The sequence below is a fragment of the Bacillus rossius genome, chromosome 2 (assembly GCF_032445375.1).
Source record: "Bacillus rossius redtenbacheri isolate Brsri chromosome 2, Brsri_v3, whole genome shotgun sequence".
Lineage (NCBI taxonomy): Eukaryota > Metazoa > Arthropoda > Insecta > Phasmatodea > Bacillidae > Bacillus > Bacillus rossius.
The window spans coordinates 60,006,639-60,294,996 of record NC_086331.1 but is presented as its reverse complement, the minus strand read 5'-3'; the positions used below and the strand labels follow the sequence as shown (position 1 = coordinate 60,294,996).

At 39.3% G+C, this 288,358-nt stretch overlaps 1 protein-coding gene across 3 annotated transcripts; it reads right to left on the bottom strand.

Annotated features, from left to right (window-relative positions):
• Positions 1-73,786: 73,786 nt before the first annotated feature.
• Positions 73,787-207,107, bottom strand: LOC134529313 (ATP-dependent 6-phosphofructokinase). Of its 3 annotated transcripts, none has more exons than XM_063363244.1 (17): positions 206,953-207,107; positions 182,900-183,006; positions 179,568-179,719; positions 160,276-160,465; positions 158,743-158,953; positions 139,828-139,936; positions 124,023-124,211; positions 122,910-123,100; positions 121,037-121,124; positions 112,187-112,333; positions 106,467-106,625; positions 105,020-105,172; positions 99,659-99,758; positions 95,732-95,858; positions 85,116-85,213; positions 78,951-79,173; positions 73,787-77,308 (listed from the first exon to the last, which is right to left on the bottom strand). In XM_063363244.1, the coding sequence occupies exons 2-17, from the start codon at positions 182,991-182,993 to the stop codon at positions 77,167-77,169; spliced, it is 2,373 nt and encodes a 790-aa protein (XP_063219314.1). In that variant the 5' UTR covers positions 182,994-183,006; positions 206,953-207,107; the 3' UTR covers positions 73,787-77,166. The 3 variants fall into 3 exon arrangements, with proteins under 3 accessions (XP_063219314.1, XP_063219315.1, XP_063219316.1); XM_063363245.1 differs by lacking the exon at positions 139,828-139,936 and adding an exon at positions 129,157-129,265; XM_063363246.1 differs by lacking the exon at positions 73,787-77,308 and having other exon boundaries at positions 78,947-79,173.
• Positions 207,108-288,358: the final 81,251 nt, after the last annotated feature.

Sequence of the window (288,358 nt, the reverse complement as noted above, 5' to 3'; positions counted from 1 at the left end):
TCACTCACAATCAGACCCGTATCAAGCTTCTGCGAGGCCCCTGGCATTATCCCGAAAAGAGGCCCCTTTCGCAGGAGTGAACATACCCCAAGCAAAAGACAGGGGTTTCGGGGTCCTTCCCGGTAAAATTTGTATTACAAGGTGTGCAAAATGGTGCTATTATAGGTGTTTTTTAAAACAAAAATATTGAATATACAGTTGGAAGAATTGCAATATTTTCTACTGTTGTTAATTTTTACACGAATAAATAATAACTTGTATTACATTAACTTTGTTCAGTTCCTGTGATACAAAAAAACAATACAATTTCAAAGGTTTTTCAATAAAATATGTTTTAAATTGAAAAAAAATACACTGTAAGTCTTTCACTATATATTTATTTATTTTATTTATACTTATACTTAACAGAACTAAGTATTATTAATGTTTATATCAGATTACATCAAAACATGCAGTAATAATTAACCTATAATTGTTTTTAAATTTTCAATCTGCGACTGATTAATTTCTGAGGTTATATTGAAATCAATTAATGGTCTTTAGGCTACTACTGTAAGCTGTAACAATACCAATTTTTATTTCAATAATGCAAAAAAGTGTTAATGAAAGATTGAACTTCTTCAAAATCAAGTATAACTTCCCCTTTAAGCACTAGCACCAAAGTCTACTTCAAAGTTTTCAACCTCTTGCACAAGATGCATATGCCTATCAATAATTTAAATAGGCTTCTTTCTACATTTTTTGAGGTAAAGTTTAGCGTTCTAATATGTCACATTCGATACTGAGAATGCTCAAACTGTTTAATGTTTCTTGTTGCATAGCACTTCCTTTTATATTTTTAATAATCTTCAAATTTAAAAAAGATCGTTCACCCGAAGCATTTGACACCATCATTGATAAGAACATTCTCAGAGAAATTTCCACATTCGTAAATGCTGGCAACAATCCATTTTCATACAGATGATGATAGATGGCTTGTAAATTCAACTTCTTTGTAGGAGTAGATCGACACCCATCATCACCTTCTTCCAAATTTTCTTCGTACATTACAATATTTCTTTCCCCTTCTGCTTAACCAGAGTTTGCCCAATCGGAACCATTATAATGGTGTAGAAGCTGCAAAATGTCTTTATTTTATGTAAGATAACTTTTTTAATGTAGTCATTATTCAACAAGCTCCAACTAGTTTACATCTTGTTTGTATACAGAAGCAAAATAGTCGCAACAAATTTTCAGTTTGTCTTCTTGAAGATCAATTAAATCCTCCAGAAATCCGAATATCTTCATAACTCTTCTGTATGCTTCTGTGCGTATATTTAGATTTAATACCAATGAGTCTATGATTGGAAGGTAGGTCTCAACTCTAAGTTTATCTCTTCCTTTGAGAATAGTATCTGGGTTGCTGCTGTTGCCGAAAAACGTAAGCCGAGTGCTGCGTCTATTTGTTCTATCCTCAGAATTCTCACTATTTGTGTTTTCAGTTGATGCCAAAGCGGAACTTTCGTAGCTGTCAAAACTGCCTCTTTTCTGTTCAACATATGATTTTAGAGACTCGAGAACTTTAACAGCTACTGACAAAGTAAGAGTAGGTTTTTGCAGGACTGTGTTGATCTTTTTGATTCTTCCCAAGATATCATTCCAAAAGTAAGTGAGAAACACTGTCTCAAATCTTTCCATGCATTTCTTCAAACCCGCAGCTTTTAATTTCGTGTCAGCATACTGCTCGGTGTCATTTCTAATCGCATCCAGTACTGACTTAATCACTTCATATCCTTCGCTCAATGCTAAAACAGCATCTGCCCTAGCTGACCATCTAGTGTTGGAGAGTGGTTTTACCTTTTTACTTGAATCATTCATAGCATATAACAAAATGTTCCATCTGCTAGTTGATGCTGAAAAATGTTGTACAGTGATTGAATGAAGTCAAAATATTTTGTCGCATTTCGGTTGCTTTCTGCTGCTACTACACCAACAAGATTCAAAGAGTGGGAAGAACATGGTATAAATTCTGCTAGTGGGTTTTCTTGTCTGATTCTTGCTTGCAAACCAGTGTATTTGCCACTCACGTTTGATGTATTGTCGTAAGATTGTCCCCGACAATTTTCAAGAAGAATACCACAGTTTCTCAGAAAATCAGTTACTTCTTTGAAGAGTGTTTCGGCTGAATGCCCATTAATGGCAATGAATTTCTAGAACCTTTAAGTTGTTTCACTATTTATTACATACCTAATAATAAATGTAAGATGATCAGTATGTGCTATATCAGGTGTGGAGTCTACACATATCGAGTAATACTTGGCCTCCTTAAGCTCTATAACAATCTGATCAAACATTTTTCTCCCCATCACTTCTATGAATTCATGACATACAAAAGACGACAGGTAAGAAACATTTCCTCGACCTGTATTTCCATATTTCTTTATATGTTCTTTTAAAAATGGAACATATTCACTTATCAACTCAAGTGACCCTAAATAGTTCCCGTTATGTGGATAACCAAATTTCTCTTGATCTCCTCTGAATGGTAGACCTCTTTCAGCTAAAAACCTTACGACAGAGACAACTCTAACCAAAACATTCTGCCAATATTCACATTCCTTATTAATTTCGATCTGGAGTGCTGTATCAATTCTTCCTACTTCTTTGCAGCATCTCAAGTACACTAACATATTATTTCTATGCTCCTTCCCATTTTCGTGGCCAGTTAGAGACTGTGTTGCATGTTTCCAATAGTTGAAGCCTTCTGAACAGAAGGGACTGAAAGAATTAGAACCAAAAAGTTTACAAACAAATCAATATACTCGACCAGATGATGGTGAATACAGTAACCATTCACGCCTGATTTTCTCCCCAGTCTGAAGCTCCCGGAAAAACATGGATGGACACAATGTTCGTGACTCAATTACTTTTTTGCTATCTTGTGAACACTCATATTTACGAACAGAATCAATAAAATTGTGGTTGAAATTTTGACAGCTTGAAGGGCCTTTCCTTATCCAATATTCTTGAAGTTCATTTTTAGAACCTCGAAATAACTTCCATTGTTCTACATCTTTACCTGGTTCCATTTCATCACAACTGCGTATTTCATCTTTTTCATGTGAAACTGAATTCTGAAGGTCAGAAATAGTTGCAGGAGAGCTGTCGGGATAAGCTTCTTGAACATTTACGAGTGGGGAGGATGACGGTGACGGACCAGGAGATGAAATATTGTAATAAACTGGAACTGAATTCTGAAGGTTATAAATAATTGAAGAAGAGCTGTCGGGATAAGCTTCTTTAACATTTACGAGTGGAGAGGATGACGGACCACAAGATGTAGCATTGAGATCAACTGGAAGACGATCTGAAGAACTAAAAGTGAGATCACTAATCAAGCCTAAATTTATTTCAGCACCAGAAACTGTTTTAAGAAATGAAGTCACTTTTGGTAAAGATTCTATAAATAGTTGACATCTTTTAGCCTTTTGTATTTTATGGGCACCACTTTCATAGATACGTTTCATGATTGCGATTAAGGAGCACTTTTAATCTTCTAATAAATTCCCACAGTTACATGGTGGACTGTTCACCTGAAAATAAATTACTTGATTTAATCATACAATCAAAATAAGAAAATTGCAATACATATATAAAGACACACAGACACTATTTGGATCGGAAAACTACATAGGACATTTGTCTATCTGTGCAGATAAATGTATTGTATAAACCAATGGATTTTGGAAATAAACGACTGTCAAATAGCTACATGAAACAATAACACAAGAAAAAAAATTAAAAAATTCGAACAGGCAAACTTAAAACCCAAAACCTTAGATATTCTAGCTGTGAACCTTCACCCTAGCCAACTGTTTTTTTTATGTTAGACTCCTTCGCGAGGTCGAGACAACACCAACGAGTCTAACATTCCCCCCTTTACAACTATTATGTCAAGCCCTGTGACTGTGTGACAGTGACAATACAGACTTGTGTCAAGTGGTGACTCTAACGGACGAACACAAATACCCATGCCTTACCCAGGACTCGAACCCAGAACAGCAACCGCCCGCACCACAGTCAGGCGCGCTACGGAGACCGGCAACTCGGTCACTATGCCACTACTGAAGGATGTGCAAAACTTTAGAAAAATAAGGAAAATACAAATTTCTTAGAATCACGTTTTTAGAAGTTAAGTTTTTATATACTATTAAGTAATTATATGAATTTGTCTTTTAATTACTAAGTAATTATATGACTTTGTCTTACAATTACTTATATACCCCAATCCCAACAGAAAATTAGAACATGTTTTATTATGGTTTCTGTTATATTTTCGGGTAAAGAAACTGTAAAACCCAGAAGCCCGTTATACAATGGCTCGGAAGCGAATTCGTATAATAAAAACACATGTGAAAAAGTGTTCTAATACTGTAAATAATATTTGAATCGTAATCACTAGAAATACCACATTTTGTCACACACTGCATATTTCTCCTCTCTTTTTTCTACTTCTCATTTCTGTTTCATAAATATATATATATATATATATCTACAAACACTAATAGAGGTGATGTACTGATGTACATAAGAAGCTGACGTAGATTCATCATGAATTTATAAACTATATACGACAGAAATGTTTGTTTAATGTTTAGACATGTGTAATATTGTATATTTTATATATATATATATATATATATATATATATATATACACAAACATTAATGGAGGTGATGTACTGATGTACATAAGAAGCTGACGTAGATTCATCATGAATTTATAAACTATATACGACAGAAATGTTTGTTTAATGTTTAGACATGTGTAATATTGTAAATGCATAACCTTTTTCATTTATTTTGTAATCCTTATGACTTGTCCAATATCTTTGTACAATTGGGTATGAAAAATATCTTAAGAATGCAATAATAAAAAAAACTGCGTTTTCAGGTCCGCATCCGAGTTATTTCGCTTCTGCGCCATTGTAGAACGATCTTAAAAACTACTACGGAAGTGGGCCTCATATGAATAAACAGTAGGCTAAATTTCTCATGCTATTGCTAAGCCCAGTGATACAAATCACTTACCATTACTGTACACACATTTTACAAAACGGCAATTTATTTTTAGTAACAACACAGAAAACAAACTTTCGCTTACTCTACTAGCCCAGCGCAAAACTGTTTCTTTACGCAGTAGATCGATTCCTCGATAGGTAAAACGCACATTGTTTAAATGTACTGCCAACAGAATGCGCGCAGTGCACCTGCACGCTGAGAACCATTCGACAGCTAGATGCATGATACGATTCCTTTCGATTAGTTTGTCAGTGTGTAATGTATAAATTATTAAAAACGAAAAAAATATATATGTAAGAAATTATGTATCATCGAATATTTTTTATTCCTCAAACCGGAACAAGAAATATTTTTCTTGCAATTGTGTATTGTCACACACTTGTCACAGACAGAACAATTGTAGTGTGTGTTATCTTTCCCAAACACACTTAGTTTTTAGTTAGGTTAGGAAAATCAAAAAAGAATCTGGGTATTCAGTCGAGAGGAAGGCTTCAAAGGGGAAGGTTGTGTCGCTCGGCTCCGTACAGCGGGTAGGGCGACGCGCGAAAGAAAATCGCCCCTGGCTCTCCTAGCGGTGGAATGGCTAACTGTTTGCAGCAGGTAGTCGCGCCGGCTTGTGGGCCATCCCAGGGGGCTGGGGGAGGAAGTGGCAGACAGCTCAGATCTCACTCCTCGCCGGGTGCAGGGTGTCCGCTGTCGGGTTCGGCGCGTGACGTCAGCAAGGACCGCAGATTTATATTTGCCAGTTTCAAGGCTCGCAGATAATGCCTTACTTTCACAACGAATTATCTGTAGATTCTCTGACGCATCTACATATATAAAAATAACTTGAAAACATTATTTGGCTAAATTCTTGTCTCTTCGCCAGATTTTGAAGCAATGAATATCTTTATTAATTATATTACTGATAAAGTTTTACATTTTGTAGTGGTTACCATGTTGAGAATTCCGGAAAATTGTTACGTTATTTTTTTTCATGACCCTGACATCTCTTAAGCTTTGTCAACTCAAAAGTGTAAACATAAATTTTATTTTTTTCGAATGTAACTTTATAATGGGCATAATACTGCGTAATATTGTACTAATTACTTCCAGTCTGATACATAGAATCTAGTGAAGAAAAATCTCGATCAAATTCGTTAATAGGAGAATTGTACCAAGGGGTTAGAATTGATTGTACATCCTAAGAGTAGTACTTTTGTCTGCAAGGTTTTTTTTATAACAACCACTGTCAGCGCAAGAGGTTGGAACAAATATGGTTTGAAAATCAAAAATATTCATTATTATAACAAAACAATTTAAAAGATTTTTAAACCTAAATATTATCTAAAAATTATGTCTGAAAATATTTGTATATGTTGTAGCTTGCTGCTAAACATGATCCAAATTATTATAACTGCTGTTATCTTTTTTTTGTTTTAACATCAATAGATATAAAATTATATATATTTCACTTGTGGATGCGCAATATGTGAGAATTATCTCCATACTTATAATTTATGTTGGTCTAAAATATATTCCGTTAACGTATGAAAAGAAAATCAAACTATTTGGAATGATATGCGTGTGAATTATATGGCAAATGTATGAGGTAAATAAGACCTCACTAAAACTTCATACATAATTATTAAATTGCACAGACAGCGATAGCGATTGTTTCCTTGTAATTGGCAACCGTTTGCAAGATAATATATTGCAATATGATTTAAACATTCTAAAATATGCTAACACACTTAATGTAGCCTTTTTTCTTCTTCTACAAATGACTGCTCTTATGAAGAAATTAATAGTGGGTAAAATCTTGTACTGTTGGATATTTAAGAGCACACTTTGTTTAGAGCATTGCCCGTATGATATAGTCTTATAACGTTAGAAAGCAAGTTGAAGAATTTTATTTAAAGTGATTACATTAACTTTTAACATTTAATGAAACAAATTCTTCCAAGTAAGAAGATTGATACACACACAGTATGTATGAGGTAAAGAATACCTCACTAAAACTTCGTACCTAATTATTATATTGCACATTAGACAGCGATAAGTAATGTCTGCGCTAGCGATTGTTTCCTTGTAATTGCACAATGAAAGTCCCCCAGAATAAACCCTTCGCATATCAAATCTTTCTCCATGGCTGTGGAAGGACCGGTATGGTTTTTATAGCATACATGATCTGGGATAGTTTTCTGCCTTGATTTGGCCATCGAACATATACTACAGTATTTATTTCTGATGCCCAGGTAAAGTATCTTCTGCGTTTCCAGTCCGATAAGAATGGCCTGCAAAGTAATACAAATGTACTGAAATGGTCTAATTAGTGTTATAAAAAAATTACATTCAAAGAACTATTACAATGTGAGATGATTTGTGTTTTCTTTGTATAACTAAAAACCACATGTTTTTAAAAGAAGTTTATTGTTTTAAGAAACAGGTCTAGGCAGAAACTATCAACAATATCAGTGTATTTCACTTGATAATATGTCATTCTTAGTAAATTGTGATGTCTTTGGCGTTAATATTTAAAAAAAATCAAATCTAATGAAACATTTTTTATAAAAGTTACTTATTTGTTAATAATAATAAAAATTAAAAAGCATTATTTTTCCTTTTAATTTCAATGTAAAACTAGTCTTACAATTTGAGTATTACCGAGGCTAACGGAGCTTCTCATCTCATGACGTAGGCGAGACATCAAAGAATCAAGGGATGAAACATTTTTTTTGTATTCGCGTCAAATGACGGCTTTGGTCTACAAAGCCAATTGGTGTAAGTAAACTCGGAAGGCACCAGACTCTAATCGACAATAAAAACTACAGTGGATTGATTAGTATAGGTTTGTAAACAGCTCTGCATCCCGTGAACGTGTCTACATACACTGGGGTCATTTCTGGAGTGGCATGACCTACGTAGTGCACGGCTCTGACACCTTTGCAATCTAAGCTCCAAGGTTTTAGTAAAGATTCTGTATTTGTTTATGAGAATTACTTTTGACTGTAAAATTTTCTTCTGGAGTCCTTAAAAGATGGTGGAAAATAGCCGAATTAAATTCACCGCCGCGCCCAACTTCTCTTTTATACATTCTGGCCTATTGTAATTTTCTCTTAATTTTTAATAAAAATCTGTATTTCCTTACGCCAAACTTAATGTAAATGAATATAAAATAAGTGTTGTTGTGATCGGGTAATCCAGGGAGAAATTTTGGCATCGTGTAGAGTCAATACAGCCACTGTGCGCCGGCCAAAATAATTTAGTTGGCTGAATTTTTCTACTCCCAATTTGGTTGTCTGTAACTAAGCAATATTGACGTAACCTACGGGACTCTCGTATCAGTCCTTTCTAGTGTAGTATTATGCCGCCACTGGCAGGCGCATATAGTGAACAAGGTTTAAATTTGGCGCCAATTGTAGCGACAATTTACATGCTCGGAACACTAACAAGATACTGATTTAGGTTCGTCGTCACACATGAAAGACTGGTGCAACATTTCAGAGAACTTACAAGCGAATTCTTACACCGGTTTCGTATGCATCCCAATGGTATTATTGGCGCTCATAATCAAAAAATTAATAGGTACTTTCAACGAAGTTAACAGGCCAAGGGAGAAATTTATCATTCAATCACACGTTTTCCATCTCCTCCTCTTAGGGTGCATAACTCCCTCATAAGTCACGATAGGCCCATGTGTTAATGTTTCCCTATTCTTTTGACTTTAAGATTTCTCTCTGCATAGTTAGCATATAAATAACGTCTCATCCTGTACAGCGCCTGAAAACTTTTCCCTCACTTTTTTCAGTATCCCAATGCTTTATAATTTCTTTTACCTCATTCCTTAGTGCGCCGTGAGTTCACTTACCTGTCAGTACATGGCAATGTAAACCATTTTTATTATGTACTGTCATACCAGGTGTGTTATCATGATTGCATTGTCATTAAGAAGTCTGTGTTCATAGGAGCCATAACAAAATCTTAATTAAGAGAATTGAGATTCCCGCAACTCCCAAACTCCTTGGGAGCAATCGCATTCGATATTTTCTATCCCAGATCTATAGCGGCTGCTACTGTGCCTAAATAGTCATATCTCGGATTTCATTGGTACAATTTCGTGTACACTTTCAGAACTGCAATTATGATCATAATCAATTACATGATAGTCACAGTTAAGCCGGTCACAATGATATTCATGGAATCAGAAACCACCACGAATGACGTACATAAACCACGTTTCACTAGTTGTCTGCCTGTTGAATTCTTACAATTTGATTACTATTTTACTGTTTTTATAGGTAACATTGAGATTTTCTACCAATCTGGACATTTGATTAACTATATAAAATTGTTATTTACAGTTTTCATTAATGTTACTTTACTCACAACACCTGTTGATGAATTATAGCCATGTCCATAGGTTATTTTCCCCCATACACCGTCACCTTCTACTGCTATGTAGGGAATGCCATTCAGAAAATGTCCTTTCTGTTCTGCTATTTTCTTTTCTTCGTCTCCTGCTTTTTTTAAATTTAGAAGTCACATGTTTTTCCCACGCCTGAAACATAGTGGAGATTGGTAACATTTAATATACTAAAAAGAAAACAGACTTAATTTACTCTAGTATCGGATAACTTAAAATAAATATAAGTAGTCCTGCAAAAGTTATACCTGCCCGATTTTCTCTTTCTGCATTACAAAATTTTCACAGGACATGCATGGAATATCCATAACTGATAGTAATTCTTCCACTTGGCTGTGACCAATACCAATCGACAAGGCACCCCACACAACGGGATCATTTATTTCTTCAGCCTGAATCTCGTCATGTGAAGTGACAGTTTTGGTTTCATTCACATGCGAATGTCCAGGTTGAATACAGTCCACATCTTTCTGATTTTACAACAAATTTCCCCAATAGTGCACTTATTTCGGTGTCTTTCTATTAAAACTATTTGTTTCATAAAATGCGCAATGTTTACGCATCTATTTCCTGGAATGTCCCAAGGGACATAATCATTATCCTTCTCGATGATAAGATCGGGGAGGTCGCTCCAGTGCCGTATTAACGTATAGGCGCACCCGGCGGCCGCCGGGGGCCTCGCTCCCCAGGGGGCCTCAGTCTGCCTCACATAAATCACCATCGCCAAAGATAACACACACTACAATTGTTCTGTCTGTGACAAGTGTGTGACAATACACAATTGCAAGAAAAATATTTCTTGTTCCGGTTTGAGGAATAAAAAATATTCGATGATACATAATTTCTTACATATATATTTTTTTCGTTTTTAATAATTTATACATTACACACTGACAAACTAATCGAAAGGAATCGTATCATGCATCTAGCTGTCGAATGGTTCTCAGCGTGCAGGTGCACTGCGCGCATTCTGTTGGCAGTACATTTAAACAATGTGCGTTTTACCTATCGAGGAATCGATCTACTGCGTAAAGAAACAGTTTTGCGCTGGGCTAGTAGAGTAAGCGAAAGTTTGTTTTCTGTGTTGTTACTAAAAATAAATTGCCGTTTTGTAAAATGTGTGTACAGTAATGGTAAGTGATTTGTATCACTGGGCTTAGCAATAGCATGAGAAATTTAGCCTACTGTTTATTCATATGAGGCCCACTTCCGTAGTAGTTTTTAAGATCGTTCTACAATGGCGCAGAAGCGAAATAACTCGGATGCGGACCTGAAAACGCAGTTTTTTTTATTATTGCATTCTTAAGATATTTTTCATACCCAATTGTACAAAGATATTGGACAAGTCATAAGGATTACAAAATAAATGAAAAAGGTTATGCATTTACAATATTACACATGTCTAAACATTAAACAAACATTTCTGTCGTATATAGTTTATAAATTCATGATGAATCTACGTCAGCTTCTTATGTACATCAGTACATCACCTCCATTAATGTTTGTGTATATATATATATATATATATATATAAAATATACAATATTACACATGTCTAAACATTAAACAAACATTTCTGTCGTATATAGTTTATAAATTCATGATGAATCTACGTCAGCTTCTTATGTACATCAGTACATCACCTCTATTAGTGTTTGTAGATATATATATATATATATATTTATGAAACAGAAATGAGAAGTAGAAAAAAGAGAGGAGAAATATGCAGTGTGTGACAAAATGTGGTATTTCTAGTGATTACGATTCAAATATTATTTACAGTATTAGAACACTTTTTCACATGTGTTTTTATTATACGAATTCGCTTCCGAGCCATTGTATAACGGGCTTCTGGGTTTTACAGTTTCTTTACCCGAAAATATAACAGAAACCATAATAAAACATGTTCTAATTTTCTGTTGGGATTGGGGTATATAAGTAATTGTAAGACAAAGTCATATAATTACTTAGTAATTAAAAGACAAATTCATATAATTACTTAATAGTATATAAAAACTTAACTTCTAAAAACGTGATTCTAAGAAATTTGTATTTTCCTTATTTTTCTAAAGTTTTGCACATCCTTCAGTAGTGGCATAGTGACCGAGTTGCCGGTCTCCGTAGCGCGCCTGACTGTGGTGCGGGCGGTTGCTGTTCTGGGTTCGAGTCCTGGGTAAGGCATGGGTATTTGTGTTCGTCCGTTAGAGTCACCACTTGACACAAGTCTGTATTGTCACTGTCACACAGTCACAGGGCTTGACATAATAGTTGTAAAGGGGGGAATGTTAGACTCGTTGGTGTTGTCTCGACCTCGCGAAGGAGTCTAACATAAAAAAAACAGTTGGCTAGGGTGAAGGTTCACAGCTAGAATATCTAAGGTTTTGGGTTTTAAGTTTGCCTGTTCGAATTTTTTAATTTTTTTTCTTGTGTTATTGTTTCATGTAGCTATTTGACAGTCGTTTATTTCCAAAATCCATTGGTTTATACAATACATTTATCTGCACAGATAGACAAATGTCCTATGTAGTTTTCCGATCCAAATAGTGTGTGTGTGTCTTTATATATGTATTGCAATTTTCTTATTTTGATTGTATGATTAAATCAAGTAATTTATTTTCAGGTGAACAGTCCACCATGTAACTGTGGGAATTTATTAGAAGATTAAAAGTGCTCCTTAATCGCAATCATGAAACGTATCTATGAAAGTGGTGCCCATAAAATACAAAAGGCTAAAAGATGTCAACTATTTATAGAATCTTTACCAAAAGTGACTTCATTTCTTAAAACAGTTTCTGGTGCTGAAATAAATTTAGGCTTGATTAGTGATCTCACTTTTAGTTCTTCAGATCGTCTTCCAGTTGATCTCAATGCTACATCTTGTGGTCCGTCATCCTCTCCACTCGTAAATGTTAAAGAAGCTTATCCCGACAGCTCTTCTTCAATTATTTATAACCTTCAGAATTCAGTTCCAGTTTATTACAATATTTCATCTCCTGGTCCGTCACCGTCATCCTCCCCACTCGTAAATGTTCAAGAAGCTTATCCCGACAGCTCTCCTGCAACTATTTCTGACCTTCAGAATTCAGTTTCACATGAAAAAGATGAAATACGCAGTTGTGATGAAATGGAACCAGGTAAAGATGTAGAACAATGGAAGTTATTTCGAGGTTCTAAAAATGAACTTCAAGAATATTGGATAAGGAAAGGCCCTTCAAGCTGTCAAAATTTCAACCACAATTTTATTGATTCTGTTCGTAAATATGAGTGTTCACAAGATAGCAAAAAAGTAATTGAGTCACGAACATTGTGTCCATCCATGTTTTTCCGGGAGCTTCAGACTGGGGAGAAAATCAGGCGTGAATGGTTACTGTATTCACCATCATCTGGTCGAGTATATTGATTTGTTTGTAAACTTTTTGGTTCTAATTCTTTCAGTCCCTTCTGTTCAGAAGGCTTCAACTATTGGAAACATGCAACACAGTCTCTAACTGGCCACGAAAATGGGAAGGAGCATAGAAATAATATGTTAGTGTACTTGAGATGCTGCAAAGAAGTAGGAAGAATTGATACAGCACTCCAGATCGAAATTAATAAGGAATGTGAATATTGGCAGAATGTTTTGGTTAGAGTTGTCTCTGTCGTAAGGTTTTTAGCTGAAAGAGGTCTACCATTCAGAGGAGATCAAGAGAAATTTGGTTATCCACATAACGGGAACTATTTAGGGTCACTTGAGTTGATAAGTGAATATGTTCCATTTTTAAAAGAACATATAAAGAAATATGGAAATACAGGTCGAGGAAATGTTTCTTACCTGTCGTCTTTTGTATGTCATGAATTCATAGAAGTGATGGGGAGAAAAATGTTTGATCAGATTGTTATAGAGCTTAAGGAGGCCAAGTATTACTCGATATGTGTAGACTCCACACCTGATATAGCACATACTGATCATCTTACATTTATTATTAGGTATGTAATAAATAGTGAAACAACTTAAAGGTTCTAGAAATTCATTGCCATTAATGGGCATTCAGCCGAAACACTCTTCAAAGAAGTAACTGATTTTCTGAGAAACTGTGGTATTCTTCTTGAAAATTGTCGGGGACAATCTTACGACAATACATCAAACGTGAGTGGCAAATACACTGGTTTGCAAGCAAGAATCAGACAAGAAAACCCACTAGCAGAATTTATACCATGTTCTTCCCACTCTTTGAATCTTGTTGGTGTAGTAGCAGCAGAAAGCAACCGAAATGCGACAAAATATTTTGACTTCATTCAATCACTGTACAACATTTTTCAGCATCAACTAGCAGATGGAACATTTTGTTATATGCTATGAATGATTCAAGTAAAAAGGTAAAACCACTCTCCAACACTAGATGGTCAGCTAGGGCAGATGCTGTTTTAGCATTGAGCGAAGGATATGAAGTGATTAAGTCAGTACTGGATGCGATTAGAAATGACACCGAGCAGTATGCTGACACGAAATTAAAAGCTGCGGGTTTGAAGAAATGCATGGAAAGATTTGAGACAGTGTTTCTCACTTACTTTTGGAATGATATCTTGGGAAGAATCAAAAAGATCAACACAGTCCTGCAAAAACCTACTCTTACTTTGTCAGTAGCTGTTAAAGTTCTCGAGTCTCTAAAATCATATGTTGAACAGAAAAGAGGCAGTTTTGACAGCTACGAAAGTTCCGCTTTGGCATCAACTGAAAACACAAATAGTGAGAATTCTGAGGATAGAACAAATAGACGCAGCACTCGGCTTACGTTTTTCGGCAACAGCAGCAACCCAGATACTATTCTCAAAGGAAGAGATAAACTTAGAGTTGAGACCTACCTTCCAATCATAGACTCATTGGTATTAAATCTAAATATACGCACAGAAGCATACAGAAGAGTTATGAAGATATTCGGATTTCTGGAGGATTTAATTGATCTTCAAGAAGACAAACTGAAAATTTGTTGCGACTATTTTGCTTCTGTATACAAACAAGATGTAAACTAGTTGGAGCTTGTTGAATAATGACTACATTAAAAAAGTTATCTTACATAAAATAAAGACATTTTGCAGCTTCTACACCATTATAATGGTTCCGATTGGGCAAACTCTGGTTAAGCAGAAGGGGAAAGAAATATTGTAATGTACGAAGAAAATTTGGAAGAAGGTGATGATGGGTGTCGATCTACTCCTACAAAGAAGTTGAATTTACAAGCCATCTATCATCATCTGTATGAAAATGGATTGTTGCCAGCATTTACGAATGTGGAAATTTCTCTGAGAATGTTCTTATCAATGATGGTGTCAAATGCTTCGGGTGAACGATCTTTTTTAAATTTGAAGATTATTAAAAATATAAAAGGAAGTGCTATGCAACAAGAAACATTAAACAGTTTGAGCATTCTCAGTATCGAATGTGACATATTAGAACGCTAAACTTTACCTCAAAAAATGTAGAAAGAAGCCTATTTAAATTATTGATAGGCATATGCATCTTGTGCAAAAGGTTGAAAACTTTGAAGTAGACTTTGGTGCTAGTGCTTAAAGGGGAAGTTATACTTGATTTTGAAGAAGTTCAATCTTTCATTAACACTTTTTTGCAGTATTGAAATAAAAATTGGTATTGTTACAGCTTACAGTAGTAGCCTAAAGACCATTAATTGATTTCAATATAACCTCAGAAATTAATCAGTCGCAGATTGAAAATTTAAAAACAATTATAGGTTAATTATTACTGCATGTTTTGATGTAATCTGATATAAACATTAATAATACTTAGTTCTGTTAAGTATAAGTATAAATAAAATAAATAAATATATAGTGAAAGACTTACAGTGTATTTTTTTTCAATTTAAAACATATTTTATTGAAAAACCTTTGAAATTGTATTGTTTTTTTGTATCACAGGAACTGAACAAAGTTAATGTAATACAAGTTATTATTTATTCGTGTAAAAATTAACAACAGTAGAAAATATTGCAATTCTTCCAACTGTATATTCAATATTTTTGTTTTAAAAAACACCTATAATAGCACCATTTTGCACACCTTGTAATACAAATTTTACCGGGAAGGACCCCGAAACCCCTGTCTTTTGCTTGGGGTATGTTCACTCCTGCGAAAGGGGCCTCTTTTCGGGATAATGCCAGGGGCCTCGCAGAAGCTTGATACGGGTCTGCACGAATAGTTTCCTGCACAAAGCGAGCCATGTAGAAGTCTTAGCCGGTCAACCAATATGTTTGGATCTTTCCATGATGTGTAATCAATCTCTTCTACCTCCATTTTACTTGCTTGTTTATTATAAATATTATGATCTCTGGTGTATTCCGTTTTAACACCAACCTCAGGGTAACTTTCATTATCGAGATAGTGATCATCACAAGCTTGATCAGATTTATTTAATATATCTCGACGTTTCCATCGTTTCAGTCTCAGGTCACTGACACAGTCTTCGATCTTGCCCGCTTTAGCTTCTTCATCACAGTCTATGTCTTTGTCAACAGCCTCAGAGTCGCTGTAGCATTCACCGTAGAAGGCATCATCTTCACCCAGATTACCGTAAGAATTCGATGCCGATGATGTCGAAGCGTCTTCATCGTCTTCATGCTTCCTTTTTAGAAGTCCATCATTTTTACAGAGTAGGAAAGATCTACTTGAATTCGGCTGGAATGTATTCTCACTTTTCACGTTAAGGATTCTTTTATTGTCTTCATTCTTCCATAAATCAACATCATCCTTCAATTTAAGTTTTTTGTCGAGATCGGAAGAGCCGCGAACATAATCTCTCCCAAGACAAGGAAAATTATTGTCGTAATGCAAATCGCTCTTCCTTAGCCTAGTAGAGCCATCGTTGTCCTCTAGCTTGTACGCAGGCTTGGCGTTACAAGTTCTGTCATGTCTTTTTAAGCTCTCTCTCCGCGTAAACGACTTGCTACATCTAACACAACTTATCATATTACGTAGTGGATTTTTAACACAGTCATTCTTCTCGTGTTGTCTTCCATTCTTTCTCAAGATAAATTCTTTGCTGCAAAACTTACACCTGTGTCCTTTCAATACAGCAACAGTCATGAATCAGGATTCATATTAGTTACTGAGACTATTGTCAGATGCAAACTGAGTGAATTAAATTAGATACATTACTTAAATAGAATTTTCTAAATATTTCAACAGCAAGAATTAAGTTACCTCATACAAAAGAAATTGTTTCATGTGGTTTCGATTATTAGCATGAGATGTCGCCACGTGTTGTGTTGAGTCATAATTTATTTAGTTATTTTATGTGGTATGCGGGATGCTCACTAACGTTCACAAAACAAGGATGGCTTCGATAGACATCAAGGAGAAGGAAGTTTGTCTTTCATGTTAATGCTTCTCAGCTGTCTCAAAGCATATTATTTGTCTGAGTAAAGTTATTATTTTTTAAATCCACCTGATAAAAATATTGTATGTTCTGATTTATTGACAGAATTTCACTGATTAAATGTAACTCTGAATAGAAATGTCATGACTCAGTAAGTAAAAAATTCTTCATGCAGAGATAGATCTCTTACAAATAATCAGGAGCACTCGGTGAAAATCATCAGATGTCTAGCCAGGAATAATCAGAAACACTTGGAGAAAGCCATCAATATAATATCAAGATTAATCAGAAGCACTCGGAGAAACCCATCAGATGTCTAGTTAGGTATAATCAGAAGCACACGGAGTAAACCGCCATAGTATTGTCAAGAATAATTGGAAGCTCACGGAGAATACCACCATAATATTGTCAAGAATAATCAGGAGCACACGGAGAAAACCACCATAATATTAACAATAATAATCGGAAGCACACGGAGAAAACCAACATAATATTGACAAGAATAATCGGAAGCACACGGAGAAAACCACCACAAGTTTTCTTTGATATCATAAAAATACAGAAAAAAATATTTAATAAATAACAAAAAAAAATAATAAAAAATTTTAAATGACAAAATAAAATACAAAAATACATAAACAGATTCTGCTAGCTTGTGAACTTCTCATTGTTGAGGAAATATATAGTTCTAGTACAAGCCAGAATTTTATGTATTTTTGTATTTTATTTTGTCATTTAAAATTTTTTATTATTTTTTTTTTTGTTATTTATTAAATATTTTTTTCTGTATTTTTATGATATCAAAGAAAACTTGTGGTGGTTTTCTCCGTGTGCTTCCGATTATTCTTGTCAATATTATGTTGGTTTTCTCCGTGTGCTTCCGATTATTATTGTTAATATTATGGTGGTTTTCTCCGTGTGCTCCTGATTATTCTTGACAATATTATGGTGGTATTCTCCGTGAGCTTCCAATTATTCTTGACAATATTATGGCGGTTTACTCCGTGTGCTTCTGATTATACCTAACTAGACATCTGATGGATTTCTCCGAGTGCTTCTGATTAATCTTGATATTATATTGATGGCTTTCTCCAAGTGTTTCTGATTATTCCTGGCTAGACATCTGATGATTTTCACCGAGTGCTCCTGATTATTTGTGAGAGATCTATCTCTGCATGAAGAATTTTTTACTTACTGAGTCATGACATTTCTATTCAGAGTTACATTTAATCAGTGAAATTCTGTCAATAAATCAGAACATACAATATTTTTATCAGGTGGATTTGAAAAATAATAACTTTACTCAGACAAATAATATGCTTTGAGACAGCTGAGAAGCATTGACATGAAAGACAAACTTCCTTCTCCTTGATGTCTATCGAAGCCATCCTTGTTTTGTGAACGTTAGTGAGCATCCCGCATACCACATAAAAGAACTAAATAAAGTATGACTCAACACAACACGTGGTGACATCACATGCTAATAATCGAAACCACATGAAACAATTTCTTTTGTATGAGGTAACTTAATTCTTGCTGTTGAAATATTTAGAAAATTCTATTTAAGTAATGTATCTAATTTAATTCACTCAGTTTGCATCTGACAATAGTCTCAGTAACTAATATGAATCCTGATTCGGTGACTGTTGCTGTATTGAAAGGACACAGTTGTAAGTTTGCAGCAAAGAATTTATCTTGAGAAAGAATGGAAGACAACACGAGAAGAATGACTGTGTTAAAAATCCACTACGTAATATGATAAGTTGTGTTAGATGTAGCAAGTCGTTTACGCGGAGAGAGAGCTTAAAAAGACATGACAGAACTTGTAACGCCAAGCCTGTGTACAAGCTAGAGGACAACGATGGCTCTACTAGGCTAAGGAAGAGCGATTTGCATTACGACAATAATTTTCCTTGTCTTGGGAGAGATTATGTTCGCGGCTCTTCCGATCTTGACAAAAAACTTAAATTGAAGGATGATGTTGATTTATGGAAGAATGAAGACAATGAAAGAATCCTTAACGTGAAAAGTGAGAATACATTCCAGCCGAATTCAAGTAGATCTTTCCTACTCTAAAAAATGATGGACTTCTAAAAAGGAAGCATGAAGACGATGAAGACGCTTCGACATCATCGGCATCGAATTCTTACGGTAATCTGGGTGAAGATGATGCCTTCTACGGTGAATGCTACAGCGACTCTGAGGCTGTTGACAAAGACATAGACTGTGATGAAGAAGCTAAAGCGGGCAAGATCGAAGACTGTGTCAGTGACCTGAGACTGAAACGATGGAAACGTCGAGATATATTAAATAAATCTGATCAAGCTTGTGATGATCACTATCTCGATAATGAAAGTTACCCTGAGGTTGGTGTTAAAACGGAATACACCAGAGATCATAATATTTATAATAAACAAGCAAGTAAAATGGAGGTAGAAGAGATTGATTACACATCATGGAAAGATCCAAACATATTGGTTGACCGGCTAAGACTTCTACATGGCTCGCTTTGTGCAGGAAACTATTCGTGCATCAAAGAAATATCCTTCATACTCAAAGAACTGAGGAAAGCTGGCTACATACAATAATGGCTTTTTTTACTTGCATTTGTATAATGTACAGAAATAAAATAAATAATTTTAATTGTAAAAATTTAATGTTTTTATTTCTCGTATTCTGATTTATAACTAAAACTTAGTTCTCGTAACTTGTGCTTCCAAATGTGCTTCCTTTTCGTCGATGGTGCTGCCTTTTCGATGGCGGTGCTTCCAAATGTGCTGTATTTTCGTTGGCGGTGCTGCCTTTTAGTTGTCGGTGTTTCCAAATGAGCTGCTTTTCGTTGGCGGTGCTGCCTTTTCGTTGTCGGTGCTTCCAAATGAGCAGCTTTTTCGTTGGCGGTGCTGCCTTTTCGTTGGCGGTGCTGCCTTTTCGTTGTCGGTGTTTCCAAATGTGCTTCCTTTTCGTTGGCGGTGCTGCCTTTTCGTTGTCGGTGCTTCCAAATGTGCTGTCTTTTCGTTGGCGGTGCTTCCAAATGTGCTGCCTTTTCGTTGGTGGTGCTGCCTTTTAGTTGTCGGTGCTTCCAAATGTGCTGCTTTTTCGTTGTCGGTGCTGCCTTATAGTTGTCGGTGCTTCCAAATGAGCTGCTTTTTCGTTGGCGGTGCTGCCTTTTCGTTGGCGGTGCTGCCTTTACGATGTCGGTGCTTCCATATGTGCTTCCTTTTCGTTGGCGGTGCTGTCTTTTCGTTGTCTGTGCTTCCAAATGTGCTGCCTTTCCATGACGGTGCTGCCTTTTCGTTGTCGGCGCTTCAAAATGTGCTGTCTTTTCGTTGCCGGTGCTGCCTTTTCGTTGTCGGTGCTTACAAATGTGCTTCCTTTTCGATGCCGGTGCTGCCTTTTCGTTGTCGGTGCTTCCAAATTTGCTGACTTTTCGATGCCGGTGCTGTCTTTTCGTTGTCGGTGCTTCCAAATGTGCTTCCTTTTCGATGCCGGTGCTGCCTTTTCGTTGTCGGTGCTTCCAAATGTGCTTGCTTTTCGTTGTCGGTGCCTCCTTTTCGTTGTCGGTGCTTCCTTTTGTTTTTCCTTTTTTGTAGGTGCTTCCAAATTTGCTTCCTTTTTTGTTGATGGTGCTTTTTTTTTAATGTTGTTTTGACTCTAGTATTTTAGTAAATTGATATTGATTTGACTATCGTATTATTCCATACGGTGCATGTATATAAGCGAGTCCTAGACAGCAGGACGCTCGGTTTGTTACTGACGTCGGTGGTGTAAGGATCGCCTAGTTTGTTTCTTCTGGTGCATAAGTCGCGTAGTTACCTGTTCTTGCGAACCGATATGTGCTGTTCCACCATCAGCTGAAGTTTCATCATCAGCAATGGATTCTTCAATTAATGAAGAGCGTACTTCGCATCAGTGCAAATACTGTGGTGCATCATTTACTATCACCTCAAATGCTCGCAGACATGAAAGAAGCGGTTGTTCTTATAATGATCAAAGAATACAATTTCAGTGCAATAAGTGCAATAAACTAATTTCACGTCTCGATAGCTTACATCGTCATTATAAAAAATGCTCTGAGACATATAATGAACATGGTTATTGATTTGACTCATGTGTTGTACCGGCTAATGAGATAATATAAGTGATATGAACTTCAGTCCGTCTCTGGCTGCGGTGATGACCTGATCGGATAGACATTTAAAGACATGTAAAAGGCTTAGTCCGTACAATAAGAAGACTGTTTGAATCGAGGAATCCAAAAAGGCTTTAGTAATTTGTCAGTGTTTTTTTTATGTACTTGTAGTAGTGTATTGAATTTATGTAATAAATTTTTTTTTAATAGAACTTGTGGTGTTTTTTATTTTCCCAAACCTATCACTTTAGTGGTTCTTTTTAAAATATTAAAGTTTTTTTTATCGGTCAGTGATCGAACCAAGGACCTTAGTCGATCCAATAATCAGTATATAGATTACAAATTTATTGAATGAATTTTTAACTTTTTCCCGAATCTCTAGCATTATAATTACGAATTTCCAATATGGTGGCCTTATGTCTTATAGTATGATGGTAGTAGAGGATTTAGAGTCTCTTTAAGAATGTTGAACGTGGTTTATTGAAATTATTTTTTTTTACATAAAATTAAACATTATTGCATCGATCAAGTATCGAACCGAGGACAGGAATCGGTCGAATCAATATGTAAATTAATGAGTGATTTATTTAATGAATTTTGGAACTTTTCCCGCTTTTCTAGCTACATTATTACATGATTTCAAGATGGCGGCCGAATTTCAAAATGGCGGGTGTCACAGTAATAATAAATGATTACTGCACTCTAGCGGGTAAGAATCAAACTAACATGGCGTCAGCGCACTCTAGCCGCCGATACAATGATGATGGCTTCCAACATCGAAGACAAGATGGCGGTCATGATGTCATACTAGATGATGTTATATGTACATGGTAAAAAGTGGTGGGGGCCAGTCTGCCAGCACCCACCACAGGGGGAAGGATCGGTCACCATTTTTAATTTTTTGACCTCGTCGGGTTCGAACCGAGGACTCCGAGCTCCGTGTTTAAAAAGTATGTTTTTTAAAAAAAATATATTAAAATTTTATTAATTTAATTTTTTTATAATTTTTAAAATTGTTATCATTAAAATCTGATATTAAATAAAAAAGTTAAAGATGGCGGGCGTAACGGAAAATGCAACTGTGACGTCATAATTCAAAATGGCGGAAAACAAAATGGTGGAAAGTTCGAGAGAACAAAATGACGTCATCCAAAATGGCGGATCCAAGATGGCGGATCCAAAATGGCCGCCGGTGTCAAGGTCATGGTCAAAGTCGCGGTACTACTTGTCCCGTTACGCTGTGTCCCGTTACGCTCATCCAAGATGGTCGCTGTGACGTCACAGATAGACGTGACGTCAGAGATGTGGCTCGGCTCTCGGCTCCACGCGCCGGCGTCAGGCGCCGGATAAAGATGGCGGGCGTAACGGAAATTGCAACGGTGACATCATAATCCTATAAATGGCTTAACGCTGGCTTGAGTTAAGGATGCTTAAGCCAGTTTTAGGAATTTTCAGCCGCTGGGATTTTTAAGGAATAAAACGGGAAATTTTCCCTCGAAACGGGAATTTTTCCCTCGAAAACGGGAAATTTTTTCTTAAAACGGGAATTTTTGAGTTATTTTGAGTCAATTTTGAGGAATTTTGAGGAATTTTTTCCGCCGTGATGTCACAAATCCAAGATGGCGGACCGACAATCACAATCCACGCGCTGACGCCAGCCGCAGGTCCGTCATTCCTATACTACTCTAGTATTTTAAATAACATTTTTCCTTCGGTGCTTATTATTCTTCCTAAATTATTTACAAAATTATTATCGTTCACGGCACCTACTCTCTTCTCCATGTGTCTCTTTAAAATATTTTCGTGTATTTTTCAGTTGAACCAGGATATCATAAAACTTGCCTTTCTTACCAAACAATATTGTCTTGTCTCTGATGAGAATCGGTGTCTAAAGAGTAGGTAGGCCTACTTCCGAATAGTGCTCGCAGAGATCCTTTAAGGTGGGTTTACGATTGAAAATTAAGAATTAAGAATTAAGACTTAGTCGTGTACATACCATATGACTCTATGTAAACTAGTGGAATGGTTTATGATTGTCGTGTGTGAATTTTGACGGGTCGTGTACGAACCATATGATGACTTAAGACTTAACAGAAATGGTTATATTTTATATTTTTCGTTAAGACTTAAGGGAAACGACCAATCACAACAAACCGGAACCTTTCAACCGGAAGTTTATGTCTTATTATTGGACCAAGCGAGGCAGTATTTTGGGTTAGAATTCGTATATTTGTCATTTGTAATCATCATCCATTTCGAAAAATAGATATCCCATTTGTCAATAACCTATTTCAAACCTGCTTCTCCGTTTCGAACAATGGCCGACCATGTGTTTTGTGCTGTGATTGGTTAGAATTAACGACTTCTATGTCAATCATAAACTGGAAAATATAGTTTTGACTTAATCGTGTGCTCCATGTTAAGTTATAATTCTTAAGGAAATCAATCGTAAACCCAGCTTTACCCCTCGAGATCTCTGAAAAGGAGGTTTCTGCCATCTCTGATACGTTCCGAAATTCTCTGAAGATGTAGATGCATCCTTTTCGCATGCGCAAATAAATGGTGAGAAACTCGCTTCCTCTATTGCGCCTACAGCATCGCCATTTTTGTTTGGATATATACATAAAATTCATTATAGAAATATATACGTTCATGACTTATCAATTCTGACGATATTTTGCAAGATTAGTTGTCTTATTCAAATAATACAGTTTTATTATTCAAATAAATACGGACCACCTAATTTGTACCATAAACGACAAACTAAAATTGGCATGACACAATGAAAACGTTACAGTACACAACTTCAACGTATTTAATACACATTTCTGAATTTAAAATTATTTGTGTTTTTTAACCCAACTCAGGATTCTCTAGTTACTAATCTATCTGTGGAATTTGTCACATTACATCACACTACAAGAGATTGTTTGCTATGGGCAATAACCATAATTTTTTGTATGTCCATGAGTCCGGGCATGGTGGGAAATTTGCCCGAAGTCGATTGCCCCCCTCAATTGGAAGGGGGTTCAAAACCCCAAAAAATTTTAAATTTCAAAAATAGATTTCAACCTACTTCTAATTGTTACACAGAGATGTGGGCATTATATGACTGTTGGACAAAAAAAAATTGAATTTTTTTTAATATTTAGTTTATTCAATGATAAAAGCTTTTTTTTAGTTTTTTTAATTATAAGTTTATTTTTAAATACCAAAATACTTAAATCCTGATTGTCTGTATTGGCAACTAGTCTTTTGGTGCCATAATTGCATGTTTAAGTCACAGTTGGACATTCGCCAACACCAAATCCCAATTCAAACTAAGCAATTTACTGAATAGATACAGTGCCCAACAAAATGTGCCTCGACAAAAATATATTGCAAATAAATTTACTTCAACATGCAAAGTTTTACAACTAAAGAAATGTACAGAAAATTCACAAATAAAGATACGTTGTCATTCCATGCCTGTCCATGTCGCATATGTCTTTCTGTTTATGTCAATTTTTGTTTTGTAGTTCCCCACAATTGTCAAATTAATAATTTGTAATTCTATCGCACAACTATCAGATCCTTAACAAATGACTTGAATAAATCATAATCACAGACGAGCTGTTAATGTGAAGTGTAGTTTCTCCAAGCAAATGTATGGAAGGTGTTTCCTACATCAAGCACTGCTTACGTGAATGACTACGAGCTAGTACTGCGTGAATCTGGCTGCTGTACCCAAAAGTCATCCGTGTTATTCCAGCTGTCCAGAACAATGGACAATATGAATTAGATAGGTGTGGAGGAATGAATGCAAGGGTAAAATCGGAGTTCCTGAGAAAACACACCAACAAGGTCCGCAATGTTTAAAATGCGAATACATCTTATTTGACTTCGCCGGTAGTCAAAATCACTTTCCAGAGTAAGGAGATTGGCGCGTTGTGCAAATAACAACGTGGACCTCTTATATTTTCTCACTTGTTCACAAGTAATGTATTAATGTCGTTTAGTGCTATTCAGATAATTTATTTGTTACCGTTTCTTTTCATACAGGTCGAATGGAGTACAAGACACAGATGAAAATTACAAATTACAGACAAAAGATGTCCTATTATTGTCGGATGTGTCTTTGTTGCCGGATGATGTCACTTTACTGCCGGCAAATATTCCATCCCTGCGTGAAGATACATTGCTACCAGAGGATGCACCATCATTAACTCAAAGTAATCCTGCTACGAAAGAAAATTTAACCTCTCCTGATGACAACAGCAATGGCAACATTCATTTCTGTTCCGAGGAATCAGAGAGCGACCCAGAACCGTATCAAGCTTCTGCGAGGCCCCTGGCATTATCCCGAAAAGAGGCCCCTTTCGCAGGAGTGAACATACCCCAAGCAAAAGACAGGGGTTTCGGGGTCCTTCCCGGTAAAATTTGTATTACAAGGTGTGCAAAATGGTGCTATTATAGGTGTTTTTTAAAACAAAAATATTGAATATACAGTTGGAAGAATTGCAATATTTTCTACTGTTGTTAATTTTTACACGAATAAATAATAACTTGTATTACATTAACTTTGTTCAGTTCCTGTGATACAAAAAAACAATACAATTTCAAAGGTTTTTCAATAAAATATGTTTTAAATTGAAAAAAAATACACTGTAAGTCTTTCACTATATATTTATTTATTTTATTTATACTTATACTTAACAGAACTAAGTATTATTAATGTTTATATCAGATTACATCAAAACATGCAGTAATAATTAACCTGTAATTGTTTTTAAATTTTCAATCTGCGACTGATTAATTTCTGAGGTTATATTGAAATCAATTAATGGTCTTTAGGCTACTACTGTAAGCTGTAACAATACCAATTTTTATTTCAATAATGCAAAAAAGTGTTAATGAAAGATTGAACTTCTTCAAAATCAAGTATAACTTCCCCTTTAAGCACTAGCACCAAAGTCTACTTCAAAGTTTTCAACCTCTTGCACAAGATGCATATGCCTATCAATAATTTAAATAGGCTTCTTTCTACATTTTTTGAGGTAAAGTTTAGCGTTCTAATATGTCACATTCGATACTGAGAATGCTCAAACTGTTTAATGTTTCTTGTTGCATAGCACTTCCTTTTATATTTTTAATAATCTTCAAATTTAAAAAAGATCGTTCACCCGAAGCATTTGACACCATCATTGATAAGAACATTCTCAGAGAAATTTCCACATTCGTAAATGCTGGCAACAATCCATTTTCATACAGATGATGATAGATGGCTTGTAAATTCAACTTCTTTGTAGGAGTAGATCGACACCCATCATCACCTTCTTCCAAATTTTCTTCGTACATTACAATATTTCTTTCCCCTTCTGCTTAACCAGAGTTTGCCCAATCGGAACCATTATAATGGTGTAGAAGCTGCAAAATGTCTTTATTTTATGTAAGATAACTTTTTTAATGTAGTCATTATTCAACAAGCTCCAACTAGTTTACATCTTGTTTGTATACAGAAGCAAAATAGTCGCAACAAATTTTCAGTTTGTCTTCTTGAAGATCAATTAAATCCTCCAGAAATCCGAATATCTTCATAACTCTTCTGTATGCTTCTGTGCGTATATTTAGATTTAATACCAATGAGTCTATGATTGGAAGGTAGGTCTCAACTCTAAGTTTATCTCTTCCTTTGAGAATAGTATCTGGGTTGCTGCTGTTGCCGAAAAACGTAAGCCGAGTGCTGCGTCTATTTGTTCTATCCTCAGAATTCTCACTATTTGTGTTTTCAGTTGATGCCAAAGCGGAACTTTCGTAGCTGTCAAAACTGCCTCTTTTCTGTTCAACATATGATTTTAGAGACTCGAGAACTTTAACAGCTACTGACAAAGTAAGAGTAGGTTTTTGCAGGACTGTGTTGATCTTTTTGATTCTTCCCAAGATATCATTCCAAAAGTAAGTGAGAAACACTGTCTCAAATCTTTCCATGCATTTCTTCAAACCCGCAGCTTTTAATTTCGTGTCAGCATACTGCTCGGTGTCATTTCTAATCGCATCCAGTACTGACTTAATCACTTCATATCCTTCGCTCAATGCTAAAACAGCATCTGCCCTAGCTGACCATCTAGTGTTGGAGAGTGGTTTTACCTTTTTACTTGAATCATTCATAGCATATAACAAAATGTTCCATCTGCTAGTTGATGCTGAAAAATGTTGTACAGTGATTGAATGAAGTCAAAATATTTTGTCGCATTTCGGTTGCTTTCTGCTGCTACTACACCAACAAGATTCAAAGAGTGGGAAGAACATGGTATAAATTCTGCTAGTGGGTTTTCTTGTCTGATTCTTGCTTGCAAACCAGTGTATTTGCCACTCACGTTTGATGTATTGTCGTAAGATTGTCCCCGACAATTTTCAAGAAGAATACCACAGTTTCTCAGAAAATCAGTTACTTCTTTGAAGAGTGTTTCGGCTGAATGCCCATTAATGGCAATGAATTTCTAGAACCTTTAAGTTGTTTCACTATTTATTACATACCTAATAATAAATGTAAGATGATCAGTATGTGCTATATCAGGTGTGGAGTCTACACATATCGAGTAATACTTGGCCTCCTTAAGCTCTATAACAATCTGATCAAACATTTTTCTCCCCATCACTTCTATGAATTCATGACATACAAAAGACGACAGGTAAGAAACATTTCCTCGACCTGTATTTCCATATTTCTTTATATGTTCTTTTAAAAATGGAACATATTCACTTATCAACTCAAGTGACCCTAAATAGTTCCCGTTATGTGGATAACCAAATTTCTCTTGATCTCCTCTGAATGGTAGACCTCTTTCAGCTAAAAACCTTACGACAGAGACAACTCTAACCAAAACATTCTGCCAATATTCACATTCCTTATTAATTTCGATCTGGAGTGCTGTATCAATTCTTCCTACTTCTTTGCAGCATCTCAAGTACACTAACATATTATTTCTATGCTCCTTCCCATTTTCGTGGCCAGTTAGAGACTGTGTTGCATGTTTCCAATAGTTGAAGCCTTCTGAACAGAAGGGACTGAAAGAATTAGAACCAAAAAGTTTACAAACAAATCAATATACTCGACCAGATGATGGTGAATACAGTAACCATTCACGCCTGATTTTCTCCCCAGTCTGAAGCTCCCGGAAAAACATGGATGGACACAATGTTCGTGACTCAATTACTTTTTTGCTATCTTGTGAACACTCATATTTACGAACAGAATCAATAAAATTGTGGTTGAAATTTTGACAGCTTGAAGGGCCTTTCCTTATCCAATATTCTTGAAGTTCATTTTTAGAACCTCGAAATAACTTCCATTGTTCTACATCTTTACCTGGTTCCATTTCATCACAACTGCGTATTTCATCTTTTTCATGTGAAACTGAATTCTGAAGGTCAGAAATAGTTGCAGGAGAGCTGTCGGGATAAGCTTCTTGAACATTTACGAGTGGGGAGGATGACGGTGACGGACCAGGAGATGAAATATTGTAATAAACTGGAACTGAATTCTGAAGGTTATAAATAATTGAAGAAGAGCTGTCGGGATAAGCTTCTTTAACATTTACGAGTGGAGAGGATGACGGACCACAAGATGTAGCATTGAGATCAACTGGAAGACGATCTGAAGAACTAAAAGTGAGATCACTAATCAAGCCTAAATTTATTTCAGCACCAGAAACTGTTTTAAGAAATGAAGTCACTTTTGGTAAAGATTCTATAAATAGTTGACATCTTTTAGCCTTTTGTATTTTATGGGCACCACTTTCATAGATACGTTTCATGATTGCGATTAAGGAGCACTTTTAATCTTCTAATAAATTCCCACAGTTACATGGTGGACTGTTCACCTGAAAATAAATTACTTGATTTAATCATACAATCAAAATAAGAAAATTGCAATACATATATAAAGACACACACACACTATTTGGATCGGAAAACTACATAGGACATTTGTCTATCTGTGCAGATAAATGTATTGTATAAACCAATGGATTTTGGAAATAAACGACTGTCAAATAGCTACATGAAACAATAACACAAGAAAAAAAATTAAAAAATTCGAACAGGCAAACTTAAAACCCAAAACCTTAGATATTCTAGCTGTGAACCTTCACCCTAGCCAACTGTTTTTTTTATGTTAGACTCCTTCGCGAGGTCGAGACAACACCAACGAGTCTAACATTCCCCCCTTTACAACTATTATGTCAAGCCCTGTGACTGTGTGACAGTGACAATACAGACTTGTGTCAAGTGGTGACTCTAACGGACGAACACAAATACCCATGCCTTACCCAGGACTCGAACCCAGAACAGCAACCGCCCGCACCACAGTCAGGCGCGCTACGGAGACCGGCAACTCGGTCACTATGCCACTACTGAAGGATGTGCAAAACTTTAGAAAAATAAGGAAAATACAAATTTCTTAGAATCACGTTTTTAGAAGTTAAGTTTTTATATACTATTAAGTAATTATATGAATTTGTCTTTTAATTACTAAGTAATTATATGACTTTGTCTTACAATTACTTATATACCCCAATCCCAACAGAAAATTAGAACATGTTTTATTATGGTTTCTGTTATATTTTCGGGTAAAGAAACTGTAAAACCCAGAAGCCCGTTATACAATGGCTCGGAAGCGAATTCGTATAATAAAAACACATGTGAAAAAGTGTTCTAATACTGTAAATAATATTTGAATCGTAATCACTAGAAATACCACATTTTGTCACACACTGCATATTTCTCCTCTCTTTTTTCTACTTCTCATTTCTGTTTCATAAATATATATATATATATATCTACAAACACTAATAGAGGTGATGTACTGATGTACATAAGAAGCTGACGTAGATTCATCATGAATTTATAAACTATATACGACAGAAATGTTTGTTTAATGTTTAGACATGTGTAATATTGTATATTTTATATATATATATATATATATATATATATATATATACACAAACATTAATGGAGGTGATGTACTGATGTACATAAGAAGCTGACGTAGATTCATCATGAATTTATAAACTATATACGACAGAAATGTTTGTTTAATGTTTAGACATGTGTAATATTGTAAATGCATAACCTTTTTCATTTATTTTGTAATCCTTATGACTTGTCCAATATCTTTGTACAATTGGGTATGAAAAATATCTTAAGAATGCAATAATAAAAAAAACTGCGTTTTCAGGTCCGCATCCGAGTTATTTCGCTTCTGCGCCATTGTAGAACGATCTTAAAAACTACTACGGAAGTGGGCCTCATATGAATAAACAGTAGGCTAAATTTCTCATGCTATTGCTAAGCCCAGTGATACAAATCACTTACCATTACTGTACACACATTTTACAAAACGGCAATTTATTTTTAGTAACAACACAGAAAACAAACTTTCGCTTACTCTACTAGCCCAGCGCAAAACTGTTTCTTTACGCAGTAGATCGATTCCTCGATAGGTAAAACGCACATTGTTTAAATGTACTGCCAACAGAATGCGCGCAGTGCACCTGCACGCTGAGAACCATTCGACAGCTAGATGCATGATACGATTCCTTTCGATTAGTTTGTCAGTGTGTAATGTATAAATTATTAAAAACGAAAAAAATATATATGTAAGAAATTATGTATCATCGAATATTTTTTATTCCTCAAACCGGAACAAGAAATATTTTTCTTGCAATTGTGTATTGTCACACACTTGTCACAGACAGAACAATTGTAGTGTGTGTTATCTTTGGCGATGGTGATTTATGTGAGGCAGACTGAGGCCCCCTGGGGAGCGAGGCCCCCGGCGGCCGCCGGGTGCGCCTATACGTTAATACGGCACTGTAATTCGTGCATCAAAGAAATATCCTTCATACTCAAAGAACTGAGGAAAGCTGGCTACATACAATAATGGCATTTTTTACTTGCATTTGTATAATGTACAGAAATAAAATAAATAATTTGAATTGTAAAAATTTAATATTTTTATTTCTTGTATTCTGATTTATAACTAAAACTTAGTTCTCGTAACTTGTGCTTCCAAATGTGCTTCCTTTTCGTCGATGGTGCTGCCTTTTCGATGGCGGTGCTTCCAAATGTGCTGTATTTTCGTTGGCGGTGCTGCCTTTTAGTTGTCGGTGTTTCCAAATGAGCTGCTTTTTCGTTGGCGGTGCTGCGTTTTCGTTGTCGGTGCTTCCAAATGAGCAGCTATTTCGTTGGCGGTGCTGCCTTTTCGTTGGCGGTGCTGCCTTTTCGTTGTCGGTGTTTCCAAATGTGCTTCATTTTCGTTGGCGGTGCTGCCTTTTCGTTGTCGGTGCTTCCAAATGTGCTGTCTTTTCGTTGGCGGTGCTTCCAAATGTGCTGCCTTTTCGTTGGCGGTGCTGCCTTTTAGTTGTTGGTGCATCCAAATGTGCTGCTTTTTCGTTGTCGGTGCTGCCTTATAGTTGTCGGTGCTTCCAAATGAGCTGCTTTTTCGTTGGCGGTGCTGCCTTTTCGTTGGCGGTGCTGCCTTTACGATGTCGGTGCTTTTAAATGTGCTTTCTTTTCGTTGGCGGTGCTGTCTTTTCGTTGTCGGTGCTTCCAAATGTGCTGCCTTTCCATGACGGTGCTGCCTTTTCGTTGTCGGTGCTTCCAAATGTGCTGTCTTTTCGTTGCCGGTGCTGCCTTTTCGTTGTCGGTGCTTACAAATGTGCTTCCTTTTCGATGCCGGTGCTGCCTTTTCGTTGTCGGTGCTTCCAAATTTGCTGACTTTTCGATGCCGGTGCTGTCTATTCGTTGTCGGTGCTTCCAAATGTGCTTCCTTTTCGATGCCGGTGCTGCCTTTTCGTTGTCGGTGCTTCCAAATGTGCTTCCTTTTCGATGCCGGTGCTGCCTTTTCGTTGTCGGTGCTTCCAAATGTGCTGCCTTTTCGATGCCGGTGCTGTCTTTTCGTTGTCGGTGCTTCCAAATGTGCTTCCTTTTCGATGCCGGTGCTGCCTTTTCGTTGTCGGTGCTTCCAAATGTGCTTCCTTTTCGATGCCGGTGCTGCCTTTTCGTTGTCGGTGCTTCCAAATGTGCTTGCTTTTCGTTGTCGGTGCTTCCTTTTCGTTGTCGGTGCTTCCTTTTGTTTTTCCTTTTTTGTAGGTGCTTCCAAATTTGCTTCCTTTTTTGTTGATGGTGCTTCTATTTTTTAATGTTGTTTTGACTCTAGTATTTTAGTTAATTGATATTGATTTAACTATCGTATTATTCCATACGGTGCATGTATATAAGCGAGTCCTAGACAGCAGGACGCTCGGTTTGTTACTGACGTCGGTGGTGTAAGGATCGCCTAGTTTGTTTCTTCTGGTGCATAAGTCGCGTAGTTACCTGTTCTTGCGAACCAATATGTGCTGTTCCACCATCAGCTGAAGTTTCATCATCAGCAATGGATTCTTTAATTAATGAAGAGCGTACTTCGCATCAGTGCAAATACTGTGGTGCATCATTTACTATCACCTCAAATGCTCGCAGACATGAAAGAAGCGGTTGTTCTTATAATGATCAAAGAATACAATTTCAGTGCAATAAGTGCAATAAACTAATTTCACGTCTCGATAGCTTACATCGTCATTATAAAAAATGCTCCGAGACATATAATGAACATGGTTATTGATTTGACTCATGTGTTGTACCGGCTAATGAGATAATATAAGTGATATGAACTTCAGTCCGTCTCTGGCTGCGGTGATGACCTGATCGGATAGACATTCAAAGACGTGTAAAAGGCTTAGTCCGTACAATAAGAAGACTGTTTGAATCGAGGAATCCAAAAAGGCTTTAGTAATTTGACAGTGTTTTTTTTTATGTACTTGTAGTAGTGTATTGAATTTATGTAATAATTTTTTTTTAATAGAACTTGTGGTGTTTTTTTTTTCTCAAACCTGTCACTTTAGTGGTTGTTTTTAAAATATTAAAGTTTTTTTTATCGGTCAGTGATCGAACCAAGGACCTTTGTCGATCAAATCAATCAGTATATAGGTTACAAATTTATTGAATGAATTTTTAACTTTTTCTCGAATCTCTAGCATTATAATTACGAATTTCCAATATGGTGGTCTTTATGTCTGATAGGATGATGGTAGTAGAGGATTTAGAGTCTCTTTAAAAATGTTGAACATGGTTTATTGAAATTATTATTTTTTACATAAAATTAAACATTATTGCATCGATCAAGTATCGAACCGAGGACAGGAATCGGTCGAATCAATATGTAAATTAATGAGTGATTTATTTAATGAATTTTGGAACTTTTCCCGCTTTTCTAGCTACATTATTACATGATTTCAAGATGGCGGCCGAATTTCAAAATGGCGGGTGTCACAGTAATAATAAATGATTACTGCACTCTAGCGGGTAAGAATCAAACTAACATGGCGTCAGCGCACTCTAGCCGCCGATACAATGATGATGGCTTCCAACATCGAAGACAAGATGGCGGTCTTGATGTCATACTAGATGATGTTATATGTACATGGTAAAAAGTGGTGGGGGCCAGTCTGCCAGCACCCACCACAGGGGGAAGGATCGGTCGCCATTTTTAATTTTTGGACCTCGTCGGGTTCGAACCAAGGACTCCGAGCTCCGTGTCTAAAAAGTATGTTTTTTAAAAAAATATATTAAAATTTTATTAATTTAATTTTTTTATAATTTTTAAAATTGTTATCATTAAAATCTGATAATAAATAAAAAAGTTAAAGATGGCGGGCGTAACGGAAAATGCAACTGTGACGTCATAATTCAAAATGGTGGAAAGTTCGAGAAAACAAAATGATGTCATCCAAAATGGCGGATCCAAGATGGCGGATCCAAAATGGCCGCCGGTGTCAAGGTCATGGTCAAAGTCGCGGTACTACTTGTCCCGTTACGCTGTGTCCCGTTACGCTCATCCAAGATGGTCGCCGTGACGTCACAGATAGACGTGATGTCAGAGATGTGGCTCGGCTCTCGGCTCCACGCGCCGGCGTCAGGCGCCGGATAAAGATGGCGGGCGTAACGGAAATTGCAACGGTGACATCATAATCCTATAAATGGCTTAACGTTGGCTTGAGTTAAGGATGCTTAAGCCAGTTTTAGGAATTTTCAGCCGCTGGGATTTTTAAGGAATAAAACGGGAAATTTTCCCTCGAAACGGGAATTTTTCCCTCGAAAACGGGAAATTTTTTCTTAAAACGGGAATTTTTGAGTCATTTTGAGTCAATTTTGAGGAATTTTGAGGAATTTTTGCCGCCGTGACGTCACAAATCCAAGATGGCGGACCGACAATCACAATCCACGCGCCGGCGCCAGCCGCAGGTCCGTCATTCCTATACTACTTACTAGTATTCTATTTTCTTGTGCGTTACGTGTTACTATAATTTTCATAATATGTATATGTGTATTTGACATAGCATAGATAAGTAATGTATGTTCATAGGTACTGAAGTTACGTACATGCATGTGCTTCAAAATGTTAACAGGCTAGCTAATACGAAAATTCTAGGTTCAACTTCCAACGAAAGAAATACCGACAATTGTTCCTCTTTTGTGATATTCGTTGCTGTTTTAACAACAAACATCTGTAAATACGAGATAAAATTCAGGCCATGACTTTCTGGGGACGCGCTGTGCTTGTAATGCAAGTCACGTGCATAGCCTATAACTATCATTGCTGGGGCAAGGTCTTAGCACCATAAACATAATAATTATATATATTTTTTAACCTCGTGACAGAAAATATCAAGTTGGCGCAGCGAATAAATTCAGTAAGCCAACATTCAAAAAACTAACTCGCAGATGTTCATTACAACTTTTTTTCCCGTCGTTTTATGATTTGTGTAATTATTGAGCAAAGAGTAACCTACCGAAAATTTTTCTGAGTCATATATATATATATACATGTAAAAATCGTTAGACGTAGGTACATAAATGCAGTCACAGTGGAACTACGAACTAGGAAGTTTCATGTCTCATACAACCGTTTGCATTACCATATAACGATTTTTTTCTTCTTTAAATAACATTCTAAATCGTAGCACGAAATCGACGAACATTAAATTTAAAAACTTAACTCATACTTAAACTACGAACAAGCTTACAATACTCATAGTTTTAAACTGAAAACAACTATAATTCACTAGTTCTACAAGTGCTGCGGTTTCTCAGTGAGCTAGTTTGTTGTGCCCCGCTGCTACCGGCCCTGCGAGAGATGTAGCTGTGACATTGCGACCCCTTTGATAGGGGCAACGGTGAAAGCCTAGGCGCACTTCTGCCTTCGGAACAAGAGGATTGAGAAGCAAGTACGTTGGCAACACTGCAGCGCTATCAGCTGTCTCTGGAGTCGCCTTACCACCGAGCCGCTCTCGTAAATAAATAATAGTTTAAAAAACTAAAAAAACACGCTTTATATAGAAAACCTAACTAAAAAATAGAAAATAAATTTTAATAAATTTGAATTAAGAATAGTTCAAATTTTTTAAATAAATATAAATTAATAATAGTGTATGTAAGAAAAAAATGTATTTTATTTAAAAAAAACCGTGGGGTGCATGGTGTCAATAGTTATAAATATTTTATTGACATTTATGAGTAGGATTATTATTTCGATAATATCTCAAAAAGCACCCCACGGTTTTTTTTAAAATAAAATACATTTTTTCTTACATACACTATTATTAATTTATATTTATTTAAAAAATTTGAACTATTCTTAATTCAAATTTATTAAAATTTATTTTCTATTTTTTAGTTAGGTTTTCTATATAAAGCGTGAACTAATTTTATTTTGTTTGTAGACTACAACCCTACTTTTTTTCTGTTCAAATGTTAATAATGCTTAATATTGTAGAAATAAATCTCCTTGCTCTAACCAATTGAAAATTTCTGAGAATGATATTGAAAACATTTCAAAACAACTTAACCTAAGTCATTACTAAAAAAAAAAGAAAATTAACTCTAATTGTATGAAATCATTTACGATGTAAAATTTGTAATAAAAATTATAATTACAGCAGTTTTAGTTCCGAAATGTTACTATACATGCACCAAATGCATACTTGTTGCATATGTATGACAAATGCTTATATAACATTGCTTTTAACAACTTGACCGAGTCCCTTGAACGGCCTTAAATGAGTGAGTAAACAAGACACCTAACTCATGAGCCTATTGCATTGCATTTTTAGAACAGGCAGATACTTCGCAACTTTCCCTTATCACCAGATTCACACAATGAGAACCACAATGTACAAATAGTGCTAATGGCTGCCTCGTTTTAATTGCCGATTGCACTCCATTATATATACCGCTCATATTGGCAGCCCCATCATATGTCTGTCCCCGGAGCATACTGACAAGTAGATTAAGTCTAGTTAATATGTCCAATATAGCAAATGCTAGCCCTACCTGTTGTGTCTGTTGTGCTGTAAAGTCCCAGAAAACTTTCATGTAGTTCAAATTCCGCGTCTACCCAACGAATGAAAATACTTAATTGGATAATTGCTCAGTACCACTTATATCGCGGGTACCGTCGCAGATTACGGAAAATATTGGAAGTTCTTGTGAACGAACACTGTTACAAATACACCTAACAATTTTATTTGCTATCATACTAAGCATCTCATTCTGAATTTATCCAGAAGTAAACTTCTCTCTCTGTTTGTTAATCCACCCATTCAGGTCAGGGACATCCTCTGATCGCAAATTTAATAAGCACAGGTTTCCACTGTCTGTCACATGGCCCCTTATTGCCAAACCTTGCCTCCCTAAAAATCTAATAGAGCTCAATATTTTTTGAAGGCATTCTTTAGCTATTTTCTGTTCTTGTTGTTTAACAGAACTTAGTTGCATTTCGATAGGCTGACTTAACTGACGATAAATTAAAACAGCTTGTTTATGATAATCAGATTTTTCGTGAGCTCAAAATCTTTCCAGAGCTTTCTTCCAATTCTTAAAACCGTCCGTTGTTAATGAATTCTCCATTTTCTTCACAAGTATTTTGTCTGGATTTAAATGGCAATATCGATTGCAGTAGAAACAAAAAATACCGTTTACGTTTTGTTCAATACTTAGCCACTTGAAGTCTTTAAACCACGAAATATGAAACTGCAGGGTTCATCCTTTTAGGTTTTGAACAGGAAAGTTCTCTGGCAGTTGAAGTGTTTGATTTGGAAACAAATTCTTATCTGCATCATTTAAAGTAACACTAGAGCCAGCACTTTCAGGAATACGCACTGAAGTTCGTACTTCAACATTACTTTCATATTCATTTAATTGTGTACTTGTCGATTCTTCCTCACATTTACGCTTATCTTAATATATATAAATCTCGTGTCACAATGTTTGTCCTCAATGGACTCCTAAACCACTTAACCGATTATAATAAAATTCGCACACCATGTGCAGTTCGATCCAACTTGAGAGATAGGATAGTTTAAATCTCAAATTATAGTCGCAATTTTAATTTATTGCTAATTATTTGTCTGTTATTATTTGACAGTCACAATTATCTGTTAACTCCAAATGATTCTAACAGATGTCGATACCTTTCGACTGGGTTGAGTAAGTAATCAATAGATGGCGCTGCTATGGTAAATCTACGAACGTGTCATATAAGCTACATTTTAACAGCATAATTACCACGTGTTGTTGACGCTATAAAATTAATTAAATTTATTTTGTAGTAAACGAAATACCGTATAATTCAGCTAATTATTTGTCTGTTATTATTTGACAGTCACAATTATATGTTAACTCCAAATGATTCTAACAGATGTCGATACCTTTCGACTGGGTTGAGTAAGTAATCAATAGATGGCGCTGCTATGGTAAATCTACGAACGTGTCATATAAGCTACATTTTAACAGCATAATTACCACGTGTTGTTGACGCTATAAAATTAATTAAATTTATTTTGTAGTGAACGAAATACCGTAAATATATATTTAGAGATATGGATGGATGATTTGTATATGTGTAACTACTTTAAACATATTACAAAACAATATTGAATGAGGCATTGCAATGCATGCTGAGCATTAGCTAGATAATGGAATAATTTCATTATTAGTAATCTCTTATTTTTAAGTATTTTTCTGTAGTGCTTTATAAAGTCTAGATTACATACAGACCACCAATTTTTCTATATATACCGGTAAATAACTATACACTGGCAGAACAAAGTCTGTCGGGATCTGAAAGTGATATAAATTATTTTGCTTACTTGACATTCAAATTAAGAATACAATATTATTACTAACTACATCTGATTTCGAAAAAGGTCCCCTTCACCCTGTGTTCAGCCCGGGCAACACCGGGTACTGCAGCTAGTTAATTTTAATAAGGAACTTATCCATGTTTTCATTAAAGTAGTATATAATAGCCGGGCCAGGCACTGGGTCCGGGGCGTGGATTGTGATTTCGGTCCGCCATCTTGGATTGTGACGTCATGGCAGCCATATTGGATGGTCGTGACCTTGACCTTTGACACTGACCTTGAATTTGACTTTCAAACTTGTCAAAATTTGCCCAAAATTCCTCACAAATCGTCAAAATTTCCATTTTTTTTGGTAAAAAAACACGCCAAAAAAATCTCACAAATTTTGATACATTAAAAATTTCTCTTTTCGAGGAAAAAAATTCCCGTTTCAAGGGAAAATTTACCGTTTTAAGTCCTTAAAAATTCCAAGGCTAGAAATGTCCATATAGAGGATTAAGCATCAATGTCTACAGCCTCCGATAAGCCTCTGACATCATAATGGAATATGTCATCTAGGATTATGACGTCACCGTTGCAATTTACGTTACGGCCGCCATCTTGAAAATCTTCATTTATCATCCGATTTTAATGAAATTTTTTTATAATTTATAGAAAAATTTAATTAATAAAATATTGATAAAAATTTATAAAAACACGTACACTAACAACATGGAGATCAGAGTCCTCAGTTCGAACCCGGTGAGGGCAAAAAAATTCAAATGGCGACTGATCCTAACCTCACGGTGGCTGCTGGCCGAATGACCCCCGCCACTTATGTCAATGTGTATATATCGTCACCTAGTATGAGATCATGTCCGCCATCTTGAAAATCCGTAATTTTTATGTTAGAAAAATGGGAAAATTTTAAAAATCATTAAAAAATAATTTAATCAAATTGAATAATAAAAATTTAATAAAATATTACATAAAAACCACTGTTGCACTTATCGTTACGGTCGCCATCTTGGATTATATAAATGTTGCATGTTTCGATACGTTTCGCCATCTTGGTTGAGTACGATGCCATCCTTACACTTTATGTTACGACCGCCATATTGGATCCTATTAATGTTGCAATTATCGTTATAGTCACCATTTTTAAAAACTTTATTTATTATCCGATTTTAATGAAAAAAAGTTCAAAATTCACCAAAAAATTAAATTATTAGAATACTGATTGATTAGATCGATTTCCGTCCTTGGTTAGAAACCGGTAAGAGCCAAAAATTAAAAACGACAGATCCTTCCTCTACATAAGCCACCTACAGACTAACCTTTATTATTATATTATAATATTTATTATATTAAATTTACGTCTTGGCTCGTATAAGTGTTAATTGTTACTCATGCTCTATTATTCTTGTTGGTTATAAATACCATAATTATGTATATTCTTATGTTACTCTAAAATCCAGTGCACTGGTTGGTTGATAGTTCGTTTGAGTATTTTTTCTTGGCAGTTGCTTGGCGGCTTCATATCGGTTCACAGCCTGGGTTGGTCCTTCCCTTCCCCCCTCGTCACCCAGGGTGCGCATGCGACCTCGACACTCTTCGCCCCAACTGCTGCGAAGCACCATCAACGAAAAGGCCGTACATTTGGAAGCACCATCAACAAAAAGGAAGCACATTTTGGAAGTACCATCAACAAAAGGAAGCACATTTGGAAGCACCATCAACGAAAAGGCAGCACATTTGGAAGCACCATCAACGAAAAGGCAGCACATTTGGAAGCACAATCAACGGAAAAGCAGCACATTTGGAAGCACCATCAACGAAAAGGCAGCACATTTGGAAGCACCATCAACGAAAAAGGCAGCACATTTTGGAAGCACCATAATCAAAAAGGCAGCACATTTGAAAGCTCAATCATCAAAAAGGAAGCACATTTTGGACGCACCGGCAATCAAAAGGAAGCACATTCTACAAAACGAAAGCTCAATAACGAAAAGGAGGTACATTCTCACGTACATTCAACACGGTAGGATGCAATCGTTAACGTTAAGTTAGGATATAATGTCGCCATCAGTTATTTAATCCATCAGTTTTTAGTTCCATAAGTCATTGGCTCCAATAGTCATTGGCGCCATCAGTCATTGACTCCAACAGTCTTTTGGCTCCAAAAGTCATTGGCTCCAACAGTCATTGTCTCCAACAGTCATTGGCTCCAACTGCCTTTTGCTTCAACAGCTCCAATGATAGTTGGCTAGAATGCTACGAGTCTAAGAGACTATGAGACCACAAGGCTACGAGTCTTAAAGTTAACGAAACTGCGAGGATACAGGACTACAAGTCTACATGAGTAAGTACTTGACCACGATGCTACATGTCTACATGGCTCCCATTACGACATCTGTCTTCGGCTGAATTTTCTCTTTTGCTCCATCTGCTCTACCAGCATTATGTTGACGTCGTCCGGCCGACGACCACCCCAGAGCCCGACCTGCACCCGCCAGTATACGCTCCCGCTAACGGAACACACCCCTGGCCATGGCCCACCCGAGTCAGGCGAGCCGAACAGCGATTAAAGGCAAACCCGCGAAAACCTGAGTAGACAAGAGAAGAACCATACCCATTCCTCCTGGAACATTAAATTAGGATTTTAGCGACAATAAAGTCTCTTCCAGACACACCCATTTAGAGTCTAGCGTAATGAGGTCAAACCTGGCGCAAGAGAGGCCGAGCCTCCCTCGGACGCCATGCCAGTTCGGCAGTTCAGCACAGCTCACGGACCGGGGCGGACCTACGTCCCACGGAGGGGCAACAGCCTTTGTCTTCACCGAAAGTAACGTCCGGTAAATATAGTCACTAATTAACAGAACCTCTTTTTTTTTACTTAACCTCTCCGCGAGTACCCGGTCCCCCTTTTCGGTCCAGGACCTAATCCGACCGCATCAGTTTAAAGACACCCCGCACCACACTTGGTCAGCGGGGTTGATCTTCAGTATACGGCACGGGCCGCCTCCCGCAACTCACAGAACTTTACTTAAGGTCACGCGCACTGCACTGACCACAAACCCGCAAGGGAGCTTGGACAAACTTAATTGCGGTGCGTGTTTCACCACAGTGGGCACAACACCCGCGCAGAGACATTCGTATACGGGATTGGCCGTCTCCAACCGCCCACCCCTTAACTCAGTGTATTTGGTTTCCCGGATTTTGTATTACTAACTTACGTTACCCGAGTAACGAGTGCCACGTAACTTGTGCGCGCCTCCTTAATTTAGTGTATTTTTGTGTCCCGTATTTTGTATTACTAACTTACGTTACCCGAGTAACGAGTGCCACGTAACTTGTGCGCACCCCCTTAATTCAGTGTACTTTTGTGTCCCGCCTTTGTGTTACGAAATTTTGTTACCCGTGTAACCAGTGAGACGTATGAGACGTAACAGCGTCCGAGGCCCACGTAACGCAGTACACAAACAATACGGCGCCACAGAATAACGAGTAAACCCCCCCCCCCCCCCCCGGGGACCTCTGTAGAGTGTTGTATTGTGTACGACTCGCTCCTATGAATAAAAGGTACGACATCGCCACCTCAACTCCACGTCTCTTATTTAAACATCATCTCACGCAACACCGCTGCCGGCCCTAGTGGGCCACGCAGGGGCACATACATCCACGACCCCAAACTCACGACTAGAGCCGAGCTAGTCTGGCGCCCGGACAATACGTATCAAGAGCCGCCTTTTCCCACTAGGAGCCACACCGGGACTCGAGCGCGAGACCCCGGATGACGGCATTTGGCGCCCGCTGCGTGGGGCAGAAAATAACGTGAAAATTTTTTTTTCCCCCCTTCTGGACATTTTCGAGATAAATTCACCAACAGGCGACAGCGGAGACACGAAACGGCCATTTTGGACACAGGAAGGGTCGAAGGCCAGACAGACCGGCGCGACGAGGCGAGCGGACAAAGGACACTCCAACCCCCCACCCCCGCACGTCTTCACGGCGAGGCGAGCAACGGAGCGACGTCACCACCCCCACCCCGCGCGGACCGTTTTCGCCTCCTCTTTGTGCGGCTGTCCGGGCACCTGCCCCCACCTCGTCACCCCTCTTCACGCTCTCGGCTTCGGGCAACCATCCTGACACCCCCACTCGGCACGGACTCTTCGCGCTCCCTTTTGTGCGGCTATCCGGGCACCTGCCCGCCGCCGATCTCAAACCCGCGCGATACAACACGCGCCCGGACTACAAACAGCCCGTCACAAACGGCGAACTTGAACGTACAACATACAGCTCAACATGCAGGCACCACCTACAGACCTCGTGTGCACGCGTTGCCTATTACCAAGGGAAATAGACCTATTGACGGGATCACTGCCGTGGTATAGGACATGCCAATGCGCGAACGCCCGGGACGACGTCACCGAACATACCTGGGGCAAGCCCTGGAGCGAGACGTTACTCGGCGAGCAACACACCCAATTACCGTAGTCATGGGCACCGCTCAAGACGGAGGCACCAGCTAACGTCACACTAGGAGGCATACTACCGACTACGGGCCTCACGAGTGCCCGGACCAATCTGGCACCCAAATACATCCAACCACCAAGCGCAATCACCGGACCAAACACGGGGATGCACACACGCAACCCGTGCTACACAGGGAAGTTAGCACTACCCGAGTTCAGCGGAATAGGGCACGAAGTACCCAGAGACTTCCTAACGCACTGCGAGGTCAGACTGGCGCGGTCCGGAATACTGACCGACGAATGGTCGGAGCGAGCGAGCGAACAGCTGAAGGGGACCGCCCGCCAATGGTGGAGCCTCTGGGGACGCTTCGGCATGCCCTGGGAGGAGTTTGCAACGTCATTCAACCGCCGATTTGACACGGAACATGCACTGGTCCAATGCACTACGCAGTTCTATGGCGAACGCCAACGCGACGGCGAACCCGTTGAACAGTTTCTGGCCAAGAAAATGCAGCTGTTCAACCGAGTAGCACCCGGCGCCGCACCAACCGCCGCGCTCGCAACCATAACCACCCTCCTACACAATGAACTGCAACCGTTCATGCGGTGTTACCGCGCGGAGGAAGTCGAGGACTACGTCCGACAAGCCATAGACACGGAACGGAACATCCGGGGACTGCGGCACTACGACACCACGAACACCGATCGGGGCCTGGTCAGACGCCCAATGGGTCCGAGAATAGCGAGTGTCCAGAACCGGGAAGCAGGGGGCTACCCACCCGACTACCCGCGACGAGCCATCGAGGACGCACCACCACCCGGTAGGCCCGATGGGACATCGACGCAACAGGATCCCCCACTACCGCGATGCCAGTTGGGCTGCCCCGCAGGTACACGCCACTGGCATGCCGACTGCCCTTCACGCCAGCAAACACCACCCGTCACCAACACATCGGGAAACGCCCACCCGGGGGCGCGGCGGTAAAACCCGCGCCTCCGAGCAACCCGAGCCAACCCACACCCGCCGCGGAGGCAGCCACACCGCAGCTAAACCAGCTAGTCCGCCCACGCGACGGCCTACTCCGCATCCCAGTGGAAGTCAACGGACGACCCACGGCAGCCCTAGTAGACACGGGCGCGAGCCACGTGTTCGTGGCCCCCCACCTGGTACCTCCCGGCGCGCTGCAGCCCCACCAAGCCGAATTGCGGTTGGCAACCAGCACACAACCGGGAACGACAGTAGGGCAAGCCGAACTCGAGGTACGCATTCGGGACGATGTCACCACAGTAACCGCCCTGGTGGTAGAGGACTTACACAAAGGGATAGTACTAGGCCAACCATGGTTAGCGAGACAAGATGCGGTAATCGAAATGAAACCCAGACGAGTTTACATTGGCACCCGCGAGCGACTCACGGTGTACGCCATAGGCACTACCCCCGAGAGTCAGGGGGAGAAGGTAACCTTAGACCAGTTCCGCCACAACGTCCCCCACGAACACCGAACAGCAGTTGAACGCGTGTTGGCAGAAAGACAGGACGTCTTCGCGGTAGCCGACCCACTGAAGCGCACCACCATCACCGAACACCACATCCCGACCACCCACGATAACCCAGTACACGAGCCCCCGAGAGGCTACGGGTTCCGGTAGCAGAGGGCCATCCGGGAGCAGGTGGCGGACATGCTTCGCGACGGGGTAGTCGAACCGTCCAACAGTCATTACAACGCTTGCGTCGTGTTAGCCCCAAAGAAAGTTGGTTCGCTACGCTTCTGCGTCGATTTTCGGCCGTTAAACGCAATCACGATTAGCTCACCCCCACCTCAAATCAGCGTCGACGCCGCCGTAGCCGGACTCGGCCGCGCGAAAGTCTTCAGTACGCTCGATTTGAAGGCTGGGTATTGGCAAGTGCCCATACGAGCGGAAGACAGGGGAAAAACCGCGTTCACGATACCAGACGGGCGGAAGTTTCAATTTCGCGCCATGCCTTTTGGGCTAAAGTGCGCACCGGCCACGTTCCAGGGAATGATGACCCGAGTGTTGGAGGGGTACCTGGGCCGGTTCGCGATCGCGTACCTCGACGACGTGATCGTCTTCTCCGAGACGTGGGAGGACCACGCCAGACACCTGGCGCTGGTCCTGGAACGCTTAGCCACACACCATCTAACGGCCGCACACCACAAGTGTCATATAGGGACCCAGGAGGTCGAATTCCTGGGCCACCTAGTAAGCGCGGCTGGCAACCGACCCCAACCCGTTCACTTGCGCAAGATCGCTGAGGCGGCACCACCGCGGACGAGGAAGCAACTCCAACGGTTCATCGGCCTAGTGAACTGGCTCAGGGGGTACATTCCCGACTTCTCCCGTACCATCGCACCACTGACCGACCTCCTGTCACCACGGGGACGGTACCATTGGGGCGAACCCGCGCAACGCGCCTTTGACGAAATAAAAGCCGCCTTCACTCGCTGTCACACCCTCACACGAGTAGACCCCGGACGCTGCCTCTACCTCCAGACCGACGCCAGCGCACTCGGTGTAGGCGCGGTGCTTTTCCACACGGACCTGAACGGGGACCGCGAGGTCGTCGACTACGCTAGCGCAAAGCTCGGACCGGCCGAACGCCGGTATCACAGCAACGAGCAGGAGTGCCTAGCCGTAGTCTGGGCCATGAAAAAGTACCGGCCCCATCTGGAGGGGAAGTGCTTCACACTGAGGACAGACAACCGCTGCCTCACCTGGCTGCGTACGATGCAGGGGCGGAAGGGCAAACTCATACGATGGGCGCTATTCCTCCAGTCGTTCGACTTCGACGTCGAGCACGTTCCCGGCACAGAGAACCAGCTCCCCGACTTACTGTCGCGAACAGAGCTGACGGACGAGGACGACTGGGAAGAGATTCTACCCCCGGACACACCACACGGACACGCATCGCACGACTCGGCATGCGCGCGCATCATGGCCGACGCGGACGGGGACGAAGACCCACCCAACACCGTGGCCGACATCCAGGACCGGGTACGTCGAGCACAGGAAACGTATATAGACGCGGCAAAACGCCGCCAGCAAGCGACCGCCGGACATGAGGCGTGGCGCGTGCGAGACGGCCTGATTCAGACTCACACGCCCGGATACCAGGAGGACTGGAGGACCTACGTCCCGACGGAAGCCTGAGAAGCGGTCCTTCGGTTCTTCCACGACCACGACCTCGCTGGACACCCGGGGACCGATCAGACACGACGAGAAGTCACCCGACACTACCACTGGCCCCGCATCACGTACGACGTACGTACGTGCGCGAATGCGAGATCTGTCAAGCGAGGAAAGCGAGGCAGCGTGACGGCGAGGAGCAACAACAACCCAGGGAACCCACCACCGCCTTCCAAATGATAGCCTTGGACGTGATGGGTCCCTACCCCCGCACGCCGCGCGGTAAACGCTTCCTCCTTGTCGTAACGGACCTCTTCACGCGGTGGACAGAGGCGTATCCATGGGGGAACGTGCGCACAACTACCATCATCAGCCTGCTGACCAGGGAATTCCTGTCACGTTGGGGATACCCCCAGTCGGTGTTGACGGACAACGCCAGTCAGTTCCTGGGGCGACATTGGAAGGGCTGGTGCGACGAACACCAGATCGAGCACCACACGACGCCCGCCTACCATCCGAGAGCGAACCCGACAGAGCGCCGGAACCAGGAACTGAAGGCACAGCTCCGGATCCGGCTGGGGGCGGACCACACGCAGTGGGATCTACACGTGGCTGACGCCCTCTTCTGTGTACGGCGCCGCACCAACGCCGCAACCGGCCGCACACCGGCCGAGATGATACAGGGCCACAACCTGCCCTTACCGGGAGAATGGGCCACACACGGCACTCCACACCCCGACGAGACAACGGAGGAACGCGACCAACGACGGGTGACTCTGCACGACGAGGCAAGACGCAGGCAGGAGAGATACGCCAACCGGATCACCCCAACCACAGATCATCCTCCACCCGCCGTGCAGGTCGGCGATCAGGTGTTCGCGCGACTACACCCGCTTTCAGCCGCACCCCGCAACTATTGCGCGGGACTGGCCCCGCGCTGGGGCGGGCCATAAACGGTACGGCGACGACTAGGCTGGACGACGTACTTAGTCCTCACGGAGGGACGGCGCCTGAAGAAAGTACACAGGGACGACATCCGACTCACCGCCCTACCTGGGGAGAGGAACCCAGACGGAGACGCAGGACCCCCCACTCCGGACGAAAACGGACGCCGTACGCCGGAGAGCGACGCCGTCCACGAAGAAGACGACTTGCCAGAAGTGACCCCTGCTAGAAGCCGACCCGAACCACGCCCATACCGCACCCTGGTGTTCACGAACACCACGTCCAACAGGCCCCAAGACGAACCCGCGGACACGCCCGGGACATCGCCCGCGGAGACCGCATCAGACGACGAGGTGAGGCCACGGCCACGGCTGTGGCGGCGCCCGCCCACGTACCTCGACGATTACGCCCTTAGCATGACCACGGGGGACACCGGGGGCGACCCCGCCCACGACGTGCCAGACGAACCGGAAGAGGTCCACGAGGACGCACCGGAGACGGCAGTGGTACACTGGGAGGGGAGCGGGGTATACGAGAGCCCCCCACCGCAATACTACCCACGGGGCGATGAAGCAGAGACTGTGGAGATCGCCGAGCTGTCGCACAGCATAGGTCAATCCGACGCGGGCAACGACGACGGGCCAACGCCAATCGTCACGCAACCCAGAGAGACCGACCCGGAGATCGCCGCCTCAGCATCAGCCGCCATACCCGAACGGGAACGGAGTCCGTAGAAGTCCACGAACTGTCAACCCCCGCCGAAGGAGGACCTCCGCGGACCGGGACATCGACCGGGGACAAGCGAACCCGCCAGCGAGCCCGCAGAACGACCCCGACGGGCCCACAGACCTCCAGTTCACCTAGCCGACTACGACCTGGGACCAGGGCGCAGAGCCTCTCAGCCGCAAGGCCACCTCGACGAGTCGACCCCCGGATGTGCGGCGTTGGATGACCCGGGACAGGTGCTCGGGCCCTACCAACTGCGGCCACCGCGAGCACCACCCGGGTGGAGCTGTTGCCGGAGCTAGGAGCCGCCACGACGCCGCCCCCGGCACGCCTGCCATGACGGCAACCGGGGCGGCGCGCACGCTGGTCCAGTCAGCCACGATCACCAGGTCCAGTGCGCTGGCCCTACCAGCCGCTGACCCCACACCGGCACCACGACGCCGCCCCCGGCACACCTGAAACGACGGCAACTGGGGCGGCGCGCACGCTGGCCCAGTCAGCCACGATCACCGGGTCCGGTACGCGGAGCCGACCAGCTGCTGAGCCGCGAACCACGCCGGGATGGAGCGTCCGGAGCTAGGGGTGGCCCCATGTTAGCGGGACCATAAGCGGCGCAAGGTCTGGTTTCGCGGGGGGGGGGGGGGCGTTTGACGTCGTCCGGCCGACGACCACCCCAGAGCCCGACCTGCACCCGCCAGTATTCGCTCCCGCTAACGGAACACACCCCTGGCCATGGCCCACCCGAGTCAGGCGAGCCGAACAGCGATTAAAGGCAAACCCGCGAAAACCTGAGTAGACAAGAGAAGAACCATACACATTCCTCCTGGAACATTAAATTAGGATTTTAGCGACAATAAAGTCTCTTCCAGACACACCCATTTAGAGTCTAGCGTAATGAGGTCAAACCTGGCGCAAGAGAGGCCGAGCCTCCCTCGGACGCCATGCCAGTTTGGCAGTTCAGCACAGCTCACGGACCGGGGCGGACCTACGTCCCACGGAGGGGCAACAGCCTTTGTCTTCACCGAAAGTAACGTCCGGTAAATATAGTCACTAATTAACAGAACCCCTTTTTTTTTACTTAACCTCTCCGTGAGTACCCGGTCCCCCTTTTCGGTCCAGGACCTAATGCGACCGCATCAGTTTAAAGACACCCCGCACCACACTTGGTCAGCGGGGTTGATCTTCAGTATACGGCACGGGCCGCCTCCCGCAACTCACAGAACTTTACTTAAGGTCACGCGCACTGCACTGGCCACAAACCCGCAAGGGAGCTTGGACAAACTTAATTGCGGTGCGTGTTTCACCACAGTGGGCACAACACCCGCGCAGAGACATTCGTATATGGGATTGGCCGTCTCCAACCGCCCACCCCTTAACTCAGTGTATTTTGTTTCCCAGATTTTGTATTACTAACTTACGTTACCCGAGTAACGAGTGCCACGTAACTTGTGCGCGCCCCCTTAATTCAGTGTATTTTTGTGTCCCGTATTTTGTATTACTAACTTACGTTACCCGAGTAACGAGTGCCACGTAACTTGTGCGCACCCCCTTAATTCAGTGTACTTTTGTGTCCCGCCTTTGTGTTACGAAATTACGTTACCCGCGTAACCAGTGAGACGTATGAGACGTAACAGCGTCCGAGGCCCACGTAACGCGGAACACAAACAATACGGCGCCACAGAATAACGAGTAAACCCCCCCCCCACCCGGGGACCTCTGTAGAGTGTTGTATTGTGTACGACTCGCTCCTATGAATAAAAGGTACGACACCGCCACCTCAACTCCACGTCTCTTATTTAAACATCATCTCACGCAACACCGCCGCCGGCCCTTGTGGGCCACGCAGGGGCACATACATCCACGACCCCAAACTCACGACTAGAGCCGAGCTAGTCTGGCGCCCACCCGGACAATACGTATCAAGAGCCGCCTTTTCCCACTAGGAGCCACACCGGGACTCAAGCCCGAGACCCCGGACGACGGCATTGTTATAACATAACAAGTCTTCTTGGTTACGTAGCTACAAGTCTACAAGGCTCCAATGGCCGTATCTGTCTTCGGCTGAATTTTCTCTTTGGCTCCATCTGCTCCACCAGCATTATGTTATAACATTACAAGGCTACTTGGTTACGTAGCTACAAGTCTACAAGGCTCCAATTGCCGTATCTGTCTTTGGCTGAATTTTCTCTTTTGCTCCAACTGCTCCACCAGCATTATGTTATAACATTACAAGGCTACTTTGTTACGTAGCTACAAGTCTACAAGGCTCCAATTGACGTATCTGTCTTAGGCTGAATTTTCTCTTTGGCTCCATCTGCTCCACCAGCATTATGTTATAACATTACAAGGCTACTTTGTTACGTAGATACAAGTCTACAAGGCTCCAATTTCCGTATCTGTCTTCGGCTGAATTTTCTCTTTGGCTTTATCTGCTCCACCAACATTAAGCTATAACATTACAAGGCTACTTGGTTACATAGCTACAAGTCTACAAGGCAACAATTGACGTATCTGTCTTCGATGGAATTTTCTCTTTTGCTCCAACTGCTCAAACAGCATTATGTTATAAGATGACAAGGATACTTGGTTACGTAGCTACGAGTCTACGGAGCTCCAAGGCATCATGACTACGTGACTACGAACCATGTGGTTACAAGACTGTGCGATTGCAAGTCAACATGGTTACGTGATCGCGAGGCTACAAGACTACGAAACTTCCAGAACACAAGGTTACGTGATTACGAGGCTACAGGACTACGAAGCTTCCAGAACACATGATTACTAGACTGATAGGCTACAGGACTCTAACTGACTACAATAGCACCATTCAGTGGTGAGAGTTAATTTATCTCATGCAAAATAACCTGTTTAAAGTAGTGTCGATTATTGTCAACAGATGACACCACATGTTACTTACAGGTAAATATTATTTTATTCTTTTATGTAGGATGCGGAATGCTCAATAACGATCGCAAAAGAAGGATGGCTTCGCTAGACACCAAGGAGAAGAAAGTTCGTCTTGTATGTTAGTGCTTCACAGATGTCTCATGGTATATTATTTGACTGAGTATCTGAATAAAATTACTTGTCTTAGCCACCAAGTTCAATGCAGTTTGTCTGAAAGCATGTTATTTAACTGAGTAATTTTTGTTTATTGTTCGAATTTAACCTGGTAAAATAAATTTCAAGTGCTTATTTAGTAGCAGAAATTCACGAATTAAATGTAACTCCAAATAAAATGTCATGTCTCATTAGGTAAAAAAAAATCCTTCATGCAGAGAGCAGTTTCTCAGAATAGACAGAAGCACTTGAAGATTACACAGAATAATCAGGAGCACACGGAGAAAACCATCTTCATATTAACAAGAATAATCAGGAGCAAACGTTTTGACAAGAATAATCGGGAGCACACGGAGAAAACCATCACACCTTTCTTTGATATCTTAAAATAACAGAAAAAATATTTAATAAAAAATCTAAAATGAAAAATAATTACAATAATAAATAAACAGATTCTTCTAGCTTGTGAACTTCTCATTGATGAGCCAAAAGAGAGTTCTAGTAAAAGCCAGAATAATAATTATTTTTGTAATTTTTTTCATTTTAAATTTTTTATTATTTTTATTATCATCCCGCATCCTACATAAAAGAACTAAATAATATTTACCTGTAAAAAACATGTGGTGTCATCTGTTGACAATAATCGACACTACTTTAAACAGGTTATTTTGCATTAGATAAATTAAATCTCACCACTGAATTGTGCTATTGTAGTCAGTTAGAGTCCTGTAGCCTCGCAATGTCGTAATCTTTTGTTCTGGAAGCTTCGTAGTCCTGTAGCCTCGTAATCACGTAACCTTGTGTTCTGGAAGCTTCGTAGTCTTGTAGCCTCGCGATCACGTAACCATGTAGACTTGCAATCGCACAGTCTTGTAACCACATGGTTCGTAGTCACATAGTCATGATGCCTTGGAGCCTCGTAGACTTGTAGCTACGTAACCAAGTAGCCTTGTAATCTTATAACATAATGCTGTTTGAGCAGTTGGAGCAAAAGAGAAAATTCCATCGAAGACAGATACATCAATTGGAGCCTTGTAGACTTGTAGCTACTTTACCAAGTAGCCTTGTAATGTTAAAACATATTGCGGGTGGAGCAGTTGGAGCCAAAGAGAACATTCAGCCGAAGACAGATACGGAAATTGGAGCCTTGTAGACTTGTAGCTACGTAACAAAGTAGCCTTGTAATGTTATAACATAATGCTGATGGAGCAGATGGAGCCAAAGAGAAAATTCAGCCATGACAGATACGTCAATTGGAGCCTTGTAGACTTGTAGCTACGTAACAAAGTAGCCTTGTAATGTTATAACATAATGCTGGTGGAGCAGTTGGAGCAAAAGAGAAAATTCAGCCGAAGACAGATACGGCCATTGGAGCCTTGTAGACTTGTAGCTATGTAACCAAGTAGACTTGTAATGTTAGGTATAACATAATGCTGGTGGAGCAGATGGAGCCAAAGAGAAAATTCTGCCGAAGACAGATGTCGTAATTGGAGCCATGTAGACTTGTAGCATCGTGGTCAAGTACTTACTCATGTAGACTTGTAGTCCTGTATCCTCGCAGTTTCGTTAACTTTAAGACTCGTAGCCTTGTGGCCTCATAGTCTCTTAGACTCGTAACATTCTAGCCAACTATCATTGGAGCTGTTGAAGCAAAAGGCAGTTGGAGCCAATGACTGTTGGAGACAATGACTGTTGGAGCCAATGACTTTTGGAGCCAAAAGACTGTTGGAGTCAATGACTGATGGAGCCAATGACTATTGGAGCCAATGACTTATGGAACTAAAAACTGATGGTTTCATAGACTGATGGCGACATTATATCCTAACTTAACATTAACGATTGCATCCTACCGAGTTGAATGTACGTGAGAATGTACCTCCTTTTCGTTATTGAGCTTTTGTTTTGTAGAATGTGCTTCCTTTTGATTGCCGGTGCGTCCAAAATGTGCTTCCTTTTTGATGATTGAGCTTTCAAATGTGCTGCCTTTTTGATTATGGTGCTTCCAAAATGTGCTGCCTTTTTCGTTGATGGTGCTTCCAAATGTGCTGCCTTTTCGTTGATGGTGCTTCCAAATGTGCTGCTTTTCCGTTGATTGTGCTTCCAAATGTGCTGCCTTTTCATTTATGGTGCTTCCAAATGTGCTGCCTTTTCGTTGATGGTGCTTCCAAATGTGCTTCCTTTTGTTGATGGTACTTCCAAAATGTGCTTCCTTTTTGTTGATGGTGCTTCCAAATGTACTGCCTTTTCGTTGATGGTGCTTCCAAAATGTGCTGCCTTTTTTATTGTGCTTCCAAAATGTGCTGCCTGTTCGTTGATGTGGCTTCCAAATGTGCTGCCTTTTCGTTGATGGTGCTTCCTTTTTGTTGATTGCGCGTAGTAAAATCTGTAGTAACTGAATATTTACTAGTTCAAAACCTCTTGGTGTTACTAAAATATTATTTAAGGTCACTTGGTCCTTTAGTATGTATAAAAATTTCACGATGGTCTTATTGACTGTAATTAGCTAAAGACGAAGAAGGTTATGCGGTCCTGAAATGACTAGCCTATACATCTGATATTGTCATGACTCGGTCTCATGGTCCGGAGACACTTGGCCTGTATGTGCGGCTTTGTACATGAAGGATTTAAGGTTATTCAGATTATCGAAAAATTAGACTTTCATGTAAGGCATAGCGGTACTGTATTTAATTCGTTGGTCAGGTATATTGTCTTGAGTTGTTTTTCGTAGAGTGAATGATTAATAAATTTTACGAAAGTTAATGGAAAATAAAATATTAAATATATTTAATATATAGTTACACCTGTCACTGGTCAAGAATCGAACCGAGGACAGGAATCCATCAATTCAATATGTAAATTAATAATTGATTTATTTAATGAATTTTGGATTTTTTTCCCGAATCTCTAGCTAAATAATTACAAGATTTCAATATGGTGCCCAAATTCCAAGATGGTGGGCACCTTAGTAATAATAAATGATTACTACACTCTAGCGGTTTAGAATAAAACAAGTATGATGGTAATGTACTCTATAAGACGAGTACACACAAGATGGTGTCCTCCAGCAGACGAAAACAAGATGGTGCAATGACCTCTAGCAGGTGGTAGCTCCTGGTAGCATGAACTGAACACAAAATGTCGGATCCATGATGGTCGTCAAGGTCAAAGTCAAATTTCAAGGCCAAAGTAAAAATTTCAAGGTCAAAGTCAAAATTTGAAGGTCAAGGTCAACTTTCAAGGTCAAGGTTCAAATTTCAAGGTCAAGGTTTAAATTTCAAGGTAAAGGTTCAAATTTCAAGGTCAAGGTCAATTTCAAGGTTTAGGTCAATGTCTAAGCTCAAGATCAAGGTTCAAGGTCAATGTCAAAGTTCAAGGTCAATGTCAAAGTTCCATGCCAACAGTTGAGGTCAAATGTATGGTGAACAGAAAATTATACTCTCATGCCGTCAGCACACTCTAGCAGACGAAAACAAGATGGTGGTCTCCAGCAGACAAAGACAAGATGGTGGACATGACGTCATACCAGCTGACGATATATAACTTGGTATAGGTGGTGGTAGGTTAGTCTGTAGGTGGCTTCTGTGGAGGATGGATCTGTAGTTTTTTATTTTTTGCTCTTACCGGTTTCGAACCAAGGACGGGAATCGATCTAATCAATCAGTATTCTAATAATTTAATTTATTTGTGAATTTTGAACTTTTTTCATTAAAATCGGATAATAAATAAAGTTTTAAAAGATGGTGACCATAATGATAATTGCAACATTAATAGGATCCAATATAGCGGTCGTAACATAAAGTGTAAGGATGGCATCGTACTCAACCTAGATGGCGAAACGTATCGAAACATGTAACACTTATATAATCCAAGATGGCGACAGTAACGATAAGTGCAACAGTGGTTTATAAGTAGGGGAACTGTGCCTAATATCGCACCCATTTTGAAAATGCTGATTTATGTGGAGACAAATTTCCTAAAAAAATAATTAACAGCTGTTTAGCATATTAGGGTTATTACTGCAAAACATGTTATGTTGGACATGGTTTTATTTTCATTTATTTGCAATTTATAACAAAGAAAGGGATTTGATGCACTTTCGTCATTTTAAAAACAGTGTTCCTTATATCGCACACTAGTGCGATATTTGGGACACCATTTTTTTAAAACTAATATATCTGGCACATCTTCAATTAAAAAGAATAACTAACAAATGGTTCAGTTTACATCGTTCTTATGCTGGTATGTTGCAAAAAAAAAATTTCTAATTAAAACTAAATTTTAAATATGCATTTTCAAACTAGAACAATGAAATAAATACGAGTCTCATAAATCTTGAAAATATTTGTAGCATTACCCTTCCAAACAAAAATCACATATGAATGAAGTGTAATAATCTGTTCCTGAACACTCTTCATGGCACCAAATGAGACATTTTGTACAGAGAACCATTTTTCCACCTGCCTGTCTTGTGAATACAACTGGTCGCAGTAAGGACACACACACAATCTTCATCATCACTATTTTCTTCATCTGTGGAAACTGTCAGAGGTTCAGCCATCTCTTCTTCACTTGATTCTTAAGACAGTGATATCTTCGTCTTCCGTTTCTTTTGTTTGTTGCTCTTGTTGTCCGCAAGAGATTCCTTCTTGCTTAGAGTTTTACCTGTCTCACAACTTTTTTTCCCTCGTTCAATATTCTTCTTGTAGCCCATCTGTAGCTGTTTTGTCCTACCCTTCATAGATATGTTTTTCACATCATCGGATAGCTTGTTTTTGTAAGGCGAACTTGTCAGTACGGCAGCAGGGCAGGTTGGTCGACCTCTCCCTCTTGATGTTTTTGCTTGGTTGGATTTCAGAGAAGGCACAGGTGAAATGTCAGCAGGACCTCCCTGACACCATGCTGAGATGATGAACAGATGTCACTAGGACTTTTATGAAGCTCTTGTTGGATAGGCCTACTTGCTGTTGATATGCCTAACGACCGAATTCCTTTGTTTTGTAGAGCGGTGTCGTATGAGGTTTGTTTACTTTATCGTTATATAGAGGGCTACTGTTGAGCTCGCTAACAAACTCATGTTGACCGAAAATGTTGCGGTATCAAGGGAACAAGCCAGTTTTCTTGAAACCAGTTGTAGCTGTTTCAACAGTAACTGCCTTGTTGTAAGCTTCTCCCAGAAGTCTTCCAACTTGATAGTGAGTTACCACTCTGCCTTCATTTTGCTTGAGCCAAGTTTCCATTGCTTGAGCATAGTAAGTTTTCAGGGGCAAAATAAATGAAGCATTAAGGGGCTGCATTTTGTTTGTGCAGTGGATGGCGGGGGGGGGGGGGGGGGGCAACACACAATGTGCACACCATTTTCACGAGCAAGCTCCAGTAGTTGAAGATTTCGGTATGGAAATAATGTCCATCAAGCACCAATATGACAGGATCTTCTTTGTTAGGCTTCACAATGGCCAAGAACTGCTGTTGGAACCACTGAAGGAAACTGTCTATTTGTATCCAACCAGATTTATGACACACAGCTATAGAACCATTTGGAGTGCCATCAAGCAGTTCTGGTTTAATGTTGACTCTGGGAAAGACTATAAGTGGTGGGACATAGTGACCCGAGGCATTCATACACGTAACTAGTCACCAAGGAACCTCTTTCGGCAGAAGATACTGCTCCGACCTGACGTTTCCCCTTTACTGAAACCACCCTACTAACTTTGTGCTGCACGACAGTGAGACCTGTTTCATCACAGTTGTAGAGACTATTTGGGGAATGTTTAATAACAACCATCAATGGCTGAATGAATGAACGTAGCCATTTCCATCCCGCTGCTTCTTCTCCCTTAGAAAAAGGATGGCATTTACCATTCTTTTCTGCCAGTTCAAAAGCCATTCGTTTAATGTCTTCAGCTGTTAAGCCATAAAACTTAGCCTCCATTTCCAATGCGTACCTTACCAATGCCTCCTCTATTTCATCATCAAATGCTGGCTTCCTTCCAAGTTTTGTAGAAACTAGTTTATCTACATCTTCCTCACGACTATTAACTTTGTCTTTCAATGAAGATTTAGGAACATCAAACAGTTTCGATGCTCGTGACAATCCCATTTATTTTCCTCTAACTGCTAATACAGCATCTCTCATGTTTTCTTGTGACCACTGTTTGCGCTTTTTTGGCGCCATCTGTAAAGAAAAATGCCAAATATACAAAATTCTTTTGAAATAAACTCTTAAATGCATACGCATAACATTCCCCAAAACAAAACTGTAAGCTACACATCACAAATCATTCACTCAGATAGCATTACAGGCAGCCTGCTTGCATGTGTGTGCATGTGACAATTTCAAACTGTGTTTGTTTTAACCAATGTATCGCCTGCTATTTTCAAACTACGCAAAAGTAATTTCAATAGTTAGGTATTTTTCTACTTATGACATATTTTGTTTTATATACAATGTAAGTAACATGCCACATACAATAATGTATAATATTTGACTGGATAATAATGTAATGTAGGTTGCATTGTATTGTATTAAGCTGCTAGTCGTAGAAAATTTAAGATATTCCTAATATCGCACCATGCGATATTAGGACTACTTCAATGTGCGGTATTCGGCAAATGCAAGCAAAACAAAAGGCGGCCATTTTTACAAAAAACGTAACTTCAATTAAAATAACCACTCCTACTAGCAACACTTTGGTATTATGACACGCTATTTATACAGTCAAATTGTAAAAAACACATACCTTTGTTGTTGAAACAAATCGAAGAAGTGACCCCTTACAAATATTTAGCTCACAGTAAAAAATTCATTCTCTCCTAGCACACGCAAATCTTTGTGAGGACGCTATACTCTCCCACCGACACGATACTTTGCCCGCAGCTACGAGCTGTGCTTATTGCCGCTATGTTGCAGCACATACCGGCCGAGATACCATGGGGTGCGGAATTAGGAAGCGGTGCGTTATTAGGCACAGTTCCCCTAATATTTTATTAATTTTTTATTATTCAATTCGGTTAAATAATTTTTTTAATGATTTTTAAAAATTTTCCCGTTTTTCTAACTTAAAAATTACGGATTTTCAAGATGGCGGACATGACGTCATACTAGGTGACGATATATATATACTTTGACATAAGTGGTGGGGGTCAGTCTGCCAGCAGCGACAGTAGGCTTAGGATCAGTCGCCATTTTAATATTTTTGCTCTCACCGGGTTAGAACTGAGGACTCCGAGCTCCATGTCGTTAGTGTACGTTTTTTATAAATTTTTATAAATATTTTACTACTTAAATTTTTCTATAAATTTTAAATTTTTTAAAATTAAAATCGGATAATAAATAAAGATTTTCAAGATGGCGGCCATAACGGAAATTGCAACGGTGACGTCATAATCCTAGATGACATATTCCATGATAACGTCAGAGGCTTATCGGAGGCTGTAGACATGGATGCTTAAGCCTCTATATTGACATTTCTAGCCTTGGGATTTTTAAGTACTGAAAACGGTAAATTTTCCCTTGAAACGGGAATTTTTTTACCTCGAAAAGAGAAATTTTTAATGTATCAAAATTTTTGAGATTTGTTTGGCGTGTTTTTTTTACCAAAAAAAAATGGAAATTTTGACGATTTGTGAGGTTTTTTGGGCAAAGTTTGGACAATTTTGGCAAATTTTGACAAGTTTTGAAAGGTCAAATTCAAGGTTAAGGTCAAAGGTCAAGGTCACAACCATCCAAGATGGCTACCGTGTCGTCACAATCCAAGATGGCGGACCGACAATCACAATTCATGCCCCGGACCCAGTGCCCGGTCCGGCTATAAGGTATATACTACTCATTAATATGTATAACACCTAAATTCGCGAGTAACTAAAACCACAACCACTCCTACAGTTGGAAGCTTCGGAACTGGCATATTGATGTGTGTGTAGGTGTTTGTGTATGAGCGGATTGAAGGGCTTCGGATCATGTTACTGGAACGTACAGATAACGATAACAGCATCTCATGTTCTTATTGGCTTTCAAAGTGCCGAACATAATACTCCTGAAATACGCAGTTATTCTCCTACATGTAAGGGTTTTTTTTTCGAAGAACGCATTTCTAAGAAGAGAAGGAAAAATGACTTACTTTTTCAATCATATGCTTTGTGTTTCGATATTAGCTACACATGATCTAGGTACTAATTTATCACATTAATGTAATCACACTTATTTTATAAAAATTAAAATACTATAAAACTACTGGTTGTACTTGAAAATGTTGGGGGGGGGGGGGGGGGACGTGTCACCCTGTCCCCCCCGCCTGAGACGCCTGTGGCTTGAATATATTCTCACTTTTCACGGTGTTGTTACTTCCATTAGTTTTAGTCTTCCCAAAGCCATCAGCATCCTTCAATTTATGTTCTTCGTCACGATCGGGTGAGCTAATACCATCACGCTCAGGACCAGGAAAATTATTGTCGTAATGCAGATCACTCTTCTTTAGTCCAGTAGATACATCGATGTCCTCTATGCCGTAAGTAGTCTTGGCTTTACATGTTCTACCATGTCTTTTTAAGCTGTCAATTCGTGTTAACAACCTGCTACACCGATTACAGCTTAACATTTTGCGTGGTGGGTTTTTAACACAATCATTCTTCTCATGACAAAATCCTTGCTATAGTATCTACAGCGGCTGCCTTCCGATTCAGCTGCAGATAATAAACCATGATCCATGGTAACTTCTGTGACTAATGTTGGATGCAAAACTAAGAGTTTTAAATTGAAACCATTACTTAAAAAGAATTTTGAAATTATTTCGACAGCGAGAGTTAATTTATCTCATGCAAAGGTAATTATTGCAAGTAGTTCTGCTTTTCAACAACAGATGACGACACATGTTGCTTGAGGGTAAATAATATTTATTTCTTTTATGCGGAATGCAGGATGTTCACTAACGATCGCAAAGGAAGGATGACTTCGCTAGACTCCAAGGAGAAGGAAGTTCGTCCTTCCTGTTAGTGCTTCTAAGATTTCTCAGAGCTTATTATTATTTGACTGAGTAATAATATTTTTTTTTTATTTCCACGTGATAAAAATATTGCAAGTGTTGATTAAGTAGCAGAAATTCACTAATTAAATGTAAACTTCAATAAAATGACATGTCTCATTAAGTAAAAAAATCCTTCATGCAGCGATAAATTTATCTTCTGTAACCAGAAGCACTCGGAGAAAACCATAAGATGTCTAGTCAGGAATAATCAGAAGCACTAAGAGAAAACCATCAAAAATTATTGTCAAGAATAATCAGGAGCATACGTAGAAAATAACCATAATATTGACAAGAATAATCGTAATCACACGGAGAAAACCACCACAAGTTTTCTTTGATATCATAAAATTACAGAAAAAAAATTAATAACAAATTAAAAATAAAAACAAAAAAAATACATTTTTTTTGCTTGCTTGTGAACTTCTCGTTGTCGTGTACAAGCCAGAATTTTTTTGTATTTTTTTGTTTTTATTTTTAATTTTTTATTAATTTTTTTTTGTAATTTTATGATATCAAAGAAAACTTGTATTGGTTTTCTCCGTGTGATTACAATTATTCTTGTTAATATTATGGTGGTTTTCACTGTGTGCTCCTGATTATTCTTGACAATTTTTTTGATGGTTTTCTCTTAGTGCTTCTGATTATTCCTGACTAGACATTTTATGGTTTTCTCCGAGTGCTTCTGGTTGCAGATGAGAAATTTATCTCTGCAAGAAGGATTTTTTTACTTAATGAGACATGTCATTTTATTGAAGGTTACATTTAATTAGTGAATTTCTGCTACTTAATCAACACATGCAATATTATTATCAGGTGGAAATAAAAAAAAATAATTACTTAGTCAAATAGTAATAAGCTCTAAGAAATCTGAGAAGCACTAACAGGAAGGACGAACTTCCTTCTCCTTGGAGTCTAGCGAAGCCATCCTTCCTTTGCGATAGTTAGTGAGCATCCGCATCCCACATAAAAGTAATAAATATTATTTACCTCCAAGCAACATGTGGCATCATCTGTTGTTGAAAAGCAGAACTACTTGCAACAAGTACCTTTGCATGAGATATATTAACTCTCGCTGATGAAATAATTTAAAAATTCTTTTCAAGTAATGGTTTCAATTTAAAACTTTTGGTTTTGCATCTAACATTAGTCACAGAAGCTACCATGGATCATGGTTTGTTATCTGCAGCTGAATCGGAAGGCAGCCGCTGTAGATACTGTAGCAAGGATTTTGTCATGAGAAGGAATGCTAGACATCATGAGAAGAATGGTTGTGTTAAAAACCCACTACGTAAAATGTTAAGCTGTAATCGGTGTAGCAGGTTGTTAACACGAATTGACAGCTTAAAAAGACATGGTTGAACATGTAAAGCCAAGACTAATTACGGCATAAAGGACGTCGATGGATCTACTAGACTAAAGAAGAGTGATCTGCATTACGACAATAATATTCCTTGTCCTGAGCGTGATGGTATTAGCTCTCCCGATCGGGACGAAGAACATAAATTGAAGGATGCTGATGGCTTTGGGAAGACTAAAACTAATGGCAGTATCAACACCGTGAAAAGTGAGGATACATTCAAGCCCATATTCAGTAGATCCTCCATAGTTTGTAAAAATGATGGACTCCTAAAAAGGAAGCATGAAGACGATGAAGACACTTCGACATCAATAATATCAAATTCTTACGGTAATCTGGGTGAAGACGATGCCATCTACGGTGATTGCTACAGTGACTCTGAAGCTGGTGACGTGAGCGAAGACTGTGCTGTAGCAGCTAAAGCAGGCAAGATCGAAGACTGTGATGGTGTCCTGATATCAAAACGATGTAACGTCGTGATATATTAAATAAATCTGATCAAGCTTGTGATGATCACTGGCTCGATGATGAAAGTTACCCTAAGGTTGGTGTTAAAACGGAAAACAACAGAAATCATAATATTTATTATAAACGTTCAAGGAAGATGGTCGTAGAAGAGATTGATTACACATCATGTAAAGATCCAAACATATTGGTAGACCGGCTAAGACTGTTGGTGGCATCTGTTCGTAGAGGAAACTACTCGCATATGGACGAAGTATCGTCCTTATTTAAAGAACTGAGGAAAGCTGGCTACAAAAAATAATCATTTGTTTAACTGTGACGTCGTCCAAACGAAGGCCACCCTAAAGCCCGACCTGCAACCGCCAGTATCCGACCCCGCTAACGGAACGCGCCCCTAGCCATGGCCTACCCGAGTCAGGCGAGCGCCGCGGAACATAGGCATAATCAACGCCCTTTACTTAATCGGCAAGACAAACCGAGTCACGCACATGGTAAATTTAGTACACATTAAAGAATACACCACTTTAAGTTAACAACACCGTGCAACACAAGTGCGACGTAGGAGTGCCCGGGTCACTCATGTGTGGTTTTTTAGTAAAACAGCTGTGTGTGCTTCCCTTGCGGCCTTAAGCCTGATTTCAATAGCGTAATATGTGACTCAATTAAAACCGCCCCAAATTATCATTTATCATTTGCCACTGGAGCAGTCATCAAGTGACGAACAGTCTTCAGTGTGACTCTGATTATTCAAACTTATTTCATATAAACTTGTTACATCTAATTTCTAAAACACACACACACACACACACACACACACACATATATATATATATATATATATATATATATATATATATATATATATATATATATATAGGGGAAAGTGGCCCATAATGATCCCCCTAAGGTAAAATCACTAAAAAAATTACATACAGACATGCTAGACTTAAAGTAACGATTTGATCATAGTCTTATGTTACTGCAGTACAACATATAATATTAGTAGATATTTAAAATAAATAGAAATATATGAGCCAAGGTATAATACACAAACCTGCAAAATGATCATTTTGCCCCAATTACCTAAATGTTATAAATTTAAAAGCAAGTTCTGGCAACACTTGTGTGTATTAGAGCTTCCTGCGGACATTCCTCATTGCAGTTTTTTCGCTTTTCGTTGCACAAATCACACGTGTAAGTTCCACAGTCATCTTCGACTCCAGCACATTCTTCATGTGCCCACATTCTACAAGCCACACATTGGAGCCATCCATCCCCTGGCAATGAATTAGAAAATAGTTCACCACAATAAATACATATACTAAGTACCTAGTACCTACTCAATATGGCCTATTGACTAGTTCTTCATAATGTCACCATCTATACAAAAGATGGCGCCAGCACCCTTTTCTAAAAGTAACAAGAAGAGCGTGTTTCGTTTACCAGGTGCATAGTATCCATGAGCTGTTGGTGCAACGAGTAAGTGTGATTATTTGTTACAAGGCATTTGTGGATTATAAATTTAATGTTGGAAACTTTTGTTTATAATAATTATATAATAAATTGTATGAAAATTGTTGATGTGTTCTTTGACAGTAAATAGTGTCTAGATTAAAGTAGTGTCATAGCAGTTCGCAACAAAATTAATAACAATGTTTTCTAACCTAAAAATCTTTATGAAGCATTAGGTACCAATATGGCCTAGTAGGCTATATTGAGTATATTTTCGATTTGCATTTCCTCTCCCTCCCTATATAACATTAATTATTTCAAATTTGATATTTTTTATAATGTAAATAATTATACTTTGGCTTCTTGTATGTTTTTGATAAAACTTTCTAAAATTTCATCAGATTTTCGATACAGTGTACAGAATTTGAGATATGTTATGTTAAAATCTGGAAATTTATAAATAACTTATCATCGCTTTGTTGTCTACAATAAATGGTTTCTTAATGAATAAATGAAGAAATGAAGTCGCCATCAAAGAAAAGAGGCAGGATGAGACAGGAGGATCTAGAAAAAGCCTTACAAGCAATTAAGAAGAAATAAATGTCAGATTACAAGGCAGCGGAACATTTTGGTATTCCACGCAGGACCTTGCGGAGATATGTAAAATCTGGCAGAGTTACCAAATCAAAGTTAGGACATAAGTTCGCTTTGTCTGAAGAACAAACTGCAGAAATCTGTTCTCGAATCAAGCGTCTTGCCGAAGTTGGTTATCCTGTTACACCGAAAGTTTTAAGGTTATGTGTGTACAACTACTGTGAGAACAACATCATCAAACATCAGTTTTCTGACATTACGCAAATCGCGAGTTGTAAATGGGCAAGACAATTTCTGATACATAACCCTAGACTTTCGATCAGAAAAGGGCAAAACCTCAATCCTGCTAGAGCACAAAAATTAAACAAATATGTAGTTGAAGACCATTTCAGTAAAATCAAAGCGATTTACGAGGATAACAATATTTTTGGAAGACCACAAAGACTGTTCAACATGGACGAAAAAGGATGCAGACTGAATTTACACAGAGAACCAAAAGTGTTAGCAGAAAAAGGTTTATGTCGAGTCCACATCATTGGCAAAGAGCAAGGGGAAAATGTGACGATTGTCACTTGTGTGAGTGCAACGGGTGTAGCCATTCCCTCAATGATATTATTCAAGGGAAAACGAATTAGGCCAGAATTCGCTGATGATTTGCCAGTAGGATCAGTTTGCAGCATGACTTCGAAGGGTTCCATGACAACAAGCACCTTCATTGAATGGCTGCACCATTTTGGACATCATAAACCAGCAGGTGGTTGTGTTCTTATTTTCGATGGTACCAAGAGCCACCTGGACTACGAAATAGTGGGCACTGCAGAGCGGTATGATATCGTATTATACTGTCTTCCTTCTAATACAACACATGAACTGCAACCTCTTGATAAGGCAGTTTTCCATTCCTTCGAATACCACTGGAATGAAGAGGTAATGTTGTACTGGCATTACCATGGTGAAAGTACCCTATCAAAACAACATTTTGGAAGAATCTTCACAAAAGTGTGGGACAAATCACTCACAATGTCTAACATAAAGTCTGGGTTTAAAGCAACAGGTATGTACCCATATGATCCTAATGCGATTCCTATGATTGCATTTGCACCAAGCACAGCATCTGAATTACCACATCCTGGACCACCACATCTGGAACCACCAAACTTAGGACTATCACAACTGCAGCAACCACAGCCTGGACAATCACAACTGCAGCAACCACAGACTGGATCATATCAACTGCAGAAACTACAGTCCGAACCATCGCAACTACAGCAATCACAGCCCGAACAATCTCAACTGCAGCAACCTCAGACTAAACCATCACAACTGCAGCAACTACAGCCCCAACCATCACATCTACAGCAACCACAGTCCGGACAATCTCAAGTGCAGCAACCTCAGACTGTACCATCACAACTGCAGCAACTACAGCCCGAATCATCACAACTGCAGCAACCACAGCCTGGACCATCATGGTTGCAACCGCAACTGAACCATCTGTGGAGCAACTTCGTAAAGCCTTTTTTGATCCCGATAATGGGAAAAGCAATGCTCATAACAGTTAATTTTCTGATTTACTGCCAATCCCGAAGAAAAAACTCAAACATTTAAGAAGAGAAAACCTTCTATAAACAGCAAAGGTGTTCTCCTGAAGAAATCATTGTTTTCAAAAAATGTGCCCACCATTTCTAAGCCATCATCACAATCAGAAGCCCTTCCAAGCAAACATGCAACGAAGAAGGCCAAGTTGACTTTAGGTAAAACTCAAGATTCTTGGTATTGTAGGGTATGCAACGAAACTTCAGTGAAGGACATGCGTTTGTGCATTAGTTGTGGACAATATCTTCATGAAGAATGTGTCGGACTGACAAAAGATGACAAAGACTATTTCTGTTTTCCATATTGTGAAAATTCAGACTAGAAGTAATTTGTTTCTATGTGAATGTGATTTTTTTAATGCCACTTATGTGTAGGCCATATTGAGTACATTGTGTACCCAACATGGCCGATGTGCACTTTTTTTTAAATACCTTGTTATGTAATTCCCTTCATCTTGATGTTCTCGCCATCTCTCTGGTATGTGTAAATGGTATTCCTTCTTTTCTTTCCAGGTGTCATTATGCATTTCTATGTCATTAAACAATTAAAAACAATATCTGAAGCTTAACTAGGCCATATAGAGTACATGTACCTTATGTAATAAATACTATGTATGTGAAAGAACTTGTGGTGTTTTATTCCTTGAACCTGACACTTTTCTGGCATTTTTAAATAAAATTATTTTTTTGTATCGCCCAGGGATTGAACCAAATTTTGAATCAATCATTTCCTTAATGAGTAAATTTTTTGATCAATTTTGGTTTTTTTCCCGAATTTATAGCATTGAAATTACGTATTTTCAAGATGGCGGCCGTAACGAAAAGTGCAACGGTGTTTTTAAAGATTTTTATTATTTAATTTGATTAATTAATTTTTTAATGATTTTTCTTCCCGATTTTCTAACATACAAATTACGGATTTTCAAGATGGCGGACATGACGTCATACTAGGTGATGATATATATACTTAGACATAAGTGGTGGGGGTCAGTCTGCTAGCAGCCACCGTGAGGGAAGGATCAGACACCATTTTTATTTATTTTTTTGCCCTTACTGGGTTCGAACCGAGGACTCCGAACTCCATGACGTAAATGTATGTTTTTAAATAGTTTTTATTAAAATTTTATTAATTGAATTTTTTATACATTTCAAAATGTTTTTAATTAAAATCAGATAATAACTAAGATTTTCAAGATGGTGGATGTAACGGAAATTGCAATGGTGACGTCATAATCCAAGATGGCTGCCGTGGTATTTTTATTCCTAGAAATGGCTTATCAGAGGTTGTAGACATGGATGCTTAAGCTGTTTTTAGGATTTCGAGTTATTTCTAAGGCAAAATGACTTTTGAGGATTTTTGAAATCCTAATTTCTGATTTGTCATATTTTTTGAAATTTTTTGGGGGATTTTTTTTCCCCAAAAAAATGGCAATTTTGGCGAATTTTGAAGGTAAAATTCAAGGTCAATGTCAAAAGTCAATGTCACGGCCATCCAAGATGGCTGCCGTGATGTCACAATCCAAGATGGTGGACAGACAATCCTAATCCACCGCCTGGAGCCTGTCCCAGTAGCCCCTTTTACATACTACTACTGCAAAAGTCATTGAGAGAATTTTCAAGGGTTTTTGTTTGTGCGAGGAACAGTTATCGTCTTAGCCGGTCACGATTGTGACTATTAAGATTATCATTGTTTGATAATTAGTGTGGATAAGGTTTTTTTTCATCATCTCAACTCTCACAGCTACATTTAAATTTACATAATGTGCAAAAATTTATTGATTGTGATACGGCCAATAAATTTTTACACACCTCTCATATTTTCATTAAAAAAATTAATAACCTCCATCAGTCTCAACATATTCACTTTTTTTTAATCATGTCAGTTTGTTTTCTATTCCAGTCTTAAAAGTTAGTTTGGTTGCTTTTACCTCGAACCCCTTTTGACCTTTCTAAAAACAATTATAATGCAGGACAGCAAATGAAAAATGAAAATTATATTTTAACAGCACCATGGTTTCAAAAATTAGCTACATATCCAAGCAATGAATAAAATAAAAGGAAACATTTATGCCATTTATGGTTTGAAAACATAAAATATTGAATGGTATAAGGATCTGGTGATTATTTAGCATGTTATGAAATACATCATCATACTGTCAACGCTCTGTCTGCCTCCCTGTAGTTAATTGCGAGTCCGTGAGGAAAATGAGTGGGTCTCAGGGTTCGGTATGGCCACGTGATCGGAGGCAGAGGCATGTCGACTGAAGGACTCCCTAGGTTGTTAGGGCTACCCAGGATGCTGTATTAAATGCAATGAAGAATACATGGATAAATGCTAGTATTATCAGCCCTGGCACAAGGTAAATGGTGCTATAGTACTCCTGACCATTTCTGTTATTGGATAGACGTCTCTGCACTAATGCAGCCCCTTTCAGTGGCATCACTGATTACGTTGCTAGTGAAGGTCTCTTCCCGACAGGTGACATGGCGGACGTTTCCATGTTGAACGAAGTCTCTGAAGCTAATACTAAAATACATACATGAAACGCTAACACTTTAATAGACGTTAACAATTTCGTACTGACTGTGCATGTGATGTGCGGCATTATACTACCGCGGCGGATGTTTCCATTTTGAACAAAGTCTCTGAAGCTAATATTAAAATACATACATGAACTACGACACTTAATTAAGGTGTATATGTCGTCGTGTTAACTTCTGTGTGATGTGTCGTACTATACTGGCAACATGGCGGACGTCTCCACTACCAAGTTCGTTTACGCGCGAAAGTCCTGTAGAGGCTACCGACTTCTGTGAGCTCCCGACAGTGACTGACTCGTCTCCCCAGTGCCGTGCCGGAGAGACATGCTAACTCCTGCAAAAGCGCAGAGCGCGGTAAAACAGAAGTGGCCAGTTTTACGGCATAGTGGCACTTTGAACAATTTTTATTTATGAGAAAAGTAATTGAAAGTGGTTACAAGTTTTTGTTTGTCCCTGAAAAGAAATACATAAAACCTTTTGCCTATTTGGCAGAAGAATCTTGCCACAACTGGCAGAGTGATATCGCCAACATGGCCGGTAGCACTGCTATCTTCGTAGTATTCGCGCACTGCTCACATCTGCACAACATTGCGCTCACAGGCGCGTTCGTCGCACACGATACTGGGCAGGTGTTGAAGATGCATAATGGCCTGTGCGACGAGAGTAGCACCGACCATGTGGCGTCAAATGTCCCCCTCCAACGAGGCCGCTATGTGCATCAACACCTCCTTTCACACATGATGTATGGGTGCACCGAGTCGCCGCACTGGGACATCGGGGAAGAGCCTAGGTTGCGGGGCTCAACACTGGGGATCAGTGTGGTGTGACCACCTGAAAACTGGTCTCTCCTGTGTAGCGCTATACTGTTTACTGGGAAGTGGTGTCCACTCAAGGTTGTGTTCCCCCATAGTAACCTAGGCAGTCTAGTGCCCTGTGACCTCCGGTTGTATTCGTTATGGGACCACCGTCTCGGTCCCCTTTGGTACTGTCAGTAGGGTGATAATGCCTAGAAAGTAGTCCTGTAAGCGGGTTGGTGTACGTGTGTACGACTGGGCCGAATCTGCACTTTGACAGGGTCGGTATCAACTGGCCTGCTATCCTGGCGGTTCTGGAAAGTTCTATAGGTGTAGGTTCTACCGAGGATGGTGGGGTAGCTATCCATCGCATAATCTTGCAGGTAGTCACGGGGTCGGTGTACCCATCTCGACCAGGCTATTTTTTGACCAGGTGTGTTTGTGACAGGTATGTTTCCCACTGTTTTTCTGGATGGTTCGTTACTTGGCTCACTCCTGTCTGGATGCTCTCCACATCCCCGTTCCGGTTCCTGTTTACCTGAGCAACACATGTATTTCATCAGTCGCCGCTTCCAGTGCGGGTATCCCCCAATGGTTTACTCCACCTCCCCTTCCGAAACTGGCTCCTCCACTGACATTGAGAATGTGGACTTGCTAAGATCCACATCTAACGGCCACCAGGGTGCATCGGACTCGTTGTGCTTGGGATCCGCGGGCGTCTCCGGCTCCCGTTCTGAAACTGGTTCCTCAACAGTCATTAAAAATGTGGACTCGCGAAGACTCAAATTCGGCGACCATCCGTGAACGACGATCTCGTCGTGCTCGAGAAACGCGGCCTCGGTGTCCGGTTGCCAGGTGACCGGGGTATCCTCCGGGTATTTCTGGTGGGGTTGAGGGAAGATGTGTGAGTTTTTTGCCACAACTGATGCTGGCAAGTGACCATCCCGCCCATTCGTTCTTGGTTAAACAGGTGAGGCGGGAGTGACATCCGCGGGACATAAGCTGGTCGATCGGGATGAGCTGGTTGCACTCCCACTGCTCCATGAGCTGAAAGGTGGGACAAGTATGGAACTTGTTGGTGCAATCGGGGTGGTTAGATGGGGCCCGGGTTTGGCACCCTCTTCCCTGGCTTCCTTGGGGACCTGCTCCAACAATCCCGTGTCGGGTTCCGGTGTATTCTGGCGAGATGTCACTTGGTGCAGGTCGTTCCGGTAGACTTTGGCCGTGTGGCCACTTGGTCTGCATACAGCATAAGTGGATGGGCCGGTTGCCCACAAGAATTGGCATTGTGGTGACCATTTGGGCACTAGACTCGCACAGAAATTCCGGGCCCCCGCCGAGAGGTGGTGCTGTTGCACATACACCCACTGTCCAGGTTCTAAGTGGTCTGGTGGGTGTGTGGTCTGTGGTGATTTTTCTGCGAGGAATTTTGCCTGTCTTAAATGGGCCTGCTCTCGCATGGCGGCGATCTCAGGACGCAACTCGTCCCCCCCATATGACCTCGGTAGCCACAGCCACTACTCTGCACTCTTGGCAGGGCTATATTCTGTCCCAGCAAAAGTTCAGCTGGGGAGTGTCCAGTGACAAAGTTGATGCATCCATGTGAGAAGTATAACAGTTTAGGCAAGTAGACATCCCACTTAGAGTGGTTATCCCCCAGGCAGAGGCGAATTTCAACCTGGTTCCTCTGCTCTGTGGGATTCACACAGGGGTGGTAGGTGGGTGTGGTATGATGAGCGATACCCCATTGACTACAGCCCATTCGCCAGCATCTCCCTGCAAACTGGCAGCCATTGTCATTTATTAGGACCTTTGGGAACCCGTAACGGGTGTACATTTCATTTTCCAGCAGCTTTGTGATGGTGCCAAACCTGACATTTGACACCGGGAATGCCTCCACCCATCTAGTGAACAGGTCGGTAATAACGACCAGGAAGCACTTCCCTCTGGATGTGCGTGGATACTGTAAAGATAGAAAAAAATAACTATATAATATTTGGTTTAACCTTCAATGAAGAGAAGAAACTGCTTGGTTATCGCTTGGCAGTGGAATGTTATTTCAAGGTACAGCCTGTAACTTTGATTATTAATGCTCCGAGGTTTGTATGCTAAGTTAATTCGGTTTATGTGTGTAATAAGTGGTTACATTTACAGTTGGTGAAGAATAATCATTTAGGTATATTTTTAAAATCCAGTATGCTTTAAATATTAATTTCATGACCTGCAAACCCAAAGATCCAAATCTCATGCACAAAAACCGTAGGTAGTGTTTAGATCAAATGAATCGAAAAACTAAAAATCACACACACACACAGGTAGGCTCCACCATACAAGTAATATATAAATTTTTGAAGTGAAACTTCATTGCTGAGAGGGTAACAATTTGAGCATAACGAAAATTATGATTGCAGAAGGAAACATTTCTAGGTATGTGGTGGGGGACCTGACTGAGAAGGGGAATGATTAGGTTTTGGGAAGGGGGGGGGGGGGGGGGGACCGGCAGAGGAGACAGCACGGAACAAACTTTTGCACGTACTTGCAGACTTAAACACTTCTTACATAATGTACAATTTTGCATATTTGTACACTTTTTTTTGTACACTTGCACCCTTTTGCACACGCTTTCGCTCTTGTCCTCTTGCGCACTTGCATATGTGCAGTTGTTGCTTGGGAGTGGTATGTTGAGCGAACTCCACTCTGGGACGTTGGCACTATCGATGATCAGTGGAGCAGCCTTGAGTGGGCTCCCCGTAGTGGGAGGTTGACCTAGCACGATCTCTTTGTGTAAGTTTTCGACGACAAGGGCTGTCACTGTTGTAGAGAAGTCCCAAAGGCTTACCTTAACTTCTGCCTGGCCAACCGTCATGCCTGGTTGGGTGGTGGTTGTGGCATGCCGGGTGGCACTAGACTCGGTGCCACGAAGACGTGGCTCGCGCCTGTGTCCACCAGGGCTGCCGCGAGGTGTCCGTTCACCTCCACTGCGATGCGTAGCAATCCGTCCGGGGGCGAGACAGTTGGTTCAGGGCCGGTGCGGCGTCTTCCTCGTCTCGTGTCTCTCCATTTGCAGTTGTCGGAGGTGCGGATCCTCGGGGATGTGTTTCCCGAAGTGACGGTTGGTGGTGGATGTTGTCGGCGGGGCAGGGTACAGTCAATGTGCCAGTGGCGAACTCCGGTGGGGCATCCCCGTTGACATTGTGGCAGCTGTGCGTCGCTCCGTCGTGGCATATTGCCGTGCTGCTCCCATGTAGCTCGCTCGTAAGACGGGGTCGCGTCCTCAATGGCTCGTTGCCGTGTGGGTGGCTGTTGTCCACTCATTTCTAGTGTATTTGTTGTGGGTGGGCCTCGACCTGGTCCAAAGCTGGTGCGTCCTCTGTCAATGTTTGGTGTGTTCCGACGCCAAAGTCCCTGTAGGTTCCTTTCTGTGACTACGGCCTGTTGGACGTAGTCCTCTACGGAGTTGTGCCGGGAACATTTAAGGAATGGTTGCAGCTTGTCTCGCAGCAGTGCTGTTACAGTGTTCAACGCGACAGTTGGTTCTGCGTCGGGTGACACACGTCTGAACAGTTGCATTATTTGTGCAATGAACTGCTCGACGAATTTGTTGTCCCATTGTCGCTCGCCGTAGAACTTCGAGGTACATTGTACGAGAGCTTGGTCGATGTCAAAATGGCATGTGAGGGCGGCTGCGAATTCTTCTCATGGCATGCCGAACTGTCCCCACAGGTTCCACTATTGGCAGGCCGTGCCCCTCAGCTGTTCTCTAATTTCCAGCAGTAGTAGTGTTGGAGCTAGTAAATTTTTATCATCTACACAAGAACTTACAAGTTACCTTGAGGAACCACTTTGTGCCATTAACACAAGCCCACTTCTGTACTGGAAACATATCCTCACCAATCACTCAAAAAACTTGCTCAGAAATATTTGTCAACACCTTGTGGTAGTGTGGCATCAGAGAGACTGTTTAGTACAAGTGGTGCTCTGTGCACAAACAAAAGGAGCTCAATGATCCCTCAAAAGTTGCGAAAGTTAGTTTTTTTGAACAAAAATTCAAAATATTTATAGTGCTACTTCCTAAAAACTACATTTACTTGGTAGTGTGGCATCTGAGAGGTTCTCTGTGTACAAACATTAAAGTTGTAGTAAACTAGTTGAATATTTTTGTTTTAAAATTAAAACTTCTCTAAACTTTAATTAATATCCCTATTGCTTACTAAAAACTGTGTGTTTCTTGAACTAGGCCTAAGTCATTTTCTCTTCGATGTGAATGCAAACTGTAAGATTTTGTGTGTGTTTGTTATTGTATTATCAATAAATATCTTAAAAACATTATACAGAATGTGCTTTTTGAAGTATGCATCAGTATCGGCATATCAGGTGTATCGGCATATCAGGTGTATCGGCAGGGGATATCGGTTCGTATCGGTATCTGTAAAAAACAGTATCGGCTCAGCACTACATACCTTCAAAATGTATTTTCTGATGGCAGGTTGTACTGGGGCTCCATGGTTGCTTGTAGTTGTTGGAAACCGCAATCTTTAACTATTGCGTAGGGATGGAACCCGTTGCCGACATTTTCCCTACACAATTGCGATTTATTTCGCTTGAACATGACCCTGAGGGAACTTGGTTGGATTCTGGAATGTTTCACCAAGGGTCTTTTGCTTAAAATTGTCTTCATTTCTGTGAAGGACTTCTTGGTAAATAGTCTTCCTTCATTTTCTTGTAGAAGTTAAGTCCAACAGAATGATTTTCCAAATGATGAATCAAACTAGTTGTGGAATGGTTGGAGTCTCATGTTTTGCATCAAAACTACCATGCTATTTATGAAAGTTTCAAATTGCCCAGTTTTTTGAACAGTGAAAACTGAGATGATGTTTCATCAATTTCAACACTGAGGACGCATATATCTTACCACAAAAAACCTAAATTCTAAGTACTTTGTTATGATCTTACTATTTTTAAATGCAAAACATGGCTGTGTGGTAGAAAAAAATTTGTACATTCAAAATATTAAAATACTTTGGCATCAAAACTTTTGTCTGTGTTATAAATCTATGACATACATAAGATTTCTAGAAATGGCATAGATACACACACAAAAAATAGCAGTATTTCTTGCCAAACTTTGTTTTTCCACAAAAATGGTGAAATTTCTATGAAAACTTTAAAAACCACTGAATTTCACCATATTTCAGACTTTGTCATTTTTTTATTGGTACCTAATCATTTTGTATCCACTATAACGAAAACATAGTATTTACAAAATGCAAGCAAATAAATTGAAGAAAAGATTAAAAAAACCACGCTTATATTTGATGATCATTGTGAGGAGAAATTGTTTGGAAGAATATGTATTTTGAGAAATGATGAACAAGGTAGCTAACAGTATAAATTCATAACCACAACTTAAACACAATTTTAAAATAGGCATTAATAAAGGTTTTACAAAGCTTACACTACATGCATTTATTTTCATGAGAGAAAGTTCAATTTCAAGTTAGGTACACACATAAGAACAAGTAATAAATAATGAAAACAATATTAAAATAAATACTTAAAAAGTAAAACTTAAAATTTAATTGTACTTACAACATACATAATACTATTTATATGCAATGATACATTATGAAAATAAATATAACTTAACTTTGTAACCATTAATTTCATAACACAAATTTTCTACACAAAAGTCAGATAACTCTCCATGATTTTTTTATTAATACTAAAGCTTATATTTTTTTCCCAAATCGAACCTACATTTTTCCTTTTTTTTTTAAATCAAAAATTCACTATAAGTTTCCACGTAGTATTTAATTAAGGATATTAAGTTTAGAATTAAACAAAAAAAATTTGCATAAAATGTGTAAACATGATTTAAAACCATTTGTAATTACCTTCAACTACCAATGAAGACCTGTGCAACATTTAAAAAAGCCAATTAGACTGAAAAAACTAAAAACTAAAAATTTTATCAACAAGAAAATGTTTCTAACAGTTTATTAATGTTCATGCAAAGTAGTATAATGACTGAAGAAAAATCTCTCACTTATTTAAAAAAAAGTGTGAAATAGAAATGGTATATCAGCCACGCACCACTTATGATCTGCCTCTCCACCATTTTCAATGGTATTCATGTTTGCTGCATACCTTACCAGTACAAAGTACACTTTTAGAAAGCAGATTTTAACATCACTCAATTCAGTAAGCTATCTATCATTACTGACAAGAAAATGACATATTAACTTGTTAAGTTGGCTACCAAAGAGAAAACAGAATAACTAAATAAAAAAAAATATATATTTACATTTTAAAATAGCTTTAAAACACCTAAAATGGCTGAAGGTGGGCTTATCTACAAAAGAGTCAAATGCAAAGATTTATGATTTTTTTTTCCTCTCAAATAAATGGTCTAAGGGGATCCCACCAAGAAAATTAATTATTGGGTCACCTATAAAATACATATTGACACAAATATCAGAAATTTGTTTTTGAGACAGCATGCCCACAAACAACATGGTTATATAATAATGAGGGTTGTTTGCAGTGACAATTTGATAACCTTGCATGTATCTTTATGCAGTAAATGAAATGCAGACAGATTAGGTTCCTTTAAAAAACATTTTTGATGTTTTGCAAATAAACACTTTTAGCTCCAATTTCATGAGGACAGCATTCCATTATTCTGAATCATAAGGTTTGTTCCTATACTAATTCATCTTTTTATATTTAACTTTCATTGGCTGGTAGATGATTCACCATTTCAATTTCACCATACATAAAAATTAAATTTGAAGAGTTTGCGAATATTAGATGAAAAAATGAATAGGAATAACAAATAGGAAATACAAATAGTACTTACATCATACACTTCCTTGAGGCCATGACTAGGTTTCAATGTGACTACATTCACCTCAATTAGAATAATATAGTAAAAATTTTTGATAGTAATGGAGAAAATCATCCAGTAAAACCATTAGTGATTAAAAAAAATATTTTAAATATAAATTTCAATTAAAAACAGTATTTATTAAGTCTTTGACCATAAATCACTTTCTCAGTTAATTATCTGTGTAATGTGGAACTCTAATCCCACAGACTGAAAAATATATTGCATTAACTGTATTTGCTGGAAGAAGAAAGATATAAAATGATTAGCTACCAAAAGTACTTACAGAACTAATAATACTAAATTATTTGCATACCATTTGTTGATTTTGAGATGAAATGAAAAGGATTAAATTTAAAGTGTAGGTACAAAAGCTCATAAATATCTATATCCATGCCGTGTGAAATATTATAACTGAAATGTAGATTAGATAGGAAATTCATTTGTGAAGCTATTATACTATTAAAAAGGGGCAAGCAGCACATTAAATCATAACCTTACAAAACTTTTGGTTGTCTTGAGTAATTAATTTAACATTTGGCCATCATAATAGAGATGTACAATTACTGATGGATGTTTTTGATGAGGATTTATCAAAAGCCATATAGATACTTTAAATACCTCCAATTTTAACCATGCTCTTAGTAAAATGAATAAATTTCACAAGTAACCTAAATTAAAACAATAGACTACTGATATAAACATAAAATAGCCTATGACATGGCATTTAAAATTTGAAATAAGCACTTAATACATTTAAAATTTAGCCTTACAATTATATGTATTTACTAAGAGAGTACAATATTAACAAAAACAACTAACACTCAGAAATAAAATGTGCACGTTCCCCATTCTGGAGGCGCGTGCAAAGCTAGTTTATCATTGCTACTCCCCCCCCCCCCCCCCCCCACACCCTTCCACAACCACCACACAAACTCCCAAAACAACTCAAAATGTCTCTCCGTAACAGATGCGATAGTGACCATTTAGCCCTGTTTTCCCCCATAAGGTAAATGAAACAAATTTCTTCTGAAGGGGTACATCTTGTCAGAATGCCTGTGAACTAGTCAATAAATAAGTTTATAAATTCTGGACTACAAAGAACATTAGAAATAAACCAATGACCTATTTAAGAAACACAAACAAGATTACGCTAATTTGTAATCATATATCAAGTCAGATCTACTACTACCTGTAAATGAGTAATATGATAAAGGCTGCAACAGTCCTAACTCCACAATATGACCATGGATCTTAAAAGATAAAAAAAAAAAGCATTGACAGTGACTCCTGATGTTCAGCATGTAGCGAAGTGAAGACTGAATCAATGAATGAGTAAATGAATGGATAAAAATTAAACTAAAACCTCTAGGGACTACTAATGGTTGTCCTGCTGGCTAGTTAAATATGAACAACCTTCAAACTTGTATGTTGGACAAGTGCCTAATTTAGTACAGTAGCAAATTGATAACATAAGCATAGACTTAAAACACTACGGAAGACCAAGGTGGAGGGGAAAAGGATAGTAGCTTTGACAATTTAGCAACAATCTTTTAAATGTGTTCATACCACAAATTCACAAGCTAAGACATGAAGAAAAAAGTTCTTGAGCTATCAACAGCTGGAACTAAAAAAAACTTACAAACTTATTTACACATTACAATTACATCATTAAATGGGTTAAGTCATGCACGAACGCTGTACTTCAGTGTATGCATATTGCTTGCACTTGTAAATGAACGTATAAACTTACTTGACTATGAATAATGTTAGGCAAGACATGTATCAATTTTACAAAGATGTTTTGACTTCCCTGTAACTATGTCTTTACTGTTTCTATATAAAGTTTCGTAGGTTTTGCTAAACTGTAGCTATTTTTATACATGGTTTAACTTATTACATAAATATGGCCTATACTTTTACTATTTAGCATTCAGGTATGCTTTCAAATAACAGTAGAGTCTGCTCCTGCACATTCTTCAACAGTCATATATATCCCTTCTTCTTCGTACGCACTGTCATGTTTTGATAAGATCCTCAATAATGGACGCAACTTGAGCCACCACTGATGCTTAGGAATACGATGCCTAGAGGATAAAAAAAAAATTGATTGGCAAACAAAGCATTAATGAACTGAACTAGATTAAATTTAAAATGAGTGACATTTATAAATATTACAATTAATACAGAGTGAGTCAGAATTCAACCCATAAACTCCACCTGCAGGTTCATAACCAAAAATTAAGTTGAAAACATATTATGTACAACTCATGATCTTAAGAGATTCCAAAAGCTGGTATACATCTTTGAAGTTGAACAACCAATTTATTATGAATAAAAGAGAAAGTATTTACAATTGAACACAATGCATCTGGCTAATGTTTAATTTGACAAAGTTCTACAATAACTGCAAAACTTATTGCTGACATACAATATTTTCATTTAAATAATAAGGGGTAACACCCTTATTTCCAAACATTTTTGCAACGTGAAGGGATTATGTAGTTTTTAAAGGTTGACTGTTAATATTCATGTAAAAAATGACGAAATAGGTTGCTTTATGTTATTGCTCTAAAACCTACAATTTCCAAGGAATCCTAGTATAAAATTTAGAACGAAAAACTGCAAAGCCTGGCACCTGTGTAACACACTCAACATAAAGTATTCAGAAGCTGCTTTAAACCAGGGGTAAATGATGTTAGTGATGAGTCAATGAAGGTACTTAAAAGAAAACATTTAATTAATAATAATATAAAACTAAAAAAAACTGTAGATGGTAACTTATGCCCGAAAATGTGAATGCTCAACTCACCACATATGCCATTAATTATCACAAGAGATAAAATAAGGTAGTTACTTAATTTGAAAGGAAATGTCTTTTTCCTAACCACACTGGAAGACACAGCCACTGCAGACCAGATGCTCCACTTGCCACCGGAACACGTACTTCTATCAGAGCAGCGACCAGCACTAGTAATTGTGTTTATGTTGGTGTAAGTGCCTGTTGTGATCACCATTATGAAATGTTTCTTGTGGCCAGAACTTGCAGATATGCATTTAGTTTATGGAGCAACAGAGGGAAATGGATGAGCAGCTTAACAATTGTACAGACTTAAAAATTCTGACTCATTCTGTATAACTGCGTAGCTTTAGTTTCTCAAAATTTTAACATATGTTGAATATGTTTATTATTAGTACTAAAAACTCTTTAATATATCAGCAGTATTAAGTTGTTATTGGTTAGTACTCTAGTTAATGAATAGTGATATGTTTTCACTAAATTTTTTGGCTATTAACTACAAATACTGTCGTATGATCAAAATTTCTAGCCTTATTGTGGTACTAATTTTTACTGACATCACTGAAGCCAACAAGAACAGGCAGAAAACATGAAAATAAAATGGAGATAAATCTTATTTCCCCTACAAACCTTAAAGAGTGATCACAGCCTTTCAAATAAATTTATATGTACTACAGTTTTAAAGCTTCTTGGGATTATGATTGTCTTCTACTTATTCTATTATTCTATATATATATCGCTCTCTCTATCACTCTCTCGCTCTCTCTCTCTCTCTCTCACACACACACACAAACACCCATGCGCGTGTAAATATATATAAAAACCCAAACATGTGTGTATTAAGAGTTGAGATGATGTTCATAGCTCTGCATAGAAATTATAAATCTGAAAAGAATTTAGTAAGAAACATAAAACCATACTAAACTCACTCAAAATCTGTAACTTTCTTCAATTCCTCTAGTGGTGTGAATGTATACTGTCTTCTCACAACACCCATCATGACCACAGAGTCCGGAGTATTCGTGAACACTGTTCCATCACCATTTGCATGCTTTTTTAGCTTTTCAATCATCCATTCCACAGATTTGGCAGCCATCTTTGTTCCCATATTGCGATCAAAAGGAGTGGGAGAACCACCTTGTTGCATGTGACCTAACAAAACAAATAAGTTTCCAAGACACTGTACATGCAAATTTCCTCATTACCTCTAAAGAAGCTGGTGGCTTTTTTATTCTTAAGCAAATAGAACTTGCAAGAGCATTACTGACTTAAAACGGGGAACATACATGAATCACGTATTTTAACTATGGATACTTAAATTAAGTGTTTGTCACAGAGACATAAAACACGATTTACACACAACAAAAGTTAGTTGAAAAGTTAAGAAATTTCTGCATGTTTGAACCAATTGAGAATGTTGTATAATAGGCTTGATGTCACCAAGAGCAATTCGCTTGGAAGGCAGTGGCTTTCTACTCTCGTGTCCAGGCCATGTTGAATACAATGTCAACCAAGATTAATTTCTGCGTGGAAGACAAAGGTTCGTGTTGCAGGCAATTAGGGCACAATATGTTACATGATTGCCACTGTATTTTAAATGCATACATTTTCACATGGATACAACTTATCGATCATACATAACCTTAAGGCACCAAAAGCTTTTCGCAGATAGTTTAAATCAGGGTTGCAGTTTTTATGGATTTTATCCGTTTTCACGGATATATTGGAGTTACACTGGATTAACGGATAAGCACTTCGAATCACGGATATTTTAATTGACGAACGCACAAACATAAATATTTACTTACTGCTCCCGCTCCACTTCATAGATAACATGTCATCAAGAGACACTTCACTTTGCTACGTCGTTTCAGTTTTTCTAAGATGATAACAATTCACGCTCTACCTTTTATGTCTGAAAGCATTTTTTTATTTCACGGATGAAAGTATACTGTGCATTGTAATATCTATGACAGTTGTTTTAGACACTGTGTTCTGTTTCTCTCTTCTGCGCGATGGTGCGTTCGTGCGTGTAACGGAACACGCCCAGTAATATTTGTGCGAAGTGATATCTGTGACGGTGTTTTTACAGTCTTTGTTATACCGTGCAATCACTATTTCTATGATGGATTGATGGAGTGTTTACAGTTTGTTGTTAATTTTAAAGTAATTGCTACGTACAAAAAATTCTGCTTGCATCTTTGTGGAGATTGTAATTGAAAGAAATGGAAAGAAAACGCAAGGCATCTCCAGATTAAACGCTGTATAAACAACAATACAAACGTGAGTGGGAAGTAGAATTAAAGTGGCTGAAACCCGGTAAAACTGACTTTACTGCAGTGTGTTCATTGTGTCGGTCGGACTTTAACATTTAAAAGGGTGGTCTGAAAGATCTTAGGTGTCACGAAAGCACACAGATACACCAGAGAAATCTGAGGGCTGCTGAACAAAGTACTTCTCTCACATCTTTCATCAGCAAACCAGACAACAAAATTGTAGATGCAGAGCTCATGTGGACAAATTTTATTTGTGAAAACAATTTGCCAATGAAACTTAGCGACAGTTTCACAAAAATCGTCCCGCAGATGTTTCCTGACAGCGAAATTGCTAAGAATGTTCACTGCTTACGTACAAAAACGAGCCAGATCATTGTTCAGGCATTGGGTTCCTGTGTTGAAGGAAACATAACTAGTGTTATGAAAACATCAGTTTTTACACTACTGATTGACGAGTCAACGGATGTTACTGTCACAAGCCAAGTTGTTGTTATGGCCAGGGTGTTTGTTTCAGATAAAGTTGAAACTCACCTGTATAAAGTGATTGAATTAAGTGGTCAGGCTAGTGGAGAAAACTTATTTAATTTGGTAAATTCTTCATTTGAACAAGACTGCATCCCTTGAGAAAACTGTCTCAGCATGTCCTCTGATGGTACCAAAGCCATGGTAGGTGAATTGAATTCTGTACTTTCACGTGTGAGGCAACATCAGGGAAATGTGTGGTTTCTGCACTTCACATGCCATGTTGCTCATTTAGCAGCTTCCCACGCCTGTAATCAGTTACCAGATGTTTGTGAGCAGCTTGCCAAAGATGTGTATGTTCATTACAAGTCATCTGGCAAAAGAAAAGATGATTTCAGCACCATTCAAGATTTAATGGAAGTAGAAAATCATAGTATTCTGCTGCCTTGTTTTACCAGGTGGTTGGCCCTTTTGAATTGGGTGGAGCATCTCTTAGAATAATGGCCAGCTTTGGAAGAATACTTTGACAGACTGGATGGAAAAGAGGCCAATTCTGAAGCTGTTAAACGGATTAAAATTACCTTGGAGTCTGATGCAGCAAAACTTTATTTCTATTTCCTTCAGGCAGTACTCCCTCGTTTCACAAATTTATTGTCATGTTCCAAAAAGAACGGCCTTGTGTTCACAAGCTCCATCCACAAATATGTATTCTTCTACGGCAATTCATTGCAAGTTTTGTACAGTTTGAAGTCATACAGAAATGTGAAATTACAGCTGTTGATTACAAGAGAGAAAACCAGCTCACAGATGTAGGCATGTTCATAGGCCATAAAACAAGAAATTTTCTAGAAACTGCTGATGTATCCCTAGAATAAATAAAATACTTCTTTACAAGTGTGAGGGACTTTTATGAGACAGGAACCCAAGAACTGTATCGTCTCTTGCCCCTCAATGATGAAGTACTTAAAAACATAGTTATTTTGTAACCTGCACATAAGTCATCAGGTGACTGGAAAAAACTGGAAGCACTAGTGGTTAGGTTCCCGAATATCATTCCAGATGGCAAACGGGACGAGCTACAGGAAGAATTCATCTCATACTCACTGAAGGAACCTGAGGAAAATTCATCTGTGATGGATATTGACACCTACTAGCACACTGTATCCGAAGCAGAAGAAAATGGAAAACCAATGTTTCCGTTACTTTCAAGACTAGCTAAAGCGAAGCTTTGTCTTCCTCACAGCAATGCTGCTGCAGAAAGAATTTTCAGTAATTTGAAAATTGTGAAAACTGCACACAGGTCACGTTTAAAAATGCCAATGTTGAATGCATTGTTGCACTGCCACAACAGGACCAAAAATTTGGGGCTGGAATTCAAACCCACTGATGAGCTGAGAAACAAAGCTAGGAACCTGAAGAAGTGAAGCAGTTGGAGTGTTCAGGCAAGAAATGCCTGCAAATACGTCATAGTCTGTGTTTATATTTTTAAAGTGATTTTTGTGAGAACCTCATACTGGTACTTAACTCTTTACATGTAAACATATCAGTTTTGAATCTACATTCATTATTATTATTATTTTTAAGTAGGCCTTTGCTACTGGAATGAAGGAAAAGCTGATTTTTGAAGAAATATGCTTATAATACTTCGTTTTCTCCTGTATCTTAGCTGTAAAAAAATGTTGGCGCGAATGAAAAACCTGTTTACATAAATTTTCATCTTACCATTCTTGGTGGCATCCCTGGTTTAAATATTAACAGTTTAAAATGATGGATCGGAAATGATAGATAATAGTTATCCCATAATTTTGAAAAGCTTTAAATGTGGAACTTGTAACTATGAAAATTTTAACTTATTCAGTTAGTTATTAACTAATTTCAGTTCGATAATGTTTCTTAGAAGTGTGCATAACTTATAGTAAATGTATGTTGATGTTAGTTCTTGTCTACATTACCAGAATATTTATAATGTATGATGATAACATGTTTATGAAAATGTGTAGTTTATTGCATCAAGCAAAAGTTAAAATGGTTGTATACCATGCATACATGGGTCATTGGCAGGTAGGACTGCCTTGCCTTCACCCAATGCAATCATTCTGACGGAGGTTGTGGCGCATGAACATATGATCACATGACAATACGCTAGCCACCACCGGAAAGCAATTAAATAATAGTTCAGCAGATGTAAATTATTTTCTACATTATTGAGGATGCCATGTACTATCAAAAATGTCACTTTTTCAATAACAATTTCACTTTTGAAGCTGGCGAATAAAAAACAAACCAAACATGTGTAAAAATACTTACATACAATTATATTTCCCAGCAATAGTGTTTAGATCATGATAAAAATATCATATTGAGCCTTGCACAAACTAATTTATAAATTTTCCAGCATAAATGTCAGGAAAAAATAGCTTGAAAGGGGTTTGTATGATACTTTTTATACATACTAGCTAAATACAAAAGACCAAGGGCACATTATGTTCTGGTGATGACTTGACTAATGTCCCCCTCCCTCCCCCCATAGCATCGCTATCTAATGAAACTGGTTAAGGGTGGAGTGTTTTCTTTCTGTGTAACATCTCAGCAATGCTGTTTTTAAGTGAGAGTTTTAGCAGGAACTTTTTAATTGAAGATTTTCTTTTGTCAAACTACATATAAAGCCTGTTCCTATTGCAAGTAAGTTGTTTACACTAATAGCAAAGAGGTATAAAAAATGCAGGAAAAAAATAAATAAATACAAACGCACTTCGAAAGTACTCAACATGATAAAAAAATTGATAGATTATCGAAAATATTTTTTCTTTATGAGTAGGCCTGCGAATATTCAAATTTTCAAATACAAATAAAAATGTTTATTATTTAAAGTGAATTCAACTTCTAATACTAACACTTCAAAATAACTAATTCAATATGTAATGAATATTAGACACAGCGTACCTAGTGAGTTTTTCGTTTACCAACGTTCACTGATAAGGTTAAGTAATTTGTGCAATATAAATACCCAGTTTAGATGTTTTAACAACACACACAAAACATTAAGAGTACTCTGAGTTTCTAAAACACAAGTGTTCAAAACTATTTCACTATCATCATGTAAAACTGTGGAAACAATCGCGTGGACAATTTAAAATGAATGCTAACTATTTGAGGCATTTCAAACATGAAAAACTATTATTTGTATTTGTTTCATCACATGCACTTGTAGCAGGAAAACTAAATAAACCTCAACAACCACGGACTACAACACAAAACACAGACACTCATTTGCGATGGCCATTAAAAAGAAGAGAACACGGTAGTGCAACAGTGTGTAAATCAATAGTCACAATCAATCTACCATTATGCGCTCAAAAAGTAAATTAACAAATGCAAATAATGGTTCTGGATTTCAGAGGAAATTAGCAAAAAAATGGGTTTGTAATATTGCTGGTGTAAAATACAGTTTAAATGATTGTCATAACAACAAAAATGTGTGAATTATATTAATATGAACTCGTTTAATCTATTTCACAATAAATAAATAAATAAAAAAGAATTAAAAAAAATTAAGTTTTTTTGAGAAATTTATAGGATTTTTCGGGTTTACAAACATTTTGTGGATCAATATTTAGAGTAGCTGGTTCTGGGAAATAAGGCGAATAAAAACTGAGGTGAAATGTTGATTAGGTAAGGTTACTCCAGATAATTTTTTTTAAATTTTAAATATTTTAAGAAACATTTTATGTTTAATTACTGTAGATGACTTCATATAACCAACCTTTTACATCAGTATTAATTTTCAAATTTGTCAGAAGGCACTACGTTCCGTATTTCCCCATATGTATATTTTACAAGATGAGAAATTTTTTTTTTGTCATTCCAATTCTCAATCTTAATATTACAATTCAATATTCATTTTAGAGAATAATTAAAAAAAAAATTTCAGAGGCCTATTTATTTGTATTTGAAATTTTACCTACCAAATGATTGTGATTACGTAGTACACTGCGTACAGTGGCAGTCCCAGAATTTTGGAAAGAAAAAAAATGAGAGTGGCTAAAAATTAATTTTTATTTTCAGAAAATGCCATTTAATGCCCTGTTTTAAGCTGCAAACAATAAGGTGGGAAAAGGGGACACCCTACCTTGGATTTACCTCAAAACACAAAATAACAAGAGGACAGATTCGTGTGGCTAAAAAAGTAAACATGTACGTTGATAAGGCTGGTGCCAAAGCGTGCATCGGCATGTCTGTTTAGAATTTTTGTAGTTGTGCATATTTTATAGGTCAGAACATACTTCCTTGTAAGTAAAAAAATATACCAAAAATGTTTTTTCACCACAAATATAATAATATGAAAAGAACTCTCACCTAGAACATTCATACGAGCACTAAACAATCCTTTTCCTTCTTCAGAGTATAGCCTGTAGATGAAATCAGTACTGTAGTTGTCATTGCATTTTTCATTCCTGAAAAGAATACAACAAATGCTTATAGATAAAACCTTTAAATACTACCTAAAAAACAAAGTGCACATACAAAATGTAAAATAAATGATCTTGCAGGAATATTTACTAGTCTGGACTGTTAACCACTAAAATATATTTAAAAAATAATAATTGCCAGATTTTGGAAAATTCACAAACCGTAATTTATTTTGTAGGTCTATAACTAGAATGGGATTTCAGTTTTCAAAATTATTGGTTGGGTAAGAATTATTTCTAACAGAAATTGGACTGTAAATGTAAAACATTTCCTTAATTATATCCTCTCAACATTCAAAACATAAATTATAGAGCTTTGGAATGGTTCGGAAACCACCAACATGTCTTTCTCTTAGTTTTATATGTTCACTTTGTTGAAGTCAAAGTCTGAAAGTTTACCTAGTTTTAATGCAAAAAAAAAAAAAAAAAAAAAAAAAGACAATTTGTAGGGGAATGTGAATATTTGCAAATGAAATTATTTTTGCATATACACTAGTGTCCCGTTATAGCGAGGTGTCACGGTTCCGGGTTTGATCCTCGCTATAACCGTGTCCTCGCTATAACCGAATTGGACAAATTTTGGCCCCCAAAAAATAAAAATTAACCGAAAATAGCATAAAATTTGTGTTTAAACCTGTATAATTGGAAAATAACAGGTTATATTAACGAAATCTTAATTTCTGAGAGCAGATGTAAACGATACCCCACAAGTACGGATGTGATCACCGATTGCGTCAAAATAACCAGAATACCCTACCACGCCACGTAAGTATAGAATCTCAGCCCGCGGCCGACGCAGCATTGTCCTGCTATCTATTGTCGACGCGGGCTGTCTGCTGGCGGCCATGTTGGTTTGGGATGTAGCTAACAGGTGGTGCTAGTGTAGCGCGACGATTTAATTCCTTACAAAATAGCAGGAGTGCGGCTGCGGCAACGCACGTACGCCTCAAACGACATAGTCGCTGGAAAACTATACTTTTTTCATTTAAAGAAACCTGTCAACTTTTTTAGAAAATAAATTTGGGATTAAACTCAAACCATCACCACCCCTTTCCCGGACAAATACCCCAACAACTGACAGCAACAAAAGTTACAAGAAAACTGTCCTAGCGATTCGGAAATAAATACGGTAGTGCCTACTAGAGGTGTAAAAGTAGCGAAAAAATGTGTACCCGTATGTATTCGTTACTATAACAATTAGTACTCGTTACTATCGTTACGTTACTCGTTACTTCTGATACCGCATAATTTGCTATGTTATGTTGCAGCAACGAATCCAGTCGTATTTCGTACGCGTGCAGTATGACGTCGCGTAAATAATAATAAATAGAATATAAACAATTAATAGTTTTTGTTAACCAAGAAACAATTAAATCTCATTAGAGCGGCTTTTTAATATTATCTCTTTTAAGATAACAACAACAAAAAACGTGAAAATATACGCGATTATAAAAACCAAAACATACATATTTCTAATTTGTAAAAAATACTTTCTTACGTTGTTTCTGTTCCAATATCAAACTTTGTCTACACACGGCACAGATAACTAACGGAAGTTTGATAAAATAAAGAGAGGACGGGATTCTATTTTTAAAGCCACGCACTTAGGTAGAATGTGACAGGCGTCAACGGCAAGATGTCTAGTGGCGAGCGAGAGGGGTGGAGATAAAGCAGACAAATAACAAAAGCGCGCTTCAAGCGATCACGCCGTAAATTCCTCAAAAATACCTCGTTATAGCCGTGTTCTCGCTATTACCGTGCTCGCTATAACGAGATTCTACTGTATATTCAATACAAATTAAAATGAGATATTCACACTTTTAAGTTCTTTTAAAGTTATTAAAATGTTATTTATAAAAAAAAAATGTTCATTGCTGCAGCAAAGTGGCACTATCCTCAATTATGAAAACTTGTTTAGATTAGCATAGAGTAAATATTAATGTAACTCTGTAAACAAAAATTAAATACTTTACTAAATGAAACAAATATTTCATAAATAAGAAATAACTTAAGATGGTAGCATTTATTGTTATTTTCCTTTAAAAATTAAAACTAACAGTTTAAAGCTCAACAATGCAATGTTATGTTCAAACAAAAATAATATAAAAATGTATGGTGGACAGTATTTCAGAGCTCATACATTTCAAGAATATGACGTATCTAGTGATTATTTATGCAAAGTTCCTCTTTGAAACATACTTGGTGACAAAACATTAAATAAAAAAACTACCTTGATAAATTTTATCTTTCAAATATCAGCATTAATTGTATGAGCACTTTCTCACAAGTTATCTCATACAGCCATAACGACCTATAACATTGTAATGACAATAAAAGAAAAGATGCTCTTAAATTACTAACTCTTTATTCATCCAAAGATAAAAAGGATCACACATTAAGAATCTTATAACTTATCACAGTACTAATTTTATAAAGAATATGAAAATTTTAACATAATACAAAATAGGTCTACTATTCGCAGGAGCATACCAATTTTTGTGGAATCGGGAAAAACCTTACATCTGATTTAAGGGGACAATCTCTATTAGTACTTAATGTGCAATCAACTGAAGTAAGATGACAAGAAAACAAAATGCAAGAAAAAAATTCTGCTGGAAATTAAATTTGAGGTTACTGCACAGTTGATGCTTATTTAAAGACTTTTTCATGACCTTCGTGATCAGTTCTTTGGTTTCGCTACTTTTGTGACCTGTAGACTGTGTGATAATATCTGCTTATTGCAATGAATGAGATTGGAATTGAAAATCCATCTTCTAACCCAAGGGTTGAAAAATATTGTTTGAATGTAAATGAAGCTTAAATGACTGTTTTCCAAATATTCAATAATTTTTACTTGACAATAAATTTTACTGACATAAGTTTGTAAAGTTCATTGAGATACTTACAAACTTTATTAAATTATGAAAGAAAAAAAGTGATGTTTGAAAGAAATTTTTTTTTAGTATTTTTAAAATAACATTTTAAGAGAGACAGCTAAGTTTAAAATTAAAATTTTGAGATACTGGCTAGTATTTTATTAATATTTAATTCTCAACCAGAAAGTGCTATGAATACATAAAGCAAATAACTTATGAAGTTATGTGGAGATAAATACAAAGCGTAGGATTAAGCTTTGCGCCAAAGCAGTTCGGGGATAAATTACTTATTACAAAACAACACTACAAGTACATTTTACAGTTAAATTAATCTGTAAACCTGACAAAAAAAAACATTACTTAGCTCTTATTGAAGTGCATGTTGACTTAGCTTGAAAATAATTTACAATATAACTACATAATAAAATCACAAAGAATCATACAACTTGTAGTTGTCAAGTAGTGGTAATACACTACTTGTAAGATTTCAAATGGGTGTCAATTCCCCTCTTATCCCATGCTCTCTCTTACTCACCCCCACCCCCTCAATTTGTGGTAACCAGTTGTACGTTTTAGGGGTTCATTAGCTGTTTTCCCTCTGATACCTTGTGCAGGCGCACTGGCGTTTCCCTAAGGTTTATAAGAGCTTGCAGTCGGCCATAAGCCTTTCTACTTCAATTTATTTCTGTCTTAGATCACGTTGTAACTTAAATTCAGCTCTTGCATGTAGTCCTCTTGGGCTGCCATCGTACATTTCTCTGTGGCGCACACGTCTGGAACAATGTGGCCGTGCCCCACATGTAAATTTGTTGAAGTCTCTTACGGATTAAATTCATCTTCGATCCGTCATGTCGAAATTATGTTTGGGTTATAAAGTGTTGGCTGTCGATTTTATACTCTCTGTACTTTTATTCCGCTATGTAGCGTGCGCCAGCATGAGGCGTCCGCATAAGATGTGTCATGTTAATTTTTCTTTTTAACTATATATTCCTATTTCATGTCAATGCGGCTTGTAGTAAACTATCCCGTGAAAGGAATTTATAATTTGAAAGCTTTGCCTGATCTTTATGAATCGAGTGACTGGAGTGATCGCACAGTGTAACTTGGCATTTACGAATTTATTCTGGCATTTGATTGCATGCACTTGTGTAGTGTTTTAACGGAATATTCGAGCCAGTTTTTCTTGAGTCTACATAGTTGTGGGCGTATTTATGCTTGCTTATTATATTAATCCATGTTTTGATAAATGTACACATTTTGTCTTTCATAACTTTTATACGTATACATCATAAAATTTACAATGCTCTGAAAATGTTTCCAGCCTTAATTTTGATAAAATTGTTATTCTGTATCTAATAAATACAGACATCACCTGATGCATATTGTAACATGCGCACTCGTTTAAATTATAATAAATATAAACTTTCTTATTTAAATTTCTTTGTTTATATGTATATTTATGATTACATTTTGGAAGGGAACACACATTCATATTATTTGTTCACCTATTTGATTTAGGTCTGGTATTCACTGTACACAGCACTTTAATGTGATAAATTTCCAATTAATTCTACATTTTTAAAGGGACTCATGTTTATGAAATATTGTGTAATTGTTTTCATGTTTGTTGACCATCAGTTTATTCTGAAATCATGACAAAGTTGAAACGCTTTAAACGAAAGAATAATTGTTTTAATTTACGTTGATAAACCATTCTTTCACCAAATCGTCGAGTTATTCAAACGGCGATGTTTTGATGACCATAATTTTTTTTGTCATTGGCCCAGTTCTTTGTGCAACGTCTTCAATAGACGCTCACATTTATGTGATCGTGTTAATCGTCGACACCAGCATCTCAAGTTTTATTTGCAACGACACACGTATACCGACATGGGCATCCAACTCATTTAAGATGTCCATCTTTTGCTCAATTGTAAGCGGTTTTCGTTTCCTGCTACTAGACTCCATTGAAGTTTAAGCGTTTTTACAAACAACTTTATGCAAAAGAACAATTTTCAACAAAATTTTAACCTTAGATACGTACAATACAAAACAATCCGATTGCAAGAAAACAATAAACGGGTATATATATTCAGTTCAAAGATTAATGAATGCATAAAATATGATATCCATGCCTCGGTAAAGAGCAAGCACCGTTTTAATAATCATTGCTAGTTTGCGCCACTAGTCTCGCTTCGGTGCTGGCCATAAATGATACTAGTGAAGTGCACAGTCTTCCTGATACTATCCATATCTATGGCGCGATAAAGTTATTTTCTTACGTTTGCAAAGGTAAACAATAGACGTTTTTCAAAATAAAAGCATTAAAATGTAGTTTGTAAGGAGGAATATATAAAAAAATCTTTTGTGAATTTTGGGACTTTTCCGCTTCGTAAAATTGTATGAAATGGGAAATTAATGATTTTATTAGTGTATGTTCCGGGTAAGTAAACCATTGTAAATATAGTACTTTTGGCAGAACCAAAATTAATCTGCGTATGACACGGGAAAATGTATGAAATGGGAATGTATCATCAAGGTTCTACTATATACCATAAATTTAATTCATGCACTTAAGATCTCTGTCCAAAACTATTAGTCTTACACTAGTTATTGAAACATTGACATTTTCCAATGGAAAGCGATAATGTTTCAATGACCAGGTAAGACTAATTATTGCCGCAGTGCAGTCCCCAACTATAACTTGTCGCACCCGACTAGCTTGCCAGGCCTTCACTAGCAGGTATCACCTCCCGATATATCCGGTTCGCTCAGCAAGGGCCACTTTCCCTCTTCACCTCTCGCTTATCGCATGGGTATTGTCAGTATCACTCCCCGAGGGGGAGACTCTCTCCACTGCTTTTATACTCTCTTGGCAGACTTTCTGGAACCAACTTGAAAGGGGGGCGGGGGAGGGGGGGGGGGGGGGGTTACAAGTGTCATGCCATCTTGGGCCAACCTGGCGCCCAAAAAGTCCAGAAAGGTTGTGTTTATTTGCGCCACTCCGCGCTGCGGCCTTGGGAAACTCGCATCGCAGGATTCCCAGGCCGCTAAAAGGGTCATTGACAAAGGCCTGGGGCAGGACGGTGCGAGGAGGGCAAAAGGGGAAAGGGGGGAAGCGAGGACCCTTGTATTCCCAGAGCTGCCAACCTCAAATCACACCCATCAGTAATGCCAATTATATGAAAAAAGTAAGCCTAAATCATGCACGATAAATTTTTCCTGGGGAATTAAGACATACACAAGATCAAAAATGAACAATAATATGCAAAAAAAAAAATGAAAAATATAGGCCTATGTATATGAATACAATGCAAATTAATGAATTAAAAAAAAAAAAACTATTTCAACAATACAATTATCTGAAAAATATAGGCCTATGTATATGAATACAATGCAAATTAATGAATAAAAAAAAACTATTTCAACAATACAATCATCTGAATATATAAGAAATGTCAATAATTTTACTAGAAATTTTGAACCTTCAATTAAAAGTATTCAAAGTTAAACTTTTGAACAACTGTCTTTTTATTTGCTTCTTTTATCCTGGTTGGATAAGAACTGTCTTGTAAACAAACAATAGAAGACAAACAAAAGAACTTGTAAACAATAACTCTGCGTTCGTTACTTTCGTTTCTTCAAATGTAGCGAAAAAACGACGATATATATTTATTGCTCATCATGGCTATAAAGTGTTCCGCATGTTTCTTTGATTCAATATGCTGTTTACAGTCATCCCTTCCACTATGTGCAATCGAAAAGTCACACGTGCTTAGATTACAAAACGCGTGGTGTTCCAAAACATTTGAAGACGACAAGCAATGCCATTCTTTTGAATAGTTAGGTCGAAAGTTCTGAAGAATTGCGTTTTTCCCCCCCAGATACACTGAAGGACACAACCATATCGAAAAACATCAAAAAAAGTTTCACGTCTGTAGACACGACAAAAACACTATGATGAAAAAAATGGCTTTCAAGAAATAAATTAAAACAACACAGGTTAGCCAAAGTACCGTACAAAAATCATTGTGATGTATGTAGCCAACAAACGAAAAGTTCGAGAATAGGTACAGTGAAACCTCTATTTAACAAATCTCAAGGGACCACAATTTGTTGTGTTTGTTGTAAAGGGGTTTGTTAAATGGAGGTTTCGCACAATATATTTCTAGTCATCATAAAGCTTCACATAAATGGCTAGAACTGTCTTTCTGACTGTTTAATACGATATGAGGAATTAAACATGTAAAAGTACATAGAATACACTTGTTTAATGGCCAACCATTTGATGCTTGGAAATTATCAATTCCCATCCCCAGTGCTTCCTGGCGTGCCTTTTCTTGTAAAATCGGCCTAGAGACGTTGATGTTAGATGCCCTAGCCTCCATTAGCCAGTCAAAAAATATCTTGTCCAAATCATCATTTTTATATACTTTCACACATTTTAGATTTGTTCCTACCAGAGAAGCGTTGTTTTCGATCTGTTCCCGGTTGGATAATATGGTCGAAAGTGTAGACGCCAAGATGTCAAAACGTTTAGCTATATCACTTTTTTTTCCACCTTCACCAACTGCATTTAAAATTTCTAATTTTATTTTAACGTCAATCTGTCGCCGCTTTTTTTAGGATTATAATTCATTTTACAGTAGTATCATGTTGATTTCCGTAACTGCGTGTGGAAATAAATAAACAACAGTGAAAACTGAAAAAACGGAAATTGTACTCCACCATAGATAAAAATATTTGTGTGTGCACAACTTTAACCATCGAAACGCAAAATATACTAGTTCGTCTTGCCAGAGCGATGGTACGAGAGGTTTTCGCCACTAGCGCTAAATGTACCCGCCATTTTGAACAGTGTGGCATGTATACACGACGTGTGTTATCCATGATGCTTTATTTATTTATTTATTGTCTTCCGCGATGGTGCATATTATTTTAAGGTTATACGCACGTATTTTTTAAGCAGTGAATGCAAAAAAATTAGTGGATGTCTTTTAGGAGATGTTTATTTTTGCGTGTTTTTCAAAAGCGGCAGTTCGTTGTAAAGGGAATTTCACTATTTCGTAACAAATAAAATTCGGTATTTAGAGGTTAAAACAGCATTGATCTTATGGCGGTTCGGCGGGACCAAAATTTTATTTCGTTGCATGGGGTTTTTCGCTAAATAGAATATTCGTTAATGGAGGTTTTACTGTACTAGTTGTATCATACAACGGACGTAATACCATTTCATTATTATTTCAAAACAAGAGAATTAATATACTTATTTTGACAGTACATGCGCACACATACTAGTTCCGTTATTAGCGCAACCACACGATGTATTCGAACTGTGTTCACGAAACAGCACAGCAGAAACGGAACTTTTTCCGTTACCGTGCAGCACAAAGCCTCGTTTCCGTAATAAACCAGCGATGTTCGGTAATTCAGTGTTAAATTCGTAATGGTTGGCAGCTCTGCATGCCTTACGTCAGTGAATGGCGCGTGACTTCAGTGGCCATGTGAGGCCGCAGCTAGCTCCGAACCTGGCGCGCTTCGCGGTCATGTCTGCGTTTGTAACAATATGTATTAAGTAAATAAAATAAAAAAAACTTATCATGTACTAATCTGAAAAATTTAGTTCATGAAATGAATATAGATGTATATTTGCCATATTTAAGATACAACTATGGTGAAGAAAGAAATTTCTCAACATTTTTGTGGAAACACGAAGTTTAGTGCGAAACACAGTTGTTTTTGCAAGTTGATTGACGCCATTTCTTAGAACTCATGCGGAAGATCATAGATCTTAAACAGGGAACAAATTAAAATAACAAACCATTAAGATGTATCTTGTACGTGAAGAAAGTGGAATTTTAACAAAAAAAATTAACTTATTTTTTCAAACCAATGTAGTTCAGTAACAATTATTTTAGTAAATTGTCTAGCTTTGAATTTTATTTTAATTTTCAGAAATATAATTTATATGTATTATTTAGTATCACTGTGGTTTTATTGTAACCTTAGTTCTTTTTGACTTTCGGTTTTGAATTAAGTGGACTTTTGGATTACCGAGGTTCAGATTATCGAGACTCCACTGTATTTTTTTCTACTATAGCACCCATTGATTTTATTTATGAAAACCACACAAGTGATATGTTTTTTGTGCTGTGTGTACGACACAAAATTATACATCTTTCATCCTCATATATTTGGTTATTTAGTAAAAAAAAAAGAAAGATGGCTTTGTTTACAGGAGAAGCTGCTATATATATTTTATATTTATACCTGGTATTACCTAACTTTTTATTACTTGATGTAAAACAAAAATTTTGTGGAAAAAAACTGTTTCCTGGTAAATGTCTGAACAAATGTGAAAAATAATAGGGTATTATCCTATATTCTTGTTTATTTACACTTAATGTTTTATAAATTTTACAGGTTAGGCCAACATATAATTGTTAACGGTAAATGAAGACATGTTACAATGTGTTTAATGTATGTTTAGCCCTGTCCCTATGTCTTCATTTACTTTAGTTGTTATTACAACATCTAGAAATGTACACATTGTGTAGATTCTATATGCAGGACTAGAAATGTCTACGTAGCAATAATGTATTAATCAAGCAACTCATAAAAAATATTCCACACTTAAGTACATAAACGTGTGCAATCTAAAGAAACACAGTTTTTAGTCATTAAAACTCAAAATCATTAAATGTGGTGTAAGAACGTTCACAATCACGTGGACTATTAAAAACATGGACTATTTTTTGATGATTGAAACATGAAAAAATATATAATTTATTTTATCTTGTGCACTTGTACGATAACAGATATTTAAATAAAATTTTCTATAATCATTGATCAAGACAGAAAACAAAAGTGATATTTTTATCGGGATACAAAAAAAGTAACTAACACAATAGTTTGAATCAATTGATAGTCATGACCAATCTAAACCATGAGATAAACAGTAGTTGTATACTTGCTGCATTAATCAATGATAAACATTTTGACTTAAAAACAAAATAAACAAACACAAACAAAGCACTGGATTCAAAAAGAAATTTGCAGTAAATGTGTCCGTAACACTATTATAGAAAATTAAAAAATATAATATATGTGATTGCTGTTAATAACAAAAAAAAAGTTAATAACAAGGGTGTCAGTTATAAGTATTACTAATTTCATTACTATTTCACAAATAAGGCTGTTTTTCAAAAATGTTGCACATATCAAACTGAAAAGATATGAAGTAATTTCGCAAAACACACAATCACAAAAATTGTGTCTATCTAGTTCCAGGGTGAAATAAAATCTTTGTATGCCATAGAAAATTTTGTTTAGCAGAGCACTGAAACCAACTAAAATAAAACACTAAGCAAGTAAAACAACAAAAATCGATCACTAGAGCCTATGTCCTACAACAGCACAAACCAGGGATTTTGGGGAAAGGCTCACACCTGGCTTATTTTATGGAAGCATCTCAGCATTTTCCAAGTTATTTCAAGAAAACAACAGAAAAATGAAACCACAGTGGTTCACACAGAGATTCGAACACAGGTCATCTGGTCCAGTGTTTTACGACTGTGACTGTACAACATCATTTTTTTTTTAACATTACACAAATATATGTACACACCTGAGAATAAGACCTCGCTGAACACCCTCTGCCATTTTTGATGCCATGTGATACACATCTTCCTGCAAATCTTTGATGGAGAATTTCTCTTCAAAAATATAAGCTGCATCAGCTCCACCAGCTAGACCTGCAATGGTCAACATCAGATACTACCCATTTTAACACATAATTATAAATTAATAACCACATAGTCAAAAAGATTTTATTAATACAGCAGATTTAATCTAATACTTTTCTACAGACTAAGCTTGCCTTGTAAACAACCAACTGCATTCAATTTTACAGGGGTGCCAAGTATTTCACTGGCAGCTTCATAGATGATAAAAACAACAAGCAATTGTGCACCCTCAACAATTATTAGTGTACTTGAAACATTTGTATACAAGCTGTGAAACACACAGCTACATTGAATTTCTTTCACATAACACAGTTCTAGGAAAATGTGCTGATAATGCGCCATTTCGGCACTATTATTTCTAATAATAATAAAAAATTACAATCTTTCCTAAATTTATTTTTGCTATCTAAACTTATATGCCCAGTTTTCAAAACTACTTCGGCCCAGTGTACGACCGGACCCATGCTTCTTCGGTGTATTGCACTCCTACACCCCCCCCCCCCCCTTTTTTTTCCCCTGACTCGTCAACCTAAGTTTTCTCCGGCTGGTCTTAGCCAATTAGCCGGTTTCATATTTTTCCCGCTTGGAGCCATGTCCCGGGTGTTGGTAGCCAACACCGTCGTGTCGCAAAACGCTTGCAGAATGCAACCTGCCACCCACCACCCCTTCCGACAGACAGCCTGACATCAGCGTCTTTCGCGAATAGCTCCGGTCAGGTTCAACAATGCCCAAGCACGTCTGTGTCTCCAGTTGAGGCCTTTCCCACCACACCCGCGATTCTCTCCAGCACCCCCCGCCCCTCCCTTGCCAAAGGTTTTGGGAGCCAGTGACCCCCGATGACCCGGAATGCCCGTCCGAGCGCGATTGGTCGCCATCAGGAGGCGCGACGTTTGAATGGTCTCGCACTCGAGGCCAACAGTCCTTCATGCCCGCGACATATAGCGAGAGCGGCCAGAACTAATTGGCAGCTTCCCCCTTCTCTCCGCCAGAGGGCAGCACGGCCCTTGCCCCTCTGAGCCAGCCCTAAGGGATCGACTTGGCTCCAACTCGAGAGGTCGTTCCCCACTCGTCGTTACTCGCGACTCGCCAGGGCGAGGTAGCGGGAGGTGCCATCACCCCCCCCCCCCCCCCCCCCTCCTTGGATGGGCACAGTAACTTTCTTTAGTTAGGCGTGCCGACGCCATTTTTGGACATTCAGCGGGCAGCATCTGGACAGTAGAGACCACAAGTCGCGATTCGCGAGTGTCTGCCACTGTATTCTTTCCAAGACTTGGCACTACGACATGTAGTCTCAAACGTCAAGGCATAGATGCCTTATTTTTAAAATTGGCTGCCCATACTACTTTTTTTTTGTATCTAAATTTTTTTACTTTTCTCGTCATGGCTACCGCGGACTTCCGCGCCGGGAGTTGCCAACTCTACTACTGGAGCCAGCCAACATGACTTCACCTCGCTGTTTTGGGTAAGTGAGCGTCATATCTTCCCCCCCCCCCTCTTTTTTGCCTTTCCCTGGGCGTAGTCTTGCCCAGCTTTAGCAGCCTGTTAACCAGTCTAAGCAATTTGGGACTTTGGTTACAGGAATTAGACCCAAGAATTAGATCCAAGAATTAGATTAAAGAATTAGGATGGAAATTCAACGCCAAAATTAGCAGTCCGTGATTGGGCTCATGGAGTCGCAAGATTTCTCCCCACACCGGTCGATATACAAGTTGCTACATAATTCGACTTCCTCTGGACTTTAATCTCCAGAAACATCTGGAGCCAGGACCGCCAGTTTTCAGGACATAGTAGTAGTTGGTTAAATTCATTTTAAAAGCATATTAAAAATGTATTTGTCTTTCTTTTGAGCCTGCGAGCTCACGTAAAACCAGGGTCAAGTTTAAGAGACATGGTGGTTTTTCTTTTTATATGTATTTTGTTGCCCCGGAGCTCCCTTCTGTTTGTAATTAATGTATTTTAATACATGGGTGCTTAAAGATAAAAAAAGAAAAGAAAAAGCTAAGTAAATAATTTTAGTAAAAGGGCAGTTATATAAATCAAACTAGCATTTTTTTATTTCATTATTATTCATCCTCGATCCACATAGCGTCCTAGAGTTACTAGTAGGTTATAAGTAAATTCCTTTGTACGACGTCTGGGCACCTCTGTGATAATTGTTGTGTTTTTTTGTTTGTGGGCTGACGCTTCCAAGGCCTTATTTTTACTTATTGATTTATTGAGTGTTTATCTGAAGCCCAGTGTACATTACAAAAAAAAACCCATACAAACTGCTACACTGTCCCATTTTTACATAATTTATATCAAACATATAAAAGAAACATGGCAGCTTATAAACATTATGCATCCATGAATTTTATCTTGCTTTAGCAGGTATAAGATTTACTTAATTTTATTCCGTAATTACTATTGATGTTATTGAAATTAATAGTAAATGATGTATCTTAGTAATTATTTACATGCAAGAAAAATGAAACAATCAACATTGCAGATTTTAAAATAATACTCAAAAACAAATCATCATCAAAGTTTTTATTGGGAAAAGTCATCTTGCATTAGAACAGATGTGATAAGTAAATGAAACAAATGTAAAAATGTTTTCAGCACCTAAAATACCTAACAGCTTAAAGTGTAAATGAAAAGCTTGGGACAGTCATAACAGATGCATTGTCAGTATGATCACACAGAGAAACCTGAGGTGGTGATAGCATAACATGCAGGCCCCACCATTCTACATATCATGCCACGCACAACTCAGCAATTATACATTTTTGTTACATGAAGGGTGGTATTATTTACTCTTTCATAATGACATTTTATTTACTGAAATAAAATTTTTATCTACATAAAGTATTTTTAAACTTTCCTGTAAGAAACTACAGAAAATGAACTTCATATACACATTGCTAAAACTCATGGATCTCAATGTTATGAAAACCAGCAGTTTTTGCAGAAAAAAACATTTAATATGGACATCTATGGTAAAATATTGTTTAAAATATAGAGTTTGAAAATAAACCTTTTTATTTCTTCAAAACAAGCCATTATTAGTGATGATGGAAAATAATTTAAACAATATAGCAGCAAATTAATACTATAAACACTTTTATTGGCAACAGTTTCATACTTGTTTTCATAATAGGACTGATGTTTGTTTATTTGGAAGCCATGGCCCATTATATATAAAATTCATAGCTGGCCACTTGCTAAAAGCTAGGTGCAATTTCTTGTTTATGTTTTCTTTTGGGTAATACAAGAGGTTGTACGTGCCCTTCTATGGCATTGTTTACATAGGAGAGGTTCACATACAGAAATAGTTTCATTTTCTCCTTTAAAATTTTTTATTATCTTTCTTATAAGAAGCCACTGAAACTGGACTCGCATCCCTCAATGCTTATGCTTTTTTTTATGACAACAAGATGTTGAATGTGTCCTGTGGTATCATTTTGTTCAGAAGATGTGGGATGATAATAAAATCCCTCACTATTTAGCAGAAAAACTATTGAAAAAAAACTTTGTGTTGGCTGCTTGCTGTAAGTTCGGCATGACTTGGTGTTTATGCTTCCTTTGGTGACAAGAGGTTTTGTAAGCCCTTCCAAAGCATCAATATGTTCAGAAAAATCTACTATTAAAACAAATTAATGTTTCATTATCAAATCATCCAACTTTTTATTAATTTCCAACTTCGTAATAAATATTACAAGACTGTGAGTTTATTTTCTTTACTAGGCAATTATCAGTAATATCTAATAAACTTCAGCACTGCTTTCCTCAGCAAGCATAGATGTTCAGAAGCTGGCTGTATCTCTTACCTGCTACAGTAGCTAAGTAGCCACAATATCCACCCATAGTTTCAATGACAAAAACTCTGCGTTTTGTCCCTTGGGCTGACTGGCGAATTCTATCACAAATCTGGAACAAAATTAAGTTCCACTAGATTCTGGCTAAAATTATCAGAAATAGTAATGATTTGTTCATTAAATAATGATATCACAGATAATGAAGTGATCGGCCCAATCTGATTTAGATACCCAGCTGCAAGTATCAGGGCAGACTTGGCAGGATAAAACTGCAGTGTTTTGCCATTGCAGGGTTGCTACACATTTTTGAATATGAAATTCCCAGATATATCGATTTTACAGTCCATCTAGAAAATTTTATATACCATTACATGTGATTGTAGTAGTATTTGGTATATTTTGGAAAAGTTCGTAAATGGCAATTTCATCCAGCATATTTGCAGCATGACCATATGATAATTGGTACATGTCCTTTCAGAACGTTCAACTCTTTTTAATGAGTGGTTTAACTATGTGCAACTATACTTCAAATAGAACAAATTAATTGTCAAAAATTAGTGATGGAATTTTCGATACTTCGATACCTCGATACCTTCGATACTTGATGGTATCGCAAAGTATCGAGTATCGAAACTTTAAGTTCAATACATTTTTTCGATACCAGAATGCTTGTTCATTTGTATTGAATTAAGTTTTGAGTCGCCATTGTACAAAATACAACTACAGTAGAACCTCGATGATACGTTCCCGTTTCATACATTTTCCCGTGCCATACGCTGATTAATTTTGGTCCCGCCGAAAGTACTATATTTACAATGGTTTACTGTCCCGGAACATACACTTATAAAATCATTAATTTCCAATTTCATACGTTTTTACGAAGCGGAAAAAACCTAAAATTCACATTTTTTTTTTGTTATATTCCTCCTGATAAACTACGTTTTAATGCTTTTATTTTGAAAAACGTTCATTGCTTACCTTTCCAAACGTAAGAAAATTACTTTATCGCACCATAGAAATGGATAGTATCAGGAAGACTGTGCACTTCGCTGGTAGCATCTATGGCCAGCACCAAGCGAGACTAGTGGCGCAAACTAAAAATGATTATGAAAATGGTGCATGCGCTTTACCAAGGCACGTATCTCATATTTTGTGTATTCATTAATCTTTGAACTGAATATATGTGTTTGTTATTGTTTTCGGGAAGCCTACAACTCACGTAGTTTCGGTTCCCTGCAAGAATTTCCGAAGATTTCCGAAGTTTGGCGTTTTGGTATTAACGCCACTTCAGCCGCTAAATCAGAAGTTTCCAATGAAAACAAGCATGTTGTGACTGACATAACCTAACCTAACCCTTGGATTTTTTTTAATTTCAATTTTTGAGAGAAATCCGAAGTTGCACAAACGTGGTAGGGAACCGAAACTACTTGAGTTGTAGGCTTCCCATTGTTTTCTTACGATCGGATTGTTTTGTATTTTACGTTTCTCTAAAATTTTATTGAAAATTGTTCTGTTGCATAAAGTTGTTTGTAAAATGAAACAAACAAGCAAAAATTTCTGGTTTTCTTTTTACAATAGCCTATTTTTTTTAAATTTTTAATTTAGGCTTGGTGACTTTCCCCCCCCCCCCCCCCCTTTCCAAGAAAGGACTTCATAACATTTTGTAAGGCCACTGTTTCTCATGTCAGCTTTACTTGATTATGGACTGTATTTTACATTTCTGGTGGTTTTATTATATGTATATATAATGATGAATTCATATCTTTCATTAATATAATGCAATTATTTACACATTATGTATTTAAGTTTAATCTGACATTGTGCTGGTATGCTAGATTGAAATTTTTTTTATTATTGCCATTCCCATTTCATACACTTTCCCGCATCATACACCATTTTTGTGCCCTCCATTGAAACGTGTATATTCTACTGTACTAGAACAGCTTATTAGTGTGAACTATCATTGTTTGCGGCAATTTTATTTAAGAGAGCGCTATCTTTATTTACATTTGTTCGCGGTACAAAAAAGTGTACTGGAAAATAAAGGGCTAACTCTCTTGAAGATAGTTTGTATTGCACTTCTATTTTTTATATTGAGGGAATTTATATAGTTTGAAACTAATTTATGTTATTTGTTGTAATTGTTACTTAATGGGAAAATATTTTTCCCTGGAGTATAGAAAGTATCGAAAGTATCGAACTGAAAAAACAATACAGAATCGAGTATCGAAAGTGTGGTATCGTCCCACCTCTATCAAAAATGTAACAAAACATGATGAACTAACACCCAATTAAAAAAAAAAATTAAATTAAAAAAGTAACTACAAAATTCAAAGAAGTAATAGTAAAGCTACGTTTTAGCAAATTTAAAATAGCAACGATGACACTGTTAAAAATATAAAATGTTCCTAGAATGTACAGTATTTATGACATTTCAAAATGCTGATAAGTCTATTCACACGAACCCATACAACTACAAAAATAAAAACTTGCAATTAGGCTTCTGGAAATAGTGTTTTTTTTTTTTTCACTTGGATCAAATACCACAATTTTCAAGAATATTGAATATTTCTCTAATCAAATTTTAATAAACAGTAAAAATTTCTTTTCACTCTCACAAGGTCCAAAAAAAATTGATAAAAAAAAGTAACATAAATAAGGGGTAATATACATGGAACCATTATAAAGATATGTAAAATAAAAAAAAAAACAACTGGAAATGCATTTTCATAAACCATTAAATTTTAAGTTTGAAAGTTGTTTTGTTGATCTAGTTACAGGTATAAAATAGAATATTATTAATAATTTTAAATCACATTCATTGATTATTTGTTAAACATAAAACAATGTGTGAATAATATTGCAGTACAAATCTAAATTTCTCAATAAATCATCTTAGCCTCATACATGTTACATTTTTTTTTGGTAAATATGTGCGATAAGGTCTGGTGTGGTTTGTTAAATTCCATATTTTCTGTCGTGTTCACTATGAGGCAGAATTCAAAATTAAAGGAGAAACAATTTTTTTTTCATAAACATAAAAAATTCATATTTTAACAGCAGAGGAGAAAGAGTGTTGATTCATAGTATGTATAGTAATTTCCAGAAATATTTTTTATTTCACTGAGTTTTCCAGGTTAAACCTGACCATAGCAACCCTGCAATGCTTCCTATAGAATTGGGAATGGGGGAATGTGGGGGGGGGGGGGGGGGGGCAAATACCTAGTTCTGAGTCCAGGAAAGACTTTTTCACAAGAAAAATAAAAAACATTTAATATAAACATCTATGTTCAATTTTGTTCAAAATACAGATGACTAGTAAAATTATTTGATATGTCACACATTAAAAATTCCTGGCCAGAGGAACTACAAAAATTGAAACTTTTTACTTAAAGTAATCCTACCACTGAACATTATCTAATTGCATTAAATGCAATTCCTTCAATATGATATGGAACACAATAGTCAGTTAATTATTATTTTAATAATTTAAAAAATAAAAACATACATAAAAACAAATTAAATAACAAATTTTTTTAAAAATTTAACTTGTATAATACAAATTAAGATAATTTATCAATCTTGTGTCAAAACTAAATAAAAAAAAGTGTGCATCCAGGTGACAATATTCGGAAATGCAAAAAAAGTCAGGATGTGAGGACACATGTAGCCATTTGCATAGAAGTAGCCAGATCTACCAGCTATCAGTATCAACCTGACCAGATGTATTCTTTAGATCAGGGTTTCCCAATCTTTTTCAGTCCGCGGCGCAAATACATATTTACTATTTTGTCTCGGTGCCCTAACCTATTTGGCTCGTCAAAATAGATAGGTACAATGATAGGTACTAGTTAGGTAGATAAGCACAAAAATTAAAATATCCACATTATGAATATGAACTGTATATTTATATTTATAAGAGTATAAAATTAACACAAAAACATTCAAGAGACACTTAAGAAAAACAAAAATAAAATACAATAGCTACCTAGCTAGTCAATGTGATGGGTGAGATTGGTGATCTTCACACATTTTTTTCAAAACGTGGAATAAGGTTTGACACTGCTATTCGCATTTCTTGCTCCACATTGATCTTTGAGTGATATTTGCTCTTGATTACAGCTAGGCCAACAGCTGAAAATCCAGCTTCGCAAAAATAGTTCACATTTTTACCGGGACCACAGTTGTCTCGTGCGTGTAATAGATAAGTATCGGAGAGTGCGCAATTAAGCGAAGCATTACGCGAGCGCTAGAAATTAAATTGTTTATTCTGTATCCGAGAACACTTGAGGTTTCGGAGAATGGTAAAGAGAATCGCTTCACGGCGCCCTTCTTAACTTTCTACGGCGCATCAGGGCGCCGCGGCGCACACTTTGGGAACCCCTGCTTTAGATCATCAATCAGCAGGATAACCTGGCCTTCAATACATCTCCATTATAACTAATGTTAGTGAACTGGCTGCCTGAACATGGGGTCAATGGACTTTTGAAGATGTCTAAACCTGCACAACCCTCAAAAGAAAGAAAGGGAGCCAATAGCTTCCAGGAGTCATACAACTTGCAGTACAGCCTATCTGTCATTTCATGATCATGGCAAACAAGCAGCACAACACTGAGGTGAAAGAAGGACTAATGTATGATGGTTTCTATGTGGCTCAGTAACAGTGATAGTTCCACTATCACAAAGTTTCATTTAAAATATGTCTATTACTTTCATGCTTTACACTCATAATTCAAAAACTTTTATAAAATTAAATATTTTTTTTATTTTACATTATTTTCCTGGTTTGGGTGCAAAGAGTCAAGTTGTGTAATTGAAAACCGGGTAATCATTCTGTATCACTTATTCTTTCATCCTGATGGCACGATCCTGTGATACATGATGTTTGCTGTTTTAATTTAGTACGTTGAAAGATCCTGGACATTATTGAAATATCACAATACAAATTACGTCAGGTTTTGTGGAATTTTATTTTTGTCTTCAACTTACAATCATAATTCATTGTTATATCACAAGTTTTTGTTATGTCAAGGATCTTACAATGTACTAAATTAAAACAGCAAGCATCATGTACAAGTCAATGGATACAGCATCATACCATCAGGATCAAGGGATTAACTTGGATAAGTGACATGGAACTTTTATCGAAAATAGTAATGAACGATTGATATAAGTACAATCCTGCTAAGTATTTTACTGCTTTAAATGTTTATCAAACTTAAAAAGACACAAAAATGTTAAAAAACACAAAGCAACTAAAATCTTCACATCTATATAAGTAGACACACTGCATTAACATTTAAAAGTAATTTGAATAACTGTAGCAACTAAAAGGTTAAGATTACTCTGCAAAGGAAAAACAACATTCATTACCTCTGTAATCTCATTGAGAGCAGTGTCTGTGCCAAGAGAGAACTCAGTACCAGGCACATTGTTGCTGATTGTTGATGGGACCACCACTATGGGTATGCAAAACTCTGGATGCTTGTCTCTGTTCTCTGCAAGCTGAAGTCCTGCTTGGTATGCCTGTTTCAGGAAAAAAAAATTAGTACTTAAACACATGGGGATAAATCCCCAAGAGGCCAAGCACCATACCACCTGGAATTTAAAAGCCCCTCACTTTGGAGGCCTGCTTGTTCTTGCAAAATAGTAAATGTGAAACTAGAATGGTAAATGTAATTTCACCGCCCCCCCCCCCCCCTCCGCAGCTTAAATATATGCTACTACTTTATGCTAAATATTACAATATAACATTGAACCTACTTTAAAAAATTTGGAATTATTTAGGTACTGATTTATGGAGAGAGAAAAAAGAAAATCAACAAAAATAGTTGATACCAAAACCATCAACAAACACAAAGTTCAAAACTAATTAAGGTAAAAAACATGGTTCGCACCTTTTACATAAATAAAAATTAAGGAGTTTTTAAGGAGCCATTTAAGGATTATAACAACTTCATATCAATAACTTTATTTTTATTTTGTAGTTCACAACAAGTAAAATTAATATGATCTGAAAAATAAACTTGTGCTTTGCCATTGACAGAAGAAATGCAGGCAGAAAGAATGTTTTAGGAGCTAAACTCTCAAAATGGACATGCGAAACATTGCTTGTTCCCAGAGTCCAAAACAAAAGAATAAAAAATTCACAAAACACTATGTGTTATTAAGAGCTCTACAAGAATGGAATTTTCAATTTAGGAAATTTTCAGACGGGAAACAATTATTTTTAACAAATATCGGAACTGGGTCTGTAAAAATATAGTTAAATAAACAGTGATTACTAATTTTGTAGGATCAAAATATTTCCTTAAATGTGCCTTTCTTTATACTAAGAACATTCATTTTAGGGCTTTTGGTAGAGGCAATCAACATGTGTCTTTGAAGTAATGATCCAGAAAAAGGTCCGTACAAGAGTGATTAAGTTATCTGAAAAATTTAGTGTGTTTGAAAAATAGTATCATTATTAAAATAACAGATTTGAATAACAGAATAAAAAAAAAAACAGACATTTAATCCTTCCTAAAAGTAGGGAAATAGTTGGAGATGAATATTATTCCACAGAAGTCCAAAAAAATAATTCATATGTGAATTGAACGTGAGTTGAGCCATTTCATGCTGCCATTTTAGCTGCGGTTCTCGGTGCCGGTTAAAATGCTGAGAACCGTAGGAACCGAGAACCGGTACCGACCCATCCCTAATTTTAAAATTAATAATAAGTTAGTAAGCTGACATTTTATTTGTTAAACTGTATGATTATTATTGTTACTAACATAAATTTATTAGAAACTATCAGTTTGGAAAAATTTTAATCACTTACTTCAAAGCCACCAATAATTAAGAGTGCTTGGATTTTAAACTCTTTCAGACGGGCAGCAACTTGACCAATACGCTGGCCAGGCAACGTACGCTTGGTTCCCAACATAGCGCCACCTTGGCCTACCCAGCCAGTCACATCAGACCAGCTCATGTTCTGCACCTAAAATAAAAATAGAAAATAACATTTAAAATGGTTAATTTATGTTTCCAGTTATATTTTACAAAAAAAAAATAATAACAACACCAAAATGTAACTAATATAATAGTAACATTTCTCATTTCACCGCACATATTTTCATTCAAGTACCTAGTTATCATCTGTACTTAATTTATTCTGGATTTTTAATGTTCAAACATGGTAAAAGATATTTACAAAAACGTTCAGTGCTTTGGCTGAGATCATAGAAGGATTTTTTATAATTGTTATTGAGCTAAGATGCTAATTTCTTCTACTTTCTGTAATACCCATGAGTCTAAAAGTGGCATGCTTGTTTGTTTAACAGAAGAGAAGAAGAAACTAATTACTTCATACACACACTACCTAAAGTGCTAACAAAGAAATAGCCAATACAGTTGCTGAAAAAAGCAGCTGCATATCAGGGTAGGAATATCAATGTTGCTGTAAATTTAACAAAATTCTTAAAAGTCACAACAATTTAAGCTATTTATTTTATTATTTTTAGGATATAGCCCAAGTAATGGTTTTTTGAAAATTTATATTCTATATTTAACTCACAAAAAATAAACCTTGGTTGTTTTAACATTTAAAAAAACCTTTTGTGCAATTTTCAATGGAATGAGATTAATTTTTCCTGGTTGCTCTTGAATCAGCTGACTCACAAGTCAAGGAACCAGAGAGTGGTGGAGGTTTTCATAGTTGTTCTGGCGAGTTTTGGTTAGCAGTCAAAATAAATGCGTAAAATTTCAGTAAAGAATAAAAACATCCCAGTCCTCCCATTTTTATTCATCACCAACTATAACATGATCATATTAAATATACTATGAAAAAATACTAAGTTGGCTTGGCTAACACTATTTATAGAATCTTGCCAAAAATGAGACACAAAATAACTTTACAAACATTGTTGGTTTTACTAAACAACAGCTATGGTGGAACAATACTTAAAATGGGTGCACTACTTTCCTAAAACTTCTAAACATTGTGAGCGTATCAATAACACAGTGTAAATGGGCATAATATCCAAAGATATGTAAAATATTGTTAAGTGTCCATTCTAATATTTTAAGGCGATTGGTGCACGGTAAAAAACGGTCACAGGCCCGAAAACAATGAATTTTGTATCATATGACCACTAAAGAGTCTAGATGCCTATGTGGGTGACCGTTACTATTTAGGGAGGTCAGGAGCTTAGTTCCAGCTCGTCAGTGGCGAGATGGCCTTCAGCCGGGAAGGGTGTTGCTGGTGGTCGCTCTGCGGCCTGCCATCTAGGAGGAATTAACAGAACCTCGAAGGTTTTATCTCCCTCTCCCTCTAACACACAGCCGATACGGTTCTATCGTGCCCGGAGGAGGGGAAGGTTTAGCAGGTTTCTCTTTCACTCATCCTTCGCTATGGGGAGGCGGAATGGATTACTTTTTGTCCACAACTCCGCACATGTGGCTGAGAGCTAACCTCTGCCACTCCCGCACATCTTCTCACTCAACTCGCTCGTTCTCTCACACTATTTCAATAAATCTTTTCAAATCTTCAACATCAATACTTTAAACCATTGCGCTTCCTACAGATTAATTATATTTCATGCACGTGCCCGAATTCAGCTGCAAAAAAATAAAACGGGTAGTCAATTTTTTTCTTCAAAAACCTTCCGAAACACTGTGTGTTAAAAAACATTCTGAAAGCGCATTTTTCTAGATAAATGGAAATTCTATATCACCTACGCCACAAGGAAACATTGTGCTTTAATATTATGTAAAGAAAACACCTTTTAGTTTAATAGTTATGTAAAGGTGGTGTGATATGTTTTAGATGTCGCACCATCTTATCATCCATGTAGAAGAGTTACCCGAAAAGCTAACAAAACTATTGCCATGGAAATGGAAATATGGTTAAGGAAATATTTTTCAAATGTTTGTAAACAGTAAACAACATATAAAAAATCTTATAACTGTAAAATTAAAATACAAACAACCCTATAGCAAATTTAATTTCAATATGAAAAAGTCTACAATAATGTTTACAAGAAACGAAATTGCAATAGCAATACAAAAATATCGCAATTTTGTTACATTGTTAACGTATATATTATTTTTAATAAAGGCAATAAAAATGACATACTCAATATTTGGAATACAAAAAATACCTTAAGCCCTACATAATTGCTGTGATATTCACAATAAATGCTTTTCTTAAATATAGTAGTTAAAAAACATCGTAAATAAATTATGAACATACATATTATGGTGAAGGAAAGTGGACACTATCACACTGAAAAATCTTAGAGGGTAGTTTTCATCATCTTATTTCTTTCTTTGCATTTTTGGTCTTGTTCGTTAAAATATTTCATGTTCAAATACTTGATACGCATATACGTTCTTGTCCTGACAAAACAGTATATAACTTCTTCTGGATATTTATTTTCAGTAGTTCCGCAAATAATTTTAGTCAGTGATTCAAAAATCCGCTCTTTTTTGCACAACTTGTTGCCATGAACATTATCAAAACACATTTCAGTGATCTTTATTAATTCAAAAAATTCATTAGTGGGACATTTTAAGTTACCCTTTGATTGTACATGTATCCAGCTATCGTCCTCCGAATTGAAATCCGTAGTGCCAAGGTCAGGATATTTATTTCTGAAACGGTGAGCTATATAGCCAGAAACATATTTCAGCCCTTCATGAGAAATTTCGTCACTTGAAAGGGGCCTGGCCTCTAAATCTAAGTCTATTTCTTCCATGTCATCAAGATCTATTTCATTTAAAGGTGATTTCTCTTGAAATGTCTTTGTAAAATACATTTCCTTGCACAAAAGTAGTTCTGTACTTTCATTCTGATAAGCACTGCCCTGTTCCATTTCATTTGACGAAAAATCACTTACCAAACACATTTTGTCTGTCTTCTCATCCGTGTTTTTCCGTTCAGCCAAAACTGCTGCAGAATGTTTTCACAATATGTAGTTTATAATTCTGTATTTAAAGTCAATGGGCGACAGATGCGTATTTTGATGTCCCATACCTCTAATATACGGAGAAAAAAAAAACACTCTAACACATCTTAGTTCAGTTTAACTGTTAACAAATATTTAGGTTAACAGGTCCTATACATATTTCCGAGTGTTTTACTGACTGAGTTATATTGGACATTAATTAAATTGATCGCTGTTATTTATACTTTTAAACAAAATTTTGGATTTATCATTTTATGTGAACTCTAATGCGTTAAAAAGTGTAACGCAACACTACACACAGGTAGTGATGTCTAGTGCACTGCCCTATGCACATTAGTTAACAAAAAAATTAAATAAAATATGAATTACTGATAAATAATACCTTCATGTCGTGATACAAGTAACACATGCTTATCTGATATTTATCTCAATTAGAATATGAAATAGGAAGACAAAATAATTAACTGATTTTAAGACTGATTTATTACTTACACACGAATAAACAAATACCACGTTACCCTCAATACAGTAATTCCATTTGACCAAAATATCACTCCGATTTTTTTAAACTATCGTTGCCAGGTACATGGGCACGACTTCGCAAATGTCAATGTTTCACGTAGAATTAAAAAATGGATTTACGGTTCGAAAAATTCACTAACTCATAAATTAAATGAATTGTCCGATAAAACATAAGACCTATAGACTCAAGACCACTAAGATAGTTGTGCATTGTATGTTCATATGATCGTGCCATTAATAATACTGAGATGCTAATTAATTTAGTAAATATAATATTTAATAGCGCCTGGTTTTAGTTTATCCCAGCAACATCAACAAAGTCATAATATCAATAGGCAATGTTAAAAAGTTGCAGGGCGTCAGTACAGCGTTAGTGATAGAGTAATAACAAAATGGCCATACCTGGACTAATGATATCTTCTGACGTTAATAACTTTAAAATCGCGTATTCCCGTTCGCAACTTAACATACAATCATCAGTCTGATGATAACCTTTTTATACATAATATTATTACCGCACATGTAACATAACTTATGGTAGGCCCGCGTCAGGAACGTCCTGACGCGGAGTTGCACGTACCAAAACGGCCAAAACCAAGCTTCTTTTTAGTAGCGTAACTTTTACAACAATTGGCTCGAGGCACTTTTTGAAAGTTCCGCCGAAACCTCTGGCAATTTCTGGCCGTGAAAAATGTAATTCCAAAAGCCGCAATAACTTAATAATTACATAGAGAAAAGCCCAAACGTCTGTAACAATGTCAGAAATATAGTTCAAAACCCAAAATAAATTAAACATATAAATTTAAATAACGTAGCACAGAATAATAAAACTGTAAACAAACACTTGAAGTATTAGGGTTTCAGTGTTCTGTGCAATGTAATATTACAATAGGAAATTTGTAATTAGTGTGCCCGACATTCTGGCATCGCTAGCTAACATTTCCAATTTTTTTTTATTTCATATAACTGGAATAGCCTAGTGTTGATTTGATGTTCTAAATAAATTTAAATAAAAATAAAATCTATTTTTTGGTTAAATTTAGATCTGTCATTCTAGTGTGCATATAGCATACCCTAACTAACCGGAATACACAACTGATGTTCTATTCTGTCAAAAAATATTAATCTGGATGGTAAAAATTTATTCATATGTGTAAACAACCACCACAAAGAATAATCACCGAGTCAATATTCAACTTCAAGTCAAAACATAACCGCTAAAAAGAATTTCGCTGTACGAATTTTTCTCTACAGAGACAATTTCTTTGCTTGAGCGAAGATGGACTCCACTATGAAGCGCGACCTTGACAGACCCTTCGTTTCTTCGGCCTCCTCTCTCGTCCTCCCTCTACACACCATTCTTCCCCCTACCCTCCCGCAGGCTGCGGCCAGCCGGCCGGAGCTCCGCCGGACTACCTGGTTCCGACAAGCGCCGCCCCTCAGCGCCACGTCGCGGGGACATTCTTCCCGGCGGCGAGAGTTTTACACGCAGCACTAGAACTGTCACTCCAGAGGGCGTGTTTTGAGTTGGATTGTATCAAAAACAAAAGGATATGAAAAAATATACATAACTCAATAGTATTCTGCCAATTATGTTTTCATTTTCATTTAAATTTATTCTTTAAATCGCTCCTGAAGTAGTCCAGCAGTGATCAATGGAAATTGTCAATAATAAACTGTAATTTTGAAGATGAATTTTTTTTCTCTTACTTTTATAGGTGCAGAAACCTATTCGTACACTCGTTTCTTGAACTATACTTAAGTTTAACATAATTATGTGTTTTCTAAATAATTCTGGCTTGGAATATAAATAAATGCATTTAAAATGACATAACTCAGTAAAAAAACGTTTATTACAAATATCTTAGGTATATTATGTCTTAAAAAGAAGCATCAAAAATAAATATGTACAGTTAAATTAGTTTTGTCGTAATATTTTCCATGCACCAATCGCCTTAAGCTGATAATCAGAATTTTGTTAATGAAATCACCAATGCTCAATACTCCTTTGACTTAACTTCAGTAATGGCTACATTAATAATTAATTGAAAAAACCCTAAAACCAACTTACATTTCCAGCAATAAGTCCTTCCACTCCATCATGTATACCGCAAACTGTATCACCACGATAAATGCAGTTCCTGACAAAGGAACGAACGGCTGCATTCATTCCACAGGCAGGTGCACCCACGTGCATTACAGCCAAAGTGTAGCCTTCCTAGGTGAACATAGCAAAAAATAATCTCCGCAACATAGCAAATATTGACAAAACACAATCCTATTTTACACACTTGTGGTTACCCAACATTTGTACACAAGAAGCAACAAGACCAAATCTTGACTTACTTGAATTCCTTAAATGTAAAAATTTTGTTGATGCCAAAGTAATGATTACAAATTTTTGATAACTATGAAACTATGTAGCTATCCATTAACTTAAGACAATAACATGTTCTCAGTAAAATTATATAATTATGTGCAAATATGGCATAACATGCATCAAAATAAAAGGAAGTTTTCAATGCTAACAAGAACATAAGATGTTTATTAATGTAATAATAGCACTCCAAAAATGCAGATATAAATAATTAAAATTAGCCAAATACTTAACCACGGCAACACATATGAATCTACCATTTCCAATAAAACATTTTGTACTTGTCCTTAATACTTTTTATATGACACTGTCAATTTTATATGATACGAAACATTATATTTGCAAGAATATACCAATTTTTATGTTTGAGAACTAAAAACCTTTGAGATAATTTTCAGGTGATTTAAATGGACAGTCTCAAATATTTATTTTTAATGTAGGACTATAAAGTGAAGTGAGGTGTCAAAAAACAAAATGTGTGCTAGTAAAGGAACGGTAGAAATTAATGTTTCTTTCATAACTTTCAGAACCATTACTATTTCGGGACTTTTTCGAGACCAGCCCTTCAATTACCTTTAGGCACCCTGTAATGACACACGATAAATGTGTCACAAAACTGTCTCTCACATTGACATAAAAGTAGGTATTTCAGGACAGTACACATACTTATTACACTGCATAAAAACTTACCGACTGATTGACATTCATCGAAGCATGCAAAAAAGAAACCGAATATTTGAAGTCCAATGCTCACTGCCTATACTACCTAATATCTAAGCAAAATATTCCTAAAATACATGGCACTGACATTTTTAAAGTTTTAGTTCTAAATTATTCTGATAAACAAGAATGCACTTAAGATGCTGCCTTTGTGCCTCTCACTGTGAGGCTGCATCTACACTCTGTTCAAGATAAGAGGAGACTTTTTCAACATGTGCTTCAGTCAAAAATTTAGGCTTTGAAAGCTAAATATAGTGACATAATAAAAAAAAACAGATTTGTGTAGCATCAAGCTGTTTACCAATATTAATCAATATTAAGGGTCAAGTTGAAAACGCAGAGTAACAACAAAATTTATTATGTGGGGGGAAAAAAAAAAGCCAGGAAAATGTATGTCATGGAAGTTAGCCAATGAAAGCGAGATGGTTGAAGAAACGTAAAGTTTGTTATATTTGTATTAATGGGAGAGAGAATGAGTATGCTTTATATTCCAGTTAGTATCAACTACGATTAAGGTTCAGAACCGGGAAATTCCGGTCCTGAAAGTACCGGAAATTCCTGGTACTTCTAATATAGTAAAAGAAATGTTAAATTTAAAATTGATTCCCAGTTCTTTCACTACTTTCGGGACTCGAAATGGACAGCATAAATTTAGTTTTAACTGCATGGTAAGGTTACGTTCATTTGATCTTCTCCTCTGGCAAGGTGTTCGTTGTAGTGGGGTGAGGGGAGTGAGTCTGCCCTACGTCCGCGCTACTCAGTTGAGAGTCAGTGTTCGGATTTTCTCTCTCTCTCTCTCTCTCTCTCTCTCTCTCTCTCTCTCTCTCTCTCTCTCTCTCTCTCTCTCTCTCTCTCTCTCTCTCTCTCTCTCTCTCTGTGGCATGCACACACATACTCACACCTGTGGTTGTTGCACTAATATTCTTAAAATAACTATGTTTTTTTTTTTTAAGTTTATTACAAAAAGAAGAAATGTTATTTTAAGTTAATAATTCTGTGATTTTGCATGCATTAAACCAATTGTTTGTTTAAATGTTCTATTTTTTCCAAAGTTAAAGATTGAGAGTAGGGCTGATAATGAAGTGATTTGTTCACATTAGTATATACTTTTTGCAATAAGAAATTGTAACACAAATGTTTATCTTTTTTTTTTACTTTTAGTCACTAAAACTTGTTTAATCATTCAAAACTAGCCTATTATTACTTCAATCACACACTGCTGCACCATTAACTCTCAACTAGGTAACATAGGTGCTTAATGGTCATTTGATAGCTACAGTAGCACACAACATCCTGTGTGGAGCAAGATCTAGTAATACACATAAAAACTGTTTTTTTTTATAGCTGAATCAATATTTAATTTAAGCACATTAATATTGCTTGAGAAAAATTTAATATATGTTTACAACAGATAAAGTAAATTATAAATAAAATAATAAAAACTATTATAGCAGTAGCAGCACACCAAAGAAATTGCAAGTTATTAATTAGTATATTGGATAATATGTATAGTTAACTAAGGTCTGTTAAAAGAGTATAATAACACATGATAATGTTGTTTGAGTTAAAATTGATGTAAGGCTGAAAAAGTGGTAGCAAAAACCTACAGTTTATGAATGATAGACACATTTAAATCATGGCAGTTTGTTTTAAATTTAACTTTGTAATTTTATAAACTTTTTATCACGTCCCAAGAGGCATAAAGGGAAGCTCATAAGCCATGTTCATGGGTCGCCTGAATTTTACGTCTCCCTATAACAGCGTTTTACAGCGTACTGTATTTTCACTGGTAAAGGTTTGGCTGTTATGCTTTCTGTGGTACAAGGAATATATTTACGGTTCTTGGTGCCGGTTAATTTGTTGAGAACCAGTGGAACCAACAACCAGAACTGACCCATCACTAATATCAGCTGTGAAAAATAAGAAATGACAGTGTGGCTCATTGTAGTTAAATAAAAAATAGTCTTGTAAAAGGAAAATAAAGGAATGTAATAAGTATGGTTGAGTGTTAGCAATGTTAAATGTGGTGTTTGATAGGCTGGATAGTGAGTACATGGAAGTAATGGAAAAATTTATCAGGCAAAAAAAAAAAAGGTTTTGTTCACTGTGTATTATCCAATAGAAAAATGTTGTCATAGCTTGTTAGGCTTAAGGATTCTTTGCTGTATGCGGCCGGATGTTTTTTTTACTAGATCTATACAAGTTTCTTTCTCTCAGCCGCCACATTCTGAACAAAACTAATCACAGAGCCGGCAAGACATGTTACTACCCTCTGATCTCCTGAAAATTGTCAACTTGAACATTCATGTTGTGTGATTTTTAGGGACACGTTTTATTCTTATCAGAATGCTGACAGTTCTAATCTATTTTAATGATCTGATGGACTTTTTTTCTGTAAAATAGTTAGCTGATAACATGGGTGTTAGTAATGGTTCCAAATTGCTGTGTTAAATCTAGCTTTGTAGTATTGTTCTTCTCAAAATTTACGTGGCCGGATGTAGTGGAAAATCTCCACATATATAACCCTAAAACATTACGAAAATCAAGTGAAAATTTTGTACCCGCTCAATGAGAAAAAATTCTGTGATCCAGAAATTTTGCCTGATTTTTGGGATCCTGCACAGTCCCATTCGTAACTGATTGAATATCCATTTTTTCAAAGTGTTAGTAGTATTCAAAAATGAATCAAATATGAATAAAAAACTGTTAATTTTGATATTCTAAAATTAGAATATTTGCCTAGGTAAGTCCAACAAGATGGTGGCTGAGTTATTACGACCTGTACGTTCTAATGGTGCAAGCGCAGGAATAGGGCATTTTGGACAGGGAAGATTCAGATGCTAGTTTTGCAAAATAATATGTTGTTGGTACAGAGTTCTATATTTGAATAGGTAGGGCTGTGTATACTTTACGATACCCAAGACGTTACAATCATAGTTGCAAAGAATAAATAAATAATAAAAAGTGGTATCGCAAAATCTACTAAATGAGGCAGGATTGTAGTACATATATAATACGATATGTGGGTAACATATCCTTGATATTGAGTTAAATACTAGAACAGTTGGGGCTATAGTGTACTTTACAATACCCAGGACATTATTTATATTTTAGTTGACCATTCATAAACAATGAAATTACATAAGAGTGGTGTTTCAAAATAAACTGAACCGGGTGGGATTGTAGTAAAGAATATGATACCATTGGTAATATTTCTTCGGTAATGTGTTACAGAATAGAAAATGTACGCCTGTAATACATAATACAATATCCAAAATAGAGTTTCATTAAGAAACCTATTTTGTGCAATACAAGTATGCAAAAGTTCCCCACCCAAAACCCACATATTCCCGCACTTGTCCCGGAACAATGTGGGGGTTGTAATGACATGAGCACTGCCACGTTGGTAATGTCATCCATATTGTTATAGTATCACACTGTACACTGCTCCCAACATTAATTTTGTTAATTTTATAATACTGAACTGCCAAAGTCTAAATGTTCACTGCAGCTACTAAGAGTTCACTTTACCTTGAACAGAGCATACAACGTATTCAAATAAATTCAAATTTCAATATGGCTGGCACTGAAATCTAAATGAATTAAATTAAATTCATGCTTCTTTAACATCCTTGTTCCACCCACCAGCATGTTTCACTGTTGTACAATAATATTAACATTATTCATTATATTAGGCTTCTCTTGATAAGAAAATTCAAAAATAAAAAGATAATTATGCATGGGAACATATTTGTGCTAACTGTAATGTTTATTAAAGCAATTTGCAATACATAAAGAATTTATCAAGTTATGATTTCATCACCACCAAAACATACTCCAAGATACTGTTAAAATGTATTAATAATGATGTTTGGTTGTATATAATTACAATGGTTTTCTTTATAAAACACATAAATACAGTAGCCAGCAACTATTGTTTCACAGTAACATGTTACATATCAACAAGTGCAAATAACATTCAGGATGAATAAAATAACTCACAAGATGGAAATAACTCAAACAAGTTGTTTTTGATAAAGAAACTAATATAAATATATTTTTAGTGTTTCCATGATACCAGAAGTAGACATGAAAAGTAGAAGAAATTAACAGTCGGAAAACAGGAGTCCCATCATAAAAAATACAATTATCAGATTTTTAAATGCAAATAATACACAGGGTGGCCACTATATTTGTGATAAAAAATTCCAGGTTTTTTCCAGGTTTTTCCAGGTATTTTCAAGATTTTCCAGGTTTTGCAATAACAAAATGACATGTTTTTATTTATGTAATACATGATACAAAGCACACATTATAAAACACGGAACTGTATAGTACTAAATATAAAACAAAAATGCACAAAATGTGATACATACCCAACTAAAAAAACAGGTGGCAGTTTACTAAATATATATTTGCCACATAACTTTAACCTTTTTTGTGTTTAAAAATTTCTTCGTCTATGAGAGCGGTCTGTTTTAAGGCATCACTCATTATTTTGACTTTTTTTGCCCTAAGTTCCTTGAGGTTCTTTTTTTTTTTTTTGAACCAAATATATTTGGTATATTTTGTGCGTATTAAACAGGGCACAACACTGGCCGGCTGGTGGTTGTTTTCATTCAAAACGTGGCTAAAGAACTTGCATGGATCAGGCTGAAAACATCAGGCTATACGTGTAAGTTATAAGGAATCTTATTAGTGTCATGAATTGAGAAATGTTTTTCGAGTAGATACACACATCGACCTACCGGATGCTCGCCCGCGTCTTGTTTTAACTGTCGCAGCGATGTTTATTTTGACAGCTCAAGCAATTATCTTTTCCCGTGAGTTGATAGAAAAAGGTCGCTTCACACAGCATAAAAAAAGGAGCTACGCCACTTATTCCCCACGCAGGAAACACACTGGCTGCTGTCTGTCATTCCCCGCATTTCCCCCTTCCTTTCTTCTAACATTCCACGTCCCGCCTCTCGCGCGAGCAATAACGAAGCGATGTAGCAGTTGCACCACGCATTGGGTCGTGTTTATGCTTTGCTGGTGACCGCAGGAGGTCCAACATGCTTTTATTCGGTATATATGATCTTTCATTGCGTTTTTTTTAAATATTTTTTTCTGTTTTTCACATTTTGGTAAAAATTTCCAATTTTTTTACGGTTCCCGAGAATGTACTCGTAAAATCACTGTTTCGTTAAATCCGGTGTTCGTGAAATCGGGGTTCTGGTGTACATAATAATTATATGTTTAGTATTATTATTTTACAAATTTTAAGTGAACATAGCATTACCGACGTTAAAGGTAAGTTAATGCGGAAGGTTTATCGGCCGGCCTCAACACGCTGCGAATATTCATAAAAAAACGTGCAGTGTCGTTAGTTACTGGACATATTTGACAGTTTATTGATAAGCGATGGAATACAAGACGTCGTAGTTTATAACACCGCTAAACCGTTGGAAGCTACTAGTATAAATTAAAGTACTAATAAAAATTTGTTACAGGAAGCGTGGGCTTCATCCTGAGCAGGTTGAGTGGAAACAAAATTCTGTAACTTGCAGGTTTCTTGATTGGTTATTTATAACTCTATTGTAATTCTTAGATTTGGCATGGCTTGTAAATGCTCCCCTACCCATCGTATCGATCTTGAAACTTTTATTGCATATCTTGCATCTCGCACAAGTTCTGTCTTTCGCATCCTCAGTAGCCCATGGAACCTCAAGACTCATAACGACAGGAATACCTAGTAGACATTGCCGCAATAGCTTCCTAACAAACTGCACAGCGTAAGACTAAAACCGCTCGAAGACTTGTACTGAACAGAACAAATTAGAACAACACCCCGTGTTGCACGCCGTAGTGCGGTTCATATTCCCCCTCCCCCTCCGCCTCTTAGTGACGTATTGCGTCTATGAGGAAAGAAGAAACATGACACGCCTGGGAACACTACAGTCGCTGCCAACATGACACTGTACAGATTTGCCGCGTGATTATCAGACGCCGCGATGTACGTCTTATATAAGTTGTGCACATTTACACCGCAGCATTTGCCCAGGAAAGAAATAAAATTCCAGACAGTTCGCATTTACACCGCAGCATTTGCCCAGGAAAGAAATAAAATTCCAGACAGTTTCCCGGTTTTACCCGGGCCCTTTCAAATTCCCGACATATTCCCGGTTTTTCCAGTTTTCCCGGTTTGGTGGCCACCCTGAATACAATTGTAATTTTGAGAGAATTAATGTTTTCTTTCAACAGAGTATTTGCATTTATTCATTTTGATAATGAAAATTGTTATACAGTACAGTTGTGGAACACCTCAGTATGCGAGGTAGATCATGTGTCAATTTTGTTGGGACACAATAGCTCAATTGAAAAGCCAGAATGATACAATATAATTGTGCATGCATTAACACAATAAACATGATTAAAAACAAATATACAAGTGGTCATTAAAATTGCAACACCAAGAAAGATGCCCTTAAAAAATCCACTTTGCGGGAATGCATAGAGCAGAGTAGGGCCAAAACATGATCAGTTGTTCCAACAGAATGGAGCATCATGTGCATTACTGACAAGACTAATGGGTGATATGAAGTGGAAGTCACTGAGTATTATGTGCATGAATCACACGATAACCATATGAACAGGTTTCAGCATTTAAAAGTGGGAGAACTGTGGCTTATTAAGATTGTGGGTTATCCTACCACCAAGTATGGTTCTCACATTGGAAGAGATTATTTGTAGCACAATGTATCGAGACATGAGATCAGTGGGTCGAGGAGGGGGTTTGGGTAATGTGCAGGAAGCCATGGCCGCGTCTCACCGAGTTTGACAGACATTTGGTGTGCAATGCCATTATGGACCATAAAGCAATATCAAACTCATTTGCTCATTATTTCAGGTATGAAGCATATCACACCATATGTCTGCATGCACAATTTTTTGCCATCTGTAACTTCAGAGCATCTTCCAGGCATCCATAACTGCTGCTGCCACTGACTGATGAACACAGGTGCCTGAGACAGCAATGATGCTTGGAATGTCAGGCCTACAGAGAAGAATGCCATGTCATCATTATTTTCAAATAATCTTCCTTCTGCTTGCAGCAACACAATGGACGCATCCATTTAAGGCAACACCGTGGCACATGCCTGGCTGAAACTTGCATGAGACACAATCGTAACGGCCCAGCACCTGGATTTATGGTATGGGGTGTCATAAGATTCCAGTCCTGCTCACGCTTAGCTTGCATCGCTGGTACATATGTTGAACAACAACAATTACATCAATGAGTTGTTGGAGCCCGTTAGTGTCCCCTATCCAGGCCCTACCAGAAGCCTGAGGCCGTGAACCAACAGGACAATGCACAGTTACATATAGCACTAATCGTCCGACATTTACTGGATGATCATCATTTCACACAGCTTCTTTGGTTTGTATGTTCACCGGATCTCCCGCTCATAAAAAATGTTATGGTTCATGGTCACATGGAGACTGGCTTGCCATAGTCACACTGGATAAATTGTAGGCATGCATCAAAGCAGCATGGGCAAAGATATCTCAGATGGACATCCAAAGTCTCTTTCTCTCAATGTCGTGTCGTGAAGCATCGGTTATTGCTGCTTGTTGCAGGACCACACTGTGCTGATGTCCCCCATGTACCACATGTCTGCAAATGTTATCATATGAGCTGTGTATGATTATTTCACCAAATAAATCTGGCTGTGCTTGTTCATGCCCTTGTACTGATTTAAATTTTAATGACGAGCAATGCATTTTAAAAAGTAAATTACTCTCGAACAAAAAATTAAGAATAGGGAAATAAACTTTGCTTACCACTCCAGCTCCTGAAGAATCAAAAGATGTTTTAGGTGGCTTTAGTCTGGTCAACATTTTGTATGTCTCCAAGTTCCGCTGAAAGCTCCTGAAAAACAATTGCGACAATACATGTAAGGTTTCTAAAAAAATTTTTAACCATCCTCATAAGAAATTATAAAATCTGGATAAAAAATTGGTGTCATATCAACTTTCCAAATAAATTCATTGCCTCATTATCCATACTATTTTTTACCTTCTAGAACACCTTTCCCTAAATAAATTAACAGTCCATCTTTACTATTTACATACTTGTAATAAATTTTATATTGAAAATTCAATTCAAATTTTGAATCAAATAAATTTTGTGACACTGTGACATGAAAAGGCTGTATGTTTAACTTAAAAAACTCTCGGAACTGACAGCACCGACAAGACATTGTAAGCCTGAAGTTAAATCTGATGGGTTGACAGATTCTTAAGTTCTTCCATAGGTCACAGTGATAATATTTTGCATGAACCAGTAAGAACTAAGACATTAATATACCTTCAGCTTAGACACGCTTATCTTACTCCCAACAAATATTTTGGTTTTTACAGCTTGGCTACACATTTCCTGTCCCACACAATTTTCTTTAGAGATATAACACCCATATTTAAAATGATTTATATCACTTGTACAGAAATGCCCAAATATTCAAGCTCTTTTCCTTCTGAAAAATTAAAAAAGAAAACTTAAAAGAATAACTTAGAATCACATTACATACTCGAATTAGTCAAATAACTCAAATGCAGTCTACATTTGGAAAGCATCCAACAATATTTATAAATTAAAATATATGACCATATCATTTTGTATGATATAAAAATTAGAATCACTGTTAATCCTAGCAAATGTGACTGGAATTACGCACAAGGTCTGTATGAAGGTATGACCGAAAATAATAACTGTAACACATTTAACTATAAATATTTACGAAATATTTTCTTATATTTTATTTTTTTAATTGTGGATGGGTAATAGAAATGTGTTTGTACAATCATGCATGAAATTTTTAACAAATGTGCAGGCATATGAATGAATGAATGAATGAATGAATGAGTGTGTGTGTGTGTGTGTGTGTGTGTGTGTGTGTGTATGTATGTATGTATGTATGTATGTATGTATGTATGTATGTATGTATGTATGTATGTATGTATGTATGTATGTATGTATGTATGTATGTATGTATGTATGTATGTATGTATGTATGTATGTATGTATGTATGTATGTATGTATGTATGTATGTATGTATGTATGTATGTATGTATGTATGTATGTATGTATGTATGTATGTATGTATGTATGTATGTATGTATGTATGTATGTATGTATGTATGTATGTATGTATGTATGTATGTATGTATGTATGTATGTATGTATGTATGTATGTATGTATGTATGTATGTATGTATGTATGTATGTATGTATGTATGTATGTATGTATGTATGTATGTATGTATGTATGTATGTATGTATGTATGTATGTATGTATGTATGTATGTATGTATGTATGTATGTATGTATGTATGTATGTATGTATGTATGTATGTATGTATGTATGTATGTATGTATGTATGTATGTATGTATGTATGTATGTATGTATGTATGTATGTATGTATGTATGTATGTATGTATGTATGTATGTATGTATGTATGTATGTATGTATGTATGTATGTATGTATGTATGTATGTATGTATGTATGTATGTATGTATGTATGTATGTATGTATGTATGTATGTATGTATGTATGTATGTATGTGCTTATTGTGTAATCAAAATTCTAAGTAACACTTTCACTATTTTGCAATTTGCATACATATTAATGAGGTACTAACTATAATACTTACTTTCCTCTGAGTTTAACAGCAAGCTCCCAATTCTTGTCTGCCATTGCCTTTGCAACTGCCTTTGTTTTTTCAACACAATCCATCAAAGGTAGCCTGACAGCTTGGTTTCCATCGAGTGAGACTACACATGCCTCAGTCTCTGGAGTTGCTTCCATTAATGCCATTACTGCTTCAGCACCCATTCTGCAACCCTACAATGTAAACATAATGAATTAAAAACAAAGATGTATAATTATATCAATAACTTTTTATGAGTCTAAAACTGAAAAATGTTCACAATATGTAGTCAGTCACTGGTAATGGGCCTAGTGACTTGCATTCAAGCACTAATCACATGAAACTGTGACAATAATACAATAAGCATACCTATGTAACTATGATGCCAATCCTTATATTTATAATGTGCATTAATTGGAAAAAAATTAATATTTCTGTGAATTTGAACATAAAACTTTTGATATATATTAAGATATATTAATTTTGTAAGTTGCTAATAGTTTGGGTAGTGTAATATAAATAGAGAAAGTTAAGTTAAAATAAATATACATATTACTTCTAATTTTTTAAATCTATACTTTCAAAATTAAAAAGCTATTCTAATTTTGCTAGCAAATATATATAGTATTTTAATTACAAATAAATCTAATGATTGCAAATAAACTAAGCCATCATTTTAGTTTTAGAATATCCAAGAGACAGATTAAGATCAACCTAAAACAATGCTAAATTTATTTTACCTTAAGCTTAACTTAGCTGAAAATATTTGCTCTTAAATCTTCATGCCTTAGTTTTCAAGGTTACAAAAATTTTAAAAAGATGATTAAAACATTTCTGCAAAAGAAGGTAATTTATGATCAAAGACATTTGAACAAGTATTCTAAAATGTAGCAAAATATTTACAGAAGATTAAATTAAAACTAGAAGAGTTTCTAAGAAATATTTATATATAATTATTTGAAACCATGTTTGTTGTCAATACTGAACAAAGTTCCTAAATACTCGAGAACACAGAAATTATGGTGACCTGACATAATTGACAAGAAATTGAATGACCCTTTAAAAGTTTGTAATCAAACCTCTGTGCTGATGTATTTATAAAACATCCATATTTACCAAGACTCGGTCGAAGGCTGATGGACTTCCACCTCTTTGCACGTGGCCAAGAACGGTAATCCTTGTGTCCTGCTTCAGGTTTTCCACAACCACCTGCCGCACCATTTCTGCTGTAATAGTCTGTCCATCTCGATCAATTGCACCTTCTGCGACTATAATTATGTTCAGTCTCTGTCCTGTTGCACGTTCCTGTTTAACAGAACACAAAAATTGAAGTTCTACACACCTACACACACACAGAGTTAGCTAGCTCCTATATAAGTTTTTTGTCTTTAAAAACCTAATTTTTGTAAATCTCTTAAAGGTTTAAAGTTTCTATTGAAATATTTTTACCTTATATTGTACTGTGTGCCATTCAGCCCACTTTACAAGAGAGTTAAGATAATTTTTCCTGACTTACATCATCTTTTTTGGCTGTCATTGCATCACACATTACCAACTCACAAGATTAAGAATTGGAAGAATGCGTCACATGGAAGCACTTTATGTTGTATATCCAACTGATGGTAGTGGACTGATACTGACACCTATTTCCCTTACTATGTTGCAATTAGGCTTAAACAGGTATACAAGGAACAACAGGCTAGCATTCTGAATGTTTCTATTCAGGTATTTTTGGTGAGCCATGACGCTGCAATAGCACACTGACCAGCAGTTGTCAGTTGTCTCAGCTGGTTGATTGGGACATGTTGCCCTTATGATGTGGATGTATTGAAGGATAAGACATAATAAACACTGGCCAGTTTCAAAAATGGTTTAGTTCAAGAACATCATTTCTACACACCCTTGGGCAAGGTTGTCAATTCTGTTAGGTTGCTTCTACAGATGCACTGTTATACATATGTTTTTTATCTACTGATGGAGACTTATCACTATGGTTTGAAAGACTCCGTGCAATATGCTTAATAACAGGGAACCAATTTAGAATTACTTTCCCATCTGCAAGCCAAAAGTACATTCCTTTTCTTTTATACAAGTGGGATCTGTTGACATAAAAATGCTATAGTTAGTCTTTAGGATGATTGAGATTCACTGAAGTAATTTGGAAACAGAACCAATATTTGTAGAAATGCATTAAAAATGGACGCTTCCATATGTGGCACTGCTTTTTGCAAATGAATTAACATTATTGATAGAGTTTCTCTTCTTTAGTTCTATCTGTAACAAAATTCATATAAATATAAATAAATAAAGAATTAACGTCAACATCGAGGTATTTAGATACAGATGAGTTGAACAATAAAATGAAGCAGAGACAGAATGCATATGGTGAAGGAAACAGAAGTACTTCGAGAAAACATACAGTAAACTTCAGTGAGAATGAGTGTCTGAGACTTGCAACCTTTCTGATTGTGAAAAACCACTGATTTCTGAGTAATTATATTGGCACTTTTATGCATCATAGACTTAAGGAACATTAATCTTGCCATATTGCATTTTTCCAATACAAAGCTATATTTTGGCAGAGCAACTTACATAAACATTTTATGACTTATTAGAGCATAGAACCTATCTTTAAAATTCTTTGACGTCAAAGTTTACAAACTAGTATATCCATTATAACACTTGAGATCACTTCTGAAGTTATCACCTACTTTCTACAAATGGTTACAGACTGAAACCTGCTAAAAAATAAATCACTGTAACATTAAAAAAAAAAAAAAAAAAAAAGAACATTACTTATGCTTAGCCATTCAAAATTTTCAACAAAAAATTCAAAACTGAAATTATAAGAAAAAGACTCCAAGATGGTGGGGATTAATTCTTCTTAAAGTATTTAATGTTACATGGACAGTATGATGTTTTAAAAAGCTCAGAATGTTTGTTTAAATAAAATTTAATCCAAAATATGTTTTGTTCAATGCACATATGTATGTGAGAGTGCAGAACTGTCTTAAATTTATAGGGGATCATTGATACAACTCAATTATTTATACACAATTTTAAGACTTGGTTTATGAAATAGCTTTTGTGCTGCTAATTTACAAACTATAAGGTTGACATCTTATAAGTGGCGTTTTGCACAACCAACAGTACTATGCGTACTATATGATGTCTTTACAGGATAAAGTAAGCAACATGCTCCCACCATTCTTTTCTAATTGGCAGATAATTTCCGATAGTAATTCTTTGCTGCAAGTGTCTTATTATTTTATTTTCTTATAAAAGTTCTTTACTAACATCATCAAATCATTAGACAATACTCACTCCTCCATTACTGACCAAAGCTTCCTTTATTAATGAAGTAAATTCATTTTAACTATTTAACAATTGAGGCAGACTTTATACACACACATAAATTTACCATCACCACTTTTTCCAAAAAATACATTAAAACTACTTTTAAATAAATGTTTCCATATTATATTAAAAAATAAATGTCAAAAAACCTAAGAAATACACCAATCCCTCACTTACTATGTCATCAGATTATGCAAATTCATTTAGCACGATGTTAAATTTACAGCCCCAGTCTTGAATAGTACGTCTGTAAATTTCAGTTAACGCGAAATATCTGCAGGCAAAAAAAAAGTCGGATAAGATGCCACAACGCCTGTTCAACTTCTGAAAACAACAGATGTGCCATGGCATACAGTTAGCCATACAAGGGGGGAAGAGATGCGCGCGCATGTCCGACTATGCTATCGGCTGTTGTACAAACATCAGCTATGGCAAGTTAAGTTGCGGCTATGAAGTGTAAAGGACTAAATGTTTTTACGTTTGCATGCATGCCTCTGTGCAGTACCGTTGTCGCCCAGCTACAGACCAGGCCGTGATGAACTTCAGTCTAGCCAGTGGCAAGGAGCTCGCACAAAACAAAGCAACATCTGCCCATTCGTCTGCTCGTAACTGTACGTGTGCAAGCACCTGCAGTGGGAATTATAGTGGAATCATGACTGCCAAGTGAAGCATAATGCATAGTGTTCAAGCGTTTGAGACAAAACTAGAAGTATTATGGTGCGCAGAATGTCATGAAGGCCACACATGTTGGTCACACTTTAGTTTTAAACAAGTCAACTGTGTGCACAATCCTACAAAATAAGTACTCTATCAAATGTTTATATAAGTCTGATGCTGTCTGTTGGTTGTATTAGTAGGAACATATTTGACATTAGATACCGGAACAGAAATGAACAGATGATTCACGTGGAAAAGGTTGTTAAATGAATGGTGCAATAAAAAAAATCAGGGGCCTGAGAGGATTTATGTGAACCAAGCAGTGATACACAAATAAGCACTTTAATTGTTGAAAAAAAATAAAATGTTAATATACAGTAATATAATTTTCATTGCCAGTAAAAGATGGTTTCGAAAGTTCGCGGGAAGGTTCGCGACGTGAGTTGAAGGTCACGCCTGGGCGGTCAAGTCCACCAGCTACACCGATACACGGTGTCAAATTTGTCATACAAAGTATTCAATGGTAGGCTTATAAAGATAAATGGTGTGACATATGTATCATTGAGTGTTATTCTATGCATTTATATTAAGTGAAGAATATTTCCCTACACATTAAGTAAATTAGCCTTGCTATTTATTGAGACCAGTGCTTAAGAATATGTGATTTCGGATAACACGAAAAATTTTAGGAATGCATTAGTGAGGGATTGGTGTACCTTTATTTATCGAACTGAAACTTTTATCATTACAATTATACAATTACACATAATACACAGAAGTTAAAAATCAGTTTACATTATGTTAACAGTCATGTTACTTAAATAAAAGTAATAAAATTAAGGTTTACTGATATGTAGATTGGAGGTATAATGGATGACTAGTAGAGTAAAACCAAACTAATGATTTAAATGAAAACTTTAATTTTGGGCACACATTATCTATTCTTAAAAAAATGTGATTAAGAATACCACTCATAAATGTGTGTATGCAATGATGATCAGCATTGACATAAAATTAGCAATTTATTTCATAGTATAAGTTTCCGTTAATGTTACAGAAAACAATAGATTCCAAAAATAATTAAATAATGGATCAACAGTTCATCTTCACAAAAAAAAATCAAATTGTATTTTTAAAATAGCTAGGATATTGAATCACAGATTAATTTTTGTAAAGAGGTGTTCTAAATAAATTTTCATGTTATGCATAAGCTTAATAAATTATGAACAGCCAGAATATTACTGCATCAAAATTGCTGTCTTGATTTTAAAAGTCAAGCACAACTTGTAGCAAGAAGAAGCTGAAAGAAAAAAAAAAAAAACACTGGACAGCAAAACCAAGTATTGTTTACTATTTTTCTACCAAAGTTTGAAGCGACATCTGTGTTGTTTTTTTTCCTTTTATGGAGTACTTCCTGCAGTTATAAAATACTGTATCCAAAAAATAAAGAGGTTGTACATAATATCACGTAAAACCAATTTTTGATTAAATCTTATTCAAACTGTTGCATTCAAAATCAAGCAAACATTTAATTTTTTTTATTTTACGTCATCTTAGTTATTTTATGGTATCAAAACCTCATGTTGAAATATTTTATAGTATAAATATTTTATATATTATTAAAATATAAATTTATAAATACATCATAATTCAGTCTATATTAGCTGTAAGGCATTTTATATAATTTATTTGATATATAAATATATTTCTTATAATTTATCATATACATGCAAACAAATTTTCATAAAATGCTTTAATTGGTTAAACAACCTGTACTACCATCAATCCTTCTATTATCTCAATTATGTTTTATAATATAATACTTAAATATTACTTACACATTCATAATTACTTGAAAAATATTTATGAAAACATTAAAAGTTCTCGAGTAAGGTAAAAAAAATTAGCATTTTACAAATAAATTATTAACTATTGCATTGAAGAGTAAAAATAAGGTACAACAACATATTTAATTGCAATGCACTAAATTATTACAAAAACTACACCAAAAGCATGATTTCAAAAAAGGCCAAAAAGTAAAGGTTCCAAAAAGCAGTACAGCAAATGTAAGACATCAATATGAACCAAATAAAGAAAAGCCTTCAGCATGCAAAATGTATTCATCTTAATCACATACATACAGAATCAATTAAATAACCCAAAACAACTGCATACCTCAAGAGAAAAGAAAGCTACATGCAAATGTAGAAATTATTAGCTAACTATGATTTCTTGCCTGTAGAAGCTTCTTACACATCTTATTGCGCCAATCAAGTTCTGGTGGCCATTCAGGTATAAACACATAGTCTGCTTCGCTAGTTAGAGCAGCTACTAGTGCTAGATACCTGGGAACGTGGAGAACTCAGCCATGGCATTCACAAACAAACAAAACAGCACAAAAACCCATAGTTCAACACACTACATTAATGGGAAGAACCATCAAAAGGTTAAATACACAATGGAATTCTATACACAAAACTAAGGCAGATTATTGAATTCTATACACAAAACTAAGGCAGATTATTCAACCTAGAACATTACTTTTTTGTGGCCTATTTTGTTGAATGCCCTACATTTTGGGTGCTTTAAATAGTGTATTCAAGAAGACAATGCATGTTAAGTAAAACTAAAAGCCAGACATTTCTGGATTGTAGGTTTCTTTAATTAATAGGATATAAGAAATGAAGTACAAGGTTACAGTATTATAAAGAGATTTCATACTGCAGTAGAAATAACAAAAGTTTCACTGGCATATACAGCATGATGGTTATTTTTTTATCAACCAGACAGAAGATTATTCATTCTGTAAAAATTCATAGGAAATATAGATAATACTTTTCAGTCAAAATCATTTCATAATGGAGTTAAGATTCCTTGAAAGTTATTCATCAAAATAGTTTCACTGAAAATTATTACAAACTAGTAATAAAATAACAAAACCCATGCAAACTTACAAATATTATTTTCGTAATACTATAACCTGCTAATGGCTACATGAGAGAAGCCATTTATGCTCTTTTGGCTGATATTTTTTTTACAATAGGCTATAATTAAATTGTAATTATAAATAATCATCATACATGAATGACAAGAAAAGATCCTTATGTCACAACACACTCAGGTTTCCCATTTAAAGGAAACAACAAGTTTAAATAGCTTGCATATACACATACAGTTAAAATTAACTATTTGTTTCCTTAAGACGAGTATGGAATTTTCCATTAAACAATCATTTTCTGTAAACTCAAGTAAGCTGATTAGTAATTTGCTACACCAAATTAATTACAGCTCACTGATAACTGAATTACATGCTGGAAGAGGCAACATATTTTTGTCAGTAAAGGAAGAACACATTGCCTGAGTTATAATGTGCTATCAAAAATGGTATTTTTTAAAATTTAATAAAAAAAATTACCTATTTTTTAAGGAATCATAAAATGTTTAAAAATCATTTTCAGGGAAAAGTAATTTGTTTTACCTACTTATTTTTGCACAAGGAATAAATTACCTTCCAGAAAGTCTGAGATAAATTAAAACTCATTTTACACACATTATATTAAAGTATAATGTGTAATACTTAAAGATAGCTAAAACACACATTAAAAAGTAAAAACTGTTTAAATAAACAGGATTATTTGTAGAAGTGTAGACACTGAACGGGCATGTTGGTGGACCCATTTAGAAAATACACACTTGGCAATTAAGGCCTTAGGGGTCCAAGTTTTTTGTTATAATGATTTTTTTATATTTTTCTTACATTTTAACAACATTTGAACTCTTAATCCCTATAGCTTTTTAGTCTGTTTTAGATTTGATCTCTTTACTTACATTTGGTCACTGAGCATCCTTTATCACTGCAAGCTAGGGTTGGAAGCAAAGAACGACCAAAGAATTAGTTCTAAATGCATAAAGTCAGAAAAATGGAATAAAATAGGCAAAAACATCAACTTGAAATTAAATTAAAAAAAAAAAAAACTAATTGTGTTAGAGAAGTTCAAATGCTTTAAAGTTCCCTAGGTATTGTTTATTACAACGGTGTACTAAATTGGTATAAAACTCTACCAGCTTGTGTAATAAATGTGACAAAAAAGCTACAGGGGTTAAAGGGCCCATCTAGCCGGGATGTATGTGTGTTAGTGAGGCAGGATAATAAGCGCGATGCTCACTGGTGATTCTAGTGCGGTTTCGCTTCTAATCGCAAGACTGTGAAAACTGGCACGCAGTCTTCTTATTGTCCATAGGACATCTGTGAAATTTGAGTGGTGACCATAACATTATATGGCATAGGAATGAAGATGAAGGTGTAATGCAATTTCCTCAAGTGCTTTCAAGAATCTGTACCCGTTGTTTTATGCCTAAAAATTACTCTGAAAACACGCCTTTTAGCCATTTTAACGCTCCTAAAAATACAGTTTAAAAACTTAATCCGAAATCATAAGTACTTTTCAACCTTGGTGAACTCTTAAATACTTTTTGTAAACAAACCCCACTCAGATGTCTTGAGTAGTTTTGAAATCGCATTGTTTTTCCTGAAGCACTGTGCACTGTATGAACAGATGAGTCAGATTTTGGTAAAACTCGAGAACAAAAATATATAAAAAGAATTATAACAAAAAATTTAGATCCCTAGGGCCTTTGTGCTCGGTGTGTATTTTCTAAATGGGTGCACCAACACACCCGTTCAGTTTGTCTAGCCCTCTACAAATCACCTTATGTATAAAAATTTAAAAATTTTTAAATTGATTACATTAAAATCCCTACCACAATTTATGTTGTATGCACACATTAAAAACTATTTTAAAATAATTTTGCAATTTTAAATTAATAGTGCTTATTTGGAGCTATTTTGTTTTGCTGAGCTGTTTTGAGACCTCTGTGGTTCTTCGCCACTCCAACCTTGCATAAACACAGCCAGAGTGAGTATAAGGAAGCTGAACAGTGCAGTGTGTGCAAAAAGATTCACGGTAAAGTATATTTATATTATTGACAGCAGTGTCTGTAAATAATTACTGATATTTTGACATGTTTGATACCACTGTGTGATAGTGGTAACACTTGTATGTTCAAATGGACAAAAAATAAATTTAAAAATGTGAGCACGTCTTTCAGTACTCACCACAGATGTGTAATATCTAACACCAGTAGCGAGCAAATTCCTGTGTTCACATGTTGCAAAAACACTTATAAAATGAAACTTGGACACCAAATTTAACATAGAATTTTGTTTTCAACAACATTTCTTGACACAAATGAAATATAATTTCCGTGGCCCCCAAGCTAGAATTCGCTGCCAGAGCAGCTTAGTCGACTACTGAATCATTCCATTTGCAGACCCAATTTTTAAACCGTATAATGAAATGGCTCCGATAAGAGCGAAAGACTTGAAAAATTCATGTGATATACTGAAACATTTTAAAACGTATATTATATTACCAAGTATATGTTTGTATATTTGTTTTTTCTTAAATGACTGAAATTAGTCTGTAAAAACTTACTACAATCAAACCTTATTGAGCTCATTCAAAATTTAAGAAAACAAATTTTATTGCGAAATTCTTTAATTTCTTCATAGCGTCGGATGTATGTAGGCTAACAATTTGTTGTGTCTTTACAGTATGATGAATGCTGAGCTATCTCTACATTTCAATGTTAGCTAAAAATTGTAATGCCAGGATTCTAACGTATTTTTTCAGTTGTCATTATTTCTTTTTATGACTTATAAATTATAACAAAGTATTAAAGGCTAGTTGTACTATTATAACGTTTTATTTTTTAATACACATGTGCATTGTAAAGTCTGAGATATTCACAAAAGCAATATATACGGATGAATCACGTGGGTCAGTCATCTTTTTGAGATTTCTGAGACATTCAGATGGCAGTAACATGATTACACATTTCCGTTCACTAAATAACTTCTACCGAATGACGTATACAGAGAGCCAAGATGTTAAACATCAATTCTTTATCCAGGTGACTGGATGCAACCAAAACAAGTCTTAGCATAAGGAAATACTGGGTAGCAGAAATTTGTATTAATAACCTCACCGACACTATGTTTATAACCAATAATAAACAAACAGGCAATAGTAAAATAAAGGCAGAATTTAACATCACACAGATGTCAGCAGAGGCAAATAGCAATGTGACCAAAACAGTACCCAAACCACTTGGGTACTGACTTGACACTCATAAATTTGAGACATGCCAAGGATTGGGCTAGAACCTAAAAATCTTACCAACAAGCACATTACCAATCAAAGCCATTGATGAATCTAGAATGACGTGGTTTGGGGGGAAAAAATTCCAAAATAAAATAAAAGCCCAAATAAACATGTATAGTAACACAAGCATGTATCTGACATCAAACAAGAGTAGAGCTTGATGCAGTGAGCTGTTTTTCAGCATCCCCCACACATTTTTTTTCTTTTCTTCGATCTCTGTGCATGTTTGGAAGCCATGGTTTCAAACAACACACAAACAACCCAGAGGGTTGAGAGTAGTCAGTGTGAATTACCCCTTAATCGATAAGTAAATGTAACTCTGTTTATTTGTTTCTATTTCCCAAGGGTCTTGTTTAATTTTGGCACAATTTATTTTATATAAATCTAATAATATTATAAAGACGACAAATTTAAACTCACCCAAGGACGCTAGAAGTAATATTTGATTTGACATAATTTTGTTAGTGTGTTTAATTAAAGGCTCAAGTTGCACTTTTTATATGTGGTTTGATTTAATAAATGTGTGTATTAAGCTCTTTTAATCTATGGTACAAATTCAAATTAGTAATAACAGTCATTGTGTGGCATGTTTGCACCAATCTAACGCCATTCGGCAGAGCCTCTTGTGAACACCCACTGAGGTTGGTCACGCCAAGCACACCTAGACTTCCCAAATTTACTGCTCACTGTTAACTTAACCCTGTATATTAATTTAGCCTACAACATTTTTCTCTTATTCTCAGGATGTAGACTGCATAAGCTAAATTTTTCTTCTCAGCATGCCAAAGTTTTTAAACTATGAACAAAACCAGATTTTGTTTGATCATGTGGGTAGCTTGGACCTCCTATTAAACAGATTCAGTACCTACTGTAGGGCTTTTTCAACCACTAAGTACCAGTGAGTTTGCAGTGAAGTAATACCATTAATAAATATGTGTTCCTGATACCACGTGTTCCACTTAACCAGTTTCACAGATTACCGTTTGTTTTTCGTATTAGGAAATTAGGAAAACACTAGGTACGTTCAACAATGAGCGACAAAAGCATAGATATACATTGCTGCCATATTTTTTTTTCCCGTTAAAGTGCTAACGAATTTGACTGAAGTAGATTTTCGTAATTTTTTTTTTGTAGTTGCCAAATATAAGCTGCGTGTGTTGTAAACTTAATTTAATGCATTTTTATATTTCAGTTGTCATTTAGCAGTAAATAATTTGATTGCTTGTGTTAATATAACGCACGCACACGTTGGCAAACATGGCCGCTTCAATGTTTTCACTTTCTTTACCGTGAAAATATTCATGCACGTAAATAAACGTCTCTCTTTAAGAGGCCACTCCAGTGTTTCAGGGGCACTACGCAACCAACGTTAACCTCATAAGATTCAATGCTATTTTCATTTTGCTTATAACTAATTAACTAATATAGATTTCGAAATGATGCTTGCTTGATATGTAAGACAACGATGCTCTTATCAAAGCCCCTTTCTTCAAAAACGTGCATAAATTATGGTTTAATACTAATCTTTACTAATTTGAATAAGTGTATGGTCTAGGTTTGAACCATAATTAATGCACATTTTTGAAGAAAGGGGCTTTGATAAGAGCATCGTTGTCTTACATATCAAGCAAGCATCATTTCGAAATCTATATTAGTTGATTAGTTATAAGCAAAATGAAAATAGCATTGAATCTTATGAGGTTAACACAAGTTGCGTAGTGCCCCTGAAACACTGGAGTGGCCTCTTAATCGTTTACATTTGTTTGGGTCGTACGTTACGTTTGCCGTTAACCAAGTTTCCGCGCGAGCCTATGCGTATTTAAATTGTGTTTCGTTTTATTTACAAGATTCATAGATCGTGTTTATTGTTTACATGGCTCGCCATCGTCACAGTTTATTAGGTAATCTTCAAACACGGTAAGAAGATGCATAAAATAAAGAATGTTCTTAATTGTATGAGGTCAGGCCCTTAATAATAAGAAATGGTTTATTTAAAAATATTAGGTAAACCTAAAATTTACTGGAAATTTTTATATTACATGAAATTTTAATAATTACTTATAAAAGCCGGATTGTAGCGTTTATTCGTCGGTAAACCATTTTGTCGCTTTTATTTGCGCCTATATCGTTTTTACGATTTTCCAGTGCCTCTAAGTATGTACCATGTCCCCCAACAGTTGAACTTTTAAGGTGGGCACAAAAAAAATGTCCGGCCAGTCTTTCATTATACACCAGAAATGTGTAACATGGAACCTCGGTAACGAGCAAATTCATGTGTTCTTATGTTGAAAATACACATAATACGAAACTCTGACACAAAATTTTATGTAGAAATCCTTAAAATAATGCCAAGCTTGATATACATACGAACATTGTGCTTTCAATTACATTTCTTGACATGAATCACATGTAGTTTCTGCACCTGCCATTGGAATTCGCTGCCAGAGAAGAGGTGTCGACAATTGAATGATTTGATTAGCAGACCAAATTTTTAAACTATCTGATGAAATAGCTCTGATAAAAGCAAAAAAAGACTTGGAAAAATACTAAACCCCGGCTTTGGACCTGATTTTTGACAAGGAATTGTAGTAATATACTGCCCATCTTGTCAAAATGCATTAAACAGTTACCCCCACACCACACAAAATGCCCAATTTCTGCTATATCTTCTGTCATACTCATGGGTATAAAAGTGGGCATAAAAATTTGTTTAGCAGAAGAGGAGAAAGAATATGTTACTCCATACATGCGATACCTATAATGCTAATTAAAAACCAGCCAATGTAGTTGCTGACCAAAGAAAGCATATCAGGGTACAATAAATAAGTTGCTATCCATTTAACTAAATACTGAAAATTGCTGCTGTTTATTTTTTAAATTATTATAACCTTGTGAAGAAATTGTTGATATTTTATCTTCTATACTTCAATTACAAAAAATATTACAAAGTTGCCTTAGTATTTAAAAACAAAAACAAGGCAATTTAGAAATTATAGAGTTTTAATTTTCATTGGTAGGTTAGTTTCAAAATCTAGTAATATAAAATTAAAAGGATATAAATTGGAATTTGGGTTTGCTTTAATGTAGTTTATGATATATTTATAATATTACATAATCAGAGAGTTCATCTAGCTAATTCACCATATTAATAGTGTTATTTTCATTCTAATAATTAAAAATAATACTGATACACATATTTTATGAATGTTACTTGATACTAACTTATACTACTTTGAGAAATTGTAAGTAACAACTTTTGTTAAAAAATGAGACAATGAAACACACACTGTTTAAGATGATAGTTCCCATAATGAAATTATATCTAAAGTGAAGGAAAACCATCTAAAATTTTCATTTAGGTTAACAGGTGTGGAATTTCTATAAAGTGTTAAGTTTATTAATTAAAAATTTATGAAAATTCATTTCCTAATAAACACAGATATTTTAATTACAGAAAATTTTTTTTGTTAAAATTACTTGTGAAAAAATAATTTATTTTATTTTAAGTTAAAACAAAGGATATAACCTACCTAGTATAAAATAATAATAATAATACAATGGAAAGAGCTATGTATTTAATAATATTATAGAAATAAGATAAACTAATAAAATATATTAATACATATTTGTTTGAAGCATAATTTGTATAGTCAAGTAATCTGTTATTGAAAAAAGTAAAAGGTTGTAGCATTGCACAATGAGGATTTGTTATATACATATATATTTTTTGGGTCATAAGAATATTGATTAAGAATAACTTTGATATGAAAGATGATTATTATTTAATATGTAGATAAGGATTGTTCAGATCTGTTAAGAATGGTTATTAATTACTTTTGTTAAATTTCATGGAAAGCCTTAAAATACTTATTTCCTTGAGATACTTAATTATTAATTTGAGGGTTAACTCCAGTTCATAATAATTAATTTTGATATTTGATAATTAATGTCAGTAATTGTTTTGTTTAAAGCAGTATAGATTATAATTTTACAGGACATCATTTTTAAACAAAAGTTTTAATATGGTATGAATTTCAACTTTGTTTACTAAATTTTGAACATTGTATTTGAATTTGTTGGGTAATTTTAAATTCTATTGGATATTGCTAGTGTAATATCTTGAGAATAGTCTGGAAGGTACAGAAGGAAGAGCAGACAGGCACGACACTCTGGCACCAGAAAGTTATTTTTCACTTTGTAAATGCGTGTTTGGGATTTACGCGTCACGTTGTACGCACAGCTGTAGCTACCGTCTGGAAGGGTCTTTGGAGGCTACCACTAGCCAGCCAATCAGGGCGAGCCCTGGCGTCAAGTGATGTGCCCGTACAAATTTCCTTATATGGTCTTGTTTTGGAATTATGTGCGCTGATTGGTCAGTTGGCCCACGGGGTTGCCTCCTTGTTTTCACCTTTACATCTCGTCGACCAAGTCACTTGTTGCTCGATCATCACCAAACTCGGTCGCATCGTCGGCAAGTCGCAAGACAAATGGAAAATTACTAAGAGATAATTTAACGCCTAGGGGCTGGGGCCAGGCCGTAATTTTTCAACCTAAGTTCATTGTTTTTCGGACTAATTAACTAGAAATTTAGGCCCTAGGCGTCGGCATCAGCCCAACTTCCTGTGATTTCGGTCCGCGATCGACGGTACCTTGAGTTATGTAATTAACCAAGGGACATTACTAAGTTTTTTTTTCTTTGGTGAGTGACAAGACTCCTCGACCATCAACGGCAAGATGTATGGTGCTAGACATCGTTAAAATTTTTATAAGAAAAGACAAAAAACTGTGCAAGTAACTAAATTTTCTAACTAAATTCATTTGTAAAATTGTGTACTGAGGCCATGTAACAATGAGAAAAAACATTTATTTTTAAAGAAATAAACAAAGATAATTTAATAAACTCTTTTATTTCCAAATAACGCAGAACCATCGTAATGAAATATTCCTCAGGAACATTGTTTGTTTTGTTTTGTTACATTTCTCTGTGTGCTTAGCCGGGCAAAACATACAACGTAACAAGGTTTTTTTCCAATAATGAGGTTAGAATCACATCAAAAATTTTTCCCTTGAGCTTATACTGCAAGCTCTACTGCTTTGCTAGAGGTGCCCCTTTTCTTACGTATTTTATAACTTGTGATTAATTTTTGTTTTTACTATGATTATTTTAGTTTAGCAAATATATTCCAGGGTATTTTCACTATCATAAACTTTCATTTTGCACACCAATACATTTGGTATATTCCCTAATGTTTACGAACGTGACTATATATGGGTTTGTGTTGCTACATTTGGGTCCACCATCTTGAAGATTTCAGCACAGTGTTTAAACATTTATATTCCATATGGATTCTGTTCTATTCACAAAATTATGCCTACTAAATGCAGTTTACCATGATTAACGATTTTACACAAAATTAGTTATTTAATGTAAACAAGCCAGGTGGAATCAATCTGGCAACAATGGGCACCATTTACTATGTACTGCAAACTGAGAGCAAGACGCACTATACAAGGAGGCAAATTGAGTCTCGTACCTCACTTGGGGAATATCATGCTGAGCAAGTCCTGTTCGTGTGCCCTTTCACATGGTGGCAGCCATTCAACCCGAACCATCAATGCACTACCGATGCCAGACCAAAATTAATTTTTACTGAGAAAATTATGAAAAATTACTGAATACCAAATTTTGTGCAAATTGTTTAAGTGTAAGTGTTGAGAAATCATTAAAAGAAATGTAACTTCAACCAACATACATTATTATTGTAAAAATATTTGAATATTATAAGTACCAAATTTAAATTTTATTAATCTGAAAATTTTAATCCCATATACTGGTTAAAATTATTGATAGGGTTCTTTTCGAGTGTAAATAATACAAGTTCAGATTGTACCTAGATTCTTATAAGTAATTAAATGTTTTGAAGAAAAGTTAATACACAGAATTATTTCTAAGAGCCAATAGGTGAACAACATAAAAATATCTATATCAGTAGAGGTACAGGTACAGGATCGTGGAGTTACAATTTTTGTAGTGGAAAAGTATAAATTAAATGCAAGGTTTATAAAAAATTGAGGGCAAAAGCAATATTAATAGCATTTCTTTTACATTTGCATATCTCTCTTTATATATATATATATATATATATATATATATATATATATATATATATATATATATATATATATATGGTTCATTATAGAAAATAATCATATGTTCATTTTAGATTTAGCCCTGTAACTTTATCTTGCTGTCAGACGAGTAATTTTCTTTAGTGACCATTTTCCAGAATTAAAAAAATAATTATTACTATTGATTTACCAAAATGCTGAATGTTACCTATATTTTGTGATAAAAGTTGAAATTTCTTGCTCAAAATTTCATTAAAAATTCCAAATACAAAAAAAAAATTTATTCCCACACTCCTAGCTTACAGTGTACGCACACGCACACACACAAACACAAAAAACAATATCTTTCTAGGTAATTTAGTTAGTTTTTTTCTAAATAATTTTCTAACTATCCCAATAAAAATACTTTCTACTTTCAATGAAGCATGGTTAGTAAAGTAACTACCACTCAAAAGTTAGTTAGTTAACACTGCCAACAACCTATTTGGAAAGCAAGGGTATGAAAAACTAGGTTATTTATCACATAAACAAGGACATAAGCACACTCTTCTTGCCTGTTCCAATTTGTTGCATAGTTTTGTTGGCCAATCAGTAGGAGGAGGCATTTCAGGACAAAACACGTAGTCTGCTTCACTAGTCAATGATGCCACAATAGCCAAATACCTGGATGTAAGTACACAATGACATAACTAAAGCAGGCAATTTCAATCCTGTGATTATAAAATTGTATGAGTCACATACAAACCTACTTGCTCCTTTTTACCTTTTTCATTAATTTTACAAAACCAAGTCAATTATTTTAATATTATGTGACAAAAATAAATATTTCTGCTAACTTTGTGGTTAAACATAGCATTTTTTTTTAGTAGAATAAAGATTCCAAATTTATAAAACTAATTACAAGCTACACAGATTTAGTTGCTAAGCAATTTAATTTTCTTTGTTTGCTTTGTATTATGGTATACTAGAGTTCTCATGATGGTAAATCGTGTTACAATTGTGTTACATTACAGTACATGTTCAGAAAAATAATTACTTTTGCAAGCAGTTAAATAATTAAATATCGTGTTACAATTGTGTTACATTACGGTACATGTTCAGAAAAATAATTACTTTTGCAAGCAGTTAAATAATTAAATAATGCTTTTGCAGTATTTAAAATGTTGCTGAAAATAACCTAACCAAACCTTTCACTTTTGCAAAAACATTAAAACTTACCCTAACCTAAAGTAAAGCGAAGGGTTTGGTAAGGTTCAGTCAACAACATTAAAAATAATATGAAGTTATTGTTAAAATGTTAAAATTTGCCTTCCCTGCCTAGTGCATCCACTTGTTGCAGTTCCAAGTTGTTTCATATTTGGATTTAACAAAACTCACAAAAATTATAATGTTTAACCTTTAAATAAAAAATATGTTATTACTATTTTGTAAATTATAAAATAGGTGTGGCAATCAAAATTCATTAAAAATTATTGCAGTTATCACGGCAATATATGGCTTCAATAAATAAATACATATGTATTAAAAACAAAAAAGTATCAATATCAGGATATATCTATGTTTAGTAAAGTTTTATTTAAGTGATTTATTTAATAAAAAACATGAGGTTTTAACTCAAAATTTTTTAATATATTTTTTAAATGTTTCATATTAACTGCATTGCAGTATCTGTGGGTGTAAAACCAAAGAATCATCAATTACAAAGTTACGAATTGACCCATTTAAATATGGCCTCAGAGGGGAAACTAGAGCAGGTTACAACTAATCTGAACACCTTGAATCAATGTCTGAATAACATCCCTGTTCATATTTGCTGAAATGTACTTTATTCAGTTCTACGTAAGAACTGTTTGAAAAATTGTGCTCGATTTTTTTCTTAAATAGAAGAGTTGCATGTTTCAGACCATTGTCAGTGTCAGCCATGCAATAGAAACCAAGCAATATTTTGACAAATGAAGAGAACTATTGTTTGTATTACTAAATGTAATCATTTTAGTTAGAAGCCCCAATAAGTATACTTTTTTTTAGTAAAGGTAAGTAATAGCCATGGGATTCGCAATATTATGCAGTGCGTAGCGTGCCATCTCGGCGCCTGGGGCGGGAGACCTATTTTGCCGCCCCCATTCTATAGGTGCTTAGTTAAAATTAAATTTCACATGCAATGAGGTACCTTATATTGAAGTTAAAATAGGATGAGCGGTTTTACAAGCGGATTCTACGGGCCTTATGAGCAGCGAAGTCAGAAATAACTTTGTCAAAATCAATATTAACAGCCAATTCTTGTTCAATTGACAATATAGCCAAGTTTGATAGTCTAGCGGAGCTCATAGTAGATCTGAGGTAATTTTTTATTAGTTTCAACTTCGAAAAACTTCTTTCACAACTTGCAACACTAATCGCCAAAGTCAAATATATACGAATCAAGATGACTATATTTGGAACCGAAATTCCGAGAATCAGTTTTTGAATGAACTGGAGGAGCTCCAGTGGTCCTTTACAACTTATATCTTCCTCTGATTCAGAACAGGCAACAACAACAAACTGCTGAAGACGCTTCCGCTCCATCTGAAACTCGTCCTTGTCGATGTCTTCTAACACATGGGAAAGATCCCCGAACTTGCTGTCCAAAAGTTTCGCTGGCATCAAAAATCTGAACTTGTCCGATATTTCTTGAATTTGCTGGAATAGAGTCGTCATTTCTTGAATGATCTTGTCGAATGATGCGATAATCTCTCGACGGATTTCCTGTTCGTGAGACAAAGCTGCATCTTCAGAAGATTCATCGCCATGCATGCGTTTTTTCCTGCGAATTCTTCTCGTTTTGAGTTCGATTCCGAGTTTTTCGCAGAGAGTCTTAGCAAAGTCAATTGCTTCTTGCACGAAACGGTCTCTACTTTCCACTAAGAGGGTTTTCAAAGCGCAGAGTTTCTGAGCACACTTATACACACTTAGTCCTCGTTGCTGCAGGTAAATCTGTGCGTCATCTACTTCAGGTAGCACTGCAGCCCAAAAGCCAAGAAAAGTTAGGAAGTTAAATGACTGCATGGCTGTTAGGAGAAGACTGGCTCCCGATCTTGTTTCGGAAGTTTGAGATGAATCTGTTAATTGTTCCAGTACCTCAAGAACTACCTCAAACTTATTTTTAAGCATCTAGACAGCTACATGTCTAGCGCTCCAGCGCGTTTCAGTGACTCGTTTTACTGCTTGACCTGTGACGGCAACCAAAGCGTTCCATCGAACAGTTGATGCGGAAAAGAAGGCAAACAGCTTCTCCAGAGTTCCAAAAAACGTCACGGAATCCACTGATTCAGAAACAGAGTGTACCCCAGCCAAGTTTAGTGAGTGGTTTGTGCATGCAACGAATATAGCTTTCGGATTCAGTGCTTTAATCCGGGCTTGAACTCCATTGTGGATCCCTGACATTGTGGCAGCATTGTCATAAGCCTGTCCTCTCAGATTCTGTATGTTCAGTCCGTCTGATGTTATCTTCGCGATTATATCGTTGCTGAGATCTTCTGCATTTTTTCCTTTTGGTTCGAAGAAGTCAATGAAAGATTCTACCACGGCGACTTTTTCTCCTTCGATATGTACGTATCGCAGAACTTGGCTCATTTGGTCATTGTGGGAGATGTCTGGTGTACTGTCGAAGATTACGCAATAATATTTAGCTTCTTGAATACGACGGATGATGGTGGATCGAACTTGCTGTCCCAGTAAGTTTATAAATTCATTCTGGGTTTCTGGAGATAGATACGAAACTGAGACTCTTGCTCCCAGCTTTATCTTTGTCAGGTGTTCCATTAGAAGAGGGTCGTATTTAGCTAGGAGGTGCACTAACTCCAGAAAGTTCCCGCTATTGCCACTATCATCTCCTTCAATGTCTTCTCGATGTCCTCTGAAGGCCAGATTCTGTTTGGCTAAGAACTGGATAATATTCAGCAACCTGTACAGTACATCCCTCCACTTCTTCTCCTCACTTTCGAAAACTTCTTGTTGTTTCTGATCGATGGTTGCTTTACAGTTCAGGCGAACTTCCAACTCCTTCCATTTCAAGAAGCTCTGTTCATGGCCCAGGCTATTTTCATGGTCTCCTATTCTTGTATTTAGCTTCCACCATTTGTTGAATCCTTCATCAGATGCGAAGTTAGAGCCGGAATTGCCAAACAGCTTGCAAGAAAAACAATACAAGGATTGCCCCCTTGACCCCTGGTGCGAAACTAGAATTTGTGGATTTTTGGGATTTAAATTAACGGACTAATAAAACTGAAACTGGGATTTTACGTTCAGCGTGTTTCACCCAATCCCTGCCAGACCTAGAAGAAAAAAGGCGTCGACCGTTAGAAAATGACTTAACTGAGAAGGGCTTGTAAACCCATAATTTGTAATTTGCTAAATTTTTGGTATATTTATTTGCATGTTAAGGTGTGTCAATTTTTTGCTAGATTTTGCCTATGTTAATTTGGTATTTACAGCGGTGATACGCCCGGTGCGTATCTATATTTGTATTTGTATTTGTATTAATATGTTCTTATATATTTTTAATGCCTTTTTGGTAATTATATTTAATTTTTGGAGCTCCGAAGTAAATGATCAAATTATAATTTTTTGGGGGAATTGCTAAAGTATATTTTAGTATTATTATATAGCTATTTTTTTATAAGTAGTAATAGGGCATGTATTTTATGATGGATGCGCCTATTTGTGATGAAACGATTTTATGATATATATATTTATTAAATGTTGTCATATAAATTTTGCGTCTTTTTAACTTGCTGCCTCCTCTCACTGTTCGCAACCTTATTAGTATTTTTTAAGCCTGCTATTAGTTTGGGTTTTAATATTTTTTTGGGTTTACCTGCGCTCGCGGTACGGGGAAATATAGGAGTTTTACTGTGTCCCGGTTTGCGGAAGTTGTTTGGTTTGCCCTGGGTTAAGGTCAAACTTTACAGTACAATGCGTAGTACTAAATTCAATGAGTGCGAAAGAGAGGCATCGACACGGGCCGACGCGTGAAACAAAAGATTTTGTATGAGTAATTAACATAATAAGGAGTGCCGCTCAACTCGGCTCGCGCGCGCCGGGCGGCGCGGCGTGATGCGATGTTGCCGTTCCTATGTAAACAAACAAACGTTATAAAGAGCTCTGTCAGTGATTTCGCAGTTTTTCTTTTAAATAAATATTAAAAAATAGTCGGCGCGCAAAATTTAAAATAAAAATGGAACATTATAGTGTGTCTGACACATGTAATGAATGAATCATAGATCAGATCTCAACCCGCTTCACCGGCGACCCGCCCCCGCGGGCTGCCGCCCGGGGCTGGCCGCCCCCTCCGCCCCACCCACGCTACGCCACTGATATTATGAGTATGATTGATGTAAAACTGTCACATTTTCACCAATACAATCTATTAAAAGGGATACTAACCACCCTTGGCACTTTATAGCACAGCAGGTAGCTGCCACTGCCAAACTTACAGGTGAAATGTCCACTCTCGACTACGTATGCAGTTTTCACATTTCAAAAGGAGTCTTCAAGTTTAAGATTGGTCTTGTATTGACTTACGTAAAAATTAAGTAACATAACATGCAAACAACCTAACTTTTATATAAGTCGAAGTATACCTAACTGTGGAGTCCCGTTTCAAGTATATGAATAGTGCCTCATTTTAGCACCAGAAAAATTGGACTAACTAACTCGTCGAGCAAATGAAAACTAGTGAGACCTCTGAAAGTAATTTGTAATTGTGGTACTTATACAAAGAAGTTTAAAAGAAAACATTATTTGCAGAAGCTAATATTATAAAAAAAAATTAACAAAAATTAATTATTTTTAAAAATCAGCACAATGGTGGTTTTAATCTGATTGAACACAGTAATATCTCTTTCAGATCTGTACATAACACTATGTTCTCCCAGTGTTTCAAGACAAATTATACAAGAAATACAACAGTTTTTACTTTTTATTAACGTGAAAATTTTTGATCATAGACTGTCATAATACAGTAGACTCCCGATTATACGGGTGATGCTTTGTTACCATTTTCGGTAACTTTCTTTGCGATTTAGTTGGCTGTTGCTCGTTTTCTTTTAAGAAGCGTTTCTTTGGTTTTGCATTTAATGATTTAAATATTGTTTTTGTATTTAATAATTAATTTATTGTTTTTGTTATTGTTATTTAATTATTCATAGTTTTGTTTATTAGGTTTTTCCTTTTTTTATTAATAAATTGCATCAGGACGACACAAAAAAATGAAACTGTTTGCTCAACGGCCGCCTAGTGATGTGTGGGTTTGGTTGTTACAAGTGTACCCGAGGACGGCCGAAGAAGCTCGATGGTGACGTAGCCGAGTGACGCGCTCAGCGGTGGCGCACGAGTGTGCGGTACGGGACATGCGAGCCGGACTCGACAGCAGGAGGATGGTTCGGTGCGACCGTCTGGCCCGCGGTGTGGCAGCGGCGCGGAGGCGCGTTGACCACCAGCTGGGGCCCCACTCAACATGCTCAAAGTAAGGAGTCGACGCTCATACTTGTTATGGCCAGAATAGGCGAAGCTCGGGGCTGTGAAATATGTTTTGCTGAAATAGACGGTGACTAGCAACGTAATTTGACTTTACTCAGGACCGGTCAATATATTTTTGGTGGATGAACATTAATGTACTTATTATTTCAGTCGGGGCCGCATAGTACTAATTTTGATGGAGTGCATGGAGACAGTTCACGTACTTTTGTTTGAATATTACGAGGACTGCAGTATCACCCACGAGCAAACGAGTTTAGGAAAAGTGCGCGCACAGGACTGATAGAAACTTTATATCTTAAACTTTATAGTATCTTTCAACTATAGATTTTATATATATATATATATATATATATATTTGTATACCTTTTGGTAGGATAACTATGTATTTAATGTATACGTGGGGGGTTGTAATCCTTGGTAATGAGTAATAGCCATGAAAGTAAATAATGACTGGACTTAATTGTTTTATTTTTTTTTTTAATGGAGCTCACACATTGCCCGGGGAATAAGCGGATAGGTAGCCATTTACCTTTGGTTGGCCTTGGGGCATGAGTGTGGGGAAAAGTTGCTAATCGCACTGTTGCGGCATTTAAGCAGCAGGGCGGTAGCAGCTTTATCTGGTTTGCGGGTTAAGCGTGCCATATTTCACTTCCACAAAAATAATGTTTTACTTTATATTTCCATGCACGCACAATGTCAAAGACAGTTGTGTTAGCATTAAATACACAGCAATGAATTAGTAATGCAATGAATCAAAAACAATATTTGGCTCTTAATGTTTGCAGGCTTTCACGGCCATTGTCTGAAGTAGCATGGCTTCTGGGTTGTAGCCGTGTCCTTGGCGAATAATTCACCAACGTTTCGGTCGACATTGCAGTCGTTATCATCAGGGAGCAGTTACCTACTCCCTGATGATGGCGACTGCAATGTCGACAGAAAGATCGGTGAATTATTCACCAAGCACATGTCTACAACCCAGAAGCCAAGCTACTTCAATATTTGGCTCTTTCCTAAATAGCTATTCGCTTTCTTCATTGCATATTTATTTCAAATGACGCCCAAGTGTTCAGCCAGCCAAAGTTTATATTCCGCCATCCTAAATGTCAGGTATGTCACTAGCAGCACTGGAGAGAAAAGCCAGAAGCTTTCAAGGTTAGTTTACCTTGCAGGTATTAGGATGTGCTAGTGGCAAATCATAGCAGAAAGGCGTTTACTGAACAACAGAGTTGGGAATTACGTTAACAGGTTGAATAAGATTTCTAATAACAAAAAAAGTTAAGTTTAAGCTTTTTAAAATATTATAACTGACATCTTTTACATAAAAAACATTATTTTCTGTAACTCAGAAATGTTAGTAGCACTTACATAAGCCCAAGCCCTATTATTTAAACAACATGGTAGGTAAATTTTTAAATTTAATATTAGGTTGTTTAATTTCAAAATTTTTGTTCAAAATTTATTTTTATGTACTTAAAATGAGTTTGAAAACATACAAGTACTAAAAATTAATTTTAATGGGAGCAGTGTTCTGATTAAAATAGTAATCAGCAAGCACATTTACCTGATTGAAAAAGTGTTATTTTTTTTAAAATACTCTCTTATGGAAAAAAACATGTTTGACTAGTGCTGTTTTGATAAGTGCTCTGTTTTACTGGAACGAATTAGGGCGTTACTTTGAGGGGCAAGTGTTACAGTGTTTGTCTAAATATTCTGGATAAAAAAAATTTAATCAGTTTTTTTTGACATTGCTTTAAACGTGTTTTTCGGTTATCCCTGAACCTCTTGCCAGTCATTACCCCGGATAATCTGGAGTCTACTGTACTTCACTTGGTTTTCAATTTAAGTATTATTATTTTGTTAAGAATTATCTATACTACATACACACCAAAGTTACATTCATATGCAAGATAGATTCTCAAAATTTTGCAAAATTCACTGAAATAGAAAATTTGAGTTAAAATAAGCTTGGATTAAAACTTTTTATATAAATAGTGTTTGAACTGTGTGTCAACAGTAAGCACAAGAAACACTCATTTACCATCCACAGAGTTTGGGAGTTTTAAACAATGAAAAATGTAAAAATAAACAAATTAGCAACGAATTACAAATAATGGTAAAAAAAATAACTGTCACTTACCCAAACAATACAAAACAAACATTTATAGGAGAAACAGTTTGAAGTTGCTTAGTGAAATAACAATAATAAAATGAATGTCATAAATATTCTTGTAATTAAATAAATAAATTGTTGTTAAATAAAATAGGCACAAAGATATATAACATAAAACTTGTTTAAAGCTATATATATATAAATGAAAATGTAAATATCCGAACTGTAATATCATTTTCCATTGCCAGCAAAGGATAGTTTGGAAAGTTCACGGAAAGGTACGCAACATGAGTTGAAGGTCACGCCCGGGCAGGCAAGTCAACCAGCCAATTGATGATAACTGTCGTCCGTTACATGGTGTCGAGTTTGTTATACAAAGTATTCGATGGTAGGCTTATAAAGATAAATGGTGTGACATATTTATCATTGAGTGTTATTCTACGCATTTATATGTGAAAAATATTTCCCTTCACATTTTGTAACACATTAAGTAAATTAGCCTTGCTATTTATTGAGACCAGTGCTTAAGAATATGTGATTTCGGATAACACAAAAATTTTTAGGATGCATTAGTCGTGCTAAGTGAAGGATTGATGTACAGTTTTATCCAATAATTAATATAAGGGAAGGTCAAATTTTGAATTTTTAAAGGGCAATAAAATGATACAATGCTCATGTCATAAATAATTTTTTAGGCAAAGTTAAAAACAAACACCTATGTAAAATTAAAAGGATCAAAACTTATAGTGCAGTGAAGCTGCTTAAGTTTTCTTTTCTTGATCAATATTTAGTACAAAAAATTCCTAAACTCAGCTGAAGTTATCATTACTGTAAATATATATACTGTTATGTGTAATGATAAAAATAATAATTTATTAAAAAAATCAAGCCAAGTGTATGTACAGATTAACTCTATGGATTTAAATTAAATTAGTTTAATTATATTATTTTCGTATGAAATAAATACCTACGTATTAGTCCTGTCTACTAGACTTGAAAATAATACATTTTTCGGTACTTCTTAGCACCAAAAGATAGTTATTGTACACCAAACATACTGAAATTATTACTCTATAGAAATGCATATTATCTATTAAACAACTACTGTAATTTACATATTTTATAAGTAAAAGTTTATTTCAACCAAATAATTACACTACTACAATGTCAGAAGCAGTATAGAATAATTTTTTTAAAACTGGCTACATAAGTGTGACGATGCAGTGGATGAAATAAATATAATGTATATAAAAGTAGTAACATGTAAAAATAATTTATCAGATATAGTAAAAAAAACCTAATTTAAGAGTCCTTACATTTTCCACGAATGTATGTACTTGTAAAGTTGTTCGTTTTATGTTGAACTACTTTTGACTAATTTTAGCCACAAATATTGAGTAAGATTTTTTTTTTTTGCAAGATTCATGTAAAATTATCTGCTTCTATTGCGATGTATATGGGTGTAAAGATGGCCATAACAAAATACATCACACACAGCACACACAGTCACCGAGGAAAATAATAACTGTCAGAAAGCAAGAGATAAGTGAATAGTAAATATCTGCTTTATAATGAGTTACATACTTGTCTCTTACCAGGTAGGGTGAGAAGTGTCCCTAAGAATCTACAATCACTTCAAACTACCATGGTCACAGTTACAAAAAAATGTGTCACAAATTAAGTTTTTTTTTCTGCTTTTCTGTCAGTATTCACCCCTCTGAACAAAATTTATTCACTGAAAGCTTCATGAAGTATAATATGGTCACCAAAAAAGTGGCTATTTGAATGCCTGTCAGCCACATAAGATATTTAGTGCTTTGTCCAACAGAAAGCTGTTTATTCTGATGATAAATAGTACTAGATAGTAAGACCATACAATGGCAATGGCTTTCTAAATACATATTTGTTTCTGCAATAGCAATAAATAATAATTACATAGTTACTTTCAGTAAAATTAAAGAAAAAATAATTGTTAAAGGAAAAAAATAATGGTATGAATTTCCTAAGAAACTCTTAAGGCACAAAATACTAAAAATAAAATGAATGATAAACTCATTAAAAAGAATGCAAAGAATTAACCAGAAGCACTTGATTTAAGGGTTAGAACACCATATTACATCACACCCGCTCCTCGAAATAGTGCTGTTCGATCTGTGCGGTTTTGGAGTAAAAACGGCTGGTTTGAAGTAGTGTCCTAGATTTAAAAAGTGCTCTTTTTAATCTATTTGAATTTTCATTTCCGTGTATGCACAATAGCAACGGTACTTATGTCTCATTAAACACAATGTAATAAATTAATAATATCACCAATCAACAAATTATAATTGACCCTTTACTTTAGCCCAACTAACATACTTTAGTGGTTTATATATCCAAGGCCAATGTTTGTATAACACCATCCTGCAAGTCAGCAGAAGGTCTGGTGAGAAAAGTCGAAAGCTTTCAAGGCTAGTTTACCTAACTCCATCCAGGATATGTTAGTAGCAAGTCATGCGGATGATGATTATTCATGGCACACATGCATGTATTAAACTAAAGTCAGGAATTATTTTAACAGGTTAAATAATATTTCTTGTGAATAGAAAATGTTAAGTTTGTGTAACTTACACCCTATAAGAGTTAAAATATATCTTCTATATCAATAACATTGACGTCGTCCCAGGTGCTCCCGTGGCTCGCACAGGTCGTTATGCCACCTCGGTGCCTCACCGGTCGGCGTGTGTGGTCGGTGGTAGTGTCTCGAACGGGTGTAGGTCGATTGTCATGGAGAGCGGAGATCGACCCGAGCCCTAACGGACCTGCCAGTACGCGCCAGTTTGCTTTCACCCCTTGGCGCGAGCAGTCGTGTGCGACTCGCGGAGTTCGGCGATCGGTGTTCGTGTGCATACCGAGAACGTGACAAGATAGTCATGTGTGTGGTCCAACCACTCCTGCCTGCCACGTGGCGACGTCACGACCACCGAGAGACGGAGTCTCGTGCTGTGAACTAGCCCACAGCAACCACCCCTGTTAAAGGTTATTTGGCACCCTCAGACACCACCCAACCACGCATCAACATCGGCAGGACGACAAATGGCGGCCATCTAGGCGGCTCATCAAAATTGCAAACAATTTAGGCAAAGAAAACCCGTCAAAATTCCCGTCAAAACTACGGCAAAGTAGTCGAAAGGCGAGCCAGGACAAAGGGGAGGAAAACGTGCGCGCAGGACAAAGGGCACGTCTGACCAGCGCCGTTAACGGGACCCAAGGGCAAACGAGGTCACCCCACCCCCACCCCAGCAACGCGCGCGCTAGAAAGGAGCACCAGCCACCACTTTCCCCTCTACGGGCCGCCGAGCGCGCACGTGCACCAAAGAAGCCAACTCCGGCCGTTCGGCACCCGAGCCTAACCGAGTGGAACCGAAGGCAACCGAATCGGCACACTCGACCGCGGACCGCGTTCACGGACACATCCCGTCTCCCGGGGCGGCCAGCCACGTTCCACGAGGATGCAGAGAGATCCGGACATAGCCATCGAGATGGAGGGATTGTGTGAGGGCTGTTTTAGACCCTTTCCGGAGTCACTCGTAAATAACGAAAGCGCTCAGTATCAGTGTGCGTGCGGCCGCGTCCATGTCAAAGAGGAGCAGCCGGGAAGCGCCGCAAGGGGTACAACAACACGCCGCGCGCAGCCAGGCGAGACGGCCCGATGCCTACAGTGCGGAGTCACAAAACACCGCACGTGCGCTGAAGTACGCGAGTTCGTGCATTTTCGTGATGGGTTGTTCCTCTGCGTCACCTGCGAGAGCACAATGATGCAAGCGTACCACGCACAGCTGACCCCAGCGGCCGATCATACTGCCGGAGTTCGCGGGTCACGCCCACGAGGACCCAGCCATGTTCTTGCGGGTATGCAAGGAAAAATTAGCACGCCATCACATCGCACCAGAGGAGTGGACAGAACGCGCCAGCAGCCAGTTGCGCGGCGACGCCCGAACCTGGTGGTCTCAGACAGGCGATTACGACACCGCGTGGACTGAATTTGCACGACGCCTGGAGGCACGCTTTGATGACTCGCGCGCACGGGCCTGTTGCATGAACGAGTTGTTCTGCCGAGCCCAGTCTAGCGGGGAAGGAGTAGAAGCATTTGTGCACGGGAAGCTGAGGCTCTACCGACGTCTAACACCCCGCGGTAGGATACAGGATGTGCTACCGAACATTGTCGAGCTCTTGACGCCCGAGGTACGGCCTTTAGTGCGTACTGCAGTGGAGAAGGGACTAGACGCTTTCCTCGCCCTCGCAAGGGAAGTAGAACAGGACCTCAATGCAGCACGAGACGCCCGGAGCGTCAAGACGCCCCAAGTCCCACAGGCGAGGCCGACAAGACGCCTGGAGGACACCCTGGCCGTGGTGCGATATGTGCAACCTCCCCCACCAAGGGAAGCCCAACCTCTGTCCAACCTGCTACAGGAGGGGGGAGGGGCATCGCGTCCGAATCAGGGCGGCCAGGCGGCGCGACAAGCATGGGCAGGCAGCCAACGTGGCGGCCCTTCCAGTGAACGTGACGATCATCCGCCACGCTGCCAATACTGCCCGACGCCCGAACACCACTGGCATAGAGTGTGCCCGACCAGAGAAGCGCGTTGGATGGCGTCAAGGGGAGGACCCGCGCCGTCGGGAAACTGCAACTAGGGGGCGACGACGCAGTTGGCCGCCGTCCCCGGACCTCGCGCCCTGCCTCCGCCGACACACCTCCTCACCTACCACTCACCAGTGGAGGCGACCCACAGCACCCGACAACGGACAGCCCCACGTCGCCAGCGAGCGACACCATTCACCAGGCGTCGCCGGTGACCCGACCCACAGCTGGGGGGGCGAGAGACGCACCGTCTCACCTACCACTCGCCAGTGGAGGCGGCCCACAGCACCCGATGACGGACAGCCCCACGTCGCCAGCGAGCGACACCATTCACCAGGCGTCGCCGGTGACCCGACCCACAGCTGGGGACCCCAGCCAAGCACCACCGCGCCTGGGGCGGATGGGACCGAAGGCTGGAAACCTCATCCGCATCCCTGTCTCGCTGGATGGGAGGCCGGTGGAGGCGTTGGTGGACACCGCGGCGACTCACACCTACGTTGCGGCCCACCTTGTCCCTGATGCTGAAGTGACACCATTCAGCTCGCAACAAAGGGATCTAGCACGGTCACGACTGGGCGTGTGGAGGTGAGTGTCGGCATAAGGGACTATGTGACCAGGACGTGCGCACTCGTAGTGCAGGACCTCAGGGATGAGCTCATCCTAGGGTTACCCTGGCTAGTCCAGGAGGATGCTAACATAGAAGTCGGGGCAGGTAGGATGCATGTCGGGACCCAGGGGCGCTGGACCGTGTATGGGTTGTCACATCGCCGCCCACCTACCTGGACGGATCCTACCCAGCTGATAGACCTACGCCACGGCGTACCACCAGACTATTGTGCCCTTCTAAACAGAGCCCTCAGGCAGCAACCGCAGGTGTTCGCGTCAGCTGATCGGCTGCGCCGCACGAATATTACAGAACATTGTATACCCATGGTACCCCATGTTCCTCCATTCGCCAAGCCAGGGGGTTTCGGTCCCCGTGAGCTCACTGCCATCCAGGAACAAATCACAGAAATGCTGGGGGATGGGGTAATAGAGCCCAGCACGTCACCATACAACTGTCGCATAGTCATGGCCAGTAAGAAAGACGGCTCCCTGCGTTTCTGCATCAATTTTAAGCCAATTAATGACCTAACCATCCCGGCACCACCCCCACTCATAAATCTTACAGAAGCGCTCACCAGCATGGGCGATGTCCAGGTGTTTACGTCACTAGAACTGAAGTCCGGCTACTGGCAGGTGCCAGTTCGGCCTGAGGACCGCCCCAAGACAGCCTTCACTGCACCCGATGGGCGCAGGTTTCAGTTTTGTGCCATGCCGTTCGGGCTGATGGATGCCCCTGCGACCTTCCAGACCATGATGGTCCGCGTCTTGGACGGCTACATTGGCAAGTTTGCTGCGGCCTACCTCGACGACGTGATCATATGGTCACGATCGTGGGAGGATCATGCACATCACCTCGCATTGGTCCTCGAACGGCTAGCCACGCACGGACTGACGTGTGCGCCGCGCAAGTGCCATGTCGGCGCGAAGGAACTGGAGTTCTTGGGGCACCTTGTGAGCGCGGACGGGTGTCGACCCCTGCCAGATCAGCTGGCCCTGATAGAGGGGAAAGAGCCTCCCCGTACCAGAAAACAATTGCAGAAGCTAATGGGACTTTTAAACTGGCTCAGGTCATTCATCCTGAACTTCGCCACCATCACCGCACCAATGACGGACCTCTTGTCACCCAAGAGCAGGTTTCAATGGACGGACGCGGCAGAGCAGGCCCTCGCCTGTGTCAAGCAGCAGTTCAGGGAGTGTCACACCCTGTCACGGCTAGTGCCCGATATTCGCCTATTCGTCCGGACAGACGCGAGCCAGGAGGGTATGGGGGCAGTAATCTACCAACAAAGAGCTGGAGAAGAGAGGCGGGTGATAGAGTACGCCAGTGCCAAGTTTGGCCCTGCAGAGCGGCGGTACCACGTCAACGAGCAGGAGTGTCTCGCGGTGGTGTGGGCACTCAGGCGATACCGACACCACCTCGAGGGGAGACGCTTTACGCTCCGCACTGACAGCCAGTGCCTGCAGTGGCTGAACTCCGCCCAGGGAGGAAAATCCAAGTTCACGCGGTGGGCACTGATGCTCCAGAACTTCGCTTTTCGCGTGGAGCACGTCCCTGGGCGGGAGAACCAGCTGGCGGACGAGCTCTCCCGTCACCCGGATGCCAACACTGTGTTCAAGGATGATCAGGGATGGGACGACTTACTTCCCCCCTGCAACCCCCAGACAGGGTCTACAAGTGAGCCCCCACCAGCAGCGCTATACGCCACTACGGCCGAGAGGCCCCGCGACCTTGCGCCAGCTACCCTAGCCAACCTCATGGAGATCGTCTGTCTCGCACAGAGCCAGGACTTGGTCAGTCAAGCAGACCTCGCTAAATGCAGAGAACAGGAGCTTCCCCACCTACGTAGTCTTGACGGGGTACTCCAGAGCCGTGTGCCCGGAGACATGAGCTTGTGGCGCACGCACGTGCCGCCGGCAGGACGGAAGGCTGCCTTGCATTTTTATCATGATCACGACCTAGCGAGACACCCGGGGACCGACCAGACCCAGCGGGCACTGCGGCAGTGGTTCCACTGGCCGGGCGTTGCAGGTGACATCCGCGATTATGTGCGAGACTGCCAACCATGCCAACAGCGCAAGGCCCGTCGGCCTGATGGGGTAGAGCAACAGTGGCCCAGGAAGCCCCATGACCCATTTCACACCGTGGCTCTCGACGTAATGGGCCCATACCCCCGCACATCCCGCGATAACCGATTCTTGGTTGTAATCACGGATACTTTCACACGCTGGGCAGAAGCGTTCGCCGTCACCAATGTACGAGCTGAGACCATCGCCACTCTCCTCGATGCCGAAGTATTCCCACGATATGGGTTTCCCCGAGTGCTACTCACAGATAATGGCACACAATTCAAAGGTCGGCGCTGGAAGGCCGATTGTAAGCGCTGGGAGGTGGAGCACCACACGACACCCACGTACCACCCAAGAGCAAACCCGACAGAACGCCGCAACCAGGACATCAAAGTCCAGTTGCGGCTACGTCTGGGGGACGACCACACCCAGTGGGATGTGCTCCTCCCCAAGATATTGTACTGCCTCCGTCGCCGCCGAAACGTGGTAACCGGCTACTGCCCTGCGGAGTTGCTTCAGGGACGGGATCTCGCCCTCCCAGGGGAACTCCAGGTAGCGGACGCTGCTGAATGAGTGCTTCAAATGCCTGTCGCCGAAAGACGGGAGGATGCACGCCAGAATCAGGCACAGTTTGGAGCCACTCATACCCCTCGGACCACTCACCCACCCCTGCCATTGGAGCCGGGGCAACAGGTGTACGTCCGATGTCACCACCTTTCCTCCAGAGGCAAGAAGTTTTGCGCAAGCCTGGCCCCTAAATGGTCCGAACCCCGTGAGGTAGTGAAGCGACTCAGGCCTACCACCTACGCGGTCACAACACGGAGTGGAAGAGCCGCCAAGGTTCACCGAGATGATCTCCGGTTAGTCCACCCTAAGGTTGGTCCGGGACACCTGCACAAAGGTCCACAGAGGACAAGAAGGACATCAGACAAACATCAATTCCCCCCATCAACTCTCGCGGCGACATCGGACACAGATCATGCAACCATAGTATCACCAAGCCTAATGACACCAACCCCTCCTGTCACAGGCCATGCAGACGGCGAATGTGCACCATACTTGCTCGTCGCCCGAGCCCCAGGCAAGCAGGGCCACGAAGCCCGAGCCACAGGCAAGCAGGGCCACGATGCCCGAGCTGGAGCACATGATGAGGCACTTGGGTTACTGGGACTATCTGGGGTTAACGGCATCTGCCGTTACCCAGGGCATGTCCCCCCCCCCCCTAAATGGCCAGCGGATGCGAGTCTGGAGAGATCGACATTTTCGGTGCGGGTTGACGAGCCTGAGTCCACAGGGGCAGACCAGCGAGGCGACGGGCAACCCAGCCAGGAGGACGGAGGAGTGACCATCGTCCCTCTCGATGAGGCCGACGACACAGGGAAAGCATCGCCTGTACCCAACCAAGCTGAGCCAGACGCCACGACACAAACTCAGGTGGTGCGGCGATCGACCCAGCCTCATGTCCCCCCTGTCAGGTTCGGGGTAAATGAGGGGTACCAACCACCACTAGGGGCCCGTGCTGGGGGCCGCACCAACCCTAGACAGAACCTTTTCCCGGATGCACACCACTGCTCAGTGATGAGGTTGCTACCGCATATCGCCCAGCCCAACTCCACTACATCTACCAACACCTCTCAGACACAGTGCACTCCAGAGAACTTACAGTGTACCTACGGAGGAAATGCCCCGAGGCAATGCGTGTGATGGAGGCTTCGAGGGGCATAACGGCCTCGGTGTGGGGGGGGGGGGGGGCATTTGACGTCGTCCCAGGTGCTCCCGTGGCTCGCACAGGTCGTTATGCCACCTCGGTGCCTCACCGGTCGGCGTGTGTGGTCGGTGGTAGTGTCTCGAACGGGTGTAGGTCGATTGTCATGGAGAGCGGAGATCGACTCGAGCCCTAACGGGACCTGCCAGTACGCGCCAGTTGGCCTTCACCCCTCGGCGTGAGCAGTCGTGTGTGACTCGCAGATTTCGGTGATCGGTGTTCGTGTGCGTACCGAGAACGTGACAAGTTAGTCGTGTGTGTGGTCCAACCACTCCTGCCTGCCACGTGGCGACGTCACGACCACCGAGAGACGGAGTCTCGTGCTGTGAACTAGCCCACAGCAACCACTCCTGTTAAAGGTTAGTTGGCGCCCTCAGACACCACCCAACCACGCATCAACATCGGCAGGACGACAACATATTTATTTTGTAACTCAAGAAATGGTTTTGTGCCTACTTAGGAAGGAAATGTTATGCCCAAATATGTTATGTAAATGTGCTGCCTGTAATGATTTTACAGCGTAAATTAATTTTACCATATTTACTCTAAATGCAATTCACATGTTTATTTAAATTTACTTTAAAAGTATTTAGACATAAAGTTAATACTACAAAATGATTTCAACAGGCACATGTCTTGATTAAAATAGTAGTCAGCAAGAAGACTTCGGTGTTTGGAAATGAATTATTTTGATTTACATACTTCCTTATGGCAAAAATGAATTCGATGAACGCTGTTTTGATTAGCGCTGTATTTTCCTGGAACAAATTAGTGTGATACTTCGAGGGGCAGGTGTACGTATATTTAGGCAACTTATAAGTAACAAAATCTTTATTTCTTTGAAACAATATTTCAAAATCAAATGTGCAAATAAGGGCAACTAAAAGCATTTCCAATATAAAAATTCATTTTTTTTTAACAATGATGATTCTAATCTTCACTTATTGCGAGCGGCTATTGAAACAGCCTGGCAATATTTTGTCTATGTACTGTCATAATAAAAATAAAAATTATGACTTTTCATAAATAAATTTCAATATTTTACAGCTTGTTTGCAATGCCTGATTATTTCCAGACTAACACTGTAATTTGAGTAGATAATGAGACAGTGCCGCTTCAAAGTTCGAACTTAAAATTAGGAAGACGATCAAACCCAAACACTATTATTTTGGAGTTAGGTTCATGATTATAAACTTTCTCACATCCCTACTATCTTGTCCTCTACTATCTTGTATGGTATGGTCAGTTAATACTTAGTAGTCAATTATTGGCGTAACTTTAATGTTTAATCTTTTGTTATCCTTTTCGTCGCATTAATGGAAGTTTTATTTACAATAGAGAATGCAAAATGTAAAATACACAACAGTCCAAATAAAAATACATCCATGCTAAAAACTTACATTCATTTCTTACTAAGTCATAAAATTAAATAGTAATTGATGTATAGCTGTGAGAAAACTAACCTCAGGGTGAAAAAGTTAATGGAAATTATTGCTGTTTACAAACTTACATAAAATTTTTGTTAATTATATGAGTGACAAATAAAATACCTCTAATTATAAGCAATGGGATAGCCTGCTTACACTAATTTTAATAAAACAGCACATTTGGCTTAAAACAAACGCAGTTTATCATTTATTTAAACATTCCTTCCAGTGAAGTATTTGTAAATTAACTACCAAAATAATGTAAGCATTTCTGCATGTCATTGAATAAATTATAAGCATTATTTTTCTTAATTTTCTGTTATTTTTGTAATTAGAAGCTAAAAACCACATACATACCCACAATGGCGGCCCATAACTTCCATGATAAAAGTACGCTGGTGGGAATATGCAGTAGAAACAATAGCATCAATTGCTTCAATGATACGATGCAGGGCAGAGTCGGTGCCAATAGTCATGTCCGTGCCACAGAAGTCATTGTCAATGGATCCCACTAGGCCAGCAATATGGAGATGATGATATTTCTCTTTCTGCTCAGCAGTGATTTCACCTGGAAAAAAATATAAATTTTATGGTAACATGATTTCATTTCTTTATTATCATTAACTATACACATGTTTACTTACACTAAGTCCCTAGAGAACAAAAAAAATTTTTTTAGTGACCTTAACCTAATATTTTTTAATGAGCCACAGATAATTCTATAAGCAAGTCACCTTAACACAACATTTATGTTACCGTTTTTATCGCATAATCGCCGCACGTGCGTAATCGTCGCAACCATTTTTTAGGATGTCAAAATTGGGATAAAAAAACTTCTCGCGTAAACGTCGCATGATGTTTTTGGTCCCGCTAGTATATGCCGAGCGCTTTGTGTAGGTATCTTTTCCGTATAAAACAATGTATTTTAAAGTAGAAATCTAATATTTATTCGGTCATTACCACTTAACAAATTAAAGGAAAAATATGAAGTTGCTTGACGTGTAAATTTTCTTATAAAGACGTTTTTAAACGTTATTTCCTTTATCTGATTGTCTGCGTCGCCGCGGTGTAGGTCTAATCTAAAATTTAATTTTGGTAATTACCACTTATTTATTTAATTAACGGAAATACAAAGTTGTCTGATGTGTAAATTTTCTTTTAAAGACGTTTTTAAACAGTATTTCCTTTATCTGATTGCGTTACCGCGACGTACCGCTTATAAAAATGTAGCCAGCGCATCATTCATGTTTGGTTATGTTGCTTCCCGTATAGAGCGCGCGCACGTAGTCGAATATCAATATCTCGCCGATTGGATGCAACGCGCGCTCTCTGTCAGGTGCCGAGTTAACTAAATTTGATAGCCCGCATTCTTTCGTGGCAAGTGTGTACTACGACACGTTAGTTCACATCAGATTCAAGTGGCTTGTGTTTGCATTAGAGTTTTGGTTTTTCTATTTAAAGTTGAAGAAAGGTTTTTGTTTAAGGAATTATTAATATAGATTGTTTGGCGTGCACTTGTATACTCCACCTTTTTTTAAATAAACGTACTTTCCATGAACGGGTTTTGTTTTTATGAATAACTTTACCTATCAAAAAATTTTTTTACGCATAATCGTTGCACCCCTACTTTTCAAACTTGATTTTAGAATAAAATGTGCGACGATTATACGAGAAAACAAGGTAATATCTTAAGAAAAAAAAGTTTTAAAACAAATTTTCAAGGAAAAAATCAATATTCATGGATATGTATAATTTATATGTTAGGTATGTCTGATGACATAAAATAATTGTAATGAAGCCATAAGGATCTAAAATTTTTGCACAAAATGGATCAAAATTACTGCAGCTATTAATATTTATTAACAAAAATTAATGAATGAGGCAAATTACCCTTTGCAAGAAGTTCCTCCAGGAGTGATTGCCATTCTTGGCGAAAGAGGTTTGCTCCTGTAAGTGAACCATCTCCTCCAATTACGACTAAATTTGTGATGCCATGTGTAACAAGGTTTTTGGCAGCCTTCAGGCGACCCGCTCTCTCACGGAAGTCCTTGCAGCGTGCTGATCCAATAACTGTGCCTCCCTACAAAATAGCACACACTTGGTAAAATGTTGATCATTTAAGTTTACATGCAATTTACAAACAATATCAGTACTAACTGTTGACTATGAACAACGCTGAAATCTGTGTAACTTAACTTGGCTCAAATTTGACTGTTTTCATAATGTAGTACCGGGAATACCCATTTCCCAAGTTGTTTACAAACATGATTGACAGAACAACAGTGGCAGAAGTCAAATCTGAGACCATTTACATGCTAAAACTATAATGTGTCTAACACAGTTCAACAGTCTTTCAGTTCATAAAAATCAATTAGCAAATCATAACAATGCTCTGCAGGAAAGAGGCAAGCCTAGCTGAGACGTTTAGAGGTAAGACTTAAGTAGTATGAAACTCCAAGTTTCAGCATTTGCTGGTTAAGATGTATGGTCTTCCTATTCAGTACAAGTCTGTTGTGAAAGCACCTTTGGTAAATATTCACCGCTCCTGCTAGAATTTTTTCACCAGCCGATACACCATTAACATATCAGCACTCTCTGCGAATGTAAAGTACGGTGTGCTCTTGCCATTTGTCAAATCTATAATTGCAGCACTGCACTCACTAACAGTCAACACTGCGCCAATAGCCCAAAACCAAACGTATAAACATACCACAACCAACCATCCAGTGTGCTCTACACCAGACTGCTGATTGTTAGTGTGTTCTTTAAGTTTGAGCCCAGCTCGTCACCTGCTTCCCGCAAAGCATTTTAACACCATTGCTCTGCGATTGTGTGTCCTTTCAACCAGTGTAGTAGTTCCCTTGAAGCCTGCCAAATTCAAATTTGCACATTACTGTTCATTCCTGTAACTTTGCAATTTTTTTCCATTTTTTAATTTTTTTTTTGGCATTCAATAGAAAAAATTAAATTTATGCCCCAAAATTTGTGAACACTTGCATACATTTTACAAGTAGTTTTAGGACATTCATGTTAAATCAGGACAATTTTAAGGAAACAATCTAACTAACCCACTTAGATTTAAATGATTTTATGATGTGTAACATCTTAGCTCTGGGCATCCTGCATTGGTGGGAGTACTTTCATTAATGCGATGTAAATGTTTAACAGGAAGTAGGGAGAAGCACACGCACCATTCAATTTCAATTTTTCAGTGTGGCCTACAGTTGGTGATTGAGCTACAGCATGTCAGCGAGTGCAAACATTTACTTGGTGTTTGAAAAGAGAGAGAGATAGAACAGATGGCTGTTTACCGTTCATTTCGCTAACAGTAGTCTTAAACAGCGTGATGCAGTGAATAAATAATGTATATATATATAACAACTAATTTTTTAAGTGTTGTATCAACATACATGTTGTGTTACTACATAGTTTGTGATAAAAATTCATTCCTGGAAGTTATTTCTATAAAGTGAACGCAAAGGACAACAACCAACGTGACGACAGCGATAGCTTCACGCTGTTAAAACACAGGCGCAAATCCAAGACTATGAGTCACCCTGAAACAAAATGTGAAACTGAAAAGAAGAAAATACATGTGCAAGTGGGTATTAGGAATATATCCACTCTAAAAAAATGATACCCAAACCTACTTATAAAAAATCAAAAGCACTCTTTGTAACTAGATTTGATCCAGCTGTGCAAAGAAAGAAATCATTGATTACGTATCTTACGAACTCAAATTGTCTCAAGTTAAAGTGGCAAAACTTAAAACCAAACTCCTAAGCTTCTTTCCACATTTCAGTGCTGGAAGATGACTTTAATAAAATAAATAATATTGTATTTTGGCCATTAGCTGCTTGATAAGCCCCCTTTATGGTAAATTACATCATGATAAAATTCTAAACAATATCTCTGCAACAGAAGAGCACAACATTCCTTCCAGGCCTATTGCATCCACTTACACGTCCACATCTACTTCAATCTTGGTGCCTGGAGGAGCATCATCATCTCAGTCTGTAAAGCTTTTTTCTGAAGAATATTTAATCGCTTATCAAAAAGTAAAGGCTTAAAAAATAAATCTATTGAATTCTTTGAAAACTTAGTTAGCACTCATTATGACATATGCTTGACCAAAACTTGGCTCAATCAAAATAGCATAAACTCACACTATTTTAACGACTGCCATTTAATTTTTATAGGTGATAGAAATTCTCAACTGACAATAAAGATATGAGGTGGTGGTGTCCGGTCAGCTATCAACAAGCACAAATTTTTTAACAAAACAACCTGTGCATGACCACGTCTTTCCCGGTATATCGAAGCTGTCTGGCTGAAAATAAAATTAACGATTACCAAATCGATAATCCTTGGTAATATCTACTTACCTTCAAATATCACTCAAAAAGTTTACTTGAAATATTTTGAAGCCTTGGAAGATAAACTGCTATCCTGTGGTGATGATATAGTGATCCGCAATGATTTTAACCTTCTCGGTATTGACTGGATTAATACTTAAACTGATATTATACCTTCACATATCAAAACAAAAGCAAATTGCTTACTTTATATCCAGTCTTGATTTAACACAATTCAATGATACCGAGACATCTATAAATATTTTAGACCTAAGTCTATCTAATCTTTCATACTGTATAGTACCACATGCTAATGATGTTCTTATCAAAGACGACCTATATCATCCACCCTTAAATATCATCACATTAGATACTTACCCAAATAATATCAATCCTTTTTCTGTATTTAGAAATTACAAAAATAAATAATTATTTTGGTCTTTACAAATCTATTAAAAACCATGACTGGTCACATTTTAATAATTCTATAGATGTTAATGACCTCATTGATCAACTAAAGAACCGCATTTCTGAAAAAATTGATACTTATATTCCACTATCTTTAAAAAAACAAGTCAAAATAACCTATTTGGTTCTCAAGGGAATTAATATGTGCTCTAAAATCCAAGAAATATTTTCAAAAGCTCTATAGAAGAAACAATAATTTATTCTACTAGTCACAGTTCTCTCATTGTCGAAGATTAGTGAAATATCTAATAAAACACGACCAAATTCATTGTACTCAAATCTACAAACAATAATATTAAGAAAACCACTCATTTTTTTTGGATATATGCAAAATTGATGAAAGATGGTTATTATATGAACAACTATCTCAAAGTAATTTCTATAGTGTGTATGCGACTCCAAATTCTATTCCACCCATGACTACCTCGGCCATATTCCGAGTCTATATTTATACTATACTATTTCTGAAAGCCTAATATATTGGGTTATCAAGGCTTTAAAATCAAATAAATCCAAAGGGCTCGATGGCATATCCAATTTTATTTTAAGGGTTGTTCCCACCTAATAGTACCTCTTCTGCATTAAATTTTTAATATCAGTTTGAAAACCAAAGTTTTTCCCAATAAATGAAAAATAGCCAAAATGATTCAGATTCATAAAAATGGTATAAAATTAGACAACTCAAACTACAGACCAATATCTTAACTCAATGGGTACTCAAAAAATTTTTTGGGGAAAAAAAAACCCCCTCAACTTCATATTATATGATCTAAGAATCAACAATGGTTTCAGGCCTGGAATGTCTAATACTACTACTATTATACTTACTTTTCTTAATCCTGTATATAATATGGTTGCCAATAGGGGTCAGGATGATGCATGTTATTTTGACTTAGTTAAAGCCTTTCATACAGTAAATCAGTTCTTACTCCTTAATAAATTATCAAATTTTGGCTAAGTGACAATTATGTTAATTGGTTTTCAAGTTACCTTACCAATAGATGCTTTTTTGTATCTATCAATAATCATAAATCTTCTCTGTACAATGCTTATTCTGGTGTACATCAGGGAGGAACACTTTCACCCCTCCTCTTTAATGTATTTATTAACAATATTACCAAGGTACTTAGCCACTCTGTTGGTATACTTTTTGCTGTTGATCTAAAATTCCATAAAATTATTTCTAGATCAAATGATTGTCTATTACTACAAGAAGACATTACTGAAGTAAATATTTGGTGCTTACAAAATCTGGTCAAAATTAATAAAGATAAAACCAAGATCATATCATTTACCAAGAAATACCATCCAATTGAATATGAGTAGAAATTAGTTGATTCTTAATCTCTAAATCCCCTTTCATAAATAATCTTGGTGTCAATCTACATTCTAAATTATATTTTCACAAATATATTAGTTATTTATAATCTCATGCTCTAAGAACTTTAGCTCTTATAAAATTTATTACTTCTCATGCAAACTAAGTCAGATGCAATATCTCACTCTATTTAGCACTTACAAGATCAAAGTTAGAATATTGTTCTACTATCTGAAATGGCATTAACCTAAATGTTATTGAAAAAATCGAAAATAAAGTTATCCAATTAATTATTTTGATTAATTTCCCGCGACCTAATATAACTCCCTTTGTAGACCGTAGGGCCTACGATGATGCTGATTTTGTTCATATTTTCAATACTTCTAAATTCAGTAATACCCCAAATCTTCTTGACAATACCAATTTCAGAATTCACCAATTTAATTCCTGCTTATGTTAAACCCTGTGTAATCATCATACTAATAATGATATTACAGTGCAACCTCAATTTAATGAAACTGAAGGGAATTATAAAATATTCGTTATACTAAGTACTTCGTTACAATGAGATTTGTTATATTGAGGTTAGGTTGGACTAAGATTCATTTTAATGAGGTAGAATTTTTTATTTCAAAAGAATTTACACAATTTTCTGTCAAAATATAAATCACAATCAATAAACAATATTTGCATATAAACATAAAAAATCAACAATGTGGTTATGGTAGCTCAGTAGTCATTTTGCTTCTCTTGATTAGAGAAAAAGTTACAAATTGTGGTCTGCTTATCAACGGTGTTATTTATCATATCCAAAGCACAATCCAATTCCGTGATGGATTTGACTACACCGTCACTTAAACCACCTTTTTAAGAAAATACAAATTTTATTACATCTAGAGTGTTACGAGCATCTTTTATTGTAAAATCACGTTGGTTAATTTTACTCTGTTCTTCCTCACCTTCTTCCGCTTCTTCATTAGCAACTGGCAATACAGATGTGACAATTTCAGCATCAGTGAGCTTTCCACAGACAGCTAAATCATCATCAAAGGTAACAAACTCTTCGAACTCAGTCTCTTGAAGGTTGAATTCTTCTTGAACTCTTGGCCAGGTCTTAGCAAGTTCTGCGAGTGGCAAGTGATCCTTCTCATCACATGGAACTTTAAATCCACTCTTTTTGAAGCAGTTTGTGATGGTTTTTTCACTGACTTGAATCAAAGCCTTGGCAATTATCCACATGGCTTCTAACACGTCAAATGTAGTTGGTGTTTGGTGTTCAATATCAGCAAGATACTGTCTGACAAATTCCTTCCTATAGTGCATTTTGAAACTTTGAATGATGTCTTGGTCTAGTGGTTGAAGTTTTGAAGTGGTGTTTGCAGGCAAGTACTTTATTTTTATGTTTGTCAGATTAGGAATGTCACCATGTGCAGTACAATTATCGACGAACATAAGAATTTTCTTTTTTTTTTCATCTCCTTATCAAGCAAGACTTTTAAGTCAATTCTTAAAAGCATCACAGGTCATCCAAACCTTAGTGTTTGACGTGTAATCTGTTGGCAAATTATTGACATTTTTAAAACATAGTGGTTTTTTGTATTTTCCAATGATGAGTGGTTTAAGTTTGTATGTCCCGGTACAGTTTGTCCCTAGCAACATGGTTAAACGAAGTTTGCTCTTTTTCCCGCCATGACACTTTATCGCCTTTGAATGATAAGGTTTTGTCAGGTAAACATTTGTAGAAAAGTCCTATTTCATCGACATTAAAGATATATTCGGGGTCATATCCCTCGGTCTTCTCAGCAAATTTGTCTTTCCACTTATTACATACTTATTCATTTACTTCTGCACTTTCAATACATATTTTTCAAAAAATAATTTTTTTTTTAAATTTTTAAGCCACCCGTTGCTAGCACGAATCTCTGCATGTCTCAATTCTACTGTTGAAGGGTACTTGTTGCAGATCAGCAAATAACCTCCAACCCACACATGGATAAACTATAAAAAATACCCTCACAAAATATGTACCTTAAAACAAATGGCAAAGTACTAAGCTGGATTAGGAATGGCTACTAGAGGTGTGTTATAGTAGGTACAAGCAAAGTTAAATTTTATCTTTACGTCTTCTTTAAATACTATCCTTTCAACTGTAAATAGGTACATTATAAATATATACAAATAGTTTCTTTCACAAAATACATAGTTGAATAATTCTCATATAATACTGAGAAAGAGTCAAATAGATACAGCACATCATGCCACAAACGGCTTAACTTGTTAACGTAGACCAGACAACAATACAGAACTGGCACAGCAAGATACAGTTACAACCAAAAAAAGAGAAAAGAATTGAAAAATTATTTAACCACAAAACCGTACGTATCACGAGACTACTTGACATGGTTACCCTACTGCAGAATTCCAAACGTAATTTCCAAGTGGCAAGCCGAAACAAATAATTTAGAAGAAATTTCAAAAAGCTACATAACGATCACATTACATTAAGAACAGGGCCACAACCTGTTGGTGCTCAAGCACCCAAACCCAAGTTCCGCGAAGAAGCTTACCATGTCGAAAGCTCGCAGCACCGTACCCCTAACTGACAAAAGGGACTACATGCTGCTAAAATGCAAAGTGACCCGACCCTGTCGGTAGCTACAGCTGAAAAAGCCTCGAGACCCAGCGCCAAAAATTCCTCGAAAGCAGCGCCCCGGAAGAGGAACCGCGCAAGCGCAGTAAACCTGAAGAGTGGGGGATCAATTACCAGTTGAAAGGAGAAGGAATCATGACGTATCTAAAGGGGAAAGGAGGGGGAATGGGTAGGAGGGGTGACAACAATGCCGCGCCGAAGTCAAAGTACATGACGTCATTACACTGTGAACTGTTAAGATTTTTCCTGAAGAATAGGGCCTCCGATTACCACGTTTTTGTCCCTGCACTGTTTTAACCATTTTAAAACACATTCCTTTACGTCCGTGTATTCACATAATTTCAATCGTTTAATGTTTGCACGCAGCCCCCTGTCTTCGGAAAATTTATCTTTAAACTTTAGAATTGTGGCCAATGTCTATTTTTTCTTTGTAGGATTGTCGTCTACATAATTAATGATTTTTCGTTTCTCTGCGACAGTTAAAGAACACCTTTTTTGTTTCTCAGCCATTGCAACTTTAAAACTAACAACAATTACAATCAGCAGTGTTTACATTACTTAGCATCAAACAACAATGACTGTCTTACGAAGAACTTTGTGGATTTAAGTGGGAATAATTGATAGGATACGTTAAGTACAGGTTATAAGTTGAAAGAATTCGTTAAATAGAGGTAAATAATACTTCCTATCTATATTCCGCAATGATTAAAAATTCGTTATAAAGAGGTTTTTCATAAAAAGTATTAGTAATGTAAAGGTATATTTTGCATTAGCTCTAGTTTTTGGGTGTATCTGTTATCACTGCTAATGTGGTATTCTTGGCTTCGTGTGTTGGCTATCTGCGGTTGTCCTGCTTGCTGTGGTATACCATTGGTGGCAGGAATCCGTACCTTTGCAGTTATTACAATTGTTACGAATGTAAGCAGAGTCGCAGCACGTGCAAGTTCGGAGATGGCTGGTGGCCCCGCACGGCCACTGACGTCACGTGGCCGCCACTGACGGAGACATACCACGCACACCTGGCAGATTACAAGAGTCGTCGCTATCCCTCTCCACCACCCGCGTGGCGCCTCGGCGCCATTACCTCACACCTGGCATATTGGGGATCCCACGAGCCCTCGCGTGAGCTGTCAATGTACTTCTCAATGCTTCTGGTCGGTGTGGGATGACACAACTAGCCCCAACCGCGCTCGTGACTCCTGGAAGGGCGCAATGTCCTATATAACCCCGGATGCCGGCCTGCACTACAGTTTTTGGAGCGAGAGAGTTTCTCGGCGATAGTTGGTAGCGAGAGTGCCGCAGGTGCGGAGAGTCCCGAGCGAGGCGTTGAGCGGATCCTCGGCGAAGGAAGTGCGACAGCGGCGACGGAGATCCACAAGGAATGCTGCGGCGAGAGTTACACGAGGGGTTACCAGCGAGGTGTGCGGTGTGTAAAAACCGGGTGACTGGAGGATAAACATTTTTAAGTGTAACTGATTATTAGGCATTTCAAGAAAGATTATTTGTTAGTGATGTAAATATTGGTAATTAATAAAACTGTGTTGTAAAAACTTTAATTGAGCTGTACATTTACGAACCCAGCAGTTTTCCCACAACAATTATATATAATAATCGTAACATTTTGGTGTCAGAAGTGGTATAGTCCTAATTAAAAAAAAATTACAGATAATTATTTGTGTTTTAAAAATAATTTAATTAGAATTTAGATTTTCGGTATTAAAACTAGTGTTATGTCTGTAGTTAGTTTTGAGTGTAGTAGTTTTAAAATTAGTGTTGTTGTATAGTAGTGGTTTAGGTTAGCCCATAGGGGAAATTACAGTGTAGTCTTAGGACAGTAGTGTTAGTTAGGCTTGTAGTGTATGTTGACAAGGAAGATGGCTGCCGACGAACTTAAAAATGTAATGGTCTTCTTGGCCAAAATTAATAATAAAATAGAGAAGGGCCAAGAAGAGATGAAGAATAAAATTGACAAAAGCCAAGAAGAGATGAAGAAAGAAATGAAGATTGAAATGCAGAACTGCCAAGAAGAGATGAAGAATGCCATGAAGACTAAGATCAAAGACATGAAGAAGAACCAAAAGGAGATGAAGAGGGGTCAGGAAGATATGCGTAATGAACTCGTGGCTGCTCAAGAAGAATTAAAGAAGATGGATGAAACCAGTATTCAGTTGGAATGGAAAGTGCAGTGCTTGGAGCAGCATCTTGCAAAACAAGAGCAACAGTTAGCCATAAATCAAGAAATGGTGGCACAACAGCTAGCCCAGCTCAAGCAGTCCACCGAACAGCGTGTACCAGCTATAACTGAAGAGTGCCGTTGGATGATCAAGGAAGCTACATCGGCTATGAAAAGGAGCAGTTATTCTGGAGATGTGAACGTGGAAGGCGCAACTGGTCACCCAAAATTCAAGCCACCCACCTTTGATGGCCAATCGTCATGGGCTGTCTACAGGCGACAGTTTGAGGCAGCTGCTGAAATGTATGGCTGGGACGATGAAGAAAAGGCTACGGCACTCGTCTTGGCCCTGCGAGGATCTCCACTAGAGCTGCTGCAGACCATACCAATTACAGACCAGAAAGAATATGGGGTATAAGTAGAGGGCATTGAGCTGAGGTATGGCGACCGACACATGGGCGAGGTGTACAGAACAGCCCTGAAGACACAGCAACAGAGATCTTCCGAAACCCTCCAAGAGTTCGAAGCCGACATCGAGCGAATCGTGCATCTCGCCTACCCAGAAGCACCAACAGAGTTCCACCAGCAGCTAGCCACTAGTGCTTTTACAGACTGGCTCAGATATGCGTTCTATTCTCTCCTTTTTATCTTCAGAACAAAGTCCGACTAGTTTACTAAATAATACTGAAAACCTGTACACGCCACTATTCAAAACGTTTGCACAAAGAGGACAGCAAAATAAAATAAATAGTACATCTGAAAAGTAAAACGAAGAGAAGCACTACACGACTGGGAACAAAAAAAAAAAAGCACACACGTTTTCATCCCAAAACATTCGTGTACTTGTACCACAGTTGCCAATAATACGAGAAACAAAAATAAAACTATCTCGGTCATCTTGGTGTACTATGAGCTATAAAACTATTAAGCATAGAATAATTTGGTACACGTATCATGACTATGGTGGCAATACAATGATGCATGCGCACACGCGCGCCAGCCAGTTGTTGTCAGCAACGCAAACACTGAAAAGAGTTTTTCATGGACCTGCGACATCAAAAATGGCTTCATTAAAATGTCAAACTTCGTATAAATTATAGTATTCAGAATTTCAGTTAATAATTCGCTACATACAATTAACAAAAACTATGAATAATATTAAGCTGTAAAATGCTGCAGCAGGAACTTTAAACAAGATTTAATTTTTTCCCTGACTATTTGAAAAATTTCCTGAATTTTCTATGACTTTTCCCTGCTGACAAAATTCCCTGACTTTTCCCGGTTGGTCGCCACCCTGTGGACGTCCGATATGGCATGAGGTCTCCAGTGACCGAAGGGTTGTGAAAGCTTACTAGGCACAGTGGGATTCCTTGAGAATTGTGAATGGGCTACAAATGAGGGCATGGGAGAGTCCAAATGGAAAAGTAGTTACCATGCAATTACTCCTTCCAAAGAGTCTAGTGGCAGAAGTGTTGAAGAAAATCCATGACGGTACCTCTGGTGGTCATCTAGGAGTGAACATAACTCTAGCCCAGACCCGTCATCGGTACTATTGGTTAAGGTGTTGCCAGGATATGGAGGCTTGGTGTAGACAATGCAAAGCATGCTCGGCTAAAAAGAGGCCACAACACCGGAGTCTTGGAAAATGAAGGCATACAATGTAGGGGTCCCTTTTGAGAGGATAGCCATCAACATCGCTGAACCATTTCCCAAGACTAAAGATGGTAACCGGTATATTCTGGTAGGAATGGGTTACTTCAGCAAGTGGCCAGTAGCTTCAGGGTGGCCACTATATTTGTGATAAAAAATTCCAGGTTTTTTCCAGGTTTTTCCAGGTATTTTCAAGATTTTCCAGGTTTTGCAATATATATACAAAATGACATGTTTTTATTTATGTAATACATGATACAAAGCACACATTTTAAAACACGGAACTGTATAGTACTAAATATAAAACAAAAATGCACAAAATGTGAAACATACCCAACTAAAAAAACAGGTGGCAGTTTACTAAATATATATTTGCCACATAACTTTAACCTTTTTTGTGTTTAAAAATTTCTTCGTCTATGAGAGCGGTCTGTTTTAAGGCATCACTCATTATTTTGACTTTTTTTGCCCTAAGTTCCCTGAGGTTCTTTTTTTTTTTGAACCAAATATATTTGGTATATTTTGTGCGTATTAAACAGGGCACAACACTGGCCGGCTGGTGGTTGTTTTCATTCAAAACGTGGCTACAGAACTTGCATGGATCAGGCTGAAAACATCAGGCTATACGTGTAAGTTATAAGGAATCTTATTAGTGTCATGAATTGAGAAATGTTTTTCGAGTAGATACACACATCGACCTACCGGATGCTCGCCCGCGTCTTGTTTTAACTGTCGCAGCGATGTTTATTTTGACAGCTCAAGCAATTATCTTTTTCCGTGAGTTGATAGAAAAAGGTCGCTTCACACAGCATAAAAAAAGGAGCTACGCCACTTATTCCCCACGCAGGAAACACACTGGCTGCTGTCTGTCATCCCCCGCATTTCCCCCTTCCTTTCTTCTAACATTCCACGTCTCGCCTCTCGCGCGAGCAATAACGAAGCGATGTAGCAGTTGCACCACGCATTGGGTCGTGTTTATGCTTTGCTAGTGACCGCAGGAGTTCCAACATGCTTTTATTCGGTATATATGATCTTTCATTGCGTTTTTTTAAAATATTTTTTTCTGTTTTTCACATTTTGGTCAAAATTTCCAATTTTTTTACGGTTCCCGAGAATGTACTCGTAAAATCACTGCTTCGTTAAATCCGGTGTTCGTGAAATCGGGGTTCTGGTGTACATAATAATTATATGTTTAGTATTATTATTTTACAAATTTTAAGTGAACATAGCATTACCGACGTTAAAGGTAAGTTAATGCGGAAGGTTTATCGGCCGGCCTCAACACGCTGCGAATATTCATAAAAAAACGTGCAGTGTCGTTAGTTACTGGACATATTTGACAGTTTATTGATAAGCGATGGATTACAAGACGTCGTAGTTTATAACACCGCTAAACCGTTGGAAGCTACTAGTATAAATTAAAGTACTAATAAAACTTTGTTACAGGAAGCGTGGGCTTCATCCTGAGCAGGTTGAGTGGAAACAAAATTGTGTAACTTGCAGGTTTCTTGATTGGTTATTTCTAACTCTATTGTAATTCTTAGATTTGGCATGGCTTGTAAATGCTCCCCTACCCATCGTATCGATCTTGAAACTTTTATTGCATATCTTGCATCTCGCACAAGTTCTGTCTTTCGCATCCTCAGTAGCCCATGGAACCTCAAGACTCATAACGACAGGAATACCTAGTAGACATTGCCGCAATAGATTCCTAACAAACTGCACAGCGTAAGACTAAAACCGCTCGAAGACTTGTACTGAACAGAACAAATTAGAACAACACCCCGTGTTGCACGCCGTAGTGCGGTTCATATTCCCCCTCCCCCTCTTAGTGACGTATTGCGTCTATGAGGAAAGAAGAAACATGACACGCCTGGGAACACTACAGTCGCTGCCAACATGACACTGTACAGATTTGCCGCGTGATTATCAGACGCCGCGATGTACGTCTTATATAAGTTGTGCGCATTTACACCGCAGCATTTGCCCAGGAAAGAAATAAAATTCCAGACAGTTTCCCAGTTTTACCTGAGCCCTTTCAAATTCCCGAAATATTCCCGGTTTTTCCCGTTTTCCCGGTTTGGTGGCCACCCTGTAGCTTATGCACTTCCTAATCAAGAAGCCTCCACTGTCGCGGATGCAATAGTCAAATTTTCAGATTTGGTGTACCAATGGAGCTCCACTCAGACCAAGGCCGCAATTTCGAGTCAACAATATTTCAGGAGGTGCGTCGGTTACTGGGAATAAAAAAAAACAATGACTACAGCTGTACATCCTCAGTCCGATGGCATGGTGGAGAGGTTCAATAGAACTCTTGAGGAACACCTAGCCAAAATTGTGGCAGAGCATCAACAGGATTGAGACCAACACATCCAGTTGTTCCTAATGGCATATAGATCTGCCACGCATGACTCTACTGGGCAGATTCCTGCGAGTAATATGTTTGGACAGGAGTTGAGGCTGCCCTGTGATGTCAAGTACTTTCGTCCGCGCAAGGAGCCAACCAGCACCACTGATTATGTAAATCATCTAGAGGAGCGAATGGCAGTTATACATCAGGAGGCCCGCAGGAATCTTCGATTAGCGACAAATCGAATTAAGACTAGGTACAACCAGAAGGCCAATTCAACTGGATTTCAGAAGGGCGATTTGGTGTGACTGTATAACCCCCAACTAAGAAAGGGAAGGTGCCCTAAGCTCCAAGAATCATGGGAAGGCCCGTATAAAGTCTTGAAGCGCCTAAATGATATGGTATGCCTGATCCAGAGAGGAACGAGGGGACGTATGAAAGTGTTGAAAGTGGACTTTTGGAACGCTTGAGGGAATATGCTGGAAGGGATGTGTTACCCATTCGGGACGAACAGGTTTAAGGAGGGGGCAATGTTACGAATGTAAGCAGGGTCGCGGCACGCGCAGGTTTGAAGATGGCTGGTGGCCCAGCATGGCCACTCACGTCACGTGGCCGCCGCTGACGGGAGACCTGCCACGCACGCCTGGTGGATTACAATGGTCGTCGGTACCCCTCTTCACCCCTCCGCTCACCGCACGGCACCCTGCCTCGGCGCCATTACCTGGCACCTTTTGAAAATCCAGCAGGCCCTTGTGTGAGCTGTTTTGTACTTCTCAATGCTTCGGGCGTCGGGTCAGCCCGAGATGACATAGCCTGTCACGTCAACCATTCTCAACGCTTCAGGCGTCGGGTCGGCATGGAATGATGCGACTGGCCCCAGCCGTTCTCGTGACTTCTAGAAGGGCACGAGGTTCTATATAAGCCCGGACGCTGGCCTCCGCGACAGTTTTTGGGGCGACAGAGTCTCTCGTCGATAGTTGGGTGGCGAGAGTGCCGCGGGTGCGGCGAGAGTCCAGAGCGAAGTTCCGAGCGAAGCGTCGAGCGGAGCCTCGGCGAAGGGAAGTGTGACTGAGGGCGGCGATGGAGGTCCACGAGGAGTGCTGCGGCGAGAGTTGCATAAGGGGTGCGGCTCAGCGAGGTGTGCGGTGTGTAAAAACCGGGTGACTGGAGAATACACATTTTTAAGTGTTATTGATTATTAGGCATTTTAAGAAAGATTATTTGTTAGTGCTGTAAATACTGGTAATCAATAAAACTGTGTAGTAAAAACTTAAATGGGCTATCAATTTACGAACACAGTAGCTTTCCCACAACGATTATACTTAATAATCGTAACATTATATATGTCTTTACGTGTTGTATAATAACCCCATTAAGGTCGTGACGGTCTGTGGGCATGATACAAATTTAAATAAAAAAATTAATTACTAAGTTCTGTAATTTATATTATGTTGTTTTAAAATTAGAAGTTAATTCCTCTTAGTGCCATGTTAATAAATCTTTTTAATATTGGTACAAAATAAATTAACAAATTAACTATAATATAATTAATTTCTTTAATAATAATTTCCCAAATTGATAAGATTTTATTAATTTTTTAATTTACAGGGATGGGTAAAACAAGTTCAGAGTACATGCGAGAATAAATGCAGTGTGTGAGGAAAAATTGAAACTTGATTAGTAGGGCCAAAAAACATTATTTAACACACTCAATGAAACCAGAATTTTTTTGGTTGCCAGCCAAGGTTAGATGATATGCATTACTAGCAAGTACTGAAATACTTTTTTTATAGCATACATCAATAAAGTTCATAAAGATAATTTTTTTTTTTTTAGTATTTTAGAATTTTGCAAAACCTACAAAAACCAAAAATTTTGCAAGTTTCTGATTTATAAAAAATTCTTGCCACACTGGAACTATTGTTGCTAGAATCTTCAAATGGACCTAATTTAGAGCTATTTTAATTAACTTTCATATGACACATAGTACTCAATTACTATTTACTACAGATTACAATATATAATCTGTTAAGAAACAAAAATGTAAGTTAGTCACTTCATTTCCCTGATATTTTATTAATGTAAACAAACTAAACCATCAGCTTGATACATTACATGGTGGCGTAATAATACAGTAAGTCCTCTATTTACGTCGTTTCGGATTAACGTCGCTAATGTTTGAGTACTCATGTTTCAATTTAAGTTGTCGCCGATTCACAATAACGTCGTTTACAATGACCGTAAATCTTTATTTTAACCAAAACACCATATATAATTCGTTTATAATTCTTTGTTTCCTTCGGTAGTTAATTTATGCTATGTAGCGTAAGCTACACGTTCACCGCCTTATCGTATCATACATCATGAGGGACGCTTCCTGCTCTCCGCTGCTCTCCGCGCGGTGATGCAATACTACCAGCCCGCCCGCTCGGCCACCCACGTGTATCGCACGTAGAAGTGTTATCTACTTCCCGCAACGACACAGCATTTTCTCCTAACCCTTTTCGTCCAACTCCTTGGCACTTCAGTAGAGGTGTAAAAGTAACTAAAAAAAGTGTACCCGTATGTATTCGTTACCATAACAATTAGTACTCGTTACTTTCGTATCGTTACTCGTTACTTCTGATACCGCATAACATGCTATGTTATGTAACAGCAACGAATCAAGTCGTATTTCGTACGCGTACAGTATGATAATAATAATAAATCGAATATAAACAATTAAAAGTATTTGATAATTAACAGCTTTTGTTAACCAAGAAACAATAAAATCTCATTAGAGCAGCTTTATTATAATATCTCTTTTAAGTTAAGAACAAAAAACGTGAAAATACGCGATAATAAAAAACAAAAACATACATATTTATAATTTGTAAAAGATACTTTCTTACGTTGTTTCTGTTCCAATCTCAAACTTTGTCTACACACACAATACCTTTAATAAACAGTAAAAAACTTGGACGACGAATTTCCAAATTATACTTTTCTTAATAAACAAACATCGTTCTTTGTAACGAATAAGCGCGCGCATGCGTAAAACATACGAAAAATGCGAGTAACGAAATGCATTCGTGTGTAACGTTTCGTTACTCGTTACTAGATGCCGCACCCGTTACTCAGTAACGAATACATACGGTTTGCTACAGCTCTACACTTCAGTCGCTATGATATCATTGAGTTGGCCGGAGTTTTAAACGTGCCGTTGTTAACTTTATCGTGATTAAATGCGTTTGTAGTAGGCCTACAGTATCAGCTCACTGCAATTTATGATTATTTCTTCATAAGATGTCTTCCAAACGACTATATATCTGTTTTTATATTTCAATCAATAAAGGTAATAAAGCCGCTGGTTAAATAACAATTCTGAGAAGTACTAGTTGGACTTGTTTCCCACGCTGTCGGTTGTCATTTGCTGATAAAATTGCCCGTTGTCACGTCTGTATGCCAGCGCTTCCGGCCGACCTTGGGCCGTGGCCGGCCGGTGGCATGAAACATGGCTCATTTTGCGTCGTTTCTATTTACGTCGCGGTTTTCAGGAACGTAACCCCGACGTAAACCGAGGACTTACTGTATGCTACCATCAAAAAATTGGTACATGAACTCTATTTCAGACAAACTTTAACATGCCAATCCCATTGTAACAGATATAAATAATGGCATAAAATTTATTTATCAATTGCATATATAAATTTTATCTGTTGTTCTTGTGATCCTGGAAACTAATGAGAGTAAACACTAAAAGGCAGAATATTGTTACGAGGATAGTATATGCAAGGCAACGAAGCAAACTAGCTCGCCAGCCAGTCCGTGTGCTTGCCTGCAGGTGGGGCGCAATATGCCTAATAGGATTAGCAACGGCACCTCGCTACATCCTTATAACCGCTTCCACCTTCCTCAGTGCTTTCACAAACTCTCTACAGCTCTCGATGGATTGGCACGTTCCCAGAACCCCGCCTGCGTAAAGTGGTAAAACTAGGACGCCATTGTTATGGGAGCTTCGGGAGTTAAGTCGAACCTGATGAGATGTCACTTTAAAGGGGCGTGAAACCATTCCAGAAGGGGGCTGAGGAGTATAAAAATGGCAATGCCAGACTCCGAGGGAGTGAACAGAAGAGGGCGAGTGACTCCTTGGTGAGCAAAGGTGGATGACGAATGATGGGCTTTGTGTGCGAAGACTGGTGCATCGGGACCACAGCATACGGGACTATGGTGGCTGTGCGACAGACAAGTGAGTAGTACAAGGCATTGTGTTGAGAAAGAGGTGAACGATATAAGATGAGCAGTAGAGATAGCCACTGTTGAGTCGAGCTCCAGTGGGAAAGGTAAAGTATATACATACATTTTTAGTGTTGTAATTTAATTAAGAGTGTAAAAAGTAGTTAGTAAATTAAACTTTTTCTTTTTAATAATTGGGTTATCCTTTTTGAACTTGTTCTCCCTCTCATAACAATATGTTAAAGCTTACTGTTTCTATTTTATTAGTTTTGTAAATCATGGCTACTCTATCTATGCTCACAGGGTGAGAGCTTGATGCATGTTCAACAGCTCCAGTACTGTAAATAAACTAAATAATATTCAAAGACTTAATTTTACTAGGTACAACTCGACAAAAACATAATTAAAATTGTATTTTGAACAGAAAAAACATAATTGAAGGGAACATGTAAACAAACAAAAAAGTTTTATGAATAATAATTTTTGAATTTGTAATAGGCATTAACCCTATATCAGTCGTAACATTTTGGCACCTTCTTTTGGTTGCAATGTGCGAAAAAAGCATACAATTTGAAATTGCTGTTACTCCCATCCCCCCTGGATCCGGGGAATATTCCTTCGCACTGACTTTCTTTAGGATCTAGAGTAAGAGACAAAAACTATAGAAACAATTTACTAACCAAAACATACAGTTTGCAAATAAACATTTCTTGGCCCTTCACTGTAGACAATTCAAATTTTGGACTGAACTGTGACCTAAACGTTAAAATAAAAACAAAAAACCACACAGGCTCTTCAATCTGATCATGGTGAGTTCAATCCACCTTAGATTCACTGAATTTAGGGTCCTCAGAAAAGGTTTGAAGGATGGCAACTCTGCACTCATCGCAGACATCATTTTCAAGTGTGGTGGCGGTGGTGGCGGCGGCGGTGGTGGTGATTATCACCACCACCAAAACTCCTCACGGAGCAACTACTGCAGTGGGGGGTCAGGGAGACCTCCCAGACCAGGAGGGTAATAGGGAGGGGGGTGCCCCCCGTCAATTTGAGGAGGGGAGCAGCACGAAAACATTAGGTGTGCTTTTTTTTTGCACAGGTGTGACAGCCAGAGGGTTAAAACTGTAAACAAAATCAATTAGGGAAGGAATGTCAGCTGGCTTTGATGCAACCGTCAACTGCAACAAAGGCCACAGTTTTAGTTTTTTTTATAGAAGCTTCCATTGATGAAAAAGTAGGTCACCCAGGCTAGCCAATGCCACTGTTAGAAGACATAGCCTACATGCAATAAAAATTAATATGTATTTTGATATGATTCATATTTTAGAAACATTTCCACACAAACTTAATTTACGGTTTTGTTGTCTATTTGTACGAGTTTGAAAATTGAAGAACCTCTGGGAGACAGCTTTCGATGTGACACATGGACACTTTTCTTTCTGGTTAGCCGTGAAAATTAAATATAAAACGGTTCATTGTGTTAAACCATTTTAGGCATGGATAAGTCACTCTTGGAAAGTTGGTTGTCACATGAAGAGGTCCTGCCATGAAAGCATCTGGCCATGTCCTAATGTTTTAGGCAATTGTGAATGAATTGTGCTTCATTAAGCAGGGCCACTTGTGATTGTTAATTAGTGTTATACTCTTGAAGAGTCAGCAATTACGTGAAAGTGCTCCTCGCCCAGAAAGCTGAAGAGCAACTGTTATTTATTTTACGCACAAGAAAGTTCATATCTTGAAGGCAGTTGCAACCATATCCACGAAGTAGAAAGGCTCGTGATTCACTCTTGAAGTTGTGTTTATGGACAGTTGTTCTCTCCACAAAGACAGCCCAAACTGTCAAAAAGTCTCACCTGATAAATGATTCTAGCAAAACATTTCAGCAGTGTGAATGCTACTTATGCTGATATTATACTATCTAAAAATAATTTTTTTCAAGAAACTAAAGTAACTCTAAAGATACTTCACAAGATAAGAAAAGTAACAATACAATACAAAATGATTACCTTATGGATGATAGATGATACTGAAGCCCAATTAGCTTCAACAATGTTGTCACCACCATCAACCATGCCTTGATAACCCTCTTTGATGAAGAACACGTTGCAACCCAAGTAGATAGCCATTCTCACTACTGCCCTAACAGCAGCATTCATACCTACAATGAATGACGGGGAAACAAATTGCTTATTACACAGTTTTGGGTAAAAAATAGATTAGGAAATCATTTTAATCTAAAACAATAACTTCTTCCACTCGTAAGCATTGCTTACAATTAGAATATCGTAAAATTATTGTAGGATATCATTAAAAATAGGCCATAATCAACTGAAAATGTACAAAATCTATTATTTAATTTTTTAACTTAACAATAAAATGAAGTTTTTCATGGTTGGGATAAAATGGTGTGTGTTTGTGTTTATGGAAACACACAGTAAAACCTCACTAACTCGACAATCAATGTAACTCAAAAGTGTCAGCGGTGGCTTAGATTACTGGTATTTCGACTTTAGAGGATGGCGAAAAAAGCAGAGGCAGGCAAAGAGTTGATCTAGTGCGCACCTTTAGACTACCTCAGGTCAACGCCCCGGGCGCCTATTGTTCCTCAGGTAGCTCGCATATCCCATATCTTTCACTTTCTCATGTGCCTACTGAGTTTAGCATTGAAGGTGAACGTGATTGGTTGTGTTTTAAAGTCAATTTCAGTATGCTACACTAGTTAGTTTATGCAAGTAATGGCTGGTTAGACAGGTGGAAATAGTGGTATGGAGTGAAACAACTCAGCATCTGCGGTGAAAAATTATTTGCTGACCCTAACACACTATGTGTGTTTAAGGTTTAATTTCAAGAACTTATTGAAAAAGAAAAGCTTACTGGGGATCAAATTTATAATTGAGATGATGCCGGTCTAAATTATAGCATGCTTCCAGTTTGGCTTTAAAAAGTGAAAAATCCGCCCCAGGTTACAAAAATGTAGAGCGAGTCACTATTCTTGCATGTAGCAATCAATGCAACGGGAGAGAACAAGGTTAAATTAGCTATCATAGGGAAAGCAAAAAAAAAACAAAGATGTTTCAAACATGTGAAGAGCACAAACAATCGCTTTGATTTGCCTGTGTGGTATAGAAACCAGAGAAATGCGTGGATGGAAGAATACATTTTTAAGGAGTGGTTTTTCCAACAATTCTTGCCTGAGGTTAAGCAGTTTTTAAAATCGAAAAATCTTCTCAGAAAAGCAGCTCTTGTCCTGGACAATGCTAAGATTCATCCAGACGCTCAATATTTAAAGGACAAAGAGATAAAGGCCATCTTTCTTCCCCTGAATGTCACTTCTCTGATTCAGCCAATGGATCATGGCATTTAGGCAGCTTTCAATAAAAGATATAGACATAAGCTCTTTCATCTTTAATATTTGCCATGGAAAGAAGGTAATGATTTAATAACCAAGCTAAAACAGATTAATTTACTAGATGTTATTGGCTGGGTCAACCAGTGTCCGAATGAACTAGAGCCAATAACTCTCGTTCGCTTGTGGAGGAAAATTTAAATCATTTCGGCAATGAATTTCCTGAACAACAAGAGGAATGTAAAGCATCCAATTTGGTCGCCTTAATGAAGAAAATTCCAGGATGTGAAGAAACTGTAGATGATGATGTCCAAGATTGGATGGATCTTGATAAGGCCAGTGAACCACTAAGAGAAGATGAAATTGTTGCTGACTGTAAAAAGGCGAGGGACAGAGGAAGAAGAAGGCAACTCAGAAGATGATATGCAGAGTACATAATCAACAAGAAGAAAGAATGAGTCAAAGTGAGGGTGTGAAATGCACTGAAGGAGAATTGCGTTATTTGCAACAAGGATTGTCTGCCATGGATGTCTTATTCCTCCGGCAACTTCGTGACGAAGCAGCCAGGCGCCGAATTGAGAACCAAAAAAAAAGCTTCAGTTAAACAGTTTTTTTCAGAACGTATAATTTTAATTGTTTAATGTTTGAGATTTCTTTGTGAATTATACATACAACAACTACATATATGTAAGAAATACAATTATACACTTGTAACTCAAGTCTATCATCTTTTAATTTACTAAATCCCAATAAAAATCCTAATGTTCTGGATAACTCGACAACCCCCAAACTCGACAACCCCCAAACTCGACATCCTCTGAGTCCACAAAGTGTTGAGTTAGTGTGATTTTACTGTGTATATATATTCACTCCCGAAGTCTACAATTCTGTAAATCTAGTTTTCCACACACTGTGAATTGCAGATGTGATACATTAGTCCCAGGATAGGACCAGTCTGGCTTGCAACATCAGACCATGAGCAGTGTAGAGCAGGAGCCGGACCTTATTCAAGGTCCCAGTTGCAGGGCTACAGTTTGGGCTTAAGGAGACTAGATACATTACATTTAATACCAATACAAAAAATAATCGAGATAACACAGTTGAAATAGTTCAGGCATTTATAGAGAATAAAAAAAAAATAAAATAGTAGAAACATGGAGCCACTAGGCACAATGGTAAAACACTGCACTCACATTCCAGACACGCCTGTTTGAATTCTGGTCCCGACATCCAAAATTTAGGTTTTTCATGGTTCCCTGAAAATACTCCCGGCAAATGCTTAGGTGATTCCTTCCCCAATATCCCAATTCTGAGTAATTATTTATTTATTACCTTTCAATGCCCTCACTGTCTATGAGACGTTAACCCCGAACAAAATATTAAAATTAAAAAATATGAAGATAGTTAAGGCCTTCAGAACACCAAAAGACTGATGGATAAAGGAAGTGTGAATAATGTAAAAAAGTTAAGAAAAAAAAATATAGAGGCTTAACAGCAAAAACTGGTAAGGCTTCTGTTCCACACAGCCCCAAGATATCCTAAATGATTATAACATTTAAATATTGATTTACAAAAATATATGTTCTTGTTAGACAGAAAATCACAAATCATAAATCACTATTCAATAACCAAACATATATGGATAATCAAAACATTTTCAAGAGACTTTAACAAAGTTAGAGAGTTGACTGCAGAAATAATTTCAAGATAGAGATGATAAAGTCAGTTAGTAAGGTGAAGACATATGCAAATGAATATTATTAAAAAAAATAAATAAAAAAATAACCAGAATAATAAAAATTGTAATGCCTTTTACAAACATGGTTTATAACAGAATTTTAACTAATGGGAAAACATGTTTGTTCTTTGTATAAAAATTATTTCTTAAAGATCAACTAATTCACATAAGTGTAACTAATATATACCTATATGCTTATTTAAGAAATAAAATTCAATAAATCATAATGTTTGCACACCAAATCAGCTACATACCTTGAGAATCACCACCACTAGTGAAAACTGCAATGCCTTTTCCTTTATGGGAGCCACGCTCTATGAAGCGTTTTTTATCTTGCAGAATATCCATGGTTAAAATGAGGCTAAAAGAAAAGTTGCTTCTTTTAATTAAGTGGTACAACTTCATAACAAATACCATACTATTAGTAGAGCCCAGATTTTATGGTGTTATAAAACAGCAATTTTCATCATTAAAAATAATGAATTTCATCATTATTGTCATTAAATATAAAATACAATAAATAAGTACATTTAAAGCACAATTATGTTGATAAACAGCTTCAACAATTTTTGGTAAAACTTTTAAAATATATACATAAAACAATAGTATATAATTATATTGATGAGAGTCAGTTACAAACACTGCAACTAAAACATTAAATATTGTTTAGTAATGTTCCTTAGTAAACGAGAAAATTATAAATATGAAAAAATAATAAGTACAGTTAAACATTTCTTTTAATGCGATGTCTTGAGAAAAGTTTAGATGGTTTTTCATTTTGACATTATCCTTGTTTTAGCCATTATTTTTAAAGAATCGTACATTAATATATAACAAGATCAAAAAAATAGTGTTATTGGAAATAATAAACATACGTAACTTTATAAGCATTGGGAAAAAACTATTTGTTTCAGTTTTTTCAAGTGCCAACATATTTTTAAAATTTACATTTTACTATCTTATTATTTCAATACTATTGACATGAATCAAAAATTCAATACACAATTATAATTATACTTGTACATTTCTTTAAGATATGTCTCTACAGACCTTTAGTTATGTCTGCTCGGTATCTGATATTGCTATTTACTTTACTTTGTAAAAAACCGTCAAACATAGAAACTAAATATTTCTGTATATTTTATTAGCCAGAGTGAGGTAATTAAGGTGAATTTGGTGTTTTGCCTTGCATTTCGGTTTTATGCAGTGTATTGACTTACATTTTGGTATTTGGCGATGTATTGACTTCAATTTGGATGATATTTCGTTTTATCACTTTTCACCAACTATTAGTGATCTGAAGTTGGGGGGAAAAAAACTTAGGGGATAACATAAAATTTAAACTTAATTTAGGAAAACTAATACTTATAAAAATCTCACTCAGCAGAATAAAATATTTAATTTTTTTTATAAAAATGTTGACCTTCCATTAGAATTAAAATTATTTTTTCATATATTTTTTTTTTTACAGAAATCAATGTTAAGAACCCAAGTAAAAATTTAAGAATTTTAATAAAACTGTTCCAAGATATTTATTTCACCTTCTAAAACTAAAATAAAATAAAAATTATATTATATTTGTTTTTACCTAAATATTTTATACACTAACAAATTATTAATCTACCTATCAAAAAAATATTTGGTGTGCATTTTGGAACCTCAAAAGAATACAATGCAGCTATGACACACAATTAGGCCTTGTAATTTTCAATTGTTAGTGTTCTAAAAATAAGAGATATAATAGTATTGATCGATTAAATTTAAAAAATTACTGATAACTACATATATTCATAATTTTAAACAAGGTTCAAAAGGCTCTATCTGGGCCATCAAAAAGGCTTGTTTCAAATTAGTTCAAAGACCACCACGGTTAGTTTAATCTACAGTTGTGCAACAGTTTAACATGTCAAATAGCATAAACAAATACATTCTAGGATTGAGAAAGAAATTCCAAAGGTGCAACTGGCAATATGAAAATCCAGCATAGTCTTGTTTATCAGACATTCTGTATTATTCAACATCCTACTGACATCCCAAGAGAGCAGACTATGATTGAAAATTTCTTCAAATCATCACAGGACTGAACTTTATGTACAAGATCAGACAATTCTGTAACTGTGAGTTCTTTGTTTAGTTAATTTTATCAGTTGTTTTGTAGTAAAAATTATTATTAGGTTCATTATGTGTAAAATTATGACATATATTTACATTTACTAAGATTTTTCTCAACACCTTCCTACTGCCCAAAAGTTTTGACTATCCAAAGTTTTGCAGGCCCATTTATGTCGAATAAGCAAAACAAAACTGTATGTGTTTTTTCGGTGTAAAAAAAATTGTTTTTACCTATATTTTGATGATTAACATTGTGTGCTGCAAGTTTGAGTAATTGCCTACACATGTTTTTAAATTTAAATTTACATTATGCAATGTTTATTTATTTGTAATATGTAGGTGCTGTTTGTGGTGTGGTCACGTCTGTTGCTAATGATGTTAATTATGAAATTTTTTTAATTTAGTGTAAATCAGGGTGTCTACCAGATCTAGTAAATGAAATTCCCTGATTTTTCCAGGTTTTCCAGGTCTAAAACTGAACTTTTCCAGGTTTTCTGTAACACAATTACGACATTCCACGAAACTGAAAAAACTGCATAACAGTACATTGACGGGTTTCAAAGTATTTCAACTCACTTAAATTAGTAAAACAAAATACCTTCTTCCAGACGTGGCCAAAGTGACTCAATTGATGGCAAATAAAACATGCTGCTACAAATATTTTACACACTTACTTTTGCAAAAACATAAGTAAAAGGAAGCTCCCATCAATTTAACAGTGACTCAACTTTTGCGTCTATTGCACTTGCTTCAGAACGAGCCAAATCCAACACTCGAGCCTTCTTCAACTGCAATGCCTTGATCTCCTCTTCAACTCTTCTTTTTCTGCCTTCTTCTTGTCTGTACCTTCCTTTTCTTTTTGATTTGTCTGCAGGGCTTCCTTACGCCTACAACTAGCATTTATTACATACTGTAACATGGACTTGGTGATATCAACATGCTCTACACCTCCAGAACGTTGAACAAAGTCGTACATCTGTCTTTGTGCGATCAGTATTTCTTCCTGCAAGTTTTCAGTCAGCAGATTATAATTCACTCAAAATCCTCTTTCCAATGATGCATTTCCATGGGAAACTACCAACATCATCCTCACAAACTTTAGAAGGCCTGTTTTGGCAGCTACTGTATGTGCCTTAAGAATAAGCACCCACTAGTGATCAAGGCGCCAGTCTTCTCGATAAAAAGACGAGAACAGTGCTTCAGAATCTTGCGAGGAACATACCAACTGATATGATCACTCAATGTTATCAGCTTCTTGTCCTTATAGCCACTTGTTTTGAAGACAACATTCTAAACTGTAATTCACACGCTGTTTCCTCACACCCGAATTTAAAGCCACAGACGGACATAAGCAGGAAAATCCCTTGGTAAGTTTGTACTTCAGGTGACTTTTGTCTTGAAGTTTTTTTACCATAACCTTTAGACAAGTCCTAACATCATTTTTCAGTAACAGGACAGACTTTGCTGGTACTTTCTCTTTCTTGATGGCATGGCGTACTGCAGAACCGAACTTGATATTGTTAGCAGTCAATAGGTTTTCCTGGTTATCTACATCCAATCGAGATACATTGCATTTCTACCTAAAGCTCTTCAGTACCTCTGGTTTCAAAAACTTTCCTGCCAAAGCTAATAAAATGTCTACCAGTGATTCATAGAGAAAAGGTGCCATGGGTGCTTCACTTTCGAACATCGTGAGAAACAATTCCAGCTCTGATGCCAAAGAGTAGAAGAATGTCAATTTTACTTCTAGAAGATTATCTTCAAGAGCACTTTTCACTACACTGAAAGACACAGATGAAATAGAAACTTCACTAACAAATTTCTTTAGGTGGGGTAACGTTTTCATGGCACGCTCAGCAACTGCAGTATTCCATCTGATTGCACAAAATTTCTTGGAAAAAAGCTCTGATCCAGTTATTCTAATGTAATCTGCCCTCCTTGCAGGTAGGTACATGCATAAACAAATAGTAACTGTGCCTCAAAAAACTAACAACGTCCATTTGTATAGCAGAAATTCCAGTTTTGAAAGCACCATAGACCGTATGAAGCCCACAGCTACCAATTTCTAGCAACGATGGCGAATCTTCACCAAAAGTGTCTGTGATATGTATTTTCAAAGCTAACAAAAATGCCCAGTTTACATTGAGGTCATCCATAGATACTTAAAATTAAATGCACCTGTCGGAATAATCCGATCGTGGGAAGCACAAGCTGCAGAACGTACGTCAGCAGGATAACAGACCAGCTTGAACCAGTTTGTATCACGTGATTTAACACCACTTTCGAATCCGATGGTAAAATAAAAGAAAATGGATGTGGGAACTGTTCGTTATTTTCCATTCAAAAATAAAAAAATGGGACGCAATACACTTGATGCTACGTCAATGCAAGCAGATCAATAAACAATAAACGTATTGCCAAATACAACCTACCAAACAAAAATTCCCTGATTTTTCCCAGATTACAATATTCCCTGATTTTTCCAGGTTTTCCAGGGTCAGTAGACACCCTGGTAAATACGGTGTAAATAATTGTTCTAATGTGTTTATTTAGAACTTAAGGTGTTGACGTCAGCCGGGGCTTCGCACCACGAGCCTGATCATCCTCCGTTCCCTTTCCCACCACCTTTCCTACCCGGCATTTGTGTCGTGACGTACGTAGCCGTGTGAGATTCAAACTGCGCGCCACGAACTACAGCAAGAGGGCGCTTAGCTGCAGTGCGCCGCACCCCTAAAATATATTAATAAATATTGTAATCCTTTTACTTTCTGCCCCAAAAGTGTCACGACGCCTATGCATGTGAGTGTCGTTTATTTAACTAATTCATGATGTTTTGTTAATTATTAAGTGCAAGCACGAACAAGGACGCTCTCTAGTGGGCGACGAGGAACTAGCATGCAACTCATTTAAACCATTTTTATTCATATAAGTAATTATTACAGACGGTCTGGACATGGAAGTAATGTACTAATTTTTGTAAAAGGATTTATGTATTTTTCAATAGTAACCCGGGGCACGCCACAGCTAAGTTGTAACGGTAATTGTGTTCGGCGCGAAGGGGCGCCATGTTGCCTCCGAGTCATTCCATATCAAATCAACCAAAGAAAAATTAATTTAGAAACTTCATGTTTCAGATTTATATGATTTTTTGTATATTGGTAATATCAACTAAATACATTATAAATCTATTTTTTCTAAAAAAAAATTTTTGAGTAGTTTTTTTTGTATAAATTTTAGAAAATTGCAAAAATAGCCATTTTTAGCAATGTTTTGGATTACTCAAATACTTGTAGGTTTCCAACTAATGGTGCTAGAAGGCTGTTTGACAGCTCATTTTAAAGGCCATTGAATGGGCTTCAATTTGATATGTAACATGACCAACTTTGGAAAAAAAAAAAATAATTTTTATTTGTTTTCAAAATTTTTAATATTGAATTTCTAAAAAACACCATTTTCATTTTTTTTAAAAAAAAAATATGTTATTCCTACATATATTGGTTAGATTTGTGCCAAATTTCAAGGTGGAGAATCAATGGAATCATGAGTAAATAAAAATGAGAAGTTTAGTAGATGCTTAAGGGGGCATGGTAGATAAATAAATGCTTTAAGCATCAGTTGGACATTATTGGTTTTTGGAAGACAACATTGAAAAACTGCAAAACAACAATCCTACATAATGTTATTTGCCAACTTTATTAGCAGACGTCCTAAAAAGACAATTCTCGAGCGTTGTTTCTTCCGCAGCAATTAAATGTTCGAAATTACCAAGGCAGAAGTTTTGGCTTCAAGTAATCTTCAGTTTTTAATTAATGCATTTAGCTCTGGTTTAGATACCATGCCGCCTTAAGAAATAGTTGCAGCAAGGAAGAGTAGCATAATTTTACATAATATTTTGACTTAGTAAAGTATTCAAATTTTATTGTTATAGACTAAAATTTTTTTACAAATTATAAAACACGGATAACAAATCTTATCTTACATTCATCCAGTGTTCTTTGATTAAACATTTGATCAATATGATAATACAAAGCACGTGATCTTGCTGAACAGATGTAGCCTAAGTTCAAAGCACATGATCTTGCTGAAAGGATGTAGCCTAAGTTATAACTGACAAAATATATAATTTCTCATGAAAAAAATCTGTTTAGTATATATTTAATTATTTACAGTTTTCACTAAGGTTGTGGCATACTTCGTTCAAGCAGGTGTGATGTCTCTACAATCTCTTTTTTAGTGAGTGTAAAAGTTCTCCCAGTTGCTGTACAAGGTTAAACCTTTTTAAGAAGATCTTCAGTTCTAGTGTCTAGTATATCGGCTCTTGGTGTTGGATTAAAAAAGGAAGCAGCAGGTCCTTTGGGATGTAAAATACTGACTTTAACTTTATTATTCTCATTATTTTTTGCCAATATACAGGCAAGCCACCAAAAGTTATCGTATTTCACAGTAACATGTTTTGCCAGTTATAACTTAGGCTACATCCTTTCAGCAAGATCATGTGCTTTGAACTTAGGCTACATCTGTTCAGCAAGATCACGTGCTTTGTATTATCATATTGATCAAATGTTTAATCACAGAACACTGGATGAATGTAAGGTAAGATTTGTTATTCGTGTTTTATAATTTGTAAAAAAATTTTAGTCTATAAAAATAAAATTTGAATACTTTACTAAGTCAAAATTTTATGTAAAATTATGCTACTCTTCCTTGCTGCAACTATTTCTTAAGGCGGCATGGTATCTAAACCAGAGCTAAATGCATTAATTAAAAACTGAAGATTACTTGAAGCCAAAACTTCTGCCTTGGTAATTTCGAACATTTAATTGCTGCGGAAGAAACAACGCTCGAGAATTGTCTTTTTAGGACGTCTGCTAATAACGTTGTGAAATAACATTATGTAGGATTGTTGTTTTGCAGTTTTTCAATGTTGTCTTCCAAAAACCAATAACGTCCAACTGACGCTTAAAGCATTTATTTATCTACCATGCCCCCCTTAAGCATCTACTAAACTTCTCATTTTTATTTACTCATGATGCATCCCATTGATTCTCCACCTTGAAATTTGGCACAAATCTAACCAATATATGTAGGAATAACATACTTTTTTTTTAAAAAAAAGTTGAAAATGGTGTTTTTTAGAAATTCAATATTAAAAGTTTTGAAAACAAATAAAAAAAATTTTTTTTTCCAAAGTTGGTCATGTTACATATCAAATTGAAGCCCATTCAATGACCTTTAAAATGAGCTGTCAAACAGCCTTCTAGCACAATTAGTTGGAAACCTACAAGTATTTGAGTGATCTAAAACATTGCTAAAAATGGCTATTTTTGTTATTTTCAAAAATTTATACAAAAAAAACTACTCAAAATTTTTTTTTAGAAAAAATAGATTTATAATGTATTTAGTTGATATTACCAATATACAAAAAAAAACATGAAAATCTAAGGTGTAGAGGTCTGGTTGATTTCATATGGAATGACCCCTCCCGCAAGCCATGAGCTCATCCCAGTCTCCTTCTACAGCCGGCCGAGAGCGGACGTCTCTGCAGACACCCCGAGGACATCACCGTTGTTTCACCGAGTAGTAGTTCTGTAAATTAATTTATCCAAATCGTTTCTTTTCATCCTCGGGGCCTCTCTCGGTCGAAGAGACTGCATAACTAATAATTATTTACTCTCCGGAGTTTTCTCTCATCTGTGTAGCAAGTAACGGCTTGAGGCGGCCACGTGCGTGGTCCGCCTCCTCACCTAATCTGATTCGTGCTACGGGCGTTTATAGCTGTATCAACGGAGGATCGTGTAAGGACGTGTACCGTGAGTAAATAAAAACCAATTAACTAAGTTACATGTTTTGTGTTCGGGGGGACACGTGGGTCCTTAACCTGGTCAGCGGCGTGTGGGACGCCCTAAGAGCCCACTGTGATAATTAGGAGCGTGCCAGACGCTGAGAGCGGGCTTAGTTAGGGACAGGTGCTGCGTAAAAAATCAGGAGGGCTAATATCTCGCCGCACACGGGCCACGTAACGCCCTGAGTTAGAGTCTTCCAGCCGGGTCCACGTGCCCACTCACGTGGTGGCGCCCATTAATTTCCACCGATATTCCCAACTCAACACCGGTACGCCCTCAGTGTTTTACTGCTATAATTTCTGAATTCTTTTAAAACTGTAAATTTCTGCAACACAAAATATTTTGCATAGATACAAAAAAAAAAGTAAGGTAGCTGCACTCTTGTGATAAACTCATAATGACAATGTTTTCAAGTTAATGGTGGTTTACAAAGCCTGTGAAGATTATTCAATATAAATTATAACAATTAATTATTTTACCTATATCCGTAAATAATTAAAACAACAAATGTAGTGGTTGCCACAAGGTTCATTTTAAAATTAGAACAGGCTTTGAAAGTAAAAATTACAGTAAGGGGAGCCTATTTATCTTTTTTGTGTAAGAAAAGAGTTATTTATTGTATTTTTGTATTTATTGTATTTCAATTGCCTGTAATTTCATCCCAATCTTTAAAAAAATATATATCCCCCCCTCCCCCAACTAATTCAATTTTGAGTGTCTTTTGTAAATTGCTATCTTTAGTCAAACATTTAACTTTCGAATAAATTAATAAAAGATGATGTAATGGTTATGGTGAGGGGAACTTACTTAATGGTGAATGCCAAGTGGTTGCTACAATGTGACTTCTCCCCCCTGTAACTTTAGAGGTGATATGTAGCTGTGACAGACTAGCGAAAATGTGTATGCGTTACGTATATGTGAGCTACAGCTGAGCATGAAGCCTGCGAGGTAGGCCACCCCCAAGACACCAGAGGAAAAAATATGAAGAAAAAAATTACCAGAACATTCTCAAACTGTACACGTGGACGAAGTTTGGTTCATGACCTGCAAGCAGGGCTTAAGATTGTTCTATGCCTAGTCAATGGCTGGTATATAAACCCCCAAGCACAACTACAGTCTTCACACTTTCCAGGTTGCACTCCTTTACCCTTCCCTGGACATCCACAATTGTCTCTCCATTTCTGACCGCTTGTAAACCCCATGAACCTTCACACACCGGAGCATCAAGTCTTCGAACAGTACCACTGTCTCCCTGCCAGGTCCATCCCCTTTGTTGATCTCTTCCTGGGCAATCTCTTGTAAAATGCCATTATCCTTCTGCCTGCCTAGACTCCCCTTACTAGCAACCTCAGCCCAAATTTCATCATTACCCTCCACTTTCTTGTTAATTCTTCTACTTACTTTGGTCTCTTTTCCCTTCACTCCTGACCACTGTTGCTACTACCACACCCATGTGTTGCCATACCTTACCTACCTCCTCTTAAGTGCCATATGGCCTTCTCTGTCTGCTGAACTCTTCCTTCAGTGCCCTCACTATGTCAGTATTCTCCCTCAGCCTAACATTCTTTTTCATTTTAGAAACTTAAGCTCTGCTCTCAATTGGTTTACCTCTTTTTGTAGGTCACCCTCCTTGTTTGCTCATCCCACCTCCTCCTCATCTGTTCTCATTGCTTGGACACCAATATCTAGCCCCTATTTATATCTGCCCTCCATTACTGCTGTACTACTAGGACCCGTTTTTACTTCTCAATCTCCTCAAGTCTATCAAGTCGGCCTACTACTTTTCTATCAGTCCTACACTCATCTCTTTCCAACGATTCCAACTTTCTCATTATATCATTTTCCTTTCACTCAACCTGCTGTAATTTTCCTCCCTCCATTCTTTCCCTCAGCTTCCTCCTCTTCCCGCCCATAACAACTCACTCACAAAACTAATTCCACAGCTACTCCTTCCCATGGTTTACACATGACTACCCTAACACCCTTCCCATTACCTGCAAGTGACTCCCTCTATCTGTCACACATTCAGCATCATATATACCTTTCTCCTCGTGTAGTTATACTTTTCTTATCTGCTGCTTTGATAAGCCACATAACTTACACACTTACTCATCATTCTCAAATATTTCTACCCCCTCTGACACACCTCCACAAAGAGGTGAAACCAATCATTGCAAACATCACCCTGGATGCCACTGTCATTTCTCTACTCTTTACCACAAATTCCTTGCATTTCAACTGCCCACATATCTCTAACCCCACTAACCACGTGCTTAACACCGAACTTTGCCTGACTTAAACGTACTTCCACTCTTTTAGGTTGTCTATTCTTTATGAGCGTTGCTATAGAACACTTCACTTGATACACATATAAAATGAATCACCACAATATATAAATATATATTTATTTAAATTTATTTCTGACATGCAACTACACTAGCTGCTATCATCTTATATAACAATCTTATACTTCAAATAGTTTAGTATTTTGACGAGTGGTTGGTGATAGGTTTATATTATATATTTCAAATAGGTGATATCATGAAAATGGTTGCTTCAGTTAATTACGTCAACTGGGGTGACTTTGATAGAAAAATAATTTTTTATGCTCAAAAATTGTTATTAATTATTTTTTGTTTCAGCTGTTTTATTTTATAGTGAAATACTTCTTATTAATAAACACATTTATAATAGTTTACAAAATTTGCAGTTTGGGTGACTTTGATACCCTGTGGGAAAAAGCTTTAAAGTGACTGTTATATGCTCACATTATAAATGTCACCCAATGAGAAAATTCTGTCAACAGGTTTTGGTGGAAATTTTTTTTTATTTCCTTTGTATAAGGGGTGACATTGATACGTAACTTTATGATGGTAGAAATCTATACATTTTGGAAGTACTTTACATTTTAAATGCACAAAATTAATTACCGGTATTCAAATATGACTGATAGACAATTAATAACATTGCCTTTCACAACAACAAAATCTTGGTCCTTACCCTAAGTTTTTATAGAATATTAATTACAAATAAACTGAAATCTAGGCTATAACTTAACGATACCTAAGTATTTAGCACAGGCTGAATCACACTTTTTAAAAGTTAGCAATTTGTTCCATATAACACTATATATCATAGTACCTGTAGTAGCTATAGGTGTGTCACTGTAGCACTGCAGTAATATCACTCATGTCTACTATTGTCATGTCATCATTCTGAAAACTGTATGATGCACCCGGAACATATTCGTCCAATACCAACACCAAAACCTTGGTCCCTATATATTCTGATGTTATAATATTAATTACAAGCATAGGCGTACCCAGGGGGAGTGTTTTGGGGGTTCAAACCCCCCCCCCCCCACCCCCGAAATAAGGCAAGAAAATAATGAACACTCATGTCATTCTAGCTCAATTTCTAAACACAGAGCAACGAGAGATAAAGTCACCAAGCAACCCAATTGGTAAGTAAACGTAAACAAATTTGAATTGCAGTGGTTGGTTCGTGATAGGTTAGTCTAAATTCTCAAATCGCGGTGATTGGTCTATGGAATAATCAGTTCAACTCTACTGTGATTAAGTTTTAGATTTGCTTAGTAGAATTGGACATTGAGTAACCGTAGTGATTGCGACCTAATTTCATACAAAACTCTATAAAACTTTTAAAACGTGAGGGGGGGGGGGGGGGGATGGGACGTTTTTGGTAGTTTTGTCAAGTCAGGTACTTTCATTTAAATACTGTACATTGGTATGTATAACATGAAGAAAAAAGTTTGATTATCGCAAGGTGCGTAATTTTAAAAGACTGTTACAAACATTGAAAAACTGAAATGTAAATTTCTCGCCTCTGATGAAAGGGACCTCGTTTAGTGCAACGTGGTGTGAAGTTGTGTTTGAGTCAGTAGCTTAATGACCTGAACTCAATGTGTAGGTGTTTTTAGCGAATATTGTAATAGAACAATATAATTTAATATATATATAGATAATATACTAGCTGCCCGACCCAGCTTCGCACGGCTATACTAATGGGGAAAAAATGAGACTAAATATCCCATTTACAGTAATAATAAATGAAATAAAATGCAATTAATTTCAACAAAAATTTATTACAATGCTTTGTAATGTACCGGAGAGAAAACGAGTAGCACCGATGGTTTCCCGACTCGTGCACGCAACGTACAACTGATGTACCCGTACTTCGCTACGGCAGTCTACAGGCAGAACACTTGCGCCGCTCATTATACATGCCCCTCCTTGTGGGTACGCCACTGTCGCACCTCGAATGGAAAAAAAAATCAAAGCAATGCTCGTTGCCATGGAGACGCAGAAAGCATAAACAATGCAAAATCCCGCTGTCCCACTGTTGCCAGGGCTTAACCACCCTTGGGAGTTGATTTTCGGAAAACGTCATCCTGCATACTATGAGGAACATTACTGTCAAGTTCAAGTCTGTAGGATATAAAATTAAAAAAGGGCAATTTTTGATATTTAAAGTCCCCATAAAATTTCAACGGTAATGAGGACTGCACTAACAGTGAATTAGTTGTTGCCATAGAGACGAATGAAGCATCAACAAAGCAACAGCCGTTGCCATGGTGATTTTCTACCAAAAACTGGAATTTTGATATTTTACACCCCCAAAACTCCCTTTGGGAGCTGAGTTTCGGAAAATCTTATCTTAGTGAGCATCTACATACATCACAAAATGAGTAATTATGCTAAGTTTCAATCGGTTGAAAGATTTCAAGTCAATCGCAATGAGTCAGTCAGTGGTATTTCGCACAAATATATTTTTAAATTTAAATAATTTTACATAAAATAATAATTAAATCTATACATAAATATGCCTTGAATTGAGAAAAAAATCGATCTAAGCGATGCTCGTTGCCATGAAGACGCAGAAGGTATAAACAATGCAAAATCCCGTTGTCATGGAGATGGAGTACCCACTGTTGCCAGTGCTTAACCACCCTTGGGAGCTGATTTTCGGAAAACGCTGTCATTAATCGAAATAAAATGTAGCATATATATAAAGTTGGTGTTTTATTTTCGGTATGTAATTTCACATTTCCAGAGTAACCATACGTAATAATAATACTTCCGTGACTTAGACCATTTTTGTTTCAAAAAAGAGCTTTCCAAATGTGTCTAAACGTAAGCTAAGAAATGATTTTGGAATCAGCTAAACAATTAAACAAACTTTAATACATTTTAATATAATATTTTATATGCAAACACCTAGAAGACATTAGGAGGTTATAGTTTCATCTGTTCACCCGTCAAAAGTATAAAGTTACCAAGCTTTAGACGGACGAGTGATGACATTTTTCAGTCCATCTTATTGGGTGCAGGTCACGTAATTGACAGACGGATGACGGATGGACGGGCTATTGTAATTCCGGCCTTAGTTGCTAACACCCTTACAGTCAAATTATACAGCAATTATTCTATTGTCATGCCGTCAACTTATTAGGAATAAGTTTGTTAAGTGCGTACGCAAATTCGTTAAGTTAACTAATTATTTTTATATTTTATTTATATCTTCTTTTTTTTTTGGGGGGGGGGGGGGGTTTGTAGGTATTTTAATATTGTAATGTGAACTTACTTAAGTTAATTGAAAGAAAAATTATGTACAAATTACATATCAACAATAGCCCAGGTTAAAAAATGAAATTTGAGACTATTCTATTTATTTACTCAAGAAATAATTAATTTTTGGTGTTTATGCAGTTTTTCTTATAAATATGGAAGAACACCCCCCGAAAAAAATTCCTGGGTACGCCTATGATTACAAGTAAACTGAAACACATTCTCATATAGTGAGTGGTAATTTTAAACCATGAAGCAAACATTTTACAAACATGTCACAAAGCTACACACGCACATAGACACAGCCCTCATTCACTACGACGGCCAATAACCAACTGAAGTCTAAAGCCCCACTGTAGCAAGAACCTTTGAAAGTCTCCCCATCTTAATTTCTTTTACATCCAGTGTAAAATTGAAGTGATATCTTAGTCTATCGCCTGACGGAATGATGCCACTCATGTCTACTACTGACACAACATTATTTCGAGGACTGAAAACAGTTTTATTAGTATCCATTGACTTTAATGCCAGAACTTCATATTCTTTAATGTTACCAGTACCAGTACGCAGCACTGACTGGACTATGCATACATATGTGAAGTGAACCGTTTATTTTTTTCCAGACAGGAACTTGACGAGAACATATGCTCCTGGTTGCAGATTATCTTCATAAGGATCTGCATATTCAGGCAGGGTATCTTCTACTGCATGTGTCTCAATTTCATGATGTTCGTCATCAGAATCATCATGAAAATTTACTACCCATCACCATCACTCATAGAAGAATCTGTATCATTGACAGGTGTAGAAACACTCTTTCCTGGCTCTACAACAAGTTTCCTCTTTTTAGCACGTGTGTTCATACTTTAGTTTGTGCCCGGAAAACGTTTCTTTTCAAAAATTCTACAAGAGAATCATTAATTGCACCTTCAACAACTATACTCTTGCGAGGAATTTTAGACAGCACTCTATCTCGATTTAGCAGGACAATACCAATGGCTTCAAATCTGCTTGCAATATTACAAGCCACAGCGCCAATTTCACATTCTGTATTTCCCTTGGACTTTGTCTTGTCCATTTTCCTCAATTCTTAAGCTAACAAAGAGGGGAACACTTCTTTACGTAGAGTGGATTCATGTGGATGCTGCATTTTCCATTCTGTAAGGACTGCTCTCCAAGCTATTTTCATAGGCCTGAAGAAGCACACATCAAGTGGCTTGCAGATATGCGTATAATTCGGCGGCCAGCACGTGAACGTAATGTTAACTTCACAGAGGCGTAACACCTCCTCAGTGAAATGAGATGCCAAATTATCACCAATAAGCACTTTTCGACCCTCAAGACGTTTCGCGTGTGGAAGTAAAATGAATTCAAACCAGTCAGTGAAACATTTTGTTCCATTCAGCCATGACTAGTCCTTTTTAACTTGGCTTGATATGTTTTACTTTTGCCTGGAAAACTTATAACAGCAAGATAATTTTATTCTGATGTTCTGTAGCTAATCTTGGCATACAAATATTAAATATCAATGTCATCCCAAGAAAACTATCAAAGATACCCCCAACACAAAATAGGATCTAGAAAAGATTTAAACATTTTGAGCTTATGTTTTGTTTACTCATTTTGTTCAAAATGCAGTGAAGCAGTTGTCATTAAATAGCTGAAAAAAATGTATACATTTATATAATACATACCTCACAATTTATTTACATGTAAAAAAAAAAAAAAGAAAATGATTAGTTTGAAGTGCACTTCAGCCACATCGCCGATGACGTCTTGGCACGGCCACCGGCTTCCATCCCACCGTCTACTCTCCCTCTCTTTCAGGGCCTCGTCGTCTCTCTCTCCTTTCTCGCTTCCCCTCCCGGCTGAGCTCTGTGCAGGCGTGCTAGGCCTAAGGCTATACTATTTAAGCCCAAGAGAGCTCAGATCCTTATTTGTCGTAAATTTTTCGGCGGTTCAATAGCTTTCAGATTGAGTAAAACTGTAACTAGCATGTAGGAGTCCACGAGACGTAGGCAAAGAGTGGCGTGGTGATAGGAAACGAACATGTTAGCTCGCTGCAGTGAATCCGACTTGGGGAGCGTAGCTCCATGAAGTTGCCCTGTTTCGTCAACCTGGGCCAGGTTCACGTGGTTTGACTTACTGATGAAATACTGTTTCTTAATAACCCCTTGAGATAAGTTATTGTACTCATATATCTTCCTTGCTAATTGTAATTTCTGTAACGTATTTAACCTTTTGTGTGTTCACTATGCAGACCTGCCAACATTCAAATTTAAAAAATCATGAGGTCCTCGATAAAAATTTTCAGGCCCATAAATACAAGTTAGAAATAAAAAACAACAAATGAAAATCTTTAAATTTAAGTGACATACCTGTACATATGTTACATGGTCTCTGCTTCAAAATTTATTTCAACAAATTATAGGTTGCAGATTTAATTTAGTTGAACATAATTTAGCGCTGTTGTGTAGTGATCATGCAGGGCCGCATAAAAAAAGATGTAAAATAACATTCTGCTCGTGTAACACTATTATCACTGTTCACAGCAAAATTAATTTTTTTATTGGAAGCAATACACTTCACGTGTTAGTTGTGTTTTTTTGTAGCGACATGTTTCACAATGTCTCCTCTTCCACTATGCGAGATAGAAAAATCAGCACGGCACATGCTACAAAATGCAAAATTGCTTCCTTTACGTGACTCGAGTATTGATGGAAACTCGTTACTGTAAGCTTTAATAAAACTTGTTTTGTAACTTTTACAAACAAAATCTTGGGGCCCCAAAAAATCGTGAGGAAACACTATTTTGGCGTGAGGGCGTGAGATGGACCTTAAAATCGTGAGCCTCACACCAAAATCGTGAGAGTTAGCAGGTATGACTATGTTTCTTACGTGGGACATTGGCCAGTCCCGGCATATTCCGCCCGCTAAACACGTGTAGATAAGTTTACGTATTCGAGAGAGAATTTTTCGATTTTGTATGCTAATGTAATCTATTTATTTTGATTGTCTTTGACATTGACCCATCAAGGTAACAATAATTATTGAGTGTAGCACTTGATAACCAATTGGTGCTACTTAGCACTTGAAGTTGCTGTTTCAAATTTATTCTTTTCGTATTTCTTGTATAGTCGGGCGCATAATTGTAAACCTAACAGTATTATTGTTGTAACAGTTATATTTTCTGTGTGTCCTTATATTGTTCAACCTTTAGAAGTTCCGGAAAATAAGAGAGCTGTTGTATGTTAATAAAGAAATATGATATAAATTTTGTTTCTGTTGACAACACAATAGGCCAGGCTCCAGGCCTGTTAAAGCACAGGCCATTTACGAATTTTTGATAAACTGCTTCACGTGTGCATGTAAGCAGTAAAGTCTGTGGTGTACAGGCAGATTACTCAGTACGTTGCAAGTTACTATAAAAACTAATGCTGGCAAGATTAACAAAGACAACAAGACAATACAGCAGCTTTAAAACTCACTTTTGCCAACCATATATTCCAAGTTTGATTACAACTTCATTGTTTTGAAGGAAAAAACCAGAAAACAAAATATTTCCTCATTATCAATGTTGCCCAAAATTAACAAAGTCACCCCAATGGATGGCATCCATTCTAACTAACATATTCAACCAAAAATAATGTGACTGAAAATAATTTGACACCAAACTTTTTGATTATTAGTTTACAAAAAGACTCCATGGATTGAAAGTAATAGCAACTGAAAATAATTTTAATAATCAAATTGATTAAATATTCATTAGTCCATTTCTGGTGCCACTTTCATCAGCAGAGAGATTTACAGTGTCTCTCTTAAAACATCAAGTCACAGTTAGAAAGCAAAAGAACCCAATGACATACTCCAATTGCACCTTAACCTTCATCGAGCATCTCTCATATATCATGATTTTGCAGAGGTTCTGGAAGCCCCAGACTAAAGTGACCTAAGTGATGTAGTTTGCAGGCAGTGCATGTAGTTTTTCAACTAAATAGAAGTTCAGGAGGCAGTAATTAACAGTGGTCTAGAGGCATAAATGACATTAATGAGGCAGAACCTATAGTTATTCGACTAAGCTGTTCTCAAATTAAGATACTATTTCATAGTTTTGGTAAAAACTATAGCAATATATTCAGGTAAACTGGTAATTTTCTAGAGTACCTATATGAACTTATGAAAAATTAAAAATAATTATTTCAAAATAGCTATTTTTGTTTTCCTCTCACTATATTTGATGAATCTGTAAAATAGCATTACCAAATTTTACATACTTTACCATTTTGAATAGTTCCTTAAGTTAAGTTAGACACACTAAATATATATCCGACTATAAAACAGTAGAGCATATAGTAGTTGGTTAGGTTAAATACGGTATAAATACTGTGAAATCATGTGAATAATTGGCTAGGAATTACCTACTATGCTGGAATCAAAATATCTTAACGATCAAAATGCAATGGGCGGCATAAATATTTTCCTAACCAATCATATATGCTACATTTGTGACAGCAAAATAAAATTGGTAAACATAATAGGATTTTCTGATTCTATTTCCATCGGCGCAATGTTGCTGAAATGAGCACGAGAATTTGGTTTTAGAATGTTAGTTAACATCACACGTGTGGCTGAAGTTATTGTTCATAAACAAATAACAACAGGTGTTCTGGGGTCAAACTAACTGGTGGATAGGTAATAAAATAATGCTTATATTTTTAAGGCCTATTAATTAAATTAGAGTGAGAAATCTTAAATATGATAACTTACAAATACTGATCAATTAACTACTAATTATGGATATAAAAAAATTTATTAAATAATCTATTTAAACAAATTTGTAAACATTGATCACTGTTATATGTGGCTATTCTGCTGGAGAACAACTTTTTTTGAAAAGGGGAAGGGGGGGGGGGGGTTGGGGAAATCCAAACAACATTTTTTTTGTTCACTGACATGTATTTACCATCATTCGTTAAGAATTGTGTTATGCTGCTTCCAGTAGCGTAATATTTTAACAAGGGTAAAATAAAAAAATTCCGAAAATACTTTTTTAAACAATAAAAACGTCCTATTTACCCTGAAAACAGCATTTCTAAATTCTGACTGGTTTCTGAGAAATCACAGTTTATAGGTTTCATTACAAAACCTGAGAATTGACGTGGCCACCACCATTTCTTGCTTACTGTATGGATCTTGTGTTAGTATGTTTTGGAGTACTATAGTCAAATTTTGAGAATGGTTGATTAGGTTAGGTTAGCTACATTGAAAATAGTTTATAAAGCATTGTGGATGTCTGGTTAGGTTAGTATGGCAGCAATAAATAATATTAATGGTTACTTAGGAACTACCAATTTAAGATGTTAACCTAAGCGAGCATTTTCAGAATTTCTCATTATTTTTAATGAATCTAGCCTAACCTTAACAACCGTCCACATTTTTAAAAAGTATTTTTAATGTAGCTCGACTATGAAGACGTTATGAACATCATTCATGCACGTTTTTATCCTACATTATGTGCTACAAAGTTGCTCAAGGAAGCGGAGAACTTCAGCAACCATTAGTGTGCTTTGGAACTGTTTGAACCTTGAAATGGACTTGTGTGAACTGGTTGTTATGCAAGGTGGTAAGTAGGACTTATTACTAAGAAAATATTAAAAATATTTTACAGTATTTTTAATGCAGCTTTTCTAAACTAACCAACCATTCACAATATTTTCAATTATTTTTAATGGAGCTAACCTAATCTAAAAGACAAATCTCTCAATGTCACAAATTTGTAATACTTATACCAAACATGCACGAACGTGGCTTCGGAATGGACTGTTGTGAATATTAGATTTGGTGATCCTGTGATTCTCTATTTATAAGAACGTTAAAAAAATGGCAACAGCTGTGTCAATACACATGTATTGTAAGGTAAAATAAAACCAATAATTTCTAAGAAACCAGCAGAATTTAAAAAAATTATATTTTTCAGGTTATTTTTGTAATTTATTATTTTTATTTCTGAGAAAGCTGCTACATATGAATATAACGAACTATAAGGATGCTTCTTAATACTATCAGAAATAAACTAAGGAATTGAATAAAAATATTTTCCTACATTAGCATTGTTTTTATTATATGGCTCCATTACACTTCACAATAACAAAAAATACTTTAGGGCAAGTGGGGGTAATTGTGAGACAAAAATAGAACTTTTGCTATATCTTTTTTGATAGCAATTGAAAGTTATATGTCTTTTTGGTAAAATATGACAACTGGCATCATTTATCAGATCCCTGTCCATTTTTTGCATTTTCTTGTAGCAGAAAGATGTTAAGACTCAAAAAACCTTTTCTCATTTTTTCCCGCTATAAGGGAAATTATGAGACAAATGTGGGGGAAAATGAGACAGTCTGTTTTCTCAGTATATATTAGTAAGAAGAAGTTATGTGGGCAATGGTGAGACAGAGCATGTCTTAAAATATAAGTGACTAAATTTTTGTATCCAAGTACTGAAAATCACGCCAGCAATAGACATTTGAAAAATGTTTTAAAAAATAATGAAAAAGTATTTACTTTTGCTGAAGCAAATTTATTGTTTTACATAAAGATAACTATTATATACCCTTAATAGTAATTTTTTTTAAAAGTAAAATTAATTTTAAAATAGTTTACTAAACATTTTTGAGTAATTATTACAAAATAAACAGAGGCTTGCATATATTTAAGTTGCAAACTAATTGATGAACATCTTGTCAATCCTGCACTAATTTTACATTACAACAAAAAATACTCGAAAAAAATCTTTAGTCCTATGCTATTTTTTCCAAGATTGTGGGTAGGCCTATAATGGTTATACAAGTGTCTTGATCAGGCCTACATCTGTAAAATTTCCGTTGGTTGAATGAACCTATACTTTATCCTATCTCCTACTGAAACAATTTGTGGGGCAGGAAGTTTGCGTATTATGTATTTTACATTGATGACTGTTCAGTTTTTTTTTAATTTTTTTAATTTCGGACTATTATTCCTGTAAAAGAACACATTAAAATCTTAGCATACACTAGTAAATACATAAGACATCAAATGCTCAATCCAATCTCGAGTAGGTATGGCAAATTTTCAAATGAGGCTATTTTAGTTGCATTTATCAGATGTTGGCCCCCTACCACATTTCCCTTAACAATTACATTAAACCTGTCATTAAAATGTATCCCTGTTATTGGATAAGCTTCTACAATTAATAATTTAGGTTAGGTTCTTTACACCATGCTGTGTTTACCTAATTTAATAAAAAATTTTGAAAACTATAATGCCTATGGCACTAGGTATTACAATGTAGGCCTGCACTTTTTAACCCTTAGCCGGAGACGTGAAAATATTTGACATATCTGGTGACGTGGTGTCCCTCAGACCCCAAAATGTTTTGTAGAAGTTAACTGATTAAAAATTATTTTTGTTCCATGTAAAATTATTTAATGCATTTTTTATACTTATTAATTAAATTAAAAAATAAATTAGTAAATAATTATTTACCAATTATAAAATACAATTTTTTCCATTGGTGCTTGCTCAAATAAATCTAAAAATGCCTATTTGTAATAATTGCTTTTTTAAAAAAAATAAGCAGATGGTAGCCTAAAAGTTTTATTTGCTATTCAATATAGATATAGTGACAAAACAAAATCTAGAAAACTTCTATGAATAATAAGACTTTTTCATAAAATCTACAACAGATAAATTTTCCCAAAAAAAGAAATTACTTTTTTCCCCTCCAAATATTTTCCTTGCATAACCAATGCTTAAACCACATCAATATATATAATAGAGCTAACTATAAAGCACATGCATACTTATATATTTTGAAAATGCCATTTTTACATAAAATATATTAGCCGAACATTGTTTGAAAAAATTAAATTTGTACGAAAAATCACATTTGTTTGCTCTGCAATCATCACACATTGCTTTTCCACACACACTTTGATAACTTAAGTCACTAAGAATATCTTTCAACCACTTAGAAATAGTTTCGTCATAATCTGGATCGCCCACACGTACACATGTTCGTTTAGAAGCCTTTTTATCACTTCTCAGATAGAAACATAACTGGTGACGTGGTGCCACTACGACCCCAAGTTATCTTTTCGACCTGATATCTAGCGCCAGACAGCGTAAACAAAACTGACACTACAGGAGGAGACTATGTGATATCCAAGCGAAAGGTAGATGGCACCACAAGCAAGTGCCTTGAACTGCACATAGATGGCAGCAAGTTAAAGTTTTGCTGGGGTCACGGAGACCCCACGTCTCCGGATAAGGGTTAATATAACCTAATCACACTATTTTAACATTAATTTTGTGCAAACTCACACAACAATCCGACAAATTCTCATTCACAGGAATTTTAGTACTGTCTCAAAATTTCCCTCCGCCCAACAGAATAATTACCTATTTTGTCTCATAATTATCAAGGCATTAATAAAAAAAATCTAATAATTGAAAATTGAATGTTAACAGATTACTGTATTCCTCATTCAATTCTACTAATAGAGTATGTGATCACATTTATAATACTCCTATTAATTTTGATAGCCAACGAAATTTCCAAAGTATAACACAAAAGTTTTTACTTATTAAATATAGAGGAGTTGAAAATGAATTTTTTTTTAACACTATTAAGATGGCAGTATTTTTCTGGGGAAAATTTTAGTAGTAAGTAAGGAATGTTTGCAGCATTATAATATTTGATAAATATTTAGTGTACGGATTAGCGTCAAAAATTTTTTTAAAAATCTGAAATAACTTTCATTATATGCTCTTTTACGCCCTCTTTTCATTACAGCCTGCGGAGATAAGAAATTCCAAATACTTTAGGAGATATCGAATTTTTTAATTTTCATATTTGGGCGATATTTGTAAAAAAAAAATTTTGAAATTCCGAAAATACTTTTATTCTGATCTCTTTTAACTTCCTATTTTCATTAAACCCGGCGGAGATTAGAAATTCCAAATACTTTAGGAGATATCGAATTTTTAAATTTTAATCCTGTGCACTCATGCGGCATTCATTCACCATTGTTGCTTGTTTACAAGTATGATTTTTTTTTTCGACGTACGTGAACGGGGAAACCTAAGATGCACATAAAGTTCTGCCATTCCCGATTACACCCGAACAATTCACCTTCGGCCAACCTCGGGTTTATTTATTAATATTTATATTTCTCCGTTTATTTTAATGTAGCTATACTAACCTAACTAACCGTCCATAGTGTTTTAAAGTGTTTTAATGTAGCTAACCTAACCGACCACTTTTAATATTTCAATTCATTTTTCCTGCGCAAAAATAAAACAAATCCCAAAGTTGGCTGAAGGTGAATTGTTCGGGTGTAATCGGGAATGGCAGAACTATGTGCATCTTAGGTCCCCCACGTGAACGACTACATCATGTAAAAAGAAAATTACGTGAGTTACTACCGTTCATCCTTTGTCCCGGTTTGTTAGGTCAGGTCAGCTACATTATAAATACTTTAAAACTAAACAACCATTAAAATTAATTTTATTATTTTTAATGTCCATTCAGTTTCAAAGTATTTATAATGTAACTGACCTGACCTAATCTATCTTTGTCCCGTTTTGTTAGTTCAGGTCAGTTACATTATAAATACTTAAAACTATACAGTAAAATTAATAGATATTATTTTTAATTTCCATTTATTTTGAAGTATTTATAATGTAACTAACCTTACCTAATGGAAAATTTCTGTTATTTAGGCATTCACGCACACACGGCAAAATATAAAATGGCGACGGTCGAATGATTACATAGGTCTTGTATTGCAAAATAAGAACGGCAATATCTCCAGAAGTAATTGGAATTTCTTATCTCCGCAGGCTGTAATGAAAAGAGGACGTAAAAGAGCATATAATGAAAGTTATTTCAGATTTTTAAATTTTTTTTTGACACTAATCCGTACACTACATATTTACCTAATATTTATTTCAAATAAAAAATAAGCTTTCCATTGAAACTGTTTACATGTCTCATAATTCCCCACATTTCAGCTGTCTCACTATTACCCCCACTTACTTTATAATAGTGCGGATGGTTGGTTACAATAGGTTAGAGATTTTTCAAAACTTTTATGTATGTTAACAGCTAGTTAGTTTAAGGTAGTTGCATTAACAATACTGTACAATCATTTGAACAAAAGAGCAGATATTACCTATGTAAAATGTAGGTAACCAACTGTTCTCAAACTTTAATGGTTTAACTAATGAAGGTAATATAACCTAACGTCACCAACCATCGAAACTATTTGAAGGTATTTTAAGTGTAGCTAACCTAAACTTCCCAACCTTTCTCACAATTTTACACTATTTAAAATGTACCTATCATAATTTTTTAAATGGTCAGTTACTGGTAAACTACTTGCAGTTTCACAACACACTGTTAGATAAAGATTCTAATACACGTCAGAAATTAAATAAACGCATACTGAATGTTTATTACCATTTTTACGGAAAAGTTTCTCTTCTTCAGAATTACCGTATTGGTATGGTAAGAAATCAGAAAATTGCGCCATGGAATAAAAATTATGTATCTTGGAAATTTTTAAGCCATTAAAACTTTATAATCCGATATTTATTAGTTATCCGTGATATTTAAAAAAGCCTAATTTACTTTACTAGTATTTAACTAAAAGTGTCATGCTACTTACCGGCAATAAGATTTTATTGATACTAATAAAATTAATTTAAAGGCTACTAAATTTTTACCTTCAGTTTTCAACTTCCAGTATCCTGCAACAAGATTCGTAAATTACCTTTACCAGATCACAACACTTCCTGACATACAGCCGAAATTCATTTCTTTCAAGGTGACCTTAGCGTCTTAACCAAAACACCATCACCCTAAAACCGTGAACCAAACGAGCATAGATAAGCGCATAAAAATTGCAAAAAAATTTCGCTCCAACGAAATGTTCGTAAAAGAAGAAAAAATATTATATTCGAGTGTGGATTAAGCCATGTTGAAAACACCTATTAGAAAACATTTAAAAAATATGGCTGTGAAAGATCTAAACCTAACTGGAGGTTTAAAACATATTTCACAGAAGAACAAAATCGACCTGTCCAATTGAAGAGCATGCCATTTCAAAGCTATTTATTGTAGCTTAATAGGAGTAATTACAAAATTTACTAGAATGGTTGGTTTCAAAAAAGTATTTTTATTATGTCTATATTTATTTTTGTGTATATGAAACTGTTATTTATATATAAATTGTTATCTGAGGTTAAAGTATGATACTATCACAACTTAAATTCTAGCAACATACGATTCTAGGTTAGGGACACGGGGTAGCCTAGTGATTGCTGGTTAGGATTATTTAGTGGATTTCATTATGAGGGAGCGCCAGTCTAGCCGCTGTGGTTGCGTGGGTCGTAGGCCCCAGTGTGGATCACTAAATTCGCAGCTATGATTAACCTTTTAACTTTGGGCAGCGAAACAATTCTACGTGGTTACAAGAGCTTACAAATAAAGCCTGCTCCTGTGCACTGTTCTTATCCGGTAAGCATAATTCATCTCCTGGAGAAATACTTGTTGCTTTTTGTGTTGGCTGAAACACTGGGATGAATGCCACCACACACTTAACACAGCTCTTCACCACCCACACTATTATCGTTTATCGATTTTAACATGTTCTCTGGAGAACAATCGGGAATTCAGTCGTCATCCTAATCAGTACACACAGTTTATTTTTGTTGTCCTTGGAATGGAACGTACATACATCCTAGGCCACATTATGTTGTCTACTGCCTGGCAGCAGTGTCGCCAACTTCCTCTGTGCGGGCAGCACGAGAGGTGAGTTCAGCCAGAGGGATACAGTGCTGATGGGTCGGGGACTGGGCATTACAGTCACAGGAGGTACAATGTCAAACTGCTCTCCCTTCTCCCTGGAGAAGACCGATCTAACCACGCGATCGATACCATGTGGCATTGTTGCACTCCAAGCACTGGCTGCAGGACCAAGCCTATGGCTCCTGGGGTGGCCGCAGCTTGTAGGTTCCACGCTCTGCCCTCAGGTCGTCCTGCGGTGTGAGCTCAGGGGCGGTTGCAACAGCATCGGCCCACGGGGGTGTGGGTGCCCAGATGTTTGTCATGCTGGATACCCAGATGTTTTTCATGCTGGATGGTGTCTGCAGCTTATAGGGTCGCCTCTCGCACTCTGTCATACCGGGCGGAGGTGTGGGTGCCCTGTTGTCTGTGGGTTGTAGTTGGTAGTTCTGTCTCGCCCTCTTTGGTCCGATTGGTGGCATTGACGCTATCGGGGTGTTGTCTTTCGTTACATATTCCTGCAGTCGCGTTGACCAGTGGCGCTTTCGCTTGGGCCTACCCACCTCATGTTGATCTGGCTCGTCCACTCGGATGCTTAACATCGCGACTGAAAGTGTCTCCTGGTGGCCTTATCCTCCTCAGGTTGGGGTCAGACACGGTTTTGCTTCTCGTTAGTCCAGATGACTGGATGGGGACTGTTTGGGTGGTTGCTTGCCCTGTTCTTGGAGCTCTACTATCACCATTTCTGTTATCATGAGCAAGCATCTTCAATGCTGGAGTGTTGTGATGTTGGGGCTCGTATCTTCCTCCCATCTTGGTGGGGGTCTTCCCCGAAAGTTTCCTTTCCTTATGACACAATCTATGTGGCTGGTATGTTGTCATTGGGCATAAATCCATCAGTGGGGTCATTGTCAACTTGTTAATCTGGAGTATGCTCTGCTAGGCGTAGGTTGTCATAAGATATATTGTGGTTTCATTAGCCATACAGGTTAACCAGGTAATAGGTGGTCCACAGATAATGTCGGATGTAAATAGGCCTCTTCATCAGCGCTATTCCAGCGCTGTAGTTGTGTGGAGCAGTCGACATGCAGTGGAAATGTATAACATGTTACTGCCAGCTCGTACTGGGGCCAGAGATCAGGTGGTCTGGGAGGTTATCTCCTGTGTGTAGCTGGTCTGCTGCCTCTGTGCGACTGTGTGTTCGCTTTTGTGATGCTAGTTGTGCTCATTTGTCCCTTCTTCTGAGTGCAGTAGGCCATGGGTGGAACACTCGCCAGGCAGTCGCAGATTATGGCCCTGGACCATTTCTACCATTGTCCGTGACATAGCTGGACGGTTTCCACTCTCGCTGATGATGTAACCAAGGAAGTCTACCTCGCAGGTCCCGAAATGGAATTTAGTGGGGTTCGCTGTAAGATGTCGGGTGGCCAACCACTCAATCACAATGGCTAGATGACATCAGTGGTCTTCCCACATTTCCGAAAAAAAGAACACATTGTCGCTGTAGGCTATTGTAAATTTCCATATGTAGCCCTCTACTTGTGTAATCATGATCTGGAAGGTGGCTGGGACACACTTCAGACTGAATGGCATCTCTGTACTGGAAGTGCCTGTCATCCAACATGGTGTACTCAGTCTTTTCCCAATCTTCCCATCTGATCGGCACTGCCAGTAACCAGACTTAAGATCCAGGGTGCTAAACACTCGAGCCCTACCCAGCCCGGCTATTGCCGCCTCGACACTAATATGCGAGGGTGGAGAACCTTTGGCTACAGAGTTCAGAGGATGAAAGTGCCGCAGAACTGCAGGGACCCATCCCTTTTTTTGAGGATAGTACTATGCCGGCATTGAAGTGAATATTCGATGGCTCTGTTATACCATTCTGCAGTATTTCCATGACTTGTTCGTGTATTACTCCCCATTCATGAAAACCATAGCCAAATGGTATGTCATACACTGGTAGGTCAGTGGTGGTAGAGATAGTATGTTAGGACACTGCAGTGCATATGGGCTGGTCGACCACAGCGAACATGTCCTGCCACTTGTGAAGATCCCTGTATACCCAGTCTTGGAACTCCAGGGGAATTTGTGCCGGAGGTCCGTCAACATCATAACTTCGCCAGTTGGTATACACTGTGAGTTTCCCTGTCAGGCATGCGGCTCCCATCTCCAGCAATGAGTATACTGCATTAAACAAGGTTGTCCTATAATGAACTCTTCATGTAATTCCTTCAGAACCATGACAGAATAGCTACAACTTAAATTAGTAATTCATAAACAACCATTAGAAATATTATATGGTATTTTAATGTATATTTACTAATGCAACCAACCATCCACATTGTTTAAAAAAATTTAAATGTAGATATCCTTACATAATTGACCATACACATTATTTGAAGATCTTCAGAACAAACACAGAAACCAACATGGGTAAAATATTTATGGCGGTGGCAGTGGCAATGCACAGATACTGAAATGTGAGCTACAAAAGGGATTACTCAGTAACTGGTTCGAATTTATTAATGCCTTTTCCAGGTTAAAAGCAGAAACATCTTTAGTGTTTGAAAATGCTATTTTTGTAATCTTATTTTTACTTTGTGGAAACACAACGACGTAAGATATTTACCGAAATACCCTTTCTATGGTTCAGTCCCAGTCAGATGTGTAGATTGGCTGGACTACAGTTCTTTGATTTTATAACAAATCTGGTTCAAAAAGTGGCAGAAAGTGGGACGTTATATGGATTTCATTTGAACAAGCGGAGAACAAATATAATTTATGTTATAATAAAAACTGGGTTGAACAGTAAAACAGGTTATTTGAATTTTTCAAACCAAATTTTTTGTCTGGTATTGAATTCTATCCCAGCATCATTATCTACACGTATTCACATAGGGGTAATTAGCCATTTTTGCAGGGATATGCAATTACCACCCAGGATTGTGGAGTGAGGGAACAGTATCGAGACACCATCTATTCGTCTACATAGCGATAGCGAACCATTCCTGGGAACACAAACATTGTGTATAATGCCTGGCCAACTTGCACTCACATAAGAAAATACTATGTCGAGCACGCAAACAACTATAAAGTTAAGCACGTGATTTACTTCTGTGTCTACAAAGTGTTGTTTATTTCATAAGGTGAATCAGTATTTATCAGTAAACCCAACCACGACACCACACACATGGGAATCCAGCATTATTTTACAATTGCTGTATTATGTTTATAATATTTTTTTCTGGCCACTTTACTGTTAGTGAAATAAGAATTCATATACACAATTCAAAAACTGTGTATTCTGTTTGAAACAGATGCTTTATAAATTCCATGTATATCACTCAGGTACTGCATAATATTGACAACCACTTCCTAGCCAGTATAATGCTACACACAACAGTTGTTTAGTTATTAGAGCACCACTTATCTTTATTTCATGCTGCAATAATTGTTGGCTGATTCTTTGCAGAAGAAAATCCATGGTTTAAAGACATACACAGAATCGTTCATTGATCAATATACTGATATTAAATCATTATTTATTCTTGGACTGAATGTTTTTCTTCAAGGCGAAACACATTTTCCCCCTCAGATTCATTAGAACTGCTGTTAAACATGACTTAACTTGTAACCGATCCGGACACACCAGGTCGGCCACAATCACTAAGCGGACATATCACCCTTATACACTTCACTAGTGAAACACTAGTTCGGCAAGCACTGTAAGTGTGAGTTAAAGACGTAATGGGGCTGACCCTAACGAACAGACTTAATACAAGAGGTACCAAAATATATATTTTATTTTATAACAATTCAAAACAATATCATCACAAATAACAAATGTATAAGATATTTATATAGTGGAAATAGATACATTCATATAAAGCAAATTTATGTTAAATGCCCATGTCTAAATGAATTGCGCTATAATTACGGGCGCACAGTCACATACGAATTACAAATGCAACACACATACATGTCTGCAAAATCTGACTTACTTACTCTAGACCTTACCCTTAATAACGTTAGTAATACGATAAGTTAGAGCGCATATACAAATCATCGCACTTGTACAAACAGTACATGCCTTAAACGCATACTTATGTACGCCATTCAAGTGTTTGGTAGCTAAGTAAATTATCATGAACAAATATAAATATACCCGTATAAATATCTGTAATTAAGAACTCTTAATACACAACACGAATAAAACAGAATGCATCTCCTACTAAAGTTAGATGAGCCTAACAGCCCCTAGCAAATTTAAGAACGTAAGGAGGTACTACACCCGAAATAACAATATAAATCCGCAACTCCCGAACACAGACCACTTGCTGTGTTTGCAAAAGGAAAAAGGCGCAGCTAATAAAGCGCAGCTAATAAAGACGCGGCTCTATGTTCAAACATAGTAACGGCTTACAACCACTGCCATAAGGGCGATCAAGGAGCCGACGGGCATAGTAACGGTGTCAGAACGAGCTCGTAGTGCACATGTCGGTGGACAGCCTTGCTCAGAGGGAGCGATGACTGCCAGGAATAGCCTCAGGCCAGGGGCTTATATACCAGCAAAAACTAATCCGATAGGGGCGCTAAAATCGCGGTACACAGGGGAAAGGAGGAGAAAAGATGGGAAGGAGGGGCGGCATAGCTGGACTAGAGGTGGGGCGGGCAAGTTTAAGAAGGGGAGGGGAGGGGAAAGTATTGGCGGGCCGCCGGGGCTTGCTGAAATTGGCTACAACTCCCCCCTCCCTAAGCTCCTCAAGCCTGCGGGGAACGTCAGTGCAAAAAGATTTGGCAACGTCCAGTCTCAGTGCAATCATTAATCTTGAAGCGTGAATGGTAAGACTACGTCGCATTTTCTCACATCATCTAAGTTTGAAGTTGTATTGAGCTTGACCCATTTCAGCATAAATAAACGTTCACAGTAACAGGGTCAGTCATAACACATATCAGGCACAGGTACCAAAATCATCTCATGGGGGCGCCAAGGAGCGGCTAACCATCCCACCGGTACCCCTCTTGAGGCCTGCAAGAAAAGGCACAGAAAACGATCGCTGACCCGAATCAAACGCCTCCAGACATCCACCAGACTCGGGAAGTCGGAGAAACGCAGAAAGCCTGAATCTAAGTAATCTTGCATCCACTCACGCCACCCATTCCGGGGTGGACCGATGTGTTGATCTCGACGAGAAATACATCCCGCAGGCGAGGTACACTCTAGCAGGAGGGAGAAGAACGGGATCAAGCAGACGTCTCTGTCACTGTCCCGACGAGGCGATCCCACGAAGATTAGCCCCGGCGTGACTGCGCCAGGAAAGGACGAAGAAGAATACAAGGGCGGGCGCGACCAGGCTAAAACAGGTAACAGAGTTGGGGGGGGGGAGCCGCACAGCACCGAACAAACATGGAGAGAACACTCTTATACCTACATACCCATATACAAAAAAAGGGCTCCTAAACTGCTTTATTGCCATAGAAGGGCTTTATCTGCTCCACATGGGCCTTGCGAGATTTTCTAGGATTTTTACAATCATTAAGCAGTACAGTGTTCTTACCAAGAAAACGATCTATAACAAAAGGACCTGCATAAGGGGGCATAAGCTTAACATTGAGCTGCGAAGCTAAACTAGGCAATTTGAAACTCCTAACTAAAACAAGATCACCTACTTGATAAGCATGGTCACTCCTATTCTTATTATAAGCCTGGGCAACATCTAGGCGTGCCTTGGTAAGGTTGCAAGAAACAGAATCTAAAATGTCTTCCAGCTCCCTGGCATCCAAGTTTGAATCTATGGGAGGAAGACCCCATTGGTTAAGGAGAGGGTGGGACACCTCCCTGCCCAGGAATGGAACGCAGGGAGGGAACCCAGTAGCAGAATGAGGAGTGGAATTGAGCCCTATATTAAGGAATGGGATGTCGGTGTCCCACAAGGTTTGATCATGTCGATAAAAAGAAATAAGAATACTTTTGATCACTTTGTTTACCCGTTCAACCATATTCCCTTGCGGGAAATATGGAGAGCTATAAATAGGTTTAATGGCCCACTGGAAAGCAAAGTCTTTATAAATAGCGGACTGAAAGTAAGGCGCGTTGTCTGAAACTATCAAATTTGGAGGTCCAAAAAATTTAAAAACGTAATCTGCTAAAGATCTTACTATGGTTTCAGCCTTCATGTTACGCATAGGTAGCAGGATAACAAATTTGGTAAAGATATCAATAACTACTAAAAGGCACACATTGCTGAAATCTGAATTTGATGCTGTAATTACTTTAGCCTTAAGGAGGTTTTCAATAATCTCACGCATAGCCTGGAGCTTTGGGGGTGAGGCCTGGTATGCCTTACTCCGCACCGGGACTTCATCCATAAGGTAGAATCGATACGGTAACACGTCACATTTGCCTATATTCTTAGTAATGACGTCAGGATAACGCGAAACCACTTCTTCGAGAGAACAAGCGGGTACATGATTGTGTACCTCTGGGCAAACAAATATAGTTTCGCAATCCTGTTTAAATTGTAAGGGAATTTTACAAGTTTGAGCAAAATAAAAAAAAAGTTCATGTTTGTTTATATCCAATACGGCTCTCGTATGACTTAAGAAATCCAAGCCTAAAATGAAGTCGGGATTTATCCCGGGGACCACAGCAAAACACCACGACCACGAAAAGTGTTTGATTTTAAAGTGCAAGATTACGGACTCTTCCGAGGATATACAATTACCATTAGCAACGCATATGGTTGTAGGTTGTCGCACAAATGACGTGGAGTTTATTAATTTTGGAAATAAAGCCTTTAGACTATTCAAAAAATTTAAACTTATGGCGGAGCACGTGGCACCAGTGTCAACCAGGGCCGGGAAATACTTATTCTGAATTTGGACTTGAAGGAAATGTAAATAGATTTTATTTTGAAAAGAGGCTTTGCGGAGAAAACGACGGCGGCGACCTCTTTTGCGCCCCGTCATCTTTGACCGTGTCAGTGGCCCAAAGATATCGACATGAATGCAATGCCATGGAGCCTTAGGTGGGTCAGCCGTATACAAACCCTTCTTAGTATTGTGGGGGGGCTTAGAGAGTTGACAATCGATACAGGTTTTCACAAACTCTCGTGTATCCTGGCGCATCTCGGGCCAAAAAAAATGAGAAGAAATACGTTGAAGTGTTTTATCAATCCCTAGGTGACAACCTATAAGAGAAGTGTGAAAATACTGCAGGATCATAAGGCGCAGGACCTTAGGTACCACCGCCCTTCGTGCCCTACCATTTTTACCTGTATGATATATCAATCCATTTTCAACTATAAATTCATTTGTTTTCTTAGCCTTAATATCACGTATTAATTCCTTACAAAATAAGTCATCTTGTTGATACTGGCGGATATTTACATAGGATTCTGGAAAAAGTCTAAATGCGTTAATGCTATTCACATTATCTGTTTCTGAGATTGTATTTATATTGAACTCGTCAGGGTTGAACATACGAGAAAGGGTGTCTGCAACAATATTCTGATTACCGGGAAGGTGATGTATTACAAACCTAAATCGTGATAACCTCAGAATCCATCTACCTAACTTGCCTAACTGCTGCGGATGGTTAAATAACCAGCTTAGGGCCTGATTATCCGTGAATAAATCGAACTCCCGGTTATCCAGGTATGACTCGAATTTTTCCAAGGCGAATAGGCACGCTAGAGCTTCTTTCTCATATACCCCTTGACGACAGTCGTCGTACCCTCCCAGATACAGAGGCCGTACCTGGCCACCGACGCGGGCCTGAGGGGGCCTGTTTTCCCCCCCAGTGAACCCCAGTGTGTGCGACGGCCAGGGACGCACCCGCGTGCGCCCTAGCATGCCAACGAGTGTTTTTTCTATGTGACTTTATCTTTTATTTCAGTGTGTATATATTTGTAAACGATTAAGGGATTTGAATGTGTGTAATTAACTTATTTTATTTATTATTCATTGTGCAAGTTCGCTGTGTAATTAATGTCTCGTGTATGTCTTTGTAAATAATTCAATAACTTTTTCTGAAGTGTTTCGCCGTAGTATGTAATTGCAGCCTGGCGCGCCGCGGGACGGAGCTCTCTCCCACGCCGGCCGATTTTCCCCTCCCTCCCCGCCACCCGCGGGCGCCGGCCCGCGGGCGAGCGGGGAGAGGCAGTCGCGTCCTGGTCTCGAGCGGAGACAGACGTGTTCGTTGCTCCGCGAGCCGCGCACGTTGCGCTCGGGATTGAACGTTCGCTCAGTCCGCAGTCGGTCACGGCAGCTGAGCTGCCACCGCGAATCAGCTTAGCATTGTTAACTTACGAGTCATCGGGAGACGTGTCTAGCGGGCAGTTTCTACAACGCGAACGTGGTGCTACGAGTCTCTGAACTTTTCGCCGTCCACGGAACATTACGTAACGGGCCGCGTATGTACAGCGCTCCGTCTTCGGGCCCTCTCTCACTGGGTCAGCCTAGCATTAATAAACTTTACGATTCGCGCCGAAACGTATTTGAGAACCGCCCCGTCATCAGGGAGTCCGTGTCGCCGTGGTAGGGCACTTGTTCCGCGACGGTTCCGCCAGGCTGCGGCAGGACTTTATAAGCGTTAATAAAAGACGGCTCGTGAAATTCGTTAATGCCGTGTTCTGCTTGCGACAACCTACCAACATTCCTCGCAATCACTTCACTCTCCCTCCAGGTCTCGCCTTTCCCGGTCCCGGCCACGTTGGCCTGGACCCACACCTCTCCGACGAGGGCAGTACGGGCATAACAGGACATTTATTTCAACGGGAAAACGGGGACCTGAAGCCGAGGGACGTCATTTGGCGCCCAACTAGTGTGGCCGTAAGCATACGCAAGCGCACGCAAGCGCACGCAAGCGCACGCAAGCGCACGCAAGCGCGCAGGTGCAGGACAGAACGGAAGCAGGTGCGGCTGCGCGGCGTGGGAGCGGCTCGAATTCGAGACGTCGCGCCGGCGCGCCGGCGGGAGATAATGCAGCGCGGGAACGGCGCGAACACGAGACGTTTCGGCGAGAGATAGCGCGTCGTGGGGGACAGAAATACAAGACGGCGGTGCAGCGGTATCCCGGACTGAAGATAACGCGCTGGGGAGGATCGTATTGTATTACTGGGGGAGATTGTGTTCACGATCCGCGGATCAGTAGCACAGGAGGACAGGATGGCGTGGAAACAGGCGGGACAAGAAAGATACGATCTAATCAGTTTCGAAACGGACTTGTGTGAGGAGGGAGACTCCGCGAAAATGGACGTAAAAAACGAGGTGTGCGGGTCCGGCGGCGCGGCCGAGGGCGCGAAAAGCACGGACAGCACAGTTGAGGACAGTAATCGGGAACAGGGGGACAGGCACGCGGACGCAGATGGGCCGGTAGTGCGGTACGTGAGCGCGCAGTTTGAGTTGCCAGAGTTTGCGGGGAGAGACAACGAGGACCCGCGGGAGTTTTTGCGGGAGTGTGAACACCTCCTAAAACTGTACGAAGTGCGACGGGCGGAGTGGACGCCGCGAGTGGCGGGACAGCTCCGCGGTGAGGCAAGGGACTGGTGGTCAATGGCCGGGAGTTTTGATACCGAGTGGGGACATTTTGTACGCCAAGTCAAAACTAGGTTTGATAACGATCAGGCGCGGGCAATGTGTTTGCGGACATTTTATTGCCGAAACCAGGAGGAGGACGAGAGTGCAGAGCAGTTCATTTACGAGAAGTTACGCATGTTCCGCCGATTGGGGACAAGTGGGGACGTGAGTGCGGCGTTGCCAACCATTGTCGAACAATTGCTGCCAGAGTTTCGCCCCTTCATGAGGACGGCTGCTGGTCGTGACACGGAGGAGTTCGTGGCCCTCGCCCGCGTGATCGAACGTGACATGTCGCAGTGGAGGACGGCACTCAGGGGCGCGAGAGCTCCCCGTGCTCGCTCGGGGCCGCGGGGGGTCATCGTCACAGAGGTCACGGACAGTGACTTGGCCGTGGTGAGCTACGCCGGCGGCGCGGGACCGCGCAGGACAACAGACCGCGGTGGCACCAGGGAACGCCCGGAACCAGCTGCGACAGGAGGAGGACGTCACGAGCGGACAGATACGAGAGAGAGGGACGAACGTCCGCCGCGATGCCGTTTTTGCCCGGACGCGTACCATTGGCATCGCCTCTGCCCCACCAGAGCCGCGTGGGAGGAGGCGCGCGAAGGCAACACGTCGCAGGCGGGAAACGCTGGACCGGGGGCGGAGGGACAACTGGGTGCCGCTCCCCGGCCCACCAGCCACCGGCAGTCCCAGTAACTGACAGAACACGTCGACCACCACCGGCGCCTACCGCACTAACGTCCTGTATGCCGCCGGGAAGCAGGGGACAACGGGACTACTCCTCATCAGCTGTCCCCACGCCGAGGCAACTGCGAGGACAGCTGACTGCCGGCGCCACCACCGCGGCCCTGAGGCCGGTTATACCAGGGCCGGACCAGCCGCCTCGTCGACACGCCGTCGACGGGGTGGACAATCAGAGCATCAGCGCAGGCGTCCCGCCGGCCATCTCCGGGCAGGGACAGCTGACTGCCGGCGCCACCACCGCGGCCCTGAGGCCGGGTGTACCAGGGCCGGACCAGCCGCCTCGTCGACACGCCGTCGACGGGGCGGACAACCAGAGCATCAGCGCAGGCATCCCGCCGGCCATCTCGGTGCAGGGACAGCTGACTGCCGGCGCCACCACCGCGGCCCTGAGGCCGGTTATACCAGGGCCGGACCAGCCGCCTCGTCGACCTGTCGTCGACGAGGTGGACCACCGGAACGTCAACACGTCGGCGCCGGAGCGAGCCGCGGACCTCGCCGCGAGTTCCCCACGCCCGGACGGCCAGGTGGCCGGGGGCGGTGGGGGACAGACGACTGCACAGCTGGGGCAGGTCGGCCCCGAGGAGCCGGAGCTGCTGCGAATTCCTGTCCGCGCTAACGGGCGGGAGATGCTGGCCCTGGTGGACACCGCCGCCAGCCGAACCTACATCGCGGCCCACCTGGTGGGAGCGGAGGCAGTGACACCGCGGAGGGAGCTGGTGCAGCTGGCCACCAGGGACGCCGTCGTTGCAGCAGGGGGCATCACTCAGGTAACAATGAGCATCGTTGGTCACGTTAGCCACGTCGAGGCCTGGGTGGTCCCCGAGCTCCGCGAGGGGCTGATTCTGGGGGTCCCATGGCTGCACGAGGTCGACGCCACCGTGGAAGTACGAGCTGGCCGGATGCACTTCGGCACCCAGGGGCGCTTGACGGTGTACGGCGTGCACCAGGTTCCCCCCAGTCCCCCTCAGACAGTCATTCGCCTAGAAGACCTTCAGCACGGTGTTCCAGAGGAGTACGTCGATGTCATCAACCATGTCCTCACCTCTAAGGCACAGGTATTTGCGGCCGCGGACCGGCTACGACGGACAAACGTGACGGAGCACCGGATACCGATGGTACCGCACCGCCCTCCCTTTGAGAAGGTATACGGATTTGGCATCCGGGAACGGGAGGCCATACAGACTCAAATTGACGAGATGTTACGTGACGGGGTAGTGGAACCCAGCACCTCCCCGTATAACTCACGGGTGGTGCTGGCCACCAAGAAAGACGGAAGTCTACGCTTTTGCGTAAACTTGAAGGCGATAAACAAACTGACCATTCCCGCCCCGCCCCCGCAGATCAATATCACAGACGCACTGGCAGGACTGGGGGACGCCACTATTTTCACGACACTAGACTTAAAATCAGGCTACTGGCAGGTGCCGGTATGTCTGGAGGACCGCCCTAAGACGGCATTTACGGCACCAGACGGTCGACGTTACCAGTTCTGCGCCATGCCGTTTGGTCTCATGGACGCCCCTGCCACGTTCCAGGCCCTGATGGTACGTGTTCTGGATGGGTACATTGGTGAGTTCGCCAGTGCCTATCTGGACGACGTTATCATCTGGTCCAGGACGTGGGAGGAACACGCGCACCATCTGGCATTGGTGCTAGAACGTATGGCCAGACACGGACTGACGTGCGCCCCAAAGAAATGCCACATTGGGGCCACGGAAATAGAGTTCCTAGGACACATAGTGACGGCGGAGGGGTGCCGCCCCCGACCTGAGCAGTTGGAGCTAATAGAGGGAAAGGGGGCACCGAAGACCAGGAAGCAGCTCCAGAAGCTGCTGGGGCTGCTCAACTGGCTGCGGTCCTTCGTCCCCGACTTCGCCACGGTGACGGCCCCGATGACGGACCTACTGTCGCCGAAGACTAAGTTCCGGTGGACCCCCGCCGCGGACGAGGCCTTGCGACAGGTGAAGCGCCGGTTCAGGAACTGTCACACGCTCTCACGCCTGGTGCCCAGCCGCCCCATCTTCATCCAGACGGATGCGAGTCAGGAGGGGATGGGGGCGGTGTTGTACCAGATGGATGACCGGGGCGAGAGGCGCGTGATCGAGTACGCCAGTGCCAAGTTTGGGCAGGCTGAGCGGAAGTATCACGTGAATGAGCAAGAGTGCCTTGCGGTGGTCTGGGCCCTACAGAGGTACCGTCACCACGTCGAGGGCCGCTCATTCACGCTAAGAACCGACAGCCAATGCCTCCGCTGGTTGGACTCCGCTCAGGGCCGGAAGTCTAAGTTCACTCGGTGGGCCATGCTGATCCAGGAATTCTCGTTCACGGTCGAGCACATTCCTGGACGTGAAAATCAGTTGGCCGACGAGTTGTCCCGGAATCCGGACCCTGAGAATGAGTTCCACGACGACCAGGGCTGGGAGGAAGTGCTCCTCCCTGAGCGTGAGCGCGGGGTAGAGGACTCGGTGCCGCGACCGTGCGCGTTGTACGCGCTGACAAGCCCCACCGCTCCTGCACCCGACGCGCGACCCGAGACTATGACTGACCTGCTGGCGTGGGTCCACGCGGCGCAACTCCGGGACCCCGACACCCGGACCCGACTGACAGAGTGTGGGGAGGGGGTGATACCGGGCTGCCGGAGCCTGAACGGGGTGCTCCAGACCAGGGGGGCTCACAGGTCGAGCGGGTGGCGGACCCACGTGCCGCCCGAGGCCAGGCGCTGGGTCCTGAGCTACCTGCATGACCACCCCCTGGCGGGACACCCGGTCGCGGAGCAGACGCTGCGTGAGGTCAGACGGACGTTCCGCTGGCCTGGCGACGCGGCAGAAGTGAGACGCTACGTGCGGGCCTGCCTGCGTTGCCAGGAGCGGAAGTCCAGGCGACCCGACGGCAGGGAGCAGCAGGTCCCACGACGGCCCCGGAATCCCTTCCACACTGTGGCGGTGGATATTATGGGGCCGTATCCTCGCACGTCCCGTGGTCGGCGATTCATTGTTGTGGTCACGGATGTCTGCACCAGCTGGGTGGAGGCGTTCGCAGTACCAAGCGTGAAAGCCGGCACCGTGATTGCCCTGCTCGAGCGCGAGTTCTTCCAGCGATACGGGTACCCCGCGGTCCTGCTGACGGACAACGGGGTGCAGTTCACGGGGAGAAGCTGGCGAGTGTCCTGCGCGTGTTGGGGGGTGGAGCATCACACGACGCCCACCTACCATCCGCGCGCGAATCCGACCGAAAGGCGGAATCAGGACATTAAAACTCAGCTGCGCATCCGGTTGGACGAGGACCACACCAAGTGGGACCTGCACCTGCCGACGCTGCAGTTTTGCCTGCGCCGTCGGACGAACGCGGTCACGGGCCATTCCCCCGCTGAACTGGTGCAGGGCCGGAACCTCGCCCTGCCCGGGGAAGCGCGAGCAACCCCCGACTTGCACGACATGACCACGGACGATCTGCGCGAAGACGCCCGACGTCGCCAAGCTGACTACCTGACTAGACGTACGCCGCAGACGCACCAGCCCCCAGCACGACTAGAGCCTGGCCAGCAGGTGTTTGTTAAGTGTCATCACCTGTCGGCTGGCGAGCGGGGCTTTTGCGCCAGTCTGGCTCCTAAGTGGGCGGGGCCACAGGAGATCGTAGACAGACTGGGCACCACCTCGTACCTCGTGCGTCGCGCCGACGGACGGACAACTAAGGTGCACAGGGACGACATTCGACTGATAGGCGACCCGCACGACGAGTACGACCACGACGACAGCGGACCAGTGGACGGTGACGAGGCCGAGGATGACGTCACCGAAGGTGTACTGGCCGACCTCGGCGCCCCTGTGGTGGTACCGCCGGAGCCGGACCTGGGACGTCGACGGGGACACGCCCACCCCAGGTCACTGCGGGGGGTTGGCAGGAACGTTGACAGGGACGACGACACACGGGACGGGACCGATGACAACGTCGCAGTAGGAGTCCTGGTCGACCTCGATGACCCCGTGGTGACGCCACCGGAGCCGGATCAGGGACGTCGACGGGGACACGCCCACCCCAGGTCACTGCGGGGGGTGGGCAGGAACGTTGACAGGGACGACGACACACGGGACAGGACCGATGACAACGTCGCAGTAGGGGTCCTGGTCGACCTCGGTGACCCCGTGGTGACGCCACCGGAGCCGGATCAGGGACGTCGACGGGGACACGCCCACCCCAGGTCACTGCGGGGGGTGGGCAGGAACGTTGACAGGGACGACGACACACGGGACAGGACCGATGACAACGTCGCAGTAGGAGTCCTGGTCGACCTCGGTGACCCCGTGGTGACGCCACCGGAGCCGGATCAGGGACGTCGACGAGGACACGCCCACCCCAGGTCACTGCGGGGGGTGGGCAGGAACGTTGACAGGGACGACGACACACGGGACAGGACCGATGACAACGTCGCAGTAGGAGTCCTGGTCGACCTCGGTGACCCCGTGGTGACGCCACCGGAGCCGGATCAGGGACGTCGACGAGGACACGCCCACCCCAAGTCACTGCGGGGGGTTGGCAGGAACGTTGACAGGGACGACGACACCTGGGGCACGACACATGGACGGGCCCCCACGACGACACCGACTCAGCCTCCTACGGGGGGACAGCAAAAGGGGAACGGTGGTTGGCAACTGGCAAGAGGGGGCGGGGAACGGACGCCCGTCAGAAGGGGCGGAAGGGGTCCGCGTGGCGCAAGCATGGCAGAGCTGGAGCGCTTCGTGGACCGGGTGCTCCCGCCTGATGACGTCAGCGCCTACGCCAACGACACTGATGGACCACTCATCGAGGACGTAACACATGACAACACTGCTCAGGGCGACCTGGTTGACCTGAGTGAACCAGTGGTGACGTTGCCGGAGCCTACCCAGAAACGTGGACGGAGGTACGTCCACTCCTGGGAACGGCGGGTGACGGGGACGGACGTGAGCAAGGACGTGACAGACGGGGTAACGGTCCGGCTCCTCAGTGGGGAGGGCGATGTCGACAGGGCCCAGCAGGTGGTCCTGGACTTGCCTTCCGGGGAGCCGAGGATGACCGCTCACGCGGGGAGGGGACCGGCGTTGCGCCGGTCCACGCGTGAGAAGACGGCCCCCCACTACCTCCGGGACTACGAGTGGTGGAGTCAGCGCAAACCCCGAGACGTAAGACAAACGACCGGCGGGGGGTTACGCTGCAGCGTGATGCAGCTCCTGCCCCAGTTTGCCCGACCCGGACGGAATGACGTGACGAGCTCCGACGACCAGACAAGTGGCCGGACGCGGACGCGGCTGCCGGTCTAGGTCGGCGTCGGGGGCCAGGACGGCCTCGGGAGAGGGGGGGCATATGACGACAGTCGTCGTACCCTCCCAGATACAGAGGCCGTACCTGGCCACCGACGCGGGCCTGAGGGGGCCTGTTTTCCCCCCCAGTGAACCCCAGTGTGTGCGACGGCCAGGGACGCACCCGCGTGCGCCCTAGCATGCCAACGAGTGTTTTTTCTATGTGACTTTATCTTTTATTTCAGTGTGTATATATTTGTAAACGATTAAGGGATTTGAATGTGTGTAATTAACTTATTTTATTTATTATTCATTGTGCAAGTTCGCTGTGTAATTAATGTCTCGTGTATGTCTTTGTAAATAATTCAATAACTTTTTCTGAAGTGTTTCGCCGTAGTATGTAATTGCAGCCTGGCGCGCCGCGGGACGGAGCTCTCTCCCACGCCGGCCGATTTTCCCCTCCCTCCCCGCCACCCGCGGGCGCCGGCCCGCGGGCGAGCGGGGAGAGGCAGTCGCGTCCTGGTCTCGAGCGGAGACAGACGTGTTCGTTGCTCCGCGAGCCGCGCACGTTGCGCTCGGGATTGAACGTTCGCTCAGTCCGCAGTCGGTCACGGCAGCTGAGCTGCCACCGCGAATCAGCTTAGCATTGTTAACTTACGAGTCATCGGGAGACGTGTCTAGCGGGCAGTTTCTACAACGCGAACGTGGTGCTACGAGTCTCTGAACTTTTCGCCGTCCACGGAACATTACGTAACGGGCCGCGTATGTACAGCGCTCCGTCTTCGGGCCCTCTCTCACTGGGTCAACCTAGCATTAATAAACTTTACGATTCGCGCCGAAACGTATTTGAGAACCGCCCCGTCATCAGGGAGTCCGTGTCGCCGTGGTAGGGCACTTGTTCCGCGACGGTTCCGCCAGGCTGCGGCAGGACTTTATAAGCGTTAATAAAAGACGGCTCGTGAAATTCGTTAATGCCGTGTTCTGCTTGCGACAACCTACCAACATTCCTCGCAATCACTTCACTCTCCCTCCAGGTCCCGCCTTTCCCGGTCCCGGCCACGTTGGCCTGGACCCACACCTCTCCGACGAGGGCAGTACGGGCATAACACGACATTTATTTCAACGGGAAAACAGGGACCTGAAGCCGAGGGACGTCACCCTAAACGGCGCTCTTATTCTGATAGGGTCTTACTCGCATAGCAAATAGGTCGCAATTTATTCCCTTCCAAGTGTCCTAATACAGCGCCCATAGCTATACTTGAGGCATCCACATGTACGGCAAATCTCTTGTCAAAATCTGGAAGGATCAAGACTGGAGGAGAGCTGATGGCCTTTTTTAATTTATTAAAGGCTTCTTCTTGTGCCTGTTCCCACTTAAACGTTACCTTTTTCTTACGTAACTCGTTTAAGGGAGCGGAAATGGTGGCATAGTTAGGAATGAACCGAGCGAAATATCCTATCAAACCTAGGAAGCGTTGAATCCCCTTAACATTTATAGGCCTATGAAATTGTGTTATTGGGGCAATCTTTTCTGGGTTCATAAGCAATTGTCCCTGATGAATAACGTACCCTAAAAAGGTGACTGACGTCTTACCCCACTCCACCTTCTTGGGATTAATGGTCAACTTAGCTCTCCGCAAACGATCTAGGACCTCGGTCACGTGAGTAATGTGTTCCTGCATCGAATTGCTATATATTATTATATCATCAATGTAGTTAAACACAAATTTATACTTGATATCGGCTAATATATGATCTTAGACTCTACTCATGGCCTGAGACCCAAATGTTACCCCCATGGGTATCCTATTGAACTCATAATGTCCAAAGGGGGTCGAGAACACTGTATACTTTCTACAAGCCGGGTCTAACAGAAGCTGATGAAAACTATTATTAAGGTCAATGATGGAAAATATTTTGGCTTTACCCAAATGTTGCAGTGCACATTCTACTGTCGGAAGGGGATATACGTCGTTGTAAATAATTTTTTTATTTAATGGGATATAATTGTGAGCCAAACGCCAACTAATCCCGTCTTTTTTACGCACTAAAAATGTGGGCGAGCTGAAATCTGAATTTGATGCTGTAATTACTTTAGCCTTAAGGAGGTTTTCAATAATCTCACGCATAGCCTGGAGCTTTGGGGGTGAGGCCTGGTATGCCTTACTCCGCACCGGGACTTCATCCATAAGGTAGAATCGATACGGTAACACGTCACATTTGCCTATATACTTAGTAATGACGTCAGGATAACGCGAAACCACTTCTTCGAGAGAACAAGCGGGTACATGATTGTGTACCTCTGGGCAAACAAATATAGTTTCGCAATCCTGTTTAAATTGTAAGGGAATTTTACAAGTTTGAGCAAAATAAAAAAAAAGTTCATGTTTGTTTATATCCAATACGGCTCTCGTATGACTTAAGAAATCCAAGCCTAAAATGAAGTCGGGATTTATCCCGGGGACCACAGCAAAACACCACGACCACGAAAAGTGTTTGATTTTAAAGTGCAAGATTACGGACTCTTCCGAGGATATACAATTACCATTAGCAACGCATATGGTTGTAGGTTGTCGCACAAATGACGTGGAGTTTATTAATTTTGGAAATAAAGCCTTTAGACTATTCAAAAAATTTAAACTTATGGCGGAGCACGTGGCACCAGTGTCAACCAGGGCCGGGAAATACTTATTCTGAATTTGGACTTGAAGGAAATGTAAATAGATTTTATTTTGAAAAGAGGCTTTGCGGAGAAAACGACGGCGGCGACCTCTTTTGCGCCCCGTCAAGGCCGGTTTTCCGGACACAAAGCCCTGTAGTGTCCTGGTTGTTTACATTTAAAACACGTGCGGTTGTTTATTTCTACCCTGGGAGTCGAACAGTTAACAACTGCATGACCAAACTGCGTGCAGTTGGCACATCTACGGTGCACAAACTCTAGGTCGGGTTGCCCGCCCTGCCGCGCCACCTCAGCGGTGACGCAGAGCGCGCCGGAGTCAGCTTCGGGCGCCCTTACCCTAGCCGCGGCGCGCGGCTCGCGATGATCGCTCATGACACACCGCTCCGGGGTCGGAGTTACAGTATGCCGCAGGGTTTTATCGTGGTACATAGACGTAGCCGCAGCCTTGGCTTTACGGTCACTATTGATAAGCTGGGCGTTCCCGCCGATTGAAGCGGACTGGTAAAACCTTTGTCGAGCATTAATCCGTGTGTCCACGTCGTTTGCCCACTTACGTAAAGTTTCATACGTAATCGGCAGAGGTAACATACTTGCCAAGCTAATGGCTTCAGGCCACACATTCCCCAAGATAAGTTCGACGAGTTCTTTTTCGTCGTATCTTAAATCTAACATCTGTGCGTACGATAGTACACTGTCGACGTATTGTGACACTGTCTCGTTGGACAGTTGAAGGCGCAAGACATAATCTCGCTTACAATGTTCAACTACCAGGGGTGGACACACAAATTGAAGAACAGCGGCTTTAAAAGCTGCATACGATTCCTTCTTAACAATTGTATCTGTTAACGCACTGACGTAAACACCAGTGCATTTCGACAATAGGGCCTTAAGGAATGAGTCATGCGGAATAAGCTGTAACTTATGTAACCTATCCGCTTGTAAGATAAAGTCTAAAACTTGTTTAGGGTCACTGGACTCTAGTGTGGGCACATTCTTAAGAACGGACAGGAATAACTTGTGTGAAAAAGGGTCTGAAGTGACACTTACTTCAATATCAGTAGGTCTGGGATTTCCGACTTGGATGCCAGGAGTGTCCGCCAGGGATTCTCGGATATACGTAATCAAACGTGAACGTAAGTCGGCCACGGTTTCGGCGGGGTCTGTAGGCAGCCCATTTTCTTCTAGATACTGGATTAGGTCTGGTTTATGCAATCGATAGACCCATCCAGTACCCTCGCCACGCCCGGAAGTTGCCATGGAACAAAAAACAGAACACACACTGTAAGAGCTGCCCTAACAGAGTCGCGCAGTAATTGTAACCGATCCGGACACACCAGGTCAGCCACAATCACTAAGCGGACATATCACCCTTATACACTTCACTAGTGAAACACTAGTTCGGCAAGCACTGTAAGTGTGAGTTAAAGACGTAATGGGGCTGACCCTAACGAACAGACTTAATACAAGAGGTACCAAAATATATATTTTATTTTATAACAATTCAAAACAATATCATCACAAATAACAAATGTATAAGATATTTATATAGTGGAAATAGATACATTCATATAAAGCAAATTTATGTTAAATGCCCATGTCTAAATGAATTGCGCTATAATTACGGGCGCACAGTCACATACGAATTACAAATGCAACACACATACATGTCTGCAAAATCTGACTTACTTCCTCTAGACCTTACCCTTAATAACGTTAGTAATACGATAAGTTAGAGCGCATATACAAATCATCGCACTTGTACAAACAGTACATGCCTTAAACGCATACTTATGTACGCCATTCAAGTGTTTGGTAGCTAAGTAAATTATCATGAACAAATATAAATATACCCGTATAAATATCTGTAATTAAGAACTCTTAATACACAACACGAATAAAACAGAATGCATCTCCTACTAAAGTTAGATGAGCCTAACAGCCCCTAGCAAATTTAAGAACGTAAGGAGGTACTACACCCGAAATAACAATATAAATCCGCAACTCCCGAACACAGACCACTTGCTGTGTTTGCAAAAGGAAAAAGGCGCAGCTAATAAAGCGCAGCTAATAAAGACGCGGCTCTATGTTCAAACATAGTAACGGCTTACAACCACTGCCATAAGGGCGATCAAGGAGCCGACGGGCATAGTAACGGTGTCAGAACGAGCTCGTAGTGCACATGTCGGTGGACAGCCTTGCTCAGAGGGAGCGATGACTGCCAGGAATAGCCTCAGGCCAGGGGCTTATATACCAGCAAAAACTAATCCGATAGGGGCGCTAAAATCGCGGTACACAGGGGAAACGAGGAGAAAAGAGGGGAAGGAGGGGCGGCATAGCTGGACTAGAGGTGGGGCGGGCAAGTTTAAGAAGGGGGGGGGGGAGGGGAAAGTATTGGCGGGCCCCCGGGGCTTGCTGAAATTGGCTACAAACTATTATATCAGAACACAAAGTTGGTAATTTTACAAGTTTACAAAGACACAAGCTTAGTAGATATTTTATTTTGACGTCGTACCGACCATGGCCTTTAAGCCCGTGCTCCGCACCGCCAGTACCGTATCCCGTTTTCGGAGCGCGCCCCTTGCCCAGCCGGATTGAGTCAGGCGAGCGCCTCGTGCGTGACCCCAATAGACAACAAACCAAATTAACAGTCACCGCGGCCACTGGCCTTAATTAAAATGCCCGTGAATGTCGGAATAGGAGAAGTCCCTCTAAAACAATTCACAGTGGGACAACATGGTAGTAAATTTACAGTCGCCAACTTGATGTCACATTTTAAATAATTCAATAAATTAAAACTATTGTTAAGCCTTAAGCACCCAATTACCAGGTGCTACATTTTAAGTGGGCACCTGGAACATGTTTTAACTGGTAATATAGTAAATTAAATTAATATAAGTTTTTTGACGCCGACTCACAAAGAAGAGAAAGTTTCTCTTCCTTGCGAGGCGGCCATGTCCGGCAGTCTCGAACCACTCCGCGCCGGGAACAGACGTGTGTCCGTGGGCAGCATCCAAGTTTCTTTCATTTTATTACATTTTATTCTGTACTAAATCTTTAAATTTAAAACCTTTTGTTAATTCACCGCTGCCCACGTCGACTCGGCGCGTATTTTGCGGAGCCGGGCCTATCCCGACCGTCTTCAGTGTGATACCGCGATACGTATCGTAGCACAAAACGTACGGTACTGGCAGACTCCAGCGAAAGTGTTTTTACTTAAGGACGCCGTGCATATGCCTGCCGGCTGCACACACGTAAGTGTTTCGCCGAATTTAGGAGCCCGCTCATAGAGCACCCCCTGCACCCGTTAATGTTCGGCACTGGCCGTCTCCAGCGAGCATCGACCCGCGTCCCGCGAGACAGCCGCGGTAACCATTAATGTCGAGTAGCGTTATGTTTTTTCTGTGTTAATCGTGCAACTGCTAGACGTCGCCAAGTGTTGGTGAGAGTGTTTTGTAGCGGGACTAGATTAAAGGTAATTCTCACAAACTCGTGTATACTAATTTTCCGGAGTCTCCCGTCCTCCACACGGCCGAGCGGCCTTCACTGTCAAGAGAGAACCATTCAGGGTAGATTCAAGCCGTGTACCTGGCGGGGCACGCGGGGGCAGAGTACTTACGACCCAACATCAACGGCCTAGCAGTCCGCTAGCCTGGCACCCCTCCGGACAACAAGAGCACCGCAACGCCCGTAGCGCCCGTCAGGTACCCCCCGGGCTTTTCACATAGGTCGGGTGACGGCAAATGGCGCCCTTGCGTTGGGCATAACTACAGCCGAAAATCAGACAAAGGGGACAGAAGACGGTCATTTTGGATGCACGCAGTGGAATTTGGCGCACAGAGGAGCAGCGACAAAGGGACCACCCGGAAGCGCGCGTCAACACCCGCGCCGACCCTCGCCAACTTTCACTTTCACCCCCACCCCTCCCCTTTGGGCCTTCAGCGAACATCCTCGCCCGCACACCACCCCCCCCCCCCACCCACCTTCACATCCTCGCGCTCTCCGCTTTGTGCGGCTGTCCGGGCGCTCTCGGCCGCCGCTACACACGGCTATCCGCATCCCCCCTTCGCAGTGGCCAGTCTCTGCTCTCCCTTTTGTGTGGCTGTCCGGGCACCTCTCGGCCAGCGGATAGAATAAGCGCGCGCGCCAACCCCCCTCACCCCTCTTCATTCATCGGGAGTCTGTTTGTAAACAGAGCCACGTGCGCGCACGAAGCGACTGTCAACACCGACGCGCCGCGCGACGCAATGGCAGACAGACTCAAGATGAACACCTGTCGAGTCTGCTACTGGCCACAGGGCAGGGACCTGGTAACGGGGAAAGCGAACCCTCTACAGACATGTAAATGCGCACCGGATAACAACTTGCCGGCAATCAAGGTCGAAGCGCTCATAGAACCGTGGCACAACAGCACGGAGACGGAATTACAGGCGCGAACACCACCGGTGGACCACACACCCCTACCGAGCCGTACCACCCCGGCCATCACCGCCCCCCCAACCACCCACGGCAGCGACTGGAGCTCGCACCCTGGCCACGCGACACGCGCGCTGGACATCACCTAGGCCAAGTGCGTGTGGCCTGGGCTGGAAGACCTGGCACGAGCCCTGCCTTCCCGCAGAGCGACTCTGCCAGAGTTCGCCGGAGCCCCGTACGAGGACCCAGGGGAATTCCTGACGCAGTGCGAGGCGCGCCTGACCGGGTGCCGGACGCACCAATCGGAGTGGGTACAGCGGGTCAGCGAGCAGCTGTGAGGGACCGCTCGGAGCTGGTGGAGCATGTGGGGTCGGTTTGCCATGCCATGGGGCGAGTTCACGGACACGTTCCGACACCGGTTCGACACAGGATCTCCCCTTGTCGAGTGTTCCGCCTCATTCTATGGGGCTCGGCAGAAGGACAGCGAGGCAGTGGAGGCGTTCATCGCCACTAAACTCCAATTGTTTCGCCGCATCTCGCCCGGCACCCCCCTGTCCGGGGCACTGCCCATCATCACGGGCTTAGTGAGGGACGAGCTGCAGCCCTTCCTGCGTCACTGCCACACCGGCGGTGTAGCGGAGTACGTGCAGGAAGCACGCGAGATGGAACGCAACTTCCAGAGAGCCTGCAAGCGCGGCCTGACCACGAGCACCCGAGGGGGTGACAGCCCACCAGAAGCCCGGCGGAACACCGCACTACGGGACTCACCCTCACACCAACACCGAGGACTACGAGCCATCTAGGCGCCGCCAACTTGGCGAGCGGAGCGACAGCGGGACGCTGGAGCACGTGAGCAAGTCCCCCTGTGTCGCTTGGGATGCCCACGTGGCGAACGTCACTGGCACAGCAAGTGCCCGCGGGGATTCCGGGCGGCGCGACCCGCCACACCGCCACGCCAGGAGACGCACGTGGTACCACCTCCGCCACAGCGCACCAGCCCGGCCCAGTCGGGAAACGGCCCCCGGAGGGACCGGGATTAGAGCCTCCTCCCCCCGCACAGACCATCAACCCCGCGCCTGGCAGGGTGCGCGCCCTCCCGACCTTGGGACAGCTGGGCCGCCCGCGGGACAACCTGTTCCGCATCCCCGTGGAGGTGAACAGCCGGCCAGCTGCCGCGCTCGTCGACACTGGAGCGAGCGACGTGTTCGTACGCCCCGCGTTCGTGCCCGCAGGCACGTTGCGTCCGGGCAACGGCGAGCTGCGCCTGGCTACCACCACACACACCGGGCGGATGCTGGGGCATGCTGAGATCGTGGTGAGTACGCAGGAATTGAACAGTAGTGTGTCCGCAGTAGTCGTGCAAGACTTGTGTGAGGAGGTGGTGCTAGGACTCCCCTGGTTGGTCCAGCAAGATGCGGTCTTGGAGCTAGGATCCCCCTGCCTCAACCTGGGAAGAGCTGAGAGGTACATGGTGTACGCGCTAGGACAGATGCCCCCCCGACAGGACGCGGTGCTGACCCTGGTGGACGTGCGCCACGACATCCCCCCCTCCTACCAGGCTGAGGTAAACAAGGTCCTCGCCGCCCGACCCGAAGTGTTTGCCGTGGACGGAACCTTGAGGCGGACCACCGTCACCGAACATTGCATCCCCATCCTGACTGATGACCCAGTGTTCGACCCGCCTCGGGTCGCGAGCAGCGGGTTTCGCGAGCAGCGAATCATCCGGGAGCAGGTGGACGAGATGCTGCACGACGGAGTCATCGAGCCGTCCCACAGCCGGTACAATGCGTGCATTGTGCTGGCCAACAAGAAAGATGGGACAAGCCGATTCTGTGTGGATTTCCGGCCGTTAAATGCCGTGACCGTCAGCGCCCCGCCCCCCCAGATTAGCGTCGAGGCCGCCGTAGCCGGCTTGGGAAGGGCCCAGGTCTTCAGCACCTTGGACCTGAAGTCCGGGTACTGGCAAGTGCCCATACGACGCGGGGACCGGGTTAAGACGGCGTTCACTGTGCCAGACGGACGGAGGTTCCAGTTCAGAGCCATGCCGTTCGGCCTAAAGTGCGCCCCGTCCACCTTCCAGTGCATGATGACCCGTGTGCTGGAGGGCTACATCGGGCAGTTCGCCCTAGCATACCTGGACGACGTCATAGTGTACTCAGACACCTGGGAGGACCACTGCCGCCATCTGGCCTTGGTGATGGAGCGGTTGGCCACAAACCACCTGACGGCCAACCCAGCCAAATGCCATCTCGGAGCCGCCGAGGTCGACTTCCTGGGCCACGTGGTCAACGCGGAGGGGAACCGCCCCCAACTAGGTCACCTCCAGCAGATAGCGATGGCAGAAGTCCCACGCACCCGGAAGCAACTGCAGCGCTTCATCGGGCTGCTGAACTGGCTCTGGAACTATATTCCGAATTTTTCACAAGTCATCGCGCCTCTGACGGACCTGTTGTCGCCCCAAGTCCGCTACCACTGGGGCTCGCCCGCCCAGACTGCATTCGAGGCCGTCAAGAGCGCGTTCACCCGGTGCCACACACTGGCCCGCATCGACCCCGAGCGCCCACTCGTCCTCCAGACGGACGCAAGCGCCCTGGGAACCGGAGCCGTGCTGTACCAGGTGAACGACCACGGAGAACAGCAAGTGGTGGACTACGCCAGCGCGAAGTTCGGCGCGGCGGAGAGGCGGTACCACAGCAACGAACAGGAGTGCTTGGGTGTGGTGTGGGCCGTGAAGAAATACCGTCCACACCTGGAGGGCAGGCATTTCACCCTCCGCACCGACAACTGCTGCCTCACCTGGCTCCACACCATGCAGGGGACGAAGGGGAAGCTGATTCGCTGGGCGCTGCTCCTACAGTCGTTCGACTTTAAGGTCGAGAACGTGCCAGGCGCGGAAAATCAGCTCCCCGACCTGCTCTCGCGCGAGCCAGACGGCAGACGGGAGGTGCTGGACGAGGAGGAGTGGGACAAAATCCTGCCTCCACCCCACACCAGCATGACTGCCGACGGACACCCTACCTGCACCCGCCTCACGCTCGGCGTAGAAGGGACCGAAGACCCTCCCAGTACCGAGGCCGACCTGAAGCAGCGCGTCCTCACGGCCCAGCGCAGCTCGCCGGACGCCGACCGGCGCCGCGAGACAGCGCGCGGAGGAGAGCACCCCGCCTGGCAGCTCCGGGGCGACCGGGTCATGACCAGACCGCCGGGGGAAGAGGACGAGTGGAAGACCTACGTCCCACCTGAAGCGCGCGAGGCAACACTGCGATTCTACCACGATCATGACCTCGCCGGACACCCGGGTTCGGACCAGACCCGGAGAGCCGTCTGCCGGTACTACCACTGGCCGGGGGTGAACCGGGATGTCCGGGTCTACGTCCGGGAGTGTGAGACCTGCCAGCACCGCAAGGCCCGCCGAGGAGACGGTACACAACAACAGCAGCCTCGCCAGCCATCAACACCGTTCCAGACGCTCGTGCTGGACGTGATGGGGCGTAACCCCCGCTCGCCGCGGGGTAAGCGCTTCCTAGTGGTCGTGACCGACATGTTCACCCGCTGGACAGAAGCCTACCCCTGCGGCAACGCACGGGCGGCCACCATCATCGAAGTCTTGACGCGCGAGTTCCTCACTCGGTTCGGCTACCCGGAGTCCATCTTGACGGACAACAGCAGCCAGTTCCTGGGGGCCCGGTGGAGAGGGTGGTGCCAAGAGGCACACATCATCCACCACACCACACCCTCATACCACCCCAGGGCAAATCCGACCGAGCGCAGGAATCAGGATCTGAAAACTCAACTGCGGCTGCGCCTAGGGGAAGACCACACCCAGTGGGACCGCCACGTCGCCGACACACTGTTCTGCGTCCGGCGGCGCGTGAACGCGGCCACTGGGATGACCTCCGCCGAGATGATCCAGGGGCGTAACCTGCCGCTGCCCGGCGAGCTGGCAACACACGGCGTACCGCACCCAGGAGAGCAACCGGAGGAGCGCGACGAGCGACGAACCCAGGAGCACGACGCGGCACGCGCAAGACAAGCCTGCTACAGTCAGGGAATCACGCCCCAGACAGCGCGACCCCCGGCACAACTGCGGGCCGGTGATCGGGTGTACGCCCGAGCGTACCCCCTGTCGGCAGCGCCGCGCAATTACTGCGCCGGACTCGCTCCCCGCTGGGAGGGGCCCTACACCGTGACGCAGCGCCTGGGGGCGACGTCATACATGGTGGACTTGGGCGGCCGCCGCGTGCAGAAGATCCACCGGGACCACCTGCGAGTGGCGGCGACCCCCGGGGAACCACTCCCGACCGAACCCGAACATGGAGACACGGCAGACGGACCAGACATCCCCCTTGATGCACTCCCTCCTGTAAGACTGGAGCAACAGCGAGAGGAAGCCGAGGACACCGCTCCAGACGAGCCCGAGTACCTCACCGACGGGGAACTGGACGCAGACACACCCCACGACCCCGGCGAGGCACCCTGTCCCGCAGAAACCGCGCCACGAAGGGAGGCCCCCGAGAGCGAGCCGCCCCCGCGGCATGAGGCACCTACGGAGACTCACACCACATCGCGCCGGCGGAGAAGGGGCCGGCCCCGCCACGCCAGGTGCCGGGTGACAGAAGTCGCGTGGGACGACTCCGAAGACCCCGCCAGAGCGACCCCTGACCCCGATCCCATCATATCCGACCCAGACGAGGACGAAGAGGAATCGCCCCCGAGCCCGACCAGAGGTGGTTGGGGGCACGCGGCCTTCCTTGCCGACGCAACTTTCCGCATCACCGTCACACAACCGCGCGAGGAGGGGGCTGGACGTCCCCGTCGGACACGACGCAGACCAGCGAGGCTGCGAGAGTTCGTTCTGAACACCACCCCGGGGCTGAGCTCACCCAGCCTGGCGCTGATACCACAGCGGGAACGCCAGCCCTACGGACGGCAAGGCCCGACGAGCCCCGAGGGGAGTAGCCCGCGAGAGCGCCCCCGACGGGAGCGCCGACCCCCGGCTCACCTGGCCGAGTACGTCCTGGGCAGTCTCGTCACGCCGCCCCACACATCACGCGCCACAGCGCCGCCTCCCGACCCAGCTTCCCACGCAGCGACCGAGGCGGCGACCGCCTGCGCCAGCACCTCATGCGCGGCGGCGCCGCCTCCCGGCCCAGCTGCCCACGCAGCGACCGAGGCGGCGTCCGCCTGCGCCGACACTCCATGCGCCGCGGCGCCGCCTCCCGGCCCAGCTGCCCACGCAGCGACCGAGGCGGCGTCCGCCTGCGCCAGCACCTCATGCGCCCCGGCGCCGCCTCCCGGCCCAGTTGCCCACGCAGCGACCGAGGCAGCGTCCGCCTGCGCCAGCATCTCATGCGCCGCGGCGCCGCCTCCCGGCCCAGCTGCCCACGCAGCGACCGAGGCGGCGTCCGCCTGCGCCAGCATCTCATGCGCCGCGGCGCCGCCTCTTGGCCCAGCTGCCCACGCACCGACCGAGGCGGCGTCTGCATTCGCCGACACTCCATGCGCCGCGGCGTTGCCTCCCGGCCCAGCTGCCCACGCAGCGACCGAGGCAGCGTCCACCTGCGCCGACACTCCATGCGCCGCGGCGCCGCCTCCCGGCCCAGCTGCCCACGCAGCGACCGAGGCGGCGTGCGCCAGCGCCAGCACCTCATGCGCGGCGGCGCGGCCTCCCGGCCCAGCTGCCCACGCAGCGACCGAGGCGGCGTCCGCCTGCACCAGCACCTCACGCGCCGCCGGCGCTAAGGCGCCACGCACTATGGAATCGCGTGTCGAAGGGTGCCGGCTGAGCTAGGGGGTCATCGTACCGCGGGAGCGGGAAACGGGGCAGAGACGGGCTTCCACTGGGGGGGGGGGCATTTGACGTCGTACCGACCATGGCCTTTAAGCCCGTGCTCCGCACCGCCAGTACCGTATCCCGTTTTCGGAGCGTGCCCCTTGCCCAGCCGGATTGAGTCAGGCGAGCGCCTCGGGCGTGACCCCAATAGACAACAAACCAAATTAACAGTCACCGCGGCCACTGGCCTTAATTAAAATGCCCGTGAATGTAGGAATAGGAGAAGTCCCTCTAAAACAATTCACAGTGGGACAACATGGTAATAAATTTACAGTCGCCAACTTGATGTCACATTTTAAATAATTAAATACATTAAAACTATTGTTAAGCCTTAAGCACCCAATTACCAGGTGCTACATTTTAATTGGGCACCTGGAACATGTTTTAACTGGTAATATAGTAAATTAAATTAATATAAGTTTTTTGACGCCGACTCACAAAGAAGAGAAAGTTTCTCTTCCTTGCGAGGCGGCCATGTCCGGCAGTCTCGAACCACTCCGCGCCGGGAACAGACGTGTGTTCGTGGGCAGCATCCAAGTTTCTTTCATTTTATTACTTTTTATTCTGTACTAAATCTTTAAATTTAAAACCTTTTGTTAATTCACCGCTGCCCACGTCGACTCGACGCGTATTTTGCGGAGCCGGGCCTATCCCGACCGTCTTCAGTGTGATACCGCGATACGTATCGTAGCACAAAACGTACGGTACTGGCCGACTCCAGCGAAAGTGTTTTTACTTAAGGACGCAGTGCATATGCCTGCCGGCTGCACACACGTAAGTGTTTCGCCGAATTTAGGAGCCCGCACCCGTTAATGTTCGGCGCTGGCCGTCTCCAGCGAGCATCGACCCGCGTCCCGCGAGACTGCCGCAGTAACCATTAATGTCGAGTAGCGTTATGTTTTTTCTGTGTTAATCGTGTAACGGCTAGACGTCGCCAAGTGTTGGTGAGAGTGTTTTGTAGAGGGACTAGATTAAAGGTGATTCTCACCAACTCGTGTATACTAATTTTCCGGAGTCTCCCGTCCTCCACACGGCCGAGCGGCCTTCACAGTCAAGAGAGAACCATTCAGGGTAGATTCAAGCCGTGTACCTGGTAGGGCACGCGGGGGCAGAGTACCCACGACCCAACATCAATGGCCTAGCAGTCCGCTAGCCTGGCGCCCCTCCGGACAAAAAGAGCACCGCGACGCCCGTAGCGCCCGTCAGGTACCCCCCGGGCCTTTCACATAGGTCGGGTGACGGCAATTTAGATTACATACATTAATTTTCTGTGGAAAAAAAACACTTGAAAGTCTATAAAGTTTACTTCCAACATGTGATATTCACTTGTAAATTATTAAGTCTTGTTAAGACATTGTGGAACAGATATTCTCAATTTATAAATAAAGCTACTATTTACAAGTTGGTTAAACATTGTGAAACAGGTATCTGGTGTCTAGTTACATGCCAACTCTTTATCCTGTTCCTGGCTCTCACAAAATCTGCACCCCATAACTTGCACTGTCCCCAAATGATGGCCTTTGTCACATGTAATTTTTCCAGATACATTAATCCATTAAGTAATACTCCACTCATTGCAATGATCCTATTGTTGTTTTGCAATATATTACACAGCATTCCTATCCTATCATTTTCAAATTTTTCTGGCCTGCCCTCCCTCCCTGTTGGTAATTTGTACCTACATGCAAAATTACAGTCTTCATGGATTCCAGCTTGTTCTCCTTCACCCTTCTCTGGACATCCACAATTGTCTCTCCATTTCTGACAGACTTGTACACCCCATGAACCTTCACACTCCGGAGCATCGAAACTTCGAACAGTACCACTGTCTCTCTGCCAGGTCCATCCCCTTTGTTGATCTCTTCCTGAGCAATCTCTTATTAAATGCCATTGTCCTTCTGCCTGCCTAGAATCCCCTTACTAGCAACCTCAGCTTAAATTTCCTCATTACCCTCCACTATCTTGTTAATTCTTCTACTTAATTCGGTCTCTTTTCCCTTCTCTCCAGACCACTGTGCTACTCACCACACCCTTGTGTTGCCATACCTTAAATATCTCCTCTTAAGTACAATTTAGCCTTCTCTGTCTGCTGATCACTTCCTCCAGTCCCCTCACTATGTCAGTATCCTCTCTCAGCCTAGCATTCTTTTTCATTTTACAAACTTAAACTCTGCTCTCAAATGGTTTACCACTTTTTGTAGGTCACCTTCCTTGTTTGCTCATCCCACTTCCTTGTTTTCACATCCCACTTCCTCTTTGTCTGTTCTCTTTGCTTGGAAATCTACATATAGCCCCTATTTATATCTGCCCTCCATTACTTCTGTTCTGCTGGGACCCTTTTTTACTTCTCAATCTCCTCCTCAAGACTATCAAGTCGGCCTACTACTTTTCTATCAGTCCTATACTCATCTCTTTCCAACGATTCCAACCTTCCCATTATATAATTTTCCTTTCACTCAACCTGCTGTAAAATTTCCTCCCTCCAATCTTTCCCTTAGCTTTCTCCTGTTTCTGCATCTTCCCGCCCTTAACCACCCACTCACAAAACTAATTCCACAGCTACTCCCTCCCATGGTTTACACACGACTACCCTAACACCCTTCCCATTACCTGCAAGTGACTCCCTCTATCTGTCATACATTCAGCATCATATATACCTTTCTCCTCGTTTTATAGTTATACTTTTCTTATCTGCTGCTGTGCTAAGCCACATTACTTACACACTTACTCATCATTCTCAAAAATTTCTACTACCTCTGACACACCTCCATAAAAAGGTGAAACCAATCATCGCAAACATCACACTGGATGCCACTGTCATTCTTCCTCTACACTTTGCCACAAATTCCTTGAATTTCATCTTCCGACACATCCCCAAACTCACTAACCACGTGCTTAACACCGAACTTTACCTAACTTACACGCACTTCCACTCTTTTAGGTTGTCTATTCTTTATGAATATTGCTATAGAACTCTTTACTTGATATGCATATAAAATGAATCACCACAATATATAAATATATATTTAGTTAAATTTATTTCTGATATGCAACTACACTAGCTGCTATCATCTTATATAACAATCTTATACTTCAAATAGTTTAATATTTTAATGAGTGGTTAGATAAGGTATATATATATTATATTTAACATACTATGATATAATGGGAATGGTTGCTTCAGTTAATACCTACATTTAAAATACTTTAAATTAGTTTAGACAGTTGATACATCAAAAATACCATAAAACCTAATGGTTGGTTAGGAAGTAGCAAATTAAAATGTAGCAAACTTAACATAATGGTAAAAGTTATTTATTATGCAACCAAGTCTATCCCTTCATCCTGATAGCATGATCATGTGGTACTAGATGTAAGCTATTTTTTTTAGTACACTGAAAATTCCCAGACCTAATAAATCTTTTGTTATAACAATAAATAGTGATTGTTAAAAGTTTACAAAAGAAAAAAAGTTCCATGAGACTTGACTTAATAAATTTCTATTGTGATAGGTATTCATTTTTTGTGATGTCCAGGATCTTCCGTCATACTAAATTGAAACAGCAAGCATCATGTACCATTGGATCAATGTATACAAGATCATGCCATCAGGATCAAGGCATAAATATGGATACATGATAAAGAATAAGTACCAACATAACTTTTTATTCTAAATACCATATTAACCAAAACATTATGTGAATTTGAATATAATATGAAAACAAAATTTTTGATGAGTTTATAAAAATATCCTTAACATATTGCAGGCTAACGGGGAGGGGAAAGCCCCCACCGCAGCGTGCTACCTCAGCGCTCCAGGCAAATCACAAAAAAATCCCCCGAACCACAGGGAATACCAAACTAGAGTGTGTCCCTTCAGTTAGGGACGAAAGCAGAGCTAGGATGAAGTGAGCAAAAACATGAGACACACCCAAAATATTCATTTCAATAGCCCTTTATTTGCAAAAACAATAAATCATAACAAGGTAATACAATGGGAGAGAGGACATGGCCTCAAACCCCGCAAGGAGAACAAACCCGCATACAAAGTAGACAAAAGAACAAGCATATATATCCCCTATATTACAAACCACACGGTCCCACAGCCCAAATGGCCATTTACAAACAAGTCGCATCAACCTTAACTTGAGGCTAATCCTCAATAAATTATAAGTTACCCTAGTGAGAATAGACAGTATGTGCAGTCATCGGCAATACCAGGAATAGATCAATGTACAAACCATTCAAACAGGCTCAAGGTCACTAAAACCTTCTAGAATGGCCTAGCTCAATAGTAAGACGAGTCCCAAGGCCTCGCACCAGAGGTAACATTCCTAAATTAATTACCACGAATTCAACATACAATGACGAGTAGATCACTACCAAGTACCGTCACATAGGCACCCGTACAATTAAGGGTGGTACGCAAAAACAAACAAAAAAAATACACAACATAACTCACGCAACAAACTCGCATGCAAACGCAGAATAAAACGACACTCGAAATGAAGTATCAGGTCAGGCAAAAGAAGCCCTAACAAAGAACAGCGTAACTCAAGAACGAACACCGCACAAACACGCGCGAGGACCTAGAGAAACACCCGTGTCTACTAATGCTTATCAAAAATAGAGAACGACCAGCCCACGCGACGAAAATACCACTAAACAAAAACTAAGCTTCGCGCCTCGACCGGCCGTCGTCAGCAGGCCCGGCAGAACGTCATAAGGGAATCTAAAACGGCAATCACAGTAAAAAATAATAAGGGCGGTACATAAGTAAAACGCGGCAAGCCACGGACACAAATAAAGAAAACGAACAAGGCGCAGATATTAACTGGCATGGTTGGCACATAGCAAAAACAAACGCACAGTTACCCGAAACAAAATTTAGAAGTGAAAGCCGAAAGAAAAATTTAACCAAGATGGAGAGGAAAGAAGCTACATGGCTAACACGACCCAAAGGAACTGTCACCGCGTTCCAACAATTCAATGCCAACCATACCTGCAAGCGAGACCCGCGGCCTGCCGAGCCCGGAGACGACTGGCCGACCCGCCGCAGAAACGTCAAAAAAGGCACAAAAGCGGAGTGGGAGGGCAAAAGGGGAAGGAGGGGAGGGAAAAGGAGGGGAGGAACAAGGAAACCAATTTGAGGAGGGGAAGGGAGGGGGAGGGCTAGCCAACGTGCGCGGACAGTAGAAGCTGACCGCTGCAATATTGACACTCGAAATTTAAGTACACAGCAGATGATAATTAGTTTATTTTCGAATTGATTACATATTTATTAGAACCTTTCTGGTGACACTTTCATCAGTAAAGGGATTTACACTGTCTTTCTTAAAACACCAAGCTGCAGTTAGAAAGCCAAAAGAACCCAGTGAGAAACTCCATTTGCACCTCCCACATCTCGCATCTGTCAAGTCTTTGCAGAGGTTCAGTAAGCCCCGGACTAAAGTGACTTAAGTGATGTAGTTTGCAGGCAGTTTATGAAGTTTTTCAACTAAATACAAGTTCAGGAGACATTAATTAACAGCAGTCCAAAGAGGCATAAGTGACACATTCATACCTGCCAACTTTGGCCAGTCCAAAAGAGGGAGGTTTTTTATTTGAGTAAATACTTGTTCTCCCCTGAGAAAATTTTGTTTTGAAGATGCAAAATAGTGCTTTTAAGCATATCTCTAAGTAAAAATTATAAAAAAAAAACAGCTGGAAAAAATTGAAATATTTTTATTGGACTAGTTGCTATTTTAAAGAAGTAATTGTCTGCACGTGCCTACTGTTGAGAGTTCAAAAGAGGAAGATTTTCCCATTTACAAAATATAGGGTAGTAAGGGCCACAGGAAGAGAGCATAGTACGTGCACACCATACAAAAACAAATTAAAAATTTACTAACCTTTAACATGCGTTAATTCTAGATTGTTAATGTTTTTTCCAAATTATCAATCAACTTCTTTTTGTTTCTTGATATTTACTATGCCTAATTAAGTCCTATGTCATTATCAATATTTTATAGAAATTTACCACTTTAGACAGTTCTACCTGTAAATTAATTATAAAAAGTAACAAAACAGCAGTTTGTTTAGGTAGCCTATATTCAATGAATTTAGGTCCTACTACAGTTTATTTAAACTCTGATTTGTCGCAGATTTGGCTCTTTTAAGAAAATCATGATCACATTTTTGCTCATAACAGTTCAACCTCTGTCGATATTTTGCCAACATGATACTGCCCAAAGTTGCATTAGACATTGATGACTTCAATTGTGTTCTGGTCTTCTTCACCTGGCTAAAAATTCTCTCACATTCAGCATTGCTGTGAGGAATTGTTAGAACACACTGCATTACTTTAGACAGTTTATGATACTTCACATTTCCATTAGCACTCAATATTTTTCCTACTAAACTCCACTGAACATCAGCTCTTTCTTCTTTTATTATATCATCTCTAAGAACTTCAAGCTGAAATTCACAAAATTCAGTTTGCAATTCATCCATAGCAGAACCTGCATTTGTATCATCATCTGAAGCATCTAACATTATTGGGAATCTATGAACAAAAAATGCTAAGCTTGAAAATGATGCATCACACACACTACTTAACTTTGCCACTTCTGCATTTTCAAACACATCACTTTTAAAGGGAAACTTGTGTAGCATATAATCACATGCTCTGACAACCCCATGGCAGAGAAAATAAGAACCTTTTCTTCTGGTTTCAGATTTGCAACAGTTCTTGAAGTTGAATTCCCTATAACAAGCTCATTGTCTTGTTTATGGTTGTTTTGACATTAATAATCCACTTCCAAAACACAAACACTGTTTTTCACTACACCAGGTTTCAAAAATCGTATAATACAGTTTTTATACAGTTCCAGCAGAATTGAACACAACTTCGGTATTTTAGGTTTCTGAGATTGCAAAGCATCATTTGGTTTCTCGAAAATTGGCAAAACATTTTGTAGGAACAAGCAAAATGACTTATTTAACATAGAAGTTAAAAACATGAACAACCTCTCTTCTCTTGACAAGTTACCAGCAGACTTAGCTCCATTGACAGCTTCCCGAATGTTTTTCTGGATTTTTGGTTCAGGTGCAGGAAAATTAAAACTTCGCTTTAGCTGAGATGTACAAGTACTATTTTAGAAACCTTGGGGATTCTGTAAGAATCCAGCATTCCCAATTTGTGCTTTGGGTTCTCCTTAACCTCTGAATGGAATAAACTTACAAGTGGGTCCCACTGTTCCAACATTCTTGATATGCATTTACCCAACGACAGCCAATGTGTCGACACATGCTTAAGAATTTTTTTTACATCAGTATCATGAAGTTTCTGAAATTCTTGTAACTTGTCCTTGCGCTTAGCACTTTTTTCCAAATAAAAGTAAATATCTATCAATATTTCATCCATTTTGCATGGAAGGTCTGAAGCCACCTTTTCTGCAGCCAAATTTATCAGATGACAAGGGCAGCAAATCACAAACATATTGTGCATCTCTTTCCTTAAGTGATTACTAACACCATTCTTTACCCCAACCATAACTGGAGCATTGTCAGTACTAAATGCTATGCAATTTTGGAGAGGAATGTTCCATGATTTTAATGAATCCAATACAAGTTTGGCAATATTTACACCTGTCGAATCACCATTCAAAACATAAATACACAACACAGAACTCTCAGTCATTTGTGTCTCTTTATTGTAGTACGTAACCACCACAGGATACAGTTTGGCATCGCTATCATTGCTACCATCAGTGGCCAATGAAAATAAAGTACCTTGCTGAAGTGTTAACACAAGTTTTTCTTATTCTGATTTTGCTATTTCTGTCACAATGGCAGACATTTTTGTGCGAGCACAAGCATACTTTTTGACGATTTCACTATCTGGGAACATTTTTTAAAGAGTAAACCAGCATGATCAGCACAAGCAATGAGAAAATTGTGTTCTAAAATAAATTACGTGAACAAACACTCTGTTTTTGTCACACTATCTTCTTTCCAACTTGTGTCACGACAAAGTCTAATTTCTGATTTGATACTATGCATTTAGCATTGTCGGAATGTTTCTTCGTATTTATATGCTTCACAATGTCGCCCTTTCCGGCATGCGAGATGGAAAAATCACAACAACACAAAAGACAAAATGCAGCATGTTCACCTTTCCTCGATTGCAAAATGCACGGAAATTCGTCACTGAATGTCTTCTTGTATGCAGCAAGATACTTCAGTGTAGGCTTACTTAGCACCATTTCTATTAAATCCCTATTGCGGAGTAGGCATACAACTAAACAACGCGTACAAAATACCTATCACAAAACTGCTTCCACAAAATAAATTTTTTATGAATACACTGTTGAATAAATTCGAAGACTGTACTATAATGCTAGTCTGTGAGCACAGACATTAATAAAGGCGAATTTGTTCGGGCACGAACTAACAATTCACACATAGCCGGCTGACAAACCGAAGCGAATTTGGGCACGAATGTAAACAGTGGTATCGTAAACTCATTATTAATCCAGTCCGTCTTTATTTCAAACCAACACCACAGAAAACAACCTCAGTTTACAATGTTGACAACATATGCCATCTCGGAAAACAAATGAAACCTTTTTCTGGTTGGCTAACAAACATCAATGACGAACATGTACCAAAATAGATCCCATATTTATCGTAAATAACTACGTTTCTCTCTATCTTAGATATACACTTAACCAATAGTTTTACCCGACAGAGTTTTACCCTATAGTTTTTCATCTAAGCTGTTCCCAAATTATGATACTATTTCACAGTTTTGGTAAAAATTATAGCAATATATTCAGGCAAATGTTATATTTTATAATTAAAATGTATTTATCCTAACCAACTATTCATATATTTCACAGTATTTTTATTGTAGTTAAACTGGTAATTTTCTAAAGTACCTACCTTTATGAACTTCTGAAAAAAAAAATTCAAAATGGTTATTTTTGTTTTCCTCTCATTATATTTGATATTTCTGTAAAATAGCATTAACAAATTTTACAATCTTTTCAATTTTGAACAGTTCCTTAAGTTTTGTCAGATACACTAAATATATCCGACTGTAAAACAGTAGAGCATATAGTAGTTGGTTAGGTTATGTTAAAAACATTACAAATACTGTGAAATCGTGTGAATAATTGGCTAGGAATTACCTACTATGCTGTAATCACAATATCTTAACGATCACAATGCATTAGGCATGAACATTTTCCAAAACAATCATAATTGCTACATTTCCGACAGCACAATATTTTCTGATTATATTTTCACTGTCACAAAGTTACTGAAATGAGCATAGGAATTTGGTTTTAGAATGTTAGTTAAATTTGTGAATTGGCAATAAAATTATGCTTGTATGTTTAAGGCTTTTATTTACATTAGAATGAGAAATCTTAAATACACCTACTTAAAATACAGATCAATTAGATACTAAATATGGATATTAAAATTTTTCTTCAAATATTTTATTTAAATAAATTTTAAACATTATTCACTGTTATAGGAATATGGCTAATTCTGCTGGAGACCACTTTACTGTAGTGGATGGTGGGAGGGGCGGGGGGTAAATACAAACTACTTTTTTTAATTTACTGACAAGTATTACCATGATTCTTTAAGAGGGAGTTATGCTGCTTTAAGTAGTTTACCAGTAGTTTACCATTTTAACAGGAGTAAATTTCTTGTGTTGCAGCTGTTTTGTAAAAAAAAAAAAAATAGTGAAATTCAGAAAATACTTTTTTCAAACACTTTTTAAATGTTCCTATATTTACCCTGAAATCAATATTTCTAAATTCTGACCAGTTTCTAAAAAAATCACAGCTTATAGGTTTTCATTATAATACCTGTGCATCAGGGGCGCAACAACTAAATTTCCAAAAGGGGGCAATATACCTTTTTATAAAGAATCATCGATCCCCCCTATTGAAGCGGGAGGTCCGGGTGTCCTCCCCCAGGAAAATTTGTATTTTCAAGGTGGAAAATTTGTATTTTCAAGGTGGAAAATGGTGCTATTTAAGCAGTTTTATTATCTAAAAATTGATTACACAGCACTTTCTTTGCCCATGTTTGCCCCCACTTCAAGGTTTCAGAGGGGGGGCAAAATACCCTTGCCCCCCCTGTTGTTGCACCCCTGCTGTGCATTGATGGGCCGCCATAATCTTTTGCTTACCATGTCGGACTGTGTGTGTATTACCTCGTTTAGGGTAAAACTTCAATCCGGATTGAACTTGAAGTGGAGTGAACTCGGAGTGAATGTGTAACGAACATAGACTGACGAAATGCGTTTACGGTAAATATCACAATCCAGATTGAAATGTAAACAAGATCGAAGTTGGAGTAAACATGGACTGAAAAAAACTTGCCTTCAATCCTTTCCATTTAATTATTATCTGTTCTGTTGTTCTTTTGAACCATGCACTGTCCATTTCTGCCTTCACCAACTCAAATATCTCACCTTTCCTATACTTTTTTCCATTCAGCAATCTTAAAATATGTTTTTCAATCATTACGTCCAACAATAACTCTCCTTCCATCTCTGTCCACACATTCCTCTGCTCTTTTTTTGCCATTTTCACAAATTATGCCTGAAATGCAACGAGACCAATAACAAACAATGCTATATGGGGCGGCATGCTCGTGCGTGTTTTCTTTTCACTCCAGTCCGTGTTTAAAGTAAAATCTCAATCCGGATTCTTCAGTCCAGTCCACCTCAACAAGTGGAGTGGATTATCTGACTTCACTCCAACTTCAGCCCACAACAAAGTGTTTTAAGTAAAATTTCAATCTAGATTCCTCACTCCACTCCATGTTCAATCCGGATTGAAATTTTACCCTAAACGAGGTATATGTTTTAATAAACTTTAGTCAATTATTGAGAATGGTTGATTAGGTTAGATTAAATACATTGAAAATACTTTAAAACATTTTTGTTGGCTCTTTAGGTTAACATGTCGACAGTAAAAATTACTGTAAAATAAATTTAATGGTTATGTAGGAATTACCAATTTAAGATGTTAACCTAACCGAGCATTTTCAGAATTGCACACTATTTTTAATGTAGTTAACCTAACCTAATCAACCATCAAAATTGTTTAATTTTAAATTTAGCTCGACTATGAAATACTATATGAATATTAGTCATGCACATTTTTATCCTATGTTATGAGATACAAAGATGATCAAGCGAGTGGAGAAACTCAGTAACCTTCGGTGAACTATGAAACTGTTTAAACCTTGGAATGAACTTGTGAAAACTGGTTGTTATGCAACATAGTAGGACTTATTACTAAGCAACTATTTAAAATACTTTACAAAAATATTTATGCAGCTTTACTATCCTAATCAACCATCAACAGTATTTTCAATTATTTTTAATGGACTAACCTAATCTAAAAGACCAATCTCTCAATGTCACAAATATATAATACTTTACCAAACATGCATGGACATGGCTTCTGCATGGACTGTTGTGAATATTAGATTTGCTGATCCTGTGATTCTCAATTTATAATTAAAAAAAATGGCAACAGCTGTGTCAATACACATGTATAAAAAGGTAAATTAAAACTAGAGATTTATCAGAAATCTGGTGATTTCTCAGAAACCCTTAAACCAGTGATTTCTCAGAACCCAGTATAATTTAGAATATCTGTTATCCAGATTAATTTTTTAATTTGATATTTATATTTATGGGAAAGCTGTACATAAGAATTTTACCAAATATTAGGATGCTTCTCAATATCATTAGAACTAAAATAAAGAAGTGAATAAAATCATTTTCCTGTGTTAGCATTGTTTTTTATAATATGACTTCACTACACTTGACAATATATTTAATAATGGAGTGGATGTTTGGTTACAATAGGTTAGAGATTTTTAAAAACTTTTATGTGTGTTATCAACTAGTTAGGTACTTTAAGGTAGTTGCATTAAAAATACTGTACAATTGTTTGAACAAAAGGGCAGATATTACCAATGTAAATTGTAGGTAACCAACTGTTCTCAAACTTTAAAGGCATAACTAAAGAAGGTAACATAACCTAACCAACATTTCACACAACATTAAAGTCTCTTAAATGTTGCTGACCTAACCTCACCTACCATCGAAACTATTTGAAGGTATTTAAAATGTAGCTAATGTAAACTTCCCAACGATTCTCACGATTTTACACTATTTAAAATGTACCTATCATAACCATCTTTAAAATGGTCAATTACTGGTAAAATAATTGAGGTTTTACAACACCCTTTTGGATAAAGATTCTTATACATGTCAGAAACTAAATAAACACATATTGATTGTCTATAACCCATTTTTAAGGGAAAAGTTTCTCTTCTTCAGATTTACCATATTGGTATTGTAAGAAATTAGAACATTGCATCACGGAACTAAAATTTATGTATATTGGGAATTTATAAGGTATTAAAACTGTACAATCCGAATTTTATTAATCACTCATGGTATTTAAAACAGTCTTATTTACTTTACTAGTATTTATCTAATAGTAACATGCTACTTATAGGCAATAAAGTTTTATTGATTATAAATGGTACAAATTTTAAGGCTACTAAACTAAACTAAATTTTTACCTTCGGTTTTCAAATTACTGTATCCTGCAACAAAACTTATAAACTTCCTTTATAAATTCACAACTCTTTCTGGTATACTACAGCCACCATTCATTTCTTTTAAGGTGACCTTAACCAAAACAGAAACTGCCTTAAAACTGCGAGCCAAACGAGCATAGTATTTAGATAAGGGGCCTACAGCTTTCGCCCATAGCCAAAGGGTCATTATATGCAGCGTGTATCTCAATTTCCAGTCGTTATCAAATATGAGAATATATATTTTACACCCATGCCTTACCCGGGACTCGAACCCAGGACCCCTCAAACGAGCGCATAAAACTTGCACAAAATTTCGCAGCTTAGAAATGTTCATAAAAGCAGAAAAGTATGTATTATATCATATTCGAGTGTGGATTAAGCCATGTTGAAAATACCAATTTTTTGTTAATTAGAGAGTATTTTAAGAATATGGCTGTGAAATATTAAAACCTAGCAGGTGGTTCAAAATTTTTTTACAGAAGAACAAAAGCGACATGTCCAATTGAAGAGCATGCCATTTCAAAGCTATTTATTGTAGCTTTTTTTGAGTGATTGCAAAATTTGCTAGAATGGTTAGTATTAAAAAAAAAAGATTTTTACTATGTCAATGTTTATTTTTGTGTGTAGGAGACAGTTATATATAAATGGTATTCTAAGGTCAAAGAATGTTACTATTACAATTCAAATCATAGCAATGTACGATTCTTGTTTGTTTTTTTAGTTACAATGAATTACAAAATAGTTTATAATATCATTTAATAAACCTGCCATCACTCGAAGTCTCGAGTTCGGGACAATGGGATCGGCCCAGTGATTGCTGGTGAGAATTATATAGTTGATTTCTATATGAGGGGTCTCCAGGCTAGCCATTGTGGTTGCGTGGGTCATCGTCCCCGGCTTTGATTACTGAACACGCAGCGGTGATAATTTATTAATTTTGGGTAACAAAACAATTTGACGGGGTTACAAGAGCTTCCAATTAAAGCCTTTACCTGTTCACTGTTCTTACCAGGTAAGCATAATTAATCTCCTGGATAATTGCTTGTTGCTTGTTGTGTTGGCTGGAACACTGGGGTGGATGCTACCACACACTTCAAACAGTACTTCACCACCCACACTATTAATGTTTGCCACTATTAATATGTGTTGTGGAGCACAATGGCAAATGCATTCGTCATCCTAATTAGGACACTTACTTATATTTTTATTTTCTGTGGGATGAAGCGTACTCCCTAGGCTGTGATTTGTTATTTACTGCCTGGTGGTGGATTTCGCGAAATTTCTCTGTGTGGGCAGCACAGAAGGTGAGTTCCGCCGATCCGATGCTGATGAGGTGGGGAATGGGCTGTACAGCCACAGGAGGTACAATGTCAAACTGCCCCACCCCCCAGAGAAACCCGGTCTTACAATGCGATCGGTAACACTTGCGGTTGTAGCACCCCAAGCACTGGCTGCAGTACCAAGTTCGAGGCGCCTGGGGTGGTCGCAGCTCGTAGGGTTCGCACTCTGTCCTCAGGTTTGAGCTCAGGGGCGGTTTCAACAGTCTCAGTCCCCAGGGGTGTGGGTGCCCGGATGTTTGTCATGCTGGATGCTATCTGCAGCTAATAGGGTCGCATCTCTTACTCTGTCGTACAGGTTGGAGGTGTGGGTACCCTGTTTTCCATGGGTTGTAGATGGTAGGGCTGCCTCGCCCTCTCTGGTGTGCTTGGTGGCATGAACGCCATCATGTTGTTGTGGTCCGTTACATAGTTCCGCAGTCGCATCGAGCGGCGGTGCTTTTGCTTGGGCCTACCTGTCTCCCACTCGTCTGGGTCGTCCACTCGGATGCTGAACTCTGTCCTCAGGTTTGAGCTCAGGGGCGGTTTCAACAGTCTCAGTCCCCAGGGGTATGGGTGCCCGGATGTTTGTCATGCTGGATGCTATCTGCAGCTAATAGGGTCGCATCTCTTACTCTGTCGTACAGGTTGGAGGTGTGGGTACCCTGTTGTCCATGGGTTGTAGATGGTAGGGCTGCCTCGCCCTCTCTGGTGTGCTTGGTGGCATGAACGCCATCATGTTGTTGTCGTCCATTACATAGTTCCGCAGTCGCATCGAGCGGCGGTGCTTTTGCTTGGGCCTACCCGTCTCCCGCTCGTCTGGGTCGTCCACTCGGATGCTGAACGTCGCAGCTTAGAGTGTATCCTGGTGGCCCCATCCTCCTCGGGTCAGTGTCCGCTCTGTTGTGCTTCTGGGTAGTCCTGTTATGTCAGGCTGATGATTGTTTCGTGTAATTTTTCACCATGTTATTGGAGCTTAACTGTCGCCATTTCTGTTATCATAAGCCAGGAGTGGTGGGTTCTGTGTCTCCATTGCTGGCGTGGTGTTGTGTTAGGGCTCGTATCTTCCTCCCATCTTGGCAATTGTTCTCTCTCCTGGTATCGATATCATTGTGGCTTGTATGTCATCGGGTGTCGACCTGTCAGTTGGTATCTGTCAACTTGTTCTTCTGGAGTTTGCTCTTATGGTAGCTCTGCTAGCCATAGGTCATCATGGCGTATCTTAAGGATTTGTCGGACATCCAGGTTCACCAGTTTGTACTTGGCCCCAAACAATTTTTAATCATAAATATGGCGACAAGGGTGTTTTTGCAGGAACATATGATTCCCAGATCATACTGGGGCCGGAGGTCGGGTGGTCTGGGATGTTAACTGCTGTGCACAGCTGGTCTCACGCTACCATGCGACTGCATGTTCGCTTTAGCCCCACTGGTTGTGCTTCTTTGCTCCTTCTCCTGAGTGCAGTAGGCCATGGTTAACCCACTTGCCAGGCATTGGGAGATTATGGCCTTGGACCATTTCTGCCAGGATCATTCCAGTCGCAGCATTCACGCATCTCCGGACACAGAAAAATGCGTCAGCAACATGGCAGTCCCAACGAGCATAGTTTTCGCTCAGCCATATCAGCATCTGTACCTTCAGCTCCTCGTTCCTGCACTCGGTGGGTTTCGCCATTGGGTGGTATGTGGGTGTGGTGGTTTTGGTGATGTGCATTGTGCTATACTATTACTTCCATCGGGTCCCCAGAAACAGGCTACCACTGAACGTTAGGTGGGATTCCGGGTAGCCCCACTGAGGAAGAAACTCGCGTGTTTGGAAGTCAATCATGATTGGCACATGCACATTTCCTCTAGGGTAGACTTCTGTCCACCTGGTAAACATGTCTGTTACGACTACCAGGAAGTGCATGCCCCGCGGCGAATGCGCGTGCGGCCCCACGATATTGACAGTGATCGTCTGGAATGGGTTTGTTGGTTAATGGGGTTGTTACTGTTTGCACGCCATCTCCGAGTCGGGTTTTGCACTGCTAGAAGGTTTCACACTCCCGCATGTACTTGCGAACATCCCGAGCTACCCCTGGATAATTGGTAGACTTATGTATGGTTCTGATTGGTACCCGAGTTACTGGTTGTGATAGAAGTGTAGCACCACTTTGTGGGCTTCGGGTAGCACAAAGGTCTTCCAGTCAGTCATTTCCCTGGGTGGCTTGTTCATCATTCTCCCCCCCCCCCCCCCGATTATGCAATGTCGCCACCCCTCACCCTCAAACAGGCCTCGCCATTTCGTGGTGTTTGGACAAAGCTGTTTCGCCTCGAGCACGCAGCAGTCCCCTTCGGCTGCTGTATTGGAAGTCATGTCCACCATGTGTATGCCCGTGGTGATGCGGGCACGTGGCTGGGGAAGTATGTTTTCCCATTTTACTATGTCGAGTGCCTCATCTCGAACATTCGGCTCGCACGGCAGCCGATCGGTCAAATATTTTTCTGTCCCTGGTACGTGCTTTAATATGAATTAGAATGACTGGAGGAGCAATGCCCAGTGAAACAGTTTCCATTTTTGTCCCTGCATGGTATACAGTCATGTCAAGCACCGTGATCTATTTGGAGGGTGAATTTTCTGTCTTCGAGGTGGGGCCAGTACTTCTTCACTGCCCAGACTTTCGCTAAGCACTCTTGTTCATTAATGTGGTATCACCTCTTGGCTGGTCCGAATTTTTCGCTGGTGTAGTCGATCACTTGTCTGTCTCCTTGACCATCCACATAGAATAGCACCACACCCATTCCCAGTGCGCTTGCATTTGTTTGTAAGAACAGGAGGCTCTCGAGATATACCAGAGACAAAGGTTGACATTGGGTGAAGGCAAGTTTAACTCGATCGTTCTCCTGTTTCACCATGTGTTCCCAGCAGAAGTGTGCTAGAGGCGAGAGAAAGTCTGTAAGGGGCGTGATGATTTAAGAAAAGTTTCGGATATTGTAGCATAGCCAGTATATTAAGAATATAAATATTTGCAGTTGTTTTCGCGATCGAGAAGCACCTGCTTTTGCGATTTTCTGCAGGTGGCCAGACGGTTCCCACTCTCGCTGACCACGTGACCGAAGAAGTCTACCTCGCTGGCCCCGATGTGGCATTTAGCAGGGTTCACTATAAGATGGTAGGTGGCCAATCGCTCCATCACAAGGGCCAAATGACATCAGCAGTCCACCCACATTTCCGACTAAAGTAACACATCGTCGATGTAGGCTATCGTAAATTCCCCTATGTAGCCCTCTAGCACACGAGCAATCATAACCTGAAAGGTGGCTGGGACTCACTTCAAACCGAACGGCACTGCTCGGAACTGAAAGCGCCTGCCATCCAGCACAGTGCATGCCATATTTCCTATCTTCATATCTGATCAGCACCTGCGAGTAACTGGACTTCAGGTCCAGGGCGCTTAACACTCTAGTTATAACAAGCACAGCTACAGCCACCTCGACACTAATTTGCGGGGGTGGGGAACTAATGGTTACAAAGATCAGCATGTGGAAGTCTGTGGAGAACCGGAGGAAATCGTCCTTTTTTAAGGCTAGTACTATGCCGGCATTGTAGTGAATATTGGATGGCTCTGTTATACCATTCTGCAACATTTCCATGACTTGTTCGTGTATTACTCCCTATTCATGAAAACCATACCCAAATGGTATGTCATACACTGGTTTGTCAGTGGTGGTAGGGATAGGGTGTTAGGACACTGTAGTGCACATGAGCTGGTCGGCCACAGCGAACATGTCCTGCCATTTGTGAAGATCCCTGTATACCCAGTCTTGGAACTCCAGGGGAATTTGTGCCGGAGGTCCGTCAACGTCATAACTTCGCCAGTTGGTATACACTGTGAGTTTCCCTGTCAGGCATGCGGCTCCCATCTCCAGCAATGAGTATACTGCATTAAACAAGGTTGTCCTATAATGAACTCTTCATGTAATTCCTTCAGAACCACGACAGAATAGCTACAACTTAAATCAGTAATTCATAAACAACCATAAGAAATGTTATATGGTATTTTAATGTATATTGTCGCGGGTTGAAATTTTGCAGGGTTGTTGAAATCAAATTTAGGGACTTTACTGACGGGACTCTGGGCTGGCTGCTCTGTTCACTCGTCAGCGCAAGTGGCGTGACCATGTAATTGGGGCACGGGGCCGGCGCGGCGCGCTGCGGGCTTGCAGAATTTTGTTTGTTTGTTTGGCCGCGCGCTGGCGCAGCCACGGGCCGCAGTTACTGGGGCGCGCTGTCGTAACAAGCCGTGCGGTGTGGCCTGCACATTGGGGTAGAGGGGGGGTAGTCTTCCCAGATGTTCTAGTTAGTTGTTTAGTAAATTTGACTTCAATAACGAGCTTTTGTTATGGTAGGCGCGGCAGGGCGCGCGAATTTAAGCGCAAGTGAGTGGTGACTCGGGGCTCACTCAGGCGGAGGCTATGCGTCTCACCTGTGGTCACGAGTTGTTAGTTCGTTCGTGATGTAGGAATTCAAGCTTTCGGGCGGAAGCTATGGTCGACGCCAGAGGCCACGAGTCGTTTAATTTAAGTTAGGTCATAATGTAGTCGTCAAGCTTTCGGGCGGAGGCTATGGCCCTCGTCAGGGGTCACGCGTCATAGTTTTTAAAATGTAATGTTCGTTCGGATTTTAAGGGCAGGAGAGGCCCCTACGTTAGTTTTAAGTAATCGATCAAGAAAGGCTTTTCGGAAAATGTGAGTATGGACTTATCTTTGTTTTAATTTTAAGTATTAATTATGATTTGAGGTATTCGGAAGGACTAGGGAAGTGTTTAGTGAAGTTCTCTCATTCTCTCTCTTGTAAGGTCGTTCAATCGTTAAGGAAGTAAAGAGATTATTGTTTTAAATTGTAATCCCGCTATTTAAATGTTCTTTAAAATGATGTTGAGTATTTGACTTTAAGAATAAAATAATTTTAATTAAGTATTATGTTATTTTGCAAAATCTCCTTAGTTCAGCTCTCACCAGACATCCTGTACGGGATGACGAACCTATGATCCTAGGTACAGTAAAGTATTTTATGAAGTTAAGACTAGTTGATGCCAAGCGAGTTGTTTCTATGTAAAGAGCTACGATTCTCGCCCCCCCTCTGAAGGTGGATCGTGACAGAAATGGTAGAGTTCGCCGGATAGGTTCTATTTCTGGAGAGAGAGAGAGGTAGATTTTTATGTTTATTATTAAGTTAGTTTCAGCTTCTGATAGCAGGTTATTAAGAGTTTACTTGAGGAGAGGATTACGGAATTTTAGTCTATAGTGGAGGAAGTCTTTGAGATTTTTTTTTTTGACGTAACAGATGTTTATTTGAGGATACTTGTAAGGATAAAGTTTATAGTGATAAGTTGTTTTAAGTCGTTGAATTTATTGTAGATTTATATCGGGGATTATTACGTGAGGAGAATACGTTATAAGTTAAATGCTTATTAGAGATAATGCAAGTGGTTTAATTTAATTGAAGTTCATTTTAAGATTGTAGGTTAAGAGAATTATAATTTAAAATAAAGTTTTTTGTCGTAAATAGGAATTATTTTCAAGAGAAGTTTGTTTTGTTTTCGTGCGCGTAGGAGACGAGACGTACGAATTAAATCAGTCGAGGGAAGGATAAACGTTAGAAAGGAATTAAAGAGAAAACGAGAGTTTATGTAAAAGAGAGTTATAGAATTTATAGTGATGTTTTGTTTTAATTAGAAAAATGTTGAGAGTTGTTTCAGAACGACACGTCAGTGGACGTGGCAGAGTGAACACGTGACGGGGAGGTGCTGAGACCTAGCGGAGAACGGAGGAACCGCAAGCGAGGGTTGGCGCACCTGATGGAATTCGGTGACGTCACGGGCTCATACGGAGACGTGGACAGTCCGTGACCTTGTTTTGATCAGCTGTACGGTAACTTAGCGATAAGAAAATAGACTATTGGTTAAATAAATTTAAATTTAAGTGTGTTTTAGGAGAAGAGGAACTTTCAGTATGTAAGTAATTTAATTTAAGAAGTGTATGATGTATAGGCTAGAAGTGTTTCGTTGTAAGTTGTTTATGTTTTTGTTAGTTAAATTCTACCTCGGTTTTAAAAATATTTTTTTGGGATTTGTAAACATTATTAAGGAGGTACACTATAAAATCGATAAGCATTGAGAAAACTGGGAAGGCTAGATTTTGTGTGTAGAGGGAATTTACTCCAAAAGAACAGAGAGACAAAATTAATGTTTTCATTAGGGCGAGGGACCCTAAGGTGAGGCGTTGTGTCCCTGGGAAGAAAGGGAATTGTAGCGCAGACCATAGGAGATGGGCTGACTACGGAATTAAGGGTCAGGAGAATCCTGAGAGTTGTGAGTAGTTTGGGGCAGGAGTTCCCCATGGTAGTACCGAAGTGGCTATCCTGTATGGGATAGGGTACCATTTCAATGAAGTTTGTTGGTGGGGTTAGAGCCCCCTGTGTAGTGGGCCTATAGCAGATAGGCACTACAGTGAAATTTTTGGTTATTTTGTGAGGTAAATTCCCTGGAGGTTAAGTAAGATTGGATTCAGTTAGGAAGGAGGGAAATGAGAAACATTGCTGTAGAGAGTTAGTGTACTTGCCTAATGTGAAATTGAATTTTACTAAATTAATTTAGGAGAAAGTTTTGTTCGGTTAATAAATAATAATGGAAGATAGCTAGATAATTAATTAATTTTTTTTGAGTAAGGTGTTTTAAGTAATGAAATAAAATAAGGTGAAGTAATTTGAATAATTGGGGAGGAGTTTCTTTAAGAGTTTAGATAATTGTTTTTGAATTTATTGAGATATTCAGCCAGTGGAGTTTGAGTATGAGAGATACAGTGAGATTTCAAGGAAATTGGTTGTTTATTAATTAGGACGAATGAGATTTTATGATTTAGAGTCAGTAAGCATAGTTAAATTTACGACATAATATTTGTTGACAGTTTACAGTTATTAAGGAGAAAACAGAGTAATCTATTTATTTTTATTTTAATGGTTTGAAGATAAGATTATGAATTTTTTTTGGAAGTTTCTTTGGCATGTTGGAATAATTTTTTTTGATTTTTAGAATTTACAGAGAAAATTTAATTGATTTACATTAGTTTGGAAGTATGGAGGTTTAGTGTTCGATTAGCCCTAACTTGATGGTCGGATCTCAAAAGAATGCCGTAAAACCGATAGCCAATTGAGAGGAATGCGGTAGGCGCTTGTGTAGAGAGGGGTTGTGGGAAAACTCCTTGGGACTGATGGCAGATCAGGGGCCCTAAATAGTGTGTGATGCTGTAAAACCAGTGCAGAGAAAGCCTGGTATGCTTAAATTTTTGGGCACAGGTTATGTAAACCTGGGGTTCCATGGGATTTAGTCATGTTAGCTGCTGTGAGACATTAAGATTTCCAGGCTCCATAGTAAATTCAATGTAAATTTTTGTTTTCTTAAAATAATAAATTTGTTTTTAATTTTTTTGAGATATTTGATTTGTAACAGTGAATACAGACCCCGAGGAATAAGAGTTGTCATGATGTGAGAGGAGAAGGTGGTAGGCCTAAAAGGGTACAGGCACCACAGAGGTTATGTGCATTGCATAATTTAAATATAAGGAAACTTGAGAATTTGAAATTTTGTTGTTGGGTTGGACACCCATAAGAAGAGTATAGGCAGAATTTTTATTGTTATGAGATGTCTAATTTAATTGAAAAGAAGAAAGTTTAAAGATGCAAGGTAACATTATTATTGTAATAATTGAAAGAGATTAAGAGGTAGAGAGAAATAGGCAGTTTTTGTTTGTAAGTACTAAAGTTTACATATAGAAATTTAGTAACTAAGAATGAATAATAAGTTAAGTCTAGTGTAAAAGTTTTTTTTAAGTTTGTTAAGTTAAGAGTCACAAGTAAATTTTTTTTTAGAGAGAATGTCTTTGATAGGAAGTATTAGAAACTTATGGGAATTTTAGGGTAACATAAATAATGTAGGTAATGAATAATAAATATATGGTAGGTCTTAAGTTAAGATTAACATTTGAAGCAGAATTTAATTAAGAAGAACAAAAATAAATAGGCCTAATGAAAAGAACAAAAAAAGGATTTTATGGTAAAGCATTTTTTTTAAGTAATAAACAATGAATAATAATGTTGTTTCAGGGTAATGTGTACTAATAATACAATTTTTTTTTAGGACCAAAGAACAGGAATTATGTAATTTAAATTAACATGTATTTTTGAAACTGTTACAGATTCCTTAAGATGAGCTGAGCAGCAGTCCAGTTTACAAGATGACAAGAGTTCGAGAGACAAGATACAAGATCACTGAAACAAGAGCCAAGACTGAAGATACAAGAGAAGAGAAAGCTGGCAGCCATGGACTTACAAGTGGAGATTAATAAGGTTATGTAAAGTTTTATTTTTTTATGGAAGACAGTAACTGGAGTTTTTTTGTTATAAACATTATTTACAGAACTTTTTAGGTTATAGTAATGTAATGGAACTAGTGAGTTGTGGTAGCTGTCAAAAAGAACTAATACCTTAAGTTTAATTTTTAAAGTTAATTTTCTTAATTTACAGAGGGATTAGTAGTTTTTTTTAAAACCTTATTTAGGTTGGAATTTCAATACAATAGCTTATTATAAATGTGTACGAACAGTTCAAGTTCACCGTACTGATAGGTAGGTCAGATGATCTTATTGATTTTGATGATTTGTTGTTTTGAGTTGATTTTTAGGTGTTGTGAATTAGACAATGAAATAGTTTTGAAAACTTAAATTATTTCAAGCTAAGAAATAGTAAATTTAATTGTAACTCAAAGGACACCAGAATTTAATTTTTTTTTTTGAATTAGTAATGTTTGAAAATTTTATACTTTACAAGAAAGGTTATAAACAAACAGATCGGATGGAACAAGGATGCAGTAAATCACAATTTCATTTAGAATTATTGATTAGCTTTTGAGGTTATGAAGTAAAAGTAATTATAGTTTAAAAGTTTGAATAAAAAAAAAATGTTTTTTTTTATTTGTTTGAAATAGAAAGTTTAAAAGTTAATTAGTCATGATCTAGGTGGGTGATGGGGTGGGAATTGGCCACTCTTTTTCCCTATAACCTCCCTAACATGGCCTTCTATTACAACTAACAGAAATAAAGAAGAAGAAAAATGAAGAATTATTAGTTAGAATGTTTCTTTCATGAAGATACCTGATGAACTTTTACTGTTTGGAAGAATAGAAGCAAGGTTAGTCAGATATTTTTACTCAGAAGAAGAAGAAGATAAAGCAGTTTTATGACTCGACAAGCCAGAGATTGGTGTTTCCCCTCTGCGCTTCTATTGACTACGTTGTTTACTCTCATGGGATAGCTGGTTCGGCACCATGGAGAGAGATTGGTGGGCATTGTGGTTGCCCCCAGAAGAAAAGAAGAGTAGAAGAGGTTATGGGTGGGTCATGTGAACTGACCTTCAACCCAGTTACTTCGTGGGGACTATTTGCTGTATAGAGAAGATCAAGACTCAAGAGTTAGGGAAAATCATTGGAGGTTATGTTTCCCTTCCTTAAGTTTTTCCTATCAAATTATTTGCCTGATTAGATTATGCTAAGGGTGGGATACTTTATGTTAGCAGTTGAATTAATTAATTTTATTTTTTTGTGTGTTTGCATCCTTGCCCATCGATTGCAGTTTAGTAGTTAGTTTTGTATTTGTCAGGCGTGATGGTAATGCCTGTTGATGATGTTTCAGAATTGTAATCTGTTCGTGATGAGGATGGCACAACTCCGAAGCAGATGTGGGGAGAAGTTGTGAGCTGCCCTGGAAGCCAGTCCAGTAGCTGTTGGAGTTGAGTGGTGTTTGCTGATGGCCAGCCCAGGGAGCTACTCTTCTCGACAACACTGACTTCGAGGAGTTGCACCAACCTTCACGAGATAAGAGTTTAATTAATTGAAACACTGTAAGGACACTTAATTTTTTTTGAAGAACGAAAGAAGTATGGTAATAAACGCAAAACCGAAAAAAAAAATAATAATAATTATCAAGAATTTGCACATTGTTTAACGAATACTGAGAAGCTAAGAACAGTAATTTAATTTGTAAAGAGAGCTTCACTAACAGAACAATTTTTTTAGAATTGAGAACTCGAGCCTCTGAAGGTTCCTGTGAGAACAAACCAGATAAAAGTTTTACATTTAATTTTATGAATACTTGTTGTTTTAAAATAAATCTTATGCAGAATCTAGATGTATGTTCAGACAGCAAGGAACTAAGAAAATTATTATTTTTGTGAAATGAGGAATTTATAGTTATGGTTTAATGGAAAAAGACAATTTGTAATTTTGAGGTAGCTCGATGGGGCTCGAGCTCTGTGAGGGGAGGGTTATGTCGCGGGTTGAAATTTTGCAGGGTTGTTGAAATCAAATTTAGGGACTTTACTGACGGGACTCTGGGCTGGCTGCTCTGTTCACTCGTCAGCGCAAGTGGCGTGACCATGTAATTGGGGCACGGGGCCGGCGCGGCGCGCTGCGGGCTTGCAGAATTTTGTTTGTTTGTTTGGCCGCGCGCTGGCGCAGCCACGGGCCGCAGTTACTGGGGCGCGCTGTCGTAACAAGCCGCGCGGTGTGGCCTGCACATTGGGGTAGAGGGGGGGTAGTCTTCCCAGATGTTCTAGTTAGTTGTTTAGTAAATTTGACTTCAATAACGAGCTTTTGTTATGGTAGGCGCGGCAGGGCGCGCGAATTTAAGCGCAAGTGAGTGGTGACTTGGGGCTCACTCAGGCGGAGGCTATGCGTCTCACCTGTGGTCACGAGTTGTTAGTTCGTTCGTGATGTAGGAATTCAAGCTTTCGGGCGGAAGCTATGGTCGACGCCAGAGGCCACGAGTCGTTTAATTTAAGTTAGGTCATAATGTAGTCGTCAAGCTTTCGGGCGGAGGCTATGGCCCTCGTCAGGGGTCACGCGTCATAGTTTTTAAAATGTAATGTTCGTTCGGATTTTAAGGGCAGGAGAGGCCCCTACGTTAGTTTTAAGTAATCGATCAAGAAAGGCTTTTCGGAAAATGTGAGTATGGACTTATCTTTGTTTTAATTTTAAGTATTAATTATGATTTGAGGTATTCGGAAGGACTAGGGAAGTGTTTAGTGAAGTTCTCTCATTCTCTCTCTTGTAAGGTCGTTCAATCGTTAAGGAAGTAAAGAGATTATTGTTTTAAATTGTAATCCCGCTATTTAAATGTTCTTTAAAATGATGTTGAGTATTTGACTTTAAGAATAAAATAATTTTAATTAAGTATTATGTTATTTTGCAAAATCTCCTTAGTTCAGCTCTCACCAGACATCCTGTACGGGATGACGAACCTATGATCCTAGGTACAGTAAAGTATTTTATGAAGTTAAGACTAGTTGATGCCAAGCGAGTTGTTTCTATGTAAAGAGCTACGATTCTCGCCCCCCCTCTGAAGGTGGATCGTGACAATATTTACTAATTCAACCAACCATCCACATTGTTTAAAAAATTTTTAATGTAGATATCCTTACATAATTGACCATACACATTATTTGAAGATCTTCAGAACAAACACAGAAACCAACATGGGTAAAAAATTAATGGCGGTGGCAGTGGCAATGCACAGATACTGAAATGTGAGCTACAAAAGGGATTACTCAGTAACTGGTTCGAATTTATTAATGCCTTTTCCAGGTTAAATGCAGAAACATCTTTAGTGTTTGAAAATGCTATTTTTGTAATCTTATTTTTACTTTGTGGAAACACAACGACGTAAGATATTTACCGAAATACCCTTTCTATGGTTCAGTCCCAGTCAGATGTGTAGATTGGCTGGACTACAGTTCATTGATTTTATAACAAATCTGGTTCAAAAAGTGGCAGAAAGTGGGACGTTATATGGATTTCATTTGAACAAGCGGAGAACAAATATAATTTATGTTATAATAAAAACTGGGTTGAACAGTAAAACAGGTTATTTGAATTTTTCAAACCAAATTTTTTGTCTGGTATTGAATTCTATCCCAGCATCATTATCTACACGTATTCACATAGGGGTAATTAGCCATTTTTGCAGGGATATGCAATTACCACCCAGGATTGTGGAGTGAGGGAACAGTCTCGAGACACCATCTATTCGTCTACATAGCGATAGCGAACCATTCCTGGGGACACAAACATTGTGTATAATGCCTGGCCAACTTGCACTCACATAAGAAAATACTATGTCGAGCACACAAACAACTATAAAGTTAAGCACGTGATTTACTTCTGTGTCTACAAAGTGTTGTTTATTTCATAAGGTGAATCAGTATTTATCAGTAAACCCAACCACGACACCACACACATGGGAATTCAGCATTATTTTACAATTGCTGTATTATGTTTATAATATTTTCCTGGCCACTTTACTGTTTACTGAAATAAGAATTCATTTACACAATTAAAAAACTGTGTATTCTGTTTGAAACAGATGCTTTGTAAATTCCACGCACATCACTTACTGCATAATATTGACAACCACTTCCTAGCCGGTATAATGCTGCACACAACTGTTGTTTAGTTGTTAGAGCACCACTTATCTTTATTTCATGCTGCAATAATTGTTGGCTGATTCTTTGCAGAAGAAAATCCATGGTTTAAAGACATACACGGAATCGTTCATTGATCAATATACTGATATGAAATCATAATTTATTCATAGACTGAATGTTTTTCTTCAAGGCGAAACCCATTTTCCCCCTCAGATTCAATAGAACTGCTGTTAAACATGACAACTATTATATCAGAGCACAAAATGGGTAATTTTACTAGTTTACGAAGACACAAGCTTAGTAGAGATTTCATTTAGATTACATACAATAATTTTCTGTGGAAAAAAAACCACTTGAGAGTCTATAAAGTTTACTTTCAACATCTGATATTAACTTGTAAATTATTAAGTCTGCCGTCGTCCGGGGTCTCGGGCTCGAGTCCCGGTGCAGCTCCTAGAGGGAATGGCTGTGGTGAATGTAATGTGTCCGGGTGGGCGTCAGACTAGCTCTGTCCCTAGTCGATAGGTGGGTCGTGGGGTCGATTGCCCTGCGTGGCCCACTAGGACCGTCGGCGATGTTGCGTGGGTTATGAGGAAATACCTACTTGGCGGTGGTTGGGAGTCGTTTGGTTAATTAATCATACGCTGAAGTGGTGCAACAAATGACGTGCGTCATTTATTCAGGAGACTGTGGTTTAGGTGTAATACTGTTGATTACACGCCACGTCGCACAGAGGGTGACGTCACACAATACAGAAATTACACAATTACACAAGGATAGTTTGAAAGTTACGTAATAAGACGTGGCACAAGTTCATAAAAAATGTTACGCGAAGGTGCGTTGCACAAGTTTATTGAATGTTACGCGGTGACGCGTCGCACAAGTTCACAAAAGAAAACGTTCTAGATTCAAGGCGTCGCACAAAGTTACTAATTATTACGTATTAGCATGGCACTAGGCGTTTCTGAGCCTGGTTACTCTAAGAGGGGTGAGGGTGATTGGAGGCGGCCAATCCCGTATAACAACGTCTCGAGGCGGTGTTTGCGTCCACTGTAGTGGAGCGCGGACCGCAGCTAAATTCGCTCAAAGTTCCCTTACGGGTTGGGGTCAGCGCCGGAGCGACTGGTTTTAATTAAAGTTCTGTTCTTCGGGAGGCGGCCCGTGCCGTATACTGAAACTACCACGCAGACCAAGTGTGGTGCAGGGGGTTTTAAAAGTTATGCGGCCGGATTAAGTCCTGGACCGAAAAATTGGACCGGGTACGCACGGAGAGATAATTAAAAAGGGGTTTCAAAGAAGTGACTATAATTACCAGAAGTGAGTTCAATGCAGACAATGGATGATGTCTCTCCGTGGAACGTGCGTCCGCCCCGGTCCACGAGTCGCGCTGTACTGGCGTCATGTCATGGCGCCCGGCCGAGGCTCGGTCGCCCTCGCGCCAGGGTTGACCTCATTACATTAGTTTCTAATGTGACATGTTAATAAGAGAATTTAAGGGTGTTAAATTCTTACATTAATTATTAAAGTTGAATCAAGATCACTCGTCCCTTCTACAAATTGAAGTTAGTATGTTTTAGAATTATTTGATTTAAATTTTTACGTCACACCAGCGACTGTTCGTCTCTTGCCGGACTGCTCTGGTGGGGGTAATAACGCAACACAAGGGTTTAATAATTATGTCACATGGTTCAATTGACTAATTTAGGCAGAAGGCCGCCAGGGGGACACTCACACACGTATCAACGTATTTACACACGTGAGTGCCCGGGCACTCCTACGTCGCACTTTCGTTAATCAATTTTTAATGTATACATAATATTGTTTAATATTCTGTGTTTGTTTTTACACCGTGGTCGGCTGTAATGTCGGTCTGTTTTTTAGGGGGGCCGGGTTCTACCTTGGTTGCTGGTGGCTCGCCTGACTCGGGTGGGCCATGGCTAGGGGCGCGTTCCGTTAGCGGGGTTGAATACTGGCGGTTGCAGGTCGGGCTTTAGGGTGGCCTTCGGTCGGACGACGTCAAGTCTTGTTAAGACATTGTGGAACAGATATTCTCAATTTATAATTAAGGCTACTATTTACAAGTCGGTTAAACATTGTGAAACTGATTCCTGGTCTCTAGTCTTATTCCTTCTCTTTTCCTGCTCGTGGCACTTACAAATCTGCTCCCCATTTTTTGCACTGTCTCCAAATGATGGTCTTTGCAGCATGTAGTTTTTCCAGATACATTCCTCTTTTGGGTAATACTTCACTCATTATAACACGTAAGATATTCAGAGGAAATGTTAAGTGAATCATAAATGTGCACCCATTCAAAAGACACGATTCGGAAGAGACACAAAATTTTAGCGAATTTTTGAAAATACAAAAAAAAAGCCATATTGTTATACTCGAGCCTGTCAGTTTGTTGTACAGATGGTTCAGATTGACGTCCCAGTTGTTCTAGAATAAAATCTGACTATTATTTGAAGGGTAATTCTTAATTTGACTGCTAGATATGTTTATGGCTTTTTTCTTCTTTTTTATAACCATGAAATTTGACAAATAAAAGCACGAAAAATTATTTAGATATTTATAAATATAATTTATTTAAAGAAAGTTTTAAATAAAATATAACTGTTGAAAATATATATTTTTTTTATTCTTCATTGTCATCCAAGGAATTATCATCGTGAAAAATGGTATACAAACAACATTAACTTTTCACTTCACTTTATAAATAGTTGACAAAATAGTTCACGTGTAGGTTGTGTTCTGCCGCTGTCTCTCTTATACTCGGACGCATCGGCCAATGGAGTGGAAGAGAGATAAATTCGTCACAAGTCGATCATGTCTCTCTATCGCTTGTTCTGCGCTATCGCTTCGATGCTCGGCTCAGGCGGAACGTGACAATGAGTCATGAATTTTCGTGCGTGCAGCCGGAGTTCATAGATTTATGAGTCGTTATCACGTCAAAAAAAATCACCAACACTCGAGAATGTCAAGGTTACTTTTTTTTGTTAAGTTTGTGGCCTTCCCAATCCATTACTTTATGCTAAAATCATCAGATTATTTAAATTCACACTTTTAATCTAGTAATTTACATACCTTACCTTAATGTGATGCTCTTGATTATATCTGACAATCATTTTTTTTTTACAATTCTAATGGGCTGCCCTAGATGCACGTTCCTATATAAAGGGCTTATATATGGTGGAGGTACTCAACAGGATGCAAGGTATCCTCCCTTATGTTTATCTGCTGCACTAGAGTAAATCCCTAAATCCCCTATGCAGTGGCGGTTATTGCATTAGAGCACACTCGCACGTGAACCCCCTCGCCTCATTTAAATAGGCGCCTACTGTAATACTTTAATATCATACACATCAAATAATAAATAAATGCAACCCATTTGGTCTTATAACCATTAGCAATATTTTCCAAAACCGGCGCTATAGAATAAGCGCAGCTTGCCGCTGCTTTGTTTGCTGGGATCGCACGTGCGATGGCGACTAGGCGGACGACGGCGCGACGTGGTGGGGGTAGCTCCCCGTAAGCCAGCCTAGGAGCACAGTCCAGTCGTGTGCAACACTATCCTGTGCGCGGCGCGACATTTCTTGTCCTGTTTCTCTCATTATAGCTGCATCTTCGAAAATGATGACGGCGCTGTTTGTCACGTGTTATTGTTCTACTTAAGTTCGTTTAGTGTGACGTTTAAAAAGTTTTTTTTACTACTAAGTTAAGTTACTCGTTATGGCCTTGAGTAAGTTAACAGTCTCGGACATAAATACACTGGTGTTCTCTAATTTGTCATTGGAAAGGAAAATCGAAATAAAACAAGCAGGCAGGCCAATGCCTAAACTTACTATAGTGCAAGTGACTAGGTCAAAAGATAGGGAGTTCAGGAGAGAATTTAAGCAGGACATTAAACAGAAAAACTCGTGGATCTGTGGATGCGAAGAAACCAACCGGCTCTATTGTTTTCCTTGCCTGCTCTTCGCGAAACGAAGTGGTTAATCTATTTGGGTAAGTTTTGGCGTCTCAGATTTGTCTCACTTAAGTCAAAAAATAAAGAAGCATGAGAGTGCAGAAACACCTTTGAATTCCGTCCTGGAGTTTCATCTTTTGGGGAAATTAGACATTCGCCAACAACTTGATTGTGCCTACCATTTGAACACTAAACAACATAACGAGCAAGTTACAAAAAATTGTTATGTCTTGTCTAAAATTATAGATTGTATAAACTTTTGCGGGGCGTTTGAATTCGCGCTGCGAGGTCACGACGAGACACAAGAGTCTGCTAATCCTGGAATTTTTAGAGGGTTAGTTAATTTTTCAGCAGAGTTAGACAAACCTTTGAAAGACCACCTTGCAAATGCAACTGTTTTCAAAGGGACTTGTAAAGAAATCCAAAACGATTTGCTAGATTGTATGCTTAAAGTCAGCCAAGAATATATAAAAAATAAATTTCATGTGCAAGTTTTGTTCAGTGATTGCAGACGGTCAAGCAGTATAACGATTCTGGCAGTTTGTAAATCCTCCAGGACATGATGCTGCGTCAATCGCAGAATGTATTCGCATTGTTTTGGAAAGTAATGTTGACAAACCCGAGAAATTGATATCTCAGAGTTATGATGAGGCTAGTGTAATGAGTAGGCATCACAATGGTGTTCAGGCCATTATTCAACAAAATTATATATATGCACATTGCGTGCATTGTTATGCACATCGGTTGAATTTAATTGTGGCACAATCTACAAGCCAAAACCATTAAGTCCGTGCATTCTTTTCCAATTTCAGTGATATAACTAACTTTTTAGCCACTCACCAAAGAGAATTGCTGTTTTTGATGGCGTTGTTGGCAGGAGAATTCCTCGTGCTTCTTCTATAAGATAGAATTTTAAGAGTCGTACTGTTAACACGGTGTACAAGTAAAGAAAACTACTGATTGAATGCATGAACGAAATTTAGTCGTCATGCAAGCAGTCAACAACAATCAACCAGTCGGGAGCTATTCGGCGTATGTTGAATGATCCAGTGTTTGTATTTTGGCTGACAGTTTTTCACACTATAATGCCGCACGTAGACATTTTGTTTAGTCAGCTACAAAAAAGGAGCATCGATGCCGATAAAGTCAGGAAACATGTTGACAGTTTTCGACTTTCATTTGAGAAAGAAAGAGAGAATATGGATAAAGTGAGAATGCGAACTGAAATTTCGGTGCCAGAGCAGCATTCTAAAAAAAGGAAAGTGGAAGATGTTCATGTAAATAGAACTGTTGCAGCCAATGAAGTATTTTATGTGATTACTAATCAAGTAAAGTAGAGGTTTTCTTTCACAACATATTAATCTGCGTTATGCCTTTTTGATTCCGAAAACTTCCAGGAATATGATAAGCAATTTCCTGTTCATCTTCTTTAACAAACAACCAAAACATATCCTTTCTTAGATAAGGTTCGTTTGAAAACTGAGCTAGCAGTAATTTACAAGTGACACGACTTCCGAGATATGGATGGATCAGCTAGTCTTCTGCAGTTTGTCCTTGAAAACAATTTACAGACTACGTTTACGGAAACAAACAAATTGTTACTTATTACCGGTATTTCAACTGTTCCGATGACTACAGTTGAAGCTGAACGATGTTTCTCAACCCTGAAGACGATAAAAACATTTTTAAGAAGTACATTGTGTGAAGACAGACTCAGTGCGTTAGCCATTCTTTCAATAGAAAAAGACATGATAAACAAAGTACCAAATTTTAATCATACGGTCATTGAATTATTTTCTTCTAAAAAACATGGAAGGATCGATTTAGTTTATAAGAACTGAACTTAAGCATTTCAATTTCAATAATATTCTAAATAATATCCTCACATTATGTTTTCCTATGTTGTTAAAACCAGAGTTCGTAAATTGTTCAACTTCATTTTTAGGCGAAATGAACTGTTCAGCTCATTTTACAGTGATTTTTCAGATTCGTTTCAAGTTAAGATGTATATAGTGATGCTCAAAGAAAGTTCTGTCAAAGGAAAAGATTAAAAATTTAATTTAATTTGTGGATACCATATGTTTATTTTAATATTGTACTACTGTAATTATAACTACCGGTAATTCAAATTTTGTAAGTCAATGCTGTATTTAAATATTGTAAATGTAATGCTGTTGTAAATACAATATATCTATTTATATATAATTACCAACAAAACAATGGATAAAATGATATACCTTATTTAAAACTGGTCACATCAATAACACTATTGCTGGCAAACTGTATCAGAATTTTGTGTACTTTATATTTTATGGTAATCATTTGTATTTATTTTTTAAAAAAAAATTCACACTGCATAATTTAACATTGGCTATATTATCAGTGTGAGCGGCATATCCGGTGGCTATTTTGGAGGTAAAAACTTCACTTTCGCCCCACAATAACTTGGAAAAAATTGTTGGTATTTATGTGATTTAAAATGCCCAAAAAGCACCATTTTACACCTAAAAATCCTATTTTTTTTCCAGGGGGAGGCCACCGGACCCCCTGCTTCTAAAGGGAGGGGGGTCGGTGATTCTTTATATAAAGAGCCCAATGCTGTGAACCCCCATTTTCAAAAGGCACCAGCCACCACTGCCCCTATGGGACTCCCTTAGGGCACCGTTACACGGCAATCTGAACTAATCCAGGTGACATGTTCAGCTGTTGAGTGCGGTTACACACAATCTGAACATGTTTCGTTCGAGGCCATTTCCCATTTAACTTAAACAGGTTGGCAAAGTAGTTCAGATCGACATCTTCTACATTAGCCTCTGATTGGCTGATTAGAATATAAACAGTCCTTTGCAGAAATTCAAGATGGAAGGTGTTCCTGGCACAAGTAATATTTTACCGAATGCAACAAAAAAAATTCAACAGGTAATTATATATATTTTTTAAAATTGATTTTTACCTTAATTTTCTTAAAACTGAGATAGGTACTCTCGCTCAAAATATAATAAAAAAAGTTAAAAAAAAATACTGTGCATTTTTTTGAATTCCCGATTTGTAAAAAATTATTGAGCAATATGAAAACACATTCCCGTAAAATTGAAGTCATTTGAGTCCGTGACTTTTTAAAAAGTAATTATCTCAACTGTGCTCAATTTGATCAAGTCGCAGCGGAGCAACCGGGTAGGACTATCTATCTCACGTGGAAAACAGATTTGGCCTTGCTATTGAAAATCAACATACATAATTTTATTACAGTACAGGTGATAGTAGTATGTAAATGTATGTCCGAGATCTGGCGCCGGCGCATGGATTGTGATTGTTGGTCCGCCATATTGGATTGTGTCGTCATGGCGGCCGTCTTGGATGACCGTGACCTTGACCTTTGACCTTGACCTTGAAAATTTGACCTTGACCTTGAAATTTGACCTTGACCTTGACCTTTGACCTTGAAATTTGATCTTGACCTTGAACTTTGACCTTGACCTTGAACTTTGACCTTGACCTTGAAATTTGACCTTGACCTTGAAATTTGACCTTGCCCTTGAACTTTGACCTTAACCTTGAAATTTGCCCTTGACCTTAAAATTTTACCTTGACCTTGAAATTTGACCTTGACCTTGTCGACCATAATGGATCCGACATTTTATGTTCAGTACATGCTACCAGGAGCTACCACCTGCTGGAGTACACCATCTTGTGTGTGTACTCGTATTATAGAGTACATTTCCATCTGGATAATTTTATTCTAACCCGCTACAGTGCAGTAATAATTTATTATTATTGCTGTGACACCTGCCATCTTGTCATTTGGTTGCCATTTTGTAAATCCGTAATTATTTAGCTAGAAATTCGGGAAAAGTTCCAAAATTCATTAAATAAATCACTCATTAATTTACATATTGATTCGATCGATTACTGTCCTCGGTTCGATACCCGATCGATGAAATAATGTTTAATTTTATAAAAATTAATAATTACAATAAACCATGTTCAACATTCGTAAAGAGACTTTAAATCCTCTACTACCATCATCCTATCAGACATCAAGACCACCATATTGGAAATTCGTAATTTTAATGCTAGAGATTCGGGAAAAAGTTCAAAATTCATTAAATAAATTTGTAATCTATATACTGATTGGTTAGATCGACAAAGGTCCTTGGTTTGATCCCTGGCCGATACAAAACAACTTTAATTTTAAAAAAGTACCAGAAAAGTGTAAGGTTCGAGAAATAAAACACCACAAAGTCTTTTACAAACATAATATTTATTACACAAATTCTATCCTACTACAGAATCACTTGCGAAAGCCAGCAATCTTATAAAAATTTAGCCCTGCATAGACGTGCTACGACTACCTCTTAGCTCCAACAGCTCCAAATGCTCCAAATGGCTCCAACAGCTCCAAATGGCTCCAAATGCTCCAAACGGCCTCCAAATGGCTCCAAATGCTCCAAACTGCCTCCAAATGGCTCCAAATGCTCCAAATGGCTCCAACAGCTCCAAATGCTCCAACAGCCTCCAAATGCTTAACACAGCTCCAAATTCTTAAGACAGCTCCAAATGCTCCAAAGGCTCCAAATGCTCCAAATGGCTCCAACAGCTCCAAAAGGCTCCAAATGCTTCAAAAGGCTCCAATTGCTCCAACAGCTCCATCTTCAATTGGTTCCAACTTATTCCAATTACTTTTCTTATCGAACTTGGCATGATTACTAACATGTCTTTATTAGTATACATTTTGACCGGCAGTGGTAAAGTATTTTGCACCTTTAGGTTATAAGTTTTATTTAGAAATCAGATTTCGATGAATGGTAGATACCATTTGGAAAGAAAATATATTAATTTATCTTCAAGTTTATACACTTACATTTAATTTAAGCCATTATTGTATGTAGCCAGCTTCCCTCAGTTCTTTGAGTATGAAGGATATTTCTTTAATGTTCGAGTAGTTCCTCTACGAACAGATGCCACCAACAGTCTTAGCCGGTCAACCAATATGTTTGGATCTTTCCATGATGTGTATTCAATCTCTTCTGCCACCATCTTCCTTGCACGTTTATTATAAATATTATGATCTCTGCTGTCCTCCATTTTAACACCAACCACAAGGTCACATTCGTCATCGAGCCAGTGATGATCACAAGCTTGATCAGATTTATTTAATATATCACGACGTTTCCATCGTTTTGATCTCAGGACACCGCCACAGCCTTCGGTCTTGTCCGCTTTAGCTGCCTCAGCACAGTCTTCGATCACGTCGCCAGCTTCAGAGTCACTGTAGCAATCACCGTAAAAGGCATCGTCTTCACCCAGATTACCGTAAGAACTCGTTATCGTTGATGTCGAGGTGTCTGAATCGCCTTCATTGTTCCTTTTTTAGGAGTCCATTATTTTTACAAAGTATGGACGATCTACTGAATATAGGCTTGAGTGTATTCTCACTTTTCACGGTGTTGATACTTCCATTAGTTTCAGTCTTCCCGAAACCATCAGCATCCTTCAATATTTGTTTCTCGTCACGATCGGCGTGCTACGGCTTCCATCTTTTCTATATTAATAATATTATTTGTCTTAAAATCTCCGCATCCGTGTCACTATCACATATTCAAATCATCATCATCGTAGCTGTCATCAATATTGTCATGAGCTGCATCAATATTACTCATTTTATGATATCGTTTCTACATTTCAGTTGTCAGAGATTAACCACAATCTATGATCTTGTGAGCTTCACAATACTCTCTATTGTTTTCAAATGCTCATTCTCATTTTCTGTAAAAGCCTATGAGTCCAGTTTTATTATTTAATCTGTCAACCCATCATCACAAACTCAATTAAATTATTTAATTATATAGAACAAAAATCAACAAAGTTACTTTCATTTAATCTTAGGAACCGTATCATCCTTTCCACCTATAGTTTAGTTTCTTGAAACCAAGAGTCTTTCATTATATATACCATGCAGTGTTCTTCAACAGATGTGGTATAACACCATTTCTACATACAAATCCATCCTATCAATGATTTGTTTACACATAAAAAAACCTTCACGTTATTTTTACATGTTTTATTAAATTATCTCTTCGACTAAAATAATTACCACACATAGTAATTTCTACAAAGGACACTTTGTCCAAGACATTTTAACCATCATCTGTCTGAAAACAACCATGTTCCGTCTATATCACAAATTAAACGAGGGTTAGAGGAGATAGGTCAAACAAGTGCTAGTCACTCATAGGGTAAGGACCAGGTGTTCGATACCTATCTCAGACACTGTAGCATCTATGTATTTTTCTTACCTCATGTAGAAAAATATGTTCCAATGCATACGAATTTAAACTTATCCACGTGCGTCTAGTCAAAAGTACATAAATTCAAGCACGTCAACCGCAAAAAAAAAAAAATTCTCAAGGATAGAGGCAGAGACTTCTCGATCGAGACACGCATACCGTCACCCGCAAATGAACATTGACCCCTCACGCAGGAGTTGCAAGCTTGCAGAATGCTGCGGCAGTCATATGTTTGCTCGAGTCATACACACATCACGTCGCCAGCCTTCCCACTCATTTCACGTAAAACTCCAGTGAATCGTAATCCAGCATACGTAAAGTACTTGCTGGAACCACTTCAAAGTATGCATCACTGAACCAGAGCAGAAAATCAGCTTATGAATGTATAACTTGCTACCAACAAAAATAAATTCGTAGCACATATACGAGAAGAGTCGAACCCCACATACCATACTGTAAAGGTCGATACTCTGATAATTATAAGCAGCAAAATATTTTAAATCAAGACCTCGGCCAGTATACATTCTTTTTTCCATGTTGTAAGAATTCATGTTGGGAATTAGCAACGAAGGAGTGAGTAACTTGGACGAAGAAGCGCTTACCAAGCATCCAGAATCTTACTGATACAGCCCATCCAGTGCACCAGAGTACTCCGAAGTATGATCAATTGATTAACATTAATTAATTTTTTAATATCACCTCCGTAGTGTACACCAATATATGGCAGGTTACGATTTAAGACCATAAATTTCCCACTAGTCTTTTAGTTTTATTTCGGGGAGTAATAAATTATTTCTCAGAAATAATAAATCAAGTTCCTAGTCAGATTTGCTCTAATGTTACGGTATTACCTGTATCAACACATTACCAAAACATCTCCCATAAAAAATCTTAAGAATGCAGATGACATACTCAGACAAAAATAATTTTAGCAAAAAAAACTGTCTTCAGCATTATTGGTAAAAAAAATAATACACACAAACAAGACAAAACGCGCATTACAAATTCGACCTAAATTACGTGTCACATTTAGTTTATTACAATTAGATAAACGATGTAGGTTAAGAAAAATAAAAAAATTCTTTAATTATATAATTTATTTAAAATTGTTCATTTATACACAATAAAATCTGACTCGGTATATATATCGTATACATTTTTCAGTCCATGCAGCATTCATTTTTATTAAAATAAATTATTATATTTCGTTTTAAGAGTGACAAAATACAACTAATTCATACAGATCACGATACATCAGATCAGGAGTGTAACACCTTAGAGGACCAGAAATTATGCTATAAACCCGCTTTTACAAAATTTATAATGTTTTTTCAAGTAAACTTTTCGTGTAACCTGTATACCGCACTTCTTACACAAAAATTTTACACGGTCAAGATTTCTTCTGCAGCCATTAATTTCCTGGATGCGTGTACTTCGTAGTCGTTCAAAACGTTTACCACAGTAGCGGCACTGATACAGATATTCATCGCAATTACCATCGCTTCCCCGATGTTCAACTTGCAAATGAACTTTGCTTTTACAATGTCTAATCAAATTACTTTTGTTTGTGAAATGTACACCACATGGGTCACACGGAAATGTCACACGATTAGCGTTTCTTCAGTGGCGGATCCAGGATTTTGGTTTGGGAGGGGCTTGACCCAGCTGAGGCTAGTCTTTATCAAGGCAAACAATAAAACAATAGTGGACCCAGATGCTTTTGGAGGGGGCTTGAGCCCCTTAGCCCCCCTTCTGGATCCGCTACTGCGTTTCTTCTACAGACATGATTTTCATGTCTTCTTGCATGTTGACGGTATTTAAAACTTTTAAGGCCGGGCCCCATCAGAGTCCCAACTCCCACTGCAAGCACAATATCCCTGTTACTTTCCACAAGGTAAATACTTGCCCAGATGGGGCCTAACCTGCATATTAAAAATTCAAAAATCAACGTGAACATCAAAACCTATGCTGAAAAATGTAAGGTGGCAAAAACATTGACCGAACAAATCAAATATATTTTCAAAGTTTATTGTTAATCTTTATATCTCACAAATAGTACAAAAATAGTTAGATCTCATAAATATATCACAAATGTTTTATAATTGACTAGAGATATCTCATAAATAATACAAAAATAGTTAGATCTCATAAATAACAAATATTTTATAATTTACACACAATAAATATTCCTGACTTTAATACTTTCTTTGGTTTCAAAACTCTAGGCTAGAAGAGCCAACATTTATTACAAGGTACATTGAAATGCTTAATGACTTTAAACCAAAAATAAACAAACCATTAATCAACTCGCAAGGAAAAGGTCTTTGGAGAGCTAAAATTAATTAATTATTGAAAGCAATATGGCCGCCAACAACAAGCAAAATGCGCAGGAGGTGCAACAAAATTGACCAAGTGCCAATCCACATTATGAACACCTAAAGCAACACTAAGCTTAAACAGGTGCATCATATTCGCACAAAACACAAGTCCAATGGTTACTACTCAAAGTTATTTTCATCATTATCAAAAGTTTAAACTCTACTAGCCATATCATAAATAATTACAACACTCATACTTAGCTCTCAAAAACACCTTGCCTTCTGTCAATCTATCTCTCTCTCTCTAATTCCTCATGATGATGTTGGTGATGGTACTGCTGCTCCATGCCTAACTGATCAAAATCCCGTGCTTATATACCCATTTCTCACCCTTCTTCCCTCCTATTGCCCCTTTAATTTCTCGGGATTAGTAGAGATAATTTTCGAATGTTCTAGAAAGATCTTCATACCAGTTCACATAATCGATAAACAACCAATTTCCGGGATTTATTCTTCTTCTTGCTAAATCCGGAGTTGGTAACACTGAATTCGATGTTGTGTAGGAATGAAGTCTCCACTTTGTCTATGGTATTTTGTTTGAAAGTGCAATGTCTTCTGCCGCACAAAGCCGTAGCTTATCTATGAGTCGTGACGTCACAAGATGTCAGTTTATTCCTACACGTCAACATAGAAGGTAAGCTTCTTCATGTCCTTAAATGTTTGGTGGTGGAAATTTAATTTAACGTCTTGTGACCAGACACAGTCACATCCTCCTCCCCTGAAACTTCACTGCAGGAGGGCATCTTCTTCCAGGTGATGAAAAGTCTTGGGATGGCCAGTCACAAGTCAGATTTTCACCTGTCAGTTTCCACAGATCTAGAAGCCGAAGTATTCAAGGAAGCGGACTAAGTACCTGCTGGTGGGCGAGCTGCCATCAGAGCTGATGTTGTAACTGAGACGAACTGGTGGGTGATGTTGTAGCGGGGGAGCGGCATGCTTCTGCTGTTGGATGCTGAACTGTAGATGGTCTTGAAGAAAATGAAGTTCTCGAAGTTCTCATGCAGCAGTCGGTGTACTCGGTGTCGAGGTAATCCCAGAAACAGAGGGAGCAAGAGGAGTAAAAGGAGAGACCTACGTAATTCAACCCCTTCCCAAAAAAAAAAACGGAGAGAGAGATAGAGAGACCTCCAAGACACTAATTCTCATGTTAAAAACAAACTCATCTTACAACCTACAAACTATATCACAGATCAAAACTTGACTAGACAACATATGTCAAATATTTCATACAAAAACACATCATTAATAAGCGTATAAATTCTTAAAAGGAGCATAGTGATTTTGAACACATCATATTCAAGAATCATAATATCAACAAAGATCAACAACAATATTTAGCTTAACTAGGTTACATTCTCACATATAACATAATACTCTTAGATAAAAAGACTTGATCTCGAGAGAGAGAGAGAGAGAGATCACATTACATTCTAAGAATTAAAGTGTTTCAATTGCCCCACATGGGCTTTGAACCTTTTCATTGGCTGATCTAGTTCCTCCAATACAACTGACACATCTGTTGTGAATTTAATGATCTTATATGGACCCAACCACAGAGGGGCCAGCTTAGCTGAAAAATAGTCAATCTTAGAACTAAGAAAATGAGATTCTAACAATACCAAATCACCCACTTTAAATGAAACATCCGATTTAGTCTTATCGTATTTCTCTGCCAACTTTTGGTGGGAACGAGTTAAATTTTTAACCACATCAGCCCAAACATCATCCATCTTTTTATTTTCTGATTCCCAAACAAAGGGATTCAATGACCACATATTAATCAGAGGATGAAACAACGCTCTTCCTAAGAAAAGTTGTGAGGGGGTATGCTTAGTAGCATCATTAATTACATTATTGAAGCACAAGGCCAGGTAATACATGGATTCATCCCACTTGGGCTGTGAATCATCTGTAAGAGCTCGAAGAGCTACTTTTAAGGTCCTGTTGTACCTTTCCACAATATTCCCTTGGGGATGATAGGGTGAAGTGTGCACCAACTTAGTTCCCCAATCGAACAACAAATTTTTCATTTCTACTGATGAGAAATAGGTGGCATTATCACCAACTATGGAAACTGGGGACCCAAAATTAGGGAAAAGATATTGTCCCAGATGCCGACATATCTCACTAGCCTTAATATTCCTCAGAAGGAAAAAGAAACAATACTTGGTAAAACTATCAACACCTACCAAGATAGCTGTATAACCTGATGTGGTTCGTGGCAAAGGACCTATTACATCTAGATACAAACGCTCCCAAGGATAACTGGCAACATTAGCGGCATACTTACCCTCACTTTTTTTATTACGCGATTTTGCCTTTTGGCAGCTTACACAAGCCTTAACTTTTTGTTCTATCTCCTTATGCAAACCCGGCCAAATAAACAACTCAGTGATCCGAGCTATTGTTTTATCACGCCCTACATGGCCATCAAAAAATGAATTATGATAATAGTCGTATATCATACTACGAACCTCCTCTGGTGCAAAAATGCGAAATTTTCCTTTTTTGGTAGTTAACCCTACTAGTCCCTTATTTAAACAATAATCTGATGTTCCTTTAGCAATACTACCTAGTATCTCCTGACATTCTTTATCCTTCTCCTGATATTCCTTAATATTGACAAACAATCTTGGAAATTGCTGTATTACAGAGATAGAATTTTCTTCAACAGTATTAACCGCTGATTCAGGTTGAATGTTTGCAGGGACTGCGGACTGTATAAATTCATCCTCACAATACATTCTTGAAAGTGCATCAGCGACAGCATTCTCAGTCCCACGCACATGATGAACTTCGTAACTAAATGCGGACAACCTAACTAACCACCGAGCTAGCCTACCAACAGGTTTCTTTGATGCAAGAAGCCAACTCAAAGCTTGATTGTCGGTGTATAATTTAAAGGTGCCAAATTCCAGGTAGTCTGAAAAATGCTCCATCCGAACAGACATGCCAAACACTCCTTCTCATAGGCGGTGTACTTCCTTTCAGCCTGAGTCAAAAGACGACTCGCAAAAGCAACTGGGGCAAGATGACCTTTTATTCTCTGACTTAACACGGCACCTAAAGCAATGGAGCTAGCATCTACATGCAATTCAAAACTCTTTTCAAAATCAGGAAGTTGTAGTACAGGAGGTTGACTAAGAGCTTCCATTAATTTAACAAAAGCCTGTTGTTGTGGGGCTCCCCAAACGAAATCTATGTTTTTCCTCTTCAAATAGTTCAGGGGTTCTGCTAGCTGAGCGAAATTAGGAATAAATTTGGCATAAAAAGCAGCCATCCCTAGGAAACGCCTAACTCCTTTCAAATTTTTAGGAAGAGGGAAAGCTAAAACTGACTTCACCTTGTCAGGATCAGTCCTCAATACTCCGTTGGAAATAATAAATCCCAAATAGCGTACATGGTTCTCTGCCCAAGCAACCTTATTGGGATTTACAGTCAGTCCTGCTTCCCGTAATGCTTCTAGTACCAGACGAATATGATTAATATGATCTTCAAAAGTTAAACTATGGATGCATACATCATCAATATTAGTGAAAACAAAATCATGCACATACTTTCCCAACACTTTATACAAGATTCTGGACATAGCTTGAGGCCCACAATTCACTCCCATAGGCAGCCTAGTCCACTGATACAGACCCCATGGAGTACAAAAAGCTAAAGGTTCACGAGAATCTGGATGAAGTTCACACTGATGAAAAGCAGAATTTAAATCAAATATAGTAAAGTACTTTGCCTGACCAACATACTGAAACACTGAATCTATCAATGGAATAGGATATGGGTCCAAAACAATCTTATCATTAATTTTCCGGAAATCGCAAACTAAACGGTATTCTCCTGGAGACTTTTTAGGTACTAAGAATGCAGGACTAGCATAAACACTGTTTGAATCCTCTATGACACCCTCGGTTTTGAAATCTGAAATTATTTTCTTAAATATTTTTACCTTAGGGGGAGTTACCCTGTAGGGGACTGATGCTACTGGATTATCATCCTTCAATTTCAAAACTATCGGATATTTGTTACAGTACCCCAAACTTGAAGTAAGTACATCTGAAAATTCTTTTTTGAGATTTTCAATCTCCTGATCCTGAAACTCATCTAAGCTAGAAATTTGAACATTTCTATTATGAAAAGATTTTGTCACTAATGATACCGGCATCCCGGGGCAAAAACCAAATTCCAGACTGGAGTTGCGAACATCAACCCTCGCTTGAGTCTTAGCCAGAAAATCAATTCGTAATATTATATCTTGGGATAAAGCTTCCAAGAGGATCCACGAGAACCCTGCAATTTTAACTTTAACTTTAACTGTGGCACCAGATTTTACTAATCATCCATCGGCAAGGGAGAATGACATTACCTCATTTTTAAATACCTTAACTGACCCGGTTGGGGAATTGCGTAGCAAATGGTTACAACAAGAGACACTCATCAATGAATTAGACGCCCCTGAATCAATTAATCCAAGAACTTCATTACCAAAAATATCAATGGTTACATATAATAAACCATATTTCATCGATTCATTATATTGGTTAACATAATTCAAACCTTGCGGCTTTTTCTTAATCGGACAATAATACTGAATGTGCCCTTCTTTATCACACAAAAAACATTTAATTTGCTTCTTTTCCTCAATCCTATTCGAACCATTCCCATTTTCGGGTCTCACATTATCAACTGCCTGAACCTCTGCCTGGGAGCTCGACTCTTTAGAAATGTCAGTCTGCTTAACATTAAAAACTTTCCCTTTCCCGGTTTTAACCTGCTTAGAATTTTGAAGCCGAAAACAGTTCTCTGTGATATGGTTAGTTCTATGGCAAAATTCACACTTCTGAAGTGTTGAGACCTTAGGTTTAGGAGCAATACTCAAACTACTGTCAGCAACGGTTAATTCTACTTGGGTGACCAATATAAGCAACTCTGACAATGTGGCTGGTTTCATAGAGAAAACGAAGAAACGACTGTAAGCTGGGGCCAGATTATGAAATACCAATTCAACTAAATAACTTTCTTCACAGGGAAAACCTAACACTTCCACCAGACACATTGTTTCATAAACAAATGAACGCATAGATTCATGGGGACTTTGACTCCTATCCAGAATCTGCATTCGGATTTTCTGAATAGCCACACTAGATCCCACATTCCTCAAAACTTCCTGACTTAATTTTGCAAAATCCCATTTCTTGTGAATAGCTTCACTGAAAATAGGCTGAAGTAACTCAGGAACTTTTAGAAATGCCGCAGCAAACACTACTTTATAACTACATATTCCAAGTTTGCTTACTTTCAGAATCTCTACCAGAAATGTTACTACCAAAGACAACCCAAGACTTTTAAGCAGAGGAACCCTTTCTACCACACTACTAGGGAGAGATTTTAACCTTTTCAGAATCGACTCACCCGGTTCACTAACTGCCTCATCGTCCTTTCTGACTAACGAGCGGACCGCGCTTCGGAGACTGTCTATGGAGTCGCTCTCTTGGCAGGATATCCCTGCATCTGTGAGTAACGCGATCAGAGAAGCCTTGCTAAGGGACTGGATCCATGCAGTACGAGGTCCTGTAGACACTGTGGCAAACACCCAGCAACTTTTCCACACACAAGTAAACAATTATCACCACTTCCCCAATGTTATGCCACACTTACAAAAGAGAAAGAGCAAAGGTAAGCAGAGTTGCGCAGGAAATGAGGCCGGGCCCCATCAGAGTCCCAACTCCCACTGCAAGCACAAATCCCTGTTACTTTCCACAAGGTAAATACTTGCCCAGATGGGGCCTAACCTGCATATTAAAAATTCAAAAATCAACGTGAACATCAAAACCTATGCTGAAAAATGTAAGGTGGCAAAATCCTTTAACCGAACAAATCAAATATATTTTCAAAGTTTATTGTTAATCTTTATATCTCACAAATAGTACAAAAATAGTTAGATCTCATAAATATATCACAAATGTTTTATAATTGACTAGAGATATCTCATAAATAATACAAAAATAGTTAGATCTCATAAATAACAAATATTTTATAATTTACACACAATAAATATTCCAAACTTTAATAATTTCTTTAGTTTCAAAAATCTAGGCTAGAAGAGCCAACATTTATTACAAGATACATTTAAATGCTTAATGACTTTAAACCAAAAATAAACAAACCATTAATCAACTCGCAAGGAAAAGGTCTTTGGAGAGCTAAAATCAATTAATTATTGAAAGCAATATGGCCGCCAACAACAAGCAAAATGCGCAGGAGGTGCAACAAAATTGACCAAGTGCCAATCCACATTATGAACACCTAAAGCAACACTAAGCTTAAACAGGTGCATCATATTCGCACAAAACACAAGTCCAATGGTTACTACTCAAAGTTATTTTCATCATTATCAAAAGTTTAAACTCTACTAGCCATATCATAAATAATTACAACACTCATACTTAGCTCTCAAAAACACCTTGCCTTCTGTCAATCTATCTCTCTCTCTATAATTCCTCATGATGATGTTGGTGATGGTACTGCTGCTCCATGCCTAACTGATCAAAATCCCGTGCTTATATACCCATTTCTCACCCTTCTTCCCTCCTATTGCCCCTTTAATTTCTCGGGATTAATAGAGATAATTTTCGAATGTTCTAGAAAGATCTTCATACCAGTTCACATAATCGATAAACAACCAATTTCCGGGATTTATTCTTCTTCTTGCTAAATCCGGAGTTGGTAACACTGAATTCGATGTTGTGTAGGAATGAAGTCTCCACTTTGTCTATGGTATTTTGTTTGAAAGTGCACTGTCTTCTGCCGCACACAGCCGTAGCTTATCTATGAGTCGTGACGTCACAAGAGGTCAGTTTATTCCTACACGTCAACATAGAAGGTAAGCTTCTTCATGTCCTTAAATGTTTGGTGGTGGAAATTTAATTTAACGTCTTGTGACCAGACACGGTCACACTTTTGTCACAGTATGTACAGAGATGTCTCCTCGTTAGACCTTAAGTCACCGATGGTTCGGAAAGTATATTGCTTTCAATGTGCACTGCTGTTGTAGGTGGCGAAGTCCCGTATGTTGCATGAGCTGGAGATTTTCCAGTAGACATTGACAGATAATCTGTACTGGATGTCAAAGAATATGAAGTATACTCGTCATGATGCAGACGCTGGGAATTGCTCACAAAATGTTTTATTTACCAAATTCGGTGTAGTTGCAGGTATCAGAGTCTCCTCTGCTGTCGAATATGCACACAGTGATGTCTCTTGGAGTGAAGAGGCAGTAGATAAAGCCATCATCGGGATCTCTGGAGATGGTAGCCTCGTTACCATTCGAATCTCTGGGGCTGCCCTCATCGTTGTCATCGGGATCTGCTTCGTCATCATCGCCTCCGTCGTCAGGGACCCCGGTGAAGACGCGAGACCCTCCGCCAAGATCTCTGCAGCCGTTGACCCCGCCACCATTGGGATTTGTACCGATGTCATCGTTGCTACCATTGAGTTCGGATACACATGAATATTCATGTATCGGACTTATATGCAGACAAGTCAACCCATCAGATCTGCACTGTACCACTACAAGAGGTGGACTGAGGGACCTGCTGTCTATGACTCGCTTAAATATCAGCGTCCGCTTGTATAATATGCAAGTCAATACATCAATTGTTACTACTTAATAAATTAGCAATTTCAAAGAATACAAGTTTATTTTATATATTCAAAGAACTAATCACACATCCTACATATACGGTTAATTTAGACTTACTAGAGGACCAAGAGTCTCTGAACAATGGAACTTTCACAACCCAAACATAATGTAAAGTAGGTACCCAAATTTAAATTTTATTATGTACAGCTACACATAACCTCCAACTGACTCCAAATAACTACAACACATGACTAAAATAATTTATACGATACCAGGCTAGGTCCAAAGTAAATTTTTTTGTACCTCTCATCTACAGTTCAGAGGACCTTCAGTGTTGATATAGCTACAGCCAAGACATGTCCAGTACCATACATCTTCAAAGCCTTCAAAGTCGATCCTTGTTAAGCCTTAAGACAAAAGTCTCCGAAACAAGAGTCCTACTCTATAAGTTTACTAGACACATTAATGCTTTTCATAGCACACATTTATAAATATCTTCGTAAATAACCCAAAATATTATCAGACCACTAGCATTCGATTTATGCACCAACATATCCATCAACACAAGTCCATCCTACATTAAGCTCCTCACTTATTTTCATCAGTCTACTCGGCTACACTCAGCACACAAATACCAAAAGAAGTCAATTAACAACCTAGTATTTATGTACATTCGGACATTTAACATGTGGTGCCCGCCATATTGAAATTTGGGCACCACCTTAGATATTTGTATTTAGTGTCTTATTAGTTCGGGAAAAATTCCAAAATTCACCGAAAAAATCACACATTATTTTACACATTGAATCGAAACTTGCTTCGATCTATGGACGAAGCTGAAAATAAATTTAATTTAAATACCAGAAAGTGTCAGGTTCGAGAAATAAAACACCACAAGTTCTTTTACAAACATAATATTTATTACATAAATTCTATCCTAATACAGGGTCACTTGCGAAAGCCAGCAATCTTATAAACATTAAGCCCTGCATAGACGTAAATCGACTAATTCTTAGCTCCATCAGCTCCAACTGCTCCTAATGCTCCAACAGCTCCAACAGCTCCAAATGCTCCAACAGAACCAAATGCTACAATAGCTCCAACAGCTCCAAATGCTACAATAGCTCCAACAGCTCCAAATGCTCCAAAGGCTCCAAAGGCTCTAAATGCTCCAACAGCTTCAACAGCTCCAAATGCTACAATAGCTCCAACAGCTAAAAGGCTCCAAATGCTCCAACAGCTCCAAATGTTCCAAATGCTACAAATCCTCCAAAAGCTCCAAATGCTCAAAATGCTCCAAATGCTCCAAATGCTCCAACAGCTCCAAATGCTCCAAATGCTCCAAATGCTTCAAATGCTCCAATTGCCCCAAATGGTCCAATCGCTCCTAACGCTCCAACTGTTTTAAATTATTTTTTTTTTTATCGAACTTGACATGTTTACATGCATGCCTTAATAAGTATACATTTTTGGATGTCAGTGGTGACTTTTTTACACCTTTACGTTATAAGTTTTATTTGGAAATGAGCTTTCGAGAAATGTTAAAATCCATTTTGAAAAAAAATATTAATTTTTCTTCAAGTTTATACACATGCATTTAATTGAAACCATTATTTTATGTAGCCGGCTTCCTTCAGTTCTTTAAGTACGAAGGATATTTCTTTGATGTTCGAATAGTTTCCTGCACAAAGTGAACCCTGTAGAAGTCTTAGCCTGTCAACCAATATGTTGGGATCTTCCCATGAGCTACAATCAATCTCTTCTGCTACGTTCATCTTACTATTATGTTTATAATAAATATTATTATCCCTGGTGTCTTCTGTTTCAACACCAACTACAAGGTCACTTTCGGCATCGAGCCAATGATTATCACAAGCTTGATTAGGTTAATTTATTTTATTACGTCGTTTCCATCGTTTTGGTCTCAAGACACCATCACAGTCTTCGCTCTTGTTTGATTTAGGTGCTTCAGCACAGTACTCATTCATGTCGGCATCACAAGATTGATCAAGATAATTTATTTTATTACGACATTTCCACCGTTTTGGTCTTAGGCTGCCATCACAGTCTTCGATCTTGACCGCTTTAGGTGCTTCAGCACAGTAAGTACTCAATCATGTCAGCCTTAGTTGTGACAGCACAGTCAGCGATCATGTCAACCTCAGCTGTGTCACCACAATCTTCAATCATGTCAGCTTCAGATGTTTCATCACAGTCTTCGGTCTTGTCAGCTTCAGGTGGTTCTCCATCTTTCACATTTTCATGGAGACGACTAGATATTGGTGTAAATATATTTTCATTTCTAATGAGGTTGCAACTTTCTTCGTTCGTTTTTAATTTTAAATTATTGTTTTGATCTATATCAATATTTTTAGCATTAGCTTTTTTACATTCTTCATAATTATTATTGACGTCTAATATTCTGCCTTCGTTCCTCTTCCACGATGTTGGAACACAGTCTTCGTTATCTTTATTCATCTTAGATGTACAGTTCATGCAATGTCTATCCAAGTAATATCTTCTACCAAAGGATTTATGACACTGACTGCAATTAAATGGTTTTTGACAAGGACCCAAACTACACTCGCTTCTCTCATGACGTTTAGCATTCTTTCTCAAGGTAAACACCTTGCTGCAGTATCTACAGTGATGTCGGTTTGATACAGCTACAGGCAACGAATCAGGGTACATGTTAGCTTCTGCGACTAATGGCAGATGAAAACTAAGAGTTGTAAACTAAACCATTACTTAAATATAATTTTTTTAATTATTTCGTCAGCAAATTTGTTGAGCAAAGATAGAGTTCTAGTACAAGCCAGAATTTTATGTATTTTTTTTCATTATTTTTTATTTAAAATATTTTTTTTTCTTGTATTTTTATATCAAAGAAAACTTGTGGTGGTTTTCTCCGTGTGCTTCTGATTATTCTTGTCAATATTATGGTTGTTTTCTCCGCGTGCTCCTGATTATCCGTGTCAATATTATGGTGGTTTTCTCCGTGTGCTCCCGATTATTCTTGTTAATATTTTGATGGTTTTCTCCAAATGCTTATGATTATTCCTGGCTAGACATCTGATGGTTTTCTCCATGTGCTTCTGATTATCCTTGTCAATATTATGATGGTTTTCTCCGTGTGCTCCCGATTATTCCTGGCTAGACATATGATGGTTTTCTCCGAATGCTCCTGATTATTTCTGGCTAGACATATGATGGTTTTCTCCGAGTGCTCCTGATTATTTGTGAGAAATCGATCTCTGCATGAAGGATTTTTTACTTAATGAGTCAAGTCATTTTATTCAGAGTTACATTTAATTAGTGAAATTCTGCTAATAAATTGACACTTACAATATTTTTATCAGGTGGATTATAAAAATATCCTTACTCAGACAAATAATGTGCTTTGAGACAGCTGAGAAGCATTAATATGTAAGACAACCTGCATTGTCCTTGATGTCTAAGACAGGTAATTTTATTCAGAGTTTCGTATAAATTTCCGAATTCATATTATCAAATCATCACCTAATTTTTTTTATCAGGTGGAAATCAGACAAAAAAAATTCATTAATCAGACGATTACTACGCCATGAAACAACTGGGAAACGCTATCATACACGAAGATTTCCCTTCCCCTTGAGTTGTAGCGAAGCCCTCCTTCTGTTGCGATCGTTAGGGAGCATCCCGCATCCCACACAAAACAATGACTGCTTATACAGACAACAGAGACTGCTTATACAGACAACTGATACATGATGGTTGCTAATATGTGAATAGGTTATCTTGTGATTCTCGCTAGGCCATGATGTTATTCAGTAATTTTTAAATAAGGTCGATGTTCTTCCTCTTGAGATCTAGGGAAGCACACCTTTTTAAACAGATCGTTAGTGAGCATCCCGCATCTCGCATAAAAGAAATAAATATTATTTACCAGCTAGCAACACGTGGCGTCATCTGATGATGAAAAGTAGAACTACTTACACCCAGTACTTTTGTATGAGATAACTTAACTCTCGCTGACGAAATAATTAAAAAAAATATTCTATTTAAGTAATGGTTTAATTTACAACACTTAGTTTTCATCTACCATTAGTCGCAGAAGCTAACATGTACCCTGATTCGTTGCCTGTAGCTGTATCAAACCGACATCACTGTAGATACTGAAGCAAGGTGTTTACCTTGAGAAAAAATGCTAAACGTCATGAGAGATGCGAGTGTAGTTTGGGTCTTTGTCAAAAACCATTTATTTGCAGTCAGTGTCATAAATCCTTTGGTAGAAGATATTACTTGGATAGACATTGCATGAACTGTACAACTAAGATGAATAAAGATAACGAAGACTGTGTTCCAACATCGTGGAAGAGGAATGAAGGCAGAATATTAGACGTCAATAATAATTATGAAGAATGTAAAAAAGCTAATGCTAAAAATATTGATATAGATCAAAACAATAATTTAAAATTAAAAACGAACGAAGAAAGTTGCAACCTCATTAGAAATGAAAATATATTTACACCAATATCTAGTCGTCTCCATGAAAATGTGAAAGATGGAGAACCACCTGAAGCTGACAAGACCGAAGACTGTGATGAAACATCTGAAGCTGACATGATTGAAGATTGTGGTGACACATCTGAGGTTGACATGATCGCTGACTGTGCTGTCACAACTAAGGCTGACATGATTGAGTACTGTGCTGAAGCACCTAAAGCGGTCAAGATCGATGACTGTGATGGCAGCCTAAGACCAAAACGGTGGAAATGTCGTAATAAAATAAATTATCTTGATCAATCTTGTGATGCTGACATGAATGAGTACTGTGCTGAAGCACCTAAATCATACAAGAGCGAAGACTGTGATGGTGTCTTAAGACCAAAACGATGGAAACGACGTAATAAAATAAATTAACCTAATCAAGCTTGTGATAATCATTGGCTCGATGCCGAAAGTGACCTTGTAGTTGGTGTTGAAACAGAAGACACCAGGGATAATAATATTTATTATAAACATAATAGGAAGATGAACGTAGCAGAAGAGATTGATTGTAGCTCATGGGAAGATCCCAACATATTGGTTGACAGGCTAAGACTTATA

Bases quoted from the DNA above. Each gene is read 5' to 3' on its own strand.
- LOC134529313 (XM_063363244.1), bottom strand. From the start codon at position 182,993: ATGGATATTCTGCAAGATAAAAAACGCTTCATAGAGCGTGGCTCCCAT. The intron at 99,759-105,019 runs GTAATGAATGTT...ATTTTGTTCCAG, and splicing joins CTCTCAATGAGATTACAGAG to ATTTGTGATAGAATTCGCCA. The intron at 95,859-99,658 runs GTAAGAGATACA...TGACCATTGCAG, and splicing joins CTACTTAGCTACTGTAGCAG to GTCTAGCTGGTGGAGCTGAT.